General features: G+C 45.0%; 4 protein-coding genes across 15 annotated transcripts; 3 read left to right on the forward strand and 1 right to left on the reverse strand.

The window, feature by feature from the left end:
* Nucleotides 1-13776: 13776 nt before the first annotated feature.
* On the forward strand, nucleotides 13777-51882 carry SAMD10 (sterile alpha motif domain containing 10). The gene is made up of 5 exons (XM_077252967.1): nucleotides 13777-13977; nucleotides 23973-24154; nucleotides 31060-31228; nucleotides 48512-48652; nucleotides 48845-51882. Exons 1-5 carry the CDS (start codon nucleotides 13893-13895, stop codon nucleotides 48862-48864), a joined length of 597 nt encoding a protein of 198 aa, XP_077109082.1. The 5' UTR covers nucleotides 13777-13892; the 3' UTR covers nucleotides 48865-51882.
* A 7562-nt stretch (nucleotides 51883-59444) lies between these two features.
* Nucleotides 59445-117566, forward strand: ZNF512B (zinc finger protein 512B). Of its 3 annotated transcripts, none has more exons than XM_077252968.1 (17): nucleotides 59446-59583; nucleotides 62580-62678; nucleotides 63927-64000; nucleotides 66629-66757; nucleotides 67269-67441; nucleotides 67565-67698; nucleotides 67812-67883; nucleotides 68853-68981; nucleotides 69702-69826; nucleotides 70152-70244; nucleotides 99012-99110; nucleotides 99197-99364; nucleotides 107599-107793; nucleotides 108007-108108; nucleotides 109227-109289; nucleotides 109365-109463; nucleotides 110907-117561. In XM_077252968.1, the coding sequence occupies exons 1-17, from the start codon at nucleotides 59553-59555 to the stop codon at nucleotides 111183-111185; spliced, it is 2064 nt and encodes a 687-aa protein (XP_077109083.1). In that variant the 5' UTR covers nucleotides 59446-59552; the 3' UTR covers nucleotides 111186-117561. The 3 variants fall into 3 exon arrangements, with proteins under 3 accessions (XP_077109085.1, XP_077109083.1, XP_077109084.1); XM_077252969.1 differs by lacking the exon at nucleotides 59446-59583 and adding an exon at nucleotides 61423-61718; XM_077252970.1 differs by lacking the exon at nucleotides 108007-108108 and having other exon boundaries at nucleotides 59445-59583; nucleotides 110907-117566.
* A 7436-nt stretch (nucleotides 117567-125002) lies between these two features.
* On the forward strand, nucleotides 125003-179443 carry UCKL1 (uridine-cytidine kinase 1 like 1). Of its 9 annotated transcripts, none has more exons than XM_077252971.1 (16): nucleotides 125176-125215; nucleotides 127360-127486; nucleotides 130727-130914; nucleotides 131374-131480; nucleotides 131827-131997; nucleotides 133238-133309; nucleotides 133456-133645; nucleotides 133722-133783; nucleotides 149755-149813; nucleotides 153751-153849; nucleotides 153949-154042; nucleotides 154494-154571; nucleotides 155388-155510; nucleotides 157788-157895; nucleotides 157982-158138; nucleotides 179275-179443. In XM_077252971.1, the coding sequence occupies exons 2-16, from the start codon at nucleotides 127422-127424 to the stop codon at nucleotides 179343-179345; spliced, it is 1644 nt and encodes a 547-aa protein (XP_077109086.1). In that variant the 5' UTR covers nucleotides 125176-125215; nucleotides 127360-127421; the 3' UTR covers nucleotides 179346-179443. The 9 variants fall into 9 exon arrangements, with proteins under 9 accessions (XP_077109087.1, XP_077109095.1, XP_077109086.1 ...); XM_077252978.1 differs by lacking the exon at nucleotides 149755-149813 and adding an exon at nucleotides 134341-134357 and having other exon boundaries at nucleotides 125178-125215; nucleotides 154494-154556; XM_077252977.1 differs by lacking the exon at nucleotides 149755-149813 and adding an exon at nucleotides 148490-148509 and having other exon boundaries at nucleotides 125178-125215; nucleotides 154494-154556.
* A 66557-nt stretch (nucleotides 179444-246000) lies between these two features.
* Nucleotides 246001-282431, reverse strand: DNAJC5 (DnaJ heat shock protein family (Hsp40) member C5). Of its 2 annotated transcripts, none has more exons than XM_077252981.1 (5): nucleotides 282297-282431; nucleotides 252519-252634; nucleotides 251538-251751; nucleotides 250307-250478; nucleotides 246001-248912 (listed from the first exon to the last, which is right to left on the reverse strand). In XM_077252981.1, exons 2-5 carry the CDS (start codon nucleotides 252623-252625, stop codon nucleotides 248809-248811), a joined length of 597 nt encoding a protein of 198 aa, XP_077109096.1. In that variant the 5' UTR covers nucleotides 252626-252634; nucleotides 282297-282431; the 3' UTR covers nucleotides 246001-248808. The 2 variants fall into 2 exon arrangements, with proteins under 2 accessions (XP_077109096.1, XP_077109097.1); XM_077252982.1 differs by having other exon boundaries at nucleotides 282255-282378.
* Between the last annotated feature and the right edge of the window lie 5927 nt (nucleotides 282432-288358).

Consider the following 288358-nt stretch of genomic DNA (forward strand, 5'->3'; position numbering starts at 1 on the left):
AGAGCATCTCATGTGGAGAGGTCACCATTCTAGGCTACAGAGCATCTCATGTGGACAGGGCACCATTCTAGGCTGCAGAGCATCTCATGTGGGCAGGAGACCATGCTAGGCTGCAGAGCATCTCATGTGGAGAGGTCACCATTCTAGGCTGCAGAGCATCTCATGTGGAGAGGTCACCATTCTAGGCTACAGAGCATCTCATGTGGACAGGGCACCATTCTAGGCTGCAGAGCATCTCATGTGGACAGGACACCATTCTAGGCTGCAGAGCATCTCATGTGGACAGAACACCATTCTAGGCTGCAGAGCATCTCATGTGGACAGAACACCATTCTAGGCTGCAGAGCATCTCATGTGGACAGGACACCATTCTAGGCTGCAGAGCATCTCATGTGGACAGGACACCATTCTAGGCTGCAGAGCATCTCATGTGGACAGAACACCATTCTAGGCTGCAGAGCATCTCATGTGGACAGAACACCATTCTAGGCTGCAGAGCATCTCATGTGGACAGGACACCATTCTAGGCTGCAGAGCATCCCATGTGGACAGAACACCATTCTAGGCTGCAGAGCATCTCATGTGGACAGAACACCATTCTAGGCTGCAGAGCATCTCATGTGGACAGGACACCATTCTAGGCTGCAGAGCATCTCATGTGGACAGGACACCATTCTAGGCTGCAGAGCATCTCATGTGGACAGGGCACCATTCTAGGCTGCAGAGCATCTCATGTGGACAGGACACCATTCTAGGCTGCAGACCATCTCATGTGGACAGGACAGCATTCTAGGCTGCAGAGCATCTCATGTGGACAGGAGACCATTCTAGGCTGCAGAGCATCTCATGTGGACAGGACACCATTCTAGGCTGCAGAGCATCTCATGTGGACAGGACACCATTCTAGGCTGCAGAGCATCTCATGTGGACAGGAGACCATTCTAGACTGCAGAGCATCTCATGTGGACAGAACACCATTCTAGGCTGCATAGCATCTCATGTGGACAGAACACCATTCTAGGCTGCAGAGCATCTCATGTGGACAGAACACCATTCTAGGCTGCAGAGCATCTCATGTGGACAGGACACCATTCTAGGCTGCAGAGCATCTCATATGGACAGAACACCATTCTAGGCTGCAGAGCATCTCATATGGATAGGACACCATTCTAGGCTGCAGAGCATCTCATGTGGACAGGACACCATTCTAGGCTGCAGAGCATCTCATGTGGAGAGGTCACCATTCTAGGCTACAGAGCATCTCATGTGGGTAGGAGACCATGCTAGGCTGCAGAGCATCTCATATGGACAGAACACCATTCTAGGCTGCGGACCATCTCATGTGGACAGGACACCATTCTAGGCTGCAGAGCATCTCATGTGGACAGGACACCATTCTAGGCTGCAGAGCATCTCATGTGGACAGGGCACCATTCTAGGCTGCAGAGCATCTCATGTGGGTAGGAGACCATGCTAGGCTGCAGAGCATCTCATATGGACAGAACACCATTCTAGGCTGCGGACCATCTCATGTGGACAGGACACCATTCTAGGCTGCAGAGCATCTCATGTGGACAGGACACCATTCTAGGCTGCAGAGCATCTCATGTGGACAGGACACCATTCTAGGCTGCAGAGCATCTCATGTGGAGAGGTCACTATTCTAGGCTGCAGAGCATCTCATGTGGAGAGGTCACCATTCTAGGCTACAGAGCATCTCATGTGGACAGGGCACCATTCTAGGCTGCAGAGCATCTCATGTGGGCAGGAGACCATGCTAGGCTGCAGAGCATCTCATGTGGAGAGGTCACCATTCTAGGCTGCAGAGCATCTCATGTGGAGAGGTCACCATTCTAGGCTACAGAGCATCTCATGTGGACAGGGCACCATTCTAGGCTGCAGAGCATCTCATGTGGACAGGACACCATTCTAGGCTGCAGAGCATCTCATGTGGACAGAACACCATTCTAGGCTGCAGAGCATCTCATGTGGACAGAACACCATTCTAGGCTGCAGAGCATCTCATGTGGACAGGACACCATTCTAGGCTGCAGAGCATCTCATGTGGACAGGACACCATTCTAGGCTGCAGAGCATCTCATGTGGACAGAACACCATTCTAGGCTGCAGAGCATCTCATGTGGACAGAACACCATTCTAGGCTGCAGAGCATCTCATGTGGACAGAACACCATTCTAGTCTGCAGAGCATCTCATGTGGACAGGACACCATTCTAGGCTGCAGAGCATCCCATGTGGACAGAACACCATTCTAGGCTGCAGAGCATCTCATGTGGACAGAACACCATTCTAGGCTGCAGAGCATCCCATGTGGACAGAACACCATTCTAGGCTGCAGAGCATCTCATGTGGACAGGAGACCATTCTAGGCTGCAGAGCATCTCATGTGGACAGGAGACCATTCTAGGCTGCAGAGCATCTCATGTGGACAGGACACCATTCTAGGCTGCAGAGCATCTCATGTGGACAGGACACCATTCTAGGCTGCAGAGCATCTCATGTGGACAGGAGACCATTCTAGACTGCAGAGCATCTCATGTGGACAGAACACCATTCTAGGCTGCAGAGCATCTCATGTGGACAGAACACCATTCTAGGCTGCAGAGCATCTCATGTGGACAGAACACCATTCTAGGCTGCAGAGCATCTCATGTGGACAGGACACCATTCTAGGCTGCAGAGCATCTCATATGGACAGAACACCATTCTAGGCTGCAGAGCATCTCATATGGATAGGACACCATTCTAGGCTGCAGAGCATCTCATGTGGACAGGACACCATTCTAGGCTGCAGAGCATCTCATGTGGAGAGGTCACCATTCTAGGCTACAGAGCATCTCATGTGGGTAGGAGACCATGCTAGGCTGCAGAGCATCTCATATGGACAGAACACCATTCTAGGCTGCGGACCATCTCATGTGGACAGGACACCATTCTAGGCTGCAGAGCATCTCATGTGGACAGGACACCATTCTAGGCTGCAGAGCATCTCATGTGGACAGGGCACCATTCTAGGCTGCAGAGCATCTCATGTTGGTAGGAGACCATGCTAGGCTGCAGAGCATCTCATATGGACAGAACACCATTCTAGGCTGCGGACCATCTCATGTGGACAGGACACCATTCTAGGCTGCAGAGCATCTCATGTGGACAGGACACCATTCTAGGCTGCAGAGCATCTCATGTGGACAGGACACCATTCTAGGCTGCAGAGCATCTCATGTGGAGAGGTCACTATTCTAGGCTGCAGAGCATCTCATGTGGAGAGGTCACCATTCTAGGCTACAGAGCATCTCATGTGGACAGGGCACCATTCTAGGCTGCAGAGCATCTCATGTGGGCAGGAGACCATGCTAGGCTGCAGAGCATCTCATGTGGAGAGGTCACCATTCTAGGCTGCAGAGCATCTCATGTGGAGAGGTCACCATTCTAGGCTACAGAGCATCTCATGTGGACAGGGCACCATTCTAGGCTGCAGAGCATCTCATGTGGACAGGACACCATTCTAGGCTGCAGAGCATCTCATGTGGACAGAACACCATTCTAGGCTGCAGAGCATCTCATGTGGACAGAACACCATTCTAGGCTGCAGAGCATCTCATGTGGACAGGACACCATTCTAGGCTGCAGAGCATCTCATGTGGACAGGACACCATTCTAGGCTGCAGAGCATCTCATGTGGACAGAACACCATTCTAGGCTGCAGAGCATCTCATGTGGACAGAACACCATTCTAGGCTGCAGAGCATCTCATGTGGACAGGACACCATTCTAGGCTGCAGAGCATCCCATGTGGACAGAACACCATTCTAGGCTGCAGAGCATCTCATGTGGACAGAACACCATTCTAGGCTGCAGAGCATCTCATGTGGACAGGACACCATTCTAGGCTGCAGAGCATCTCATGTGGACAGGACACCATTCTAGGCTGCAGAGCATCTCATGTGGACAGGGCACCATTCTAGGCTGCAGAGCATCTCATGTGGACAGGACACCATTCTAGGCTGCAGACCATCTCATGTGAACAGGACAGCATTCTAGGCTGCAGAGCATCTCATGTGGACAGGAGACCATTCTAGGCTGCAGAGCATCTCATGTGGACTGGACACCATTCTAGGCTGCAGAGCATCTCATGTGGACAGGACACCATTCTAGGCTGCAGAGCATCTCATGTGGACAGGAGACCATTCTAGACTGCAGAGCATCTCATGTGGACAGAACACCATTCTAGGCTGCATAGCATCTCATGTGGACAGAACACAATTCTAGGCTGCAGAGCATCTCATCTGGACAGAACACCATTCTAGGCTGCAGAGCATCTCATGTGGACAGGACACCATTCTAGGCTGCAGAGCATCTCATATGGACAGAACACCATTCTAGGCTGCAGAGCATCTCATATGGATAGGACACCATTCTAGGCTTCAGAGCATCTCATGTGGACAGGACACCATTCTAGGCTGCAGAGCATCTCATGTGGAGAGGTCACCATTCTAGGCTACAGAGCATCTCATGTGGGTAGGAGACCATGCTAGGCTGCAGAGCATCTCATATGGACAGAACACCATTCTAGGCTGCGGACCATCTCATGTGGACAGGACACCATTCTAGGCTGCAGAGCATCTCATGTGGACAGGGCACCATTCTAGGCTGCAGAGCATCTCATGTGGGTAGGAGACCATGCTAGGCTGCAGAGCATCTCATGTGGACAGGGCACCATTCTAGGCTGCAGAGCATCTCATGTGGGTAGGAGACCATGCTAGGCTGCAGAGCATCTCATATGGACAGAACACCATTCTAGGCTGCGGACCATCTCATGTGGACAGGACACCATTCTAGGCTGCAGAGCATCTCATGTGGACAGGACACCATTCTAGGCTGCAGAGCATCTCATGTGGAGAGGTCACTATTCTAGGCTGCAGAGCATCTCATGTGGAGAGGTCACCATTCTAGGCTACAGAGCATCTCATGTGGACAGGGCACCATTCTAGGCTGCAGAGCATCTCATGTGGACAGGACACCATTCTAGGCTGCAGAGCATCTCATGTGGAGAGGTCACTATTCTAGGCTGCAGAGCATCTCATGTGGAGAGGTCACCATTCTAGGCTACAGAGCATCTCATGTGGACAGGGCACCATTCTAGGCTGCAGAGCATCTCATGTGGGCAGGAGACCATGCTAGGCTGCAGAGCATCTCATGTGGAGAGGTCACCATTCTAGGCTGCAGAGCATCTCATGTGGAGAGGTCACCATTCTAGGCTACAGAGCATCTCATGTGGACAGGGCACCATTCTAGGCTGCAGAGCATCTCATGTGGACAGGACACCATTCTAGGCTGCAGAGCATCTCATGTGGACAGAACACCATTCTAGGCTGCAGAGCATCTCATGTGGACAGAACACCATTCTAGGCTGCAGAGCATCTCATGTGGACAGGACACCATTCTAGGCTGCAGAGCATCTCATGTGGACAGGACACCATTCTAGGCTGCAGAGCATCTCATGTGGACAGAACACCATTCTAGGCTGCAGAGCATCTCATGTGGACAGAACACCATTCTAGGCTGCAGAGCATCTCATGTGGACAGAACACCATTCTAGTCTGCAGAGCATCTCATGTGGACAGGACACCATTCTAGGCTGCAGAGCATCCCATGTGGACAGAACACCATTCTAGGCTGCAGAGCATCTCATGTGGACAGAACACCATTCTAGGCTGCAGAGCATCCCATGTGGACAGAACACCATTCTAGGCTGCAGAGCATCTCATGTGGACAGGAGACCATTCTAGGCTGCAGAGCATCTCATGTGGACAGGAGACCATTCTAGGCTGCAGAGCATCTCATGTGGACAGGACACCATTCTAGGCTGCAGAGCATCTCATGTGGACAGGACACCATTCTAGGCTGCAGAGCATCTCATGTGGACAGGAGACCATTCTAGACTGCAGAGCATCTCATGTGGACAGAACACCATTCTAGGCTGCAGAGCATCTCATGTGGACAGAACACCATTCTAGGCTGCAGAGCATCTCATGTGGACAGAACACCATTCTAGGCTGCAGAGCATCTCATGTGGACAGGACACCATTCTAGGCTGCAGAGCATCTCATATGGACAGAACACCATTCTAGGCTGCAGAGCATCTCATATGGATAGGACACCATTCTAGGCTGCAGAGCATCTCATGTGGACAGGACACCATTCTAGGCTGCAGAGCATCTCATGTGGAGAGGTCACCATTCTAGGCTACAGAGCATCTCATGTGGGTAGGAGACCATGCTAGGCTGCAGAGCATCTCATATGGACAGAACACCATTCTAGGCTGCGGACCATCTCATGTGGACAGGACACCATTCTAGGCTGCAGAGCATCTCATGTGGACAGGACACCATTCTAGGCTGCAGAGCATCTCATGTGGGTAGGAGACCATGCTAGGCTGCAGAGCATCTCATATGGACAGAACACCATTCTAGGCTGCGGACCATCTCATGTGGACAGGACACCATTCTAGGCTGCAGAGCATCTCATGTGGACAGGACACCATTCTAGGCTGCAGAGCATCTCATGTGGACAGGACACCATTTTAGGCTGCAGAGCATCTCATGTGGAGAGGTCACTATTCTAGGCTGCAGAGCATCTCATGTGGAGAGGTCACCATTCTAGGCTACAGAGCATCTCATGTGGACAGGGCACCATTCTAGGCTGCAGAGCATCTCATGTGGGCAGGAGACCATGCTAGGCTGCAGAGCATCTCATGTGGAGAGGTCACCATTCTAGGCTGCAGAGCATCTCATGTGGAGAGGTCACCATTCTAGGCTACAGAGCATCTCATGTGGACAGGGCACCATTCTAGGCTGCAGAGCATCTCATGTGGACAGGACACCATTCTAGGCTGCAGAGCATCTCATGTGGACAGGACACCATTCTAGGCTGCAGAGCATCTCATGTGGAGAGGTCACTATTCTAGGCTGCAGAGCATCTCATGTGGAGAGGTCACCATTCTAGGCTACAGAGCATCTCATGTGGACAGGGCACCATTCTAGGCTGCAGAGCATCTCATGTGGGCAGGAGACCATGCTAGGCTGCAGAGCATCTCATGTGGAGAGGTCACCATTCTAGGCTGCAGAGCATCTCATGTGGAGAGGTCACCATTCTAGGCTACAGAGCATCTCATGTGGACAGGGCACCATTCTAGGCTGCAGAGCATCTCATGTGGACAGGACACCATTCTAGGCTGCAGAGCATCTCATGTGGACAGAACACCATTCTAGGCTGCAGAGCATCTCATGTGGACAGAACACCATTCTAGGCTGCAGAGCATCTCATGTGGACAGGACACCATTCTAGGCTGCAGAGCATCTCATGTGGACAGGACACCATTCTAGGCTGCAGAGCATCTCATGTGGACAGAACACCATTCTAGGCTGCAGAGCATCTCATGTGGACAGAACACCATTCTAGGCTGCAGAGCATCTCATGTGGACAGGACACCATTCTAGGCTGCAGAGCATCCCATGTGGACAGAACACCATTCTAGGCTGCAGAGCATCTCATGTGGACAGAACACCATTCTAGGCTGCAGAGCATCTCATGTGGACAGGACACCATTCTAGGCTGCAGAGCATCTCATGTGGACAGGACACCATTCTAGGCTGCAGAGCATCTCATGTGGACAGGGCACCATTCTAGGCTGCAGAGCATCTCATGTGGACAGGACACCATTCTAGGCTGCAGACCATCTCATGTGGACAGGACAGCATTCTAGGCTGCAGAGCATCTCATGTGGACAGGAGACCATTCTAGGCTGCAGAGCATCTCATGTGGACAGGACACCATTCTAGGCTGCAGAGCATCTCATGTGGACAGGACACCATTCTAGGCTGCAGAGCATCTCATGTGGACAGGAGACCATTCTAGACTGCAGAGCATCTCATGTGGACAGAACACCATTCTAGGCTGCATAGCATCTCATGTGGACAGAACACCATTCTAGGCTGCAGAGCATCTCATGTGGACAGAACACCATTCTAGGCTGCAGAGCATCTCATGTGGACAGGACACCATTCTAGGCTGCAGAGCATCTCATATGGACAGAACACCATTCTAGGCTGCAGAGCATCTCATATGGATAGGACACCATTCTAGGCTGCAGAGCATCTCATGTGGACAGGACACCATTCTAGGCTGCAGAGCATCTCATGTGGAGAGGTCACCATTCTAGGCTACAGAGCATCTCATGTGGGTAGGAGACCATGCTAGGCTGCAGAGCATCTCATATGGACAGAACACCATTCTAGGCTGCGGACCATCTCATGTGGACAGGACACCATTCTAGGCTGCAGAGCATCTCATGTGGACAGGACACCATTCTAGGCTGCAGAGCATCTCATGTGGACAGGGCACCATTCTAGGCTGCAGAGCATCTCATGTGGGTAGGAGACCATGCTAGGCTGCAGAGCATCTCATATGGACAGAACACCATTCTAGGCTGCGGACCATCTCATGTGGACAGGACACCATTCTAGGCTGCAGAGCATCTCATGTGGACAGGACACCATTCTAGGCTGCAGAGCATCTCATGTGGACAGGACACCATTCTAGGCTGCAGAGCATCTCATGTGGAGAGGTCACTATTCTAGGCTGCAGAGCATCTCATGTGGAGAGGTCACCATTCTAGGCTACAGAGCATCTCATGTGGACAGGGCACCATTCTAGGCTGCAGAGCATCTCATGTGGGCAGGAGACCATGCTAGGCTGCAGAGCATCTCATGTGGAGAGGTCACCATTCTAGGCTGCAGAGCATCTCATGTGGAGAGGTCACCATTCTAGGCTACAGAGCATCTCATGTGGACAGGGCACCATTCTAGGCTGCAGAGCATCTCATGTGGACAGGACACCATTCTAGGCTGCAGAGCATCTCATGTGGACAGAACACCATTCTAGGCTGCAGAGCATCTCATGTGGACAGAACACCATTCTAGGCTGCAGAGCATCTCATGTGGACAGGACACCATTCTAGGCTGCAGAGCATCTCATGTGGACAGGACACCATTCTAGGCTGCAGAGCATCTCATGTGGACAGAACACCATTCTAGGCTGCAGAGCATCTCATGTGGACAGAACACCATTCTAGGCTGCAGAGCATCTCATGTGGACAGAACACCATTCTAGTCTGCAGAGCATCTCATGTGGACAGGACACCATTCTAGGCTGCAGAGCATCCCATGTGGACAGAACACCATTCTAGGCTGCAGAGCATCTCATGTGGACAGAACACCATTCTAGGCTGCAGAGCATCCCATGTGGACAGAACACCATTCTAGGCTGCAGAGCATCTCATGTGGGTAGGAGACCATGCTAGGCTGCAGAGCATCTCATATGGACAGAACACCATTCTAGGCTGCGGACCATCTCATGTGGACAGGACACCATTCTAGGCTGCAGAGCATCTCATGTGGACAGGACACCATTCTAGGCTGCAGAGCATCTCATGTGGACAGGACACCATTCTAGGCTGCAGAGCATCTCATGTGGAGAGGTCACTATTCTAGGCTGCAGAGCATCTCATGTGGAGAGGTCACCATTCTAGGCTACAGAGCATCTCATGTGGACAGGGCACCATTCTAGGCTGCAGAGCATCTCATGTGGGCAGGAGACCATGCTAGGCTGCAGAGCATCTCATGTGGAGAGGTCACCATTCTAGGCTGCAGAGCATCTCATGTGGAGAGGTCACCATTCTAGGCTACAGAGCATCTCATGTGGACAGGGCACCATTCTAGGCTGCAGAGCATCTCATGTGGACAGGACACCATTCTAGGCTGCAGAGCATCTCATGTGGACAGAACACCATTCTAGGCTGCAGAGCATCTCATGTGGACAGAACACCATTCTAGGCTGCAGAGCATCTCATGTGGACAGGACACCATTCTAGGCTGCAGAGCATCTCATGTGGACAGGACACCATTCTAGGCTGCAGAGCATCTCATGTGGACAGAACACCATTCTAGGCTGCAGAGCATCTCATGTGGACAGAACACCATTCTAGGCTGCAGAGCATCTCATGTGGACAGAACACCATTCTAGTCTGCAGAGCATCTCATGTGGACAGGACACCATTCTAGGCTGCAGAGCATCCCATGTGGACAGAACACCATTCTAGGCTGCAGAGCATCTCATGTGGACAGAACACCATTCTAGGCTGCAGAGCATCCCATGTGGACAGAACACCATTCTAGGCTGCAGAGCATCTCATGTGGACAGAACACCATTCTAGGCTGCAGAGCATCTCATGTGGACAGGACACCATTCTAGGCTGCAGAGCATCTCATGTGGACAGAACACCATTCTAGGCTGCAGAGCATCTCATGTGGACAGAACACCATTCTAGGCTGCAGAGCATCTCATGTGGACAGAACACCATTCTAGTCTGCAGAGCATCTCATGTGGACAGGACACCATTCTAGGCTGCAGAGCATCCCATGTGGACAGAACACCATTCTAGGCTGCAGAGCATCTCATGTGGACAGAACACCATTCTAGGCTGCAGAGCATCCCATGTGGACAGAACACCATTCTAGGCTGCAGAGCATCTCATGTGGGTAGGAGACCATGCTAGGCTGCAGAGCATCTCATATGGACAGAACACCATTCTAGGCTGCGGACCATCTCATGTGGACAGGACACCATTCTAGGCTGCAGAGCATCTCATGTGGACAGGACACCATTCTAGGCTGCAGAGCATCTCATGTGGACAGGACACCATTCTAGGCTGCAGAGCATCTCATGTGGAGAGGTCACTATTCTAGGCTGCAGAGCATCTCATGTGGAGAGGTCACCATTCTAGGCTACAGAGCATCTCATGTGGACAGGGCACCATTCTAGGCTGCAGAGCATCTCATGTGGGCAGGAGACCATGCTAGGCTGCAGAGCATCTCATGTGGAGAGGTCACCATTCTAGGCTGCAGAGCATCTCATGTGGAGAGGTCACCATTCTAGGCTACAGAGCATCTCATGTGGACAGGGCACCATTCTAGGCTGCAGAGCATCTCATGTGGACAGGACACCATTCTAGGCTGCAGAGCATCTCATGTGGACAGAACACCATTCTAGGCTGCAGAGCATCTCATGTGGACAGAACACCATTCTAGGCTGCAGAGCATCTCATGTGGACAGGACACCATTCTAGGCTGCAGAGCATCTCATGTGGACAGGACACCATTCTAGGCTGCAGAGCATCTCATGTGGACAGAACACCATTCTAGGCTGCAGAGCATCTCATGTGGACAGAACACCATTCTAGGCTGCAGAGCATCTCATGTGGACAGAACACCATTCTAGTCTGCAGAGCATCTCATGTGGACAGGACACCATTCTAGGCTGCAGAGCATCCCATGTGGACAGAACACCATTCTAGGCTGCAGAGCATCTCATGTGGACAGAACACCATTCTAGGCTGCAGAGCATCCCATGTGGACAGAACACCATTCTAGGCTGCAGAGCATCTCATGTGGGTAGGAGACCATGCTAGGCTGCAGAGCATCTCATATGGACAGAACACCATTCTAGGCTGCGGACCATCTCATGTGGACAGGACACCATTCTAGGCTGCAGAGCATCTCATGTGGACAGGACACCATTCTAGGCTGCAGAGCATCTCATGTGGACAGGACACCATTCTAGGCTGCAGAGCATCTCATGTGGAGAGGTCACTATTCTAGGCTGCAGAGCATCTCATGTGGAGAGGTCACCATTCTAGGCTACAGAGCATCTCATGTGGACAGGGCACCATTCTAGGCTGCAGAGCATCTCATGTGGGCAGGAGACCATGCTAGGCTGCAGAGCATCTCATGTGGAGAGGTCACCATTCTAGGCTGCAGAGCATCTCATGTGGAGAGGTCACCATTCTAGGCTACAGAGCATCTCATGTGGACAGGGCACCATTCTAGGCTGCAGAGCATCTCATGTGGACAGGACACCATTCTAGGCTGCAGAGCATCTCATGTGGACAGAGCACCATTCTAGGCTGCAGAGCATCTCATGTGGACAGAACACCATTCTAGGCTGCAGAGCATCTCATGTGGACAGGACACCATTCTAGGCTGCAGAGCATCTCATGTGGACAGGACACCATTCTAGGCTGCAGAGCATCTCATGTGGACAGAACACCATTCTAGGCTGCAGAGCATCTCATGTGGACAGAACACCATTCTAGGCTGCAGAGCATCTCATGTGGACAGAACACCATTCTAGTCTGCAGAGCATCTCATGTGGACAGGACACCATTCTAGGCTGCAGAGCATCCCATGTGGACAGAACACCATTCTAGGCTGCAGAGCATCTCATGTGGACAGAACACCATTCTAGGCTGCAGAGCATCCCATGTGGACAGAACACCATTCTAGGCTGCAGAGCATCTCATGTGGACAGAACACCATTCTAGGCTGCAGAGCATCTCATGTGGACAGGACACCATTCTAGGCTGCAGAGCATCTCATGTGGACAGAACACCATTCTAGGCTGCAGAGCATCTCATGTGGACAGAACACCATTCTAGGCTGCAGAGCATCTCATGTGGACAGAACACCATTCTAGTCTGCAGAGCATATCATGTGGACAGGACACCATTCTAGGCTGCAGAGCATCCCATGTGGACAGAACACCATTCTAGGCTGCAGAGCATCTCATGTGGACAGAACACCATTCTAGGCTGCAGAGCATCCCATGTGGACAGAACACCATTCTAGGCTGCAGAGCATCTCATGTGGGTAGGAGACCATGCTAGGCTGCAGAGCATCTCATATGGACAGAACACCATTCTAGGCTGCGGACCATCTCATGTGGACAGGACACCATTCTAGGCTGCAGAGCATCTCATGTGGACAGGACACCATTCTAGGCTGCAGAGCATCTCATGTGGACAGGACACCATTCTAGGCTGCAGAGCATCTCATGTGGAGAGGTCACTATTCTAGGCTGCAGAGCATCTCATGTGGAGAGGTCACCATTCTAGGCTACAGAGCATCTCATGTGGACAGGGCACCATTCTAGGCTGCAGAGCATCTTATGTGGGCAGGAGACCATGCTAGGCTGCAGAGCATCTCATGTGGAGAGGTCACCATTCTAGGCTGCAGAGCATCTCATGTGGAGAGGTCACCATTCTAGGCTACAGAGCATCTCATGTGGACAGGGCACCATTCTAGGCTGCAGAGCATCTCATGTGGACAGGACACCATTCTAGGCTGCAGAGCATCTCATGTGGACAGAACACCATTCTAGGCTGCAGAGCATCTCATGTGGACAGAACACCATTCTAGGCTGCAGAGCATCTCATGTGGACAGGACACCATTCTAGGCTGCAGAGCATCTCATGTGGACAGGACACCATTCTAGGCTGCAGAGCATCTCATGTGGACAGAACACCATTCTAGGCTGCAGAGCATCTCATGTGGACAGAACACCATTCTAGGCTGCAGAGCATCTCATGTGGACAGAACACCATTCTAGTCTGCAGAGCATCTCATGTGGACAGGACACCATTCTAGGCTGCAGAGCATCCCATGTGGACAGAACACCATTCTAGGCTGCAGAGCATCTCATGTGGACAGAACACCATTCTAGGCTGCAGAGCATCCCATGTGGACAGAACACCATTCTAGGCTGCAGAGCATCTCTTACCTGACACCTCTGAAAGCTGCAGAGCATCTCATGAGCTCAGGTCATCTGTAGCAGAAGCAGCAGCTGGCTTGGTGATAGTGACCCGCGGTGTCCACCCTCCATCCATCCATCCTCCCTCCTCCTCCTCCCCGGGTCCTGTGTCTGCTGCTGGAGGAGGGAGGCAGCCCAGCACCCGGCTGTCTGTGACCCGGACTCCCGATGTTCACTGACCTTCGAGCTCGGATCGGTGAGAGGGAGCCCTCGGGGAGAGGGGACTACAGCCCGGAGAGGGGCGGCATGGACGGTGAGTACAGCCGGGGATGTGATGGGGGCAGTGGATGAATGTGAGTGATAGAGGACAGGACACGTATGGCATGGAGGAGAATGCATGGGAAGGGAGAGAGCTGCTCCGGTGGGTGCAATCCTGGGCATGGTGGGACTGACAGACCATGGAATAATGGCAGTACATGTGTATGGGGAGGAGGATGATGTACGGGTGTATATGGGGTAGGTGTGGGCAGTACATGTGTATAGGGCAGTATGTGATGTATGGTGTATATGGGGTAGGTGTGGGCAGTACATGTGTATAGGGCAGTATGTGATGTACGGGTGTATATGGGGTAGGTGTGGGCAGTACATGTGTATAGGGCAGTATGTGATGTACGGGTGTATATGGGGTAGGTGTGGGCAGTACATGTGTATAGGGCAGTATGTGATGTACGGGTGTATATGGGGTAGGTGTGGGCAGTACATGTGTATAGGGCAGTATGTGATGTACGGGTGTATATGGGGTAGGTGTGGGCAGTACATGTGTATAGGGCAGTATGTGATGTACGGGTGTATATGGGGTAGGTGTGGGTAGTACATGTGTATGGGGAGGAGGATGATATACGGGTGTATATGGGGTAGGTGTGGGCAGTATATGTGTATAGGGCAGTATGTGATGTACGGGTGTATATGGGGTAGGTGTGGGCAGTACATGTGTATAGGGCAGTATGTGATGTACGGGTGTATATGGGGTAGGTGTGGGCAGTACATGTGTATAGGGCAGTATGTGATGTATGGGTGTATATGGGGTAGGTGTGGGCAGTGCATGTGTATAGGGCAGTATGTGATATACGGGTGTATATGGGGTAGGTGTGGGCAGTACATGTGTATAGGGCAGTATGTGATGTACGGGTGTATATGGGGTAGGTGTGGGCAGTACATGTGTATAGGGCAGTATGTGATGTACGGGTGTATATGGGGTATGTGTGGGCAGTACATGTGTATAGGGCAGTATGTGATGTATGGGTGTGTATGGGGTAGGTGTGGGCAGTACATGTGTATAGGGCAGTATGTGATGTATGGGGTTATATGGGGTAGGTGTGGGCAGTACATGTGTACATGTGTATAGGGCAGTATGTGATGTACGGGTGTATATGGGGTATGTGTGGGCAGTATGTGATGTATGGGTGTGTATGGGGTAGGTGTGGTTAGTACATGTGTATAGGGCAGTATGTGATGTATGGGTTTATATGGGGTAGGTGTGGGCAGTACATGTGTACATGTGTATAGGGCAGTATGTGATGTACGGGTGTATATGGGGTATGTGTGGGCAGTATGTGATGTATGGGTGTGTATGGGGTAGGTGTGGTTAGTACATGTGTATAGGGCAGTATGTGATGTATGGGTTTATATGGGGTAGGTGTGGGCAGTACATGTGTACATGTGTATAGGGCAGTATGTGATGTATGGGTGTATGTGGGGTAGGTGTGGGCAGTACATGTGTATAGGGCAGTATGTGATGTATGGGTGTATATGGGGTATGTGTGGGCAGTATGTGATGTATGGGTGTGTATGGGGTAGGTGTGGTTAGTACATGTGTATAGGGCAGTATGTGATGTATGGGTTTATATGGGGTAGGTGTGGGCAGTACATGTGTACATGTGTATAGGGCAGTATGTGATGTACGGGTGTATATGGGGTATGTGTGGGCAGTATGTGATGTATGGGTGTGTATGGGGTAGGTGTGGTTAGTACATGTGTATAGGGCAGTATGTGATGTATGGGTTTATATGGGGTAGGTGTGGGCAGTACATGTGTACATGTGTATAGGGCAGTATGTGATGTATGGGTGTATGTGGGGTAGGTGTGGGCAGTACATGTGTATAGGGCAGTATGTGATGTATGGGTGTATATGGGGTATGTGTGGGCAGTATGTGATGTATGGGTGTATATGGGGTATGTGTGGGCAGTACATGTGTATAGGGTATAATGTATGATGTATATGCGGTAGGTGTGGGTAGTATACAGTATATGTATAGGGCAATATATGATGTATGGGTGTATATGGGGTAGGTGTGGATAGTATATGTGTATAGGGCATTATGTGATGTACGAGTGTATATGGAGCAGGTGTGGATAGTACATGTGTATAGGGCAGGATGTGATGTATGCTGTATATGAGGTACGTGTGGATAGTACATGTTTGTAGTGCAGTATATGAAATACGGGTGTATATGGGGTAGGTATGAATAGTACATGTATATCGGTAATGATATATGGGTGTACAGGTCCTTCTCAAAAAATTAGCATATAGTGTTAAATTTCATTATTTACCATAATGTAATGATTACAATTAAACTTTCATATATTATAGATTCATTATCCACCAACTGAAATTTGTCAGGTCTTTTATTGTTTTAATACTGATGATTTTGGCCTACAACTCCTGATAACCCAAAAAACCTGTCTCAATAAATTAGCATATTTCACCCGTCCAATCAAATAAAAGTGTTTTTTAATAACAAACCAAAAAACAATCAAATAATAATGTTCAGTTATGCACTCAATACTTGGTCGGGAATCCTTTGGCAGAAATGACTGCTTCAATGTGGCGTGGCATGGAGGCAATCAGCCTGTGACACTGCTGAGATGTTATGGAGGCCCAGGATGCTTCAATAGCGGCCTTAAGCTCATCCAGAGTGTTGGGTCTGGCGTCTCTCAACTTTCTCTTCACAATATCCCACAGATTCTCTATGGGGTTCAGGTCAGGAGAGTTGGCAGGCCAATTGAGCACAGTAATACCATGGTCAGTAAACCATTTACCAGTGGTTTTGGCACTGTGAGCAGGTGCCAGGTCGTGCTGAAAAATGAAATCTTCATCTCCATAAAGCATTTCAGCCGATGGAAGCATGAAGTGCTCCAAAATCTCCTGATAGCTAGCTGCATTGACCCTGCCCTTGATGAAACACAGTGGACCAACACCAGCAGCTGACAAGGCACCCCACACCATCACTGACTGTGGGTACTTGACACTGGACTTCAGGCATTTTGGCATGTCCTTCTCCCCAGTCTTCCTCCAGACTCTGGCACCTTGATTTCCGAATGACATGCAAAATTTGCTTTCATCAGAAAAAAGTACTTGGGACCACTTAGCAACAGTCCAGTGCTGCTTCTCTGTAGCCCAGGTCAGGCGCTTCTGCCGCTGTTTATGGTTCAAAAGTGGCTTTACCTGGGGAATGCGGCACCTGTAGCCCATTTCCTGCACACGCCTGTGCACGGTGGCTCTGGATGTTTCCACACCAGACTCAGTCCACTGCTTCCTCAGGTTCCCCAAGGTCTGGAATCGGTCCTTCTCCACAATCTTCCTCAGGGTCCGGTCACCTCTTCTCGTTGTACAGCGTTTTCTGCCACATTGTTTCCTTCCAACAGACTTACCATTGAGGTGCCTTGATACAGCACTCTGGGAACAGCCTATTTGTTGAGAAATTTCTTTTTGGGTCTTACCCTCTTGCTTGAGGGTGTCAATGATGGCCTTCTTGACATCTGTCAGGTCGCTAGTCTTACCCATGATGGGGGTTTTGAGTAATGAACCAGGCAGGGAGTTTTTAAAAGCCTCAGGTATCTTTTGCATGTGTTTAGAGTTAATTAGTTGATTCAGAAGATTAGGGTAATAGGTCGTTTAGGGTACCGTCACACATTGAAATTTTCATCGCTGCGACGGCACGATTCGTGACGTCGCAGCGTCGTATAATCATCGCTCCAGCGTTGTAGACTGCGGTCACACGTTGCAATCACGACGCTGGAGCGATGCCGAAGTCCCCAGGTAACCAGGGTAAACATCGGGTAACTAAGCGCAGGGCCGCGCTTAGTAACCCGATGTTTACCCTGGTTACCAGCGTAAACGTAAAAAAACAAACAGTACATACTCACCCGTCGGTGTCCTTCAGGTCCCTTGCCGTCTGCTTCCTGCTCTGAGTGCAGCCGTACAGTGAGAGCAGATCGCAGCACCGCTGCGATAAAGCACAGTGATACTGTTGTTTATAAACCAGGCATTGGTACTTTTGGCAGTGTGGACAGGTGCCAAGTCCTGCTGGAGAATGAAATTTCCATCTCCAAAAAGCTTGTCGTCAGAGGCAAGCATGAAGTGCTCTAAAATTTCCTGATAGACTGCTCCTCTGACCTTGGCCCTGATAAAACACAATGGACCTACACCAGCAGATGACATGGCTCCCCAAACCATCACTGATTGTGGAAACTTCACACTAGACCTCAAGCAGCTTGGATTGTGGCCTCTCCACTCTTCCTCCAGTCTCTGAGACAATGATTTCCAAATGAAATGCAAAATTTACTTTCATCTGAAAACAACACCTTGGACCCCCGAGCAACAGTCCAGCTCTTTTTCTCCTTGGCCCAGGTAAGACGCTTCTGGCGAGGTCTATTGGTCATGAGTGGCTTGACACAAGGAATGCGACACTTGTAGCCCATGTCCTGGATACGTCTGTGTGTGGTGGCTCTTGAAGCAATGACTCCAGCAGCAGTCCACTCCTTGTGAATCTCCCCAAATTTTTGAATGGCCTTTACTTAACAATCCTTTCAAGGCTGCGGTTATCCCGATTGCTTGTGCACCTTTTTCTACCACTTTTTTCCTTCCACTCAACTTTCCATTAATATGCTTGGATACAGCACTCTGTGAACAGCCAGCTTTTTTTTTAGCAATGACCTTTTGTGGCTTACCCTCCTTGTGGTGTGTGTCAATGACTGCCTTCTGGACATCTGTCAAGTCAGCAGTCTTCCCCATGATTGTGGATCCTACTGAAACAGACTAAGGGACCTTTTTAAACGCTTAGGCCGGGGTCACACTTGCGATTGCAATGCGAGAAACTTGCGCGAGTCTCTCTCATCAATACCCAGCACTTCCGCCGACACTCGGGACTGGAGTGTGCGGCTGCATGTATTTCTATGCAGCTGAACACTCCAGTCCCGAATGCCGGCGGCAGTGCCGGGTATTGATGAGAGAGACTCGCTCAAGTTTCTCGCATTGCACACACAAATGTGACCCCGGCCTTAGAAAGCCTTTGCAGGTGTTTTTTGTTAATTATTCTAATTTACTGAGATAATGACTTTTGGGTTTTCATTGTCTGTAAGCCATAATCATCAACATTAACAGAAATAAACACTTGAAATAGATCACTCTGTTTGTAATGACTCTATATAATACAGTATATGAGTTTCACCTTTTGTATTGAAGAACTGAAATAAATTAGCTTTGTGATAATATTTTAATTTTGTGAGAAGCACCTGTATCTACTAGTGTGTATAATACATGTGTATATATAGATGTGTATAATACAGTAGATTTGTATACAGTATGTGCAGGTGTGTATAATAACTGTGTGTATAATACATGTGTATATGTGTTTATCAAGTCAAAGTGTGTACAATACATATGTGAATATTTTATGTAGGGTAAGTGTGGCTAAAGCAGTGCATGATATGTGCTAGTGTATCTGGGAGGATTGTACATGTGCAGCGCCCCAGGGTCCTGGTCGTTGCAGTAATATCATTTTCCTCTAGGGGGGAGTGATGTTACGTTTGGAGGCAATAAAGGAGATCTTTACCAGGTACCACAAACATACAACACATTTCATACTCCAGTCCACCAGGGGGAGCTATGCTCCTATTTATTAGGGCACTCTTCTCAATTAGGTAAAACTGGTGGCCTGGATAGGAAGTTAGTTGCTGCCTGAGCTTCGCTCGGGTAGTTGGTCCCTGACAGGGGTGGGATCCTGTCAGAGGTCGAGACAGAAGGACACGGAGCTGTGCCTGCCCTGAGAGCTGCAGCTTCTAGAAAGAGACACTGAAGGAGAACTGTATTGCAGAGAGGGTGAAAGAAGTCGTAGCAAAGGAGAGGATACCAGGAGGGGAACAGCCCTACACAGGCTGCCTCCTTCTGAGGCGCAGGATCCCGGTAGCCGAAACACCGAGGGAGCAACGATCCTTTATGCCTTGCTCCAGAGAACGGCAGGACAGCTTATTTCACGTTACCTGTCCGCCCTACACCCAGGAGGCAAGGTGGCACCCCCTTAGAGGCCGGGGCATGATAGAGTCCCTGTAAAACGCCTCAAGCCACCGGTCATACGGGTTTGTCCTATCCATCTGGGGGACAGAGAGAGAGACATAACATCTACAACAATTGTGACCTTATGAGAAGCTTAGCAGTAAGGGACTACAACACTGCAGTGCTAGAGGAAGGCTACTGATTTCCACCTGGACAAGGGAACTCTGGACTTGCCTCCAACCGGCCGGACTCTGTCTGCCCTGTGATCTGGTGCTCTGGACTGTGGATGCTGAAGTCTTCAGTAGAGGTAAAGAGACTGCAACCTTGTGTCCTCGTTCTTCACTGCGCCTCACACCATCCACCATCTACACACTGGGAAGCCCTGGGGATATACTTCACCTGTGGGAAGGTATACCATCTAGCTGCCATAACATCACCCCAGTGGACCCCTTAAAGCAGCGTCGGTCACCCTGACCGCATACCACAGGTGGCGTCACGAACATTCCCCTTAAAGACCTTTCCCTTTTACACGGACGTCCCAGGGCCACGGACCGGGTCAGCCACCGTGACATCCCCCTGTGAACCAAAGGACCCGGTACCGAGTACCCCACTGCCCTTGGGGGGCGCTCCACATGCGTGTAGGGAACAGTGAATGGTATATTATACAGGTGTGTCACTGTATAGGACAGGGAAGGACAGTACACAATAATACAGGGGAAAATAGAAAAGTATGATATGACTGACGTACAGGTACAGTATATATGGGGTCTGTGGGGGGAAGTACATGTACGTCTGGGTAGTGTATGATATGAAATATGTATATCTAAGCCTCTCCTGTGTGACACTGTCTATTGAGTTTGTGCATCTAAGTTTCTCCCATGCGATTCTGTTTCCTGAGCCTGTGTATCTAAGTCAATCGTGTGTGTCTACTGAGCCTGTGTATATAAGTTTCTCCTGTGTGATACCATCTACTGAGCCTGTGTATATAAGTTTCTCCTGTGTGATACCATCTACTGAGCCTGTGTATATACGTTTCTCCTGTGTGATACTATCTACTGAGCCTGTGTATATAAGTTTCTCCTGTGTGATACTATCTACAGAGCCTGTGTATCTAAGTTTCTCCTGTGTGATACTATCTACAGAGCCTGTGTATATAAGTTTCTCCTGTGTGATACTATCTACTGAGCCTGTGTATATAAGTTTCTCCTGTGTGATACTATCTACGGAGCCTGTGTATATAAGTTTCTCCTGTGTGATACTATCTACTGAGCCTGTGTATATAAGTTTCTCCTGTGTGATACTATCTACGGAGCCTGTGTATATAAGTTTCTCCTGTGTGATACTATCTACGGAGCCTGTGTGTCTTAAGTTTTGCCTGTGTGATACTATGATTGGCGTCTTTCCATCAGCAACTGGTTATACCCAGTTACTATTCATATATGTAACATTCCTCCCTCACAGAAACAATCTTATTTCTATATCAGTCACTTTGAATGAAGCCCTTTGGAAGCAATCACTGGTGGAAGCCGAGAGTCGTCCTTAACCCTTTCCGTGAATGCTCCCGCAGCCATAACATTCTATCCCAGTATTACATGGCTCAGTCTGGCAAATTGCGTGTCATAGAGATCACAAGCTGCTACATCGTAGAAACCACAAAACACTCTGACTGCAACTGCAAGAAAGACTATACTGACGTGCAATATGATGCACTACATGGCCAAAAGTATGTGAACCCTGATCATGACAGCAATAGGTGCTGGACTGTAGGTTAGCTGCATTGTGCCCAAAGCATGGGAATTATTAAGAAGTTCGTCCTCCTTCAGAAATCAGGCAGAAGACCCCCGTTTATAGGGTCCGTCTTGTTTCCGTTATGTGTCCAACTGAAAAAAAAATGCTGCTTTTTTTTTTTTAATTCTTAAAACTGATCATAAAGGAAATCAGATGACCCTCACAATAATTAATGCTTCTGTGAGAGGATCTCAGAGAGGGCAGAGAAAAGAGGTTATAGAAAAGAAGGACTGCATATGAAGAGGAAATAAGCGCAGGATAGAAACTGTGAAAATAAAAGAGCTAATAAAGATAATAGTACCATGGATACACAGAAAACAGTAATAGAAAGTTTTCAGCAAACCAAAATCTATTCATGTTAGAGACTCCATAACATGGACAGTGCAAGGGAGAAACACTCCATGGTGAAAAGGGCACTATATCCATTTTAGAAAGGCAGCCATATCCAGTAGCACCTCAGGGAAAAATATGTTAGAAAATGAGAACCTTTATTTCATTCCATTAAAAGAAATAACAACTGACAAACAGTAATGATAGAAGGCTGGCCGACGCGTTTCGGATTAATCATTCTCTAGATACACAGCTCTCACATCCAACCTGTATTACTGGGAGAGACACTCCCAAAAGAGAAAAATCTGACACTTGGATAAGGATGCAAACTGCATATCAGGGGGACTGAATGTATGAGGGAATGAAGATTACAGACTGAAGGGTACCAGTAAAATATGTAAAAACAAAAAAACAACTTTTTTCCATGTCAAAAGGGCCCACAGCCTTTAATGTTCTCAGGTCTCTGACTACGATGGAAATCCTGATTAATGAAGCTGCTGAAAGTGGTTGTGTTGACGCTGCCTCAAGATGGAATTTGGTCCAGGGTGGTGGGTGCTGGAACTAGGGATGGATAACTTTTGCACCTTTTACTATAAAAGCTGACCTATAGCAGAGGTGGTATCCTATAAATGTGCCACCAGGACAGCGATTCTACTGCTAGTGGTTATCTATGGAGACTGTGCTCTACTTTGTGCTCCTGCTAGCTGTAAGAGGGGCTGACATTATTAAATGCCCTAATAACAAGGGGTTCACTTACTTTTCTGCATATAGAGAAATGAGGCTCAGTCTAAAGCCAGATGTTCTTTTTCGACCAGAGTTTTGCCTTTAAAGTCTAGTCCATGGTTCACATGAATATAGTAATTGGATTTGCATTTTTTCCTTTTACACCCTCTCCTCCTCCCCCTGTAACTCGATTTCATGCCTGAGGCGTTGCTGTGAAAATGGCACTGAGAAAATAAAAGTATGGAGAAGAGCAGCTTTGTTCTCCGCTGCTGTACGGTCCCCTATAATCAGTTCGCTTCCCCAGTATTCTTGTCACATCCTCGCGTGCTGCAGACAATGGGTCAGGTGTTCCTCTGCTTGTCAGCGACCTTGTCCCCCCTCTCCTCCAGGCCTGGAATATGTACAGCTGCAAGGTCCTAGGGATGCAGTCACATGTTGCAGCAGTGTTTATAGAGTTAACATAAAAAAACTAAATACTTATACAGTATATTCGCTATTTCACATTTGCACCCATGCAGTCATGGATGTGATGTCTCATGGGCGCAACCAACATCACCCTTGGAAATCAGGGGGTAAACAGTCATGGCCGAAAATGTTGGCTCCCTTGAAATTGTTCCAGATATTTTAGTATTTCTCCCTGAAAATTATTGTAATCATACGTTTTGTTATACAAATTTATTTCCTTTGTGTGCACTGGAACAAAACTAAAAAAGAAACGAGGAGAGATAAAAAATGACAAAAAGCAAATTGGACATAATTTCCTACAAAACCCCCAAAATGGGACAAAATTGTGGGTTAACAACTTTGTTTCAAGCATGTGATGCTCGTTCAAACTCACCTGTGGCAAGTAACAGTTGTGGGCAATATGAGAATCACACCTGAAACCAGTTAAAAGGGGAGAAGTTGCCTCAAGGTTTGCATTATGTGTCTGTGTATGCCACACTAAGCATGAAGAACCAAAAGAGGATAAGAGAACTGTCTGAGGACTTGAGAACCAAAATTTTCTATGTCGTAAGCTTCCATTTCCCACCAGTGCCACACAGAGGTCAGCAATTGTAGCCCACCCCCTGATGCCACATGTAGCTCAGTGGTCATCACCTACTCTTGACCTCCGTATGTTTTCATTTTGACAGCTGCCGCTCACTTCAGGTTTTGTCGAAATCTCCTGGAACACACAGTCTCTGCTGAGAACTTGAACCATCGTTTTCGCCGAGAGATTGGCAACAGCCTGACATGGCATGACGGCCGGGGGCACCGACCGGCTGGAAGTAGGACCATCAAACTGCTTAAACAGCCTGGGACAGAAGTGTCACAGGTATTCATCGATCATTAATCTCATTTTCTCTCTGCTCTAGTTGTGTATTTACCATATATGCATCATGTCTTCTACTCCAGTCACATCCAGAGCTGCAGTCATAACTCATATCTCACCACTGCCGTCTTGTGGATCAGTGTACGTACAGAAATGTCCCTGATGTAGTGCATTGCTAGAAATACTTGAAGGGCTGTCTGGTCTTAAACTACAAGTCTGCAGTTACTCTGTCACTGCAGACTTGTAAATCCTCACATCGCGCACACTGAGGGCTGTGAGGATTCTCAGGGGTTATGTGATCGCAAGTATGCAATATACTGTACATATTACCAGCCACATTCCAACTAGATGGTCTCACATACTGTAGAGTGACTGCAGACTTGTAGTTTAAGACTGAACAACCCTTTAATTTCAATTCCTTGCCATCTTAAAGATCTTGGGTTGCTTTCAGTAACTGAGAACAATTTGTTTACATAGGATGAGACTGAAAACCTGTACAGACTTTTATATTTCTCACAGTTGAAAGTTTGCTCCAATTGTATCAGGTCTACGTTCATGGCCAAAAGTTTTGAGACTGACCCACAATTTGGTTCTCACAGTTTGCTGCTTCAGCGTTTTTACCTCTTTGAATTGGATGTTGCTATGGTCACTGAAGTACAATTATTAGCATTTCATAAGTTTTTACACTTTTATCAAATTCATCAAGTTTATGGAAAGACTCGGTATTTACAATGTTGTCCATTATTTTTCATGACTTCTGCTCTTTGACCGTGGCGGTTGAATATCAGCTTCTGGGCCAAATCCTGACTGATGACCGCCCATTCTTGTCTCGCCAGTGCTTGGAGCTTATCACAATTTCTGTAGTTTTATTCGTCCTTCCGCTTTTTGAGGATTTATCACATTTGTCTTGTGACATGGTCTCCATCATGCTGGAAAAAGCATTGTTCATCCCCAAGCTGGAGAAGTTGTTCTTGGAGGATGTTCTTTATTCATGGCCGTGTTCTTAGGCAAAATTGTGAGTGAGCCCCCTCCATGGATGAGAAGCACCCACACATGAATGGTCTTAGGATGCTTTACTGTTGGCAGATACAAGACTCATGGTAGTGCTTACATTTTCTTCTCCAATCATTATTCCAGATATACCAAATAGTCTGAGGGGGCTTCATGAGATAAAATAGCTTTACCCCTGTCCCCTGCAGTACTTGCTATACTGTAGAATGTCAGTCTGCCCTTGATCTTTTTCTTAGAGAGAAGTGGCTTTTTTTGCTATCCTTCTTCACACCAGGCAGCCTCCGAAAACCTTCCCCTCTCAGTGTGTCCAGATGTGCTGATACTCGCTTGCTACTACTCCTGCACTTGTTTTCAACCGATCCCTTAGCTAAATCCTCTTTGGTAGACGGTTCTGGCACTTGCTGGACTTTCTTGGGTGCCCTGAAGCCTTCTTCACAGTAACTGACCCTCTCTCTTTGAAGTACTTGATGATCTGATAAGTGGTTGATATAAGAGCAATGTCCTTGCCTGTAAATCCATTTTGTTGCAAAGCAGTGATGACTGAACATATTTCCTTGGAGGTAACATTGGTTAGCAGAAGAAGACAATGATTTCAAGCACCAGCCCTTGGAGGTAACAGTGGTTATCTGAAAAAAAGTAATTGATTTCAAGCACCAACCCCCTTTTAATGCAACTAGTCTGGTCTTATAATTCAATCACAATGGCAACGTGATATCAGCTGCCTTGTCCTCGATAACACTTTCTCCTGAGCTAACGAGAAGAACACTGAAATGATGTAAGCAGCTCATTTTGTGGCCGAGCTGAAATTAAGTTAATTTTTGTGAAATGGAATGACTTAGCAATTTTTACAATTCATCTGATCACTCTTCATACCAATCCGGAGTCAATGCAAATTACTGTTATAAAAATGGAAGCAGCAAACTTTGTGAAAACTCAAAACTTTTCGCAACGAATGTAGACAAAATTCTATGTACTAAACAACCTGGGCTGAAGGCAAATACATGTTACTGGCACTGATACACTGTAGCAAATTCTCAGAACAGAAGAAAGAATTGTGCTGCTGATCTGTATTACAGAGTTTTGATATAATCGCAGCAAAATGGGAAGCATTAGATCAGGAGTGGAAACAATAAAATTCTATTCCTTATATACAAGCAGAGTCATTGAGTTTTTCATTAAAATATAATGATGAAGCATTTTCTATGAAAAAAAAAAAGTTGAAAACCCGATAAATTCAATATGAGGAGCAGGAGACTGATAATATACAAGATAATTGGTAATGAGGGCACAGTGTGGAACTCCACGGTCAGGAGGAGGGGGCTCTGCTGGAGAGCTCATGTGTGACCTCCTTGGGCAAGGAGGATAATTGGGTACTGTAATTATTAGCCGCTGTACTGTCACACAGATATTACCCCTGTGCGGAGGTATTTCACTAACAGACCAGATATCGTGATGCATGAAATGAGGGCGGCGCAGTGCGGCATATCTACTGTTAAATCCAGTCAGCCACACGTATAATGCTGGACATTACTGTCCTGTACTTCGGAGAAAGGGACAAGTCATACCGCCATATAGTATACAGTGCCCATTATTAACATGAAGGATGCTATAGACGTAAAAAGAAAGTTACAGTGCTGCACAAAAAATAAGTGTACCTACCATACAGTAGGACACTACACCAAGCCACGGTCACACCTTCAGTATATGGTCAGTATTTTACCTCAGTATTTGTAGTCCAAATTCAGGATTGGGTGATAAATACAGAAGTGGTGACGTAATTTTATTATACTTTTCCTCTGATTATTCCACTCCTGATTTTGGCTTACAAATACTGAGGTAAAAAACTGACCAAATAGTGATAGTGTGACTATAGCTTAATACTAGGTACAGGCCGTAGTGATCACATTCAGGGACTCCTAGAGATGAACAGTGAGGGACATGTGATACATACAGTTATATGAAAAAGTTTGGGCACCCCTATTAATCTTAAGCTTAATGTTTTATAAAAATTGTTTTTTTTGCAACAGCTATTTCTGTTTCATATATCTAATAACTGTTGGGCACAGTAATGTTTCTGCCTTGAAATGAGGTTTATTATACTAACAGAAAATCTGCAATCTGCATTCAAACCAAATTTGACAAGTGCATAAGTATGGGCACCCTTATCATTTTCTTGTTTTAAATACTCCTACCTACTTTTTACTGACTTACTAAAGCACTTTTTTTGGTTTTGTAACCTCATTGAGCTTTGAACTTCATAGCCAGGTGTATGCAATCATGAGAAAAGCTACTTAAAGTGGCCACTTGCAAGTTGTTCTCCTGTTTGAATCTCCTCTGAAGAGTGGCATCATGGGCTCCTCAAAACAACTGTCAAATGATCTGAAAACAAAGATTATTCAACATAGTTGTTCAGGGGAAGGATACAAAAAGCTGTCTCAGAGATTTAACCTGTCAATTTCCACTGTGAGGAACATAGTAAGGAAATGGAAGAACACAGGTACAGTTCTTGTTAAGGCCAGAAGTGGCAGGCCAAGAAAAACATCAGAAAGGCAGAGAAGAAGAATGGTGAGATCAGTCAAGGACTATCCTCAGACCACCTCCAGAGAGCTGCAGCATCAACTTGCTGCAGATGATGTCACTGTGCAACGGTCAACTATACAACGCACTTTGCACAAGGAGAAGCTGTATGGGAGAGTGATGCGAAAGAAGCCGTTTCTGCAAGCACGCCACAAACAGAGTCGGCTGAGGTATGCAAAAGCACATTTGGAGAAGCCAATTTCTTTTTGGAAGAAGGTCCTGTGGACTGATGAAACCAAGATTGAGTTGTTTGGTCATACAAAAAGGCGTTATGCATGGCGGCAAAAAAACACAGTGCATTGTATAGTTGACCAATGCACAGTGACACCATCTGCAGCAAGTTGATGCTGCAGCTCTCTGGAGGTGGTCTGAGGATTGTCCTTGACTGATCTCACCATTCTTCTTCTCTGCCTTTCTGATGTTTTTCTTGGCCTGCCACTTCTGGCCTTAACAAGAACTGTACCTGTGTTCTTCCATTTCCTTACTATGTTCCTCACAGTGGAAATTGACAGGTTAAATCTCTGAGACAGCTTTTTGTATCCTTCCCCTGAACAACTGTGTTGAATAATCTTTGTTTTCAGATCATTTGACAGTTGTTTTGAGGAGCCCATGATGCCACTCTTCAGAGGAGATTCAAACAGGAGAACAACTTGCACGTGGCCACTTTAAGTAGCTTTTCTCATGATTGCATACACCTGGCTATGAAGTTCAAAGCTCAATGAGGTTACAAAACCAAAATAAGTGCTTTAGTAAGTCAGTAAAAAGTAGGTAGGAGTATTTAAAACAAGAAAATGATAAGGGTGCCCATACTCATGCACCTGTCAAATTTTGTTTGAATGTAGATTGCACATTTTCTGTTAGTACAATAAACCTCATTTCAAGGCAGAAACATTACTGTGTCCAACAGTTATTAGATATATGAAACTGAAATAGCTGTTGTAAAAAAAACAATTTTTATAAAACATTAAGCTTAAGATTAATAGAGGTGCCCAAACTTTTTCATATAACTGTATACTACATGGAGGAAAATATTGGATGCCCCCACATTACACTTAGGCCTCTTTCACACTTCCGTCGTTTGGCTTCCTTCGCAATCCGTAGTTTTGGGCAAAAAACGGATCCTGCAAATGTGCTCGCAGGATGTGTTTTTTGCCCATAGACTTGTATTAGCGACGGATCGCGACGGATGGCCACACGTCGCGTTCGTCGTGCGACGGATCCGTCGTGTTTTGGCGGACCGTCCTCACAAAAAAAGTTCAATGTAACGTTTTTTTGTCCGTCGCGTCCGCCATTTTCGACCGCGCATGTGCGTCTGAAACTCCGCTCCCTCCTCCCCGGACTGCAAAATGGGCAGCGGATGCGTCGAAAAACTGCATCCACAGCCCACGTCGTGTAAAACTTTCACAACGTCCGTCGGTACGTCGGCCCGACGCATTGCGATGGACCCGTCCCGACGGAAGTGTGAAAGAGGCCTTACAGGAGCTTTTATCACACCCCATTATAAATCCATTAATTTGAGGTTGGCCCCTTTGCAGTTATCAAAACTCCCACTTTTCTGGGAAGAATTTCTGTAAGATTTTGGAGGTGTCTATGAGAATTTTTACCTATTTATCCAGAAGAGCATTTGTGAGGTCAGACCCTGATGTTGGAGGAGAGGTCGGGCTCACAAGTTCCATTCTAGTTCAACATTGGATGGTCTTGAGGTCTGGCTCTATGAGAGCAGTCATGTTCTTCCCACCCAACTACCCCAACCATGTCTTTATAGACCTCACTTTGTGCACTAGGCACAGTCATGGTAAACAAAAAAAACGGCCTTCCCCAAAACTATTCCCCCAAAGTTGGAAGCTACAACTGTCCAAAATGTCTTGGTATAATGATGCATTCAAATTTCCTTTAACTGGAAATAAAGGCACGCTTGTTTCACAAATTGTATGCGGTTTAAACAGGCTGCCAATCACCGGCAAACCGCTCATTTGTTGGGTGAAATGATCTTTTGTTTTGCCCAACAGATCATCGTTCTCGGCAGCACATTGTATAAACAGGACTTGAGTCGCTGAGAACAATGGCTGCCTATGTGGAGAACCCTCTATTACAGATAATTCCATGCACATCTGAGGTGCCTGGTCTGTCTGTGGAAACTAGACTATCAAACGACCACCAATCAGCAAATAAATAGCTGATCGGTGGTCGCGTAGTGCCGCCGGTCAACTGGTGTAAATAGACCTTTAGGACCTATGCCATACCCTAAAAACGACCTTATAGCATCATCCTTCTTTCACTAAACTGTACATCTGGCACAAGGCTGTCAGGTAACGTTCTCTTGTCATTCACCAAACCCAGACTTGTCCATGAGATGCCAGTAGAGAAGTGTGATCCATCACTGCACAGAACACATTTCTGCTTCTCCAGAGTCCAGTGGTGGCGGCTTTATACCACTCCATCCAACGCTTAGCATTGTGCTTGGTGATGTAAGGCTGCATGCAGCTGCTTAGCCATGAAGCTCTGGGCGGGAGCACAGTTTAGTTTTGATGGTAATAGCAGAGGAGGTTTGGACTCTCCAGTTATGCAGTTATGTAGTCAGCAGGGCGTTGGTGACTTTTACCTCAGCACTTGGTGGCTTTTGAGGTCGGATTGTTGCATTTCCTTCCATTTTTCCATAATACCTCTAGCAGTTCAATATCTAAGGGGGAAGAAATGTTATGAACGGACATGCTATAATGGTGGCTCTCTATTATAGAACCATGCAAGAATTCAGGGAGCTCTCTAGATTGAGACATATTTTTTCCAAATTTTTATTAGCTACCTGTGGCAATGAAAAACCTGAATACTTTTGCCCATACATTGTATGTGCAGTGCATGTTATGTAAGTGTGCGGTGCATATTATTCTGCACAGACATAGAATACACCTTGGTTAAGAGGGTTGTCCAGAGAAAACACACACAATGTAAGTGATAGCTTATTGATTGATTGGGGGTCCGACCCCCAATCAGGAGAGCGGGTCCCCGATAGAATAGAGCAGCAGTGTACATTGACCCCTACTTGGCTTTTTCCATAAGCCCCGTAGTGAATGAATAGAGCTGCTGTCGGGTATGTAAGATTAAATATTCCACTTGGGGATAAAAGGTCCCCATTCTGTATATCGGTGGCGGTCCCAGTGGTCAGACACCACTGATCAATAAGCTACTACCGATCCTGCACACATTGTAGGTTATAACTTTTTTTTTGCCAGACTCCTTTAAGAATGGGATAATAGACGGATGTAATGTTTGGTGCTGTGTCTTGTCTGCATTGAGTAATTCACAGTTTGTCCCCTGCGCAGGTCAGACCCAGCGATCAATACGGCATATATCACACCAGTCCGTCCTTCAGCTGCCTCACGAAACCCGTTGTCCTGTGGACTCAGCAAGACGTGTGCAAATGGCTGAAGAAACATTGTCCACACAACTATCTCACCTATGTGGAGGCCTTCTCTCACCACGCCATCACAGGTAGCTCGGCCTGTAGGTTACTTATTCTATGGCCGGGGTCAGACATAACGTATAGAAATACGGTCCGTTTTTTACAGACCAAATACGCTGAAATGTTCCCTGAACAGTGATCCGTATGTCATCCGTAGGCAAGGTGTGGCTGCGTATTTTGTGCATGTAAACTTCCGTATGGCATCCATATAGCGTTTTTTCTCGCAACCTTGCAAAATGGACATATAATGGTTCCATGGGCACAAATATTTGTGAAAACATATATACAGTCTATATATATATATATATAGACTGTATATATCAGTGAGACACACACATATATATATATATATATATATATATATATATATATATATATACAGTATATATATTCCTATACTATGTGTAGACATTTATTTTATCTATTCTATTCTATCCTGTCAGTGTGATTTTACTGTACACCGCACTGAATTACCGGCTTTTCTATAGAACACCGGTGCGTATTTCTCGCACGGCAGATGTGTGGTCCATGTGTAATCCATATTTTTCTCGCCCTCATAGACTTTCATTGGCGTATTTTTCTCGGAATACGCTGACAATCGCAGCATGCTGCGATTTTCTCAACCCCTAAAATACGGCCGAGAAATATACGGCTGATGGGTGCTGCCCCATTTGAGAAACATTGGTCCATGTGCAATGCGTAGTTTTTGCGCCTCTCCCTCGTCCGTATTTCTCTCTAGTGTGACGCCGGCCTATGTCAGTGGTTTACTGCTTGTTGTGAAGCTACTACCCCCATCATCCGCTAACAAACCCTCCCTGTCAGGGTATGTCAAAGGTCGGGTCCTAGCCTGTGGTGCGATGCCCCTCTTTCTAGATGTCAAATGTTCGTGTTATGAAGTCAGCTGCCTGGTATATTTGTGGAGCCGGCGGGCTGCACGTCACAGCCATTGTGTGCCGTCTTACAGTCCTGCGCAGGCAGCAGGGAGATCATCTGACTGCTGTAAAATCCCAGCAGACACGCACCAGCAGACACTGTGAGATCTGTATCCCGAGGCCGCGCCGGCTAAAAGTCTTAATGTACAGCGCGGATAAAATACTGAAAGGGGGCAATCCACCCCCAGGAGATAGCGATGAAGATTAGGAAGAGGAGAGGGAAGGGGAAGACTCAAGTGGACCAGTGAAATTATGAACTGAAGGGGAGGAAAAAACTCAGATAAGAAGACGAGAATTATGAGCTGCAAAGGGAGGAGAATTAAGTTCCATAGGGATCATAAAATAGGCACCTATAGGAAGAGGAGCGAATATGGATCTATAGAAAGAAGAGAGAATAACAATATATAGAAAGAGGAGGGAGCAAGCGCTATAGAAAGAAGAGCGAATAGAGGTCTATAGGAAGAGGAGAGAATCAGGATCTATAGAAAGAGGAGGGAACAAGATCTATAGAAAGAGGAGGGAATAAGGATCTATAGAAAGAAGAGGGAGTAAGGATCTATAGAAAGGGGACGGAACAAGATCTATAGAAAGGGGAGGGAACAAGATCTATGGAAAGAGGGAACAAGATCTATAGAAAGGGGAGGGAACAAGATCTATAGAAAGAAGAGAGAATAAGGATCTATAGAAAGAGGAGGAATCAGGATCTATAGAAAGACGAGGGAACAAGATTTATAGAAAGAGGAGGGAGCAAGATCTATAGAAAGAAGAGGGAATAAGGATCTATAAAAAGAGGAGGGAACAAGATCTATAGAAAGGGGAGGGAACAAGATCTATAGAAAGGGGAGGGAACAAGATCTATAGAAAGGGGAGGGAACAAGATCTATGGAAAGAGGGAACAAGATCTATACAAAGGGGAGGGAATAAGGATCTATAGAAAGAAGAGGGAATAAGGATCTATAAAAAGAGGAGGGAACAAGATCTACAGAAAGAAGAGTGAATAGAGGTCTATGAAAAGAAGAGGGAATCAGGATCTATAGAAAAAGGAGGGAACAAGATCTATAGAAAGAAGAGTGAATAGAGGTCTATGAAAAGAAGAGGGAATCAGGATCTATAGAAAGGGGAGGGGACAAGATCTATAGAAAGGGGAGGGAACAAGATCTATAGAAAGGGGAGGGAACAAGATCTATGGAAAGAGGGAAGAAGATCTATAGAAAGGGGAGGGAATAAGGATCTATAGAAAGAAGAGGGAATAAGGATCTATAAAAAGAGGAGGGAACAAGATCTACAGAAAGAAGAGTGAATAGAGGTCTATGAAAAGAAGAGGGAATCAGGATCTATAGAAAAAGGAGGGAACAAGATCTATAGAAAGAAGAGTGAATAGAGGTCTATGAAAAGAAGAGGGAATCAGGATCTATAGAAAGAGGAGGGGACAAGATCTATAGAAAGGGGAGGGAACAAGATCTATAGAAAGGGGAGGGAACAAGATCTATAGAAAGGGGAGGGAACAAGATCTATGGAAAGAGGGAACAAGATCTATACAAAGGGGAGGGAATAAGGATCTATAGAAAGAAGAGGGAATAAGGATCTATAAAAAGAGGAGGGAACAAGATCTACAGAAAGAAGAGTGAATAGAGGTCTATGAAAAGAAGAGGGAATCAGGATCTATAGAAAAAGGAGGGAACAAGATCTATAGAAAGAAGAGTGAATAGAGGTCTATGAAAAGAAGAGGGAATCAGGATCTATAGAAAGGGGAGGGGACAAGATCTATAGAAAGGGGAGGGAACAAGATCTATAGAAAGGGGAGGGAACAAGATCTATGGAAAGAGGGAAGAAGATCTATAGAAAGGGGAGGGAATAAGGATCTATAGAAAGAAGAGGGAATAAGGATCTATAAAAAGAGGAGGGAACAAGATCTACAGAAAGAAGAGTGAATAGAGGTCTATGAAAAGAAGAGGGAATCAGGATCTATAGAAAAAGGAGGGAACAAGATCTATAGAAAGAAGAGTGAATAGAGGTCTATGAAAAGAAGAGGGAATCAGGATCTATAGAAAGAGGAGGGGACAAGATCTATAGAAAGGGGAGGGAACAAGATCTATAGAAAGGGGAGGGAACAAGATCTATAGAAAGGGGAGGGAACAAGATCTATGGAAAGAGGGAACAAGATCTATAGAAAGGGGAGGGAATAAGGATCTATAGAAAGAAGAGGGAATAAGGATCTATAAAAAGAGGAGGGAACAAGATCTACAGAAAGAAGAGTGAATAGAGGTCTATGAAAAGAAGAGGGAATCAGGATCTATAGAAAGGGGAGGGAACAAGATCTACAGAAAGAAGAGTGAATGGAGGTCTATGAAAAGAAGAGGGAATCAGGATCTATAGAAAAAGGAGCGAACAAGATCTATAGAAAGAGGAGGGAACAAGATCTATAGAAAGAAGAGTGAATAAGGATCTATAGAAAGAAGAGGGAATAAGGATCTATAAAAAGAGGAGGGAACAAGAGCTATAGAAAGAAGAGTGAATAGAGGTCTATGAAAAGAAGAGGGAATCAGGATCTATAGAAAGGGGAGGGAACAAGATCTATCGAAAGGGGAGGGAACAAGATCTATGGAAAGAGGAGGGAACAAGATCTATAGAAAGAAGAGTGAATAAGGATCTATTGAAAGAAGAGGGAATAAGGATCTATAAAAAGAGAAGGGAACAAGATCTATAGAAAGAAGAGTGAATAGAGGTCTATGAAAAGAAGAGGGAATCAGGATCTATAGAAAAAGGTGCGAACAAGATCTATAGAAAGAGGAGGGAACAAGATCTATAGAAAGAAGAGTGAATAAGGATCTATAGAAAGAAGAGGGAATAAGGATCTATAAAAAGAGAAGGGAACAAGATCTATAGAAAGAAGAGTGAATAGAGGTCTATGAAAAGAAGAGGGAATCAGGATCTATAGAAAGGGGAGGGAACAAGATCTATCGAAAGGGGAGGGAACAAGATCTATGGAAAGAGGAGGGAACAAGATCTATAAAAAGGGGAGGGAATAAGGATCTATATAAAGAGGCGGTTATAAGATCTATAGAAAGAAGAGCAAATAGAGGTCTATAGGAAGAGGAGGAAATCAGGATCTATAGAAAGAGGAGGGAACAAGATCTATAGAAAGAGGAGGGAACAAGATCTATAGAAAGAAGAGAAAGAGGCGGTTATAAGATCTATAGAAAGAAGAGCAAATAGAAGTCTATAGGAAGAGGAGGAAATCAGGATCTATAGAAAGAGGAGGGAACAAGATCTATAGAAAGAGGAGGGAACAAGATCTATAGAAAGGGGAGGGAACAAGATCTATAGAAAGAAGAGGGAATAAGGATATATAGAAAGAAGAGGGAATAAGGATCTATAAAAAGAGGAGGGAACAAGATCTACAGAAAGAAGAGTGAATAGAGGTCTATGAAAAGAAGAGGGAATCAGGATCTATAGAAAGAGGAGGAATCAGGATCTATAGAAAGAGGAGGGAACAAGATCTATAGAAAGAGGAGGGAACAAGATCTATAGAAAGGGGAGGGAACAAGATCTATAGAAAGAAGAGGGAATAAGGATCTATACAAAGAAGAGGGAATAAGGATGTATAAAAAGAGGAGGGAACAAGATCTATAGAAGGAAAAGTGAATAGAGGTCTATGAAAAGAAGAGGGAATCAGGATCTATAGAAAGAGGAGGGAACAAGATCTATAGAAAGAAGAGTGAATAGAGGTCTATTGAAAGAAGAGGGAATCAGGATCTATAGAAAGAGGAAGGAACAAGATCTATAGAAAGGGGAGGGAACAAGATCTATAGAAAGGGGAGGGAACAAGATCTATGGAAAGAGGGAACAAGATCTATAGAAAGGGGAGGGAATAAGGATCTATAGAAAGAACAGGGAATAAGGATCTATAAAAAGAATAGGGAACAAGATCTACAGAAAGAAGAGTGAATAGAGGTCTATGAAAAGAAGAGGGAATCAGGATCTATAGAAAAAGGAGCGAACAAGATCTATAGAAAGAGGAGGGAACAAGTTCTATAGAAAGAAGAGTGAATAAGGATCTATAGAAAGAAGAGGGAATAAGGATCTATAAAAAGAGGAGGGAACAAGAGCTATAGAAAGAAGAGTGAATAGAGGTCTATGAAAAGAAGAGGGAATCAGGATCTATAGAAAGGGGAGGGAACAAGATCTATCGAAAGGGGAGGGAACAAGATCTATGGAAAGAGGAGGGAACAAGATCTATAGAAAGAAGAGTGAATAAGGATCTATAGAAAGAAGAGGGAATAAGGATCTATAAAAAGAGAAGGGAACAAGATCTATAGAAAGAAGAGTGAATAGAGGTCTATGAAAAGAAGAGGGAATCAGGATCTATAGAAAAAGGAGCGAACAAGATCTATAGAAAGAGGAGGGAACAAGATCTATAGAAAGAAGAGTGAATAAGGATCTATAGAAAGAAGAGGGAATAAGGATCTATGAAAAGAGGAGGGAACAAGATCTATAGAAAGAAGAGTGAATAGAGGTCTATGAAAAGAAGAGGGAATCAGGATCTATAGAAAGGGGAGGGAACAAGATTTATCGAAAGGGGAGGGAACAAGATCTATGGAAAGAGGAGGGAACAAGATCTATAAAAAGGGGAGGGAATAAGGATCTATATAAAGAGGCGGTTATAAGATCTATAGAAAGAAGAGCAAATAGAAGTCTATAGGAAGAGGAGGAAATCAGGATCTATAGAAAGAGGAGGGAACAAGATCTATAGAAAGAGGAGGGAACAAGATCTATAGAAAGGGGAGGGAACAAGATCTATAGAAAGAAGAGGGAATAAGGATCTATAGAAAGAAGAGGGAATAAGGATCTATAAAAAGAGGAGGGAACAAGATCTACAGAAAGAAGAGTGAATAGAGGTCTATGAAAAGAAGAGGGAATCAGGATCTATAGAAAGAGGAGGAATCAGGATCTATAGAAAGAGGAGGGAACAATATCTATAGAAAGAGGAGGGAACAAGATGTATAGAAAGAAGAGGGAATAAGGATCTATACAAAGAAGAGGGAATAAAGATCTATAAAAAGAGGAGGGAACAAGATCTATAGAAGGAAAAGTGAATAGAGGTCTATGAAAAGAAGAGGGAATCAGGATCTATAGAAAGAGGAGGGAACAAGATCTATAGAAAGAAGAGTGAATAGAGGTCTATTGAAAGAAGAGGGAATCAGGATCTATAGAAAGAGGAAGGAACAAGATCTATAGAAAGGGGAGGGAACAAGATCTATAGAAAGGGGAGGGAACAAGATCTATGGAAAGAGGGAACAAGATCTATAGAAAGGGGAGGGAATAAGGATCTATAGAAAGAACAGGGAATAAGGATCTATAAAAAGAATAGGGAACAAGATCTACAGAAAGAAGAGTGAATAGAGGTCTATGAAAAGAAGAGGGAATCAGGATCTATAGAAAGAGGAAGAATCAGGATCTATAGAAAGAGGAGGGAACAAGATCTATAGAAAGAGGAGGGAACAAGATCTATAGAAAGGGGAGGGAACAAGATCTATAGAAAGGGGAGGGAACAAGATCTATGGAAAGAGGGAACAAGATCTATAGAAAGGGGAGGGAATAAGGATCTATAGAAAGAACAGGGAATAAGGATCTATAAAAAGAATAGGGAACAAGATCTACAGAAAGAAGAGTGAATAGAGGTCTATGAAAAGAAGAGGGAATCAGGATCTATAGAAAAAGGAGCGAACAAGATCTATAGAAAGAGGAGGGAACAAGTTCTATAGAAAGAAGAGTGAATAAGGATCTATAGAAAGAAGAGGGAATAAGGATCTATAAAAAGAGGAGGGAACAAGAGCTATAGAAAGAAGAGTGAATAGAGGTCTATGAAAAGAAGAGGGAATCAGGATCTATAGAAAGGGGAGGGAACAAGATCTATCGAAAGGGGAGGGAACAAGATCTATGGAAAGAGGAGGGAACAAGATCTATAGAAAGAAGAGTGAATAAGGATCTATAGAAAGAAGAGGGAATAAGGATCTATAAAAAGAGAAGGGAACAAGATCTATAGAAAGAAGAGTGAATAGAGGTCTATGAAAAGAAGAGGGAATCAGGATCTATAGAAAAAGGAGCGAACAAGATCTATAGAAAGAGGAGGGAACAAGATCTATAGAAAGAAGAGTGAATAAGGATCTATAGAAAGAAGAGGGAATAAGGATCTATGAAAAGAGGAGGGAACAAGATCTATAGAAAGAAGAGTGAATAGAGGTCTATGAAAAGAAGAGGGAATCAGGATCTATAGAAAGGGGAGGGAACAAGATTTATCGAAAGGGGAGGGAACAAGATCTATGGAAAGAGGAGGGAACAAGATCTATAAAAAGGGGAGGGAATAAGGATCTATATAAAGAGGCGGTTATAAGATCTATAGAAAGAAGAGCAAATAGAGGTCTATAGGAAGAGGAGGAAATCAGGATCTATAGAAAGAGGAGGGAACAAGATCTATAGAAAGAGGAGGGAACAAGATCTATAGAAAGGGGAGGGAACAAGATCTATAGAAAGAAGAGGGAATAAGGATCTATAGAAAGAAGAGGGAATAAGGATCTATAAAAAGAGGAGGGAACAAGATCTACAGAAAGAAGAGTGAATAGAGGTCTATGAAAAGAAGAGGGAATCAGGATCTATAGAAAGAGGAGGAATCAGGATCTATAGAAAGAGGAGGGAACAATATCTATAGAAAGAGGAGGGAACAAGATGTATAGAAAGAAGAGGGAATAAGGATCTATACAAAGAAGAGGGAATAAAGATCTATAAAAAGAGGAGGGAACAAGATCTATAGAAGGAAAAGTGAATAGAGGTCTATGAAAAGAAGAGGGAATCAGGATCTATAGAAAGAGGAGGGAACAAGATCTATAGAAAGAAGAGTGAATAGAGGTCTATTGAAAGAAGAGGGAATCAGGATCTATAGAAAGAGGAAGGAACAAGATCTATAGAAAGGGGAGGGAACAAGATCTATAGAAAGGGGAGGGAACAAGATCTATGGAAAGATCTATAGAAAGGGGAGGGAATAAGGATCTATAGAAAGAACAGGGAATAAGGATCTATAAAAAGAATAGGGAACAAGATCTACAGAAAGAAGAGTGAATAGAGGTCTATGAAAAGAAGAGGGAATCAGGATCTATAGAAAGAGGAAGAATCAGGATCTATAGAAAGAGGAGGGAACAAGATCTATAGAAAGAGGAGGGAACAAGATCTATAGAAAGGGGAGGGAACAAGATCTATAGAAAGGGGAGGGAACAAGATCTATGGAAAGAGGGAACAAGATCTATAGAAAGGGGAGGGAATAAGGATCTATAGAAAGAACAGGGAATAAGGATCTATAAAAAGAATAGGGAACAAGATCTACAGAAAGAAGAGTGAATAGAGGTCTATGAAAAGAAGAGGGAATCAGGATCTATAGAAAAAGGAGCGAACAAGATCTATAGAAAGAGGAGGGAACAAGTTCTATAGAAAGAAGAGTGAATAAGGATCTATAGAAAGAAGAGGGAATAAGGATCTATAAAAAGAGGAGGGAACAAGAGCTATAGAAAGAAGAGTGAATAGAGGTCTATGAAAAGAAGAGGGAATCAGGATCTATAGAAAGGGGAGGGAACAAGATCTATCGAAAGGGGAGGGAACAAGATCTATGGAAAGAGGAGGGAACAAGATCTATAGAAAGAAGAGTGAATAAGGATCTATAGAAAGAAGAGGGAATAAGGATCTATAAAAAGAGAAGGGAACAAGATCTATAGAAAGAAGAGTGAATAGAGGTCTATGAAAAGAAGAGGGAATCAGGATCTATAGAAAAAGGAGCGAACAAGATCTATAGAAAGAGGAGGGAACAAGATCTATAGAAAGAAGAGTGAATAAGGATCTATAGAAAGAAGAGGGAATAAGGATCTATGAAAAGAGGAGGGAACAAGATCTATAGAAAGAAGAGTGAATAGAGGTCTATGAAAAGAAGAGGGAATCAGGATCTATAGAAAGGGGAGGGAACAAGATTTATCGAAAGGGGAGGGAACAAGATCTATGGAAAGAGGAGGGAACAAGATCTATAAAAAGGGGAGGGAATAAGGATCTATATAAAGAGGCGGTTATAAGATCTATAGAAAGAAGAGCAAATAGAGGTCTATAGGAAGAGGAGGAAATCAGGATCTATAGAAAGAGGAGGGAACAAGATCTATAGAAAGAGGAGGGAACAAGATCTATAGAAAGAAGAGCAAGAGGCGGTTATAAGATCTATAGAAAGAAGAGCAAATAGAAGTCTATAGGAAGAGGAGGAAATCAGGATCTATAGAAAGAGGAGGGAACAAGATCTATAGAAAGAGGAGGGAACAAGATCTATAGAAAGGGGAGGGAACAAGATCTATAGAAAGAAGAGGGAATAAGGATCTATAGAAAGAAGAGGGAATAAGGATCTATAAAAAGAGGAGGGAACAAGATCTACAGAAAGAAGAGTGAATAGAGGTCTATGAAAAGAAGAGGGAATCAGGATCTATAGAAAGAGGAGGAATCAGGATCTATAGAAAGAGGAGGGAACAATATCTATAGAAAGAGGAGGGAACAAGATCTATAGAAAGGGGAGGGAACAAGATGTATAGAAAGAAGAGGGAATAAGGATCTATACAAAGAAGAGGGAATAAGGATCTATAAAAAGAGGAGGGAACAAGATCTATAGAAGGAAAAGTGAATAGAGGTCTATGAAAAGAAGAGGGAATCAGGATCTATAGAAAGAGGAGGGAACAAGATCTATAGAAAGAAGAGTGAATAGAGGTCTATTGAAAGAAGAGGGAATCAGGATCTATAGAAAGAGGAAGGAACAAGATCTATAGAAAGGGGAGGGAACAAGATCTATAGAAAGGGGAGGGAACAAGATCTATGGAAAGAGGGAACAAGATCTATAGAAAGGGGAGGGAATAAGGATCTATAGAAAGAACAGGGAATAAGGATCTATAAAAAGAATAGGGAACAAGATCTACAGAAAGAAGAGTGAATAGAGGTCTATGAAAAGAAGAGGGAATCAGGATCTATAGAAAGAGGAAGAATCAGGATCTATAGAAAGAGGAGGGAACAAGATCTATAGAAAGAGGAGGGAACAAGATCTATAGAAAGGGGAGGGAACAAGATCTATAGAAAGGGGAGGGAACAAGATCTATAGAAAGAAAAGTGAATAGAGGTCTATGAAAAGAAGAGGGAATCAGGATCTATAGCAAGAGGAGGGAACAAGATCTATAGAAAGGGTCGGGAACAAGATCTATCGAAAGGGGAGGGAACAAGATCTATATAGAAAGAAGAGGGAACAAGATCTATAGAAAGGGGAGGGAATAAGGATCTATAGAAAGAGGCAGTTATAAGATCAATAGAAAGAAGAGCAAATAGAGTTCTATAGGAAGAGGAGGGAACAAGATCTATAGAAAGAGGAGGGAAGATCTATAGAAAGGGGAGGGAACAAGATCTATAGAAAGAAGAGTCAGAGGTGGTTATAAGATGTATAGAAAGAAGAGCAAATAGAAGTCTACAGGAAGAGGAGGGAATCAGGATCTATAGAAAGAGGAGGGAACAAGATCTATAGAAAGAAGAGTGAATAGAGGTCTATGAAAAGAAGAGGGAATCAGGATCTATAGAAAAAGGAGCGAACAACATCTATAGAAAGAGGAGGTAACAAGATCTATAGAAAGAAGAGTGAATAAGGATCTATAGAAAGAAGAGGGAATAAGGATCTATAAAAAGAGGAGGGAACAATATCTATAAAAAGAAGAGTGAATAGAGGTCTATGAAAAGAAGAGGGAATCAGGATCTATAGAAAGAGGAGGGAACAAGATCTATAGAAAGAAGAGCAAGAGGCGGTTATAGGATCTATAGAAAAAAGAGCAAATAGAAGTCTACAGGAAGAGGAGGGAATCAGGATCTATAGAAAGAGGAGGGAACAAGATCTATAGAAAGAGGAGGGAACACGATCTATAGAAATAGGAGGGAACAAGATCTATAGAAAGGGGAGGGAACAAGATCTATAGAAGGAAGAGGGAATAAGGATCTATAGAAAGAAGAGGGAATAAGGACCTATAAAAAGAGGAGGGAACAAGATCTACAGAAATAAGAGTGAATAGAGGTCTATGAAAAGAAGAGGGAATCAGGATCTATAGAAAGAGGAGGGAACAAGATCTATAGAAAGGGGAGGGAACAAGATCTATCGAAAGGGGAGGGAACAAGATCTATAGAAAGAGGAGGGAACAAGATCTATAGAAAGGGGAGGGAATAAGGATCTATAAAAAGGCAGTTATAATATCTATAGAAAGAAGAGCAAATAGAGGTCTATAGGAAGGGGAGGGAACAAGATCTATAGAAAGAAGAGCAAGAGGCGGTTATAAGATCTATAGAAAGAAGAGCAAATAGAAGTCTACAGGAAGAGGAGGGAATCAGGATCTATAGAAAGAGGAGGGAACAAGATCTATAGAAAGAGGAGGGAACACGATCTATAGAAATAAGAGGGAACAAGATCTATAGAAAGGGGAGGGAACAAGATCTATAGAAGGAAGAGGGAATAAGGATCTATAGAAAGAAGAGGGAATAAGGATCTATAAAAAGAGGAGGGAACAAGATCTACAGAAAGAAGAGTGAATAGAGGTCTATGAAAAGAAGAGGGAATCAGGATCTATAGAAAGAGGAAGAATCAGGATCTATAGAAAGAGGAGGGAACAAGATCTATAGAAAGGGGAGGGAACAAGATCTATAGAAAGGGGAGGGAACAAGATCTATAGAAAGAAAAGTGAATAGAGGTCTATGAAAAGAAGAGGGAATCAGGATCTATAGCAAGAGGAGGGAACAAGATCTATAGAAAGGGTAGGGAACAAGATCTATCGAAAGGGGAGGGAACAAGATCTATGGAAATAGGGAACAAGATCTATAGAAAGGGGAGGGAATAAAGATCTATAGAAAGAAGAGGGAATAAGGATCTATAGAAAGAGGAGGGAACAAGATCTATAGAAAGAGGAGGGAAGATCTATAGAAAGGGGAGGGAACAAGATCTATAGAAAGAAGAGTCAGAGGTGGTTATAAGATCTATAGAAAAAAGAGCAAATAGAAGTCTACAGGAAGAGGAGGGAATCAGGATCTATAGAAAGAGGAGGGAACAAGATCTATAGAAAGAAGAGTGAATAGAGGTCTATGAAAAGAAGAGGGAATCAGGATCTATAGAAAAAGGAGCGAACAACACCTATAGAAAGAGGAGGTAACAAGATCTATAGAAAGAAGAGTGAATAAGGATCTATAGAAAGAAGAGGGAATAAGGATCTATAAAAAGAGGAGGGAACAATATCTATAGAAAGAAGAGTGAATAGAGGTCTATGAAAAGAAGAGGGAATCAGGATCTATAGAAAGAGGAGGGAACAAGATCTATAGAAAGAAGAGCAAGAGGCGGTTATAAGATCTATAGAAAGAAGAGCAAATAGAAGTCTACAGGAAGAGGAGGGAATCAGGATCTATAGAAAGAGGAGGGAACAAGATCTATAGAAAGAGGAGGGAACACGATCTATAGAAATAGGAGGGAACAAGATCTATAGAAAGGGGAGGGAACAAGATCTATCGAAAGGGGAAGGAACAAGATCTATAGAAAGAGGAGGGAACAAGATCTATAGAAAGGGGAGGGAATAAGGATCTATAGAAAGCAGTTATAAGATCTATAGAAAGAAGAGCAAATAGAGTTCTATAGGAAGAGGAGGGAACAAGATCTATAGAAAGAGGAGGGAAGATCTATAGAAAGGGGAGGGAACAAGATCTATAGAAAGAAGAGTCAGAGGTGGTTATAAGATCTATAGAAAGAAGAGCAAATAGAAGTCTACAGGAAGAGGAGGGAATCAGGATCTATAGAAAGAGGAGGGAACAAGATCTATAGAAAGAAGAGTGAATAGAGGTCTATGAAAAGAAGAGGGAATCAGGATCTATAGAAAAAGGAGCGAACAACATCTATAGAATGAGGAGGGAACAAGATCTATAGAAAGAAGAGTGAATAAGGATCTATAGAAAGAAGAGGGAATAAGGATCTATAAAAAGAGGAGGGAACAATATCTATAGAAAGAAGAGTGAATAGAGGTCTATGAAAAGAAGAGGGAATCAGGATCTATAGAAAGAGGAGGGAACAAGATCTATAGAAAGAGGAGGGAACACGATCTATAGAAATAGGAGGGAACAAGATCTATAGAAAGGGGAGGGAACAAGATCTATAGAAGGAAGAGGGAATAAGGATCTATAGAAAGAAGAGGGAATCAGGATCTATAGAAAGAGGAGGGAACAAGATCTATAGAAAGGGGAGGGAACAAGATCTATCGAAAGGGGAGGGAACAAGATCTATAGAAAGAGGAGGGAACAAGATCTATAGAAAGGGGAGGGAATAAGGATCTATAAAAAGGCAGTTATAATATCTATAGAAAGAAGAGCAAATAGAGGTCTATAGGAAGAGGAGGGAACAAGATCTATAGAAAGAAGAGCAAGAGGCGGTTATAAGATCTATAGAAAGAAGAGCAAATAGAAGTCTACAGGAAGAGGAGGGAATCAGGATCTATAGAAAGAGGAGGGAACAAGATCTATAGAAAGAGGAGGGAACACGATCTATAGAAATAGGAGGGAACAAGATGTATAGAAAGGGGAGGGAACAAGATCTATAGAAGGAAGAGGGAATAAGGATCTATAGAAAGAAGAGGGAATAAGGATCTATAAAAAGAGGAGGGAACAAGATCTACAGAAAGAAGAGTGAATAGAGGTCTATGAAAAGAAGAGGGAATCAGGATCTATAGAAAGAGGAAGAATCAGGATCTATAGAAAGAGGAGGGAACAAGATCTATAGAAAGAGGAGGGAACAAGATATATAGAAAGGGGAGGGAACAAGATCTATAGAAAGAAAAGTGAATAGAGGTCTATAAAAAGAAGAGGGAATCAGGATCTATAGCAAGAGGAGGGAACAAGATCTATAGAAAGGGTAGGGAACAAGATCTATCGAAAGGGGAGGGAACAAGATCTATGGAAAGAGGGAACAAGATCTATAGAAAGGGGAGGGAATAAAGATCTATAGAAAGAAGAGGGAATAAGGATCTATAGAAAGAGGAGGGAACAAGATCTACAGAAAGAAGAGTGAATAGAGGTCTATGAAAAGAAGAGGGAATCAGGATCTATAGAGAGAGGAGGGAACAAGATCTATAGAAAGGGGAGGGAACAAGATCTATCGAAAGGGGAAGGAACAAGATCTATAGAAAGAGGAGGGAACAGGATCTATAGAAAGGGGAGGGAATAAGGATCTATAGAAAGAGGCAGTTATAAGATCTATAGAAAGAAGAGCAAATAGAGTTCTATAGGAAGAGGAGGGAACAAGATCTATAGAAAGAGGAGGGAAGATCTATAGAAAGGGGAGGGAACAAGATCTATAGAAAGAAGAGTCAGAGGTGGTTATAAGATCTATAGAAAGAAGAGCAAATAGAAGTCTACAGGAAGAGGAGGGAATCAGGATCTATAGAAAGAGGAGGGAACAAGATCTATAGAAAGAAGAGTGAATAGAGGTCTATGAAAAGAAGAGGGAATCAGGATCTATAGAAAAAGGAGCGAACAACATCTATAGAAAGAGGAGGGAACAAGATCTATAGAAAGAAGAGTGAATAAGGATCTATAGAAAGAAGAGGGAATAAGGATCTATAAAAAGAGGAGGGAACAATATAGAAAGAAGAGTGAATAGAGGTCTATGAAAAGAAGAGGGAATCAGGATCTATAGAAAGAGGAGGGAACAAGATCTATAGAAAGAAGAGCAAGAGGCGGTTATAAGATCTATAGAAAGAAGAGCAAATAGAAGTCTACAGGAAGAGGAGGGAATCAGGATCTATAGAAAGAGGAGGGAACAAGATCTATAGAAAGAGGAGGGAACACGATCTATAGAAATAGGAGGGAACAAGATCTATAGAAAGGGGAGGGAACAAGATCTATAGAAGGAAGAGGGAATAAGGATCTATAAAAAGAGGAGGGAACAAGATCTACAGAAAGAAGAGTGAAGAGAGGTCTATGAAAAGAAGAGGGAATCAAGATCTATAGAAAAAGGAGGGAACAAGATCTATAGAAAGGGGAGGGAATAAGGATCTATAGAAAGAGGCAGTTATAAGATCTATAGAAAGAAGAGCAAATAGAGGTCTATAGGAAGAGGAGGGAACAAGATCTATGGAAGGGAGGGAACAAGATCTATAGAAAGAAGAGGGAATAAGGGAAAGAGGAGGGAACAAGATCTATATAAAGAGGAGGGAACAAGATCTATAGAAATAAGAGGGAACAAGATCTATAGAAAGAAGAGGGAATAAGGATCTATAAAAAGAGGAGGGAACAAGATCTATAGATAGAAGAGTGAATAGAGGTCTATGAAAAGAAGAGGGAATCAGGATCTATAGAAAGAGGAGGAAACAAGATCTCTAGAAAGGGAGTGAACAAGATCTATAGAAAGAAGATCGAATAGAGATCTATAGAAAGAGATGGAAACAAGGATCTATAGAAAGGAAATAGCTAGGATCTATAGAAAGAAGAAAGAAAAAGGATCTATAGAAAGAGGAACAAAAAGAAATCTACAGAAAGAAGAGAGAAAGGGATATATAGAAAGAAGAGCAAATAGGGATCTATAAAAATAATCAGGATCCATAGAAAGAGGGGAGAACAGAAATCTGTAGAAAGAGGAAAGAGCAAGGATCTAAAGAATCTATATAAAGAGGGGAAATTAGGGATTTATGAAAAAAGGAGAGAAAGGGGATCTATAGAAAGAGGAGAAACTAGAGAGCTATAAAAAGGGGAGAATAGGGGTCCATAGAAATAGGAGGGACCAAGGATCTATGAAAACTTGAGGATCTAGATCTATAGAAAATTAGGATCTATAGATGCAGGAGTATACCTGTACAGATGAATGATAAGACAAGGCTTTATAAAAGAAGAGAGATTGCAGATCTCTAGGGAACATAATCCACATATAGGAATCCATGGAAAGGAGAGAATAGATGTTAAGGCCCCATACACATTAGACTAATGTCTGCTGACCCTGCCAATATAGATAGTTGGATATGTCGATATTTTCCATCTACCGATCGCTTTGTTGTTCCTGAGATAATCTGACGGCCGATGTGTCAGTCAACGGCTTTTTCATAGAGAACACAGGCGCTCACGGCCGAACAAGCGCTTCTGTACATGGGAGAGATGGCTGAGGTGGCTGTCAGCCGAGCGATCAGCTGCTCCCGACAGCCATCTAATGTGTATGGCCGGCTCTAGAGACGCTTCAGATCTGTTGAGAGGAGAGAACCTGCATTTACAGAAAGGCATCAGGATCTACAGAATTTATTATCATTAAGACCTATAAAGGCTTCTCTGCAGACCCATACACCCTATGCTGGGGCTACATGGCGACTGTGGCTGCAATCCCGAAATCGTCAGGTTCAGCCGACCTCCATTTAATGCGTATGACACATTTATATAACTTTAGGCCAAATGCTGGTTCGGCTCCCAGTTATCTCTCCCATTGCTTCCATACTCTGCCTGTCCTGCTGGTTATGTGTTTCAGTCACTTTTCAGACAGCTCTGGTTGCCACCTAATTATTGTGCTCACTGAGCTCCAGTATGTTTTGTACTTTCTTTACCTAATGTGTACGGCCACTTCTTGTATTTATGGCCACTGCAGACATCAGATTGTCAGCACATCTCACCAGATTTACCTGGATCTGCTGATGATTAAAAAATTATACTAATCACACTCTGATCAGCGTGTGATGCGATTTTCTTAGATGGGAAGATAGATAGAAAAAACAAATGTCTCCATCTTCCCCATTCTGTCAGTCAGTGAAAATCGGACTGCACTCAGATGTCATCCAAGTGCAGTCCAATTTTTTTTGACCGACACATTGACTTGCATGGCTGAGTGTGATATGAATATTGGATGCAAATCGAACATACTGCAATTTTTTTCCTTGGACAGACTTGGTCCAAGGAAAAAAATCAGACATATGCACGGCCCAATAGAATAACATTGGTCCGAATGCGATCTGATGTTTTGTCGGATCTCACTCGGATTGAAAACATGGTCGTGTGCACAAGTCCTTATGATGGTTAATTCTACGTGCTACACGGAGTCACATATACATACTGTACATTATACTGTACATTATATGCATAACCCTAGTGGATCATGGACCAGGAGTCAGATGAGATCACCTGGATCCCGCACTGTAGAAACTGAGAGTCGTCTGTTTACCGTTCCATTCGGCACGCTCCATTTACTACGATGTATGATACATAATTTATTAAGCATTTAGTAACCTCGCCAGCAGAGGAATCTCACATTCCCCTCCATGTTTCCTCCCCTCTCAGGCCGAGCTCTGCTGAGGCTTAACGCTGAGAAGTTACAGCGCATGGGGATCATCCATGAGTCTCAGCGGCAAGAAGTTCTGCAGCAGGTATTACAGCTGCAAGTACGCGAGGAAGTCCGCAATCTGCAGCTGCTTAGTCAAGGTATACAAGAGGTTAATGCATGGAAACATGAATCAATATGAATAACTTGCCAGACCTTGCTTCATGTTTTATACTCTAGTAACATCCAGAGCTGCATTCATAATTCTGTTCACTTTCTGTGCAGAACTTCACTCTGGTCCATTGTTGGGGATTTATAGTTATTCATTTTTTTTTTTTGTCTTTTCTTTATAGCTTCGTTTGGAAATTTCTAATAGGACGAATTAATGAGGACACCGACAGGCACAAACCAGCATCAAACCAGCAGAGACATATGGGACACTGGGACAGACTGGGAGGCCGGACTCCCTTGTATGCGTCATGGCCATCAGTTTATATAAATACACTGGATCATGGACAACCTATGGGGGAATCAACATCTCCCACTAAATGTATCTGTGGGGGTGTCCTTGTGTTGGGCCATATTAATGGAAGGCCATGGATAGGGGTAGCTCTACACGCCATAAAGCATTACTCCACCTACTGACTAGGGTATTTCCAGTCCACAGCTTTCATAGTAAGTGCCAAATACAAAATCTTACATTGCTGCACTGAAAACTATCATTTTGGTAGTTGCACAGCAGTCTGACGATGATGGGAGTGATACATTATGGTGCGATTTCTGGTCTAGGTAAAATGTAATTAATATTTTTAGTACTAAGGGAGAACGGTTTGCACCTTAAAGGGTCCAATCAAGTGTTAAAAACCTCCCCCAGTAATAATGAGGTACTGCCACAAGGGGGCGCTGTTACACTTAATGTATTATAACTATACAGCATTGATGTGTTACCGGTAATACTGCAGACACCTACAACTATATAAAAGGTGGGCATCCTTATTGCCAGGAGTGACAACAGTTTGTAAATAGCAAATTGTAATCCTGTAATATATATGATTTCAGACAGTTTCTTAGCAATAACATACAGCACAGCCCCATCTGCAGGCTATAAGGTAGAACTGCATAAAGTGTCACCCTTGCTACATGGACAAGTCGTATCATCTAATCTATGCATCATATTTATGTGGAGAAACCTTCAGCTTTCTGAGATGTGATACGTCCCGGATGCTTCTATCACCATGTGATCCGATTTGTGTTGCTCCACCGTCATTCTTTGTGGCGTCACCATGATGACTGTGCATATAAAGGATAAAACAAGGCTCATTTGGAAAGAGTAGAAGAGGTAACCTTGTATATCCAGCAGTCAGTAATCCAGAGTTTTGCAAATGGGGGCGCTGTTCCATTGCCGTTTAGGGGAAATTTTGCATTGGATGTGGTGGAACTTGGAACTGCATGTTACAGAAATTAAAGGGGCTCTTTATTTTTCATATACAAAGAGAAAACACAATTTAAAGAGGTTGTCCACTACTTTAATATTGATGATCTATCCTTAGGATAGGTCATCAATGTCTGATCGGTCGGGGTCCCGCCGATCAGTTATTATCAGCGGTGACCAACGGCCGGAAATACTTGCGGAGCTGCTCCGTCTTCTGATAGTAGCCGCGGCAGGGCACTGCACATCCAATCTGCCTCCTATTGATTTGAGGATAGGTCATCAATGCTAAAGTAGTTAACAACTTCTTTAAAAGCAGAAAGCTGATGCAAGGATCAATCTGTTCTGCCAGTTTGATGCCATTGTAATTTTATTACATTGTCATGTAATGCTCCACAATGAAGAACATTAAAGGGAATTTGTCAGAAGGGTTTTGCTGTGTAATCTGCGAGCAGCATGATGTAGGGGATGAGAGCCTGATTCCAGCGATGTGTAACTTAATTGGCTGTATTGAGCTGTTCCAATAAAATCACTGTGTTATCCATAGGGTATTATCACTACAGGACCAGCTGCCTCGTGCATCCTTGTCCAACCACAACCCACCACTGATTAACAGCTTTCTGTCAATATATAGTGTGCACAGAAAGTTGCCAATCAGTGATGTGGGTTATACAGGGCTCAGCATTAGAGAACTGGTAGATCGGCAGCAGAGAATACAAGGATTGTATCAAAATGACAGTAAGTGACACATCACTGGAATCAGGGTCTCTGTCTCCTCATCATGCTGGTGTCAGATTACACAGTTAAAACTTGCTGACAGTATAGTGGGAACCCCTTTAAAAAAAATTAGCTAGCCACTTTTCCTTCCTGTCCCTTTTCAATGTCAACATTGATCACTGAAATGATCGATGGAAAAAATATAACCTTTGCTAATCCTTGCAAATGAGGACAACTCCAACTTCAATTTTAGATGGAGTTCCCCTTTTAATCTAGCAATATAGAACAACATGCTTATTTTGTAAAAATTGAAAATGAGCCTTTTACGGTAAAATACACATCATGTGACATATTACCAACCGTTACTATTTCAGCAATAGGAGATTATATAATATATATAATGTAAGATATATGTAAATATTGGCTCTGTATGCACTATTTATTCCTGGGACATTAGTCTCTTTAAGTTGTAGGCTCTGCTGGATTTAGCCGGGCTGTATAATAATTACTATATAAATATATGGATAATATAGCTACATGCTATTGTTTTAGATAGTAGTATATGATATATGTAATACACAAGGCGTACTGTAGATACTGGCATTTCACAGCCGTGTATAGAAACACACTGACACGTGAATATATCAAGGTCATTAAATCCCCCAACACTATGTCAGATTCTGTAAAAGAATCATTGTCTTCCTCTTGCCCACAAAATTGTTATGAAGAATGACTTCTGAATGTCTCTGTCATTAGAAATACCATGTTTCACCCTTTGAGCCTGTGGGAGCTTAGTATAGATAGGCTGCTATTATATTAGCATTACTTTGAGGAATCATATTATTGTGAACAGTTTTCCTGTCACTGTGAATATATCTTCTGCACTGAGGAGGCAGACACTGGGGCTTTAATTCTAAGTCATGTGGGTGTCTGTGCCATAACGTATAACATATTTCACCCTCTGAGTCTATGGGAGTTTTGTACAGTTAGGAAATTGATCCAGTAAATTCTTCTGGGGGATATCATAATTTTAATGTGGGCAGACTTCCTATCACTGTGATATTATTTCCTGCACTGAGACGGACAGAGGGGCTTTACCCCTGCAACAAGTTAAAGTGCCTCCACTAGCCAGTATGGCATTTCCTGAAGGTGAATGTTCCTGGTAATATGGGGTCCCCTCGTTGGAGTTCTTCCTTTTTTTTATATTGTTTTCTGAATAAACATGCATTGATATTCTGGAGGCTTATCTTTCTTACTTGCATTTTTGGATTAATATCTGCCAACAAAGCCTATGAGCACACACCTGACACTGAACAGAATCAGTTCTTTTAAAAGGACAATTTTGCAAATTTTTAATATTCACCTGAAATGGTCTGCAAGAACAGCTAGTACGAATGCTCTAATTTTAATGTTGCCCATGTTGTAGCTCCTGCTGGGTGCTGCTCTAGGGGTAACAGTGTGTGTGAGAAGTGCTAAAAGAGTATCATCAACTCTGGATGCCCCAAAAAAGGAGTTGTACAACTTTCACAAATACTCCGAGTCCTCACTATTTTCTGTAAGCGAATGAGAATATTCTTATAGCTTCACAGACTATATAGGTTGAGTATGGAGTGTAGAAGACGTAAATGATCCTGCTATACGCAAAGGTGTAGCTAGGGGTTATAAACATAGCTAGGGTTTAGGAATGAGGGGGTGAAACAGATATGAGGTATCTGGTTTGGGGACACACTCAGATTTATAAAGCCAGAAGAATACACTTTTAAAGTAATAATTCCCCTTCAGAGCTCCCCTGTTACGTAACAATGGCCAGAGTGCTACTTTAGTAAGTAGTGTCCAGATTGTGTCATAAAAATTAATAATATATCCTAGCTGGCTCTGAAAATGATGGTTACTTACCGGTCATCAGATTTTCCAGAACCCACAACAGCACCATAGAGAGAGAGAGGATCCGCCCCAAGGACAGGAAACCCTATAGCTTAAAAAGGCGGAACCCTCCAGTACGCTTCAATGGTTTACAGAGCATGAGAGGAACACCATTTGGTTAGTTTAGTAGACATACATACATACAAGTTTGGTAATACATGTTATTCCAGTGGTATTATGTCATACCCTGCACATGACTACATCCAAAGTAAAGTGTTTGGGTTTTTTTCTGCATCACCAAGTGTGACCATCCATATAGGAGAGGTGAGAAGGGGGGAATAAGGAAGGGTGCTGTCATGGGTTCTGGAAAATCCTATTACCGGTAAGTAATCATCATTTTTCCTATTCCCCAAGACGGCACCATTGGAGAGAGATTTCAGAGGAATCCCCTAGGGAGGAACCACGGCTTATCCTTTCTACTGAAAGAATCCCCAGCACCTAAATCAAACCTGTAGTGCTTGAAAAAAGTGGAGGGTGAAGACCACGTGTCAGCCCTACAGATTTGTTTCAGAGAAGTGCAAGCCCTCTCTGCCCACGATGTAGAGACAGCCCTTGTGGAGTGTGCCGAAGTGTATGCCAAGGCAATCCCTATCCGGACCCATCTGGCTATGGACCCTTTGGTCGCAGCCTGGCCTCTCATGGGAAACTGAAAGAGAATAAACAGGGAAGTAGATTTCCTGAATTACCTGTTTGACTCTAAGTATTGTAACAAACATCTAACATCCAGGGTGTGAAACTCTATCTTCCTTACTTGTCCCACTGTCTGTTTGCATTCGGTTTCCGACCCACAATGAGATAGTCTACTAAATACGGGATGAATAAAATGTCCTTCTCTCTTGTATGTGTTGACATTTCTGCCACTATATTTGTGAAGACCCTTGGGGCCCTAGATAGGGTAGGACCTGGAAATGTAGGTGTGTTAATCATTCTTGTATGTTGACTGCCACCCTGAGGTATTTTTGATGGCTTTGAAAAATAGGCACATGATAGTAGGCATTTCGGACCTTAAGTGACCTTATTTCCTCCTCTAGGGCGTTTTGATTTACCCCTACACACTCATTTTTCTGACCACATATCTTTCTAGGGGGTGAGAGAGGAATTCTAGTTTTAGTATCTCCCTTATGGTGCCTAATATCCAAGGGATCATGGAAATCCTTTCCCAGGCAGTAAGAAACTGACTCAGCCTTCCCCTACCTTGGGCCTGGCGTCATTGTCTCCCTGTTTTTTTGGGGGGGGAACCCAGATAAAAAGCAAACCCCTTGCGAAGTCTTTCCTTTATTTTTTTTTTTACTTTTCCCTTAATTTCTGGTTCTGGACTCTTTACATTGTGTCCTTTTGTTTAGGGCCTCTTTCCTTGATGGGTCAAAGCATACCTCCCAACTTTTGAAGACGGGAAAGAGGGCTAAAGTTTGCGGCGCGCGTAGCGCGCCGCGGCAAATTTTAGGCCACGCCTCTGACCACACCCATTCATAATTAGTCACACCCATATCCACGTCCCAACCACACCCATTTAGCACTGCTGATCACACTGTTTCATATACAACAATTATAAGCAAAAAAAATGGCCACACAGTGCCCTATACTGTATAATGGCCACACATGATGCTCCATACTGTATAATGACCACACATGATGCTCCATACTGTATAATGACCGCACATGATGCTGCATACTGTATAATGACCGCACATGATGCTCAATACTGTATAATGACCGCACGATTCTCCATACTGTATAATGACCACACATGATGCTCAATACTGTATAATGACCGCACATGATGCTCCATACTGTATAATGGCCCCACATGATTCTCCATACTGTATAATGACCACACATGATGCTCCATACTGTATAATGGCCACACAGTGCCCCATACTGTATAATGGCCACACATAATGCTCCATACTGTATAATGGCCACATTATGCTCCATACTGTATAATGGCCACACATGCTTAATACTGTATAATGACCCCCCCCCCTCCTGTATGCATGGCTCATATTCCCCCCTGTATGCATGGCTCATATTCCCCCCTGTAAGCATGGCTCATATTCCCCCCCGTATGCATGGCTCATATTCCCCCCCTGAATGCATGGCTCATATTCCCCCCTCCTGTATGCATGGCTCATATTCCCCCTCCCCCTGTATGCATGGCTCATATTCCCCCCTCCTGTATGCATGCATGCATTATAAAAAAAAACACAAAAAAACAGCAACAAACCTTGCGTAGTGCGGGACAACTAATGTCCCTCCCGGGATCGCGGGGCTGACTGTCAAAATCAGGACAGTCCCGCGGGATCCGGGACGGTTGGGAGGTATGGTCAAAGTGTCTCTTAAATTTTGGGGCGCTAGTCTGAGGAAACCCTTTCTCAGAGTCTGTGGCTTTATACAGGATTTTGTCTAGCGACAACCTGAAGAGGTATTTCCCTTCAAAGGGAATACCACAGAGTCTGGATTTAGGCCGGAGTCACACTGGCGTATTGCATCCGATGCGAGATAATCGGATGCGATATGCTAATGACATTCGGCTCCTGCTCGCAGCAGAGCAGGAGCCGAGTGTCATGCGTCTGTGCTCCGATTCTCTCGCACAGGGAGGATCGGAGCACAGCTGCGGCGGAGAAATGAATTTCTCCATCTCCTCCATTGCTGGGGTCCGCTTATAACGCACAGCACTCGGATGATATCCAAGTGATGTGCGTTGTCTCACTCGCACCCATAGGCTTACATGGGTGCGAGGGAGCCCAGAGTTTTTCCTCGGTCTGAGACAATCGCAGCATGCTGCGATTGTCTCGGAACGAGGAAAACGGCCGACAAAAAGTCGGCTGCTGGGAGCTGCCCCATATGTTAACATTGGCCCGAGTGCAATGCGATTTTTTATCGAATTGCACTCGGCCGTTTAAAACGCCAGTGTGACGCCGGCCTTAGAGTTGAAGTCCCCAGTCCAATTTTGTAGCCAGAGGTCCTTTCTACCTGAATTTGAAAAAGCACAGGCAGCGCTGTTAGACGGACAGCGTCCGCTGAGGCATCAGCCAGAAAATCTGCCGCCTTTGCGATGTTCGGTAAACTAGCAAGTAACTGATCCCTTGGGCACTTGTTTCTAATTTGTACTTGCAGCTGGTCAAGCTCCACGCTTAGGGATCTTGCCGTACATGAGGCTGCTATATTGGGTTTGAATGCTGCGGCCCCGGATTCCCAAGCTCTTTTCAGAAAGCTGTCTGCTTTCTTATCATGTGGGTCCTTAAGCAGCCCTGCATTATCGAATGGAAGCGCTGTATTGTGAGACACCTTACACACTGCCACATCAACCTTGGGTAGTTTATTTCCGAATTCTCTGCTTCCAGAGGGTACTCCCTCTTAATCTGTTTTGGGATGAAAGCCTTTCTGCTAGTTTTTTTCCATTCCTTTTTGATTAGTGAGCCTATGCTCTTATGTACAGGAAAACATCTACGGTATTGTGTTTTCTGGCCTTCAGCCCCCCAAACATCAGATTCTGTACGGATCTTGGTTCTCTATTTTCCTCCACTTTCATAGTTGCTCTGACATCTTTCACTAATTTACTCATTTCTTCTGGCGAGAAGCAAGATGGATTCCTGCTGCTGTCGGTCGATTATGATGATGATGAGGTGTCCGTATAATAACCCCCCAATTCTCCATCTGCTATCTCCTCTTCTGAAATGGAATCTGCGCAAGCTTCTCTAGTTGAGGTGCCGGCCTTAATCCCTTTTAGGCCAGTCTCACACGTCCAGATAATTCTGGTACCGGAGAAAACGGTACCGGAGTTATCCGTGTCCGTGTGCTCACGTAGACTATCCGTGCGGGATCCGTGTGATGTCCGTGAGTACGTTTTTAAGGTCCGTGTGCTGTCCGTGTGTCCGTGTATTGCAACAATTTTTACAATTTTAACCCTATGACAGGAAAAACGTACACGGAACGGGTGTTTACACGGACCCATTAACTTTAATGGGTCTGTGTGATCCGTGCGCTCCCACTGACATGTCTCCGTGTTTTGCAAACGGACACACGGTCCGTGAAAACACGCTGACATGTGCAGAGACACATTGATTTTAATGTGTCTATGTGAGTCAGTGTCTCCGGTACGTGAGGAAACTGTCACCACACGTACCGGAGCCACTGACATGTGAAATCGGCCTCAGAGATTTCTTAATCTCTACCCTAATCATGTTTCTCATACTATCCATGTGGGAAGGGGATTCTTCTTTCAGGATTTTCAGTCTTTTCGTGTAGGTGGCCACTAATCTATTCCTACATAAAGCACATTCCTTCAACCTGACTGACCCCACCTGATGCAGGACTACTGAGGGGCTGATTCTGTAGGTTCTCCACGTTCGTTGACGTCCTCCATCTCTCAATACACTTGTATTGAATGAAACCGGCATAGTTTTCTGAAGTGGAGGTGGAGCAATGGCGTGCTGTTTGTGCCGAGATGCTCTATCCTGTGCGTGCTGTCGATGTCTTGAAAGGTCTAAAACGTTTTGTGGCCTACCAGAGGAAGAGTGGGATAGCAGCCAGCCCCTGGATCACTGCTCTATCACATGTTAAGGAGGTTGTTCACAGTCTAAGTAAAATTTCGGCAAACTGTACAGGTTGCCGATAGTAACAGTGTGTAATATACACACCGTTAGCATTTGGCTACATTTGCCGGTTCCATCGATCATCAAACTAAGCAAAATTGCAAAGACTCTACTTGGCACGTGACACCTAGTATGCAAGTCACCAAGTCATACTGCTGGACTGCTGGACCATAAAGCGGAGCCAAGTCCTAACAGTTTATACATTACCCATGGTTAGGATTCAGCAAACTGCATACCTTGGCAAAAATGTATTAAGGTGGACAATCCCTTTATCCTATTTCACATGCCATGCAGGGGGACACAGTGAGCATGTGGAAGACGGTGCTCTGGTCAGATGCGACCAAAGTAGAACATTTGGACTAAATGCAAAGCACTATGTGTGATGGAAAACTAACATTGCACATCACCCTGAAAACACCATCCCTACCGACAAACGTGGTGGTGGCAGCATCATGCTGCGGGGATGTTCTTCAGCAGGGACGGGGACACCACCGATGAATGGGCACAGGGCTCTTGTTACAAATGCTGACAATGCTGGGATGGCGCGAGCACCGAGGTCAACACTCAGGTTGAGAAGGGGTTTTCCAAATAGTGGGCAACTCCTTTAAGGCTATGTGCACACGTTGTGGATTAGGCTTAAAAAATTTTGGTGCGGATTCTGCATCTCTTGGCAGGAAATATATATGGCATGTGTATATAAGATCAGATATGGGATGTGTACATAGGATCAGTGGGTATATATTTAATGTGTATAAAGGATTAGTGGGTATATGGGATGCATATATAGGCTGAGGGTATATGGGATGTGTATATAGGATCAGTGGGTATGTGAGATTTGCATATAGGATGAGTGAATATATGGGATGTATATGTAGGATCAGTAGATATATGTGATGTGTATATAGGATAATTGGGTATATGGGCTGTGTATATAAGATCACTGGGTATATGGGATGTGTTTATAGGATCAGTGGATATAAAATATGTGTATATAGGATTAGTGTGCATATGGGATGTGTTTATAGGATCAGTGAGTATATGGCATTTTTATATAGGACCAGGTGGGATGTGTATATAGGATCAGTGGGTGAGATTTTTATATAGGATCAGTGGGTATATGGGATGTGTATATAGGATAAGTGGTTATGTGAGATGTGTACATAGGATCAGTGGGTATATGGAATGTGTATATAGACTCTGGATATGTGTATCCAGGATCAGTGGGCATAAGGGGTGTTTGTATATAGGATCAGTGGGTATATGGGATGTGTATATAGGATCAATGGGTATATGGGATGTGTACATATTACCAGTGGGTATATAATATGTGTGTATAGGATCAGTGGGTATATGTGTATATAGGATCAGTAGGTATATAGGATGTGTATATATGATAAGTGGGTATATAATATGTGTATATAGTGGGTATATGGGATGTGTATATAGGATCAATGGGTATGTGAGAGGTGCATATAAGATCAGTAGTGGGTATATGGGATGTGTATATAGGATCAGTGGGTATGTGAGATGTGCACATAGGATCAGTGGGTATACAGAATGTGTATATAAGATCAGTGGGTATATGGGATGTGTATATAGGATCAGTGGGTATATGAGATGTGCAAATAGGATCAGTGGGTATACGGGATGTATATATAGACTCGGTGGGTATGTGTATATAGGTTCAGTGAGTATATGAGATGTGTATATAGGATCAGTAGATGTGATGTGTATATAGGATCAGTGGGTATATGGAATGTTTATATAGACTCAGTGGGTATATGGGGTGTGTATTTAGTATCAGTGAATATATGGGATGTGTATATAGGATCAGTCGGTATATGGGATTCGTATATAGGATCAGTGGGTATATGGGATGTTTATAGGATCAGTGGGTATATGAGATGTGTATATAGGATCAGTGGGAATATGGGATGTGTATACAGGACCAATTGGTACATGGGATATGAATATAGTATCAATGGGTATATGTGTATATAGGATCAGTGGGTATATGGGGTGTGTGTATATAGGATCAGTGGGTATACGGGATTTGTATATAGGATCAGTGGGTATACAGAATGTGTATATAGGATCAGTGGGTATATGGGATGTGTATATAGGATCAGTGGGTATATGGAATGTTTATATAGACTCAGTGGGTATATGGGGTGTGTATTTAGTATCAGTGAATATGAGATGTGTATATAGGATCAGTGGGTATGTGGGGGTCCTTTAGCTGTCAACAGATTAGGACGTATCATGTGACCTCTGTGTACCGGGTCTCCTGATGTGTCCGTTATGACCGATCTCGCCCCCCTCCCTTCGGTTCTCCCCCGTCTCCCCCCTTTCAGTACCGCGAGAGTTCGGGCTCCGGAGGCGGAGTGATCTGAGCGCATGACCGACAGCGAGCGGCGGGGCCCGGCAGGTAAGATTCCGGCACACCGGGGCCACCGTGATTCCAGAGCTGGGCCACACCCAATCCCGAACATCATCGGCCACTTGTTCTTACCTGCCGCAAATACCCCATACCTCACCCATCAGCCTGGCACCTTATACGGTATGAGGTGCCAGGCTGATGGGTGAGGTGTATGTAATATCTCTCCCACCAGCCTGGCACCTCATACCTCTCCCATCAGCTCACTCATCAGCCTGGCACCTCATACCTCACCCATCAGCTCACTCATCAGCCTTGGACCTCATACCTCACCCATCAGCCTTGGACCTCATACCTCACCCATCAGCTTGTCACCTCATTTCTCACCCATGAGCCTGGCACCTTCATACCCCACCCATGAGCCTGGCACCTCATACCTCTCCCATCAGCTCACTCATCAGCCTGGCACCTCATACCTCACCCATCAGCTCACTCATCAGCCTGGCACCTCATACCTCACCCATCAGCTCAGTCATCAGACTGGCACCTCATACCTCACCCATCAGCTCAGTCATCAGACTGGCACCTCATACCTCACCCATCAGCTCACTCATCAGCCTTGGACCTCATACCTCACCCATCAGCCTTGGACCTCATACCTCACCCATCAGCTTGTCACCTCATTTCTCACCCATGAGCCTGGCACCTTCATACCCCACCCATGAGCCTGGCACCTCATACCTCACCCATCAGCTCACTCATCAGCCTGGCACCTCATACCTCACCCATCAGCTCACTCATCAGCCTTGGCCCTCATACCTCACCCATCAGCTTGTCACCTCATTTCTCACCCATGAGCCTGGCACCTTCATACCTCACCCATGAGCCTGGCACCTCATACCTCACCCATGAGCCTGGCACCTCATATCTCACCCATGAGCCTGGCACCTCAAACCTCACCCATTAGCCTGGCACCTCATATCTCACCCATCAGCTTGGCACCTCATATCTTACCCATCAGCTTGGCACCTGATGCCTCACCCATCAGCATGGCACCTCATACCTCACCCGATAGTCTGGCACCTCCTACCTCACTGTACCCAGCCCTCTTCCTTCCTTTCCCTGCTTGATGTCTCACACCTCACTCTTCACCAGTTTCTTCATGTTTTGATAGTCCTCGCTTCCCATGGCACATCACTAGTCCCCGGTGCCTCACGCCTCGCTGCCTGCCCTCATAGATCGCTGCTTCTCACTTTGGCAGGTACTCTGCAGCCCTGTAGTTGTGACACATCGCCGCTCCCCGGTGTGCCTGACGCCCTCAGAACCTCATCTATTACTTTATGCCTCCTGCCTCACCACTCCCGGATGTACCTCACTCCTGACACACTCAGAACATAATCTATTACTTTATGCCTCACACCTCATCGCCACCCTTGTACCTCGCTCCTGACGCTCCTCAGAACCTCATCTATTACTTTATGCTTCACACCTCACTGCTTCCCAGTGTACCTCACTCCTGACGCTCCTCAGAACCTCATCTATTACTTTATGCTTCACACCTCACTGCTTCCCAGTGTACCTCACTCCTGACGCTCCTCAGAACCTCATCTATTACTTTATGCCTCACACCTCACTGCCCCCCCTCACTCCTGACGCTCCTCAAAACCATATCTATTACTTTATGCCTCACACCTCACCACTCCCATGTACCTCACTCATGATGCCCTCAAAACCTCATCTATTACTTTATGCCTCTCACCTCACCGTTCCCCGATGTACCTCACTCCTGATGCCCTCAGAACCTCATCTATTACTTTATGCCTCACACCTCACCGCTCCCCGATGTACCTCACTCCTGATGCCCTCAGAACCTCATCTATTACTTTATGCCTCACACCTCACCGCTCCCCGATGTACCTCACTCCTGATGCCCTCAGAACCTCATCTATTACTTTATGCCTTACATCTCACCGCTCCCCACGTGTACCTCACTCCTGATGCCCCTCAGAACCTCATCTATTACTTTATGCCTCACACCTCACCACCCCTCGGTGTACCCCACTCCTGATTCCCCTCAGAACTTCATCTATTACTTTACGCCTCACACCTCACCGCTCCCGATGTACCTCACTCCTGACACCCTCAGAACCTGTGAGTCGATGTTCTCTTTTGATGTGTAACCACAGGTTGGTTGTTGTTCTTAACATATAAGTTCGAATAAAATGCAGATGATTTTATGGGGTATAATTATGATTGATTAATTTATTTATCTATCACATTATGCCTCACACCTCACCGCCCCCCCTCCCCGTGTACCTCACTCCTGATGCCCCTCAGAGCCACATCTATTACTTTATGCCTCACACCTCACCGCTTTCCGCTGTACCTTGCTGCTGACACCCCTCAGAACATAATCTATTAATTTATGCCTTACACCTCACCGCTCCCCGGTGTACCTCACTCCTGACGCCCTTAGAACCTCATCTATTACTTTGTGCCTCACACCTCACCGCCCCGTGTACCTAACTCCTGATGCCCCTCAGAACTCCATCTATTACTTTATGCCTCACACCTCACCTCTCCCTGATGTACCTCACTGACGCCCTCAGAACCTCATCTATTACTTTATGCCTCACACCTCACCGCTCCCCGATGTACCTCACTCCTGATGCCCTCAGAACCTCATCTATTACTTTATGCCTCACACCTCACCTCTCCCTGATGTACCTCACTGACGCCCCCAGAACCTCATCTATTACTTTATGCCTCACACCTCACCGCTCCCCGGTGTACCTCACTCCTGACGCCCCTCAGAACCGCGTGTATTACTTAAACCTCACCGCTCCCTGGTGTACGTAACGCCTTCAGAACCTCATCTTTGAATTTATGCCTTGCTTCTCCCTAATTCTCATGCATTGCTGAATATTTTTGGCGCTCAGGTCGCCGCTCCCTTTTCGCCTGCACTGCGTTATCCCAGCACCGGCCGCCATTGTGATGCCCCGCCCTCTACCCAACATGACTCTGCCTTCTGTTTAACCCCTTCACAGCCATGGCTGACTCTCTCGCCACCGGATCCAGGAGGCAGTTTCCCAGGATCAGTAAATCCAGAGCTTCCACTCAGCTGCAGTTCCTGGCCTCAGACTCGGGTGAGTGTCTGCTCTCCTCAGCACATGTAAGTGGCACCACAACAGATTAGGTTTGGCCCTATCGCCCCCTATTGACATTTTGGGCACATGGCAGCAATACCCCACACAGGACACCAGTATGCGTGATACCCCACTAATTAGACAGTGGCATCTGCCTTGCTACCAGTGCCCTATAATATGCCCCGGCAAAATGTCTTGCCTGGTCCCTACCTCTCAGTTTTGTACCTGGCGCCCCCTGATATACACCGTTCCCCTGCCAGTGAGGTCTGCAGGTGGTGCAGACTGTGGTGCCACATTTATAACTGTTCATGGCTGACTCTCCTGTAGTCCTGGTGCTGCGGGCACAGCACAGATCCCTCCGGTACGTCTTCAAAGGGCTGTGACGTGAATGCCCAGGGTACTTGTCTCGCCCAGGCTGTTCTGAATGCCATCATGCTCTGAAATTGCACCCAGGAGACCCCTTTTCTTTGCCGTCGGCTGTGAGTTAGCAGCTCCGCAATGGTTTAGTGCACATTTACAGACTAATACAACCACCCAGCTACCAAGTATTGGCCAACAGCAGAGACAGGCGAGAGCGGCCGCTTCCCGACGGCAGAGGTCACGGCTGTCACAGCCCTGATGATTGGGCATCACCAAGTAATTCTATTTTCTTGTGCACGTCATAGTGTAAGCCCTCACTGTCCTACCCTTACAGAGTGGGTACTTCCCTTCCCCCATGGTCAGCGCCAGGCTGCACAGTGTCAGTGCCCCACATTACACTGAATGGTGACATGGAAATGGATTTTTGCATTAACTGCAAAGGTGTCCAAGTGCGTAGAGATTGCCCACTTGTTGTGGGTCCCATTAAAGGGACGTCCTCAGTCCCTATGTGTTTCCATATATTATTTTTATACGAGTTTCACCTTTAACATACAGCAAGCAAACATGTAGGCGCTGGAGCCCTTTAAGAGTTATTTTGAATGTGTTTGATCCTGGTGTTGGCACCTTTGTAGCTAGGTGTGATCATCGCAGTATGTGATGGAGGAGGAGGGGAGATGTATAATCAGCCAGGGAATAACGGGGGACATGCTGGGAGTGCCGTACATCAGCTTCTGTAGGGAGTGGTTTTTCTGTATTTTTTTTCCAAATGCAATCTTTTTTGTTTGTTTTGTATTTGGGGTGATCATTTATAGATTTTATGCTACATTGCAACCAAAGATGGTAACATTGCCACAATGTCCTGTCTGATTGTAAATCTTCTGTTTCCAGGAAGCTATCACAACAGGAGGATAGTTCAGAAGAGATATGCCAGACCGGGGGGCCGCGAGCTGCGAGGAATACCGGTAACACGGACACCACTTCCTCTCTTGTGCCTGGCACAACAAGGGAAGGAGAAGTATGGGGGCCGTCCATTGTCATTACAACCCATTGGGATATACAGAAACTTCTGCTTCTCCCCCGCTGGTTAGGTTATATAGGTGTCAAAGGCAAATTTGGGCTCACTAGACCACCGATTATACTCTAGAGGGGTTCCAGGCACCTTTGGACTTGCTTTGTTTGCCTTATTGGCACCCACTGGGCTAATACTTCTGTTACTGCATCTGTGGGTAACGGTAGCCATACAATAGACTTTGGCTAGATTCCTCCATTCATGCTCAGTCCAGCTAAGCGTGCATGTATTCTGTATAGGAAGAGCAGAGTGAGCCACTGCCAGCCACCTCTGACGGCGGCCTATCTCCTGAGAGAATGGTAGGCTTAGGCGTTGAAGCTTAAGGTGCCCAATTTTTGACTCCCCTGACATCATCTGAGAGTCTCTCGGGGAGAGACTGGAGGCCCCAATAGATGATTGGCCTGTCCCACTGAAATTGCAGTTTGTGCCTACTTTATACTAATATATATGGTCTTAAATGGGTTGTCAATCCCTGGCAAATTTCCAACAAACGGTGCAGCTTGCTGAATCCTAACAGTGTGTACTATGCATACTGTTAGGATTCTGCTCTGTTTGCTGGCTCGAGTATTGTTACGCGATATGCACACTTCCAATCACCTGCCAATTAGATTCTCATCCACTTCCTAAGAGTATGTATAATCCTAAGAGTATGTATATTGCGCATAGTTTTTAAATCAGCTGTTGCGGAACTATACGTACAAGTACAAGGATTCAAATCTATATACAGGTCCTTCTCAAAAAATTAGCATATAGTGTTAAATTTCATTATTTACCATAATGTAATGATTACAATTAAACTTTCATATATTATAGATTCATTATCCACCAACTGAAATTTGTCAGGTCTTTTATTGTTTTAATACTGATGATTTTGGCCTACAACTCCTGATAACCCAAAAAACCTGTCTCAATAAATTAGCATATCAAGAAAAGGTTCTCTAAATGACCTATTACCCTAATCTTCTGAATCAACTAATTAACTCTAAACACATGCAAAAGATACCTGAGGCTTTTAAAAACTCCCTGCCTGGTTCATTACTCAAAACCCCCATCATGGGTAAGACTAGCGACCTGACAGATGTCAAGAAGGCCATCATTGACACCCTCAAGCAAGAGGGTAAGACCCAGAAAGAAATTTCTCAACAAATAGGCTGTTCCCAGAGTGCTGTATCAAGGCACCTCAATGGTAAGTCTGTTGGAAGGAAACAATGTGGCAGAAAACGCTGTACAACGAGAAGAGGTGACCGGACCCTGAGGAAGATTGTGGAGAAGGACCGATTCCAGACCTTGGGGAACCTGAGGAAGCAGTGGACTGAGTCTGGTGTGGAAAGGCGTGTGCAGGAAATGGGCTACAGGTGCCGCATTCCCCAGGTAAAGCCACTTTTGAACCATAAACAGCGGCAGAAGCGCCTGACCTGGGCTACAGAGAAGCAGCACTGGACTGTTGCTAAGTGGTCCCAAGTACTTTTTTCTGATGAAAGCAAATTTTGCATGTCATTCGGAAATCAAGGTGCCAGAGTCTGGAGGAAGACTGGGGAGAAGGAAATGCCAAAATGCCTGAAGTCCAGTGTCAAGTACCCACAGTCAGTGATGGTGTGGGGTGCCATGTCAGCTGCTGGTGTTGGTCCACTGTGTTTCATCAAGGGCAGGGTCAATGCAGCTAGCTATCAGGAGATTTTGGAGCACTTCATGCTTCCATCGGCTGAAATGCTTTATGGAGATGAAGATTTCATTTTTCAGCACGACCTGGCACCTGCTCACAGTGCCAAAACCACTGGTAAATGGTTTACTGACCATGGTATTACTGTGCTCAATTGGCCTGCCAACTCTCCTGACCTGAACCCCATAGAGAATCTGTGGGATATTGTGAAGAGAAAGTTGAGAGACGCCAGACCCAACACTCTGGATGAGCTTAAGGCCGCTATTGAAGCATCCTGGGCCTCCATAACATCTCAGCAGTGTCACAGGCTGATTGCCTCCATGCCACGCCACATTGAAGCAGTCATTTCTGCCAAAGGATTCCCGACCAAGTATTGAGTGCATAACTGAACATTATTATTTGATGGTTTTTTTGCTTGTTATTAAAAAACACTTTTATTTGATTGGACAGGTGAAATATGCTAATTTATTGAGACAGGTTTTTTGGGTTATCAGGAGTTGTAGGCCAAAATCATCAGTATTAAAACAATAAAAGACCTGACAAATTTCAGTTGGTGGATAATGAATCTATAATATATGAAAGTTTAATTGTAATCATTACATTATGGTAAATAATGAAATTTAACACTATATGCTAATTTTTTGAGAAGGACCTGTATATGAATGAGAAAATGAAAACCTGTAATAATTAATATGTAGACATGCATTGATGGCTCCCTGGGGTCTTAGCTGGGGCCGGGCGTATACAGAACTGGGGGAGGGCCCATGCTGCCACCATGTGGCTTACTGCTATACACTATGTGAGCATAGTGTATATACAAGGTTTTTTTGTTTGTTTTTTTTAACCCCTTTTCTTTTTCAGCCCTCCCTAATCAGCGAGTGGAAAGAAATGTTGAAGACATCGTCGCGGGTGAGATGTCCAAGCTCGGGCTGCTGGGTGGAGTTTCCCAGTGTATACGGACTGAAACAACATTATCAACGATGCCAGGGGGTGAGAATAAAGAGGGTCAGTGGTGGGCACGAAGCCATCAGCTCCATGAGAGAGTACGCAAAATGTGAGATGCTTATTTAAAGAGAAACTGACACTATATGAATATACAGCGATTTCCTTATATGCTTTGTGTCAGCCTGGGGCTGCAATAAGGATAGAGGAAAATGATGATATTGCACTTTCATGCGCTCACCACTAGAGGGAGCACACTAGCTACATAGTGAATCAGTATGCTGTAATCTCCAGAGCTCCCTCTAGTGGTGGCTGTAAGAAGTGATAATTATATCATGCAGCTTATGACTGCGAGGAGGGTTTATCTTCAAGATATATTACAAGGTTGATATCCAAGAACATGTTATAGGTTTAATAGCTCTTGAAAACTCCTATAATCATCACAAAATTTTGCAACAAATTTTTGTGGGATACAACGCCAGGGGTCGGGGTGTGTTTTGTGTCCATACAGACTGCTGATCTCTCCCGTGCCCCTCACATCTTGCCCCTTTTCATCCAGGCCCCACCCTTGTCCCGGATGGTGCTCTCCTGCCCGCACTGTGAAGCCGTCTTTGCTTCCCGGCCGCAGCTTCAGAAACACCTAATGTGGAACCATTTGGAGAAGGAGGAGAGTGGAGAAAACAGGCCAAGCGCACACGTGGTTTCTAGTGAGCCTAAGGAGAAGTGCAAGGGGTATCCCAAAATTACAAAATACCTAAATATGGCAAAACACCACCTCTCCGCCATTCCTGTACCCTCATTTAGCACGGCTGTGGCCTAATAATGTCTTTGTCTTTCTTTATATTGCCCCCTCAGAGTGATGAAAAAAGGATCCACTGTGAACAAAGTTTTAAAGTCGGGTACCAGGCAGACCCCACGGGAGAACGGAGACATCCCCCATGCCAAGGAGAAATGTCTATCTGATGAGGACCCAGAGAGAATGAGGCACAGTAAGGGGAGGGCTGATGGTTTATTACTCATTCTGTGCCCCCGGCTGCTCTGTTTCTCTCTCTCCAAAATGATTTTCATTTATTCTCCATGTTTCTGCTCTTTCATGAGTCAGGAAGGAAACAGAGAACTCCGAAGAAGTTCACAGGAGAGCAGCCGTCCATCACCACCACCTTTGGCCTGAAAGGTAATTACTGAGCGATGTGTAGAGCTCTCCCACTATGATGACCATTATTACGCTTTTGGGGTCTGGATACAGCAGGACTGTCATGGATTTCAGGTCCTTGTCCAGGGGGGGACTCATGCAGTAGTAATGTCAATGAGACATTACTAGATACATGATAATGGGGGCAGCATTGGCTGTGCTGTCATTTGGATCTTTAGGCTCATAAATACACATTTTAGTAACACTATCTGGCCAAAGTATGGTGTTCTCTGGACATTGTATGGTAGTCTATTGGTAATTATTTGGCCGTGTGTGGGCAAAGTATTATTTAGGAACTTGGTTCCATTCCACACTATGAGGTTACTGTTTGGCCCCATACATGACATTACATGGGCAAAATCTGGTATTCTGCCATTACATAATGCTTAGTAAAATCCCCAGTGTTCTGCATGTCCATCTGTGTGCTACGTGTGCACTGAATGCGGTAAAAGGGTCCTGTATGGAATATATCAGGGCACTCTGTGTGGGCTATACAGCCGCCATTGACTGACCGCATTAATATATTATACATATTATATTAATATCCCGTTGTCAGCCATGTGGAAGGTATACGAAGAATGGCCAGGCAATATTCAGATGTGATAAAAACAAGATTACAAAATACCCTGCAGTAAATAAATAGCAATAGTGCATGAAAATAATATAGGGTGCTTAGTTAACATTGTTATGGTAAAAAAAAAAACCCATAAAAGCCATCCCACCCCAGCAAGGTGTACCCAGTCGGGATGGGCATAATATAATATTCATATGTGGCTAGTGTGAAATTGTGGCCCTATCTGCTGCTCATCAATATTATTCCTACATGGTGATCATCTACTGTCATTTTAATAAAAGGGAATTGCTTAAGTAGCAATCGCCCAACGTCATAATCAGGCAGTAGTGCTGCGACCATACAGCTTTGAAGGAACTCGGACTTTTACTACTTTACAGGTTTGGGAAAAACGGAGGATAAGTCCAGAGGGCGACAGGGGCGGATTGTACAAGGGAGAGTAGAAGAGCAAAAGAGGAAGATGGAAAGTGCAAATCTTAGGCTGGAGCACATCATGAAGCCACATTCAGGTAAGAACGTAGAGTCACATCTCTACAAACATCTACAATTATATTCACTAAATTGCTACTTATAATTCTCTGAAACACCAGTAAAATTAAAATAAAGCAACTTGAGACATACAATCCCATTTTGTGCCTACAGCCAATATGCAGACTTGTGTGTCTCTATGGTTACAGACTACAAACAAACCATGTATGTAGTCTGACTCTGCAGTTATGTAATTACATTACTTGCCTCGGTGGCTTCTCTCCGGTGATGATTTATAGTGGTTGTCCATGGTTAGAAAAACATGGCTGCTTTTTTTTCTGGCAAATGATGCCACATTTGTCCATGGTTTGTCCCTGGTATTTCAGTTTGGCTCCATTGGAGTGAATGGGGCTGAGCCAGAATACAACATACGTTCTGTGTTATTGGGACACAGTCGTAATATTTTTTTAGTTGTGGATCTTTTAATCTCAAATGTGTCTTACCTATGGTCGAAGACCCTCCACTAAGAACACTTAATGGTCTCTCTAAGGCTCAGGGCACTTTTTCAGTCCCTGATTGGTACTTTAGATAAACTGAATTTAAAGAGATCCATCTGGTAAGAGTTTCCCTTGAGGACAGCCTTCCTGTATGCCTTGTAATCAGAGGTAGGCATCAGCATGCGAAAGGACATCCCTGTGTTTGGTGAATATTTTGCTCAGGATGGGTACAGATCGCTTTCACATTTCTCCCCCTTGTACCAGGCAGTGTGGACGACAAGTGCCAACGTCTGAGCAATAAGAAGGGCGAGGTGACCTGCCCCAACTGCTCATCTGTTACACGCAAAACCATGGCCGGGCTGAGAAAACACATGGATGTATGTGAACAGGTGAGGCTGACAAAAACCTGACTTTTTTTTTTTAAGGAAATAAAAAACAGATTTTATACATTTTCAGAATTTTGACAGCAACCAAAATGGCTACAATGATTGCTGTTACAGAGCTTGTCCCTCAGCTCTTCTAGACACCTGAAAGGCAAATCTGCCACCTAGTGCAGGATAAACCTCATGCTTAATCAGATTTGCCATCACTGGCTAGGAAAGCTGAGTGATACGGTATAATAAGGACTGTAAGCTGAGGCATTGTGTAATGAGGCATATAAATAGCAGCTGAAGAAGCCGCCATACTCTGACCATACCCGTCTCTTATATTTAGCTTCAAGAGGCATTGAGGTGTCGGCAGTGCAGGAAGCAATTCAAGTCCAAGGCTGGCCTCAATTATCACACCATGGCCGAACATATCAATAAGGTGAGATCAACGTTGAGCTATTCTAAATACGCTACAATTACTGCAAATACCTTTATAATGACAGAAGCTTTCAGTTTATATACTTTATAGATGCAGTCTAGAAAAGAAGTCAAGTCACTGTGTACATACATTACATTATTATTTAATTATATAGCACCATTGATTCCATGGTGCTGTACATGAGGAGGGGTTACATACATATTACAGTAAACAGACTACCAAAGACAGACTGATACAGAGGGGCGAGGACCATGCCCTTGCGGGCTTACGTTCAACAGGATGGGTAGGGAAGGAGACAGTAAGTTGGGGGTTGCAGGAGCTCCGCTGTTGGTGAGGCTGTAGCTCCAGTAGTGGTGAGGAGGCAGCGCGGTCAGTGCAGGCTGTAGGCTTTCTTGAAGAGGTGGGTTTCCAGGTTCCGTCTGAAGGATCCGAATGTTGTTGATAGTCGGACTTGTTGGGGCAAAGAATTCCAGAGGATGGGGGATATTCGGGAGAAGTCTTGGAGGCGGTTGGGTGAGGAGCGGATAAGTGTGGAGGAGAGAAGGAGGTCTTGGGAGGACCGGAGATTACGTGAGGGAAGATATCGGGAGATTAGTTCAGAGATATATGGAGGAGACAGGTTATGGATGGCTTTGTAGGTCAGTATTAGTTATTTGAACTAGATACCCTGAGGGAATGGGAGCCAGTGAAGAGATTTGCAGAGGGGGAAGTGGAGGAGTAGCGAGGAGAGTGATGAATTAGTCGGGCAGCAAAGTTAAGAATGGACTGGAGAGGTGCAAGGGTGTTAGCAGGGAGGCCACAGAGCAGGATGTTGCAGTAGTCAAGGCGGGAGATGATGATGGCATGCACAAGCATTTTAGTAGATTGACGGTTGAGGAAAAGACGGATTCTGGAAATATTTTTGAGCTGGAGGTGACAGGAGGTGGAAAGAGCTTGGATGTGCGGTTTGAAAGACAGGGCAGAGTAAAGGGTTACTCCGAGGCAGCGAACTTCCGGTACGGGGGAAAGCGTGATGTCGTTAATTGTGATAGATAGATCAGGTAAGGAGGAAAGATGATGAGTTCAGATTTGTCCACATTGAGTTTGAGGAAGCGAGAGGAGAAGAAGGAGGATATGGCTGATAGACACTCCGAGATTCTGGACAGCAGAGAGGTGACGTCTGGGCCAGAATGGTAGATCTGAGTGTCATCAGGATAAAGGTGGTACTGGAATCCAAGGTCACGTGTATAGATTGAGAAGAGTAGGGGTCCTAGAAGAACAGAGCCTTGGGGGACTCCAACAGAGAGAGGGTGGGATGAGGAGGTAGTGTGAGAGTGAGAGACGCTGAATGTGCTTTTGGAAAGGTACGAGGATATCCAGGATAGGGTGAGATCTTTGATGCCAAAGGAAGAGAGGATCTTTAGTAGGATCTACAAAGCCATCCACAACCTGTCCCCTCCCTATATCTCTGAACTAATCTCCCAATATCTTCCCTCACGTAATCTCCGATCCTCCCAAGACCTCCTACTCTCCTCCACACTTATTCGTTCCTCACATAACCGCCTCCAAGATTTCTCCTGAATATCCCCCATCTGGAATTCCATGCCTCAACACGTCCGATTATCCACCACCCTCGGATCCTTCAGATGGAACCTGAAAACCCATCTCTTCAAGAAAGCCTACAGCATGCAATAACCATTCTGCCGCCTCGCCATCGCCAGAGCCGCCGCCATCACCAGAGCCGCCGCCTCACCCCCTACCTTATGCCTCTTCCCCACGATCTCATAGAATTTAAGTCCGCAAGGACAGGGTCCTCTCCCCTCTGTACCAGTCTGTCACTGTAAACTTGTTTACTGTAAACGATATCTATAACTCTGTATGTAACCCCTTTCTCATACAGAGCACCATGGAATTAATGGGGCTATATAAATGAATAATAATAATAGTAGGAGGCAGTGGTCAACTTTGTCGAAAGCAGAGGACAGGTCTAGAAGGAGGAGAATAGAGTATTGTCTGTAAACTTTGGCTGTAAGTAGGCCTTTAGTAATTTTGGTCAGGGCTGTCTCAGTGGAATGGTGGGGTTGGAAACCAGATTGTAGATTGTCAAAGAGCAAGTTAGATGAGAGATGGGAGGAAAGTTCAGCGTGGACATGCTGCTTCAGGAGTTTGGAAGCGAATGGGAGCAGCGATATTGGGTGACAGATGAACATTACATTATCCTGTACTGATCCTGAGTTACATCCTGTATTATACTCCAGAGCTGCACTCGCTATTCTGCTGGTGCAGTCACTGTGTACATACATTACATTACTTATCCTGTACTGATCCTGAGTTATATCCTGTATTATACTCCAGAGCTGCACTCACTATTCTGCTTGTGGAGTCACTGTGTACATACATTACATTACTTATCCTGTACTGATCCTGAGTTACATCCTGTATAATACCCCAGAGCTGCACTCACTATTCTGCTGGTGCAGTCACTGTGTACATACATTACATTACTTATCCTGTACTGATCCTGAGTTATATCCTGTATTATACTCCAGAGCTGCACTCACTATTCTGCTTGTGGAGTCACTGTGTACATACATTACATTACTTATCCTGTGCTGATCCTGAGTTATATCCTGTATTATACTCCAGAGCTGCACTCACTATTCTGCTGGTGGAGTCACTGTGTACATACATTACATTACTTATCCTGTACTGATCCTGAGTTATATCCTGTATTATACTCCAGAGCTGCACTCACTATTCTGCTGGTGGAGTCACTGTGTACATACATTACATTACTTATCCTGTGCTGATCCTGAGTTATATCCTGTATTATACTCCAGAGCTGCACTCACTATTCTGCTGGTGGAGTCACTGTGTACATACATTACATTACTTATCCTGTACTGATCCTGAGTTATATCCTGTATTATACTCCAGAACTGCAATCCCATTCCTCCTACAACCGTTGGCAAAAATTATGGAATCACTGGCCTTGGAGGATGTTCATTCTGTTGTTTAATTTTGTAGAAACAAAGCAGATCACAGACCTGGCACAAAACTAAAGTCATTTCAAATGACAACTTTCTGGCTTTAAGAAACACTAAAAGAAATCAAGATCAAAAAATGTGGTAGTCGGTAATGGTTACTTTTGTTAACCAAGCATAGGGTAAAGATTATGGAGTCACTCAATTATGAGGAAAAATTTATGGAATCATGAAAAACAAACAAACAAAAAAACACTCCAAAACATTACTAGTATTTCTTTATCGCTTCATTGGGGGACACAGGACAACCATGGGGTGTATGCTGCTGCTGCTAGGAGGCTGACACTATGCAAAAAAAGGAAAAGGTGTAGCTCCTCCCTCAGTATACACCCACCGACAGGCACCAAGTACCTCAGTTTGTGCTTAGTGTCTGTAGGAGGCGAACCTGGATCTTCAGATCCGCTGCTAACCTTGAATTCCTTTACAGGTTTTGTTGTTTTTATTAATGATTTGGCTTTCTTTTTCAGATACAGCATTCAGGGATTCAGGGTGCAGTCTCCCACCCTGCCTCCCCAGGAGGGCGGCTGAGCGAGCAGTGTGGTGTCGTCCGCATCGCAGCTCTCAGACCGCCGGCAGGACATTATCCCCTGTCACCCTCCCAGGTGCTCCAGGGTCTTTATGGTGGCGGTCCTTGCCAAACAGTCCCCCTCACCCCTCTCCTCAGAGTGGGCTGAGAGGAAGACGGTGGTCACCAGCGGTGACCCTCCCCCTTGTCTTTGGGGTCGAGGCCGTCTTCTGGACGAAGGATTCCGTATCCAGCGACCCCTCTGTCAACGGGCCCCTGGACGATCCTCTCTCCCCACTCTACCTGTGGAACCGGACATGCAGGTACCAAGCGCTTCAGCGGCAGCCGCTTTACCACAGCAGTATCCTCCCCTGACTAGATGTGTGACTATCTTACAACGAGCACAGGACAATCGTGCGTTGGGGACACAGATAACTCTGCTCTGTGGTGCGGTAGGATTGCGACGCTATATTGGCCCCTCCCTCGGTATTATCCATACCACTGTAGGCCCCTTAGTCTTTTTTTGTAGTATAGTGCTGCAGAATATCCTTATGTCCAACTCTTCTGGAGCCTCCCTTCCTGTGCTCGTTGTAAGATAAAGTGGTCGGTAGGCCAATCGTCGCCTCTCTGCCAGTCCTGCAGTCCTCCTGCCATGTCTGCCCCGCAGGAAGCTTCTGACTCTCGGGATGGGGGCGCTCCCCCTCCCCCTGAGTGGGCCGTTGCTATCTCGCAGTCGGTCTCTGATTTGACTAAGGTGTCTCAGTCCCTGGTCCAGGCGCTTGAACGTCTTCCACAGCTACCTACAGCCACCATTGCTCCGACCGTCCCCTATGGCGAGTCGGTCGCACCTGACCCTGAACCTCAGGGAGACAAATCAGCCAGCCGCTCTAGAAAGAGGACTCTGTCTGGCTCTTCGTCTGGTTCTCCGGGTCCCTCCGCAGCGCTCAAACTGCTCTCCTCCTCCCAATTCCCCTCTTCGGAGGAGGACATTGGGTCTGATGTGGATTCCCAGTCCGGTTCTGACTCTGATTCAGACCAGACTTCTAGCATGCAGGCTGTCGTAGATAGTCTTATTTCGGCTATCTCGCAAACCCTCAAACTAAAACAAGACGAGGCTTCTCCCCAGGATTCCTCTGTCTCTTTTAAGCGGGTGAAGCGTCCCTCTCACTCTGTTCCTACCCATGATGAGTTTGAGTCTACCCTGTCTAAACACTGGGAACATCCTGAAAAGTGTTTTTCGGGTACAAAACATCTGGACGTGCTCTATCCCTTTAGCACCGACCTTCTTTCTAAGTGGGCTGAGTCTCCCAAGGTCGATCCGCCGATCTCCCGTCTTTCTTCCAAGACGGTTCTCTCCTTACCGGATGGCGCGTCGCTTAAGGACGCATCGGACAGACAGATTGAGGCACTGGCCAAGTCAGCTTTCGAGGCAGCGGGTGCTTCCCTCTGTCCCAGCTTCGCTTCCACCTGGGTGGCTAAGGCCATCTCTGCTTGGGCCAAGATTCTCCGCCGGGGATTTTTGGCTTCGGCCTCCCCTACCGAGCTGGCTGACCTCGCAGACCAGATTAACCACGCAGGAAGATACCTTCTCACTGCCTCCCTAGATGCAGCAGCCTGTTCGGCCAGGGCAAGCAGCAACATTGTCGCTATTCGCCGCATTCTTTGGCTGAAAGCATGGAATGCAGATGCTACCTCCAAAAAGTCTCTCACCAACTTAGCATTTCAAGGTTCCTGGCTTTTTGGTGCTCGTCTGGATCAAATTATCTCTGACGCGACTGGTGGCAAGAGTACCTCTCTCCTCCAGTCCAAGCCAAAACGCTTCTTTAACTCAAAGGGTCCTCAGACATTTCGTCCTTTTCGGCCGCTTGCAGCCTCAGATTCCTCATCGCAACAAGAGCGCCCCGCTACCACGGGCGAACGCAGAAAACCCTCTTACAAGCCAGCTCCCATGTGGAGGTCCAGGGCTCCACCCCCCAGGCAGTCCGGACCTCGTTCCAACAGATACCGTTCTAAGTGACGGGTCGCCCCCACCTGGGAGTCTTCCCAGGGTGGGAGGCGGGCTTCTTCTCTTCAAAGACACCTGGCTGTCAGTGATCAGCGACGCCTGGGTCAGAGAGATTATTACCTCCAGGTACAAGATCGAATTTTCTACCCTCCCGGAAAATCGCTTCTTTCTCTCTCGTCCCCCAAAACAACCGTCCCATTTACCCGGTTTGCTCCAAGCCGTGGCGTCTCTGTTTGCCGCCGGAGTTGTAGTTCCCGTTCCTTCCGACGAACGTTTTTCCGGGTTCTACTCGAACCTTTTTGTAGTCCCAAAGAAGGACGGGTCTCTCCGCCCTATCCTGGATTTGAAGCTTCTGAACGGCCACGTCCGACCTCACCACTTCAGGATGGAATCCCTGCGGTCAGTGATCGCCGCCATGAAACCCGGGGAGTTCCTCTGCTCGGTCGTCATTCAAGATGCGTACCTTCATGTCCCCATCTGTGTACGGCATCAGAGATTCCTTCGATTCGCAATCGAAGACAATCACTACCAATTCACGGCTCTCCCTTTCGGTTTAGCGTCGGCCCCCAGGGTTTTCACCAAAATCATGGCGCTGGTCATGGCCCTCCTTCGTTCCAGGGGGATTCTCGTTATCTCCACCTGGACGATCTGTTGATCAAGGGGTCCTCTAGTCTAGACTGTGCTCAGTCTCCAGCAGGGTGGATAAAAATCAATGTTTTTTTAAAAAAATCAAAAAAATCGGATTTTTTTGATTTAAATCGGATTTTTTTGATTTAAATCGGATTTTTTTCAATAAACTGCTTTTTGAGGAAAATATTTTACCATCCAAAGGTTCTTCCATCATGAGATAAAGCTGAGTTGTTTAACTCAGTAGAATAAAGGCTGTATATGTGTAACATTCACAATGCCATGCTCTTCCAGAGGTTTCTGTAGGATGCTGACTATCCAACAAGTTTGGGCATGTCAACTGAATGGAAAAAGAAACTAAACCTAAACTAAAACTAGAAACTAAAATTAAAGGGGCAGTATGAACAAAATGTGGAGGCTATTAATAGTTTATACAATTAAGACATGCTGCTTTTAAACACCTACCTATTTCCATATAGTAAAACAAAAAAGATTTTTACTTACTTTGGGGTCCCCCCCTCACCCTGGCGTTAGATCGTTGCCCCTAGTTTCGTCCGTGTAACTATGGGCGCACATGCGCACTGCTCTCACTTCTCATTTTAATCGTGATTTATATTAAAAAAAACCTTTTGATTTAAATCAGTGATTTAAATCATGATTAAAATCATGATTTAAATCGATCCGATTTAAATAGAAAAAAATCTTTTGATTTAAATCGTGATTTAAATCATGATTTAAATCGGCGTGATTTAAATCAATCCACCCTGGTCTCCAGGTCTCTCTGGACACCCTGACCCGTCTTGGCTGGATTATCAACCGGACCAAGTCCTCCCTGATTCCGTCCCAACGACTGTCCTTCCTGGGCATGGTGTTCGACACGAACTTAGCTCGGGTCTTTCTCCCAGAGGACAAGTTCTCAGTTCTCCTCAAAGCGGTCCGTCTTCTCAAACGCCCAGCTCCCCGGTCGCTTCGGTTCTGCATGGGAGTCCTGGGGAAGATGGTGGCCTCCATGGAGGCTGTTCCCTTCGCCCAGTTCCACACCCGCCCTATCCAGCTATTCCTCCTATCCACCTGGAACAGGTCTTTGGATTCCCTGGACCGCCCCGTCCAAGGTTCGTCAGTCCCTAACCTGGTGGATGCTGTCCTCCTCTCTCCTGAGAGGAATATAATTTCTTCCCCTTCAATGGCAGGTCATCACCACCGATGCCAGCCTACTCGGGTGGGGAGCAGTCTTCCGACATCACACGGCTCAGGGCCGTTGGACCACCCAGGAAGCTCTTCTTCCCATCAACCTTCTGGAGATCAGGGCAGTCTTCCTTGCGCTAATACACTGGCAGTCTCTTCTGACGGGTCTCCCCGTCCACATCCAGTCGGACAATGCCACGGCCGTGGCATACTTAAACCACCAGGGTGGGACTCGCAGCGACCAAGTAATGGCAGAAGTGGCAAAGATCCTTCGGTGGGCTGAACGCCACGTTCCGGCCATATCAGCCGTTCGTATCCCCGGGGTCGAAAACTGGGCAGCCGACTTCCTCAGTCGCCAGGGTCTAGCAGCGGGCGAGTGGTCTCTCCACCCCGCAGTTTTTGACCAAATTTGCCTTCGCAGGGGTACGCCGGACGTCGACCTTATGGCGTCCCGGATGAACCACAAGGTCCCTCAGTTTGTCGCCAGATCCCGGGACCCTCTTGCCGTCGGCCACAACGCTCTGGTAATTCCATGGTCCCAGTTTCAGTTTCCCTACCTGTTCCCTCCCCTCCCCTTGATTCCAAGGGTGGTAAAGAAGATCAAGTTGGAAGGGATTCCAGTCATACTGATAGCGCCGTACTGGCCAAGGCGGCCGTGGTACGCCGAGCTCGTAAATATGCTCGCCGATACTCCTTGGAGACTCCCGGATCGGCCAGACCTCCTCTCGCAGGGACCTCTCTACCACCAGAGTTCTCAGTCGCTGAGTTTAATGGCATGGCCGTTGAGGCCGCAGTCTTGAAGAACTCTGGTCTCTCTCCCCAGGTCATACAGACCGTGATCAGAGCCAGAAAACCGGCGTCTTCCCGTATCTACCATAGGTACTGGAAAGCGTTCTTCCGGTGGTGTGAAACTAATGAAGTTTTTCCAATGTCCTTTTCTCTTCCGGATCTTCTCGGTTTCCTCCAGTCTGGTCTCGATTCGGGCCTATCCCTAAGCACGCTCAAGGGACAAGTGTCCGCTCTGTCGATCCTCTTCCAGAGTGACCTTTCCTCCATTCACCAGGTTAGGACATTTCTACAGGGAGTTGCGCATATCGCCCCTCCCTTCCGTCCTCCTTTGGATCCTTGGGACCTTAACCTGGTCCTTGGTGCTCTTCAGGCTGCTCCCTTTGAGCCTCTTCAGGACGTGCCCTTTTCCCTTCTCTCTTGGAAGGTCGCCTTCCTCATTGCCATTACATCTATCAGGAGGGTCTCCGAGTTGGCAGCCTTGTCATGCTGTTCCCCCTTCCTGATTCTTCATCAGGATAAGGTCGTTCTTAGACCGGTTCCCGAATTCCTTCCCAAGGTGGTCTCGGCTTTCCACATCAACGAGGACATAGTCCTTCCATCATTTTGCCCTTCTCCGGCTCATCCTTTGAAGAAGTCCCTTCACAAGCTTGACGTGGTCAGGGCCATTCGGGTCTATCTTTCTAAAACCGCTCCCTTCCTTTAATCCGATTCTCTCTTTGTTGTTTCCGAGGGTCGTCGGAAGAGCCTTCAAGCGTCTAAATCCACTATCTCCCGCTGGATTCGCTCGGCAATTTCAGAATCGTACCGTCTTCATGAGGCACGTCCTCCTTCAGGGGTGCGAGCTCACTCCACCAGAGCTGTCGGAGCTTCTTGGGCTGTTCGCCACCAGGTTTCCGCCTTGAAAGTTTGCAAGGCCGTAACCTGGTCATCTTGCGCACGTTTACGAGGTTCTATCGGGTTCATACCCAAGCCTCGTCCGATGCAGGTCTTGGTAGGAAGGTACTGCAGGCGGCGGTCGCACACCGGCCGACCTGAGACCTTTTCTCATTTCCTTTCTACCCACCCTTTTCCGGGACTGCTTTTGGACGTCCCATGGTTGTCCTGTGTCCCCCAATGAAGCGATAAAGAAAGAGGGATTTTCGGTACTTACCGTAAAATCTCTTTCTTGGAGCCTTCATTGGGGGACACAGCACCCTCCCTACTTGTTTGTTCTGGTACCGTGTTTGGGGCCTGGAGGCCCTAGTTTAGTTAGTACTTTTACTATTATGAGTTCTGTCGCTCCTCCTACTGCTTTTTGCACTAACTGAGGTACTTGGTGCCTGTCGGTGGGTGTATACTGAGGGAGGAACTACGCCTTTTCCTTTTTTTGCATAGTGTCAGCCTCCTAGCAGCAGCAGCATACACCCATGGTTGTCCTGTGTCCCCCAATGAAGGCTCCAAGAAAGAGATTTTACGGTAAGTACCGAAAATCCCTCTTTTGTTGCACCACCTCTAGCTTTTATAACAGCTTGCAGTCTATGAGGCATGGACTTAATGAGTGTCAAACAGTACTCTTCATCAATCTGGCTCCAACTTTCTCTGATTGCTGTTGCCAGAGCAGCTTTGCAGGTTGGAGCCTTGTCATGGACCATTTTCTTCACCTTCCACCAAAAATTTTCAATTGGATTGAGATCCGGACTATTTGCAGGCCATGACATTGACCTTATGTGTCTTTTTTCAAGGAATGTTTTCACAGTTTTCGCTCTATGGCAGGATGCATTATCATCTTGAAAAATGATTTCTCCTTCGCCTCATTGGGGGACACAGACCGTGGGTGTATGCTGTTGCCACTAGGAGGCTGATACTAAGGCCTCTTTCACACGTCCAGATAATTCCGGTACCGGAGAAATTGGTACCGGAGTTATCCGTGTCTGTGTGCTCACGTGGCATATCAGTGTGGCACACGTGCGGCATCTGTGTGCCGCCCGTGTGCCGCCTGAGGACCACACGGACCGTGCAGGAGAGACAACGCTACACTAAGCGTTGTCCCCCCCGCTGTGGTGCTGAAGGCGGCATTCATCTCTTCTCCCCGCAGGAGAGAAGAGATGAAAGATCAAGTTTTTTTTTCTTTTTTGTTAAAAATAAAGTTGCTGGGACCTCCCGCCTCCCGTCCCCAGTGCGCTGCCCGGCCCCTTGCAGAAGAAATACTTACCCAGCTCCCGCAATGTCTCCTCTCTCCTCTCAGTGCCGGCAGCCTGTCCTGTGTGAGCGGTCACGTGGGACTGCTCATTACAGTGATGAATATGCGTATATTCCTCACTGTAATGAGCGGTCCCACGTGACCGCTCACACAGGAGAAGGGGCCAGCGCTGAGAGGAGAGAGGAGACATCGCGGGAGCTGGGTAAGTATTTCTTCTGCAAGGGGCCGGGTGGTGCACTGGGGATGGGAGGCGGGAGGTTCCAGCAACTTTATTTTTTAACAAAAAAAGAAAAAAATACTTGATCTTTCATCTCTTCTCTCCTGCGGGGAGAAGAGATGAATGCCGCCTTCAGCACCACAGCGGGGGGGACAACGCTTACTGTAGCGCTGTCTCTCTTGCGGGCGATACGTGCACACGGAGGAGAGTGCACACTGTTCTCCGTGTGCACGTGTGCAGGACCTATTGCTGTACGTGCTGCCGGAGAAACACGGACATGTCTCCGTGTTTTGCACACGGACACACAGTCCGTGAAAACACGGAGACATGTGCATAGACCCATTCATTTGAATGGGTCTATGTGTGTCAGTGTCTCTGGTACGTGAGAAAACTGTCAGTACACGTACTGTCAGTACAGTGATACAAAGAAAGTGATCTCCTCCCCTGCAGTATACACCCTCCTGCTGGCTCTCAGCTAACCAGTTCTTGCTTAGTGTCCGTAGGAGGCACACGGACGGGTCTGCTATTCAGACCCCCAAAACTCTTTTTATCTTTACAACGGACAAATGGGGCGACGGATTCTTTCATCTCCCCGAACCAACAACAGGCGAGCACGGGAGTTTTACCTCTCTGTATCCTCTCCTGCGACGTGGGAAGCCACTGCCTGAGCTGATTCTAGGGGCGACGGGCCTCTTCAAGGACACCGATCTCCCCTTCCCTTATCAGAGGAGCACTGGAGTGTCACCTCCAGTATCCTCTTCTGCAGCCAGGCCTTATTGCCGGACATTCAGCCCTGCCCACCAGGTTTTACCCTCGGCTGTACAGAGGCACTCTCCAGCGTGGCGTCCGAGCAGCCCCCACTGCACCACCACTATTAAAAGCGGATGGTACACGGAGGCGGACGGTTCCTCTCCACCTCCCTGCTAAAGGGACGATGGATTGAGGACTTTTCTTATCCCTGCACCGTCCAAACAGCAGCAACAGCACAGGATCTTTTTCTACCTTCTGACCTGCTGAACAAAGCTGCATACTGGGGTAAGTGCCGGGACTCGAGCGGTTGGAGGGCTCTGCGCATCCGGCGTTTTTTTCCCTTCGGCGCCGGCTGGCTTAAAAAATTTTGGCTTCGGGTTTGTGTAGGCCGCAAGCCGGGACTCCGCCCATGCTAGGCCGCGCTTCAGGCTCCGCCCCACTATTCAGGCGCCTCTCATTCAGGACGAGAGCTCTATTCTCAGCGACCATCTTCATCCTCCTGCCATTTCCGGACACGAGCTCATCCGGAAGTGGCTGCTGCATCGCATCGGCGGTATTCAGCGCTGAAGACAGCGCTATTCCAGACGGGGGACTCAGAATCTCGGTAAGGAGAATCCTCCCTCCGCACCCCTCCCCCGCACGCACCCCGGCAGCATAAAGGGACTAGCGTTCCCCATTTTTAATACTTAAGACCTGCAATCTCTGGTTGTCCAGCAAGCTCTGGTCTTAAAGGCACGGGTCTTAAGGGTACATGACCACATTCCCTGGTCTTAAAGACGCATGCCCAGTAGTCGCTGGGCTTATAGGTACATGTCCAGCTTTCCCTGGCTTTGTAAAAACACATGACCAGCATTCCCTGGTCTTAAAGGTTCCCTAGTTTAAAAGGGGCACATTACCAGCATTCTCTGCTCTTTAAGTCATGACCAGCCAGAAGCCGGTCACCTTTCCCAGAGTACTTAGTTCAAATGAGCTCAGGAGCCCTCCGCCGCCGCCGATCCCGGCTCTTCCCAGAGTACCTAGTTCCCCTCAAGGGGCTTCACCTCTGGCGTAATCCTTGAAAAATGCCCCGGTCTTAAAAGCACATGACCTGCATGCCCTGGTCTTAAAGGCACTTGACCAGTATGCCCTGCTCTTACGCACATGGCCAGTATGCCCTGGTCTTAAAGGCACATGACCAGTATGCCCTGGTCTTAAAGGCATGTGACCAGTATGCCCTGGTCTTAAAGGCACATGACCAGTATGCCCTGGTCTTAAAGGCACATGACCAGTATGCCCTGGTCTTAAAGGCACATGACCAGTATGCTCTGGTCTTAGAGGCACATGACCAGTAGGCACTAGTTTTTAAAGGCACATGACCAGTAGGCCCTGGTTTTTAAAGGCACATGACCAGTAGGCCCTGGTTCTTAAAGGCACATGACCAGTAGGCCCTGGTTCTTAAAGGCACATGACCAGTATGCCCTGCTTTTAAAGGCACATGAACAGTATGCCCTCCTAAAGGCACAAGACCAGTATTCCCTGGTCTTAAAGGCGCACGACCAGTATTCCCTAGTCTTAAAGGCGCATGACCAGTATTCACTGGTCTTAAGGGCACATGATCAATCCGAAGCTGGTCACCCTAACTGAGCTCTGGAGCCCTCCGCCGCTGATCCCAGTTTATCTCAGAGTACCTAGTCCCCCTTAGTGGACTTTGTCACTAACCGCAACCCATGGTTTCTCTGACCAAGATATTGAATCCCTCTGTGAGCCCTCTGTGGCTCTGAGTGACCGATATTCATGGTCCCTCTCCTACAATGGGAGCCGTCGGCTAGCAGGGGCCGCAAGTATTCTAGAAAAGCGTACAGGCGTCTAGAAAACGGACGTTTCATTTCCTGATCTCTCCCCTATGATTTGTTGAGAACAACGCTCTGAATATGGATCGGATATTGCCTTGGATTGCCAGAGCTTCAGAAAGAGAGGGACTCGCTGTCACGGGAAGCCAAGGTAGGCAAGAGCTAATAACCCGGGCCCCTGCGATTTCCATCAGACTAGGGAAACCCTGACTGACCCTCTCCCAGAGTTTACACTGATGGTGTGCATGTCTGGGCCTCCACCCTCTTCCTGTCTCCTGTTTCAACCCTAGGCTGAAACCACCACCCACCACCCAGTGAAGAGACCTCACACCAATACCCACAGTTAGCACAGACAAGGATAACGGAAAAATATGCACCACGCCGCAGTCACACAGGAATACAATATAAGTGCACAGGGCAAAAACAAATACAAATATGGGAAGGAGAAAATAAGACAAAGGGAAATTCACCACCAGATACGAAACTCCTTCTCCTAGCTCACCACTCCAGACCGAGATAACCAAGCACAAGACTGAAGCTATAATCGGTGACGTCCAATGTTCAGAAGAACTATTTAAAGGCAGTGGGCGTGACCCAGCTTCCAATCCGAACACCAGTTAAATTAACCCCGGACCAGCTAGATAAAATCTAGCCGACGCCACTGAGCGCATAGTGGACAAAAGCGGAATTACCGCTGTCTGTCGAACGCCCTAGTATGAACAGCGTCCGACATGACACTCGCCTATTTTTATCATCAACAAATTGACGAGCGATTCCCTGGACAGAAGCCTCTACATGGGATGCCATACCTGGTCTGATTTTTAAGGGCGACGGGTCCTTTAACCCCTTAGTGACAGAGCCAATTTGGTACTTAATGACCGAGCGAATTTTTACAATTCTGACCACTGTCACTTTATGAGGTTATAACTCTGGAACGCTTTAACGGATCCCGCTGATTCTGAGATTTTTTTTTTGTGACATATTGTACTTTGTTAGTGGTAACATTTCTTCGATATTACTTGCGATTTATTTATGAAAAAAAACGGAATTATGGCAAAAAAATTTAAAATTTTGCAATTTTCTAAATTTGTATTTTTATGCCCTTAAATCACAGAGATATGTCACAAAAAATAGTTAATAAATAACATTTCCCACATGTCTACTTTACATCAGCACAATTTTGGAAACAACATTTTTTTTTGTTAGGGAGTTATAAGGGTTAAAAGTTGACCAGCAATTTCTCATTTTTACAACACCATTTTTTTTAGGGACCACATCACATTTGAAGTCATTTTGAGGGGTCTATATGATAGAAAATAACCAAGTGTGACACCATTCTAAAAACTGCACCCCTCAAGGTGCTCAAAACCACATTCAAGAAGTTTATTAACCCTTTACGTGCTTCACAGGAACTGAAACAATGTGGAAGGAAAAAATGAACATTTAACTTTTTTTTGCAAACATTTTAAGTCAGAACCATTTTTTTTTATTTTCACAAGTGTAAAAACAGAAATTTAACCATAAATTTTGTTGTGCAATTTCTCCTGAATACGCCGATACCCCATATGTGGGGGTAAACCACTGTTTGGGCGCACTGCAGAGCTTGGAAGTGAAGGAGCGCCGTTTGACTTTTTCAATGCAGAATTGGCTGGAATTGAGATTGGATGCCATGTCACATTTAGAGAGCCCCTGATGTGCCTAAACAGTGGAACCCCCCCACAAGTGACACCATTTTGGAAACTAGACCCCTTAAGGAACTTATTTAGATGTGTGGTGAGCACTTTGAACTCCCAAGTGCTTCACAGAAGTTTATAACGTAGAGCCGTGAAGATAAAAAATTGCATTTGTTTACACAAAAATGATCTTTTTGCCCACAAATTCTTATTTTCACAAGGGTAACAGGAGAAATTAGACCAGAAAAGTTGTTGTCCAATTTCTCCTGAGTACGTCGATACCCCATATGTGGGGGTAAACCACTGTTTGGGCGCACCGCAGAGCTTGGAAGAGAAGGAGTGCCGTTTTACTTAATCAATGTAGAATTGGCTGGAATTGAGATCGGACGCCATGTGGCGTTTGGAGAGCCCCTGATAATATTTTTGTTTTCCACAAAAAAGATTTTTTAGCCCCCAAGTTTTTATTTTCACAAGGGTAACAGGAGAAATTGGACCCCAAAAGTTGTTGTCCAATTTGTCCTGAGTATGCTGGTACCCCATATGTGGGGGTAAACCACTTATCTAGATGTGTGGTGAGAACTTTGAATGCCCAAGAGCTTCACAGAAGTTTATAATGCAGAGTCGTGAAAATAAAAAAAAAAATTTTTCCACAAAAAAGATTTTTTTAGCCCCCAAGTTTTTATTTTCACAAGGGTAACAGGAGAAATTGGACCCCAAAAGTTGTTGACCAATTTATCCCGAGTATGCTGATGCCCCATATGTGGGGGTAAACCACTGTTTGGGTGCACGGCAGAGCTCAGAAGGGAGGGAGCACCATTTGACTTTTTGAGCGCAAAATTGGCTGCCTTGTTTGGAGACCCCCTGATGTACCTAAACAGTGGAAACCCCCCAATTCTAACTCCAACCCTAACTCCAACACACCCCTAACCCTAATCCCAACCCGATCCATAATCCTAATCACAACCCTAACGATAATCACAACCCTAACCCCAAAACAACCCTAATCTCAACCCTAACCATAACCCTAATCAAAACCCTAAATCCAACACACCCCTAATCCTAATCTCAACCCTAACCTCAAACCTAACCCTAATTCCAATACACCCCTAATCCCAACCCTAACCTTAACCCTAATCCCAAACCTAACCCTAATCCCAAACAACCCTAATGCCAACCCTAACCCTAATACCAACCCTAATCCAAACCCTAATCCCAACTCTAACCCTAACTTTAGCCTCAACCCTAGCCCTAACTTTAGCCCCAACCCTAGCCCTAACTTTAGTCCCAACCCTAGCCCTAACCCTAACTTTAGCCTCAACCCTAGCCCTAACTTTAGCCCCAAACCCTAGCCCTAACTTTAGCCCCAACCCTAACCCTAGCCCTAACCCTAACTTAAGCCTCAACCCTAGCCCTAACTTTAGCCCCAACCCTAGCCCTAACTTTAGCCCCAACCCTAACCCTAACTTTAGCCCCAACCCTAGCCCTAACCCTAACTTTAGCCCCTAACCCTAGCCCTAACCCTAATTTTAGCCCCAACCCTAACTTTAGCCCTAACCCTAAATTTAGCCCCAACCCTAACCCTAAATTTAACCCTAACCCTAGCCCTAACTTTAGCCCCAACCATAAACCTAGCCCTAAGGCTACTTTCACACTTGCGTCATGTGGCATCCGTCGTTTTGAAAAAAAAATGGATCCTGCAAATGTGCCCGCAGGATGCCTTTTTTGCCCATAGACTTGTATTGCCGACGGATGGCCACACGTCGCGTCCGTCGTGCACTGGATCCGTTGTGTTTTGGCGGACCGTCGTCACAAAAAAAAGTTCAATGTAAACTTTTTTTCTACGTCGCGTCCGCCATTTCCGCTCATGCGTGGCCGGAACTCTGCCCCCTCCTCCCCAGGACATAGACTGGGCAGCGGATGCGTTGAAAAACTGCATCCGCTGCCCACGTTGTGCACAATTTTCACAACGTGCGTCGGGCCGACGCATGGCGACGGCCCCGTACCGACGCAAGTGTGAAAGAAGCCTAACCCTAGCCCTAAATTTAGCCCCAACCCTAACCCTAAATTTAGCCCCAACCCTAACCCTAATTTTAGCCCCAACTCCTCTCTCCTGCCGGCCGGCAGATGGAAGCAGAGAGCGGGCGCACTGCGTATGCGCCCGCCATTTTCTTTCCATAGGAAGAAGCCGGCGGGCAGGAGGGGACGCAGGGGGACCCAGGGACACCGGTAAGTATAGCAGGGTCCCCGAATACCCCTATTTCTCTGTCCTCTGATGTGCGATCACATCAGAGGACAGAGAATGACCGATCGCTTTTTTTTTTTTTTAAACAGTTAATTACCGGCGATCGCAAAACAGGGGTCCGTAAGAACCGACCCCGATCATGTTCTTTGGGGGCTCGGCTACCCCCGGCAGCCGAGACCCCAAAGATCCTCCGGGTGCCGGCCGGCGGGCGCACTGCGAATGCGCCCGCCATTTTTTTCCGGAAGAAGATGGCGGCACCCATCGGGAGCCACGAGGAGCACCGGGGGAGACAGGTGAGTATCGGGGACCCCATTTCTCTGTCCTCTGATGTGCGATCACATCGGAGGACAGAGAAATTAAAAGGGAGATCGCGTTTTGTTTTTTTTTTGCGATCGCCGGTAAACGGTTAATTACCGGCGATCGCAACTCGGGGGTCGGTAAAAAAACCCCGAATCATGTTCTCTGGGGTCTCGGCTACCCCCGGCAACCGAGATCCCAGAGAAAATCCGACTCTGGGGGGTGCTATTCACTTTTTCCACAGCGCCGTTAATTAACGGCGCTGTGGTTTAAGTACCCTTAACTGCCGCCGTTAAAAGGCGTATCGGCGGTCGTTAAGGGGTTAAAGGGCACCGATCCCCCCCCACACACCATCAACAGACGAGCGCATGCAGTGTCGCCTCCATGTATCCTCTTCTGCATCCAGGCCTAACGCCAGACAACCTGCCCTGGCCACCCGGAGACCTGAACTCTGTGGATGTATAGAGGCACCCCTTTTTGGCATCCGAGCACCCCCCTTTGTATCACCACTATTTAGCGGCTGATGCAAGAAAGCGGACGATTACTCTCCACGTCCCTGTTAAGAGGATGGTGGATCGAGGGTTCCTAATTTTCTACTCTGCACGACGATGTCAAGAGACGCTTTTTTACTGACCTGCTGGATGCAGCCCTGCATTCTGCCACATGGCAGACTAACCGGGTAGAATTTCTTGTGGTATACCTACCAGTATCCCTGCCCGATGTATCATCTATTAAAATACCACAGACGGTCGGTTAGCAAATCTGGTTCGTTCCGTCTTGTGGCTTTGGGTTCAGTGCTCTACCCTTAACCGCCACATGGGTTGCTTGACCAATAGTCTCCTGGTCAGAGACCTTAACTACTTCGATTCACACAAGTAACCTTTCCCCGAAGACAGTACAGCTGGCCAATCAAATCTTCTGAGCGGGAGACTAACAAGGGATCGTATCTTTTCTACAGAAGCGTTGTCCAGGACAGTCTAGTTCTAAGGGATCTTGGTTCCAAAAAGGGGGAATGAAAAGTAAGACCATTCCTGGACCTCAAACTTCTAACAACCTTTGACAAAGTCCTCCTTTTTCAGATGGAGTTCCTCCGCTCAGCCATTACTTCCAACAGAAAAAGGTGGAGTTTCTGGCATCCATCTACATTCGGAATTCTTACCCTCACATTCCTATTTTTCCCCCTCTACAATAATCCCTTCGCCTTTCCATTCGCGAACAGCATTTTCAAGTCACGACCTTGCCCTTCTGCCTGGCTACCGCACCAGAGTGGTCGCAAGGGTCATGGCGGTTGTCATGCCATGTGCCTCTTGCACCCTAGAAGCATGGTCGTCCTGCCCTATTTGGTCGACTTTCTAGCCGCTCTTCCAGGACTACGCTGAGTCGTCTATATCACTTGCAATACCCTCTCACTTGGGCTAGCAGCTAAACTTAGACAAGTTTTTCCTCATTCCCAGCCCAGCAGATCCTTTTTTGAAAATGATCCTGCACAAGAAGGATGGTAATTCTCTCTCGAGTCAAGGTCGTGGCCCTTCAGCAGGGAGCTCGTGCACTTGATCACTCATTCCCTCGGTTCATTCAATTCGCTAGGAGGGTTCTGAGGAAAAAGACGACAATGGAAGCAGTTTCTTTCGCTCCGCTCGTTTTCAGAAAGTCAATCAGACTTTCAAAGGGTAGTCTCTGATCTCCTTCCTCATCCAGAGCCTTCTCCTGGTCCAATGGTTATTAGGGAATACCAATACCAGTCTTCTTCTCCCGATCATTGCTCTGGGGATCCGAACGGTAAGGCTAATCCTACAGCAGGTCCACTGCCTTCAGGCGGGTCAACCAACCATCTTCAATTGGATAATGCCACGGCTGTGCCATACGTCAACCATCTAGCAGGTACCCACAGTCAAGCGCCATGGCCGAGGTACTGTCACGGGAGACCTAGGTAGGAAAGAGCTAATAACCCGGGCCCCTGCAATTTCCCTCAGACTAGGGAAACCCTGACTGACCCTCTCCCAGAGTTTACACTGATGGTGTGCATGTCTGGGCCTCCACCCTCGCCCTATCTCCTGTTTCAACCCTAGGCTGAAACCACCACCCAGTGAAAAGACCACACTCCAATACCCACAGTTAGCACAGACAAGGATAACGGAAAAATAAGCACCACGCCGCAGTCACTCAGGAATACACTATAAGTGCAAAGGGTGTTGTGAACTCTATTTTTAGGCTCCCTCTAGTGGTCACAAGCGGTACTGTGTAGTGTTGTCTTCTGCAGGTTGGCTGCATCAGCTGGTTCGTTATCCTTGGTTCGTTTCCTATTTAACTCACCTGGATATTCAGTTCCTTGCCTGCTATCAATGTATTCAGTGCTCTTCAGATTCCTTGTGATTACCTTGCTCCCAGCCTCTCCAAGACAAGCCAAGTTTTTGTCCGTTCATTTTTTGATTATCAGCATTCATCATGTTTCTTGTCCAGCTTGCTAAGATGTGATCTCCTCGCTTGCTGGTTGCTCTAGGGGACTGAGTTTCTCCCCCCACACCGTTAGTTGGTGCGGGGGTTCTTGAAATCTCAGTGTGGATATTTTGTTAGGGTTTTTTACTGACCGCACAGACCCCTTACTATTTTCTGCTATCTAGTATTAGTGGGCCTCATTTGCTGAATCTGTTTTCACCCCTGTGTATGTGCCTTCCTCTTACCTCACCGTTATTATTTGTTGGGGGCTTCTATATCTTTGGGGATTATTTCTCTGGAGGCAAGAGAGGTCTTTCTTTCTCTCTAGGGGTAGTTAGTTCCTCAGGCTGGCTCGAGACGTCTAGGATTTTTTAGGCACGTTCACCGGCTACTTCTAGTGTGTTTGGATAGGTTCAGATTTGCGGTTAGTCCAGTTTGCCACCTCCCTAGAGCTTGTCCTATGTTTGTTACTTAGCTGGAGTAATTCGTGATCCTCAACCACTAAGGATCATAACAAAAGGGCAAAACAAATACAAATATGGGAAGGAGAAAATAAGACAGGGAAACACACCACCAGCAACGATTCTCCAACTACTAGCTCACCACTCCAGACCGAGATAACCACGCACAAGACAGAAGCTATAATCGGCGACGCCCAATGTTCAGGAGAACTATTTAAAGGCAGTGGGCATGGCCCAGCTTCCAATCCGAGCACCAGGTACATTAACCCCAGACCAGCTAGATAAAATCTAGCCGACGCCAATGAGCGCATAGTGGACAAAAGCGGAATTACCGCTGTCTGTCGAACGACCTGGTCTGAACAGCGTCCGACATGACAGTACCCCGCCTTCTACGAGGGACCCCAGGGCCCTCACGGCTTATAGGACCCGGCTTGTCCGGATGGCGGCGGTGAAAAAACCTGACCAGCCGATCCGCATGAACGTCCGAGGCTGGTACCCAGGACCTCTCCTCAGGCCCATAACCACGCCAGTGTACCAAGTACTGTAAAGTGCGGCGCACTACACGAGAGTCAACCACCTTGGAGACTTCAAATTCCAAATTACCATCCACTAAGACTGGAGAAGGCATTGGTGTCGCGTCCACAAGACCCACCACCTTCTTTAACAACGATCTGTGGAACACGTTGTGTATTTTATACACCGTAGGAAGCTCCAACCGGTACGCTACTGGGTTAATGACAGCGGCGACCCTAAATGGTCCAATAAACCGTGGACCTAATTTAAGGGATGGTATTTTGAGTCTTATGTTTTTTGTGGATAACCACACCCAGTCATCCACACTCAGGTCCGGACCTGGCACACGCCTACTGTCAGCCACACGTTTGTACCTAGCACCCACACTCAACAGGCGCTGTTTAACTCTCCTCCAGACTGATGATAATTGTGCTCCTAACTGGTCTTCCTCCGGGACGCCGGAAGAGCCCCCCTGACTCAAAGTACAAAATTGAGGATGAAGCCCGTAAACACAAAAAAACGGAGACTCCCCAGACGACTCCTGGCGGTGATTATTGATGGCAAACTCAGCCAAAGGAAGAAACTTCGACCACTCCTCCTGGTTATCCGAAACAAAGCAGCGTAAGTACTGTTCCAAATTTTGGTTCATACGCTCGGTCTTACCATTTGACTGAGGATGAAACGCCGAAGAATGAGACAACTTGATCCCCAGCCGTGAACAAAATGCTTTCCAAAATTTTGCCACAAACTGAGACCCCCTATCAGAAACGATGTCAGACGGAACCCCATGAAGTCTGACCACCTCCTGCACAAATACCTAAGCCAGAGTCTTAGCGTTAGGCAACGAAGGCAAAGACACAAAGTGCGACATTTTTGAGAACCGATCAACAATCACCAAGATGACCGTGTTCCCAGCTGAGGAGGGCAAGTCAGTGATAAAATCCATGGAGATTTCCATCCATGGCTTACTAGGTACCTCGAGAGGAAGTAGTGTGCCAACAGGACGGGAGCGGGGCGTCTTAGTCCTAGCGCACGTGGTGCAAGCTGACACGTATGAGACCACGTCCTGTCGGATCTTGGGCCACCAAAACCGACGTGACACCAACTCCAAGGTACCCCTAACACCTGGATGGCCAGCCAGGACAGCACCATGATGCTCTGCCAAAACCTTTAAGCGGAGTTGAAGCGGTACAAACTTTTTGTTGATGGGAAGCTCAGATGGTACCTCCTCCTGGGCCTCGGCAATCTCAGCCTCAACCTCGGTAGTGAGAGCCGAAACCACAACACCCTTTTGGAGGATGGGTACTGGATTTTCCCGAGGCTCTCCCGCAGGAAAACACCTGGACAAAGCATCCGCCTTAGTGTTTTTAAACCAGGTCTGTAAGTGACAACAAAGTTGAACCGCGTGGAAAACAATGCCCAGCGAGCCTGCCTGGGAGACAGACGCTTGGCAGACTCCAAATAAAGCAAATTCTTATGGTCGGTAATAACAGTAACCTGATGAACCGACCCCTCCAAGAAGTGTCGCCATTCCTCAAAGGCCAATTTGATTGCCAACAACTCTCTGTTGCCGATATCGTAGTTACGTTCGGCAGGCGACAGTTTCTTGGAAAAATAGGCGCATGGACGCAAACCGCTCAAGGATGAGCCTTGTGACAGCACCGCCCCCACACCAACCTCAGACGCATCGACTTCTACAACAAAAGGTTTCGATACATCTGGCTGCACTAGAATGGGAGCCAAAACAAACCTGTTCTTAAGAGATTCAAATGCGCACACAGCAGCCTCAGGCCAAAAGGAGAAATTGGTACCCTTTTTAGTCATGTCAGTTAGCGGTTTAGCAATGATAGAAAAATCCTTGATAAACTTCCTATAGTAGTTAGAAAACCCAAGGAACCGCTGAAGTGCTTTTAGGTTATCAGGCCGTTCCCAATGCAACACCGCTTGCACCTTAGCGGCGTCCATTTTAAAACCAGAAGCAGACACAATATAGCCCAAGAAAGGCAACTCCTGTACCGAAAATACACATTTCTCCAGTTTTGCATATAGCTTATTCTCTCTGAGAAGCTGTAACACCTGCCTGACATGATCTAAATGATTATCACGGTCGCAAGAATATATGAGGATGTCATCTAGGTACACAATAACGAATTTCCCCAAAACATGCGAGAACACATCATTTATGAAATGTTGAAGCACTGCAGGTGCGTTTGTCAACCCAAATGGCATCACCAAATTTTCAATATGACCCTCAGGGGTATTAAAAGCCGTCTTCCACTCATCACCTTGACGGACTCTTATAAGGTTGTACGCCCCCCTGAGGTCAAGCTTGGTAAACCACTTAGCACCTGCCACCTGGTTGAACAAATCCGGTATCAATGGCATAGGGTATGGATCACGAATCGTAATCTGGTTTAACTCCCTGAAATCCAGACACGGCCGTAGTCCACCATCTTTCTTCTTAACGAAGAAGAACCCTGCTGCCACTGGTGAGGATGAAGGCCTGATGTGCCCTTTGCTCAAACTTTCAGCAATGTAATCCTTTAGCGCTTGTCTCTCCGGACCGGAGATGTTAAACATCCTTGCTTTAGGCAATTTGGCCCCTGGTTTAAACCTGATAGTACAGTCATAGGAGCGATGTGGTGGCAACTCTGAACAACCCTTCTCAGAGAACACATCCACAAAATCCAGAAGTGACTCAGGAACGCTTGAAGTCACAGCAGAAACACATGTGGCCAAGCAATTCTCCTGACAGAAATCACTCCACTGAATTATGTCCTGAGTTTTCCTGTCAATAACCGGGTTGTGTGTAGACAACCATGGAAAACCCAGAACCAATTGTGCCGGAAGACTCTTGAGCACCTTACATGTAACCTGCTCGAAATGAAGAACCCCAATATGGAGTTTAACCTCAGCCACAAACTCAGTAATCTCCCCCTGTGGGAGAGGAGCAGAATTGATGGTGGCCACGCGGATAGGATGAGGCAGTTTTTCGAACCTAAAACCAGCAGTGCGCGCAAACTCCTCATCAATGAGATTTGTGGCAGAACCACTATCCACAAAAACAGTGATTGGCAGCTCTCTGCCAGTGACAACAACTTTGGCAGGGAGCATGCACTGAGAAACCATCATGGAGGATATACTTAAGCTCAGATTGGACTCCTCCACACCCTCTGAGCTTAGAAGTTTTCCGCCGTTGCGTTTTTCTTTGACAGCAGAGGACAGATATTAATAAAATGACCAGTTTTACCGCAGTAAAAACAGGCTCCCTGCTTCCTGAGTACAGGGGCTCAATGCTTAACATGTGATACCCCTGCGATTTGCATAGGTTCCGTGGGCTCACCTGCAGCAACCTCACGTGAACCTAAACCTTCTCCCACATGCGGAGTCTCATGATCCCCCTGACGCAAACGGCGATCAATGCGGACAACAAGACTCATAGCAGAATCTAGTGAAGCAGGAGTCTCGTACATCAGGAGTGCTTTTTTAACCCTATCAGAAACTCCATGAATAAAGTGACTCCGCAGTGCGGGATCATTCCACTGTGTGTCGACCGCCCAGCGGCGAAATTCAGAACAGTAATCCTCAGCAACACGCTCCCCCTGGCGAATAGTGCGTATCTTAGATTCTGCTAGAGCCATTCTGCCCGGATCGTCGTAAATGTGTCCTAGAGCAGAAAAAAAACTCTCCACAGAGTTAAATGTAGCAGAATCAGATGGCAAAGAAAACGCCCATGCTTGGGGATCCCCGCTTAATAATGACAACACCAGGCCCACACGCTGAGTCTCATTACCTGAGGAAATCGGGCGCATACGGAAATACAGTTTGCAAGCTTCACGAAAAGAAACAAATTTACTGCGTTCCCCAGCAAACTTTTCAGGCAACGGAAACTTAGGCTCAGCAACTTTACCGGTAACTCCGGCTTGCACATTAGATACTGCTAGTCCCTGTTGCTGCACTGCCCCCCTCAACTCAGTGACCTGTAGGGACAGCGCCTCCAACTGGCGGGTTATGTAAATCATGGGATCCAGGGAAATAATGTTGGCCAATTATAATGTCACGGGAGTCCTAGGTAGGAAAGAGCTAATAACCCGGGCCCCTGCGATTTCCCTCAGACTAGGGAAACCCTGACTGACCCTCTCCCAGAGTTTACACTGATGGTGTGCATGTCTGGGCCTCCACCCTCGCCCTATCTCCTGTTTCAACCCTAGGCTGAAACCACCACCCACCACCCAGTGAAGAGACCACACTCCAATACCCACAGTTAGCACAGACAAGGATAACGGAAAAATAAGCACCACGCCGCAGTCACTCAGGAATACACTATAAGTGCAAAGGGCAAAACAAATACAAATATGGGAAGGAGAAAATAAGACAGGGAAACACACCACCAGCAACGATTCTCCAACTACTAGCTCACCACTCCAGACCGAGATAACCACGCACAAGACAGAAGCTATAATCGGTGACGCCCAATGTTCAGGAGAACTATTTAAAGGCAGTGGGCATGGCCCAGCTTCCAATCCGAGTACCAGGTAAATTAACCCCGGACCAGCTAGATAAAATCTAGCTGACGCCAATGAGCGCATAGTGGACAAAAGCGAAATTACCGCTGTCTGTCGAACGACCTGGTCTGAACAGCGTCCGACATGACAGGTACCTCGCACTCTCTGATGGGCCGAGATCTATCATTCGGTGATCTCAGCAGTACATATCCCTGGAATAGAATAGAACACTGGGCGGCACACATATTCAGCCGTCAGGGTTTCTCCTCAAGTGAGTGGGAACTTCACTCGTAAGTCTTCCACTGGAGTTCTCCAGATGTAGGTCGGATGGCGTCCAAACTGAACACCAATGTACTCCAGTTCATGGTTTGGCCTCGAGATCCAAGACCATCGCAGTGCATACTCTGTTCTTCCAAGGTACCAATTTCCATAACCCCTCTTCCACTACTTCTGAGATCTTTTTGGAAGCAGGAAGGGCCCCAGTGATCCCGGCTCTGTTCTTTCAGACTTTTTTCATTATTACCATCAAGGCAAGGTTGCCCTCAAGCCATCCCCTTCTCTCGTTACCAAGGTGGTATTGCATTCCCACTGTTGCAGGGGCATCGTCCTTCTCTCATCTCTTTCGGCTCCAGTCCATAAAACGGAATGGGTTCTCCATAATTTGGAAGAAGTGAGTGCTCCGAGTGGGTACGTATTGAGGACGGCGTCCTTCCGAAGGTTGGACACTTTACTTGGGCCTCTCGATGGTAAGAAGGTTTCCTGACTGTCACAGGAAGGGTTTAGCCGTTTCATCAGCCATGTTAGCCTGGTGGATTCTTTTCACCATCCAGGAGTCCTTCTGTGCTAGATGTCAGCCTATCTCCCTGTCTGAGGACTCTAGGCACCAGATGTCGGCAAGCATCGCTGCAAGCTTGCGAATTCCTCCAGTCCGCATGCATTTTTGAAGCACTATAATTCCCACACTTCCACAGATGTGAGTCTGGGCAGGCGGACTCTGCAGGCCGCGGTGGCGCACTTGTAAGTAGCGGTTACACGGCCTGATCTGATGTCCCCACCCATGGACTGCTTTGGGACGTCCCACGGTCTGTGTCCCCCAATGAGGCGCAGGAGAAATAAGGATTTTTGTTTACTCACTGTAAAATCCTTTTCTCCGAGCCATTCATTGGGGGACACAGCTCCCTCCCTATTATTAGTTTGTGCTTGTTTTATAATTTGACATGCTATACTCTCATATATAATGTGACATGCTATGCGCTCATATGTTGTTATTGATCTCCTACTGCTTTTGCACCGAACTGGTTAGCTGAGAGCCAGCAGGAGGGTGTATACTGCAGGGGAGGAGCTAACATTCTTTGTATCACTTAGTGGCAGCAGCATACACCACGTTCTGTGTCCCCCTAAGAATGGCTCGGAGAAAAGGATTTTACGGTGAGCACACAAAAATCCTTATTTCATCATCCCCAAACATCCTTTCAATTGATGGGATAAGAAAAGTGTCCAAACTATCAACATAAACTTGTGCATTTATTGAAGATGTAATGACAGCCATCTCCCCAGTGCCTTTAGGCCATGTTCACACTTCGCGGTTTTTACCGCGGATCCGTGGCGATTTTGATGCTGTGGGTCCGCAGCAGTTTCCATAGCGTTTACATTAACATGTAAACCCTATGGAAACCGCAAACCGCAGTGCACATGCTGCGGGAAAAAACGCGCAGAAACGCAGCGGTTTACAACCCGCAGCATGTCACTTCTTTGTGCAGAATCGCTGCGATTCTGCACCCATAGGAATGCATTGATCCGCTTACTTCCCGCATGGGGCTGTGCCCACGTTGCGGGAAGTAAGCGGATAATGCGCGGTTGCTACCCGGGGTGGAGGAGAGGAGACTCTCCTCCAGGCCCTGGGAAGCATAAATAGTGTAAAAAAAAAGAATTAAAATAAAAAATGATGCTATACTCACCTCTCAGCGCTGCACGCACCTGCGGTGACGTCGCAGTCACATGACCGTGATGACGCCGCGGTCACATGACCGTGACGTCACGAAGGTCCTTCTCGGCACAGCAACTTTGGAACCGGAGCGCCGCGTGCAGCGCCGAGGAGATCGCGACGTCAGAGGGTGAGTATAACCAATTTTTATTATTTTTAACATTACTATTGATGCTGCATATTGCTGCAAATGTAGCATCAATAGTATAGGCGGAAACCCGCAGCGGAAACCGCGGAACAAACCACGATAAATCTGCAGGGATAACCGCAGCGGGTTTGCCCTGCAGATTTATCAAATCCGCTGCTGGAGAACCCGCAGAGCACACCGCAAAGTGTGCACATAGCCTTACCTGACATGCAGACCAATATCATCAATGACTGTGGAAATTTGCACGTTCTCTTCAGGCAGTCATCTTTATAAATTTCATTGGAACGGCACCAAACAAATGTTCCAGCATAATCACCTTGCACAATGCAGATTCGTGATTCATCACGCAATATGACTTTCATCCAGTCATCCACAGTCCACGATTACTTTTCCTTAGCCCATTGTAACCTTGTTTTTTTCTGATTAGGTTAATGATGGCGTTCGTTTAGCTTTTCTGTATGTAAATCCCATTTGCTTTAGGCGGTTTCTTACAGTTCGGTCCCAGACGTTGACTCCAGTTTCCACCCATTCGTTCCTCATTCGTTTTGCTGTGCATTTCCTGTTTTGGAGACATATTGCTTGAAGTTTCCGGTCTTGACGCTTTGATGTCTTCCTTGGTCTACCAGTATGTTTGCTTTTAACAACCTTCCCATGTTGTTTGTATTTGGTCCAGGTTTTAGACACAGCTGACTGTGAACAACCAACATCTTTTGCAACATTGTGTGATGATTTACCCTTTTAAGAGTTTGATAATCCTCTCCTTTGTTTCAATTGACATCTCTCCTGTTGGAGCCATGATTCATGTCAGTCCACCTGGTGCAACAGCTCTCCAAGGTGTGATCATTCCTTTTTAGATGCAGACTAACAAGCAGATTTAATTTGATGCAGGTGTTAGTTTTGGGAATGAAAATTTACAGTGTGATTCCATAATTTTTCCTCATAATTGAGTGATTCCATAATTTTTCCCCTATGCTTGGTTAAAAAAAGTAACCATTACTGACTACCACATTTTTTGTTCTTGATTTCTTTTAGTGTTTCTTAAAGCCAGTTAGTTGCCATTTGAAATGACTTTAGTTTTGTGCCATGTCTTTGATCTGCTTTTTTTCTACAAAATTAAACAACAGAATGAACATCCTCCAAGGCCGGTGATTCCATAATTTTTGCCAGGGATTGTAGTAATTGGAAACGGTCATCAAACAGACACATGCTGACAGCTCGTCTGTAGGGTGTACTGTAGACTGCCCTGTATAATTGCAGGTAAAATATTACCACTAACTAGAGCCAGCCCCATTTAGATACTGAAGCAGTTGGGAATTCTGGGAGATATCAGCTTTATAGATGAATGCTTTATTGGTGAGGACAAGATAACTGTCTGTCTTATAATTTCCCCTTTCCTTAGTCTTCCAGTCCTGATGGTAACCCACTGGATGATCCCAGGCAGCGGGAACGACTAAGGAAAATGTTGAAGCAGATGGGAAAATTGCGCTGTCCTAAGCAGGTATACAGCTAACCGTGTAATGTCGTACGCTCCTGTCAGCTGCCCATAACTACAGCATTACGATGATTGTGCTTCTATGACCGCAGAATTGCACGGCCACGTTCTCCAGCTTGATGGGGTATCAATACCACATCCAGCGTTGTGGCACCCAGCAGTGTGACCTGGAGAAGCTGCACTTTTCCTGTCCCCAATGTAACAAGGCATACCAGTCCAAGGCTGGGAGGGATTACCATGTGCGCTCAGAGCACTGCGCGGTGAGTGACTACTGTGAGGATGGCTTTCACTTGCGTGTTTAGGTCCACAGTCTGATTACTTCAGATACCCAGTTAATACCTGTGACTTGATGAGTATCATTACCATGTACACTTCATCATGGAGAAAATACAATCACAGTGTTGTGTGCTGTTGTTTCTAGCTTGCAGCTCTCCTTCCCCTCTCACAGGACACACTCTCATACACACTAGTCAGAGAGTGACAGCAAGTGCATCTACCTCCCTTCTGCCATCCATTATTTTCTATTATTGCAGCCGGTCCATTTGCTGCCCAGCTCTTGCAGGCAGGGAAAATGGAGAACTACAATCTGCTACTTTCCTAGTAAAATATATTAGCAGTGTCCCATCAAAACTCCTAATTGAAGCACTGTGAGAATAAAGGTGATTATGCAGCCAATTTGGTTATCTTCCCTGACCTCCACATAAACTTATTTGCTTGGCTGAGCTGCAACTACCTCGGCGTTCAGCAATTTTTCTGTACATCTCTGCCATCTCCTATGTAAAACTTAGAATAAAAGTCAGGGAGGAGGGATACGCAGCTGCAGTTTTTCTCCAAATGAAACACCATGAGGGACAGAAGTGGAAGACATCTGCTTGTTTCAGAGCACACAACACACTGAGACAAGCTTGATCATGAAAGAAACTGAAAGTCTACAGAAGAAAAAAATATTTTTTAACCCCTTAGTGACAGTGCCGATTTGGTACTTAATGACCGAGCCAATTTTTACAATTCTGACCACTGTCACTTTATGAGGTTATAACTCTGGAACGCTTTAACAGATCCTGCTGATTCTGAGATTGTTTTTTCGTGACATATTGTACTTCATGTTAGTGGTAACATTTCTTTGATATTACTTGCGATTATTTATGAAAAAAATAGAAATATGGCGAAAATTTTTAAAATTTTGCAATTTTCAAAATTTGTATTTGTATGCCCTTAAATCGGAGAGATATGTCACAAAAAATAGTTAATAAATAAAATTTCCCACATGTCTACTTTCCATCAGCATGCAGAATGCAGACTTTGATGGGATGGTCTGCGGGCGTCATGTTGCATTTGCAGAGCTCCTGATGTAACTAAACAGTAGAAACCCCCCACAAGTGACCCCATTTTGGAAACTAGACCCCCAAAGAGCTTATCTATATGTGTGGTGAGCACTAAGAACCCCCAACTGCTTCACAGAAGTTTGTAATGTAGAGCCATGAAAAAAAAAATATCAAATTTTTTCCACAAAAAATTTTCACCCCCAAATTTTTACTTTCACAAGGGTAACAGGAGAAATTGGACCCCAAAATATATTGTGCAATTTATGCTGAGTAGGCTGATACCCCATATGTGGGGGTAAACCACTGTTTGGGCGCATGGCAGAGCTCGGAAGGGAAGGAGCGCCATTTTGGAATGCAGACTTTGATAGAATGGTCTGCGGGCGTTATGTTGCGTTTGCAGAGCCCCTGATGTACCTAAACAGTAGAAACCCCCATAAGTGACCCCATTTTGGAAACTAGACCCCCCAAGGAACTTATCTAGATGTGTGGTGAGAACTTTCAATGCCCAAGTGCTTCACAGAAGTTTATAATGCAGAGTCGTGAAAATAAAATATATTTTTTTTTCCACAAAAAGCCCCCAAGTTTTTATTTTCACAAGGGTAACAGGAGAAATTGTACCCCAAAAGTTGCTGTCCAATTTATCCTGAGTACGCTGATGCCCCATATGTGGGGGTAAACCACTGTTTGGGCGCACGGCAGAGCTCAGAAGGTAGGGAGCACCATTTGACTTTTTGAGTGCAAAATTGGCTGTGGCGTTTAGAGACCCCCTGATGTACCTAAACAGTGGAAACCCCCCAATTCTAACTCCAACCCTAACCCCAACACACCCCTAACCCTAATCCCAACCCGATCCATAATCCTAATCACAACCCTAACGATAATCACAACCCTAACCCCAAAACAACCATAACTGTTATGATCCTTAGTGGTTGAGGATCACAAATTACTCCAGCTAAGTAACAAACATAGGACAAGCTCTAGGGAGGTGGCAAACTGGACTGACCGCAAATCTGAACCTATCCAAACACACTAGAAGTAGCCAGTGAACGTGCCTAAAAATCCTAGACGTCTCGAGCCAGCCTGAGGAACTAACTACCCCTAGAGAGAAAGAAAGACCTCTCTTGCCTCCAGAGAAATAATCCCCAAAGATATAGAAGCCCCCAACAAATAATAACGGTGAGGTAAGAGGAAGGCACATACACAGGGGTGAAAGCAGATTCAGCAAATGAGGCCCACTAATACTAGATAGCAGAAAATAGAAAAGGGAATCTATGCGGTCAGTAAAAAACCCTTACAAAATATCCACTCTGAGATTTCAAGAACCCCCACACCAACTAACGGTGTGGGGGGAGAAACTCAGTCCCCTAGAGCAACCAGCAAGCGAGGAAATCACATTTTAGCGAGCTGGACTAAAAACATAATGAACGCTGATAATCAAAAAATGATCAAACGAAAACTTAGCTTGTCTTGGAGAGACTGGGAGCAAGGTAGACACAAGGAATCTGAAGAGCACTGAATACATTGATAGCAGGCAAGGAACTGAGTATCCAGGTGGGCTAAATAGGAAACCAACCAAGGATAACGAACCAGCTGATGCTGCAACCTGCAGAAAGACAACACTACACAGTACCGCTTGTGACCACTAGAGGGAGCCCAAAAATAGAGTTCACAACACATAACCCTAATCAGAACCCTAAATCCAACACACCCCTAATCCTAATCTCAACCCTAACCTCAAACCTAATCCCAATACACCCCTAATCCCAACCCTAACCTTAACCCTAATCCCAAACCTAACCCTAATCCCAAACGTAACCCTAATGCCAACCCTAATCCAAACCCTAACCCTAATCCCAACTCTAACCCTAACTTTAGCCGCAACCCTAGTCCTAACTTTAGCCCCAACCCTAGCCCTAACTTTAGCCCCAACCCTAACCCTAAATTTAGCCCCAACCCTAACCCTAAATTTAGCCCTAACCCTAACTTTAGCCCCAACCCTAACTTTAGCCCCAACCCTAACCCTAAATTTAGCCCCAACCCTAACCCTAACTTTAGCCCCAACCTTAACCCTAAATTTAGCCCCAACTCCTCTAGCTGCCGGCCGGCAGATCATGGCGGGCGCACCGGAGGAAGAAGCCGGCGGCCAGTAGGGGACACAGGAGGACCCAGGGACACCGGTAAGTATAACAGGGTCCCCGAATCCCTATTTCTCTGTCCTCTGATGTGCGAACACATCAGAGGACAGAGAATTACACCTCGCTTTTATTTGCGGTCGCCAGTAAACAGTTAATTACCGGCGATCGCAAAACAGGGGTTGGTAAAAACCGACCCCGATCATGTTCTTTGGGGTCTCGGCTACCCCCGGCAGCCGAGACCCCAAAGATCTTCTGGGTGCCGGCCGGCGGGCGCACTGCGCATGCGCCCGCCATTTTTTGTCCGGAACAAGATGGTGGCCACCCATCGGGAGCCACGAGGAGCACCGGGGGAGACAGGTGAGTATCGGAGGGTGATCGGGGACCCCACTTCTCTGTCCTCTGATGTGCGATCACATTGGAGGACAGAGAAATTAAATGGGAAATCACTTTTTTGGTTTTTTTTGTGACCGCCGGTAAACGGTTAATTACCGGCGATCGCAACCCAGGGGTCGGTAAATCATGTTCTCTGGGGTCTGGGCTACCCCCGGTAACCGAGACCCCAGATAAAATCTGACTCTGGGGGGGCGCTATTCACTTTTTCCACAGTGCCGTTAATTAACGGCGCTGAGTTTAAGTACCCTTAACTGCCGCCGTTAAAAGGCGTATCAGCAGTCGTTAAGGGGTTAAATCGCTTAAAAAAAATTAAAAAAAACGCAAAATTTCGACTCATAAGAAGTGTGAAATAACACATCTATATAAATACCTAACAGGTCGCATGAACAATTAATTTTGCAAATTTATTAAGTTACAAAACATACCTTATATACTCGAGTATAAGCCGACCCGAGTATAAGCCGACCCCCCTAATTTTGCCACAAAAAACTGGGAAAACTTATTGACTCGAGTATAAGCCTAGGGTGGAAAATGCAGCAGCTACCGGTAAATGTCAAAAATAAAAATAGATACCAATAAAAGTAAAATTAATTGAGACATCAGTAGGTTAAGTGTTTTTGAATATCCATATTGAATCAGGAGCCCCATATAATGCTCCATACAGTTCATGATGGGACCCATATAATGCTCCATATTAAAATATGCCCCATATAATGCTGCACAAAGGTTAATAATGGCCCCATAAGATGCTCCATAGAAACATTTGCCCCATACAATGCTGCATAAAGGTTGATGGCCCCATAAGATGCTCCACACATTATGGCCCCATGAGATGCTCCATACATTATGGCCCCATAAGATGCTCAAAACATTATTCCCCATAAGATGCTCCACACATTATGGCACCATGAGATGCTCCATACATTGTGGCCCCATACATTGTGGCTCCATACATTGTGGCCCCATACATTGTGGCCCCATACATTGTGGCTCCATACATTGTGGATCCATACATTGTGGCCCCATACATTGTGGCCCCATACATTGTGGCTCTATACATTGTGGCCCCATACATTGTGGCCCCATACATTGTGGCCCCATACATTGTGGCTCCATACATTGTGGCCCCATAAGATGCTCCACACATTTGCCCCATTTGCTGTTGCTGCGATTAAAATAAAAAAAAAATCACATACTCACCTGTCTTCACTCAGGCCCCAGGCACTTGCGATAGTCACATTCCACGTTCCACCACTGCGTGCTGCTCTGTCTTCCATCCTCCGCACTGACTGTTCAGGCAAAGGGCGGCGCGCACACTAAGCACATCATCGCGCCCTCTGACCTGAACAGTCACAGCCAGAGGACGGAAGACAGAGCAGCGCGCAGCGGTGGAACGACGAAGGTGACTGTCGCGCAATGCTCACCTCCCCCGATATACTCACCTGCTCCCGGCGCGGTCCCTGGCAGCGTCTCACTGTCAGATGGTCTCCGGGAGCCGGCGGCATCTTCCTGTGTTCAGCGGTCACGTACCGCTCATTACAGTAATGAATATGCGTGCATATTCATTACTTTAATGAGCGGTACCACGTGACCGCTGAACGCCGGAAGAGATGCCCGGAGACCATGGGACATGCAGGGAAAGCGCCAGGAGCAGGTGAGTATGTCACCGCGCCACTACCCCTCACCCGCCGACCCTCCCGCCGACACTGACTCGAGTATAAGCCGAGAGGGTCACTTTTAGCCCAAAAAAGTGGGCTGAAAATCTCGGCATATACTCGAGTATATACGGTAAGTAAATACTAGCCTCTAAAAAGTCAGAAATGGCACATGTATACAATACCAAGACAATTGTCTCTCAAGGAAAGCCTGGATAGAGCTGACATGATATGTTCTGACCAGTGTTTCATGTTCTTTGCATGCGAATATCAACGAGTAGTCACGGTAAGACAAAAAGGTACGCTTCCTGCACCACGAGTTACATGACCCCAAACGAGCGGTGTCATCTAAAGTGCCATCATTAGATTACCATAGTAGCAGTCACATGAGTTACGAAACGCACCATTAGATCACCATATTAGGAGTCAAATGAGTCACAAAACACGTCTTTAGATCACCATATTAGCGGCCCCATGAATCACGAAATGTGTCCTTAAATCACCACAGTATCGGTCACATGAATTGTGTAATGCGTCATTAGATCACCATATTAGACCACTATGAGTCGCGAAACGCGTCGTTACATCACCATATTAGCGGTCACATGAGTTGCGAAACGCAATTTAGATCTAGGGCTGTGGAATCGGTAAGCCAAACCTCCGACTCAGGGACGGCTCCAGGTTTTTGAGGGCCCCGGGCGAAAGAGTCTCAGTGGGCCCCCCCTCTTTAACACATACCACGATTCATGATGCCCAGATACAGCAGAGAAGTATAGGTATAGTACAGATTTCACTTCTTACATGAGTGATAGCCATTGTAAATTGTGCAGTGTATATATACAGGACAGGAGGAGTGGTACTGTCCAGTGTATATATACAGGGGAGTGGTACTGTGCAGTGTATATATACAGGGGAGTGGTACTGTGCAGTGTATATATACAGGGGAGAGGTACTGTGCAGTGTATATATAGAGGTGAGTGGTACTGTGCAGTGTATATATACAGGGGAGTGGTACTGTGCAGTGTATATATACAGGGGAGAGGTACTGTGCAGTGTATATATACAAGGGAGAGGTACTGTGCAGTGTATATATAGAGGGGAGTGGTACTGTGCAGTGTATATATACAGTGGAGAGGTACTGTGCGGTGTATATATACAGGGGAGAGGTACTGTGCAGGGTATATATACAGGGGAGAGGTACTGTGCGGTGTATATATACAGGGGAGAGGTACTGTGCGGTGTATATATACAGGGGAGAGGTACTGTGCGGTGTATATATACAGGGGAGAGGTACTGTGCGGTGTATATATACAGGGGAGAGGTACTGTGCGGTGTATATATACAGGGGAGAGGTACTGTGCGGTGTATATATACAGGGGAGAGGTACTGTGCGGTGTATATATACAGGGGAGAGGTACTGTGCGGTGTATATATACAGGGGAGAGGTACTGTGCGGTGTATATATACAGGGGAGAGGTACTGTGCAGTGTATATACTTCAACAGCCGCCCAGCCCAGGCCCCCAGCACCTGTCCTGTATATATATTATATACACTGTATCTATACAGGCTGTGCTGGGGGCCTGGGCTGGGCGGCTGCTGTAGTATATATATATGTCAGCTGCAGCCGCCCAGCCCATTGCCGGCCCAGGTCACCCAGACTGTCAGAATATACAGCGATAGCATGGCACTCACTCAGGCGCCGGTAGGAGCTCCTCCGGAATCTGCCTGACGCCTGTGCCTGATAAGTTCAGCACTGCACGCAGCCACGGGTGGGAGAGTAGGGCAGGAGAACGTGCTCTCTCCGCCCACAATGTCACGCTGGCTGTGTCCTTAACCCCTATGTGCCTGGCCCTGCACTGACTGAGAAGATGCTCGTGCCAGCGCAAATTGAAAGGGTAAAAGCGGCCAGATGGATCTATGACTGTGTGAGTGGGCCCCCTGTCTCGTCAGGGCCCCGGCACTTGCCTGGGTGCGCCGGGTGCTGACGCCGGCCCTGCTCCAACTACTCAATTTCCCTGACTCCACAGCACTGGTCACTACTGAGCATGTACATAAAGTGCAGCACAGATTCATCTCCACAGCACTGGTCACCACTGAGCATGTACATAAAGTGCAGCACAGATTCATCTCCACAGCACTGGTCACTACTGAGCATGTACATAAAGTGCAGCACAGATTACTCTCCACAGCACTGGTCACTACTGAGCATGTACATAAAGTGCAGCACAGATTCATCTCCACAGCACTGGTCACTACTGAGCATGTACATAAAGTGCAGCACAGATTCATCTCCACAGCACTGGTCACCACTGAGCATGTACATAAAGTGCAGCACAGATTCATCTCCACAGCACTGGTCACTACTGAGCATGTACATAAAGTGCAGCACAGATTCATCTCCACAGCACTGGTCACTACTGAGCATGTACATAAAGTGCAGCACAGATTCATCTCCACAGCACTGGTCACTACTGAGCATGTACATAAAGTGCAGCACAGATTCATCTCCACAGCACTGGTCACTACTGAGCATGTACATAAAGTGCAGCACAGATTCATCTCAACTAAAAGCCGAGATCCTTAGATCGGGAACAGAACAGACATTTAAGACATTTCACAACTTTCCCAAATTCTTATGAAAAAACTTACAGAAAAACTTACAGCACATAGTGCATTGAACTACTGTACCTGATTATATGTTTTAGGAGTCGAAGTCGGTCCATTTTATATCAGTAAAATGGACACCGACTCTACAACCCTGCTTAGATCATCATATTAGCGGTCACATAATCTGTTAAAACGTTGCGTTTTTTTAAATTAATGGAATAAAAAAATACGTTGTTAAATTTATGGCCGCTAGAGGGCTGTGGCTTACTTTCCTTGGCATCATGTGAGCTATGGCATTTCTTAGGTGCAAGGACAATGGCTTGTGATTTAGAAAGTAATTTAGAAAGATGGAAAAATATTCCTTCCCTCTTATTCCAGGATTCTGAAGAACTGCAACCAGAGTCAGAGCAGACAGAGGTGGTGGAGGATTTTGAGAGGACCCCAAGTGGCAGGGTCAGAAGGCACTCGGCGCAAGTTGCAGTCTTCCATTTACAGGAAATAGCAGAGGACGAATTGGCGAGGGAAGGAAGACGGAGGAGAAAGAAGGAGGATTTGGTTCCTGATACCAAGAGGGTGAGAGGCAGATTATAAACCTACATGGCGTCTAACATTTACAGGTACAGTGCTTAACTATGCAAGTTGTACTTCCTTGCATAATATGGGAAGGTAAGTGAGCTTTCTACAGATAATGCCTGCTGTCATGTCACATCTGGAGAATACTTTCTGCAGCTGTCTAGTTATATCTGAGGTCTAGTAAGGATGTCTAACATGCATGTTGTGTGACAGCTGAACTACCTCCGTCCCGGCCTGCCGACCTTTAACCCCCAGCTCCTGGATCGCTGGAAAGCACTTGTAAAGGAGAACGGCTTCATTTGTTGCCCTAATAATGTGAGTGGATGTGGGCTTATGGAAAGGGAAACAAGACACAAATATTCATAGTTTTATTGTCAAGATTTCAGCTTTACTGGAGAGTCCATTCGCGCTTGAGATCCGGATGGTATAATGCAGGTCTGATCCCGGGTTTCGGCACCAAATTCTGCAAGCGAAATATACTCTCTTCTATGCTTTTAGCACTCAAAATTAATACAATTGTGTTACAATTGCTCGTAAAACAAGTTTTACTAATTTGGCGTTCAAAAGGCATAGAACAGAGTGCATTTTGCTCACACATTTACATCCAGAGAATGAAAACCTGAACAGACATATCAAGAGGGATGTGTTCAGGTTAAACAATGCAATGTGAGCTTATATAGTTACCTACAGTACACCTATTCATTATAAACTCTCCTGACAAAAAGACATTTGTTTTGCTGATGGGTTAAAAAGGTTGTTTTTATCAAAGATTATTCTCCCATAGGCTCAGTGACACAAAAAAAAGAAAAGAGCTCTTACTCACTCTCCCAGGGTCCAGGGCTACTTTTCGCCCCTGCTCTGGTCTTTGTGGATTGGCTGCAGCAGTGACCTCAACAGCTCTGCAGCCAATCACTGAGCTCAGTGGCTCATGCCATCTATGTCCACAGGTCTGCTGAGCAACTACAGGCAGCGCTATACCCCACAAGGATGAGTAAGAGCACAATTTCTTGGTTATTTTTCATCTCTGAATCTAAGGGATAATAACTTTTTAAATGGGACAATCTCTTTTAGAACATTCACAACCAACATACAAATTAACCATTAAGTGGTAAAAGTTGAATTTCTCAATATGAAGGAAGCTGGATAATATTAGATGACAACCCACTTGGCATCATTTCCATCACAACACAGAGAAAATATACTCCTTTGACTCCTGCACTTTATTTTTAGTGCATATTTGCTATACGGGACTGATTTGCACAGTGTCCATTGGGGTAGTCATCCAGCTTTCCCACGAGCAGATAAATTGAGAAACAGCTGAATCGGGTGTTAAAACTTGTAATAGAAGTCCATCTGTTTATTGGGGATTATTTTATAGGGGATATGCCCTTTAATGCCTGCAGCGTCACTCATCCCGTACTTTGCTTTGGCAGTGTTGTGAAGCAATATACTCAAGCGTGTCTGGGTTGAAGGCTCATCTAGCAAATTGTAACAAGGTACCGCGTTCTTTCTTTCAAATTTTCAGTCTCATTACGTGGTGGTCGTCATCTGGCTGCTATTTTGTTTTCCAGGGTCATCACTCTGGGGGTAAATACAGTTGTCTGCTGTGCAAGAAGGAGTTCAACTCTGAAAGCGGAGTGAAGTATCACATCCTGAAGACGCACTCACAGGTGAGGAGCCGAGGATGTGGAGTTATTCCACTAGGACTCCATGATCCTGAGAATGGTACTTTGCAGAGTCCATACTGAGCAGCTTGAAGGTCGAGCATGTGTTCCTCCACTTCATTCATTCACTATGACGCTGCCAGAAAATGCCAAGTGTGGCACTTGGCTAGCTCCCGCAGTCACATAGACAATGAATAGGAATGGAGGAGCGTATGTGAAGGACTCTCTCTCCATTCAGAAGTGACTGCAGAGCTCCACTCTTGGGATCATTGGAGTCCCAGCTGTCTGACCCCCGATGTTAGTCATTTTTTGCCTATACTAACGACTGAGAATAACTTACATATTTGGCTCAACCTCTTTAGAGGCAGCTATCACTCCATTGACTGAGACTGTATAAGAGGTTATTTTTTACCTGGACGAACTGGATCTTTTTGGAGTACATAATAATTTTTGATGGCTTCTTTTTTTTTTTTTTTGGGGGGGGGGGGGTATTTTTATGTTTAATATCGTTAGTGCAGATTTAATATCATGATATCTTTACTGTTCCGGTCTTTACAAAAATGGCCATTCTGCTCTTTTTCTAATCGTCATATTTTTTTTTAGCACTTTAAGTAAATTTTTCTTACAATTTTATTTCTATTAATTTTATATTGCAGTGTAATACAGCTGTTAGATTGGTAGACCCCCGTAAACCTCTTGGGCCTCATTAAGATATCCGTTTCTCTTGATAATTTTGATCAGAGTGTGGTCCAAGTGTCAACAACTTTTCTCTTACATGGAGAAAAAATTGGGTTCTCCAATATTGACATCCCGTAAAAATCAGAGCGTGCTTAGCTATAATCCAAGTGCGGTCCTATTTCTCACGCACCCATATGCTTGTTTTGTCGATTTTGATGTGACATTCATATCAAAATCATGCGTGTCTCCACCATTTCCTGTTGATCACTCGGTGCGCAAAAAATCACGGACATGTGAACAGCCCCATAGACTATCACAGGTACGAGTTCTAAACCTTGGATAGCACTCATATTCGAAATTCTGACGTCTGAATGAGGTCTAAGGTGTCAAGATCAGCCTTGAGCATGCTAACTGCTGTTTCCATATTTTCCATAGACTGTAACGGAGGGTGACTATATCTGTATGTCCACATCTGTGACGAGAAGTGTCTTCAGCATGCTTGAAAAATATGGTCGAGTCCCCGCGGCTGCATGTCTCATGGCTGTTTGACAGCTGCAACACGTGCAGGGATTACTTGTTTGCTAGGCAGTCCCATCATTTGTTGCCGCTGTTGCGAACATATAATTCGAGCACGCTGAAGACACTTGGTTAGCACCTGAGCATGCTGGGATAACTCATTATCTGAGCACATTCGCTTATCACTATATGGGATGAAGGGAAAAAAATAGCAACAGAATAATCCCAGTTTTACTACCGGTTGTGCATTCCCAGAACTGGTTCCGGATGTCCGCTGTCTCATCGGCTTCTAAAAGGAAAAGGAGTCCAGAGCCCTCCCCAGATATCGCGGAGATAAAAGCAATGGACAAGAATAAAAAAATGAAGCTTGAGGAGAAAGCCCCCAGTCTTCCCCCAGCCTCAACTCTACCCTTCACAAAAGAGACTCCATTTGCACTAAAAACCCAAACTAAAAAAGCGTCAAGCAATTCCAAGGTTTGTATTGGCACCAAGGGTAAAGTGCAGAAAGGTGGCCCATCCAGGAGAGGGAAATGACGACCACGTGGTGCCACAGTCCGGATCCGACTTCAGTAGCCAACAGTAGTCGCACCAATCAATTTCCACATTCCTACGCGTGCTCACTGCTATAACACAGGACCAAGTATACCCAGTATATCATCGTCTAGCTACTACTTGAAGTCAGGATAGAAAATAGTGACGTTATTATTGAATATTATTATATACTGTAAATCTATATGGAAAGGATGTCCGCTGTCTAAAATTAAAGCTCTAGAAAATAAGCTGATGGAAAGGACAACGGTGGGCTGGGGGGGGGACGGGGATAACATTGCATTTGGGTGCAAAGTTTGCACTAAGGATTAGCGACCATACAGGACCTTGGATACTAAATGCAATCTGTACACAGTGCCAAGCGGGCTGGAGGCTCGAGGGTGAGAAACGTGTCCTAAACTGGTTACCGATCCCCTGGAGAGGGAGGAAATGCGTGATCAATGGGACCCTCACAATCACTAGAAAGAAGACCCCGAGCATGAGCACAGTAAGGTGATGGTCTCTAATTCACTCTGCCGCTCCATGTAATGGCAGTATGACCCACTATGAATAAATGGGTGTTCCAAATTTACTTAATTAGACTAGCACCACTCTGGTGAATGGTTGTATTTGGTATTGCAGCTCAATTATAGTAGTGTACATAGGACCTTTGTTAGAGGCAATACCAGTCACAGCCATGGACAACGGTGGCGCTGTTTCTGGAAAAAACCCACCAGACCTGCTGATGCAGCCCATTTAATAATTGTATACTGAAAAGTTCTGTCACTTTCTGATATAGTTGGGTGCAGAGTATTTGGACAAGAACAGTATTTCTTTAGCCTGTGAAGCAAAGGAGATCAAGATGTGATTGAAGTGTGCGCCCCTTCAGCTATAAGATAAAACACAATGACGGATTAGGAATGACAGCCATTTTTTTACATCTTTTCTCGATTTTTCTCAGGCTCAAAAGTAATTGGACAATTGACTGAAAAGACGATTTTGGCTAAGTTTCGAACGTGCAGCAGATTTTCCGCCGTATATTTACTTGTGGAAAATCCTCTGCGTTTTACAGTGTCGGCATAGTGCGTTAGATTTTTAATGAAATTTTATGTGAAAAATATCTGCAGGGTAATTTGACAAGAGATAAGGGTTTAAGAGCTAGAGAGGCAGACGCAACACATGCAGGGATTAACAGCATGCCGCCTCGGAGACTCGGAACATATTTTTCGAACATGCCGAAGACACTCAGTTATTAGCACGAGCATGCTCAGATAACACCTTCTCTGAGCACGCTCACTCATCACTAGTCCTGAAGTGTTGAATTTGCAGTTAGTAGCTGTTCATGGGAACCACCGATTTTGAGCCAATGCTAGCAAAGGAAGCTATCAGAGAGCAGAACCTAGGAGCGGCTGAGTCAACAATTTGGTACGCCCTTAAAAAGGAGGATTGCCCTGGTGAACTTGGGAACACCAAAACGTCTAGAAGAGCACGGAAGACAACTATCGGGACAAATGAAGATCACTCTCGAGGAGGAAGTACCATAGACGAGCTCCGGGCGGTCTGGGTGAGGGGACGCATTGGAGCCAGACACTGCTGATTATGCCAGAAAGTGGCGTAAGATTTCTGGTGTAAGGCATGCTGGCGTTGCACCCCTGTCCCGCTCATTTTAGCGAAACAAAGGTGTACAATTTTTGCGCAAAACTTTTTACAACTATTCTGCCATAATCACTCTGATGAATCGAGGCCTATGAACTGGAATGACAACGGTGACCTGTAATGACAGCAAGGGGTGCACAGAGGGGAACATCCGCATGGACAGATCGCCCGAAGGCGTTTGCCCGATATTGGGCTATCGTGGTGCAGAGCAAGACTGCAATGGAGGTCTATCCTCTTCAGCGATGAAAGATTTTTTTTTTTTTTTTAAATGTTTCCATTTTTTTTTTCATTTGCAGATCAGTAACATGTCTGTGCATCCTGTGATTTCCATATCTCCACGACTTTTCCTTTCCGATGGTGCAATTTCGATGTTACGTATGTATGTGGCCGCTATGATATCTCCCATACGCAGCACACGAAGATAAGAAGAGCTCCTACTGCCCTTTTTCTCAGTCACAAGATGTTACCTGTTCGCACCTGCTTTGAAGACCAAACAGAAATCCTCACAAACGAGCAGCAACGGAAGACGACTTCAGTAAAGGCCAGCGGAAGGGAAGAAATGGAGAAAAAGGGGTCCTTCTGGAATGATTTGCATGTACTAATGTGCTGGGGCTGTGCAATGTCTAAGGTGCATCTCTATACAGCGTCTTCTACGGCCATGAAGCCTCCGTCTACGGCATCGGGGGCCAAGTTCCCACCACTGTATTTTTGGTCCAAGCCCTGTCTGTGAAAAAAATGGACAGCACTAAAACCAATGTTATTCAATTGGGCAGTGCAGATGAGCGATTTTATCATTCCCGGGCTGAATCTACGTCAATAAAAAACCTCATCATGCACTAGTTTCTTCCATGGGTCAGATGAGACTCGCCCATTCAAGTCTATGGGTGTGCAAAAAAAAAATCAGATTCCATACTGAGCCACAGAAAAACGGACTACACTGATGACCAATGAGGAAAAAATCATCAGAGTTTTCCGGATGAATCTCAGATAATTTATTTTTACACAGTTGCAGGTCTTGTGACGAGAAAGCACTTAATGTTTAACTGTTTTAATACCTGACCAATTTCAAGACGTCTGCTTGATTTCAGTGAATCAAAACCTCCTCCTTTCATTTACCAGCCTCTGGCTAAAAAAGGAAAATTTTTGATGATATCTAACTGATAAAGATCCACTACCTGAAACGCAACATTCACGATGGGGTCTATTGTGAACCAGTGTGAATCCGTCAGCATTTTTTTCTGTGTAATCTGACAGCAGCATGATGTAGGGGCAGAGATTCTGATTGCAGTGATGTATCACTTAGTTTACTGGGTGCTACAGTTGTGACAGAATCACGGTTTTCTCTGCTGCAGATGTAGCAGCTCCCTGAATGCTGAGCCATTTATAACCCCGTCCACACCACTGGTTGGCAGCTTCCTGTGTACACTGTATATTGACTGAAAGCTGCCAATCAGTAGCAAGGTGTGGTTGGACTAGGAGGCACGAGACACCTAGTCCTATAGTGATAATTTCTTGTTGACAAAACACTGATTGTTTTGAAACAGCCTAGTAAGTGACACAGCTCTGTGATCAGGATCCCGACAACATAGTAAAACCCAGAGGACAGATTTAAATTTGAGAAGTCGAGTAGTTACAGCTATAATATGGGGGCAGCATTTTAGTAAAAATGAGAGCGGTCTTACAAGAGGAAGCAAACAGGACACATTTCCAGTATCTGAATTTAAACAAGAATATTTTCATTCACTGACAGCAAGCAGAAATCTAAAACCTGGTGAAGAAATCGGGTATATTAGAAAGTCAGAACTTTTCAATGAAGTTGTTCTTCATCCAGAGGCGAGTGGAGCCTATGACGTTACGTTTCCACACTTGGCTATTGGCAAGTATGGTGCGCGTGCCCATAATCTGATAAGACGCGTTTGCGATACCTGGGGATCATGTAGGTGATGTAAAATTATTGGCACCGCTCACCTCCAGATCGACAAGTGTTGTGCATGTGTCCTGATAGTTAGGACATATACATTACCCCTGGCGATTCGGCACCTAACCTGGCCGGTCATCCGCTCCGCTCACCTTCCAGTTAACCAGTATAGTGCACATGTCCTGATATAATGTGGAAACGCAACGTCATCGGCACTGCTCAACTCTCGAGCGAGCGGCACCAACAATCCCTTTAAATTCTGCATGACATAAACTTTACTTGGGTCTAACTAAAAAACTCTAAAATATAACCGCACCCTCTAGTGTCCCAGCCTTGCGTGTAGCTTCGGCTCCCTGTTGACTGTCTCAGTCATACATGTTCATAACTGTAGATCATAAACGTTGCGCTGTTCTTTTGCGTTTCGTACCCCAGGTCCGTAGAATTGCACTACAGATAAAGGCTAATTCCTGATTGGATGCCGGGCTTTTTACGCACCTAGATGCAATGTTCACATGCTCTACCGGCCTTTTCATCCGAAATAAACACGGCACAAAAATGAAGACAGCGGACAATAAAAATAGATGTGATTGTTTATCGACTCCGATTATATGAAACGTTTAATTTATATATGTAAGAAGCACTTACCGATCCGCCAGTGGTCAATGTCCGCTCTCAGGAGACTGCTAGACTTAGAAGATACTATGTCATAGTACATACCTGGAACATTGCTTCAGAGCAGCTAGGCCGCCATCTATATAGGACGCAACGGAGGCGGCCATATTGTCTACGGCGTGTTGTGTCCTTGGTAAAACTGGCTCTATCTATGGTATTGTCATGAATATTGTCTCCAACATGGACGCCTTCGTTGCGTGTATAACTGTAGACTTTAAATAAGCTTGGTTTTTGGACACTCTCAGTGCAAAATTATAATATCATGATGTTGCAATGACTCGATTTTGCTTATCTTGACCTATGTGATGTCTTTTACTCCAGTTGCATCCAAAGCTGCATTCATATTTCTTCACCAGCAAGCGCTTGCGTCTCACTGCTACCCCGTGCTGGTTCAATGTCTGCTTGGGTGAATGGTAGGAGGCGTCTGTTGTATTTATACACTAAATCAGTGCAGCAGTGCGAAAAGCCTTAAAGGCGTTGTCCAATCTAAAACTACAAGTCTACAGTCACCACTCTGTGTGCCTGAAGACTTGTGAATCCTCACTTTGCTTGCACTGCACACTGTGAGGATTCTCCGGCCACAATCCGACTAGACTGTTTCTGGTGCACTCCATACTCTTAGGCTATGTGCCCACGTTGCGGATTTTGCTGCGGATTTGACACTGCGGATTCGCAGCTGTTCTCCATGCGTTGTACAGTACCATGTAAACCTATGGAAAACAAAATCCGCAGTGCACATGTTGCAGAAAAAACGCGCGGAAACACAGCAGCATGTAAATTCTTTGTGCGGATTCCGCAGCGGTTTACACCTACTCCACGTTAGGAATCCGCAGGTGTAAAACCGCAGGTGGAATCTACACAAAAACCGAGGTAATTCCCCGGTAAATCTGCAGTGCGGATTTACCAAAAATAGTGCGGAAAAATCCACACACCATTCCGCAACGTGGGCACATAGCCTTACATTTAGTAAAGTCGCGCCCATCTAGTCGGATTGTGGCCAGGAATATGCATATCACATAGTTGCGGTCACATGACCGCCATTCACGGTATGGACACCGGAGAATCCTCACAGTGCGCGCGATGTGAGGATGCACAAGTAGTGATGAACGAATGTGCTGGGATAAGGCATTAACCGGGCATGCTCGGGTGCTAATCGAGTGTGTTCGGCGTGCTCGAAAAATATGTTCGGCTCCCCGCGACTGCATGTCTCACGGACTGTCACAACACCTGCAGGGATTGCCTGGTTGTTAGTGTGACACCATTGAAAATCATAGGATGCGATGTCGTGTGACACGTCTCTAACGTAGCCCTAGCCTTGTGGTCACACTTAGTGCTCGGGGCGCATCTGCTGGAAAAGCATCTTTCTAAAAGTCGCAGCAGTTTCCACTGCATCGACAGAAATTAATTGCTAATAACTTTCCTGTTGATAAAGGCTGCATGCTTTTGCACAAATTTCATGCCCATTAAGAATAGACGAGCTGTTAGCAATTAGTTTACAACGGCGGAAAATCACTGTGACATTTCGGCAGACTCACTAGGGATGCGCGCTACCTGCATGCTGAGCGCAGCGGGTGTCCCCAGCCTTATATAAGGTCAGCTAAGCGCTGCATTCATGGGCTAGTCTGCACAGTGCTCACAGATGAAAGCAGAATTCTGAGTGCAGCTTTGGATGTGACTGGAGTAGACTACACAATTGGTACAAGATGAGCATTGGCTGGAAATTAGATGAGGTGTTCGCTAGCAGAGCTTCACTTTTACACTGAACACTACACTATATAAGACGTGTGCAGTCCTGGCTCTATATTATATTCCAGCCTTGGATGGCCTTGAAGCTACCCCATAACCATCCCCTTTGCTCTTTTATTTGTATCCATATATGACCAGATATTCAGCCGCAGCTTTGTAGGTGTGTAGAGCAGATACTGATTTACGCACTCAAGTGAAGCTCTGTGTTTGCCAGTTACCTGTATTCCTCCCGTCTGTCATCTCTCCGATGTTCATAATTTAGCATCCGCTACATATTACAATAAAATGATGATTCTTGTACCTGGTGTGGACTCGTGTCTCTCCGTGTTACTGTACGCAACACTTCACCCTAAAGACAGAAAAAAATAATATGGCTAGACTCCTGATTGGCTGGTTTTACTCAGCATGTAGTAATACCCCACCACCACCAGTCTACATAATGTATATGTACCAGCAAGGACCCCTAGCCTAACTAATGCTTTGAAATGCATCATGTTTTCTACTCCAGTCACATCCAAAACTGCATCCTCAATTTTGCCAGTTTCCTATTCGCTTTTCTGAGTGACCGCTCACCTGAAATTGCTGTGGTGCATTGTTGGAGAGCAGAATGATGTAAGGGTAGAGACCCTGATTCCAGCAATGTGTCACTTACTGGACTGCTTGATGTCATTTTGAAAAAATCCCTGTTATAGCTGCTGTAGATCTACCAGTCGTCTGAATACTGAGCTCTCTATATCCCCGGCCACACCACTGATTGACGGCTTTCTGCCTTTGCAGTATACACAGAAAACTGCCAATCAGTGGTGTGTACAGAGATATACGGAGCTCCGCATTTAGAGAACTGTCAGATCTGCAGCAGATAAATGAGAGATTTTATCAAAACTGCAGCAAGCAGCCCAGTAAGTGACACATCCCTGGAATCAGGCTCTCTGCCTCTACATTATACTTCTTTCAGATTAGCTGAAAACACTTGCTGACAGATTCCCTTTAAAACATGAAATTCTGATCACAGAACACTGACCGTATTACGGTAAACAGCACCATGTGTTCTGATGACGGCCCTGATCTGCTCGCTGCTGCTGTACTTTGCCACTGTCAATGGCAAAACAGCAGCAAAATGTATTCACAAAGCAGTTTTACAATAAACTGCCAATTTGGCCATAAAGTTTGTGCACACCCTAATCAGGCAAGGGCAGTGGTATAGCATGGGATGCCAGCGAGAGGGGCAAGGCAAGTATTTTACCTCCCTACCCATAAATTTTTTTCCACTGCCTTTAAACCAATCCAGTATTGAACCCCAAGCACATGTATTATATTTTAATAAAACTTATTTTAAATGAAAGGAGGTGTTACCAGTGTGAGACATGTAATGACTGACAACAAAACCTATAAATATTCTTCCAAAATTAGTGTATGCTTCCAAAGCAACAAAAAAGCATCTAAACCTATATCAATACAGTCCAAATTCTCGAAATACTCAAAATAATATTTTGAGGACTATATACCATGATGGAAACAAAACAGCCAAGATTTATAAATATAACAAACTTTATTTAAATATCATGATAACGGTAACATCATATTAGTAGTAGATCCGTGAGAAAACACCAATAGCAAACAAAAAAACAGAAGACAAAAAGTTTTGCCATGCAGCAAAACGCAAGATAACACCGCACCACACTAGATAACTATATATAAAAGGCCCCAATCTGGGATACCATATATTTAAACAGCCAAGGCAATTAGGTCATGTTAGACCTAAAGGGAAAGGTTCAGACGTAATATAATGAGGCTAAGATAGTATAGTCTATCATGTTAGCAAAAAGTGACTGACCGGTTTGAACCACTAGCATAGCAAATGAAGAGAAAATAAGCAATAATGTGTTAGCTTGCTATACCTGTAGCCATGGCTGGTCTATAGAGGGTGGGTAGATCCTGCTGCTGTGCTGCCAAGCGCCTCGACGCGCGTTTCGCCCGATGAGCTTCGTCAGGAGGCGTGGCTAGTGCGGCAGGAAAAGTTCCCTATATAGTGCATGCAATTAAAGTTTAATGGAGGGCCGGTGTATGGCGTACCACAGAAATAATGGGGCAGATGATGTCATAAGAGCGGGCATTTATCCAGAGCAGATAACCAATAAAAAACCGCAAAAATTAGCTAGCTACCGAGGTGTAAAGAAGGACCTTCCGGATGTTGCACCAATGACATTGCTCATAAGCGGTCACATGATATAGTCATGTGGGTGGCAAGAATGTCCATAGTGAGCAGAAGGATCTTACCATTTGAACCAATGGGAATGCTCCATTGTGGTCAAGTATGACCTAGTATGTAAAATGTATGGTAGCAGCGTAGTACACCAATCAGCGCATTACTCTGTGATATCGTGCTCCCGTAAGATCGGCGCCGACATTCAGCACCGCATGTGACCAGAGGGAGGAGCAAAGATCATCCCCATGGTAACTACAGTAGCCAGATGCCGCGACAAACACTGGACCACGACAGCGAACATAAGCGATGCGTCTGGGTAAGAAAGCAATAGATAGTTATTAGAACAGTTAATTAAAAATGTTTAAAAAGACATATTGCATAACACAGACTGATTTAAATAGAATCAAACGGACACAAACATAACAGTATCCTATTAGAAAATGTAATAAGTTTATATATAGTCAATTAAGGTACTGGTCTTAGTAGTCAATCAAATATGGTCCGAAGGATATTAGATTCTAATAGATCGCTGGTATTATTGTTATTCAGTCACAGATCTTCTTTGTATGCAAATTCCGTAAGGATAGCTCCAGAATCACGTAATGGCTCCAGACATCCTATGAGCCTCCAAGATATAAAACAGCACCAAAAATATATCCAGATTGAAAATGGATTGCTTGAATGAAGAAATTATTTTTATAGAAAAATGATATATAATAACAGATCTGAAAGACTAATAAAAAAGAACAGACAATTAAAAACAACATAAATATTGTACATAACTAAATAAAGTGAAAGAGAACTAATTAAAATAGCGCCATAAAGATGTTAACAAAAATTATATTTATAAGAAAGACTTGAAGCTAACAAACTCATTAAGACCAAAGGGAGCAACGGTATTTAAAGTTACCATCCATTTAGTTTCTATTTGTAGGAGCTTACGTTTAGCATTGCCCCCTCTATTGCCCATATAGATTCTATCGATGCCACAGACTTTAAGGCCCCTGGGGTTACAATTGTGACATTCGCGGAAATGTCTAGAGATGTTTTTAAGATTCTCATATTCATTATCTGCCTTTTTAGCATTTATGATATCCCGTATATGCTCTTGTATACAGACCTTCAGAGTTCTAGTAGTCATGCCTATATAGATTAAATTGCAAGGGCATGTAAGATGGTATATAATACATTCTGTATTACAGGAAATGTGATGAACAATCTTGAAGGATTTATCCCCTTTGGCATTTAGAAAGGAAGTAGTTTTGGGTATATATTTGCAGATAGAACATGTTCCACAGGCATATGAACCCCAGGGTGGGCCTTTGCTCCCAAACAAGTATTGACTATCCCTAGAAGGGACATAGTGACTACGAGTTAAAATGTCTCCCAAGTTGCGAGAGCGTCTCCAAGTAATGGAAGGTGTTTGAGTAAGATGATATTTCAAATCCTTATCCGTAAGAAGAATAGACCAATTTTTTGATAATATTTCTTTCATTTGTTGCCAATTGGAATTGAAAGTAGAGATGAAACGAGGTTTCATCTCATAATTAGTGTTTTTTTGTTGTTGTTGATCTGACCTATAGGTAAGAAGGGATTATCTATTCGTGTTGGCTGCTCTAAGGTAGCCTTTCTTAATATCCCTTGTTTTGTAGCCCCGTTCTTTAAATCTTTTGGTCAGATTATCAGCTTGTTTTTGGAACACAGAATCGTCAGAACAGATACGTTGTACTCTTAGAAATTGGCCTACTGACAGTCTGCTTTCCTGATCTACATGTCTCACACCGGTAATTCCTCTTTTCATTTAAAATAGGCTCTGGAGGCAGATTCTCGTTGAGATCTATGTACGGCCCATAGATCTTAACAGCTCATTTACATATTAAGAAAAATGTCTTTCTTGGGACTAAGACATCGGATCAGAGTGAATCAAAGTTGTCATTTTCTTCATCTTCCCATGACCTGCATGCCCATATAGACGGCGTAGGAGGGCTGATCCTACTGACAGAAGCCCTTTAATTTAAGTCAGTTTTGGGGGACATGGCCCTTTTTAAGGTTATACCACTTTACCTGTCCCCTGAATGTGCGTTTGAGCGTCAGGGCTCAGTATTATTATTATTACAGAGCCTCCTGGTGTCATCTATAAGTAACCTTCTGGAAATGCAGGCGAGATTTGCAAACAATTATATGAGATATCTACATTTTCTGGTCCAGTACCAGATTGCCATGTAGCCATCTCAGGTAGGGGCATATTTGGATGAAAAATAATATTGATTTGATATTGAAAGAAATTAACAATAGACGTGCCGGCCCAGCCGTCTGACATTGGGCGCCAGCCGGGACAACGGGGCTCCAACATTAATGTTACCGCAAGCGCCAGTGAAATGATGATTAGCAGTTGTCAGGAATATCAAGAATTCCCGCCTAGCAGACGATGGACATGAATGCAATCAGGCATCTGTGAGAATGGCCAAATTCTGGAGTGGGAGCGGAGGAGAGGTACGTGGCTGCGAGTTTTCCCTGTCTCTTAATAATAGAACATTCATGAGTAGGCGTTTCTGGAACAGATGCGAGTATATAGGCCAATACCCAAGGACCACATTACTTACAGTAATTACCTTTTGGGGTTTGTAATGAAGTTTGATAAATGTTAATTTGTTTTGTTTAATAAATTATAATTGGTGAATTAAAATTGCCAGTAAATTTAAAATCATATTCGGAAATGATTTGGCGGTGGGGCCCCAAGATTTCGACTGCTTAGAGGCCTCCACAGGGTTTAACCCCTTAATGACATGCCTTTTAACTGCGCTGAGGTTTAAGTGTATAGCACCCCCCAGCGGGGGTAGCTGAGACCCCAGAGAACATGATTCGGGTCGGTTTTTACCTACCCTAGTGTTGCGATCGGCGTTATTAACAGTATAACGGCGACCGCAAAAAAATGTACTATTTTCCATTTAATTTCTCCTCTGATGTGATAGTACATCAGAGGAGAGAGAAATAGATTCGCCCGGTAGCCCTGGTGTCCCTGCATGCCCCCATGCAGTCCCCCGGGCCGCCGGAATCTTTTTCCTTGAGAAAATGGTGGGCGCATGCGCAGTGCGCCCGTCGAGATCTGCTGGCCGGCACCCAGCAACAATAGGAAATTTTTCCTATTGGTTCATTTTGATCACTTTGATAGACCCTATCACAGTGATCAAAATATAAAAAAAAATATAAAAAAGTAAATAAAGCCCCCTTTTATCACCCCTTTTGTTAGGGAAGGATTTATTTTCATTTTCCATTAGGGTTAGAGTTGGGCTAAAGTAAGCCCGGCTAAAGTTAGGGTTGGGCTAAAGTGAGTTGGGATAAAGTTAGGGCTAGGGTTAGGATTGGGGTTGGAGTTAGGGGTGTGTTAGGGTTAGGTTTGTGGTTAGGGTTATGGTTGGGGTTAGGGTTGTGGTTAGGATTAGGGGTGTGTTGTTGGTGTTAGGGTTGTAGTTAGAATTGAAGGGTTTCCACTAGTGATGGGAAATCTAGTTCATTTTGGTGATTAGTTCACCATGAACTAGTTCACTGAAAAGATTAGTTCAAAAGATTAGTTCATTTAGTTCAGTATTTCTCTGGATTCTGCTGAGAAGAGATGGATCAGTTCTAGTTCGTTACACAGAAGCTGTGGCTCCTAGGATGAGTTATAGTTTTGTTAAAATGATCAGAAATAGTTAATACATCTGATCATTACATAACATACTCTTGTTAAAGGGGTACTCAGTCTGGAGAAAAATTTTTTAAAAGTTATTTATTCAAGTTAGTAATTTCCTTTTTTTTTGTGTGAAATATTCAAGCCTCCCAGTGCTGCTCAGCTGCTGTGTGTCCCAGAGCAGAGAATGTCATGCTGCAGGAGCTCTGTGTCAGACTGGGAAGATTACATGACTCCCGGCATACAGTAGCAGATAAGCACTGGAGATGATTTTTTTTTTTTTTTTTAAATGTATAACTTTCATCATTCTCCAGTTGATTTGTGAACATTTTCTTTCAGCCTATTGGCCCTACTGGCACTACTGCAGTATCAGAAAGCTGACCTGTGATTGGTCGCTATGGGGCAAAGAAAATCTTCCTATTAGACAGCCTGATAATTCTCCACCCTATCCTGTGAGGAGCTGATAGGAAATGCATCATGTCATGTGACCTGTGAACTATATGAACTGCTGAACTAGATTTTCTGTTGAGAATGACTCAGGACAGCCTAGGTCAACGTGATGCATCTCACTGAGCCCAGCAGCAGTTCCCCCTGTATTAGTGTACTGACTCATAATGATTGTGTATGAGGGAGCTGAGAAGCCGTTCAGCATCCTGAGAACAGAACAGGAGCCAGTAGTAAAGATTTTAGCAAGACTGATCTTCTAGGCTACAGGAGGCTGATCCTCTACAGGAGGCTGATCTTATCACAAAGACTGGTGAGGGGCATGAACCACACCACAGAATCACTCTCTGATACACACATGAGCTGTGTCTGTCTACTGCACAATTTCAGTTTGTATTATTATTATTATATTTGTATTTGATGTGTGGTATAGTGTTTTACTACCTTCTTTTCCCGCATTAGGAGCTGCAAAGAGCAAGTGTGAGACCAGGGATCTTCAGTGTGAGGAGCTGTATGAGGGATCACTCTCTGTCTCCTCCCACTTGCTGTTTAGTTCATAATGAACTAATCTCTGTCAGGATGGTGAACTAGATGAACTAGTTCACTCTGAAGATTAGTTCATTTTGAACTACTCACTCACGAACTACCCATCACTAGTTTCCACTGTCTAGGCACATTAAGGGGTCTCCAAACGCGTCATGGAGCCACCATTGATTCGAGCCAATTTTGCGTTCAAAAAGTCAAACGGTGCTCCCTCCCTTCTGAACCCTGCAGTACGCCCAAACAGTGGTTTACCCCAACATGTGGGTTATTGGCGTACTCAAGAGAAATTGCACAACAAATTTTGTGGTCCATTTTCTCCTGACACCCTTGTGAAATAAAAAAAAATGCTTCCAAAGTAAATTTTTTGTGAAAAAAGTAAAATGTTCATTTTTTCCTTCCATGTTGCCTCAGTTCCTGTGAAGCACCTGAAAGGTCAAATAAACTTCTTGAATGTGGTTTTGCGCACCTTGAGGGGTGCTGTTTTTAGAATGGTGTTACTTTTGGGTATTTTCTGTTATATAGACCCCTCAAACTCACTTCAAATGGGAGATGTTCCCTAAAAAAAATGGTTTTGTTAATTATGTTGGAAAAATGAGAAATCGCTGGTTAACTTTTAACCCTTGTAACTCCCTGACAAAAAAATAAATCACCGGGATCTGTTGAAGCGTTCCAGAGTTATAACCACGTAAAGTGACAGTGGTCAAAAATTGGCTTGGTCTTTAAGGGGTTAATCCTGCACTGTCCCCGGCATTCATGTTTACATCTGTCTGAGGTGAATGGAACTCGTTTTCCTATTGGTTACTGCTCTGACGCCTAATCTCTGGGTCAATATGGCTGCCTGTGTGCGCACAAATGGAAAAGAGAAGTCACAGGCTGCTGTCACGTGTCCATATTATCACACTGACTCTGTGAGGCCTATAGAGCCATCTGCTCCCATGCCTGCTTGCATTTGGTAACCTAGGCAACAAAGCTGCGGCAGTCCCGTTTTAGCATGGCTTACTGCCGCAGTGGCTCCAGGGAGTTGTAGTCTAATCTAAAGCTTTAGGATTTATTAAGCGTCTGCCTTTGAACTACAATTCCCAACAGCCTCCGCAGCGCCTGCTTTTTTGACATTCCCTTGCAATGGCGGATCCTGAGAGGGTCCGGTCTGGGAAGGAGGCACAAGCTGGGGGCAAGGAAAGGTGAGAGGGAGACGAGTTACTAAGGAAATATTGGTGTGGGCTAACTACAGTAATGCTGAAGGAGGGGACATTGTAGGACTTTGGGGGTCATAGCTGTGTCTCTGTATTGCGACAGTTGTTGTGGAACTGCAAATCCCAGCTCAGTCATTCAGGTAGAATGCTGAGACTTCTAGTTCTACAGCAAAGCTGCAGCACCCTATAGTCCTCTCTATTCATTAATTTGGAGTGTCTCACAGATCAGGCCATTGGATTTAGGGGCCATTTTTGCAGCACTAAGACTTTTTTTCCTTAATCCTCTCTGCTGTGCACATAGCAATGAGCAGAGGAAGACTTGGTAAGTGGCAGGCCCTTAGTCATTAGTAAGGTTTGCAAATTACTGATATACTTTGTATTGATGTCTGAATGTTAGGATCTCGGCTTGCTGTCAGTGACTAGAATGCACGCTGAAATTCGGGAGTGACCACATGCCCTGTTCACATTGGCGTCATGGCTTCCATAACTAATAAATCCTGATAGATCCAATTGGCCATGACGCGGTGTGAGATTCCTGTGGTGCAGACTGAGGGTGCGTTTACTCACCATTAAATGACCGCCGATGGACTATATAGAAATTGATCGGTGATGGTTTGATCGCCTGTTTAAACAGCCCGACCACACTTCCCATGCACACAGGACAATTGGTAATGGATGCTCTGTGCTGGTAAACTGTCATTGTTCTCAGCATCACCGCTCCTGTGTACACAGTAACACGTGCTGCCGAGAACAATGATTTTTAAAGAGTTCTTATATTTTTGGGGGTTATTTTTTATTTGTGTTAGATGAGGGACCCCATCAATCACTTAAAAGACCCCAGGAGACAGGAGTGCGCACATAGCAGAGTGGGGATGCAATAGAAAGTCAGACACTCCTAAGTTTAGCAAGTCATAGGGCTCATGAGCCCTCCATACATTGGGAGCTTTAACCCCTCAATACTTCATGACGTACCATTACATCATGGAGTGTGTCGGGGTGTTTGGCGCAGGCTCAGGAGCTGATCCCGCTCCACACAGGGCAGATGATGGCTATATCACATAGCTGGTATCTGCCCTTACCAGCAGCGGCTGGCATTACTGCTGATTGCTGCTGTTAACCTCTTAAGTTCTGCTGTTTATCACTATCAGTGTAATTTAAGCCCTACAGCCTTGCCCATGCGTTCATTTGGGCGCCCACTTGCCGTGATGCCAGGGGCTAGCTAAAGGTCTAAATGCCCGTTTCTTTTCTGACAAACAGATTTTGGCCGGCATGTTAGGAGACACAGATTTTTTCCTATGTACAGCATCACTGTGGTAGGACTACAGGAAAGCCGAATACAGCGTTTCAGCTGCCTCATAGAGAATGAATGGAGCAACAGTCAAGCATCTACACAAGGGTTAAAGTCTCCCATTCTGATGATTGTTAGGAGTCCCAGCGGTCGGGCCCCCCAACGATGTAGAAGTTATACAGGATAGGCTTTTAACTCTTAAGATTATTTACACTGGATACAACTGTAATAACCCGAATACTATATCTGATCTGGGTGTAAAGAAGAATGTTCCTATTCACTGGCAGCAAGCAGAAACAAGGTGAGAAACATATATTGAAAGTTGTCAGACCCCTTTAGGTGTAGATGACGTTTCTAGAGCCACGACATAAGATGTGTCTATCCTTGCTGTGAGATATTATCGGAGGATGATGGGGGTTGTACTACAGTGATGTCACCGTGACTCGGATTACAGCGTTCTTGGCTTTGTATCCTGTAGCAGATGTCATCAGGTCGCGGCTCTGACAGCTGAGTCCGTCCGCTGAATAAGGATTGACCTAAATTCTCGCAGCCATGGGACCCTACCGATGTATATGCATAGGATGCTACTTGTACATCTGCCTCGCGGCTCCATAGGGGGCGCTCCACAGGATCAGTGCTGTGTAGTAGGCGTCATATGTCACGCGTTGGGACTTGCTGATTTTCAGTGATGTGCTGGTTTGGGCATTTCCAGGCCCGTTTGCCCCGATCTGAGTTCTGGGGAGATGTGATGACTGCCGCGCGTCCTGTGACCTGGCGTGTTAGTTGTGATTGGTTCCGTGTGTTTTGCACAGCACAGCCATGTTACCATATTTATATCTTCCAGGCTATTAATATCAGCCTGGAACATAATCCCTACTTGAGAGGGACACACAGGCTTTTATCGGGATGAGTCTGCCCCTGTGCCCTGGTTCGGGGGTGACGGGGTGTTGGCATCTCCGGGCACACACCAGGTGAGTACAGCTTACCTGCTCCGCGCCCTGCCCTAGATAGTTCTTACTGACCCTATAGCCTGAGTCCCATGTATCGTGGCCATCTCCTAGAACGCTGCCCAGTTATGCTCTTGTTTATGTTGCCCTGTGTCAGAACAGTTATGTGGCTGCCATGACGGACACTTTTGGAGCTTTGCGGTGATGCCTTGAGGATCATATGACGTCCCCTCCTCCTGACACTACTCCATCTTCCCTTTACTAAATAAACCTGCTGTCCTGCAATGTACGGATGTGTCGTCCATGTGATCCTGCAGGAAACCCCTGTAGAGGAGCATGCGGTAAGGATGGGCCCCATGTATACTACTTATGGGGGGGCTGAAGCTTCAGGACTATTGGGGATGATTTGTAGCAGTGGTCTTTATGACTATAACAACTCACAGAAAGATCAATAATCAACTAATTCACCGACATAAAGCACTGTTTAAAGTGATAAAGTAAATGACCACAATAAAACTTAACATTTACTAATATTTCAAATAAAAAATGCACAATACGACATACACACGACCTAAAAACACGTATGGCTGCAAAGGTACAGGGTGCACGAAATCCCTGCCTGATACACCAACTATCTGTGCCCTACCTTGCCGCAGAGGTTGGCACCCTAAATCCTGCACAATGGCGCCCCCGCTCAACGTAGGCTCTCCCTACCTGACCCTAATAGGCCCTATCGTGCAGAAAAACAGATCAAACAGCAGACCATGCAATTCAGACAAACAGATGTGTAGAATCGTCTCTAAAGATAATGTGCTTTTATATTGCACAAGGGCCTGTGCAGAAAGCGTGCTTCATCAATTTGTAAGATATTGCACACTTAAATATTGCACATATCCCCAAAGGCCCGTGCACACAAATGCGTTGACTGATATCGCAGTACTCGCATGTTCACTAGTTATTGCACATATTCCATATAGTTGTCATAAACACCCCTGCACTGTGCCTAGAAAACAACCTGCCTACCTGTGGGGGTTGGCATCCTACAATCCTGCGCAAATGGCGCCCCCGCTCCCGTCGTCTGACCTTAATACACCCTGTCAGACTACTGTAGGTGCACCGAAACAGTGCCCAGAAAAAACACCTTGTCGGACTCACGCAGGTACAAGGCAACAGTGCCCAAAACACGATGACGATTAAAAATCACCATAAAGATTATTACTCCAATTCTCTAAGTTTGTTCATCTCTGTACCTTTGCAGCCATACGTGTTTTTAGGTCGTATGTATGTTGTATTGTGCATTTTTTATTTAAGTTTTATTGTGGTCATTTACTTTATCGCTTTAAATAGTGCTTTATGTCGGTGAATTAGTTGTCTTTATGACTATAGCAATGTAAAACGCGTTGGTGGGCTCAGCGTACGGTCGTGTCATTTTCCATTTAGCTTTGCTCTGTTCATATCACATTGGGGTATTTTCACATGTCCTTATAGGATAAGTAGGAATAGTGTCTGGCTGTGCACGTCGGTACGGTATAGGTGGGCGATCCAGCAGGAAACATTTATTGGAAGCCAATGTTACGTCATAATGTGTGCCGTGACATGCAATGCATGTGCCAAGCGTGAAGGGTTATTCCCATCTTTAGAAGTTATCTCCACTTTATAGCATGGATGGTATCTTGCTTACCGGTGGGGGTCTAACTGCTGGGACCCCCACTGATCCCGAGAACAGGGATGTCATTTGGTGTGAATGGAGCCGTGGCCGGACTTGCTTACCAACGCTCTAGTCATCTCTATAGGAGTACTGGAGATGGCCGAGAACCAGGGCTGTGGAGTCAGTAAGCCAAAGCTCCGACTCCTCAATTTCCACGACTCCGACTCCACAGCCCTGCCGACAACAACCGCCTCATACTGACTATGTCATGGTAGAAGATGTAACTTGCTAATATCTTTGGGGGTTTGTTTTGGAACACAGAAACGTGTCCCCGAACCCTGTGGATCCTTCTGATTTGGTGACATTCCTCGAGCTTGTGTAGGGGGTCCTCAAATCACATAGCCACTCAGGGCCGGTTCTTCGTTGCTTCTCTTTAAAACGAGCCTGGGAGGGAAATGGTACGAGGACGAGGGGACATGTACATTGTATGCAGTGATATACAACTTTTTTCAGGGCGGAAATGTTAGTTAGATCTGAATAAACAAATGAAAAAGGTGTTTTTGTTTTGTTTGTGATTTTTGTGGTCCCCCAGGTAGCCCCTTCTGATTTTTCCCAACAAGGCAAGATGCACTAGACTTTATATGAAAGCCACTAAATATACATTTTGCTCATTATCTGGAGACCTCTCATAGTTGTATCCATTATCCTGCTGTTTCTATTTTCTCCTGCTGCACCCCAAGGGTATGTGCACATGTAGCATTATTGCGGCTTTTTTTTTTTACTTTAGAAAAAAACACTACGTTTCACAGTACCAGCAAAGTAAATGAGATTTCTAAAATGTAATTTCCACGCCAATTTTTTATTTTATTTTTTAAGTTGCAGTGCATTTTTTTTCAATACTTGCAGCATGTCACTTTTTTTCACCCCTTTGAATGAATGGGGAAAAAACCCACACGTAAAAACATGCCTATTTTATTTTACGCAGCATCTTTCCTGCCAACACTGGCTTTTGCTGCAGCAAAAGCACTGCATGTGCATATACCCTAAGGCAGTATTCACACTCTGTATACTAAGGAAGAAAGAAAAAGCGTCACTCTCCATACGTGTTTCTTTATTTTGTATAAATAAATATGGCAGCTAGGATACTGCAGGAGGAAGCTGGTGCATGTAGTTGACAGCCGTTTCGCGCTGCACTGCACTTCATCATAGGCCAGACGAAACAGTGCTGCACAAAACGGCCATCGACTATATGCACCAGCACCTAATGTGTACTGCACTGACAGATCTAGATGCTAGCCTGCTCTATCCCTCAATGATGACAGTGGGAAAAGGCCTTAGATACTGTGTTTATCAGAATGATGGTCTGCAGCTTGAATGAGCTATCACCCTGCATCCGGTCCACAGTCAGCAGCTCAGCACTGTGGGGACACACAAGCTTTTTTTCAGTTTCTCAGTTGTCCTTTTATTACAGGATGTCCGATTGACATGTTTTGCATACCTTGTAATCCCGAAGACCCCCCCACTATATTCACAGTGTCAGCTGCTCACCGGTATAGCACAAGTACAGATGTATGTTGACCATTCTCCTCCTTCATTTTTCTTGTGTTTATCACTAGCACCACAGACTCAGGACATGGCTTATTACCCCCAGTGAGCCCTGGACGATCCAGCCGAAGGCGAACAACCAGCCAGTGTAAGTCAGAGCCGCCTCTTCTCCGGACCAGCAAGAGGACCATCTACACTGCTGGACGACCACCTTGGTACAATGAACACGGGACACAGTCGAAGGAGGCTTTTGTGATTGGTAAGACTTAAAAAGGATGCCCACTACACAACTAGGGTAACATCTCTCCTTGTGGAAAGTGACATGCATGACATTCCAGTGTAAGGAGACTGATAGGCCATGCAATGCTCCTCTGGAAAATGTATATAAGCCGGCTTCAGAGAGGAAGAGGACTACAGACAAATCAGATCTCATGCTTTGCACTAAGGAGGGGCAACACCCCAAAACATGTGTCTGCAAATTGAATTGAAATGTTCTTCCTCCCTGAAGGGGAAATTTGCACACCACATAAGCATGATTTTCTTTTGATCTGATGGTGTTTTCTGTTTCGGAGCCGATATGGTCATGTGTAGTTCTGCTTTGATACCTATACGCAAAATATGCAATGGAGAACTTCCCTGCTTGTCTTTGGTTGACATATTGCTCCTCAAGAAGGCGTACCTTTTTCTTTCTTATTCTTTTGATGTTCTCATGTGCCAGGTCTTGGTGGTGGCAGTGCATCGGGTAAAACCACAGTAGCCAGGATGATCATTGAAGCTTTGGATGTCCCTTGGGTGGTCCTTCTATCTATGGACTCCTTTTACAAGGTAAAACTACATCTGTCTTCACTAGGAAAAGTCAAGAAAAGGGGGAAGGTGTTTTTGGAGTATTTTATTTTGCTCATGAGCATTTCAAACTTTAGCCCATCCATTAGGGGGCACTTCAAGTCTCTTTCACCACATGCTTCAGCACAGAAAGGTTACGTCAATGTCAATTACTGAAGCATGACTTACCAGTCCTGGAGATCTGACACCTTGCAAAAGTATACAACTCCCTAAAAATTTTAGTTTGTTACTGACAGCGTTGTTTTTGTTTCTGCTGCCTATTTTCAGCAATCCTATGTGCAGTATAATCACGTTTTATACACTCTGTAATATCCATCTTCTGTCCCAGGTGCTGACGGAAGAGCAGCAGGCTCAGGCAGCGTGCAATGAATATAACTTTGACCACCCAGACTCATTTGACTTTGAGCTGATGATCTGTACATTGAAGAAGCTGAAACAGGGAAAGAGTGTGAAAATCCCTACGTACGACTTCACAACTCACAGCCGAACCAAAGATTGGGTGAGGAGATATTGGGGGAGGACATTTAAAGGGGAAATTAGGCGCCAGTGTGGAAAGGATTTCTACAAGATTTTAGAGGTGTCGTTGTAAATTTTTGCTCTTTCTTCCAAAAGAGCATTTTTGAGGTCAGACCCTGATGTTGAACAAAACGGATGGGTTCACAAGCTCCATTCTCGTTCACCTCAAAGCTGTTGGATGTGGTTGGGGTTGGGGCTCAGTGCGACCAGCATGTTTTTCCACACACAACTCCCCCCCCCCCCCCCAACCATTCCTTTTTGGACCTCACTTTGAGCACTAGACACAGTCATGGGGAACAGAAAACTGTTCCCACAAAGTTGAAAGCTACTATTGTCCAAAATGTCTTGAATAATGAAGCGTTAAAGCGCCACTCCAGCTTTTTTTTTCAGCGCTGGAGTGGTGCTTCTAATCTAAGGTTCCTGGAAGTAGTCTAATACTTTACTTACCTGCTGGCGTCTGCACCTTTTCTCGGCGCCGATCCAGTCCCCCGCGCCTTCTTGTGACCACAACTTCTGACTGTCTGGAACTCAAGTTATGTCGCAGTCTCTCAGTGCTAGTCTATGAGAGCCAGAATGAGGCCCTCACAGACTTGTATAGAAGAGTAACGTTCGTCTCGTTCCAGCAAACATGGAGCGATCCGTCTGGAGACTGAGCAGCGGTGATATAAGGTGAAGACGGTGGTGGGTAAGTTTAAGACTAAGTGCATGGTTTTTAGATTTGAAGCACCACTGCAGCCGTAAAATAAAAAATAAAAAAACGCTATAGTGGTGCTTAAGATTTCCCTTCACTGGAAAAAGGGCTTAGGCTGACCCCTGAAATACATTCCCATAGCATTATCCTTCCTCCACCAAACTTTACAGCAGCCCCAATTTAGTCAGGCATGTAATGTCCTCCTGGTATTTGCCATTCCGAGAGAGAACACATTTCCACTACACCAGATTCCAGTGGTGGCCAGCCGACATTGTGCTTGGTGATGTAAGGCTTGCATGAAGCTCCTCAGTTATGGAAATCCATGCCATGAAGCTTCTGGCGCAGTTTTTCTGCCCGTGGTCATACCAGAGGAAGTTTGGAGGCAGCAGAGCATTGGTGACTATGATAAACGCTGCTCATCAGCCTTCGGAGACCACATACTTTTGACTATATAGTGTAAGTGAATATAATATAAATGTACATATCAAGATAATTGTGACAGTTTTTTTCTTTTCTTTTTTTGTGTAATCAGAAAACCCTTTATGGAGCCAATGTAATCATATTTGAAGGGATCATGGCATTTGCACATGCAGAGCTTCTGAAGGTAGGTTTCCGGGTGATCTCATCATTACCACTGGGGTTCAGATGTGCTATTTTCTACCTACAGTCATGGCTGAAAGTGTTGGCACCCTGGACATTGTTTCAGAAAATAACGTGAGAAAAAAGACAAATTGTCTGTTTTTATTGCAGCTGCTAGACATGAAGATTTTTGTAGACACAGATTCGGATATTCGCCTGGTACGGAGGCTTCGGAGGGACATTTCGGAACGAGGCCGAGATATTGAGGGGGTCCTCAAGCAGTACCATACCTTTGTGAAACCTGCTTTTGACCAGTACATACAGCCTACCATGCGCCTTGCGGATATCGTGGTGCCCAGAGGTAGTGAGTTGGAAGTGAGGTTGATGAGGCTGTACCCAATGAGGTGACCGCTAACATCTGTTACCTTGTGTTTCAGGTAGCGGTAATACGGTGGCCATTGACTTGATTGTGCAGCACGTTCATAGTCAGCTGGAGGAGGTGAGTGCAGCGACACAGTATAGGAGTCACCATATTCTTACAGACCAGATGCAACCTCCGCGCTTAAAGGGAACAGACATTTTCTTCTACCTGCATTTGAGTACATCATAGGATCCCATTGACAACGTACGTACATTGGGACCGTTGTTTGCTGCTTCTGGGGCAGGAACTAGCCAGGGAATGCGGAGTATAATGGCCCGGGTGGTAGAGACCTGACATAAGGCAAAAAATTGACCATTGTGATGAAGTGCACAGCCCTCTCTACCATCACATTACACCCTTCCTGTTTAAGTGACTGACACTGCTCTGTCAGATAGCAACTGGCAAGCTGCCATTCACAAAGCGCTGCAATAAATGTAGGTTTCAATGACTGCATGTCCTGGAGCCCTTTAACTTTCAAGAACTGCCCGCTTCATGGAGGGGTGTGCTGAGATACTCGGGTGTCCCCCTATTACCGCATTCTAGCAGACCAGCAAATAAGGGGTGCCCAGTCGTACACTATGTGTCTGTCTCTCTGTCCTCCTCACCCTGTCTGTATGTCTGTCCCATTGCTGCAGAGGGAGATCAGTGTCAGGTAAGAGACCCAGACTCTGCTGGTTGCTGCTCTGTCAGTGTCGGTCAGCTCTTCCTGCGGAAAGATGTCTCGTTCTGAGAATCGGGCCATCAGTATACCCAACACTGCATATGATAGGTTCCATAGTGACGGGGTTAGGGGACATCAGAGTATTTACCACAACTACGATGTATAGGGCATTACTAATATAAAGGTAAATATGTATTTCATGAGAGATACTCTGATAACATGGAAATAAAACCTTGAAAGCTGTGAAAAAAATCAGACTTTGTCTCTAGCTAATATATCTCAAGCGTTCTTGTACAGTGGTTTGCAAAAGTATTCACCCCTTTGGCGTTTTCCTGGTTTTGCTGCCTCACAACCTGGAATTTCACTGAGGGTTTGCATCTGCTCATGTGGGTTTTTTTTTTTTTATTGTGAAGCACAGAACAAATAGGACAAAATAAATGAAACCTTCAGTGTGCATAAGTATTCACCCCCATGAAGTTAGGACTTTGTAGAGCTTCCTTTTGCAGCAATTACAGCTGCAAGTCGCTTTGGATAAGGTGGTTTATTTGTCAACGCTTTCAGAGTCAAATCCGACTCCTTTCTCAGGACAGCAACATGTGAAAGACTTATTCTGACTCTTTAATCTTAAAGTCTGATCGCAGATTCTCAGTTGGATGAAGATATGGGCTTTGTCTAGGCCACTCCAAGACATTTATACGTTTCCTCTTAAACCACTCAAGTGTTGCTTTAACAGTATGCGTTGGGTTATTGTCTTGTTGGAAGATGAACCTCAGTCCTAGTCTCAAATCACAGACAGACTGAAACAGGTTTTGCTCAAGAATATCCCTGTATTTCGGACCATCCATCTTCCCCTCAACTCTGATTATTTTCCCTGGCCCTTCTGGCAAAAAACATCCCCACACCATGTTTCACAGTGGGGATGGTGTTCTTGGGCTGATGAGCTGTGTTGGTTTGGCACCAGATATGGCGTTTATCTTGGTAGCCAAAAAATTCAATTTTTTTTTTTAAATTCGTTTATTAAACAGCAGGAGAAAGATGAAACACACATTCTTTACATATAGCCAAGCCAACACAATTACACCATGTCATATTAATAAAGAAAATACAAATGTATACAAAAAAAAGGGGAAACATTTTCCTTATGGTGCAAAACTGGTTATTTAGACCCGACCTAATAAAACTTAAACTATTATGTTATGTTTCTAATATTTGCATTAAAACCTTAATAAAACCTAAACAAAAGAAAAAAAAGAACCACAAAACCTTAACTTGCTGCCAATAACCATCCCCACCACAGCAATTATTTGATAGTGAATCAAGGCGCGAGTCAATGCATGTTTCAGCCCCACCGCTTATCGTGACGGAAGCAAGCTGTCTGACACGTATCGACATAGTGGAATATGATGAATTCCAAACATCCCAGATCCTATTAAACTTTCCTAGACAGCCCCTATTTTGGTATAAAGTTCGTTCATAAGGTATAATTGAAGTTATTAAATCAATCCAGGCCCTGAGAGACTGGTGAGTGCCCCCCATCCAGCACAAAGCTATTACCTTCGGTGCCATAAAAAGTGTCTCCCTTAAAAAGATTCGGGTATGATGTCCCCATGTCTCTTCCTCCATCACCCCAAATAAGCAAACCAGTGGGTTTAGGGGAACAGGCATATGTACAAGGGAGGTCAATGATGAGGTTACCTCAGTCCATCGGGACTGGATGATTGGATATCCCCAAATCATATGTATAAAATTAGCCTCCACAGCATGGCATCTTAGACATTCCGAGGATGTTGACCATCCCATTTTGAATAATCGTGTCGGTGTTAAGTATGATTGATGTAATATATACAATTGAATCATTCTATTATTGGTCGAGGGAGACACCCCCAGTGGGGACTCCAGAACCATCTCCCAGTCCTCCTATTGGAGATCGGGGATTAGGGCTCTCCATTTTCCCTTTACTGCCAATACAGTGGAGTCAGTACCTACAGATAACATGTGTGTACAGTGCAGAAATAAGACCACGGGGTCCCTGGGATTTAAGGATTCCTATTAATGGGAAGGATGATATCATTTGCCCAGTATGTACCCCCACGTAGGTGTGATTGTATTGCCGATCTAAGTTGGAAAAACTGGGACCTCGGAATGCTATATTTAGTTTGAATTTGTTCAAATGACATTAAAGTATTTTGTTCATATAGATTATTAACTGAGACAACAGCATACGAGATCCAGAACTGTGTGGATGGGTGATCAACCAACCCCGAGAAGTTATGTTATTCCACAGCGGCATATCGGCGACGACACCCCCAAAGCGAGTCAACCTCGCCAATCGGAGTCGTGGTAACAATCCGGATATATGAGGCCTATCCATTTCCAAAAAACCTAGCGGACAATCAATCTTTGCAGCTTGAATTAGATGACTCTCTGAGTTTGGTAAATAACTTCCACGCATCCATGTACTCAGGGCTCTAACCTGTCCGGTCAAATAATACAGAAAAAAATCAGGTAGTGCCGCTCCTCCCATTTGCTTAGATCTACGTAGAGTGGTCAATTTAAGTTTAGGTCTAGCTCCCCCCCCCCCCCCCCCCCATATAAAGGATGAAGTTAAAGATTTAGGAACAGGAACAGCACTATGTTGAAGGGCGTAATTAAGCTTCGGGAGCAATATCATCTTAATTAAGTTTTAGCGCCCTGAGACAGATAATGGTAGTTTACTCCACATTGCAAATTTATGTTTAACCAGATCTATAAGCGGAATAATGTTAAGTTGTAAATCAAACTTACTATGTTTTGGTATAATTATCCCTAGGTATTTAAAGCTGGATACCACTGGTAATGGGGATAACTCCTCAAGGTGGTCTGTCAAACTGTGGGGAAGAAGCATCAATGTAGACTTATCCCAATTAATGTACAACCCTGAGTATTTGCTAAACCCATTTATAGTTTTGACCACCTGTGGCAGTGTCTCCTCTACATTATCCATGAATATTACCATGTCATCCGCATACAGACCAATAGTATCCTTACGGTCTGCTATCGTGATGCCCTTAATAGATGGAGTGGATCTCACACGTATCGCTAATGCTTCAATTGCAAGAGCAAATAGGGCTGGAGAGAGAGGGCAACCCTGACGGGTCCCTCTTTTTAGGGAGAAGATCTCAGACATAGAATTATTTATAATTATCCGGGCTCTGGGTTTCATGTAGATTGCACCGATCCACTTTTGGAATTTAGGGCCAAATTGATATTTCTCTAAACATGCAAGCAGGAAAGGCCATTCAAGAGAGTCAAATGCCTTGGCCGCGTCCAGCGAGGCCATGGCCCACCTATTCTCCAGTACCAATGTACTATATTGAGCTATTGACTGAACTCCCCTAATATTAATAGACGTACTTTTACCTGGCATAAAACCGGTCTGGTCCGAGTGTACTATTCCCAGGATTATCGCGTTTAGTCTAGTGGCCAATACCTTAGTAAAGATTTTGTAGTCAACATTGACCAGCGAGATGGGACGGTACGATCCACAATCTAAAGGGTCCTTTCCTTCTTTTCTAAGGACTATGATATTTGCGTCGTAATAGGAATCTGGTAGAGAGCTTCCCTCCGATATCCCCTGGAACACTTTCAAGAGACAAGGTGCTAAAATGTCCCAGTACTTTCTATACATTTCTATGGGAAACCCATCTGGGCCTGGCGCCTTTCCAGAGGCCATGTCTGCTATGGCCGCATTGATCTCATCCAGAGTAAAATCTGCATCCAAAGAGGCTTGTTGTGCAGGGCTTAGGGTGGGAAATTCAATATCTGAGAGATAATCCAGACAACCCGAGGTATCAGAGTCCCCTTTGGAACTGTACAGATCTTTATAATAATTATAAAAGCAGTGAAGTATATCGTCTGTCGAGGTCACTATTGTACCATCTAATTTCCGGATTTTAAGTATAGTGTTGGACGTATTATGCTGTCGTAGCATAAATGCTAAGAGTTTACTAGATTGATTCCCTAACTCAAAATATGTTTGCCTAGTGAAGAACAGTTTACGTTTAGACTTAGATTATATACTCAATATATAGATACTATGGGATTGTAACCACTCAGCCCTATTCTCATTGGTTTGGTTAGATATGTAAGCTGCTTCCGAGTTTTTCATGCGCCTCTCCATATCCTCATCTTCTTGTGCAGTCACCCGCTTAATAAAAGAAATTGTAGCAGACAAACAGCCTCGCAGGTACGCTTTAAGGGCATCCAGGCGGGACAGAGTACGTTTAACGGATGAGTGACAGGTATATTCTCTTTCATCAGGGTGACGTAATCTCCAAAGGTCCAACCATCCACATCCTTCCATAAATGCTGATAGGCGAGATGAAGGGGGGATGACCCCAGAACCACCACCATCCAATCTACCGTATTTTCCGGCGTATAAGACGACTGGGCGTATAAGACGACCCCCCAACTTTACCAGTTAAAAAATAAAATCTTCTTAAAAGTTGGGGGTCTTCTTATACACCGTATGTCGTCTTATAGGGCCGGTGAATATGTGCCTTTTGGGGGGGGGGGGGAGTGATCCTGATGAGGACGAGGGGGCGTCTCACAGGAAAGTGAGTATCCCCCATTACCTTATCATAGCGCTGCAGCGTGGGGTCTCTGTGCTGGGAGCGGCGGCTGCTGTGCTGTGGCGGCTCCTCTTCTGCAGTGTGGGGCCTCTGGTGCTGTGGGGCAGTGGCGGCGGCGTATCTTCATGCAGTCGGGGCTCCTCCGGCATCTCAGCCTGGAAGCCCCGCCGGCAACTCCATCGGTACAATGCGGTCAGGTGGCCTCCGGGAAAATGGCCGCTGCTCAGATTCAGATCTCGTCCCGAGATCTCGGGAGACGAGATCTGAATCTGAGCAGCGGCCATTTTCCCGGAGGCAGCTCAATAGGTGCGATGCGGTGGCCCGGCCGCTGGGGGCTGCGCATGCTCAGATTCAGATCTCGTCCCGAAATCTCGGGACACGAGATCTGAATCTAAGCAGCGGCCATTTTCCCGGAGGCCAGCGCATTACACCGATGGAGTTGCCGGCGGGGCTTCTAGGCTTTGAGATGCCGGAGGAGCCCCGACTGCATGAAGATACGCCACCGCTGCCACCGCCCCACAGCACCAGAGGCCCCACACTGCAGAAGAGGAGCCGCCACAGCACAGCACAGCAGCCGCCGCTCCCAGCACAGAGACCCCACGCTGCAGCGCTATGATAAGGTAATGGGGGATACTCACTTTCCTGTGAGACGCCCCCTCGTCGTCATCAGGATCACTCCCCCCCCCACCCACCATATACACCCGGCGTACAAGGCGATTCCCGGCGTACAAGACGACCCCCGACTTTTAAGAAGATTTTCAGGGGTTAAAAAGTCGTCTTGTACGCCGGAAAATACGGTAAGTCTGTCAATAATATCGCTCATCACTAGGTTAAAGTCTCCCATACACATAATATGTGCATCTGGGTAGTTCAAGGCGAAACTCAACGCTTTTTTTATAATTGACATATTAGCAGGGGGGATTATATAAACACATTACTACATAATCTATTGAATTTACCCATGCATGTAAAAAAGATAAATCGGCCCTCGGGGTCTCTTCGCACCTCTCCAACCTCTCATCTGACATCTCTATGTATCAAAAGAGAGACCCCTCTAGAATAACTAGTATGGAATGCATGTACAGACCATTGTACCCATGGTTTCTGCAAGTACCGAGCCGAATCCCTAGTCAGGTGTGTTGCTACCAGAGCCACAATATGAGGGTGGTATCGCCGTATTTGAAAGAATACTTTAACTCACTTTCGGGGTGACCCAAGGCCCCTCACATTCCAGGTCATACACGTAAGGTCAGACGCCATACCTCTTCATCCACATATGATGCACCTCGTCACGCCAATTACACTTCTGGCATATGATGGATAGAATCATGGCAGCAAATTCTAAATAACTAACAACTAACACTGTTAAAACAGCATGAAACAAAAAACATTTCAACGAGGAGCAAAGTACCATGCTCCTATACCGGTCCAAAAAAGAGGGTACCATCTCTGAACGCAGAGTCCGGTAGAGATGTTTTCCTGGACTTTGGCAGAAAGAGCTCCTATCATCAATAGGGAGAGTAACAAAGGAAGAAGACCCGATGAGAGCGTTCCAACTTTTGTATATCCATGTATATGAAGGCGGCAGACAACTTGGATTTTTCTCCTCGCCCGCCCGCTCCCACACATGACCGCAACCACTCCTCAGCATCAGCCAGAGATGCAAAGAAGGAGGTAGAGCCTTTATAAAGGACCCTAAGTCTGGCAGGATAAAGCATTGAATATAGGCTTTCTTCTCTCTGAGTTGCTTCTTTATCTCCATGAACTGAGCCCATTGTTTTTGTAGCTCCATGGAAAAATCTGGGAATATTGAGATAACGGCGTTGTTGTATTTGATAGGACTTTTTTGCCTCGCCACACGAAGGGCAGTGTCCCTGTCTCTACAGTTAAGGAGATGCTCCAAAAAGGGTCTTGGCGGAGCGCCCGGCGGAAGAGGCTTTGTTGGGACCCTATGGGCCCTTTCCACAGAAAAAGTGAGGGAGAATTCATCCCCCAGGGTATCTTTGAGCCAGCCCTCCAAAAAATTTTCGGGATGTTGGCCCTCCGAGCGTTCTGGGAGGCCAATAATGCGGATATTATTCCGGCGTAGTCTGTTCTCAAGATCATCCGCCTTCTGTTTCCAAGCGTTTATAGAACCAGCCACTTTAGTCAATTTAGCTTCCATGGGTGTAGAATTATCTTCCAGGTGAGATACCCGTGATTCAACCTCCGTAATACGACCTCTCATGGATTGCATATCCTGTCGGAGGCGCCCCACCTCAGAGTGCACCTCCTCTATTTTCCCAGTTAAAGAAGTCCTAGTAAGAGATGTAGCTTGCATCAATTGTTCTGATGCTTGTTTCAAAGTTAAATCCTCCTGACCTCCATCCTCTTCACTGTCGGATGCACAATTTTTTGACTGGGTCTCAGATTTGCCCTCAGGTGAGGTATTATTCTTTTTTGAGCGCAGAGTATCAGGGGGATCAGACCGTGCATATTTTTTGAGCTTATCAGCTGCGCTTTGAGTTTTGGTGCGATGCATAGTTAATATTGTAAAGTTTAATAGGCACTTCAGTAGGTTATAATCACTGCCCGGATAATGCACCAGTATATCACAATGCACATACAGCTTGTAAGGCCCTCACAGCTGTGTACTGCGAAACCAGCGGTATATTGCAGCCCTCCCCGTTATAATCTCAGAGGGGAGAAGGATCCCAGGAGCAACTCCAGTAACAGATAGTGCACAGTGTCTGTGGTAAATATAGATTTTGTCCCCAAGCAGCTGCAGGACATGGACACAATAGCTGGTTGTTAGTAAACCTTAGCAGACCCAGCACCCTCAGTGCAGGTAGGAGGGCAGAGGAGTCCCAGTGTTGCAGGCGCCAGGGCCAGTCAGCGCTATATGGCGGTATGCAGTATTAATGAGGGGGAGCACGGGGCCCGTTTCTCAGGGCTCACACCGCGCAACCCCCCTCCCGTACCTTGTAAAGCTGCGCCGGAATCCAGCCAGCTCCCTCATGCACCGCAAGGCACGCTTTGCGCTCTCTGCCTCCAGCGCGCGCGGCTAGTAAAATGGCCGCCGCCTCTCGTCGGCTCTGTCCTCCGTGCAGGCTCTCCCGAAGCTCACCCGACCGGAGCCGCTCTTCACGCCTCCTCTGAAGCCGGGCGCCTCCAGGCACCCAAGGGAGCACAGCGGTGTCGAAAAGGACCCTCCTGGGTAAGTATAAACAAGCAGCTCCACTACATCGCCACGCCCCCCAAAAAATTCAATTTTGATCTCGTCTGACCACAGCACCTTCCTCCATACATTTGGGGAATCTCCCACATGTCTTTTGACAAGCTCAAAACAAGCCTTACACACACACACACACACACACACACTAATTGTAAGTAAAGGCTTTTTTTTCTGCTCACTCTTCCATAAAGGCCACCTCTGTGGAGTTATTGTGGTTTTATGGACAGATACTCCAGTCTCTGCTTGGGAACTCTGCAGCTCCTTCTGGGTCACCTTTGGATTCTGTGCTGCCTCTCAGATTAATGCCCTCCTTTTCCGAGTATAGCGTTTTGATGGGCGGTCCTTTCTTGGCAGGTTTGTTGTGGTACCATGTTCTTTCCGTTTGATGATGGATTTGATGGTGCTCTTTGGGATCATCAGAAATTGGGATTTTATTTTTTTTTTTTAACCCAACCCTGACTCGTTCTTCTCAACAACTTTGTCCCTGACTTGTTTGGAGATCTCCTTGGTCTTCATGGTGTTGTTTGGTCAGTGGCGTCTCTTGGTTAACCCCTTCCCGACCCATGACGCCACGTAGGCGTCATGAAAACCCGTGCCAATCCGACCCATGACGCCTATGTGGCGTCATGGAATGATCGCGTCCCTGCAGATCGGGTGAAGGGGTTAACTCCCATTTTACCCGATCTGCAGAGACAGGGGGAGTGGTGCTTCAGCCCAGGGGGGGTGGCTTCACCCCCCCGTGGCTACGATCGCTCTGATTGGCTGTTGAAAGTGAAACTGCCAACAGCCAATCAGAGCGATTTGTAATATTTCACCTAAAAAACTGGTGAAATATTACAATCCAGCCATGGCCGATGCTGCAATATCATCGGCCATGGCTGGAAAACCTGAAGTCACCCCCCCCCCACACCCACCGATCGCCCCCCCAGTCCTCCGTTAGTCCTCCGGTCCCCTCCGTCCGCCTGCCGGCTCCCCCGTCCTGCTATCCGCTCCCCCCTGTGGTCCGATCACCCCCCCTGTGCTACAATCACCCCCCCTGTGCTCCAATCCACCCCCCCACCACCCCTTCATACTTACCGATCCTCCCGGTGTCCGTACGCCTCCTCGCTGGGCGCCGCCATCTTCCAAAATGGCGGGCGCATGCTCAGTACGCCCGCCGAATCTGCCAGCTGGCAGATTCCTTACAAGTACATTTTGATCGCTGTGGTAGGTTCTATCACAGCGATCAAAATAAAAAAAATAATAAATAACCCCCCCCCCTTTATCACCCCCATAGATAGGGACAATAATAAAATAAAGAAAATATTTTTTTTTTTCTTTTTCCACTAGGGTTAGGGTTAGAATTAGGGTTACGGGTAGGGTTAGGGGTAGGGTTAGGGTTACAGGTAGGGTTAGGGTTATGGCATGTGCGGATTTGGCTGCGGATCCGCAGCGGATTGGCCGCGGATCCGCAGCGGATTGGCCGCGGATCCGCAGCGGATTGGCCGCGGATCCGCAGCGGATTGGCCGCGGATCCGCAGCGGATTGGCCGCGGATCCGCAGCGGATTGGCCGCGGATCCGCAGCGGATTGGCCGCTGCGAATACGTAGCAGTTTTCCATCAGGTTTACAGTACTGTGTACACCTATGGAAAACCAAATCCGCTGTGCCCATGGTGCGGAAAATTCCGTGCAGAAACGCTGCGTTGTATTTTCCACAGCATGTCAATTCTTTGTGCGGATTCCGCAGCGTTTTACACCTGTTCCTCAGTAGGAATCCGCAGGTGAAATCCGCACAAAAAAACACTGGAAATCTGCTGTAAATCCGCAGGTAAAACGCAGTGCCTTTTACTTGCAGATTTTTCAAAAGTCGTGCGGAAAAATCTCACACGAATCCGCTACGTGGGCACATACCCTTAGGGTTAGGGTTGGAATTAGGGCTAGGGTTGGAAATAGGGTTAAGATTAGGCTTGTGGTTAGGGTTACGGATAGGGTTAGGGGTGTGTTGGGGTTACAGTTGTGGTTAGGGTTGGGATTAGGGTTGGGATTAGGATTAGGGTTAGGGTTGGAATTAGGGTTACGAGTGTGTTGGGGTTAGGGTTGTGGTTAGGGGTGTGTTGGGGTTAGGGTTGGGATTAGGGTTATGGCTACAGTTGGGATTAGGATTAGGGGTGTGTTGGGGTTAGTGTTGAAGTTAGAAATGAGGGGTTTCCACTGTTTAGGCACATCAGGGGTCTCCAAACGCAACATGGCGCCACCATTGATTCCATCCAATCTTGCATTCAAAAAGTCAAATGGTGCTCCCTCCCTTCCAAGCCCCGACGTGTGCCCAAACAGTGGTTTACCCCCACATATGGGGTATCAGCGTACTCAGGAGAAACTGGACAACAACTGTTGGGGTCCAATTTCTCCTGTTACCCTTGCAAAAATAAAAAATGACTTGCTAAGACATAATTTTTGAGGAAAGAACAATTATTTTTTATTTTCACGGCTCTGCGTTGTAAACTTCTGTGAAGCACTTGGGGGTTGAACGTGCTCATCACACATCTAGATAAGTTCCTTGGGGGGTCTAGTTTCCAAAATGGAGTCACTTGTGGGGAGTTCCTACTGTTTAGGCACATCAGGGGCTCTGCAAACGCAACCTGACGCCCGCAGAGCATTCCATCAAAGTCTGCATTTCAAAACGTCACTACTTCCCTTCCGAACCCCGACGTGTGCCAAAACAGTGGTTTACCCCCACATATGGGGTATCAGCGTACTCAGGAGAAACTGGACAACAACTTTTGGGGTCCAATTTCTCCTGTTACCCTTGGGAAAATAAAAAATTGTGGGCTAAAAAATCATTTTTGAGAAAAGAAAAATTATTTTTTATTTTCACGGCTCTGCGTTATAAACTTCTGCGAAGCACTTGGGGGTTCAAAGTGCTCACCACACATCTAGATTAGTTCCTTGGGAGGTCTAGTTTCCAAAATGGGGTCACTTGTGCGGGAGCTCCAATGTTTAGGCACACAGGGGCTCTCCAAACGTGACATGGTGTCCGCTAATGATTGGAGCTAATTTTCCATTCAAAAAGCCAAATGGCGTGCCTTCCCTTCCGAGACCTGCCGTGCGCCCAAACAGTGGTTTACCCCCACATATGGGGTATCATCATACTCAGGACAAACTGGACAACAACATTTGGGGTCCAATTTCTCCTATTACCCTTGGAAAATTAAAAAATCCTGGGCTAAAAATCATTTTTGAGGAAAGAAAAATTATTTTTTATTTTCACGGCTCTGCGTTATAAACTTCTGTGAAGCACCTGGCGGTTATAAGTGCTCACTATGCATCTAGATAAGTTCCTTGGGGGGTCTAGTTTCCAAAATGGGGTCACTTGTAGGGGAGCTCCAATGTTTAGGCACACAGGGGCTCTCCAAACGCGACATGGTGTCCGCTAATGATTGGAGCTAATTTTCCATTCAAAAAGTCAAATGGCATGCCTCCCCTTCCGAGCCTTGCCGTGCACCCAAACAGTGGTTTACCCCCACATATGAGGTATCAACGTACTCAGCAGAAATTGCCCAACAAATTTTAGGATCCATTTTATCCTGTTGCCCATGTGAAAATGAAAAAATTGAGGCTAAAATAATTTTTTTGTGAAAAAAAAGTACTGTTTCATTTTTACGGATCAATTTGTGAAGCACCTGGGGGTTTAAAGTGCTCACTATGCTTCTAGATAAGTTCCTTGGGGGGTCTAGTTTCCAAAATGGGGTCACTTGTGGGGGAGCTCCAATGTTTAGGCACACGGGGGCTCTCCAAACGCGACATGGTGTCCGCTAAAGATTGGAGCCAATTTTTCATTCAAAAAGTCAAATGGCGCTCCTTTCCTTCCAAGCCCTGCCGTGTGCCCAAACAGTGGTTTACCCCCACATATGAGGTATCAGCATACTCAGGACAAATTGGACAACATCGTTCGTAGTCCAGTTTCTCCTTTTACCCTTGGGAAAATAAAAAAATTGTTGCTAAAAGATCATTTTTGTGACTAAAAAGTTAAATGTTCATTTTTTCCTTCCATGTTGCTTCTGCTGCTGTGAAACACCTGAAGGGTTAATAAACTTCTTGAATGTGGTTTTGAGCACCTTGAGGGGTGCAGTTTTTAGAATGGTGTCACTTTTGGGTATTTTCAGCCATATAGAACTCTCAAACTGACTTCAAATGTGAGGTGGTCCCTAAAAAAAATGGTTTTGTAAATTTTGTTGTAAAAATGAGAAATCACTGGTCAAATTTTAACCCTTATAACTTCCTAGCAAAAAAAAAAATTGTTTCCAAAATTGTGCTGATGTAAAGTAGACATGTGGGAAATGTAATTTATTAACTATTTTGTGTCACATAACTCTCTGGTTTAACAGAATAAAAATTAAAAATGTGAAAATTGCGAAATTTTCTAAATTTTCGCCAAATTTCCATTTTTTTCACAAATAAACTCAGAAATTATCGACCTAAATTTACCACTAACATGAAGCGCAATATGTCACGAAAAAACAATCTCAGAATCGCTAGGATCCGTTGAAGCGTTCCTGAGTTATTACCTCATAAAGGGACACTGGTCAGAATTGCAAAAAACGGCAAGGTCATTAAGGCCAAAATAGGCTGGGTCATGAAGGGGTTAATGGTCTTGCAGCCTCTATGGCCTTACAAAAAAGGTGTGTGTATATAATGATGGACCATGTGAAACTTAGATTGCACACAGGTGGGCTTCCTGTCACTAAGCATGTGACTTATGAAGGGAATTGCTTGCACCAGACATTTTAGGGGCTTCATAGCAAAAGGGGTGAATACATATGCACAGGCCAGATTTTAGTTATTCGATCCCATAAATGTAATTTCTGCCTGTATTTTTCCCTTTATATTTTTACTTCATTTCACCAACTTTAGACTATTTAGTTCTGATGTATCACAAACAAATTGGATTACAAACATATTTAAACACAGGTTGTAATGTAACAAAATAGGTAAAAAGCCGGGGGCTAACCACTGTGTATGGAGGCTTAAGAGAACTGCCGGTCGAACCAGCCTTCAGCCCTTCTCCCACCAACGCCTAGCAATGCAAAAATTTGCACTTTCACATATAAATTATTACTTTGATAGAATATATACATCCCACTACAACATAGGGATTGGGCATTCTGACATCCGTTGGGGACAGTTGCTGACAAGCTGCTTCATTTTTCCTTTTCTCTACTGGAAGCAAAGTTCTAACCCAACTTTAAAGGGGTCTTCTGGCAAAGATAAGGTATCACCTATCGATCGGTGGGGGCCAACCACTGGAACTCGGCATTGCAATGCTCGGACTCGTGACCCGAGCGTGACAGCTCCTGTCAGTAGGGCCGCCGGCCGGTTCCTCTGACTGCCAACTGATGAAGGGGCCGGCTGGGTGTTGAGCTCTGGTGGGTAGTTGGCACAGAGTAGCACCCGTTTAGTGAAATATATGACAATACCGAGACTTTCCCTTGCTGACGATATATTTGTCTCTTCTCTACCCCTCCCACGTCTCGGAGAGGTCTCGCCGGAGGGGTGGAGGGTTATTTTTCCGCTGTTGGTCAGGCTATGTGGTGAGCACAGAAACCTGCCCACGCTTTTTTTTTTCCACTCATCGTCCTCGCCCCCCCCCCCCCCCCCCCCCCAACAAACACAGGAAGCTTCCTGTCACGTCTATCAGCGAGACCTCGCTCTGCCTGGACATCGCACCCCCAGCTGCTATTTAAAGACTTTGCTTTTATTCAGCTTTCATATAGAGATCTGTCAGAACCGCAGAGGAAGAGAACAACTGTACATTGTACAAGCTGCGCTCTATTAACATACAAGATGGGGAATGTAGCTCTGTCCGAGATACGATCACACATGGTGGGCTTGGATAGACCACATCAGCGGACAGTAAAACACATGATGGGCGTAAGGTGTGCTCGGACGAGGGAAATCAGGCCAGTGACTACTAGCTATAGGGTACACCTCATTATTACACGCGCCCCAGATGTAGACAGCAGAAAATAATAGGAAAGATATATTTCTTACTAATTAAAACATCCTTGATGGCGCAATGAAGACCTTCCATCAGTATTGGGACGCCCCAGCGGCATTTAGAGCATTTCCTTCAAGTCTAGGAAAGCTAATGTCAGCCATATTGATCATCCGCAGACACAGATATTACATAAACCGTATTAATGACCTGGTGAGATAGTAGTTATGGACCCCTCGCCTCACAGTCGATTGCTTTCCTTTTTCCCTTCTATGTGACCCCTTCTCTGCTCATTCCTTCTCTCGTTCATGTGTGTATTCTGGGCAGAGGAAGCTCCGCTGGGACATGTGAGATCCGTGTGCAGGCTGCTTGTCTTGACCCCCATTAACTCCTCTCGTGTGCTCACTCTGCATTGTTCTGTGTGCAGGCCAGTGATCTGACCCCTGCCTAACCCACGAGCATGCCTGCCTTATGTGATCTGCTGTTCCACGTCTGTAAAGTGTAGGCTCACCTTTGTACATTGGCACAGTTGGGTGATTTTGTGAATTTTTTGTTTTACTCATTCAGAACTGCAGCAAAAACATTCTGAGCTCTTATTTCACAACCACTCCCTGCTGCTTAAGACCCCCCAATACGCATTAGACTAATATCGACAGGTTTGGTAGCCAGTCTGTGTAGGGGGCACCTGACTCTCCCCAAATTTTGGAGTGACGATCCCATTGATTTGTAAGAAATAAGCCACTTTTCGAGTTGTCTGGCCGCAGTTCTGTCTTAGAAAGCATAGGAGCAGTCGGCGTAGTGAGTGCTGCTAGGTAAGGGAGAGTCGGGCGAACAATCAGCCGAACCGTCAATCTGCTGTTGGCCTAAAGCACACTTTAGATAGTTATGGTGGGTTTTGTTTTTTCTTTTAAAAAGGGTTTAACAGTGTATCTGCTCAAAAAAAACTTTAAAATGTCTTTTAAATGATTAGGAAAAGTTTAAGCATTTTTTTTTTTTTTCAACTTCGGGTTTTAAAAAATGACAATCACCCAATGAATAAGCAAAACGCAAGTTTGTCAAATAACCGGATCGTGTATGTCAACATAAAAATCATTGTTACCGTCAGAGATTTCATCCCGTGTAAGCAGGGGATGTGCTGCCGATAACATGATTATGTATGGGGACAGAACGAGTGTATTAACAATCATCCTGTCCTATCCGTACTCATCGCTCTGCGTAAATAAACCAGTAAACGAGCGATGATCGACTTGTATATAGCGGCTTGGCGCTCATTAATGGGCCAAAATGGGCTCTTCTAAATGCAGCGTTTGTATTCACACCAGGCACTATTGGTTGTAGAAGCAATCCTACAGTGCCGAGACCCTATATGTTGCTGGCATTTATTGTAATGCAGTGTTAACTGATTTGTAATTAGCAGAATTGTGAATTCTGCTCTGGATGGAAATGACGTATAAACATTCTACTATTCAAGTTCTGAGAAGTTGCTTATATATCCTGAGATAAACCAAGTCTGTCAGCACAAAATGACTGTAGGACCATTAGAGCCCTAAAATAAAAATCGGATCTTTTGTTTGCAAATCTGTGTTTTCCAGAAAGTCTTTTTGAATTCTGCCAATGAGGAGCTCGGTGCACCATTGTCTTGGTCGAGCAGGTCAGTGGGCCTATCTGTTATCCATCTGTCTGCTGTGAGGCCAGAGCTGACAATCTAAAGAAGGGGAGATGGCTGGAAGAACACATACATGGGAAGGTGCACTGAACGACTTCTGGAAAACCCTTCCAATTTCTTTAAAACTCAGATTTGGTCCAATTTTTTTTTTTTTTAATTTGGCAACCTCCCATTTACAAAGTGTTATGTTTGATTTGAGCAGTCATTTTGCTCTGAGAAAAATCCTGCTGCACGCCCAGTGGGATTGTTTCTGAGCCAACCATCTGACGCCTGCCAGGTGTAATGCATGTGTTCTATTACCGTAATTATTATTTTTTTTTTTAAAAAAGTACTGTTGCCGTGACAACTATACCTCTCGGCGTGCAGCATTGTCTTTGTGCTGAATCTCAGAACAAGCGGAGAGGGAGCCACTACACAAACCCTTTAATTGTCATTGAAATGCTCGTCTTGGGAAGGAGGATATGCCAACGCTTCATGATCATCGCCAGTCCTACCTCTGGGACCCCCACTGATCCCGAGAATGAAGTCCCCTTATATTCTCACAATTAGTGGCCGAACCCCTTAACGATCATTAAATGATAGCAATCAATTTATTTATTTATTATGCCTTGCTTATATAGAGGTATCTTATTCCGTTGCGCTTTACAGACATTATCATCATTGTCCCCAATGGGGCTCATAATCTAGATTCCCTATCAGTATGTCTGTGCAGTGTGGGAGGAGACCGGAGAACCCAGCGAGACCCACGCAAACACGGAGAGAACATACAAACTCCCTGCAGATGTTGTCCTTGGTGGGATTTGAGCCCAGGACTCCAGCGCTGGAAGGCTGCAGTGCTAACCACTGAGCCACCGAGCTGCCCCGATGGGTTTAACCTATTAATGACCACAGCATTCCACTGTATAGTCGGATATCTGTGCGAACCCCAGATAGCAGGATTATATTGAAATAATTCTCATGTGGAGTTAAATGTGGGTGGATGCAGGTACACCGAGGATGAGGATGATCCCCTGTCCTCGATGTTATCCAGCAATGGTGAAAACGGCAACAGCATCCAGGATAATGCGATTTCTTCTGTAGTGATTCGTCACAAAATACAGTCTCCAGTAGGGATCACTTGTAATGACTCTTCCCAAGCACCACAGAAGCCATCATCCTCATGTTTAAAACGGCTCTATATGCAAAACAAAAAAAATTATAATCTGAAACATCTTTCTAAGCAGAACTTCATCTCAATCCAGTCTAATCTCCAATGCCAAAGGGTCAGAGCTCTTTATAGAGACCACATAGACATGAATTCTTTTTAATGGAAAAAGAGCTGATTGCTGTGGGTCCAACGACTCTAACCCTGGTGATTAGCTGTTCTCTCAGGGAAAGCCATGTCTTACTATATTAATTCCCTAAGGCAGAAATGTAGAATTTCATGGTGGCCATTGTGTGCACAAACAGCCATGGTTGCCAGAGCAGGAGCCGTTCTCACAAAGCAGAGCCGGATCCTAATTGAGGCACCCACTGCTATGACATTCGTGCCCTATAATTGGATATTGCCCCTTTGAAAGACGAACGCTCCCCCCACTCTCATCATAAAACAAAACTGTATATAATGTCACGAAGACCGGTGCCTGTTTTTCTCTACCATACGCAGAGGGCTGACTTTGCTGATGGCCAATATCAATATGCTGTTCTCTAGAAATATCCAAGTCTCTGTGATGATGCTGAGATCTAAATGTGTCTTCCCTTGACTGGTTTTCATATATCCACACTAGATTGTGAAGTAATGTCCAAAGGTGACCCTACACTTCCACTACTTGCTATTTTGTTAGGAGCATTCACTCCATAGCTGCCATTAGATGAGGGTAGAGGTCTGCCATGCCACTTAGGTTCAGAATAACATCTGTCAAGGTCTACAGTTGGAGTGAAATCCAGTGCGCTGGTTGCTATGTTGCATCTTTGTAAACTTCCCAAATCATGTGGGGGTACAATAATAGTCGCTGTTCTACTAGAGAAATTAGGGCAGCCTGCCTGCCTTGCCATCTTCACTACAATCTATTCTTGCACGTTGCTGCTATGTAAAAGAGAACGTTACAACAATTCTGGTCAATGCAGATCTTCAGGTCCCAAGCAAAATTCCCACCTCTATATACAGTGGCATGTAAAAGTTCAGGCACCCCTGATCAAAATTACTGTTATTGTGAATAGGTAAGCCAGTTTAAGATGAAATGATCTCAAAAAGGCCTAAAGTTACAGATGACATATATTTCCTTTTGAATTTTAGGCCAAAAAAGATATTTTTCATTTTTCATCTTTTACATATTAATAATTATAAAAAGGAAAATGGGCCCATGCAAACGTTTGGGCACCCTGCACAGTTAGTACCTAGTAGCACTCCCTTTTGCAGGTGTCACAGCTTGTAAACGCTTTTTGTAGCCAACCAAGGGTCTTTCAATTCTTTGAGTTGAGGGATTTTCATCCATTCTTTCTTTTCTGTGAGATTCCTGGGTCGTCTTACATACACTTCTATTTTGAGGTCTTGTCATAGATTTTCAATGATGTTCAGATCAGGGCACTATGAGGGCCATTGTAAAACCTTCAGCTTGCATCTTTTGAAGTAGTCTCTTGTGGATTTTGACGTGTGTTTATGATTATCCATTTGTAGAAACCATCCTCTTTTCAACTTCAGCTTTTTTACAGATGGTGTTATGTTTGCATCAAGAATTTGTTGAAATTTAATTGAATCCATTCTTCCCTCTACCCGTAAAATGTTCTCTGTGCCATTGGCTGCAACACAACTCCAAAACATGATTGAGCCACCCCTATTCTTAATGGTTGGCGAGATGTTCTTTTCCTGAAATTCTGTGCCCTTTATTTCTCCACACCTACCTTTTGACCATTGTGGCCAAAGAGTTTTATTTTAACCTCAACAGTCCACAGGACTTGTTTCCAAAATGTATCAGGCTTGTTTAGATGTGTTTTTTTTTTTTTTTGCATACTTCTTACTGTACCACAACTCCAGAGTCTGCTAAATCTTTGTGAAGGTCTTAGGCAGTCAAGCGGGGGGGGGGGTTGTGATTTGACTTTCTAGCAATCTTACGAGCAGCTCTCACTGAAAATTTGCTTGGTCTTCCAGACCTTATCTTGACCTCCAATGTTCCTGTTAACTGCCATTTCTGAATTACATTTAAAACTGAGGAAAGGGTAACCTGAAGGCGCTTTGCTATCTTCTTATAGCCTTCTCCTGCTTTGTGGCCTCTACCATTTTCGGAGTGCTAGGGCAGCTGCTTAGAAGCTGCTGTTTTTTGACACAAGGTTAGAGGAGGCTGGGTTTTTATAAAGCTGGGAAATTTGTATCACTCTAAATTTGCATATTCCTAACATGCTAATTAAGGCCTGAAAGTTTGGTCAAAGTTATCAGCACACACAAATTTCCAACTGTGCCCAAACTTTTTCATCTGCCCATTTTCCTTTTTATAATTTTTAAAATATAAAAGATTAAAATATATATTTAATTTTTTTTGTCTAAAATGCAAAGGAAATGTGCCATCTTTAACTTGGCCTAGGCCTTTTGGAGATCATTTTATCTTCAACTTGCTTAACAGTAATTTTGACCAGGAGTGCCCAAACTTTTACATGCCACTGTATTATCACGTTGACTTTTATAGAATTTGAGATGTTTAGACACAGTAATACAGACTATTAGGGAATCATTGGACTTATTGACTGTAGACTGGTCATCTGTGTAGGTAGAAGATATTTATCCCCTTCAGGAGCCTTGCATGCATTTTTAAACGTGTTGCCTACTACTTTCTAAGGGGTGGCTTGCTTGGCATTGGTGGATGGTAGGCTTGCCACTAACTCGCATAGCATGTACAGGTAAACCATCATATCTCCCTTATCTTACTGGTTTCTCTTTTTCTGAAACTAGGGCCGCTTTGGCCTCTGCCCATCAGTCACAGCCACTGCCAAGAACTCTCTGTGTCTTGAAGGAGACTCCTCAAGTAAGCGTTATGCACACAATTATAAGGTAGGTAAGTTGTCCATGTCTGCTGTGCAGACATGGACTCCCATGCAGAAATGAATTGGAAAGCTTATGTGTCTCTCGCCAATGTTGTCCGCCATTTAGGAATAAGGAGACGAGTCGGGACGAATTCATCTTCTATTCTCGTCGGCTCATGAGGCTTCTGATAGAACATGCCCTGTCCTTTCTTCCATTCAGGGTGAGTGAACATTGGGAATAGATATTTGCAGTAGTAATAAAAGAAAAAAAATCAGCTCACTCACAGACCAAGGAACTCTAATGTGCGGCGAAAGCCTTGTAGTATGACATCTTAAGATGTTATTTTAAGGCCCCTTTTTCTGGATTTCTACATTTCTCCTATAGTAACATTTAATTACCGGTAATGAGGTGCTCAGAAATTGGTGAAATACTTTGGCTGGACTGAGCCTTTAAGTTTATGCATCTAACACATGAGTGTATTACTATCCTACTGATGGAGATGGGGCCGTATTGACCTCTTGGTGGTCACCATCAATAGGTGAAATACCTTCCCTAAAAGGGGTTTTCTGGATTATAATAACACGGCTGTTTTCTTACAGAAACTGCACCAGTATTACATAATTACAAGATACAGCTATTTATTTATTTTTTTCTTCTTGCCCTTTGCATAGAGCTGCATTGTGCAAACACCACAAGGACATGACTACCATGGTCGGACATACGACGGCAAACGGGTCAGTAATGAGGAGGCGAGTATGTGGTGGATGGTTCCGATCCTTACAAGCAGCATCCGTAGAATGCATTGGATTACTTGGTCCTGCCATTGTATTGTGTGGCTGTTACAGCAGTAATGTTAAAGCCCCCTTACACATCACATAAGGTCGAACTTGTCGCTATTGATGAGTTTGGTCGACAGTCTAATATGGTTGGAGGCCCCAGACATAAGATAAGAATCCGGCATGTACAATTTCGAAGTGTTGGTCCTTTTGCTCTATAGAGATAAGTGACCACCAGAGATGTCTGCAGCGGCTGTCTCAGAGAGACCACAGGAACGCTCGGCAGAACAAGACCTCCTGTGTATGGGAGAGTCATACGAGATGTATCTAGCTGAGTATAACCGAACTATCAATTATCTTAGGGCTCCATACGGTAGATGGCCATCAACTGAATGATTCTTGGACTGATTGTTCAGGAGGCAGCCATCTTTGTTCTCTCTCCCATACACAGGTGTAATCGTTCGGCCTGTGAGACCGCTGCTGTCGGACATCTCTGCCAGTGGCCTATCTCTGGAAGAACAAAGCAATCTGAAATTGGACATGCCCGATCAACATCTTTCCCGAGAATCAGTTGACCGTTGCCCTCATTTACACTAGAGTGTTGGGTGTGGCTGATGTTAGTTTAAAGTGTATGTGGGGCTTAGGATGTATGGGGGCTTTAGAATAATGCACCTTTTTATATCGCCATTTTGCCCCTGCTCTGTGGCACTTGTGGCTTTAGATGTCATCCACCATCCAGCTTGCCAGGTCCACGTTATCTGTATTTATGATATCTCATTTCTTATCCAGATAACAGGAGTTTCTATACTGAGAGCTGGAGAGACAATGGAGCCAGCACTGAGAGCCGTGTGTAAGGACGTGAGGATTGGAACCATTCTTATCCAGACCAACCCCAGCACGGGAGAGCCAGAGGTGAGAGTACACGGGACTAATGGGGGAGAGGGTCATAATGAGAATAAATCAGATTCACAGCATGGAGTATTATTTACAGCTCACGTAAACACCAGCCTATTGGTGATCAAGAGATTCTGTGACTTACTAGAAATGGGTCTTTGCTGAATTCTCCTTTGCTTTAAATTCTGCTGGGGGGATCTACTGCTGAGATAACAAGAAAAGCGGGGAACTTGCTATATGAGAGCAAAACTAATTAATTAAATGAGTTTTCCTGGGACACAATATTGATTGACCGTCGGCATAGACCATTAATATCTGATTGGTGCGAGTACGACTCTTGACAACCACACTGATCAGCTGTTTAGAGTCAGCAGCTCCCTGCAAAGCACTGCTGCCTCCTCAGTAAATAGGATATTATTGGTTCGGTTATTATGGTTAGGTGATTTGTGCCATATATTCACCTCATGTGATGTTTGTTTGTATACTGTACATCATGTCTATCATCAGGGTTTGGTGATTTGTATACACTCGCCTTATGTGACATATATTGTACATCTACACATTCATTGTATTAATCTGCTGTATGTATTTGCTTTTTGACTAACCTTTATTGTTACATATTATCATTGAACACTGTTAGTCTTTATTGCTATTGTTTTGCATATACAGCACCAAGCACTTAAGTGTTTTCATCATTTATTTCCTATTTATTAACCATGTGATTGTTTGATAGGCCAGTAATAAAATTCAACAGCCCAGCCATTTGGCTTTTAAGAATTTAGTTTGCTTTTGGTTTCATGTACAATGAACATTAATTATTTTAAGTGATCCCTTTGCATACTTCTTTTTTTCATGTAGTTTCTGTGATCTGCTTCAGATTGATCCCTTTCTATAGGGTGTTGCCCTCTAGTATCCATTTGTTTGCTAAATTCAGTTGTGTAATAAACAGAAATTACACAGGGGAAAATAAAAGTATTGAACACCCTTACTGAAATTTATGTAATATACTTCATACAAAAGCCTTTGTTGGTGCTGACTGCTTCAAGACTCCTCCTGTATTGAGAAACTAGTCGCATGCATTGCTCAAGTGTGATTTTGGCCCCTTCTTCCACAAAACACTCTTCACATCCTGAAAGTTCCGTAGGCTCCTTCTATGAACTCTGAGCTTTAGCTCCTACCATAAATTTCCAATTGAATGCAGGTCAGGTGATTGGCTGGGCCATTCTAGCAGCTTTATTTTCTTTCACTGAAACCAATTGAAAGTTTCCTTGGCTGTGTGTTGGGGATCTTTTGTCTTGCTGAAATGTCCACCCTCGTTTCATCTTCATTATCCAGGAAGATGGCAGATTATTATCAAGAATGTCTCGGTACATTTGTCCTTTCATCTTGTCCTTTCATCCATTGCCATATGCTGAGAAACAGCCCCACACCACGATGTTCCCAGCTCCAAACTTCACTGTTGGTATGGTGTGTTTTGGGGTCATATGTAGTGCCTTTTGGCCTCCAAATATGATGTGTATTATGGCATCCAAAGAGTTAAATTTTGGTCTCACCTGACCAGACTATATTCTCCCAGTATTTCACAGGCTTGTCAAAATGTTTTTGAACAAACTGTAAATGCGCTTGAACATGCTTTTTGTTCAGCAATTGAGTCTTGCGTGGTGAGCGTGGATACAGGCCATGGAGGTTGAGTGCATTACTTTTATAGTTTTCTTTTGAAACAATTGTACCTCCTGACTCAATTTTTTTCTGTAGCTCTCCACAGGTGGTTATTGGCTCTTGAACAACCCTAATGATACTTTTCACTGTTGTCTGAAATCTTGCAGGGAGCACCTGTTCGTGGCCGGTTTATGGTCAAATGATGATCTTTCCACTTACAAGTAATGGCCCCTGCAGTGCTAACTGAAACGTTCTTCTTTAGGAATTCTTCTGTAACCAATGCCATTGTGTCATTTCTCATTATTACACATAAGTTTACTTAATTTATGCACATCTATGGTTTGAATTCTTTGCTTATGAGGATTGGAGGGGTTGCTGCTGACATTTGGTAAGAATTTCATGTCAATAGCACCTTATAGAAATATACATACTTAGAAATTTGGTGACATGTTCAATAATTATTTCACTACTGTAACTACTGTAATACTGCTCCTATGTACAAAAGAGAGTGTATATGTGTGTATATGTGTGTGTGTATATGTATGTAATATATATATATATATATATATAGTGGTAAGGACAGAATTGAGTTGTTGGTGTTATCTATCTTGCCTCTTATTTTTTTTTCCCTCTCAGCTTCATTATCTCAGACTCCCGAAGGACATTAGTGAGGACCATGTTATTTTGATGGATTGTACAGTGTCTACTGGAGCTGCAGCCATGATGGCTGTTCGGGTACTGCTGGTGAGTAACTGAGGAAGGGTAGATGTTTCCTCTTATCTTCCATTGATTTGCTGTCTAATTCCTTTGATCTTTTCTCTCCTGACTAGGACCATGAGGTCCCAGAGGACAAGATCTTCCTGCTTTCCCTCCTTATGGCAGAGCTGGGAGTACACTCTGTGGCTTATGCTTTTCCCCATGTACGCATCCTAACCACAGCGGTGGACAAGAAAGTTAACGACATGTTTCGGATCATCCCTGGCATTGGTATGTCCTGCTGAATATTTCTGTTATTTTTTTTTTTTGCTACTGGTGTTGGAAACTCTAGGACAGGGGGTCTCAAACACACGACCCGCAGGCCGCATGCGGCTCCTCCGGCTGCTTCATGCAGGCATATAGGCCCCATAACGATCGTGCTTGCTCCAGCAGCCGCCGACATCCGCCCTGTAGAGCAGTGTATTGCCCTTAGAGACGGGCTCTCGGCACAGCAATACTAGTGTCAGCCGCCGGCCTATCAGAGGCCAGCTGCTATTTGCGCATGGCAGTGACATCATACGCCGCTGCGCCGGGACGCAGATGTCAGCTGCTGGCCTCTGATAGGCTGGCGACTGACACTAGTATTGCTGTGCCGAGAGCCAGTCTCTAAGGGCAATACACTGCACTACAGCGCAGATGTCGGCGGCTGCTGGACCGGGCAGCGATCATCAAGGGGTCTATGTACCTGCGGGCCACAGGAGCAGAAAGGACGGCGAGGGAACGGAGGACAGGTGAGAAGAATCTTCTTTTTTTTTTTCCTTCTCTGTTATTTCTATGTGAAAATGGGGGACCTGTCTGCAATATATGGGGGGGACCTGTCTGCAACATATGGGGGGGACCTGTCTGCAATATATGGGGGGGACCTGGATGGGGGACTTGTCTAATATATGGGGGGTACCTGCAAGGGGCACATGTCTGCAATATATGGGGGTGCATGTAGAAAAGCCGCCGAGACACCATCACGTGTTTCTCAACGCAAGCAATGAATAGCCAGGTCTTTCACCGGGAAGGAACAACCACGGGAAGGGCAGCATCCAATAAAGGAAAACCACCTATGCCAAAACATGGTATCCATCCACAGACAGCTGTTTCGGGGTATTTGCCCCTCATCAGTGTGGAGTAGGAAACTGGCTATTAGGAGCAGTGCCTGGTGAAAAGACTATAAACATAAGGGTGAATGACCTCGGGGAGATCAAAACATCCAACACCGCGGAGTTTTGGCATAGGTGGTTTTCCTTTATTGGATGCTGCCCTTCCCGTGGTTGTTCCTTCCCGGTGAAAGACCTGGCTATTCATTGCTTGCGTTGAGAAACACGTGATGGTGTCTCCGCGGCTTTTCTACACACATTTGCATATTTCCCTTTAGGGATGGGGCAGTGTTCTGGATCACTGCGTTGAGAAACACGTGATGGTGTCTCCGCGGTGTTGGATGTTTTGATCTCCCCGAGGTCATTCACCCTTATGTTTATTGCAATATATGGGGGGATCTGGATGGGGGACCTGTCTGCAATATATGGGGGGGACCTGGATGGGGGACTTGTCTAATATATGGGGGGGACCTGCAAGGGGCACATGTCTGCAATATATGGGGGGACCTGGATGGGGGACCTGTCTGCAATATATGGGGGGGCCTGGATGTGGGACCTGTCTGCAATATATGGGGGGGGCCTGGATGGGGGATCTGTCTGCAATATGGGGGGGCCTGGATGGGGGAAATGTCTGCAATATATGGGGGGACCTGGATGGGGAACCTGTCTGTAATATATGGGGGGGGACCTGGATGGGGGACATATCTGCAATATATGGGGGAACCTAGATGGGGCACATGTCTGCAATATGGGTATGTGGATGGGGGACATAACGACAAGGATGGGACCAGGATGGGGCCATATCTACACGATGGGGACCTGGATGGGGCACATTACTACAAGATAGGGACCAGCATGGGGCACATTTACTACAAGATATGGACCAGCTCAAACGGTGTATAGAGAAAAAAATGGTATCACTAAAAATGTCATTTTGTCATGCAAATAATGCGGCCCCCAAAATTAAATGTTTTTCCTTGTGCGGCCCATATACCCAGCCGAGTTTGAGACCCCTGCTCTAGGATAACATTATGAGGACCGTAAAGGGAAAAAATGCCATCCAACCCAGGTCAGGTCAGTTTACTTTGCTCCCACTAAAGCTAACCCTCCTTCATATGTCCTGATATTTCCGATACTGGAAAAAACAGTACCGGAGATATGTGTCCGTGTGTTTCATAGGTGTGGCAACCGTGTGCCGCATCAGTATCGCACAAACCGGAGCCTGAGAAAAGCCTGCACAGTTCGCGCTGTTCTCGTGCTGAGAACCGGTCACATCTTTGTCACCCACTTTCCCTGTCCCTGTGATCAGCGCGAGCAGGGGACAATCTTGAGTTGTATTCGTCCCCCGCTGTCTACATCAAAAGTAAATTGAAGAATAAAATAAAAAAAAAACACATTGTACTCACCGTAACACCTAATCCCCTGAAGCCATTGTCCCCTGTAAATAAATAAAAAACAATATCCCTCACCTGTCCAAATTTGAAAGGATCCAGAGTGTCCCACACCGTAATCCATCTGTGTGACATTTGCTAGTCCAAGTATAGGAAAAATCAGCCGCACTCAATTGGTTGAAAGTTCAGCAAACTGTGTAGTTTCTTTATTAACATATACAATAAACATCACCAGGTGCTTTTTTAGGAGGTAAATGGGTGGCGGACTATTCAATTCGGGTAACGTTTCGACCCCAGCGGGTCTTTATCAAAACCTCACTTATGCCAAAGAGGTAGAGGAGAGGAGAAAGAGCCGAGTTCCCATAGGGCAGCTCTGGTGGAGTTGTGTGGAAGCGCGTCCGCCAGGCATAAGTGAGGTTTTGATAAAGACCCGCTGGGGTCGAAACGTTACCCGAATTGAATAGTCCGCCACCCATTTACCTCCTAAAAAAGCACCTGGTGATGTTTATTGTATATGTTAATAAAGAAACTACACAGTTTGCTGAACTTTCAACCAATTGAGTGCGGCTGATTTTTCCTATACTTGGACTATTTTTGTTCATGCCTGCACCAACCCAGTGACAGTGTGCACATCTTTTTCCTGGATTGACATTTGCTAGTCAACGTGAGCTGTGGCCTGAGGCGACCGCTCATGCTGAGGAGCAGATGAGAATGACTCGCTGCAGTGAGAGCGGGCCCATGAACTGCGCTGACCTCGGTGAGATCATCGCAGTTCACTGGTGAATAACGTGAGTCATTGTGGATACTACATACATGTATGTGTGGGGTTTTTTTCTTCCCCAAATCAAACCATATCTTATTGGGAAAACTTGATTTTTTTTTTTCACCAAGAATGATGAAGCACATTTTAACAATATGTATTATCCCTGCAAGGGGACTTGAGCATGCGATCCATGTAGTACAGTATATTTGCCTGTCAGTGTGAAGGTGCATTTACACTGAAACATTAGCATGAGTTTTTCAGTGAAAACAGGCTGTCGACCATTGAATGAACAACCAAAACGCGTGCAGCCCCCAAAAATCATTTGTTTTCGGCTGTGCATCGTCCTGTGTAAAGCAGGACTAGCGCTGCTGAGAACAATGGCTGCCTATGCGTAGTGAGCGATGTATTACATCATTTACCGTGGATCTGCTTGTGTAAACAGGCTCCTAAACGACCGTCGATCGGTGAATGTTAACTGTTCGGGGTGTTGGTGCCACCTGTCGTTCCATGTAAACGGACCCTTAGACTGACATGTAGCCTTTTACATCCCACCTTCTTCAGCATATAATGAGCTTTGGTCTATGGCAGGACAGAGCTTGCTTCTGTCAACAGATGCATCAGCACAATTGGACATCTAAAATATCCAGTGGAAATAAAAATAAAAAAACCACTTATGTGACCACTACAGCAGATCAACAACTGCTGATCGGCTGCAGTCTTAACAATTTTGTCAGAACAGACGTCTTGTCTGACGGAATTCTGAAAGCCTGCAGCCAATTGGTGATCTAATTGGCTATAGCAGTTATGTGAACCAAAATGTCACAAGACTTCCTTGAGATGCAAATGCATGTAGAGTAGCTGCGGAGACACCATCACGTGTTTCTCAACGCAAGCAGTGAATAGCCAGGCCTTTCCCCGGGAAGGAACAACCATGGGAAGGGCAGCATCCAATAAAGGAAAACATCCAATACAGGAAAATCACCTATGCCAAGCATGGTATCAGGGCCGGACTGGGACTAAAATTCAGCCCTGGCATTTGAAGTTACACAGGCCCACTTGTCACATGGTGACTGTATAATATCTTTGTACACTTGTAGGCAGGGCCGGTTTTAGGCAAAGTGGGGCCCTACGCCTAGGCAAAGTTTAAAATGAGGCCCCAAATGCTAACATATTGCACATCACACAAAAGCATTTCGGTTGTATTTACATGCGCTGAGTTCAGGCCGCTAAATGAGTTTGATCAACAATACTGAAGTTGTTGGATGCTTGTTTCCCGGCCTCTTTCCACCGTCTGAGACAGAATGATGGAACAGAACGATCACTAACAGATCACCATACAGTATCATGTTATCAGCAGCACATCTACAGTTTACTCTGGCGATGTGCTGCGGAGAACAATGATTTTTGTTCCGGCAAAAACAATCTGAATATGCAGCATTTTACTTGTTTAGTAAAATACACCCCATTGTCCTCCATATATTATAATGTGCACCACAGTCCTCCATATAGTATAATACACTCCCTATAGTCCTCCATATATTAAAATACAGTGCTCAGTCCTCCACAGAGCATAATACACTCCTCATAGTCCTCCATATAGTATAATGCACCGCTATAGTCATCCATGTAGTACAATTCACTTCCCATAGTATAATGCACCCCATAGTTCTTCATATAGTATAACGTATTCCCCATAGTCCTCGATACAGTATAATGCAGCCCACATAGAGTATAATGCAGCCACCACCCTACAGAGTATAATGCAGCCACCCCAGAGTATAATGTAACCCCCCATAGAATATAATGCAGCCCCCCCATAGAGTATGATGAAATCACCCCTCATAGAATATAAATATAATACAGCCCCCCATAGAATTTAATGCAGCCCCATCAGAGTATGATGCAATCATCCCTCATAAAATCTAATACAGCCCCCCATAGAATATAATACAGCCCACCTCCCCATAATATATAATGTAGCCCCCCATAGAATATAATGCAGCCCCCATAGTATATAAGACAGCCTCCCCCATAGAATATAATATACCCCCGCAATAGTATATAACACACCCACATAGTATATAACATGGCCTCCCCCATAGAATATAATATACCCCCTATAGTATATAGCAAATCCCGCATAGTATATAGCACAGCCTGCATAATATAGCACAGCCCGCGTAGTAGTATACAGCACAGCCTGCGTAGTATACAGCACAGCCTGCGTAGTATACAGCACAGCCCACACAGTGCTATATACAGCACAGCCCACACAGTGCTATATACAGCACAGCCCACACAGGGGTATATACAGCACAGCCCACACAGGGGTATATACAGCACAGCCCACACAGGGGTATATACAGCACAGCCCACACAGGGGTATATACAGCACAGCCCACACAGGGGTATATACAGCACAGCCCACAGGGGTATATACAGCACAGCCCACACAGGGGTATATACAGCACAGCCCACACAGGGGTATACACAGCACAGCCCACACAGGGGTATACACAGCACAGCCCACACAGGGGTATACACAGCACAGCCCACACAGGGGTATACACAGCACAGCCCACACAGGGGTATACACAGCACAGCCCACACAGGGGTATACACAGCACAGCCCACACAGGGGTATACACAGCACAGCCCACACAGGGGTATACACAGCACAGCCCACACAGGGGTATACACAGCACAGCCCACACAGGGGTATATACAGCACAGCCCACACAGTGGTATATACAGCACAGCCCACATCTCATCTCTCCCCCACCAACCCCCCCGATAATGGCCCCACAGTCCAGTTTAAAAAAAAAAACCACTCTCCTCACCTTTCCTTTTGCCCGCGCTGCTCCCTGCTCCTGTCTCGGGCTCTCGGCGGCTGCAGTCTGCCCAGGACACAGCAGGTGCGCGATGATTTGACGTCATCGCGCACCCGCAGTGTACTGTCAGAGGCAGAGCGGGGAATGATGGGAGAGGGAGCGTCAGGAGACGCTCTCTCCTCCATCATTGCATTGAACTACACCGGCGTCATAGCCCACTACTGCCCACTACTGGCACCGGCCCTTCTGGCATTTGCCAGAAGTGCCCGATGGCCAGTCCGGCCCTGCATGGTATCCATCCACAGACAGCTGTTTCGGGGTATTTGCCCCTCAGTGTGGAGTAGGAATCTGGCTTGCGTTGAGAAACACGTGATGGTGTCTCCGCAGCTACTCTACATGCATTTGCATATTTCCCATAAGGGATGGGGGCAGTGTTCTGGATCACTGCATTGAGAAACACGTGATGGTGTCTGTTGTGAATTCCGCTCTTGGGCTCCCTCCGGTGGTTGTAAGTAGCACTTTTGTGAATTCTGCTCTTGGGCTCCCTCCTGTGGTTTTGAGTGGTATAGCTGCTTCTTGGATTTAGCATTAGCAGCTGTTTCCACTGATCTTCTTTCTGCTCGGCTATTTTAGTCTCCTTTATCCCTCAATCAATGCCAGTTGTCAATTGTCCTGCTTGGAGGCACGGCTCTTGGATTTCCCTGACTCTCTGACCCGTTCAGCAAAGATAAGTCCTTGCTTGTCCTTTTGCAGTCCACTTGTTGTGGACTTATTGTTCAGCACATTTATGTTTTGTTCATTTGTCCAGCTTATCAGTATTTAGCTAAGCTGGAAGCTCTGGGCTGCAGATTTTGCCCTCCACACCTTTAGTCAGGTGTGGAGATTTTTGCATATCTCTGCGGTGGACTTTTTCTAGTTTTTATTACTGACCGCACAGTGTTTCTTTCCTTACTGTCTATCTAGCTAGAATTGGCCTCCTTTGCTAAATCTTGTTTCATACTACGTATGTCATTTCCTTCTCCTCTCACAGCCAATATTTGTGGGGGGCTGTCCTATCCTTTGGGGATTTTCTCTGAGGCAAGACAGCTTTCCGTTTTCTACCTTTAGGGGTAGCTAGTTCTCCGGCTGTGACGAGATGTCCAGGGAGTGACAGGAACATTCCACGGCTACTGCTAGTGTTGTGTTAAGATCAGGAACTGCGGTCTGTATAGTTACCACCTGCCCAGAGCTAGTCGCATGTCGCTCCTAAATTACCAGTCCATAACAGTACAACTGGCCAAAAATGAGTTGAATGCATCTCAAAAGAAGGAAAAGAAAAAGAGTTCTGAGCCATTTTTTTTTTCTTTAGTCTGTTTTGTCTTTTTCCTTCCTCTTAATCTCTGGGTGGATTTGGGCGCGGACATGGATGTTCAGGGTTTGTTTTCTCAAGTGGATCAGCTTGCTGCAAGAGTTCAGAGTATCCAAGATTATGTTGTTCAGACTCCAGCCTTAGAGCCTAGAATTCCTACTCCAGATTTGTTTTACGGGGATAGATCTAAATTTTTGAACTTTAAAAATAATTGCAAATTGTTTTTTGCTCTGAAACCCCGTTCCTCTGGTGACCCCACTCAGCAAGTTAAAATAGTTATTTCTCTGCTGCGTGGTGACCCTCAGGACTGGGCATTCTCCCTTGACTCAGGGGATCCGGCATTGCTTAATGTAGATGCATTTTTTCAATCGCTCGGATTATTGTATGACGAACCTAACTCTGTAGAGCATGCTGAGAAAACACTTTTGGCCCTGTGTCAGGGTCAGGAAGCGGCAGAATTGTACTGCCAGAAATTTAGAAAATGGTCTGTGCTCACTAAATGGAATGAGGATGCTCTGGCAGCAATTTTCAGAAAGGGTCTTTCAGAAGCCCTTAAAGATGTTATGGTGGGGTTCCCCACGCCTGTTGGTTTGAGCGAATCTATGTCCCTAGCCATTCAGATTGATCGGCGCCTGCGCGAGCGCAAATTGGTGCACCATATGGCAGCGTCCTCTGAACAGAGTCCTGAGCTTATGCAATGTGATAGGATTCTGACTAGAGCAGAACAGAGGGGATACAGACGTCAGAATGGGCTGTGTTCTTACTGTGGTGATTCTGCTCATACTATTTCTGATTGCCCTAAGCGTATTAAGAGGGTCGCTAGATCTGTTACCATTAGTACTGTACAGCCTAAGTTTCTCCTGTCTGTGACCCTGATTTGCTCATTGTCATCTTTCTCTGTCATGGCATTTGTGGATTCAGGCGCTGCCCTGAACTTAATGGACTTAGACTTCGCCAGGCTCTGTGGTTTTTCTTTGCAGCCTTTGCAGAGCCCTATTCCTTTGAGGGGTATTGATGCTACACTGTTGGCCAAGAATAAACCTCAGTATTGGACTCAGCTGACTATGTGCATGGCTCCAGCACATCAGGAAGATTGTCGTTTTCTGGTGTTGCATAATTTACATGATGTTGTTGTACTGGGTTTTCCATGGTTACAAGTACACAATCCAGTGTTGGATTGGAAATCGATGTCTGTGACTAGTTGGAGTTGTCAAGGGGTACATAGTGACGTTCCTTTAATGTCAATTTCCTCTTCCCCCTCTTCTGATGTTCCTGAATTTTTGTCAGATTTCCAGGATGTATTCGATGAGCCCAAGTCCAGTTCCCTTCCTCCTCATAGGGACTGTGATTGTGCTATCGACTTGGTTCCTGGCTGTAAGTTCCCTAAGGGCCGACTCTTCAATCTGTCTGTGCCAGAGCATGCCGCTATGCGGAGCTATGTTAAAGAGTCTTTAGAGAAGGGGCATATTCGGCCGTGTTCGTCACCATTGGGAGCAGGATTCTTTTTTGTTGCCAAGAAGGATGGCTCCTTGAGACCCTGTATTGATTATCGCCTTCTTAATAAGATCACGGTCAAATTCCAATACCCTTTACCTTCGCTCTCTGATTTGTTTGCTCGGATTAAGGGGGCTAGTTGGTTTACCAAGATTGACCTTCGAGGGGCGTATAATCTTGTTCGTATTAAACGGGTGACGAATGGAAAACTGCATTTAATACGCCCGAAGGCCACTTTGAATACCTGGTGATGCCTTTCGGGCTTTCTAATGCTCCTTCTGTATTTCAGTCCTTCATGCATGATATTTTTCGCAATTATCTTGATAAATTCTTGATTGTGTATTTGGATGATATTTTGATTTTTTCCAATGATTGGGAGTCTCACGTGAAGCAGGTCAGGATGGTATTCCAGATCCTTCGTGATAATGCTCTATTTGTGAAGGGGTCTAAGTGCCTATTTGGGGTCCAGAAGGTCTCTTTTTTGGGGTTTATTTTTTCTCCTTCATCTATAGAAATGGATCCTGTTAAGGTGCAAGCCATTCATGACTGGGTTCAACCCACATCTGTGAAGAGCCTTCAGAAATTTTTGGGCTTTGCTAATTTTTATCGCCGTTTCATTGCCAACTTCTCTAGTGTGGTTAAGCCCCTGACCGATTTGACGAAGAAGGGCGCTGATGTGGCAAATTGGTCCTCTGAGGCTCTGGAGTCCTTTCAGGAGCTTAAGCGCCGATTTACTTCTGCCCCGGTCTTGCGTCAGCCTGATGTGTCTCTTCCTTTTCAGGTTGAGGTTGACGCTTCTGAGATTGGGGCAGGGGCCGTTTTGTCACAGAGGAACTCTGATGGTTCCTTGATGAAACCATGTGCCTTCTTTTCCCGAAAGTTTTCGCCTGCGGAACGCAATTATGATGTCGGCAATCGGGAGTTGTTGGCGATGAAGTGGGCATTTGAGGAGTGGCGACATTGGCTTGAGGGAGCCAAGCATCGCGTTGTGGTCTTGACCGATCATAAGAATCTGATTTACCTCGAGTCGGCCAAGCGGCTGAACCCTAGACAGGCTCGATGGTCCCTGTTTTTCTCCCGTTTCGATTTTGTGGTCTCATATCTTCCGGGATCTAAGAATGTTAAGGCAGATGCCCTCTCTAGGAGTTTTTTGCCTGTTTCTCCTGGAGTTCTTGAGCCGGTTGGAATTCTTAGGGAAGGGGTGATTCTTTCTGCTATCTCCCCTGATTTACGGCGGGTGCTTCAGGAATTTCAGGCTGATAAACCAGACCGCTGTCCTGTGGGGAAGCTGTTTGTTCCTGATAGATGGACAAGTAAGGTAATTTCTGAGGTCCATTGTTCTGTGTTGGCCGGTCATCCTGGGATTTTTGGTACCAGGGATTTGGTTGCTAGGTCCTTTTGGTGGCCTTCCTTGTCGCGGGATGTGCGTTCTTTTGTGCAGTCCTGTGGGACCTGTGCCCGGGCTAAGCCTTGCTGTTCCCGCGCTAGTGGGTTGCTTTTGCCTTTGCCTGTCCCTGAAAGGCCCTGGACGCATATTTCCATGGATTTTATTTCGGATCTTCCAATGTCTCAGAGGATGTCTGTTATCTGGGTGGTTTGTGACCGGTTCTCTAAAATGGTCCATTTGGTACCTTTGCCTAAATTGCCTTCCTCCTCTGATTTGGTTCCATTGTTTTTTCAGCATGTGGTTCGTTTGCATGGCATTCCGGAGAATATTGTGTCTGACAGAGGTTCCCAGTTTGTTTCCATGTTTTGGCGGTCCTTTTGTGCTAGGATGGGCATTAATTTGTCCTTTTCTTCAGCGTTCCATCCTCAGACAAATGGCCAAACTGAGCGAACTAATCAAACCTTGGAAACCTATTTGAGATGCTTTGTGTCTGCTGATCAGGATGATTGGGTGGCTTTCTTGCCGTTGGCCGGGTTTGCCATTAATAATCGGGCCAGTTCGGCTACTTTGGTTTCACCTTTTTTTGTAATTTTGGTTTCCATCCTCGTTTTTCTTCAGGGCAGGTTGAGCCTTCTGATTGTCCTGGTGTTGATTCCGTGATGGACAGGTTACAGCAGATTTGGACTCATGTGGTAGACAATTTGACGTCGTCTCAGGAAAAGGCTCAGCGTTTTGCTAACCGCCGTCGGTGTGTTGTGTTATGACCCCAATGGCGAGGGTCTCAGAGGAACGTGGAAGTCTGCAGAATACAAAAATCCAGCTCATAGGGCAGTGGTAACTGGGTTGACCATATATCTACTCCTAACGCCAACACTAGAAGTAGCCGGGGATCATTCCTACGTTGATTCTAGATGACACGCGCCAGCCGGAGAATCTAGCTACCCCTAGTAGAGGAAAACAAAGACCTTTCTTGCCTCCAGAGAAGGGGACCCCAAAGCTGGATAGAAGCCCCCCACAAATAATGACGGTGAGGTAAGAGGAAATGACAAACACAGAAATGAACCAGGTTTAGCACAGAGAGGCCCGCTTACTGATAGCAGAATAAAGAAAGGTAACTTATATGGTCAACAAAAACCCTATCAAAATCCACACTGGAAATTCAAGAACCCCCGAACCGTCTAACGGTCCGGGGGGAGAACACCAGCCCCCTAGAGCTTCCAGCAAAGGTCAGGATGAAGATTTGGAACAAGCTGGACAAAAATACAAAACCAAAACAAATAGCAAAAAGCAAAAGGCAGACTTAGCTGATATAACTGGAACCAGGATCAGTAGACAAGAGCACAGCAGACTAGCTCTGATAACTACGTTGCCAGGCATTGAACTGAAGGTCCAGGGAGCTTATATAGCAACACCCCTAACTAACGACCCAGGTGCGGATAAAAGGAATGACAGAAAAACCAGAGTCAAAAAACTAGTAACCACTAGAGGGAGCAAAAAGCAAATTCACAACAGTACCCCCCCCTTAGTGAGGGGTCACCGAACCCTCACCACGACCACCAGGGCGATCAGGATGAGCGGCATGAAAGGCACGAACTAAATCGGCCGCATGAACATCAGAGGCGACCACCCAGGAATTGTCCTCCTGACCATAGCCCTTCCACTTGACCAGGTACTGAAGCCTCCGCCTGGAGAGGCGAGAATCCAAGATCTTCTCCACCACGTACTCCAACTCGCCCTCAACCAACACCGGAGCAGGAGGCTCAGCAGAAGGAACTACAGGCACAATGTACCGCCGCAACAAGGACCTATGAAATACATTGTGAATAGCAAACGACACAGGAAGATCCAGACGAAAAGATACAGGATTAAGGATTTCCAATATCTTGTAAGGCCCAATAAAACGAGGTTTAAATTTGGGAGAGGAGACCTTCATAGGAACAAAGCGGGAAGAAAGCCATACCAAATCCCCAACGCGTAGTCGGGGACCCACACCGCGGCGGCGGTTGGCAAAGCGCTGAGCCTTCTCCTGTGACAACTTCAAGTTGTCCACCACATGATTCCAGATCTGCTGCAACCTATCCACCACAGAATCCACCCCAGGACAGTCAGAAGGCTCCACATGACCCGAAGAAAAGCGAGGATGGAAACCAGAGTTGCAGAAAAAAGGCGAAACCAAGGTGGCGGAACTAGCCCGATTATTAAGGGCAAACTCAGCCAACGGCAAGAATGTCACCCAATCGTCCTGATCAGCAGAGACAAAACACCTCAAATAAGCCTCCAAAGTCTGATTGGTTCGCTCCGTCTGTCCATTAGTCTGAGGATGGAAAGCAGACGAAAACGACAAATCAATGCCCATCCTACTACAAAAGGATCGCCAGAACCTGGAAACGAACTGGGATCCTCTGTCTGACACAATATTCTCAGGGATGCCGTGCAAACGAACCACGTTCTGGAAAAACACAGGAACCAGATCGGAAGAGGAAGGCAGCTTAGGCAAAGGAACCAAATGGACCATCTTGGAGAAGCGATCACATATCACCCAGATAACGGACATGCCCTGAGATAGCGGAAGATCAGAAATGAAATCCATGGAGATATGTGTCCAAGGTCTCTTCGGGACAGGCAAGGGCAAGAGCAAACCGCTGGCACGAGAACAGCAAGGCTTAGCTCGAGCACAAGTCCCACAGGACTGCACAAATGACCGCACATCCCTTGACAAGGAAGGCCACCAAAAGGACCTGGCCACCAGATCTCTGGTGCCAAAAATGCCCGGGTGACCTGCCAACACCGAGGAATGAACCTCGGAAATGACTCTGCTGGTCCACTTATCCGGGACAAACAGTCTGTCAGGTGGACAAGACTCAGGCCTATCAGCCTGAAATCTCTGCAACACACGTCGCAGATCCGGAGAAATAGCTGACAAGATAACTCCATCTTTAAGAATACCAACAGGATCAGCGACTCCAGGAGCATCAGGCACAAAGCTCCTAGAAAGAGCATCGGCCTTCACATTCTTTGAACCTGGTAAATACGAGACAACAAAATCAAAGCGGGAGAAAAACAATGACCAGCGGGCCTGTCTCGGATTAAGGCGTTTAGCAGACTCGAGATACATCAGATTTTTGTGATCAGTCAAGACCACCACACGATGCTTAGCACCCTCGAGCCAATGACGCCACTCCTCAAATGCCCATTTCATGGCCAACAACTCCCGATTGCCCACATCATAATTTCGCTCGGCAGGCGAAAACTTCCTAGAGAAAAAGGCACAAGGTTTCATAACAGAGCAACCAGGGCCTCTCTGCGACAAAACGGCCCCTGCCCCAATCTCTGAAGCATCCACCTCAACCTGAAAGGGAAGTGAGACGTCAGGCTGGCACAAAACAGGCGCCGAAGTAAACCGGCGTTTCAACTCCTGGAAAGCCTCCACGGCAGCAGGAGCCCAGTTAGCTACATCGGAGCCCTTCTTGGTCATATCCGTCAAAGGTTTCACAATGCTAGAAAAATTAGCGATAAAACGACGGTAGAAGTTAGCGAAGCCCAAGAACTTCTGAAGACTCTTAACTGACGAGGGCTGAGTCCAATCAAGAATAGCTCGGACCTTGACTGGGTCCATCTCCACAGCAGAAGGGGAAAAAATGAACCCCAAAAAGGGAACCTTCTGTACACCAAAGAGACACTTTGAGCCCTTGACAAACAAAGAATTTTCACGCAAAATTCTAAAGACCAACCTGACCTGCTCCACATGCGAATCCCAATTATCAGAAAAAACCAAAATATCATCCAGATAAACAATCAAAAATTTATCCAGATACTTCCGGAAAATGTCATGCATAAAGGACTGAAAAACTGAAGGCGCATTGGAGAGCCCAAAAGGCATCACCAAGTACTCAAAATGACCTTCGGGCGTATTGAATGCGGTTTTCCATTCATCACCTTGTTTAATGCGCACAAGGTTGTACGCACCACGAAGGTCTATCTTGGTGAACCACTTGGCACCCTTAATCCGGGCAAACAAGTCAGACAACAGCGGTAAAGGATACTGAAATTTGACAGTGATCTTATTTAAAAGCCGATAATCAATACAAGGTCTCAAAGATCCGTCCTTTTTTGCCACAAAAAAGAATCCCGCACCAAGAGGGGAAGAAGACGGACGAATATGTCCTTTCTCCAGAGACTCCTTGATATATGAACGCATAGCGGTATGTTCAGGTACCGACAGATTAAACAGTCTTCCCTTAGGAAATTTACTGCCTGGGATCAAATCTATAGCACAGTCACAGTCCCTATGAGGAGGCAGTGCACTGGACTCAGACTCACTGAAGACATCCTGATAATCAGACAAATACTCCGGAACTTCCGAAGGCGTAGAAGAAGCAATAGACACAGGCAGGGAATCCCCATGAATACCACGACAGCCCCAACTTGAGACTGACATAGCCTTCCAGTCCAGGACTGGATTATGGGTCTGTAACCATGGCAGCCCTAAAACAACCAAATCATGCATTTTATGTAAAACCAGGAAACGTATCACCTCGCGGTGTTCAGGAGTCATGCACATGGTAACCTGTGTCCAATACTGCGGTTTATTTGCTGCCAATGGTGTAGCATCAATACCCCTAAGAGGAATAGGATTTTCTAATGGTTCAAGAGTAAAACCACAGCGCTTAGCAAATGAGAGATCCATGAGACTCAGGGCAGCACCTGAATCTACAAACGCCATGACAGGATAAGATGACAGTGAGCAAATCAAAGTTACAGACAGAATAAATTTAGGTTGCAAATTACCAACGGTGACAGGACTAACAACCTTAGCTATACGTTTAGAGCATGCTGAGATAACATGTGTAGAATCACCACAGTAGTAGCACAAGCCATTCCGGCGTCTATGAATTTTCCGCTCATTTCTAGTCAGGATTCTATCACATTGCATTAAATCAGGTGTCTGTTCAGACAACACCATGAGGGAATTTGCGGTTTTTCTATCACATTGCACCGAATTAGGTGTCTGTTCAGACAACACCATGAGGGAATTTGCTCCCGCAACCGCCGGTCAATTTGAATAGCCAGTGCCATAGTATCATTCAGACCTGTGGGAATGGGAAAACCCACCATAACATTCTTAATGGCTTCAGAAAGGCCATTTCTAAAATTAGCGGCCAGTGCACACTCGTTCCAATGTGTCAGCACGGACCATTTCCGAAATTTTTGGCAATACACTTCAGCCTCGTCCTGCCCCTGAGACATAGCCAGCAAGGCCTTTTCTGCCTGAATCTCAAGATTGGGTTCCTCATAAAGTAAACCGAGCGCCAGAAAAAACGCATCAAGATCAGCCAATGCCGGATCTCCTGGTGCCAGCGAAAAAGCCCAATCCTGAGGGTCGCCCCGTAAGAACGAAATAACAATTTTTACTTGCTGAGCAGAATCTCCAGATGAACAGGGTCTCAGGGACAAAAACAATTTACAATTATTCACGAAATTCCTAAACTTAAACCTGTCTCCGGAAAACAGTTCAGGAATCGGTATTTTAGGTTCTGACATAGGATTTCTGATAACATAGTCTTGTATGCCCTGCACACGAGTAGCCAGCTGGTCCACACTTGTAATCAAGGTCTGGACATTCATGTCTGCAGCAAGCATAGCCACTCTGAGGTAAAGGGGAAGAAGAAAAAAAAAAAAAAACTCAGAATCTTCTTTCTTATAATCCCTCTTCTGCAATGCATTAAACATTTAATACTGGCCTGGCAAACTGTTATGACCCCAATGGCGAGGGTCTCAGAGGAACGTGGAAGTCTGCAGAATACAAAAATCCAGCTCATAGGGCAGTGGTAACTGGGTTGACCATATATCTACTCCTAACGCCAACACTAGAAGTAGCCGGGGATCATTCCTACGTTGATTCTAGATGACACGCGCCAGCCGGAGAATCTAGCTACCCCTAGTAGAGGAAAACAAAGACCTTTCTTGCCTCCAGAGAAGGGGACCCCAAAGCTGGATAGAAGCCCCCCACAAATAATGACGGTGAGGTAAGAGGAAATGACAAACACAGAAATGAACCAGGTTTAGCACAGAGAGGCCCGCTTACTGATAGCAGAATAAAGAAAGGTAACTTATATGGTCAACAAAAACCCTATCAAAATCCACACTGGAAATTCAAGAACCCCCGAACCGTCTAACGGTCCGGGGGGAGAACACCAGCCCCCTAGAGCTTCCAGCAAAGGTCAGGATGAAGATTTGGAACAAGCTGGACAAAAATACAAAACCAAAACAAATAGCAAAAAGCAAAAGGCAGACTTAGCTGATATAACTGGAACCAGGATCAGTAGACAAGAGCACAGCAGACTAGCTCTGATAACTACGTTGCCAGGCATTGAACTGAAGGTCCAGGGAGCTTATATAGCAACACCCCTAACTAACGACCCAGGTGCGGATAAAAGGAATGACAGAAAAACCAGAGTCAAAAAACTAGTAACCACTAGAGGGAGCAAAAAGCAAATTCACAACAGTGTTGGTCCTCGGCTTCGTGTGGGGGATTTAGTCTGGTTATCTTCTCGTCATGTTCCTATGAAGGTTTCTTCCCCTAAGTTCAAGCCTCGGTTTATTGGTCCTTATAAGATTTCTGAGATTATCAATCCAGTATCTTTTCGTTTGGCCCTTCCAGCCTCTTTTGCCATCCACAATGTTTTCCATAGATCGTTGTTGCGGAGATATGTGGTACCTGTGGTTCCCTCTGTTGATCCTCCTGCCCCGGTGTTGGTTGAGGGGGAGTTGGAATACGTGGTTGAAAAAATTTTGGATTCTCGTTTTTCGAGGCGGAGGCTTCAGTATCTTGTCAAGTGGAAGGGTTATGGCCAGGAGGATAATTCTTGGGTGGTTGCCTCCGATGTCCATGCCGCCGATTTGGTTCGTGCTTTTCACTTGGCTCGTCCTGATCGGCCTGGGGGCTCTGGTGAGGGTTCGGTGACCCCTCCTCAAGGGGGGGGTACTGTTGTGAATTCCGCTCTTGGGCTCCCTCCGGTGGTTGTAAGTAGCACTTTTGTGAATTCTGCTCTTGGGCTCCCTCCTGTGGTATAGCTGCTTCTTGGATTTAGCATTAGCAGCTGTTTCCACTGATCTTCTTTCTGCTCGGCTATTTTAGTCTCTTTTATCCCTCAATCAATGCCAGTTGTCAATTGTCCTGCTTGGAGGCACGGCTCTTGGATTTCCCTGACTCTCTGACCCGTTCAGCAAAGATAAGTCCTTGCTTGTCCTTTTGCAGTCCACTTGTTGTGGACTTATTGTTCAGCACATTTATGTTTTGTTCATTTGTCCAGCTTATCAGTATTTAGCTAAGCTGGAAGCTCTGGGCTGCAGATTTTGCCCTCCACACCTTTAGTCAGGTGTGGAGATTTTTGCATATCTCTGCGGTGGACTTTTTCTAGTTTTTATTACTGACCGCACAGTGTTTCTTTCCTTACTGTCTATCTAGCTAGAATTGGCCTCCTTTGCTAAATCTTGTTTCATACTACGTATGTCATTTCCTTCTCCTCTCACAGCCAATATTTGTGGGGGGCTGTCCTATCCTTTGGGGATTTTCTCTGAGGCAAGACAGCTTTCCGTTTTCTACCTTTAGGGGTAGCTAGTTCTCCGGCTGTGACGAGGTGTCCAGGGAGTGACAGGAACATCCCACGGCTACTGCTAGTGTTGTGTTAAGGGTCCCTTTCCACTTGCGAGATAAAAAACGGTCCGTAATCTGGACCGAAAAAACGGATGGAACGTATGCGATTTTCATGCGAGTGTCATGCGAGTACAATGCGATTTTTAATCGCATCATCCGTATGACATCCGTATTACTGTCCGATTTGTACGCACCGGTGTCCTTTGAAAAGCCGGCAATTCAGCGCAGTGTACAGTAAAATCACACTGACAGGTTAGAATAGACTAGATATATACACATAGAATAGGTATATATACATATATATATGTCAGTGAGACACCTATATATGTATATTTATATTTAATGCAGCGCAAGATAGCATAAAAGCCGCTAATTCAATTGCCGGCTTTTAATTTCTCCTTCCCAAACCCGACAGGATATGAGACATGGTTTACATACAGTAAACCATCTCATATCCCCCTTTTTTTTGCATATTCCACACTACTAATGTTAGTAGTGTGTATGTGCAAAATTTCAGCGCTGTAGCTATTAAATTTAAGGGTTAACTCGCGGAAAAAATTGGCGTGGGCTCCCGCGCAATTTTCTCCGCCAGAGCGGTAAAGCCAGTGACTGAGGGCAGATATTAATAGCCAGGAGAGGGTCCATGGTTATTGGCCCCCCCGTGGCTAAAAACATCTGCCCCCAGCCACCCCAGAAAAGGCACATCTGGAAGATGCGCCTATTCTGGCACTTGGCCACTCTCTTCCCACTCCCTGTAGCGGTGGGATATGGGGTAATGAAGGGTTAATGCCACCTTGCTATTGGAAGGTGACATTAAGCCAGATTAATAATGGAGAGGCGTCAATTATGACACCTATCCATTATTAATCCAATTGTAGGAAAGGGTTAAAAAACACACACACACATGATTACAAAGTAGTTTAATGAAATAAAGACAGCGGTTGTTGTAATAATTTATTGCTCTCTCAATCCATCAGGAACACCCTCGCTTGGCAACATAATAAACGCACAAGATACATACCCTCAGATGTCCGATCATGTCCCACGATGTAATCCATCTGAAGGGGTTAACTAATATTACAGGCAGGAGCCCTGCAAATGCAGCTGTGCTCCGTGCTTGTAATTCCCCTGCGAATGAATGAAATGTAGGTCATTGACCTACATTTCCCTCAGTCGCGGTGATGCGCCCCCTGGTGGATGTCCTCATATGACCTGGAGCGTGGGAAAAAGTTCCCAGGCTGCAGTTTATGAGAACATCCACCAGAGGGCGCATCACCGCGACTCAATGTAAGTACAGATCCTGCTTTCCTTTCAGCACCCGGGGGAATTACAGGCACCAGCGAGTGGTTTATCGCAGCTCTGCCTGTAATATTAGTTAACCCCTTCAGATGGATTACCTCGTGGGACATGATCGGACATCAGAAGGTATGTATCTTGTGCGGTTATTATTTTGCCAAGCGAGGGTTTCCTGATGGATTGAGAGAACAATAAATTATTACAACAACCGTTGTGTTTATTTCATTAAACTACTTTTAAATCATGTGTGTGTGTTTTTTAACCCTTTCCTACAATTGGATTAATAATGGATAGATGTCATAATTGACGCCTCTCCATTATTAATCTGGCTTAATGTCACCTTACAATACCAAGGTGGCATTAACCCTTCATTACCCCATATCCCACCGCTACAGGGAGTGGGAAGAGAGTGGCCAAGTGCCAGAATAGGCGCATCTTCCAGATGTGCCTTTTCTGGGGTGGCTGGGGGCAGATGTTTTTAGCCACGGGGGGGCCAATAACCATGGACCCTCTCCTGGCTATTAATATCTGCCGTCAGTCACTGGCTTTACCATTCTGGCGGAGAAAATTGCGCGGGAGCCCACGCCAATTTTTTCCGCCATTTAACCCTTTATTTCAGCAGCTACAGCGCTGAAATTTTGCACATACACGCTACTAACATTAGTAATGTGGAATATGCAAAAAAAAGGGGGATATGAGATGGTTTACTGTATGTAAACCATGTCTCATATCCTGTCGGGTTTGTGCAGGAGAAATGAGAAGCCGGCAATTGAATTAGCGGCTTTAATGCTATCTAGTGCTGCATTAAATATAAATATACATATATAGATGTCTCACTGACATATATATATGTATATAGACACATTCTATGTGTATATATCTAGTCTATTCTAACCTGTCAGTGTGATTTTACTGTACACCGCGCTGAATTACCGGCTTTTCAAAGGTCACCGGTGCGTAAAAATCGGACAGAACTCGCATGGTGCGAGTGCTGTGCGATTTTTTTCTCGCACCCATTGACTTGCATTGGCGAGTCTCGTCCGAGAATCGCAGCAATACGCAGCATGCTGCGATTTTTTTCTCAGCCGATCCAGATTTTTCTCAGTCCGATTTCGGCTGAGAAAAAAATCGCAAATCAAAAGACACCTATTAACTAACATTGGTCCGAGTGCAATCCGATTTTTTATCGGATTGCACGCGTCCGTTTTCCTCGCAAGTGGAAAGGGACCCTAAGATCAAGAACTGCGGTCTGTATAGTTACCACCTGCCCAGAGCTAGTCGCATGTCGCTCCTAAATTACCAGTCCATAACAGGTGTCTCCGCGGTGTTGGATGTTTTGGTCTCCCCGAGGCCAATCATCTGTGCCTTTACAGCCTTTTTACTAGGCACTGCTCCTAATAGCCAGATTCCTACTCCACACTGATGAGGGGCAAATACCCCCGAAACAGCTGTCTGTGGATGGATACCATGCTTGGCATAGGTGGTTTTCCTGTATTGGATGTTTTCCTTTATTGGATGCTGCCCTTTTCGTGGTTGTTCCTTCCCGGGGAAAGGCCTGGCTATTCACTGCTTGCGTTGAGAAACACGTGATGGTGTCTCCGCAGCTACTCTACATGCATTTGCATATTTCCCATAAGGGATGGGGGCAGTGTGCTGGATCACTGCGTTGAGAAACATGTGATGGTGTCTCCGCGGTGTTGGATGTTTTGGTCTTTCCGAGGCCAATCATCTGTGCCTTTACTTCCTTGAGATGCTGCACCATCATCTGAGAAATGGCACAAGTCCAGGAGATAAGTGTGTTTTTTATTTTACAATGGTCTTTGAAGAAAATGTCCATCCCTGATGGCAGGGGTAATGGTTTGATCAGTTCATTTAGGACACATTAAATCCATGACTATGTAATTATTCGCAAAAATAGTTAATTTGCTTCATAGCTGTATGCCACATGCACTGCTACGTTTATATTACTAGTAACAAACCCTCCCATTTTGAGGATCATAGAAAATGGGTAATTAAATTTTGTTAGTTTATGTTGACATGTTTATGTAAAGTCTACTTTTCTCAACCTGGGACCCAAATAAGTTTTGTTTTTTTCCCTTTCTTTCTGTGCAGGCAATTTTGGGGATCGGTATTTTGGGACAGATGCCCCAGCAGACTGGAGTGATGAAGATGATCCTGCCTGATAGGTTCTTACACCCCTTATTCCCATCATTGTTCCTTATCATGTCGCCGTGGACTAAATCCCATTTTTTAAGTAATAAAAGAAAATATTACAAAAGTCTCTAATATGTCTGATTATTGCAGGCATATCCATCAATGTGTGCTGTGTGAGAGGCTTGCATTGAGGGGTGTATCCAGTGTATGATAGTGGAGCTGACAGTGGGACAATGTCATGTGTCCAGGGTATATGATAGTGGAACCGACAGTGCGGTGTAGATGACAGTGGAGCAGGCGATGTGATGTGTGCAGTGTATACGATAGTGGAGTAGGCGGCGTGACATCTGAGAATTAATGTGGAGACGGGAATTGGCAGCATGATAAAAACCTGAAACATCTTTTTTTATGTATGTTCATTTTAAAGAAAAGTAAGTGAACCTTTTGCATTTCCTTTTTAACTTGGGGTGCTTCATTGGGGGATACAAATGAACCATGATTGTTGGCTGCTACCACCAGGAAGCTGAAAGTAAGAACACAAAAAGTCTGCTTTGCTCCTGTCAGCCCCTCAGAACATGGCAAGGAGTGAAGATGGGATGCAGCCAGCGTTCCAGCCGTTGGGACAGTCCACTATAGCCTCCCTGCCTTGCTCCTTTGCTTCCTTTTTGCAATCCTGCTTCTATTTTCAGTCTGGAAGTCTGCACAGCACCCCTGTCTTTCTACAACAAGCGTGCTGGCCTTCAGCACGTTTAGTTCTTCACTTCTGTTGTGGCCTACTCTGCTTCTCACTGGCTTCAGCCCTGTGGGAATAGGAGTGCCAGTACAGGCTTTCAATATGCTCTTTCTGTCTGCCTATTTTCCTTCTGTTCGATCCTCTACAGGCCTGCTTTCCGCAACTTCTCATAGGCTCCACAACGGATTACAGCTCAAGATTACTGCTCAGCTAGCTATGTGTTCCCAACTTGGCACAGACAGTCCCCCTGCAGCATACAGCAGCCATCTGCGCACTTTGTGTCTGACGGAACCCTCACCATTTGCTGTGCTATTCTCAACCCTGGGACTGATGCTACTCTTGTTTTCTGTCCAGGTCTACTCTTGCTAGAACCTATTCTTATTTTTCTCTTTTGTTCTCTTTTTCTCCTATAATGTCCAAATCTAGGGAAGAGTGCCAGCCAGGCCACCCTGCCCTAGTCACTTATTGTCCTTGCAAATGCAAATTACCCTGGGACCAGTCTTTTGCCAACACTCTCGCTGCAGACTGCTTAAGAGACCCCCTGCTAATGAAGGTGGTGTGCCCCATCCTGAATAGGTCATGTCCTTCAGGCAGAGGTAACCATAGTTTCCCAATTCATGGTTACCATTCCGGAGCACTTTTCTCTTTCCATGACCACTTCTTCGGGTGAGTCAGACCTACCAGTAGTGATCCCTCACCCCAGCATTTCATAAAAGCGAACCAGGCAACCATGCCTGCAAGTTTAGTTCAATGTCTGCATCACCAGGAGCCCTTTACTCATCTTTTTTCCCATCTACCTGAGAGAAGAGGGTCCAAACTAGGGGATGAGAACACTTAGATGCCTAAGCATCTAGACATTCCTTGTTCTCACCAATCTTCTACACCAGTTTTGGGCTTGAACATTTTCCTCAAACCAGCAAGAGCATAGTCCCTGGAGAAGGGTGTCTTTCAAACCAACAAAGTTCTGGCACCTCTGCAAATCTAACTGGTATGTCCGATCTACAGGGTGGGCCATGTATATGGATACACCTAAATAAAATGGGAATGGTTGGTGATATCAACTAATGTTTGTGACATTAGTATATGGGAGGGGGAAAACTTTAAAATGGGTGGTGGCCATTTTGAAGTCAGCCATTTTGGATGCAACTTTATAAATGGCCCACCCAGGTGTATCCATATAAATGGCCCACCCTGTAGAAATAATATGCCATCTTCTGAATGATGCGGCACTCCTAACTGGGAACTCTTTGGGTGCAGAGTGTTTTCTATTCGTGCAGGACATGTCTCTTCAGTCAATGACGTCTAGGTCAGAGAGGTAGTTTCTTCAGCACACACAATATTTTCCGCTGCTCATTATGATAGTTTGTTTTTTTAGATAATGCCTTTCGCCCTCTTTGGCTTCCGACTTATCCCAACATCTCTGTATTTTTTTTCACTTAGGAACCTCCCTCTGAAAACATTTTTTTATTGAAATCTATTCGTCGTTCCCATCCTTAATAGACAGCGAGGATGCCTATTTCCACATCACCATTTTTTCCCTCGCCACAGGTTCCTTTACTTTGCTGTTCATAGCTCTCACTGTCATTCTTCCCTTTTGTGATAGCCACTCTTGCCTGGTATTCACAAAGATGATGGCCCTTAGCTGTGCTCGGATGGCCTGATCGTCCGGTATTTGGATGATATCCTCATCAGTGCTCCTTCTCGGTCTGAGATTTGGGAATCTCTTCATATAACAAAGGACATGTTCACGCTTTTGATGGATCTTTTAACAGAAGAAAGGTCTCGTTGACCTGTTTCAATGCCTCTTCATAAAGATGTTAAAGATAAACTTGGCCAGAGTTTTCTTCCTGTAGGATTAGAAGACTACCTCCAGACAGGTTTGCAGGCTCAGAAGCACTCATATCTGGTTTGTCTCTGCTTTTGCATGAGGATCCTAGGCAAGATGGTATCATCCATTGAACCTATTCCCATTGCCCAGTTCCACACCTGACCCCTCATCTCCCTCTCTGGATCGCCTTGTCCTCCTGGATTGATTAGTTCAACAGTCCCTTCTCTGGTGGCTCTTGTTGTCTATAATCTTGCAGGGCTGCTCCTTTCCTCCCATTTACTTGTAAGTAGTTACCATGGACATCATGGTTTGGAAGCGTTTGTTTTCATCAGTTCCCTGTGCATGGAACACTAGAAGTTCACCTCATCAACCCAACATACTCAGGACCATTTGGCTGTCTCTATTGTTAGGACAAGCTGTCGTATCTTCCAATACATATTCAGATTACTACACCACCGCCATGGCATACATCAATCATTAGCGCAGAACACGCAGCCAGCAAGTCATGGTGGAAGTCTCCTAGATCCTATCCTGGGCTAAGTCCTGGTGATTTCAGTAATCCATAAAACCAAAATGGACAATTGGGCGACCAACTATATTATTCACGAGCAACTGGACGATCACGTCACTAGATGGGGTGCAGCCTTCCTCAATACAAGTGCATGGAGTGGGGTCACACCAACTAGACAGGACCTGACCTGGAGTACGTATAACTCATACATGTCTCCTCTCAGAAACCGGCGAATCCCCACAGCGCACAGTGTATGCATTGAGGGAATTCATAAGTCTGCAGTCATAGAGAGTGACTGCAGACTTATCGATTTGGACCGGATAACCCCTTTAACTTGTAGTGGTCTTCCATGAACCGCATTCATAGGTATTTGCAGTTTGTGGATTTTTCAGTAGGTCTTTGATGCTTGGTTTCATTCTCACCTCTTTCATGATTGCCCATTTTGGTCATGAAGATAATTTGTCTAACTGTAGACTGATGTACACCCAGGTCTTCAGCAATGCTTTTGTAGCCTTTTACTCCTCATACATCCCTATATGGCCACATTCGGTATTTGGTCAGTACGTCCCATCAGTATTTGTTCCCCTCCTAGTATTGGCTTACAATCAGAGGAAAAGTATAATTCAAACACGTCACCACTTCTGTATTTATCACCCACTCCTGGTTTTGGCTTACAGGTACTGAGGTAAAATACTGACCATGTGCATGTGGCCTAACACATCTTCTGATGTTCTTCTGTTCTTCTCAAGAACGGCTGGTTAGTCAGTATCCAGGCTTTGTCTACCCGTATTTAAAGCTCCCACTTCTAATCTCAACTTCTTAAATAAAAAAAAATAAATATATATAAATTAGCTCTCGGAGAAGTCATAACCACAGAAGTTCACTTCCTTTTGTCCGGTGGATGTTTTTCTTAATGTGCTAAAAAAAAACCTTAAACCGGTACAATTCTCTTATTAGTTTACATTGTCTATAATTGTAACTTGGATGACAAATCTGCCACATCTTATTGCCATAGTAGTAAATGCAGAAACCCAAGTAATTTCAAAGGGGTCAACAATTTTTTTTTTTTGCAACTTGAAGATTGGCATCTTGTCTAGGAAATGTCAGCCTGCAGCTCTCTCGTTACAGCCTTTTATGTATTTAGGTTGTGTCTGTGACCACACGGCGAGAGAGAGTTAGAAAAAGAGACACGTCAGGTACATGAAGCCGATGTATTACTGGCCAGAAACACTGTGGATGAAGCGCAGGCCGACAGGTAATGATTGGGTAGAATTTATTTTTTTGCCATCGTGTCCATTTGATAAATTGAGAAGTGATGGGACATTTTTTGCATAACTTCTAAAAGTTGCTTTGTTCACAATTTTCGAAGGGCAACAACTCTGACCAGGAGTCATGTATTAAGCCCCTCTAGCAGTGTCAGTGCAGGTCCAAACTTACCTAACTTCTGCCCTCCACATTCTGTTTTCAGTTTTATTAATGAAGAGAGGGTGTGTGTTTATAATGCAGCAGATGTACCTGCAATCCTATGTAAAACAACATATACCGCTTAACTCCTTAGAATCAAATCATTGATATGAGGGGTGTGCAGTCTGCACCTTGAGAAATATAACCGGTAGGGCTTCTGCTGCTGGGTCAGTCCAGTTTAGATGACAGGAAACCCCCTCGACCACACGCAGGAAGCTCAGACTAGAAGGTCTGATAGTAGCCAATTATGTTGCACCCAGTGTCGGGGTGGGGGTTTTGGGTGCCGTCTATAAATTGTGAGCTGTGATATTATATAGTGAAGATGGGACTTTAGAGTACCTGCCAGGTGAGTGATCGCTTCACCAAACACTGTAGATGGATTTATATATTTTAATGAAATGAGCACTGTAGGGCTTTAATGATAAAATCTAGTGATGAGCGAACGTGTTTGGATAAGGTGTTATCGGAGCATGCTCGGGTGGTATTATCAGAGTATCTTGGGCGTGCTCGTTTATTATGTTCAAGTCCCTGCTGCTGCATGTTTTCTAGCTCTTGCACAGCCGCAACACTTGAAGGGGGTTCCTTAACAAGCAGACAATCCCCTCATGTGTTGCGGCTGTCTAAGGCTACGTTCACACTTTGCGGTTTTTGCTGCGGATCCGCAGCAATTTTGACGCTGCGGATCCGCAGCAGTTTTCCATGCAGGGTACAGTACAATGTTACCCTATGGAAAACAAAACCCGCTGTGCCCACGCTGCGGAAAAATCTTTGCGGAACCGCTGCGGAAAAAAAGAAGGAGCATGTTACTTCTTTCTGCGGATTCCTCAGCGGTTTTCAACATGAACCAATAGGAAAATGCAGTTGCAAACCCGCAGAAGAATCCGCAGAAGAAACCGCATGAAAATCCGCAGTGAAAACCGCAGCGTTTTTTCACTGTGGATTTTCAAAAACCGCTGCGGAAAAATCCGCACAAGAATCCGCAAAGTGTGCACAAGCCCTAAGAGCCACAAAACATGCAGCCAGAGGGACTCGAACATAATATACGAGCATGCCCAAGATACTCTGATACCACCTTCTCCGAGCACACTCGCTCATCACTAATAAAACTTCCTTTAATCAAAGCTTTCCCGTCTGAATGCAAATGACATAAGTCAGATGTATAGCACAACGGTGAGGACATTGGAAATTATTCACAAAAAGTCATTACAGATTTGATACTGGGCCCCAAATTGTGGCTCTTTAGCAATTGTGAAAACGCAGCTTGCTGAAATGCCTTGACGGATGCATCCTGTGACTTGTATATCTGCAACAGCTGAAGAAGACCCATTTTAAGTGGCTTGAAATCTTTTATTGATGAAGAATGAAGATTCCCAACTTTTTTTTGCCCTGTACATTTATGACTTTTTGTACTTTGCTTCCTCACCATTTCCATGATATTTTCTCCCACTTACAAGGGAACACTATTTACAGCAAGAGGCTGAAAACCTGCACAGTGCTAGGACAGGACAGCCGAGAGGTGGCTGCTAGGGTTGAGCGACCTTGACCTTTTTAGGGTCGAGTCATGTTTTGCGAAACCCGACTTTTTGAAAAGTCGAGTCGGGCGAAATCGGCCGATTACTGCGAAAAGTCGAGGATCGGCCGGAACACGAAACCCTATGCACATCAGTGGGGTGTTTTTGTTTTTTTGTTTTTTTTTCTCTCTCTCTCTCTCTGTCTGTCTCTCTCTCTCTCTCTCTCTCTGTCTCTCTCTCTCTGTCTGTCTCTCTCTCTCTCTCCTCTTTTTACACATTGCAAATCCCTGTTGCGCACAAGCGCTAAAATGATCATAGGCGTGCACGCCCCTAACCCCTATGTCATCACTCTGCCCACACTCCTTCATTGGCTCAAAAAATGGCGCTAAACGCGTCATACAAAACGCGACTTTGGCGCCAAGATCGCGTACCGCATGGCCGACCCCACACAGGGATCGGGTCGGGTTTCATGAGACGCCGACTTTGCCAAAAATGAACGATCCGTTTCGCTCAACCCTAGTGGCTGCAGTTGTATCCAATATAGATAATCCTTGGTGTTAGGCTATGTTCACACGATGCGGTTTTCGCAGCGGATTTGCAGCTGCGGATCCGCAGACGTTTTCCATGCAGGGTACAGTACAATGTTACCCTATGGAAAACGAAATCCGCTGTGCCCACTATCCTTTTTTCGGCTTGAAAATCAGCGCAGATTTTCAGCGGAAAAAAAGAAGTACCATGTCAATTCTTTCTGCGGATTCCGCAGCGGGTTTCCACCTGCACCAATAGGAAAGTGCAGCTGGAAACCCGCAGTGGAATCCGCAGTAGAAAAAGGACTGAAAACCGCAGTGAAAACCACCGCATGTTTTGCACTGCGGTTTTCACAAATCAGGACCTGAAAAATCCGCAGCGAAAAAAGGATCGTGTGAACAAGCCCTTAGGCCACGCTCACACTATCAGTATTTGGTCAGTATTTTACCTCAGTATTTGTAGCCAAAACCAGGAGTGGGTGATAAATACAGGAGTGGTGCATATGTTTCATATATGTGCATATACTGTATGTTTATATTATACTTTTCCTCTGATTGTTCCTCTCCTGGTTTTGGCTTACAAATACTGAGGTAAAATACTGATCAAATACTGATAGTGTGACTGTAGTCTTATGGATATTCTACTTGTTTTTATATAAATGTTTGGGTGAGAGTGGCTGGTATTGTTTTTTTACCCCATTTTCCTTTTTTTATAAGAATATTTTCAGTAATTTAGATAAACAAGAAATGAAAAAAATATGCTAAAAGTAATTCAATAAAATATATGATATTTTACTTCTGGTATATTTTTAACAAAATATAAATACATTTTTATGAATGTGACTGTGTCATAACTTGTGCTTTAACATTTTTATATATTCTAATCTTTTAATCAATCATTTTGATAATCCATCTCCGATCGGGTCTGATTGATGCCACATTAACCCCTTCTCACTCCTTGTACATGTACATCATAGTCAGAATGTGCATCTATGGAGCAGGCTCGGGAGTTGTGCCAGCTCCATTCAAGGCAGATGTAATACATAGCAGCCATCTGCGCTTAACAGTAAATGCTGTTTAACTATTGAAATGCCATGTCAATCACTGACAGTGATCTTTAAATAGAGCGAATAATGGTCCGCACGCTCACCCGCAGCGTAATTGTGGGGGACCGATGGGTTATCATGGCAGCTGCCATCTTGGTCTTTCTTTAGAAATGAATTTCAGCTATAGAATAACCACAAATGGAGACCACAAAAATATAAAATTTTTGATCACGAAAAATCAAGGTGTCACACTGCTGTATCAAAAGAAAGAGAAATTTGTATCTCCATAATTTTATTTTTTATTTTCCACAAATGCGAGATGATTTTTGTGACTACTAAAATATAAAAAAAAAGGTATATATGTTTGCTATTGCCACAATTGTATTGACCTGGAGAAACCTGTTTCTAGGTATTTTTAACTACAAAATAAGCGCCGTAAAAACAATCCCCCCCCCCCCCCCTTCTTCATACAGTAAAATTGTGATTTAAAACTACAACTATTGAAGAAAAAAAACTTTGTACAGCTATACAAACAGAAAAATAAAGTTATTACTCTTGGCAGGATACAACAACAAAAAAGCAAATACGAAAAATTGACCAGTCCCAGAGTTTCAAGTACTAGTTAAAAGACATACCATATGTTTTTCTAGTCTCTATCACAAATTAAAGTTATGAAAAGCAAGTCGAGGAGTTCATAAAAAAAACAAAATTGGACATGACGTATGCCACCTATGTTTCGTTCATGTGCTGTCTGTTTTACTGTTTAATGGATAGAACCACCTTAGAAAATATTTATTTTTGCATAGGAGAAAATGGCATCTAGCATACTGATGAAAAAATATTTTTTCTCGTATGCAAATAGACATTTGAATTTGGCCCCAGTCTAAAAAAAAAACAAAAAAAAAAAAACCCACAACTGGTTGTTGAGGGTTCACTCGAGTCTCTTACGCCAAACCAAAATAGAAGTCTGGATGATTTACCTCTGCTGCTGTTCTGGCCTTCTCCTGCTGTTCCATGGAGCACAGGTAACCATCCTATATTGCTTTTTTCATAACTACTGATCAGCGGGAGTTCCACCATAACAACCCCACAAGACCAGACAACTCCTTTAAGGGACAACAGCTTTCATCAGAAAATTAGACATTTTTTAATCCCATAAAAAGATCAGGCAATTTTTAATTTTGTACTTTTGCTTATTTCCTTCCCTTCTAAGAGCCAGAACTGTTTTATTTTTACATGAAAACAGGGATAGTTTTTCCAGGATAAGTTGTAGTTTTAAATGACATCGTTCACTTAGGCTACGTTCACATTTGCGTTGTGCGCCGCAGCGTCGGCGCCGCAACGCACAACGCAAACAAAAACGCGGCAAAACGCATGCACAACGCTGCGTTTTGCGCCGCATGCGTCCTTTTTTCTATTGATTTTGGACGCAGCAAAAATGCAACTTGCTGCGTCCTCTGCGCCCGGACGCGGGCGCCGCAGTGACGCATGCGGCGCAAAACGCAAGTGCACCGCATGTCCATGCGCCCCCATGTTAAATATAGGGGCGCATGACGCATGCGGCGACGCTGCGGCGCCCGACGCTGCGGCGCACACCGCAAATGTGAACGTAGCCTTAAACATTCAGTGTACTGGAAATGGATAAAAAATACAATGGCGCTAAAATTGTCAAAAAAAATCCATTCCGCCATGGTTTTGTTTTTACAGCGTTTATGCTGTGGTAAAAACAAAAAAAACAACAAAACTTTAACTCATGATTCTCCTGGTCAATGTGATGACTGTGTTACTGTCCTAAGAGGAGAGAAAATCAGACATTTGAAAATAAAACACAAATAATTTTACTTAGTGCTGGCATTTTATTTTTATTTTTCCTTCAACTGAGCTGTGTGAGGGATTGTACGTTTGTGTGATGAGGTGACAGTTTTATTCATACCAAACTAAGGTATTATGCAATGTTTCTCAATTTTTTTTTTATTGCATTTAGGGAGGAGTGGACTGGTGACCCAAAAACAGCAATTCTACCATTTGTGTTTTTTTTTTTTGTCAATATAGCCATTTACCAATCTGATTAATTCTATATTTTGATAGATCATACTTTGCAGGACTCTGCAATATTAAACATTTCAATTTTAAGTAGAATGAAGTGAGACTCGAATCTTGATTATTTTTTTGCTTTAAAATTTTTTACATTTTTTAGTCTCCTAAGGGAATTTGAACCTGCGATCATCTAATTACTTAAACAATACAAAAAAAATATTGCAGTATATAGTGTAGTCCCAGGTCTCCTATAAAGCCACGTCTATGGCTGTCCAAAATGGGCCAATAGGAGCAAGCATGCACGAGCATCCATTTAAATGCAAGTGTCAGAGGTTAAACGGTTACTATCAGCTTTCGGTGCTCCGCTCCAGCAACTGTTATACAATGCGTAACAGTCTACCATGTGTGGAGAGAGAGCTCACAGGAACAAAGGGGATAAAACTGTGCACATTTTTAGGCAGGTGTGAAAAAAATTGCTGCAAAGTAAAAATTCTTTAAAAAAAATTGAAGTGTTTGCATTTTTTTCTTTGCTAGAAATAAAGATAAGTGAAGGAGCAAAAAAGAAATGTTAAATCACATCAATATTTAATCAGCTCTTCTACACTGTATTGTTTGACCGTTTTACCATAAATCTCAACATCGAGAGCGGGGCTCTGTGATAAACACTTCCAGGTTCACTTACAGTGGGGGAAATAAGTATTTGATCCCTTGCTGATTGTGTAAGTTTGCCCACTGACAAAGACATGAACAGTCTATAATTTTAAGGATAGGTTAATTTTAACAATGAGAGGTAGAATATCAAAAATAAAATCCAGAAAATCACATTGTATACATTATATAAATGTATTTGCATTTTGCAGTGAGAAATAAGTATTTGATCCCCTACCAACCATTAAGAGTTCTGGCTCCTACAGACCAGTTAGACGCTCCTAATCAACTTGTTACCTGCATTAAAGACAGCTGTCTTACATAGTCACCTTTATAAAAGACTCCTGTCCACAGACTCAATTAATCAGACTCTAACCTCTACAACATTCAAAACAGCTGACAAGTGCCGAAAAAGATGTGGGCTCAGCCCCGGACCCCACATCAAAGGTAGGGTGTCCGACATCGGTGTACTTTTATGCGTGATATCGGAAAGGGGTTAAAATAGCTTGACCAGCACATCTTAGAATTCCAGTCTTTTTGCTAGGAAGAGACCTTGCTGATGCAGTATAACTACCTTGTGCCTGGTTACTGTGCTCAGTCTTGCCATGGTGTATGACCCGTGACATGAAGCGGTCTTCTACAACCTCACTTTTGCTGCAGAGTTTGACTGTTGGTTTCTCATAAATCTGACCATAATTGTACAAAATCCTTGACTTTGTACAAGAGTACATGGAAGAATCGATGCTGTTTTAAAGCCAAAGGGCGATCACACCAAATATTCGTGATTTAGTTTTTCTTCTTTCACTTTTGCATTCTGTTAGTTGATAGAAATAAACTATAATGACTTCTAGTTTTGAAACCATTCTTTTCAGCATTTTCTCCACACCAGCCTTAAACTGTTGCACAGTACTGTGTGCATGTATTTATATACACACACATAAAGTGTGTGTGTGTGTCGGGGTCGTAACGACAATTAATCCTCATTCACCAGTCATTCCAAATTCTAATGTGAGCGCAGAACATCTGGTACCGGAAAAAAGAAATGATTCAGACACGTAGCTGATTCAATCTTTGCTGATGCTCTTGCGTTCACTTGTGTCCAGAGCAGTTACAGCAACTACTTTATTTTTGAATACACAGTACTATTGTTTAGGAAAAAGGAATGCATTAGGCGGAGTTTAAGCAGCATACATCTAGTGCTCAGTCTCTCTCTCTGATTCGTCAGGACATCTCCGATGGTTACTTCTTTCTTCACATTCCAGAGTTATCTTTTTCAAGAGAAATGAAACTTAACTCTTCACATTCTAAACTGAAATGAAGAATGAACACTGGCGGCCATCTTTAGATACAATTACATTTGCATTAGCTAGCAGATAGGAAAAACTTATTGTTTCACAGTATAAGATATATAAAAGTACAAAGGTATGTAAGAAAATATATTTTCACCTTGACAATCCCCCCTAAACACTAAGTTTTTCCCTTAAAGAAGATCCTTCGAGACTGTCCATGTGATGGGGAAAGGGGAGGTGAATTTCTTCATCCAGACACCTCAGAAACTCTCCCCTAGCGAGAGGCCTCCAGGCAGCTGAACCCTTCACTAACCTCACATGGAGTTCTCCCACTGTCCCTAAACTAAATCTCTTAGCATCATCTGAGAATGGGGGGTTTTATCTATTCTTTTGAGAGAAATATACTTCGGGATCTCCCCTGGATCAGTACCATTGTACTCTGGTGGATCTACTTCTTGATTGAGGAAGGCGCCAGTCGGAGTTGCTTTGGCAATAACCATTTTGTACAAGGGAATAACACAACAGAGAATTATCGATTCAATTATAAGGAGAGCAATTAGTACTAATCAAACTTATTGAAGGAATCCCTTGATCCCACCTAACCAATTGGAGAAGAAAGATGTGTCTGCTCCAGCATACATGACACATCGTCTTATTGTCCAACTTCTTTTTGCAACCTTCAGGAGATCTTTTGGATCTACATTTCGCCATTCAGGTCTGGCTGTCTATATTTCGTCTCGTATATCTTTGGTCATACCGTCAATGAATATATTTACCAATACTCTTAACATCAAGTGGGTTTATGGGACTGTACTCCATATCTTCCCATTTCAGCTGTAACCGTCCAAAGTATAGCTCTACACTCTCTCCTTTGTCACATCTGTAGAAAATCTTAATTTGCGTCCTAGCACGTCACTTGTTTTTGTGCTCACTAACTACCTAGGCCTGCCTAGGTGCACTTATACGTCCATCATATTGTCATTATTTGTCTGTAGAATGAGAAAGGTTGGTTCTCAGGGTCAGCCAAATGTTTTTGCGTAGCTAGCTAGTCAGAGGTCCTCCAGGGATAATACTCCTGTATCTGTCTTACCCTACCTGATGTGGTTGGTTCTCTGGTGGTGGGGAGTGACATGACATGATGGTCTACAGCTCCTTCCCAAAAGGATTACTGTCAGCCTACTCCTAAAAGTTAATGTCCCCACTATCCACCAACCACAATCCTGTGTCAGCTTCTTATATCACTACATGTGATCTTGTCTGGACAGGATTCAGTGTAATTCTCTTAGGTCGGGTTGCAGCACGGGTCATACAAGTGTTAGGGCTCAAACCCTCAACTATACCCTGAAAGGCATCACAGCTATAATTGACGAACCTTTGTTCACTGTAATATATATATATATTATTGATCCATTCAACATTTTTATTAATCTGCACCTGTGGGATTATAGAAACAATGCCGGCATAAATCTGGTTCTGGGCTTTAAACTGGTCAGGCACCCCCCTTGGCACTCCAATGGCATCAATATATATACTAGTGGATCTTCTTCATAACTCATGTGGAGCTGATCAAGGCTTCTCCTCTTTCTGGTAGGTTCATCAGGTATCTTTGGTGTACATATATTGTGTATGTTTAATTAGCAAATCAGTATCTAGAGAACTGTTCTCTTTGCAGAAACTTGTCTTGAAGATCCCTACTGGTGTACCTGTGGTGTCGTGGGAATTATAGCAGGTGTAATTGTCAGCTAATACGGTTACTCCTCCTGGAACCTTTAGTTTAGGTTCCTTATGAATTAGTGGGACATAATCTGGACAATCAGTGGACTTCAGACCTTTCAAACGATTCATGACACAGGCAGTGGTGTTGTCATCAGGGAAAAGCAATGCATGTGTGTATAGGTGTGTATTCGCAGCAGCACAAGCAATACATCCTACAGAGATATTCTGGACTCTTACATTATATCTCACCCATTCTAACCATAGGTTTTTCCTTGGGGCTGTTTGTGTTTCTGGGGCTTCTTGGGGCTGTTTGAGACCTGGAATGGGGATCACTTCATTAACTACATTTTGCAAACGCTCACCTGGGCTTGTTTTAGGTGTACTGGTAACAGGGGCCTTGGTTGGTCTGAAACTAATATCCTGGAGCTGTATATGGCCTAAATTCCCATGGTATCCACTATTAAATACATAATTATAATGCCTTCCCAGTACAAATGTCTGCAGATCAGCAGATTGGGGGCTTTCGAGATTTAGGAGGAGGGGGTGACAGTTTCTACCCCATTTACAGCCTCTAGGTGGTTGCAGAAAAGCTGTTAGATGCATTCTCCCACGGAGACTCCTACCCGTCCCATCCTTAGGGAACATGGCTTCGCTAGGTTTATATCCCCAATCATCTCCCGTATTCCAGGCAGCATCTGTCTAATAATAACAGTTATTGTTGTCATTTCTGGTAACACATATATAAAACTGGATGATCCCCTCTACCACCCGTCCAGTCTCAAGGCACTTGACTACATCACAGAAATCAAATCGCCAGATATTCACCGGGGCTGTCAGATTTACCCAGAGAATAGTGGGGCCAGAATTCTTATTTACAATAGGGGCCGAAGAGGTAGGGGCGAGGATGGCCCCCAGTCCCAAGGTCAAAAACAAGAGCAACATTTCCCTTCAGTCACTACTGTGACTAAACGCTGGTTCGGTCTCTTTTACAGTGTGAAGCGTGAATCCAGGTGCTTTTTCCTTCAAGTTTTACTGCAGTGGGGGTGACCAGGATCACTGTGTGAGGTCCTTCAAATCGTGGCTGGAGACAATCTCTGCGCACAAACTTTTTCACATACACCAGGTCTCCTGGCACAAAGGGATGGTGTCCAGGAACCTTGTCTGGGTCTGGAAAAGAACTGAAGACAGTTAAATGCACTTTGGCAAGGTGTCCATGTAAGGCCTGCACATAGCTAGTCAAGTCCTGGTACTTGAGTTGCAACTGTTGTGGAAAGAAACATTCAAAATTGGGGCTCCTGCCAAACAGAATCTCATACGGTGACAGTCCTGTCTTCCTGTTTGGGGTATATCTTACTGAAAACAAAGCTAGAGGAAGGCATTCTGTCCATGGTTTACCAGTCTCTGCCATTGCCTTCTGGATTTTAAGCTTAAGAATTCCATTTAGTCTCTCCACTCTTCCACTACTCTGCGGATGGAGTATGCAATGCTTGACTTACCCCCAGTGCTGCCATTACCTCTGACATGATCTCTCCAGTAAAATGGGAACCCCGATCGCTTTCAATGACTTCAGGAACTCCATACCTGCATATGATCTCAGCCATCAGTTTCTTCGCCGTTGTCTTAGCCGTAGCTTTGGCAACTGGGTAGGCTTCTGGCCAACCTGAAAATAAATCAATGCAGACCAACACATACTCATACGTCCCTACCCTGAGTAACTGAATATAATCAATCTGCAGTCTCTGGAATGAGTAAAGGGGCCGGGGAGTGTGCTTGGATGGAGTTTTCACTGTCCTACTCTGATTATGTGTGGCACATATCATGCAGCTCTGTACCTGCCTTTCTGCACAGGTGGAAAGCCCCGGGGGCAATCCATTGTCTCTGTAGGGTGTCACACATGGCCGTCTTCGAGTGGTGCACATTCCCGTGCAGAACCTGTGCCATCATTGGGTACAGTACCTGTGGTAGGCAGACCTTTTCACCCCTCCCCCATAGTCCAGTGACGGTATCAGAGCAAGCCCCTATCTTTTGCCACCTATTTTTCTCCTCCTTACTTGCCTGTTCTTGTAACCGGGCTAAGATGTCTTTCAACACAAGTGGAGATGGTGGGGTGTCTGGGTGATGTACTTGAGAGGCTACAGGAGTGCTTGCTGCTTTCTTGGCAGCCTGGTCTGCCAGTGCGTTACCCTTTGTCCGTCCATCAGTGCCTTTGGTATGTGCCTTTACCTTTATGATGCCTGCTTGGGTGGGAAGCTGTAGTGCATTCATAAGTTGCTGGACTGCCTCAGCATGTTTAAAGGGGTGGCCATTTACTGTCAGGAAAGCCCTGGCTCTCCAGATAGGCCCATAACCGTGTGCAATGCCAAAAGCATACCTGGAATCAGTGTAGATATTTACAGTCTTACCTTCTGCTAGTTTGCACGCTCTGCTTCTTGTGCAGACATATGAGCTGGCATTGACTCTGCCTTGATTACCTCATGTTCTGAGACCACAGCATATCTGGTACAGTAGCGTCCTTGGTCATCTTGGTGACGGGATCCATCTACAAAAAGCTCAAAATCAGCATTAGAATAGGCACACTAGAGACCAGCCGTTTCCTGAGACATCAATTCTAGACAATCATATGGTTTGGAAACCTAATCTTGTTCCTCTGGATCCATTCTAGAAAGAAAAAGAGTGTCCTCGCTCATGTCCTCGCTCATGTCACCTACTCCTCCCCCCTTTGGATCCAGGGGAACTAGGAGAAAAGTAGCGGGGTTCAGGACAGTGCACCTTTTCAAAGTCACATTAGTAGGCATGAGAATAGCACACCAAAGTCGCAGCTGTCCAGCCATGGACATGTGGCTAGGTTATACCTGGTTAAGGATACTATATACATTGTGTGGGGTGTGGACCATCAGTGGGTAATCCAAAACAATCTCTGAAGACTTGTGTAGCAACAGCTGGACAGACAACACGGCCCGAACACAGAAGGGGCTTCCTCTTGCCATCGTATCCAGGCGGCCACTATAATAAGCAACAGGTCTCTGTTTGTCTCCATGAAACTGAGTCAGCACACCTGTAGCATGCCCTGCAGGTAAGCTCTGTCTGCAAGGCAGTCTGCAATACTGTACAGCAGTGCTCGGGTGTCTTGTAATCATATACGGGGCCTGCAGTGTGTAACACCATATCACAGGGCAAATTCCCTCTTTGGGTGGACATAGCGTCTCCTGGATACAAGGGGCCATAAGCGGCAAGGTAGGCCTGACACTCTTGGGCTATGACTGGGCCCCCCCCCCCTTTTTTGCTATTTGTTGGGCCAAACCACCTCTATGTGACAGGGTAGAGTTAGCTGGGTTCACTATGGCTCCTACCTGGTGGGTAACTATGTCCCCATACCCTACTGAGAAAATAACCTGGGAGCCCTGAGGTGTGATGTAGCAACGTGAATGACAGGGGAACCAAACTTCAGATTCCTGGAAAGTCTGGCCTTGTAAATGTGAAGGTTTCACGGGAAGAGGAGATGTAGGGGCCTTTCCGGGCTGGGGGGTCTGCCATTTACACCGATTAAAACAAGCTCTTGGTCTGAGAATTTGCATGGCGGGGCTGGGGAGAGAGATTCCCAGACAGGGTTAAAAGAAATATTTGAGTAGGGGACTGAATTTGTGTAAGGTGGGGAGGGCAGGGGCTGAACTCTGATAAGGAATGAAGCTTCATCCTTGTACTGCGGACTGCGGTGGGGTGGGGGCTGTATTTGGAGCGGGGAATTGCTGTCAGCGTTTAGCAAGCGAAAGGTGGGAGCTACGACCCTGAATCTACTCGCTCCACAATTGTAACAGACCTCTCTACACTGAGAATTAGTAACTCTGCATACATCACAGATCCACGCAGCCGGATCATAGGGTGGAAGCGCACTAAGTTTTGGCAACCCAATATATATTGGTGCTTTGGGATTGAGGGGCACAGAGCTTACAGTCGGAAGAAGAGGCTTAATTTACCAATCTTTCAATTATTTACAAGTTTTCCTCCAAGACCAGGCACAGGTCTATTTCACTATCAATTTCAAGCAGGTCGCGCAGGGATTCACTCACCCCCTCCCATCTAGTAACACGGGGATAAGAAAAATCACTGCATTCCACAGCGCACAAGGGAGAATACAAAAGCCCAGATCTTTGCCCCCCTTCTTTTTCCGGCACGTAGCGCAGATAAGGAGAAAAGAGAAGAACTGACAAAGAAATCTCGCAGCGGTCCGCTCCGCCCCTCCCATCTAGAATACAGCATTGATAGAAGCTCAGTATCTTCTACAAAGTAACAAATTACAGCAGTTTTCAGACTTAATTTCTACAAAACTTTCCTATGATCCTCCGTGGTCTGGGCGGAGCCCCAAGGACGGCCCGTACGCACACACACGGCAGGTTTCCACCCAGGTTGGATTCTGCACAACACAAACAGGACACACCTACGCTTCTGGAGATCTCTTTCCGCCGCCATTACAGGGCGATGGCTGGGACCGCATTCTCATCACCAGTGGCACGGCGGCCATTTTACAATCTGTAAAATCACAGTTCAAAGGCATTTTATAACCAAACACGGGTTCTACATTGTCTGATCCTTCCTCTCCATCAACCTATTTTCATCCTTTGTTCTTTAAGCTTCGCGCAACTCGCAGATGAGCTTGCGCTTGTTCTAACAATCCTTTATCTTTCAACATGCCCCTTTTATTTTCTATGAGATTGGGCCACATAGCCGGCTGCGATCTCCCTGACGAGGGCAATCCTACATGCTTATACAATCTCTCAACATTCTTGACTGCCTTCTTGCCCTCCCGTGACTCAACTATTGCCCTGACTTCCACGGCATCCTCATCTAACTTGTGGGGCACAGACTTCTTCTGCTTTAAGAGACGCAACATGACTCACAGAATACTGTGGTTTTCTGCAGTAAAACCACTGGCAGCGATCTTCAACACTGGTGTTCTAAAAACACGGAGCCTCTCGCTCAACGTATAAGAAAAAGAGCCTCGCGCTCAATATTTTCTGTCCCTAACCTGAACACCAGTGATTAACAGACTATCCTGCCACGATATTCCAAACCGTTGGGAGGCGGTCTCCTAGTGAGAGCCCTCCACAAAAATTCTGGTGGTCCCGTACGGAGCATCTTAATTACCTGTTTCTGGTGGTCCCGTTCCGGGACGTCTTAATTACCTATTTCTGGTGGCTCCATACGGGGCGTCTTAATTACCTATTTGTACTCAAAATTCTGGTGGTCCCCCACTTGGGACGTCTTAATTACCGGTTAGTACAATATCACAGAGGCTGCGTCTCCTATCCCTTCCTCTAAGCCGCCCCACAATCTACAACTCGCTCAATCTTTCACTTCACTTCACTACTAGATAACAGTCACGGGTAGGGTGGTTGAACGGAGTACAATGACCGGTGGAGGAGGTGTGGTGTACAGAGGACGCACCGGATGCGACGTCTCTCAGTTGCTGGTTCAGAGCGTGGCACAGGATCGCGTTCGATCTCACCACTCGACCGGTCACTCCCCAGACCCAAAGAGACCTGTCATGGTTCCCAATGGCAAGGGAACGTCAGAGAACATAAAAACAGAACAGCTCTTGGGTGATGGAATCTCGAGCTGACCGTGAGCTAAACCTACCACACAACTAACAGTGGCCGGGTGGCGTACCTACGTTTTATCCCTAGACGCCTAGCGCCAGCCGGAGGACTAACTAACCCTAATAGAGGAAAAGACAGACCTGGCTTACCTCTAGGGAAATTCCCCCAAAAAGGAGACAGAAGCCCCCCACATATATTGACGGTGAGTTCAGAGGAAAAGACATATGCAGTATGAAGGTAGGTTCAGCAAAGCGAGGTCCGCTTACTAGATAGCAAGAAGATACAATAGGGAACTTCACGGTCAGCTGAAAACCCTATTAACCCCTTAACGACCTTTGACGCATACGCTGCGTCATGAAAGTCGGTGCCAAAGCGACCTATGACGCAGCGTATGCGTCATGGAATGATCGCGTCCCTGCAGATCGGGTGAAAGGGTTAACTCCGATTTTACCCGATCTGCAGAGACAGGGGGAGTGGTGCTTCAGCCCAGGGGGGGTGGCTTCACCCCCCCGTGGCTACGATCGCTCTGATTGGCTGTTGAAAGTGAAACTGCCAATCAGAGCGATTTGTAATATTTCACCTAAAAAACTGGTGAAATATTACAATCCAGCCATGGCCGATGCTGCAATATCATCGGCCATGGCTGGAAATACTCAAGTGCCCCCCCACACCCACCGATCGCCCCCCCAGTCCTCCGTTATGGGGTCTGGTCCCCTCCGTCCGCCTGCCGGCTCCCCCGTCCTCCTGTCCGCTCCCTCCTTGCTCAGATCCCCCCCACTGTGCTCCGATCACCCCCCCCCTGTGCTCCGATCCACCCCCCCACCACCCCTTCATACTTACCGATCCTCCCGGTGTCCGGCCGTCTCCTCGCTGGGCGCCGCCATCTTGGAAAATGGCGGGCGCATGCTCAGTGCGCCCGCCGAATCTGCCAGTCGGCAGATTCCTTACAAGTACATTTTGATCACTGTGGTAGGTTCTATCACAGCGATCAAAATAAAAAAAATAATAAATAACCCCCCCCCCCCTTTATCACCCCCATAGGGACAATAATAAAATAAAGAAATTTTTTTTTTCTTTTTCCACTAGGGTTAGAACTAGGGTTAGAACTAGGGGTAGGGTTAGGGGTAGGGTTAGGGGTAGGGTTAGGGTTACGGGTAGGGTTATGGCATGTGCACACAGAGCGGATCGGCCGCGGAACCGCAGCGGATACGCAGCGGATCGGCTGCGAATTCGAAGCAGTTTTCCATCAGGTTTACAGTACCATGTACACCTAAGGAAAACCAAATCCGCTGTGCCCATGGTGCGGAAAATTCCGTGCAGAAACGCTGCGTTGTATTTTCCGCAGAATGTCAATTCTTTGTGCGGATTCCGCAGCGTTTTACACCTGTTCCTCAATAGGAATCCGCAGGTGAAATCCGCACAAAAAAACACTGGAAATCTGCTGTAAATCCGCAGGTAAAACGCAGTGCCTTTTACCTGCAGATTTTTCAAAAATCGTGCGGAAAAATCTCACATGAATCCGCAACGTGGGCACGTAGCCTTAGGGTTAGGGTTGGAATTAGAGTTAGGGTTGGAATTAGGGCTAGGGTTTGAAATAGGGTTAAGATGAGGCTTGTGGTTAGGGTTACGGATAGGGTTAGGGGTGTGTTGGGGTTACAGTTGTGGTTAGGGTTGGGATTAGGGTTACGGTTGGGATTAGGGTTAGAATTAGGGTTGGAATTAGGGTTACGGGTGTGTTGCGGTTAGGGTTGTGGTTAGGGGTGTGTTGAGGTTAGGGTTGTGATTAGGGTTATGGCTACAGTTGGGATTAGGATTAGGGGTGTGTTGGGGTTAGTGTTGAAGTTAGAATTGAGGGGTTTCCACTGTTTAGGCACATCAGGGGTCTCCAAACGCAACATGGCGCCACCATTGATTCCAGCCAATCTTGCGTTCAAAAAGTCAAATGGTGCTCCCGCCCTTCCAAGCCCCGACGTGCGCCCAAACAGTGGTTTACCCCCACATTTGGGGTACCAGCGTACTCAGGACAAACTGGGCAACAACTGTTGGGGTCCAATTTCTCCTGTTACCCTTGCAAAAATAAAAAATTACTTGCTAAAACATAATTTTTGAGGAAAGAACAATTATTTTTTATTTTCACGGCTCTGCGTTGTAAACTTCTGTGAAGCACTTGGGGATTGAAAGTGCTCACCACACATCTAGATTAGTTCCTTGGGGGGTCTAGTTTTCAAAATGGGGTCACTTGTGGGGGGTTTCTACTGTTTAGGCATATCAGGGGCTCTGCAAACGTAACATGATGCCCGCAGACCATTCCATCAAAGTCTGCATTCCAAAACGTCACTACTTCCCTTCCGAGCCCCGGCATGTGCCCAAACAGTGGTTTACCCCCACATATGGGGTATCAGCGTACTCAGGAGAAACTGGACAACAACTTTTGGGGTCCAATTTCTCCTGTTACTCTTGCAAAAATAAAAAATTCTGGGCTAAAAAAATATTTTTGAGGAAAGGAAACACGTTTATTATTTTCACGGCTCTGCGTTATAAACTTCTGTGAAGCACTTGGGGGTTCAAAGTGCTCACCACACATCTAGATAAGTTCCCTTGGGGGTCTAGTTTCCAAAATGGAGTCACTTGTGGGGAGTTCCTACTGTTTAGGCACATCAGGGGCTCTGCAAACGCAACCTGACGCCCGCAGAGCATTCCATCAAAGTCTGCATTTCAAAACGTCACTACTTCCCTTCCGAACCCCGACGTGTGCCAAAACAATGGTTTACCCCCACATATGGGGTATCAGCGTACTCAGGAGAAACTGGACAACAACTTTTGGGGTCCAATTTCTCCTGTTACCTTTGGGAAAATAAAAAATTGTGGGCTAAAAAATCATTTTTGAGAAAAGAAAAATTATTTTTTATTTTCATGGCTCTGCGTTATAAACTTCTTTGAAGCACTTGGGGGTTCAAAGTGCTCACCACACATCTAGATTAGTTCCTTGGGAGGTCTAGTTTCCAAAATGGGGTCACTTATGGGGAAGCTCCAATGTTTAGGCACACAGGGGCTCTCCAAACGCGACATGGTGTCCGCTAATGATTGGAGCTAATTTTCCATTCAAAAAGACAAATGGCGTGCCTTCCCTTCCAAGCCCTGCCGTGCACCCAAACAGTGGTTTACCCCCACATATGGGGTATCATCGTACTCAGGACAAACTGGACAACAACATTTGGGGTCCAATTTCTCCTGTTACCCTTGGGAAAATAAAAAATTCTGGGCTAAAAATCATTTTTGAGGAAAGAAAAATTATTTTTTATTTTCACGGCTCTGCGTTATAAACTTCTGTGAAGCACTTGTTGGTTTAAAGTGCTCACTATGCATCTAGATAAGTTCCTTGGGGGGTCTAGTTTCCAAAATGGGGTCACTTGTGTGGGAGCTCCAATGTTTAGGCACACAGGGGCTCTCCAAACGCGACATGGTGTCCGCTAACGATTGGAGCTACTTTTCCATTCAAAAAGTCAAATGGTGCGCCTTCCCTTCCGAGCCTTGCCATGCGCCCAAACAGTGGTTTACCCCCACATATGAGGTATCGGCGTACTCAGGAGAAATTGCCCAACAAATTTTAGGATCCATTTTATCCTGTCGCCCATGTGAAAATTAAAAAATTGAGGCTAAAAGAATTTTTTTGTGAAAAAAAAGTACTTTTTCATTTTTACGGATCAATTTGTGAAGCACCTGAGGGTTTAAAGTGCTCCCTATGCATCTAGATAAGTTCCTTGGGGGGTCTCCTTTCCAAAATGCGGTCACTTGTGGGGAAGCTCCAATGTTTAGGCACACAGGGGCTCTCCAAACGCGACATGGTGTCCGCTAACGATGGAGATAATTTTTCATTCAAAAAGTCAAATGGCGCTCCTTCCCTTCCGAGACTTACCATGTGCCCAAACAGTGGTTTACCCCCACATGTGAGGTATCAGTGTACTCAGGAGAAATTGCCCAACAAATTTTAGGATCCATTTTATCCTGTTGCCCATGTGAAAATTAAAAAATTGAGGCTAAAATAATTTTTTTGTGAAAAAAAAGTACTTTTTCATTTTTACGGATCAATTTGTGAAGCACCTGGGGGTTTAAAGTGCTCACTATGCATCTAGATAAGTTCCTTGGGGCGTCTAGTTTCCAAAATGGGGTCACTTGTGGGGGAGCCCCAATGTTTAGGCACACGGGGGCTCTCCAAACGCGACATGGTGTCCGCTAAAGATTGGAGCCAATTTTTCATTCAAAAAGTCAAATGGCGCTCCTTCCCTTCCGAGTTCTGCCGTGCGCCCAAACAGTGGTTTACCCCCACATATGAGGTATCAGCGTACTCAGAACAAATTGGACAACAACTTTCGTGGTCCAGTTTCTCCTTTTACCCTTGGGAAAATAAAAAAATTGTTGCTAAAAGATCATTTTTGTGACTAAAAAGTTAAATGTTCATTTTTTCCTTCCATGTTGCTTCTGCTGCTGTGAAACACCTGAAGGGTTAATAAACTTCTTGAATGTGGTTTTGAGCACCTTGAGGGGTGCAGTTTTTAGAATGGTGTCACTTTTGGGTATTTTCAGCCATATAGAACCCTCAAATTGACTTCAAATGTGAGGTGGTCCCTAAAAAAATGGTTTTGTAAATTTTGTTGTAAAAATGAGAAATAACTGGTCAAATTTTAACCCTTATAACTTCCTAGCAAAAAAAAATGTTGTTTCCAAAATTGTGCTGATGTAAAGTAGACATGTGGGAAATGTTATTTATTAACTATTTTGTGTCACATAACTCTCTGGTTTAACAGAATAAAAATTCAAAATGTGAAAATTGCGAAATTTTCAAAATTTTTGCCAAGTTTCCATTTTTTTCACAAATAAATGCAGAAATTATCGACCTAAATTTACCACTAACATGAAGCCCAATATGTCTCGAAAAAACAATCTCAGAATCGCTAGGATCCGTTGAAGCGTTCCCGAGTTATTACCTCATAAAGGGACACTGGTCAGAATTGCAAAAAACGGCAAGGTCATTAAGGCCAAAATAGGCTGGGTCATGAAGGGGTTAAAGTACCATCCCGAAATTACTTTAAGACTCATGTGTCAACTCATGACACCGGAGTGGCAATTTCGGCCCACAAGAGCTTCCAGCTACAGAAAAATAACATAACTGTGAACTGGAACAAAAATGCAAAACAAACTTAGGACTAAGAGTCCAACTTAGCTGATAGTAGTCTAGAAGCAGGAACATGCAACAGAAAGGCTCTGGTTACATTGATGGCCGGCACTAGAATAACTGAGCAGCAAGGCTAAATAGGATACACCCATATCCTGATGGAAACAGGTGAACAGAGAAAGTGAAGCACACAAGTCCAGTACCACCAGTGACCACCGGGGGAGCCCAAAAACCAAACTCACAACAGAGACCACAGACAAACCAATAACGGCTGAGACACTAGCAAGTGTGACACATACAATGTATATGATCGCCACTTACCGTGTGCGGAGGGTGATCAGTCCTCGAGGTCAGCCACTACGGGTATCATCCACAGACATCCAGGCATGGGTCCAGGGGGTCTCGGATCGCTGGCCACGCCCCCCGTTGGGCTGCCAAATTGTCGGGGTCGTAACGACAATTAATCCTCATTCACCAGTCATTCCAAATTATAATGTGAGCGCAGAACATCTGGTACCGGAAAAAAGAAATGATTCAGACACGTAGCTGATTCAATCTTTGCTGATGCTCTTGCGTTCACTTGTGTCCAGAGCAGTTACAGCAACTACTTTATTTTTGAATACACAGTACTATTGTTTAGGAAAAAGGAATGCATTAGGCGGAGTTTAAGCAGCATACATCTAGTGCTCAGTCTCTCTCTCTGATTCGTCAGGACATCTCCGATGGTTACTTCTTTCTTCACATTCCAGAGTTATCTTTTTCAAGAGAAATGAAACTTAACTCTTCACATTCTAAACTGAAATGAAGAATGAACACTGGCGGCCATCTTTAGATACAATTACATTTGCATTAGCTAGCAGATAGGAAAAACTTATTGTTTCACAGTATAAGATATATAAAAGTACAAAGGTATATAAGAAAATATATTTTCACCTTGACATGTGTGTGTGTGTGTGTGTGTGTATATATATATATATATATATATATATATACTGCTCAAAAAATTAAAGGGAACACTAATCCCACATCCTAGGTATCACTGAATTAAATATTCCAGTTGTAAATCTTTATTCATTACATAGTGGAATGTGTTGGAATAAAACCTAAACATTATCAACATAAATCACAACTAATATCCCACAGAGGTCTGGAGTTGGAATGATGCTCAAAAGCAAAGTGGAAAATGAAGTTACAGTCTGATCCAACTTCAGTGGAAATGCCTCAAGACAAGGAAATGATGCTCAGTAGTGTGTGTGGGCCTCCACGTGCCTGTATGACCTCCTTATAATGCCTGGGCATGCTGATGAGGCGGCGGATGGTCTCCTGAGGGATCTCCTCTCAGACCTGGACTAAAGCGTCTGCCAACTCCTGGACAGTCTGTGGTGCAATGTGACGGATGGTGCGAGACATGATGTCCCAGATGTGTTCAATCGGATTCAAGTCTGGGGAACGGGCGAGACAGTCCATAGCTTCAATGCCTTCATCTTCCAGAAACTGCTGACACACTCCAGCCAAATGAGGTCTGGCATTGTCCTGCATTAGGAGAAACCCAGGGCCAACCGCACCAGCATATGGTCTCACAAGGGGTCTGAGGATCTCATCTCGGTACCTAATGGCAGTCAGGCTATCTCTTGCGAGCACATGGACGGCTGTCAGGCCATCCAAAGAAATGCCACCCCACATCATTACTGACCCACTGCCAAACTAGTCATGCTGAAGGATGTTGCAGGCAGATCGCTCTCCACGGTGTCTCCAGACTCTGTCACATGTGCTCAGTGTGAACCTGCTTTCATATGTGAAGGGCACCAGTGGCGAATTTGCCAATCCTGTTCTGTGGCAAGCGTCCTGTACGGCGTTGGGCTGTGAGCACAACCCCCATCTGTGGACGTCGGGCACTCAGACCATCCTCATGGAGTCAGTTTCTAACCGTTTGTGCAGACACATGCACATTTGTGGCCTGCTGGAGGCATTTTGCAGGGCTCTGGCAGTGCTCCTGTTCCTTCTTGCACAAAGGCTGAGGTAGCGGTCCTGCTGCTGGGTTGTTGCCCTCATACAGCCCCCTCCATGACTCCTGGTGTACTAGCCTGTCTCCTGGTAGCGCCTCCAGCCTCTGGACACTACGCTGACAGACACAGCAAACCTTGCCTCAGCTCGCATTGATGTGCCATCCTGGATGAGCTGCACTACCTGAGCCACTTGTGTGGATTGTAGAGTCCGTCTCATGCTACGAGTGTGAAAGCACAACCAACATTCAAAAGTGACCAAAACATCAGCCAGAAAGCATTGGTACAGAGATGTGGTCTGTAGTCCCCACCTGCAGAACCACACCTTTATTGAGTGTGTCTTGATAATAGTCAATAATTTCCATCTGTTGTCTATTCTATTTGCACATCAGCATGTGAAATTGTCAGTGTTGCCTCCTAAGTGGACAGTTTGATTTTACAGAAGTTTGATTTACTTGGAGTTATGTTCTATTGTTTAAGTGTTCCCTTTATTTTTTTGAGCAGTGAATATCTATATTTATAGCTACTTAGGAAAAAATATCTGACATATTCCAGAGAGGCTTATATATTACAGTTTTAGTAACTTTTTATCTCTGCTCTTCTTCCCATATAGAAAATGCCTCTGGTCATTTCCCTTGCACCCTGTCTGGGTGGCTCCACCGAACACCACCACCGGAGAAATGTCCCCAGGACTGTCTGACTTGAGAATGGAGGAATATTATGGTCAATCTCAGGTCTGTCAGCCCAAGGAACATATCTTCTGAGCACCCACAAGTAAGGACCGAAGATCTGAGGACAAGTAGCAGAATCCCACAACATTATAGTATGTCTACATTGTAGATAATATATGTACGTTGTATTTAAATTTTACATTCAGCTTTCTACTTACAAATTTTCTGATTAAATAATACAATGCCAACTCCAGTCTCTAGTAATAGAAAGTAGCACATTTCTGTTCCTTGGAAAGCTGGATGACAACTGACATTAGGCTCAGCACATCAGATCCATTGCTGTATTACTAAGTGAAAATCCATGTGAGTGGCAATAGAGGCACCCAGCTTTCCTAAAATCAGACATTGCAAAACCCAATAATTTATGCTTGCAATTCATGGACATTAAGAGGAATACGGTGTCGGTGTCTGTGTCTGATCATGTGCAGGCAGCATAATATGGAGCAGAACTTTGTGGTAAAAGATTCAGCATGACTAATCATTTTAATCAGTTATTTCCATGCTTAAGAGTCCAGTGGGCGGTCCTATGAAGTGATTGACATCTAGGCAAAGAGCAGCGTTAGCAATTAAACAAATGCAAGTTACGCTGAATCTTCTCCCACACGCTATACAACAATCTGCTCATCTCCTCCTGGTCTGTAGGACACATGTACAATTTTAGTCTTCATTTAAAGCATCAGAAGTCAGGCCTCCATATACATACAGGTTTGGCCATCACTCTGATGATCAAGGAAGATGGTAATCGGTAATGCCTTATTTCGGCCTGACAATTGCATATTCTCCTGGAGATAAGCCACCGGCAGACATGTCTGTCAGCAGCTTTCTCAGAGAATGCTGGAAAGCAATCTGTTTTTCAGACGAGTGTTACTTAATGTGTATGGCCAACTTAAAGGGGATAGGTCAACATGTATTTGCTATATAATCTGATACCAGCAATGAACCACTTACTAGGCTGTATGTTGCCGTATCAATAAAATCAGTGTTTTATCAGCAGGATATTATCACAACAGGATTAGGTGTCTCGTGCTTCATACAATCCAAGGCTATGTGCACACGTTGCGTATTTGCTTGCAGAAATTTTTGCATCTCTTGGCGCAAAAAACGCTACAGAAAAATACGCTGCATTTTTGCATGAGTTTTTTTCTTGTGCATTCAATGGGTCAAAAACGCAAAAAGAATTGACATGCTGCAGAAAAAAGCACACTGCGAATACGGACAAATTTACTGATGATGTGCGCAACACTTCAGGATTGTTATTGAATTACCTTGCATAAGTATTCCATTGCATTTTTTGACCATTAACATGCGGAAAATAACACAGTGAAAATGCATCAAATACGCAACGTGCACACATAGCCTTAGAGTTGGAAGGGGCATCCAGGGTCATCGTATCCAACCCCCTGCTCTGCAGGATTCACTGAACCGTGTGAGAGCAATGTCTGTCCAGCCTCTTTTTGAAGACTTCCATTGAAGGAGAACTCACCGTCACCTCTCATGGCAGCCTCTTCCACTCATTGATCACCCTCAGTGTCAAAAAGTTTTTATCTAATATGTATCTTCTCCCTTTCAGTTTCATTCCATTGCGTCTTGTGTTTCCATGTGCAAATGAGAATAAGGATGATCCCTTTACACTGTGACATCCCTTCAAATATTTGTAGACAGCTATTAAGTCTCCTCTTAGCCTTCTTTTTTGCAAGCTAAACATTCCCAGATCCTTTTACCGTTCCTTGTAGGACATACAGTACTCTGGAGTTCGATCACCATCCTGGTAGCTCGTCTCTGAACTTGATCCAGTGTTTCAATGTCTTTTTTACAATGTGGTGCCAAGAACTGGACACAGTATTCCAGATGAGGTCTGACCAAGGAGGAGTAGAGGGGGATAATTACTTCACGTGATCTAAACTTTATGCTTCTGTTAATACATCTTAGAACTGTGTTTACCCTTTTTAGCTGCTGCATCACACTGTTCACTCATGTACTGTCTGTGATCTATTAGTATACCCAAGTCTTTTTCACACGTGCTGTTGCTTAGTTCTATTCCTCACATTGTGTAGATGTAATTTTCATTTTTCTTACCCAGATGTAGAATCTTTCATTTCTCCGTTAAATTCTATTCTATTAGTCACTGCCCATTGTTCAAGCTTATCTAGATCCTTCTGAATCCTTTCTCTGACTTCTCTAGTGTTAACTATCCCTCCTAGCTTTGCATAGTCTGTAAATTTGATAAGTTTACCTTCAGTTCCCTTATCTAGATCATTTATATAAAATATTGGACAACACTGAGACCAGGACAGAGCCATGTGCTACCCCAATTCTCTTCCAATTGGATGTGCAACCATTTATCACCACTCTGAGTATGATCACTGGCCCAGTTGTGAATCCATCTAACAGTTGTCTTGTCAATCCCATACTTGGTCATTTTTTCAATACGGATAGTATGAGTTACTTTATTAAATGCTTCATGGTCTATTGCTGTGTGCATCTCCACCCCCATCACTGATTTGAAGATTTCTGTCAATGCAATCAGTGGCGTGGACAGGGTTATACAGGGCTCAGCATTCTGAGCTCTGCTCGATCTGCATCAGAGAAAACGAGGATTGTATCAAAATGACAGCATGCAGCCCAGTAAGTGACACACCATTGGAATCAGGATCTCATACACTATTCTCAGATTACACAGGAAAACCTGCTCACATATTCCCTTTCGGGGTAAATGACTGAATGCTAGGTCCATTTTTTAGATGTTATCTACAAGATAAGGTCACATTGCTGACAACAGCAATAAACACCACCATAAAGCCAGTTTCACATGTCCTGATATTTCCAGTACCGGAAAAACCAGTACCGGAGATATCCGTGTCCGTTTGTCACATCCATGTGTGCCATCCGTGTGCTGTCCGTGTATTGAAACAATTTGTTTTAATTTTAACCCTATGACTTTAAAAAAGCACACGGATGGCACACAGACGCCATCCGTGTGCAGTACGTGTTTACACAGACCCATTGACATGTATGGATCCGTGCAGATGCACAAAAATGGACACCGACGTGTGGATCACCCGGTCTATGAGAAAATCCAGATATGTACACAGACCAATTCATTTGAATGGGTCTACGTGTGAAAAATGTTACCACACGTACCGGAGACACTGATGTGTGAAAGAGGCCTAAACCATATAGTAAGAGGACAGCTGTAGACATATCCATCAGATGCCATTCATCAAAGACAAAGTTTGATTTAGAGTAACTTTCCCTTGTCACATTGTGTCTCCTAAATACCTCTTATTATAGTAGATGCAGAGCCTCAAAATCAATAAATGCATTTTCCCAGGAGTGTCGTCGGTGGCAGCTCAGCTCTTGTGACAGGCACACAAGAAACAGCTCATCCTTTTGGGGATGGCAATGACAGCTTCCTGCCAGTCTCGGCTATCGCACAGTTTAGACAAAAAACCTTGGATAGGCTTTACTTTGGGAAAAATCACTAGAAGTATTAAAAGAGTCGCTCTACAACATCAGGGTGGGGGTGTAATGTCAGATCTTTACCGGGGGGCCACGACCTTTACAAGCCAAGCCCAGTACTGGTGTCCTCTTATGTGGCAGATAGGTGGTTGGGCCTCCAAATCACAAGGGTCTGGGTAAAACATCTGTATCCGTTTAACCCCTTTCTGCCCTTAGACGTAATAATCCGTCCATGTGACCTGGGCCTATTTGACCAGGGACAGATTATTAAATCTGCGCGATGGGCAACGCAGGGTCCCGACTGTTGCCATGGTGAACCATGACATCCAGGTCACCAGAGATAGGAAACATGCTGATCATGCACAGTGCATGATCAGCAAGTTTGTCTGTCAGTGAAGAGCTGACAGTTTCTACAGCAGGGAGATGCTGCTGCATCCCCATGTTGTAGAAGCGATCCGCCTGCAAAAAATGATTGTCCCACAGTGGTACAAAGTAAAAAAAAAAAAAAAAGTATTTTTTTTTTAAACAACTGCAAAAATACTTACAATATCTTTTGATTTTCTTTTATCTATAAATAAATGTGAATGAAAAAAATACAAATAATAAAAGTTACATGTATTTAGGATCGACGCGTCCGCAACGACCCGACCTATAAAAGTGTCCCACTAGTTAACCCCTTTACTGAATACCATTAAAAAAAGGCAAAAAACAATACTTTATCACTATACCGCCGAACAAAAAATGCAATAAAACGCGATCAAAAAGACGGCTATAAACATGGTATAGCTGAAAATGTAATTTTGTCCCGCAAAAATCAAGCGGTCATACAGCTCCATCAGCAAATAAATTAAAAATTTATAGCTCTCAGAATAAAGCGATGTACAAATTATTTTGTCTATAAAAGTTTTTATTGTGTAAACGCACCAAAACATTAAAAGAAAGATATAAATGGGGTATTGCTGTAATCGTACTGACCCGAAGAATAAAACTGCCTTATCAATTTTACCACATACGGAACAGCATAACCCCCATCCACTTCCATCCACCCCCCACCCCAAAAAAAAAAAAAATTTTAAAAAAATCCCGAATTGCTGGTTTTTGTTCGTTCCCAAAAATCGGAATAGAAAGCAATCAAAAAATGTCATCTGCCCGAAAATGGTACCAATAAAAATGTCGACTCGCCCTGCAAAAAACAAGCCATCACATGACTATGGTGACGCAAAAAATATTTTTTGCAATATAAAGCGTCTTTTAGTGTGTGACACTAGCAAGCAAGCATAAAAACCCCATATAAATCTGGTATTGCTGTAATCGCACTAACCCGAAGAATAAAGTCGCCTAAACACTTATACCACATGAGATTAAAAAAAAAAAAAATCCTTCACTTTTTTTTTTTTTCATTCTGCCTCCCAAAGATCGCAGAATGGCTTGGCGGACATTTATCCTGCGTTCTGATCTGAGTGCTTGCATCAGAGTTTCCATGTAATTCTCTGAAATACATGACTCAGATTAAACCTCTGGTGGAAGATTCCCTATAATGAGGTAGATAGAGACACTGTGGACGCCGCCTGACCTGTGATCCAGTGGTGTCAGTTTTTTTGGATTGAACAAAAATGTCCCCGACCACAGATTTGTGCACTTTTGAAAAGAAGGACATCTCAGAAAAGAGGCCAGATGGAGTCCAGAGTAACTCTGCTGCCTCATTATAGTGAATGGATCCCTCTGGGATTTCATCTGAATCATGTCACTCAGAGATTTAGATGGAAAAAGTAAAGAAAGTACTCAGCGTAGAGCGCCGGATAACTGTGATCCCAAATGTTATGTAAAATGTTCCTAATAAAAGCTTCAACTCAATCCACCAAACAAGCAAGTCCTCACTCAGATCTGTTAAGGGAAATGTAGGAGGCTTCCACACTCCTCACCCACCGAAAGAAATTCCGCAAATTTTCCGCTCCCAAATCCTCCCTCTTTTCTGAGCCCCAGTGTTCCTAAACCACGTATTGCGTCCACGTTTGGCATTTCTGAAGCGATGAGAGCCCGCCTAACTTATGGGTGCATGCCTCCAGACGCATGGGCTTGGCATAATGTACTGGTGACTGCAACTTGTGAAGTTTCCACAATCAGTGATGGTTTGGGCAGCTATATCATCTGCTGATGTAGGTCCACTGTGTTTTATCAAGGCCAAAGTCAGTGCAGCCATCTACCAGGAAATGTTTAGAGCTTCTCATTATTCCCTCTGCTGACAAGCTTTTTGGAGATGGAAATTTAATTCTCCAGCAGGACCTGGCACCTGTCCACACTGCCAAAAGTACCAATACCTGGTTTATAAACAACAGTATCACTGTGTTTAATTGGCCAGCAAACTTGCCTGACCTTAACCCAATAGAGAATCTATGGGGTATTGTCAAGAGGAAGATGAGAGACACCAGACCCAACAATGCAGACGAGCTGAAGGCTGCTATCAAAGCAACCTGGGCTTCCATAACACCTCAGCAGTGCCACAGGCTGATCGCCTCCATGCCACGCCACATTGATGCAGTAATTGATGCCAAAGGAGCCCGACCAAGTATTGAGTGCATTTACTGAGCACACATTTTAGTAGGCCAACATTTCAGATTTTAAAATCATTTTTCAAGCTGGTGTTATAATGTATTCTAATTTACTGAGATAATGACGTTTGAGTTTTCATTGGCTATCTTAATACTTACCTTGTAATGTCTTCACATCCTGTTCCGTCCAGATGTGTCTGGATCCCAGAATTCCAAGTGATGGGTGTCTCAATATGGAAACTGCTGGTTGTACCAGCCTCTTGCACGCTGCCACCAGCGGAACACCGTTGCACCACACACACTGTATACGATGTATGCACCACACACACTGTATATGCCGTACGGACCACACACACGAGGGTAGAGGACAGCACAGTGGTGGAGAGAGAGAGTGCAGACAAGGGGGAGAGCACATGGGGTACACAGGTCAAAGAAGAGATGACATGAGAGTAGAAGACAGCAGATGGGGGAGAGAGAAAGCGCACGGGGGTGAGAGAGAGCACAGGGGGAGACAGCTCAAACGGGGCAGCACATGAGGGGAGAACACAGCACAGGAAGGAGAGAGACAGCAGACAAGGGGGATAGCACATGGGGTAGACAGGTCAAAGAAGAGAGCACAGACGGGAGAAGTCAGCACATGGGGAAAGAGAGTGGATAGGTGGCTGAGCACATGGGGGGAGAGATTCTCAACGCTGCAAAGCCTGCCCCCATCGTGACATTACCGCCCTCCATCTAGTAAGCCATAATCATCAACATTTACAGAAATAAACACTTGAAATAGATCACTCTGTTTGTAATGACTAATATATGAGTTTCACGTTTTGTATTGAAGAACTGAAATAAATACCTTTTTGATGATATTCTAATTTTGTGATATGCACCCGTATGTGCTTAAAACATTTGTGGGGAACATTTTTTTTTTACGGCTCAGCGTTATAAACTTATGTTAAGCACCTGAGGGTTCAATGTGCTCACTACACATCTAGATCAGTTCCCTAAAGAGTCTAGTTTCCAAAATAGTATCACTTGTGGGGGATTTTCATTGTTTAGGCACATCAGGGGCTCTCCAAATGCAACTTGGCATCCGCCAATTGTTACAGCAAATTTTGCATTAAAAAAGTCAAATGGTGCTCCTGCTCTTCCAAGCTCTGCCGTGTGCCCAAAGAGTGGTGTTCTCCCTCATATGGGTATCGGCATGCTCAGGAGAAGTTACAGAACAAATTTTGGGGTCAATTTTTTTCCTGTTACCCTTGTCAAAATAAAAAAAAATGGATCTGAAGTCAATTTTTTTGTGAAGAAAAGTAAAAAAAAAATTTTCAATAAATTCCTATGAAAAAGATTAATAAACTGTGGTTTTGAGCACCTTGAGGGGTGAAGTTTTTAGAATGGTGTAACTTTTTGGTATCTTCTATCATCTAGACCCCTCAAAGTGACTTCAAATGTGATGTGGTCCCTAAAAAAAATGGTTTTGTAAATTTTGCTGGATAAATGAAAAATTGCTGGTCAACTTTTAACCCTTATAACTTGCTAACAAAAAAAATTTGGTTCCAAAACTGTGCTAATGTAGACGTGAGAAATGTTATTAACTATTTTGTGTGATGCATCGCTGTGATTTAAGGGCATGAAAATTCAACGTTGGAAAATTGCGAAATTTTCCAAATTTTCAAATTTCCGTTTGTTTTTTTTCCCACAAATAAATGCATGTCATACCAAAGAAATGTTACCACTACCATGAAATACAATATGTCACGAAAAAATGATCTCAGAATCACCGGGATCCATTGAAGCATTCCAGAGTTATTAGCTCATAAAATGCCAGAGGTCAGAATTGTAAAATTTGGCCTGGTCATTAACGTGCAAAACACCCTTGGGGGTAAAGGGTGTAATTACCACAAGTTTCTAATATACCGTATATACTCGAGTATAAGCCGAGATTTTCAGACCACTTTTTTGGGCTGAAAGAATCCCTCTCGGCTTATACTCGAGTCATACGCAGGGGTCGGCAGGGGAGGGGGGGAGCGGAGCTGTGTAATAATACTCGCCTGCTCCTGGCGCAGTCCCTGCACGTCTTTTCCCCGGCGCCTTGTTACTGTAGTGAGCGGTCACATGGTACCGCTCATTACAGTAATGAATATGGACCCCACTCCACTCCCATAGGGGTGGAGACGCATATTCATTACTGTAATGAGCGGTACCATGTGACCACTCACTACAGGAAGCTGCCGGCGCCGGGGAACAGACATGCAGGGACCGTGCCAGGAGCAGGTGAGTATAACACAGTGCGCTATATTCACCTGCTCCCCGTTGGCACCGCTGCGTCTTCCGCATCCTCTACAGTGACGCACAGGTCAGAGGGCGCGGTGACGCGATTAGTGTGCGCACTGCCCTCTGCCTGAGCGTCAGTGCACAGGATGGAGAAGACACAGCGGCGGTCGGCGGTGGAACAGAGGACAGGTGAATATAGCAAGTGCCGGGGGCCTGAGAGGTGAGTATGTGATTTTTTATTTTTTTAATCGCAGCAACAGCATATGGGGAAAAATATTTGTATGGAGCATCTTATGGGGCCATGTGCAGCATTATATGGGGCAAATATCTGTATGGAGCATCTTATGGGGCCATGTCCAGCATTATATGGGGCAAATATCTCTGGAGCATCTTATGGGGCCATAATCCACATTTGTGCAGCATTATATGGGGCAAATGTGTCTATGGAGCATCCTATGGGACCATAATCAGCATTTGTGCAGCATTATATGGGGCATATTTTAATATGGAGCATCTTATGGGGCCCATCATAAACTGTATGGAGCATTATATGGGGCTCCTGATTCAATATGGATATTCAAAAACATATTCTGTCAGGTCAGCACCATGTACATTTGTATCGCATAAACCTACAACTCCCAGTAGGTCTTTAACAATGGTAAGGAGATACTGGGATTTGTTTTTACCAGCCATCATCAGACTGTGGACCATACAGGAACAACAGTACTGATGAGATGCAGGAAGGATCACAAATGAACATCTACATCCAGGTACCTTTTAGGTGACATCTCTGATTGGTGTCGTTCCCATCCCTTTTGTCTCCATGTTGTACAGATGCCATGCTGAGATTTCATGCCCAGAGCTAGTCTCTCCAGACTTACCTATTCTCTGTCTTCAGCAGTGCTTCCCGATACCGTGCCTTTAAAAATAAAAATATTATACAGCCCCATAAATATACCTATATCCCATGCTGTGTAAGTGAATAAATGCCCCTCACCATGCTTCTTGCATAAAATGTACCCCTACACATTGTACTTCTCCAAAATACACTTAATATTTCCTCATATTTTCTCTAAATTGCAGTCATTGTTATTTTCCAGTCATCTACTATTCTAGTATAATTGCAATGTTTTGGAACAAACTGCCTATGAAAACAGTATATTTTTTTTAAAAATAAACATTTAGAATGCATGTTCCAAAATATTCTGCACAGCAGAGTTTTCAACCTTTTTTTTTTTTAATCTTGAACAAAAAAATGGTCAATTGTGAAGTTATAAGCATTATCAGCTTATTACAAAATGAAATCAAACAGTTTTCAAGTGAAAACTTTATTCTAGGTGATGTTACATTTGCACAAAGGACCCATTGTTTGAAAGAAGCTTCTAAACTCTCTCGTCCATTGAATTTGTCAGTTTTTGGATGGTTTCTGCTTCAGTTGTTTTGCATGTGGACAGAATACCCTCCCAGAGCTGTTGCTTAGATGTGAACTGCCTCCCGCCATCATAGACACTCCTTTTGATGATGCTCCAGAGGTTCTCAATGGGGTTGAGGTCAGGGGAAGATGGTGGCCACACCATAAGTTTGTCCTCTTTTATGCCCATAGCAGCCAGAGATGCAGATGTGTTTTTTGCAGCATGAGACGGTGCATTATCATGCATGAAAATGATCTTGCTGTGGAAAGCACGGTTCTTCCTCTTGAACCATGGCAGGAAGTGTTGTTTTAGAAACTCCACATAGATTATGGAGTTCATTTTTACCCCTTCAAGAATCATAAAGGGGCCGACAATCTCTCTCCCCATGATTCCAGCCCAAAACATTACTCCACCTCCTCCTTCTTGGCGCCTTAGCAGTGTGTTCATGGGGTGTCCATCAACCAGCCATCCTCCACTCCATCCATCTGGACCATCGAGCGTTGCACGGCACTCATCGGTGAACAAAACAGTTTGGAAGTCAGTCTTCATGTATCGTTTGGCCCACTGGAGCCGTTTCTGCTTGTGTGCAGTGGATAGAGGTGGTCACCAGGATGGCTTACTCACCTCTGAAGGACCCTGCATCTTGTTGTTCTGGGGACGTTGGAGGCACCAGCAGCTTCAAAAACTTGTCTGCTACTATGACAAGGCATTTTTGCAGCTGCTCTTTTAACCTTACGCAATTGCCTGTTGGAAAGAGTCCTCAATTTTTCCTTATCAGCACACACACGTGTGTGCTGGGAATCAGCTACATACTTCTTGATTGTGCGATGATCACAATGAAGTGTCTTGGCAATGTTGATTGTAGTCATGCCTTGACCTAAATACTCCACAATTTGTTGCTTCTCCGCAGCCGACACATCCTTTTTCTTTCCCATTTTGGCAAAAAATGTAGGCTGCTTAATAATGTAGAACAGCCTTCTTAAGTAGTCTTGCCTTTATTTGGACACACCTGCCAAACTAATTTGCACAGGTATCTGCAATTGCTTTCAGTGATATAAAGAGCCCTGACACACATCACCATCAATGAGTTTAAATGACAAACAAAAAAATTCTAACCTTATCACTCCTAAACTCTGTGCATAATAATTTGGAACACAGTGTATTCCCTGTACACTGCCCCTCTGCAAATTATCCCCCACACTGCTCTTCTCCAAAATATCCCCACCCACATTACCCCTCTGCAAAATATCCCCCTGCACACTTTTCTTCTAAATAAAGTACATGCCCACCAGCACTGCCTCATACAAAACTGTTCCCCCATTCACAATTGTCCCCCATTATGTTCCCTAACTCCCTCCAACCCTCATCCACAATGATAAAACAGAGCGTTTACGGTTGCAGTCTCCACTCCATCACTGCGGAGAGCAGCGTGATGATGTCAGCCGCATGCCAGCCTCATCATGCCGCTGCATGTCGGGGCTGAGGCTGACAAGCACTCCTCCCCTTTGGGTATATACGGATTTCAATTCACTGACAGCCAAAAGATGTATTTAAAAGGATGAAGACGTAAAGGCACTGTCAGCACAGTGACTGTTCAAACAAAGCACTGGAGCTCGGCGCATCATGGTGGGGCCAATCATTTACATATACCTTCCCACCTACTTGTTTTCCCTCTATAGATGGAAAACAAGTAGGCGGTAGGTGTATGTAAATGTTTGGCCCCCTCCCTCATGATGCATCGAGCTCCTGTGCTTAGTCTGAACAGTCACTGTGCTGACAGTCCCTTTAAAATGGGATATAGGATAGAAAGTTGCAAAAATGTTCAGATACAATGATGAGCATTGAAGCACAACATACTGATGTGTCCTTGCAGCTTTAGGCTGTGTTCACACGTTGCAGATTATTTGCGGTTTTTTCGCGTTTTTTCCCTATAAAACCGCAAATAATCTGCTTATATTATGCATCCTATCATTTTTAATGAATTCTGCACTTTTTGTACACATGATGCGTTTTTTTCCGCGGTAAAAACCGCAGCATGTTCATTAATTTTGCGGTTTTTTTGCGGATTTCCCACTTAAAATGCATTGGGAAATGTCTGGGAAAAAACGCATCAAAAACGCGGTAAAAACGCGCAAAAAAACGCATGCGGTTTTCTAGCAGATTTCTTGCAGAAAATTTCAGGTTTTCCTCAGGAATTTTCTGCAAGAATTCCTGAACGTGTGCACATAGCCTTACAGTGATATATGATGACGGGGTATGGGCACCTTTATTTCTGCTGGAATATACACCGAATGTCCTGTGCAAGTCATTGGCTAGAGGGTACAACTGAGCAAACTACCGTACTTTAAAAGGAACTGTACCAAGATTACCTGTTATCACCTGTAAGTCCAGTTGATTACTTTACGATCACTCTGGCCTCCAGCATCAGCGACAAGTAAAGCAAGTTACTTGGCTACCTACAGCAGACACAGTCTGGTGGTCAAATATGTGAACCACCTCTCCATTCACTATTAGCTCATGCAACTCCTAACCCCCATTTTTATGATCGGAGTCAAGGAGTTAGTCATCATCTATCTTAGTAGTAATACAAGCCATTTAATCTTTAACATTACATCATACTGGAAGCCTTATTCTGGTGGTGGGACCCTGTACGCACAGTCCTACACAGTTGTCACTTTGTAGCCCGACAACCTCGTCCTAGTGGAGGCGTCTACATAATTCTATAGTAAAACTATGACAATGATGAATGTGTCAGCACTTCCCTCTGGCGTCAGCTCCACAACAATGCTGTCATAACCCAGATGCCTGTCACCTGCTCCAGCACCCTGGACAGCTCCTGTATAGTCATGTCTGTTCCCATCAGATGCTGCTGCTCCTGGTCCCTGGAGTCACTCCCGTCTCTATATAAATATGCAGCATGAAGCTAATTAGCAGCGACTGAGAAGAGAGGCCCCAGGCAGGCGAGACATCAAAATGGAAAAGAAGACGGGGCAACTGCACCACGCATGTTACCTGTAAGTGTATTTCACTAGATCAGTAGGGGAAAACACGCGGTGAACCTCCGTCATCATAGCTACTTTCCAGAAATATTAGGAAATTGCTTAACTAGCAAATCTCTGCAGAAAGCGGATTCTGTATATTACAAAATAAATAAAATGTTTTAAAAAAGCAGATAATCACCTTTAGCATGTTATGGTTTACCTAAAGAATCAATGTACATTGTACATACATTACATTACTTATCCTGTACTGATCCTGAGTTACATCCTGTATTATACTCCAGAGCTCCACTCACTATTCTGCTGGTGGAGTCACTGTGTACATACATTACATTACTTATCCTGTACTGATCCTGAGTTACATCCTGTATTATACCCCAGAGCTGCACTCACTATTCTGCTGGTGCAATCACTGTGTACATACATTACATTACTTATCCTGCACTGATCCTGAGTTACATCCTGTATTATACTCCAGAGCTGAACTCACTATTCTGCTGGTGGAGTCACTGTGTACATACATTACATTACTTATCCTGTACTGATCCTGAGTTACATCCTGTATTATACTCCAGAGCTGCACTCACTATTCTGTTGGTGGAGTCACTGTGTACATACATTACATTACTTATCCTGCACTGATCCTGAGTTACATCCTGTATTATACTCCAGAGCTGCACTCACTATTCTGCTGGTGCACTCTGTACATACATTACATTACTTATCCTGCACTGATCCTATGTTACATCCTGTATTATACTGCAGAGCTGCACTCACTATTCTGCTGGTGGAGTCACTGTGTACATACATTACTTATCCTGTACTGATCCTGAGTGACATCCTGTATTATACTCCAGAGCTGCACTCACTATTCTGCTGGTGGAGTCACTGTGTACATACATTACATTACTTATCCTGTACTGATCCTGAGTTACATCCTGTATTAAACTCAAGAGCTGCACTCACTATTATGCTGGTGGAGTCACTGTATACATTACATACTTTGTACTGATCCCAACTTACATCCCGTATTAGGGTATTTACACACAGTATTTGCTGCAGAAATTTCTTCATCAAATATGCGTTTCTTGGCAGGAAAAATGATCCATTCAAAACGCATGTTTTTGAGGTGTTTTTTTTCCAATTTATTAGAATGGGTGAAGAATTGCTGCAAAAACACTCAAGCACATGATGCAGATGTGAAAGTGCTTAAAATCTACCAGGAAAAAAATAACCATCAATTGCATCTGTTTTCAGAAATCACATTCAACTATGCTTTCAAGTGAAAAACGCAGTAAAACATGGATTTTTGTTTACTCACCGTAAAATCCATTTCTCATGACTCATGAGTAAGACTGCGTAGTGCAGTCGAAACGCATCGACTGGGTCATGTCGACCATGTACATTTTTCTTTTGTATGCACTATAATTTCTTTTGAAAAAGAAAAGGAAAATCCAGTCCTGTTGAGCCGGACTTCAATTTTTTCTATTTTCCTTGAAGTGAGGCCAGGGCGAGGCCAGAGTCTGGGCCCCGGGTGGATGAGCATGGAGCAACTGGGTGAGCTGGAGTCAAGTTTCTATAACTGAAAAAGGATTTCCCCTGGGTGAGGGAGGACTGCAATGTACACCACCTGAGCGCCCGCTTGACCCACGGAGACAAGCGGCATAGACTGTCGAGAGAGAAAGGGTTCCCCTGTCCCAGGCTACCAGCTTCAGGAGACGGACGTGTAGCTGGATGAAGGGAACAGCTTCCATCGCTGCCACCATCTTGCTCAGGACCCCCATGCTGAATCGGATAGAGCAGGGAAATGGGCGGCAAAGTGCCCGGCTCCCTGTTGAAGGGCTATGACTGTCTCGAGGGAGAATCACCAACCCTCGGAATGTGTCCAGGGTCATTCCAAAAAGGGTATCTGCTGGGCTGGTACAGGGGAAGATTTGTTTAAGTTTATCAGCCAGCCCTGGCGAAAAAAAGTGTATCCAACATGATACAGACACACTCCGAGCAGGCTTGGAAAGACGGGCCCTTTAGTAGGTCGTCCAAATATGGCAAAACGACCACGTCCGCGAGTGCAGAATGGACATGACAGCCACCATGACCTTTGTAAACACTCTGGGAGCGGTGGCAAGGCTGAAGAGTAAAGCTGCAAACTGGATATGTTCCTCGTGGACAACAAAGCAAAGGAACCTTTGGTGAGGGGAAAAAAAAAATTGGGATATGAAGGTAGGCATCCCGGATGTCGATGGATGCTACGAACTCCCCCTTATCCATCGAAGTGATGACAGAGCGAGGGATTCCATCCTAAAGCGTGCAATAAATATTCCCCAGCCAAGGAGACCTGATGGGCCTGGTCTGCTGCCTCTGGGGGAAGGTCACTATCCTGAATGGTTCTGGTCATCAGAATCAGGGTATCAGCCCAAGAGACCATAGCTTCAGCTACCCACGCCGCAGCTAAAGGAGAGAGTGCCGAACCCGAGGCATCGAAAACCGAACGGGCAAGGTTCTATGTCTGACGTCCCGTGGGGGTCTTTAATCGAGGAACCATCTGGTAAAGACAGGAGGGTTTTGGTGGCCAAGCAGGAGACTGGTGGGTCAACTGGAGGACATTTGTCCCGTTCCTTCCGCAGATCCGTGGAAAAAGGATATCTAGCCTCAATAGGCTTCTGACCTGCGAAGCATTTGTCCGGTCGCTCTCTATGCCATCGAACCATGTCCTGGAACTAGAGATGGTTGGAGAAAACCCTATGAGGACATTTTAGTCTTCTTGAAGGACACATTGTGATCCGGGACTGAATTAGAGTCCTCGTCAACCTTTAAAGTCTGGTTAACAGCCTCAATGAGAATGTCCACTGTCGCCTGATAATCCGGTGAGTCTAGATCAAGGGGCATGTCGGAATCGGACTCCCGAGTCCTGGTCACTGCAAACCCCGGGGTGAGGGAGAGCGGGAAATGGAGCCCACGGATGCTGAGGCACGAGAAGGAGACATGCTATGGGCCCGTTTCCTAGATACCTGTGGAGTTCTTGACTGAGAACAGCCCCTGCTGGCTGGTAGTGATGGGCAGTCCGGCTCTTTTTGGTGATCCGGCTCTCATGGCTCCGCTCACCAAAAAGAGCCGGCTCTTTCGGCTCACGAACCAGCTCTTTTTGGATCCTAAATGGATCCCTATTTAATATCTGACCAGGCGTCCGAAACTCCGCCCACCTACCGCAGAAACTCCGCCCACTTCTTTAGAGCCAATTAAATTGAAGAGTGGGTGGGGTTTTGCTCAGGTGGGCGGAGTTACACATGCCGAAGCCCGGGATTTTACTCCCAGTGAGAGCCATTCAGGAATTTTAGTGGCTCTCACTGGTGTGCCGGCTCCCATCGTTCACAGCAGGGAGCCGGCTCTTTGTGTCGGCTCGTTCGTGAACGTCACATCACTACTGGCCGGCAGTTCCCGTGAAGTAGAGGAACCTTCCAAGACAGGCAGACAAGTGCCCCGACTAGTGGAGGGATCTCGGAGAGACTATCGCTTTGGCAAGTGATGCCATGGATTGCGACAGTGACGAAGCCCACTCAGAGGGACTAGGTACACTGGGTTTGGTAGCGGTGGAGGGCTCCTGAATGCATTAGAGATCATAGGCTTTGCAGAGTAGCGTACTCTGTCACCGTGGCAATGAAGTCTGACAGGTGGTACATGAGGTGAAAAACACTGTTTTGTTAGCCTTCTTGGACGTCAGAGAGTGACATGATGTAACTCAGTATGTCCCTGATCCTGCCGATATGCTCCAATAGGGAGGACCGTGTCTTGTAAGTCTCCGGTGACTACTGCAAAGACGGGTCAATGAGAATCTGCCACAGCTGAGATCTTACCCAGGTCCTGTGGGCCAGTGATAGCGGTCCACCCGGTGCGCTGTGTCCCTCTGAAGATGAACGGGCTGTCCGCACGTGTTGAGAGCCAGCCGAGTGGATGAAGATGGCCGCCGGCGTGTGACGTGCAGAGAGAAGTCTCGCAGTGTGCGAGAAGCGCCAAGTTGTGGGCGGAGCTACAGCCGCAACGTCAAAAAATGGGCGGAACTTTCGGATAATGGCCGGCAATAGGCCCAAGCCGGGGGCTAAATTTCCGATGGCCACAAAGCAGCCGGAGGGAAATGCCATGGGGAATAGTGCCGCATGCAGGAGTCCGTGGGGGATACTGACCCGTTCGCCCAGGCGCATACCCAGCCTGTTGTGAATTTGCTTTTTGCTCCCTCTAGTGGTTACTAGTTTTTTGACTCTGGTTTTTCTGTCATTCCTTTTATCCGCACCTGGGTCGTTAGTTAGGGGTGTTGCTATATAAGCTCCCTGGACCTTCAGTTCTATGCCTGGCAACGTAGTTATCAGAGCTAGTCTGCTGTGCTCTTGTCTACTGATCCTGGTTCCAGTTATATCAGCTAAGTCTGCCTTTTGCTTTTTTGCTATTTGTTTTGGTTTTGTATTTTTGTCCAGCTTGTTCCTAATCTATATCCTGACCTTTGCTGGAAGCTCTAGGGGGCTGGTGTTCTCCCCCCGGACCGTTAGACGGTTCGGGGGTTCTTGAATTTCCAGTGTGGATTTTGATAGGGTTTTTGTTGACCATATAAGTTACCTTTCTTTATTCTGCTATCAGTAAGCGGGCCTCTCTGTGCTAAACCTGGTTCATTTCTGTGTTTGTCATTTCCTCTTACCTCACCGTCATTATTTGTGGGGGGCTTCTATCCAGCTTTGGGGTCCCCTTCTCTGGAGGCAAGAAAGGTCTTTGTTTTCCTCTACTAGGGGTAGCTAGATTCTCCGGCTGGCGCGTGTCATCTAGAATCAACGTAGGAATGATCCCCGGCTACTTCTAGTGTTGGCGTTAGGAGTAGATATATGGTCAACCCAGTTACCACTGCCCTATGAGCTGGATTTTTGTATTCTGCAGACTTCCACGTTCCTCTGAGACCCTCGCCATTGGGGTCATAACAGTTTGCCAGGCCAGTATTAAATGTTTAATGCATTGCAGAAGAGGGATTATAAGAAAGAAGATTCTGAGTTTTTTTTTTCTTTTTCCCCTTTACCTCAGAGTGGCTATGCTTGCTGCAGACATGAATGTCCAGACCTTGATTACAAGTGTGGACCAACTGGCTACTCGTGTGCAGGGCATACAAGACTATGTTATCAGAAATCCTAGGTCAGAACCTAAAATACCGATTCCTGAACTGTTTTCCGGAGACAGGTTTAAGTTTAGGAATTTCGTGAATAATTGTAAATTGTTTTTGTCCCTGAGACCCTGTTCATCTGGAGATTCTGCTCAGCAAGTTAAAATTGTTATTTCGTTCTTACGGGGCGACCCTCAGGATTGGGCTTTTTCGCTGGCGCCAGGAGATCCGGCATTGGCTGATCTTGATGCGTTTTTTCTGGCGCTCGGTTTACTTTATGAGGAACCCAATCTTGAGATTCAGGCAGAAAAGGCCTTGCTGGCTATGTCTCAGGGGCAGGACGAGGCTGAAGTGTATTGCCAAAAATTTCGGAAATGGTCCGTGCTGACACATTGGAACGAGTGTGCACTGGCCGCTAATTTTAGAAATGGCCTTTCTGAAGCCATTAAGAATGTTATGGTGGGTTTTCCCATTCCCACAGGTCTGAATGATACTATGGCACTGGCTATTCAAATTGACCGGCGGTTGCGGGAGCGCAAAACCGCAAATTCCCTCATGGTGTTGTCTGAACAGACACCTAATTCGGTGCAATGTGATAGAAAAACCGCAAATTCCCTCATGGTGTTGTCTGAACAGACACCTGATTTAATGCAATGTGATAGAATCCTGACTAGAAATGAGCGGAAAATTCATAGACGCCGGAATGGCTTGTGCTACTACTGTGGTGATTCTACACATGTTATCTCAGCATGCTCTAAACGTATAGCTAAGGTTGTTAGTCCTGTCACCGTTGGTAATTTGCAACCTAAATTTATTCTGTCTGTAACTTTGATTTGCTCACTGTCATCTTATCCTGTCATGGCGTTTGTAGATTCAGGTGCTGCCCTGAGTCTCATGGATCTCTCATTTGCTAAGCGCTGTGGTTTTACTCTTGAACCATTAGAAAATCCTATTCCTCTTAGGGGTATTGATGCTACACCATTGGCAGCAAATAAACCGCAGTATTGGACACAGGTTACCATGTGCATGACTCCTGAACACCGCGAGGTGATACGTTTCCTGGTTTTACATAAAATGCATGATTTGGTTGTTTTAGGGCTGCCATGGTTACAGACCCATAATCCAGTCCTGGACTGGAAGGCTATGTCAGTCTCAAGTTGGGGCTGTCGTGGTATTCATGGGGATTCCCTGCCTGTGTCTATTGCTTCTTCTACGCCTTCGGAAGTTCCGGAGTATTTGTCTGATTATCAGGATGTCTTCAGTGAGTCTGAGTCCAGTGCACTGCCTCCTCATAGGGACGGTGACTGTGCTATAGATTTGATCCCAGGCAGTAAATTTCCTAAGGGAAGACTGTTTAATCTGTCGGTACCTGAACATACCGCTATGCGTTCATATATCAAGGAGTCTCTGGAGAAAGGACATATTCGTCCGTCTTCTTCCCCTCTTGGTGCGGGATTCTTTTTTGTGGCAAAAAAGGACGGATCTTTGAGACCTTGTATTGATTATCGGCTTTTAAATAAGATCACTGTCAAATTTCAGTATCCTTTACCGCTGTTGTCTGACTTGTTTGCCCGGATTAAGGGTGCCAAGTGGTTCACCAAGATAGACCTTCGTGGTGCGTACAACCTTGTGCGCATTAAGCAAAGTGATGAATGGAAAACCGCATTCAATACGCCCGAAGGTCATTTTGAGTACTTGGTGATGCCTTTTGGGCTCTCCAATGCGCCTTCAGTTTTTCAGTCCTTTATGCATGACATTTTCCGGAAGTATCTGGATAAATTTTTGATTGTTTATCTGGATGATATTTTGTTTTTTTCTGATAATTGGGATTCGCATGTGGAGCAGGTCAGGTTGGTCTTTAAAATTTTGCGTGAAAATTCTTTGTTTGTCAAGGGCTCAAAGTGTCTCTTTGGTGTACAGAAGGTTCCCTTTTTGGGGTTCATTTTTTCCCCTTCTGCTGTGGAGATGGACCCAGTCAAGGTCCGAGCTATTCTTGATTGGACTCAGCCCTCGTCAGTTAAGAGTCTTCAGAAGTTCTTGGGCTTCGCTAACTTCTACCGTCGTTTTATCGCTAATTTTTCTAGCATTGTGAAACCTTTGACGGATATGACCAAGAAGGGCTCCGATGTAGCTAACTGGGCTCCTGCTGCCGTGGAGGCTTTCCAGGAGTTGAAACGCCGGTTTACTTCGGCGCCTGTTTTGTGCCAGCCTGACGTCTCACTTCCCTTTCAGGTTGAGGTGGATGCTTCGGAGATTGGGGCAGGGGCCGTTTTGTCGCAGAGAGGCCCTGGTTGCTCTGTTATGAAACCTTGTGCCTTTTTCTCTAGGAAGTTTTCGCCTGCCGAGCGAAATTATGATGTGGGCAATCGGGAGTTGTTGGCCATGAAATGGGCATTTGAGGAGTGGCGTCATTGGCTCGAGGGTGCTAAGCATCGTGTGGTGGTCTTGACTGATCACAAAAATCTGATGTATCTCGAGTCTGCTAAACGCCTTAATCCGAGACAGGCCCGCTGGTCATTGTTTTTCTCCCGCTTTGATTTTGTTGTCTCGTATTTACCAGGTTCAAAGAATGTGAAGGCCGATGCTCTTTCTACGAGCTTTGTGCCTGATGCTCCTGGAGTCGCGGATCCTGTTGGTATTCTTAAAGATGGAGTTATCTTGTCAGCTATTTCTCCGGATCTGCGACGTGTGTTGCAGAGATTTCAGGCTGATAGGCCTGAGTCTTGTCCACCTGACAGACTGTTTGTCCCGGATAAGTGGACCAGCAGAGTCATTTCCGAGGTTCATTCCTCGGTGTTGGCAGGTCACCCGGGAATCTTTGGCACCAGAGATCTGGTGGCCAGGTCCTTTTGGTGGCCTTCCTTGTCAAGGGATGTGCGGTCATTTGTGCAGTCCTGTGGGACTTGTGCTCGAGCTAAGCCTTGCTGTTCTCGTGCCAGCGGTTTGCTCTTGCCCTTGCCTGTCCCGAAGAGACCTTGGACACATATCTCCATGGATTTCATTTCTGATCTTCCGCTATCTCAGGGCATGTCCGTTATCTGGGTGATATGTGATCGCTTCTCCAAGATGGTCCATTTGGTTCCTTTGCCTAAGCTGCCTTCCTCTTCCGATCTGGTTCCTGTGTTTTTCCAGAACGTGGTTCGTTTGCACGGCATCCCTGAGAATATTGTGTCAGACAGAGGATCCCAGTTCGTTTCCAGGTTCTGGCGATCCTTTTGTAGTAGGATGGGCATTGATTTGTCGTTTTCGTCTGCTTTCCATCCTCAGACTAATGGACAGACGGAGCGAACCAATCAGACTTTGGAGGCTTATTTGAGGTGTTTTGTCTCTGCTGATCAGGACGATTGGGTGACATTCTTGCCGTTGGCTGAGTTTGCCCTTAATAATCGGGCTAGTTCCGCCACCTTGGTTTCGCCTTTTTTCTGCAACTCTGGTTTCCATCCTCGCTTTTCTTCGGGTCATGTGGAGCCTTCTGACTGTCCTGGGGTGGATTCTGTGGTGGATAGGTTGCAGCAGATCTGGAATCATGTGGTGGACAACTTGAAGTTGTCACAGGAGAAGGCTCAGCGCTTTGCCAACCGCCTCCGTGGTGTGGGTCCCCGACTACGCGTTGGGGATTTGGTATGGCTTTCTTCCCGCTTTGTTCCTATGAAGGTCTCCTCTCCCAAATTTAAACCTCGTTTTATTGGGCCTTACAAGATATTGGAAATCCTTAATCCTGTATCTTTTCGTCTGGATCTTCCTGTGTCGTTTGCTATTCACAATGTATTTCATAGGTCCTTGTTGCGGCGGTACATTGTGCCTGTAGTTCCTTCTGCTGAGCCTCCTGCTCCGGTGTTGGTTGAGGGCGAGTTGGAGTACGTGGTGGAGAAGATCTTGGATTCTCGCCTCTCCAGGCGGAGGCTTCAGTACCTGGTCAAGTGGAAGGGCTATGGTCAGGAGGATAATTCCTGGGTGGTCGCCTCTGATGTTCATGCGGCCGATTTAGTTCGTGCCTTTCATGCCGCTCGTCCTGATCGCCCTGGTGGTCGTGGTGAGGGTTCGGTGACCCCTCACTAAGGGGGGGGGTACTGTTGTGAATTTGCTTTTTGCTCCCTCTAGTGGTTACTAGTTTTTTGACTCTGGTTTTTCTGTCATTCCTTTTATCCGCACCTGGGTCGTTAGTTAGGGGTGTTGCTATATAAGCTCCCTGGACCTTCAGTTCTATGCCTGGCAACGTAGTTATCAGAGCTAGTCTGCTGTGCTCTTGTCTACTGATCCTGGTTCCAGTTATATCAGCTAAGTCTGCCTTTTGCTTTTTTGCTATTTGTTTTGGTTTTGTATTTTTGTCCAGCTTGTTCCTAATCTATATCCTGACCTTTGCTGGAAGCTCTAGGGGGCTGGTGTTCTCCCCCCGGACCGTTAGACGGTTCGGGGGTTCTTGAATTTCCAGTGTGGATTTTGATAGGGTTTTTGTTGACCATATAAGTTACCTTTCTTTATTCTGCTATCAGTAAGCGGGCCTCTCTGTGCTAAACCTGGTTCATTTCTGTGTTTGTCATTTCCTCTTACCTCACCGTCATTATTTGTGGGGGGCTTCTATCCAGCTTTGGGGTCCCCTTCTCTGGAGGCAAGAAAGGTCTTTGTTTTCCTCTACTAGGGGTAGCTAGATTCTCCGGCTGGCGCGTGTCATCTAGAATCAACGTAGGAATGATCCCCGGCTACTTCTAGTGTTGGCGTTAGGAGTAGATATATGGTCAACCCAGTTACCACTGCCCTATGAGCTGGATTTTTGTATTCTGCAGACTTCCACGTTCCTCTGAGACCCTCGCCATTGGGGTCATAACACCAGCCCATCTTACCAGCGGTGTATGTCCCGGCATGAAGCCACCGCAGGAGAGGAATGAAGTGCAGGACCCGGGCTCCGCTCCCAGGTCAGCTGCTCTAGTTTGGATGGTGCAGGGACCCTCCATCCGTCACTCCGTTGTCAAGGAGGGGGAGAGGGACTGTCCGCCTTCCTTCCATCACTGCTGTTTATCAGGTGCGATGCAGTGGGGGCCACACAGATGCCACAAGTGCCTCTGGAGATCCAACGAGTTACCTCCCCGAGGATGGGTCAGAGCTGTTGGTCTGGCACACAAAAAGGAGATTTTTGTGTACTCACCATAAAATCTTTTTCTCCGAGCCACTCATTGGGGGACACAGGACCATGGGGTGTTATGCTGCTGCCACTAGGAGGACACTAAGTAGACAGAAAGATTAACTCCTCCTCTGCAGTATACACCCCTTCACTGGATACAATTTCAACCAGTTCGGTAGTAAAGCAGTAGGAGCATGAACAAAGACAAACTATGTCAAAACCAAGAAGTAACAACAAGCCAAAAAACAGGCTAACAGGGTGGGTGCTGTGTCCCCCAATGAGTGGCTCGGAGAAAAAGATTTTACGGTGAGTACACAAAAATCTCCTTTTCTCCTACGCCTCATTGGGGGACACAGGACCATGGGACGTACAAAAGCAGTCCCTGGGTGGGGAGCAATATGCTAATACCCCATGTACCACTGGCTTATGGCTTAAGGAACTGCCGCTTGCAGAATGCGCCTGCCAAGGGCGGCGTCTGCAGAAGAGATAGAATGAATGTGGTAATGCTTGGTAAAGGTGTGCAAACTGGACCACGTCGCAGCCTTGCAGACCTGCTGTGCTGACGCCTGGTGCCGAATGGCCCACGAGGCGCCCACCGACCGAGTAGAATGGGCCTTGATCCCAGCTGGGATAGGAACACCTTTGACATGATAGGATTCTTGAATGGCTGACCGAATCCATTTAGCCAGAGTGGCTTTTGAAGCGGGAGAACCCTTCCTGGGCCCCTCTGGAAGTACGAACAGGACGTCCGACGTGCGGAAGGGAGCCGTCCTCGAGACGTACCGACGAAGAGCCCTCACCACATCAAGAGTGTGTAGAGCCTTTTCGATGCGATGGACTGGTGCCGGGCAGAACGAAGGCAGAACAATATCCTCATTGAGGTGGAAAGAAGAGACGACCTTGGGCAAAAAGGTGGGAGAGGTCCTCAATACCGCCTTGTCCGGATGAAAAATTAGAAAGGGAGGGCGGCAGAAGAGTGCAGCCAACTCCGAAACCCTTCTGATGAACGTAATGGCTACTAGGAAGACTACCTTCCAAGAAAGGAAGGTCAAGGAAACGTCCTGTAGCGGTTCGAAGGGAGTCTCCTGAAGAGCTCCGAGAACTAAATTAAGATCCCACGGATCCAAGGGCGATTTGTAGGGAGGCGCCACACGGGAAACTCCCTGGAAGAAAGTTTTCACCGGCAACCTATTGGCAATCTTCCGCTGGAAAAGGACTGACAATGCCGAAACCTGACCCTTTAGGGAGCTAAGGGCAAGTCCCAACTCTAGTCCGGACTGAAGAAACTCCAGTATGGAAGGGATAGAAAATACCAGAGGAGATCGTCCCTGTGCATCGCACCATGAGAAAAAAATTCGCCAGGTACGGTGGTAACTGCGCATGGAAACAGATTTCCTAGCTCTGATCATGGTGGAGGACACCTTGGGAGTGAAACCCGCTTGGCCTAGAATCCAGGACTCAACGGCCAAGCCGTCAAAGACAGGGCCCCTGAGTTCTGGTGGTAAATCGGTCCCTGTGAAAGAAGATCCACGCGATCTGGAAGACGCCAGGGGACATCGGCTACCAGCTGAACCAGTTCGGCGTACCATGCCCGACGCGGCCAGTCTGGCGCGACGAGAATCACTGGTACCCCCTCTGCCCTGATCTTTTTGATGACCCTCGGTAGCAGGGGAAGAGGAGGAAAAATGTACGGGAGGCGGAATTGGCGCCAAGGCAAGACCAGGGCGTCTACTCCGAGGGCCCGTGGGTCGAGGGACCGAGCAAAGAACTGAGGAACCTTGTTGTTCATCCTGGAAGCCATGAGATCCACATCCGGGGTCCCCCAGCGATGGCAAATCTGCTGGAAGACCTCCGGGTGAAGGGACCACTCTCCGGAGGCGAGGCCCTGGCGGCTGAGGAAGTCCGCCACCCAATTCTCCACACCTGGAATGTGGATCGCCGAGATGGGCGAATGGTTTGACTCCGCCCAATGAAGGATGTGAGACACCTCGAGCATGGCCGTCCTGCTGCGGGTTCCGCCCTGACGGTTGATGTATGCCACGGCCGTGGCGTTGTCGGACTGGATTCTGACTGGGTGACCTGCCAGAAGGCGGTGAAACTGGAACAATGCTAGCCTGATAGCTCGAATCTCGAGGATATTGATGGCAAGGCGAGACTCTTGAGTGGACCACCGCCCCTGGGCTGTGTGATGGTTGAAGACCGCTCCCCAGCCTATGAGACTGGCATCGGTGGTCACCACCAGCCACCGTACTGGGAGAAAGGACCTTCCCTGGGTTAGGGAGGACTTCAGCGTCCACCACCTGAGGGTCTTCCTGACCCGTGGGGACAGGATGAATCGGCGGTCGAGAGAGGACGGGTTGCCGTCCCAAGCCGACAGTAGCGCATGCTGCAGGGGACGGAGGTGAAACTGCGCAAATGGGACCGCTTCCATGGCAGCTACCATCTGCCCGAGAACTCGCATGCTGGCACGAATGGAGTGGGAGACTGGACGGGAAAGACTCTGAGCTCCCTGCTGCAAGGCCAAAGCCTTGTCTTGAGGGAGTATGACCAGACCGCGGGAAGTGTCCAGTATCATCCCCAGGAAAGAGATTTGTTGAGCCGGAATTGGAGAAGATTTTTCGAAGTTTATCTTCCATCCCAGGCGAGAAAGAGTATCCACCGTGAGAACGACGGACTCTTCGCACGCTGGGTAGGAAGGACCCTTTATCAGTAGGTCGTCCAGGTACAGAATTACCACCACTCCCCTGTAATGAAGAATGGCCATGGCAGCCGCCATGACCTTCGTGAAGACTCTGGGAGCGGTGGCGAGACCGAAGGGCAAGGCCACAAATTGGAAGTGTTCCCCGCGAAAAGCGAAGCGGAGGAACTGCTGATGCGGAGGGAAGATTGGTATGTGCAGGTAGGCATCCTTGATGTCTATGGATGCCAGGAATTCTCCTTTTTCCATAGACGTGACCACAGAACGGAGGGATTCCATCCTGAAGTGTCAGATTTTTACGAATCTGTTTAGTAGCTTCAGGTCTAGGATCGGACGTAGTGATCCTTCCTTCTTTGGGACCACGAATAGATTCGAATAGAAACCCTTGAATCTTTGTTCTAGGGGGACCGGAATGATGACTCCGTCCCTTTGTAGTGCCCGTATTGCCTGGAGAAACGCTGTGGCCTTTGACCTTTGAGGGCAAGACTGGAAGAAGCGCGTAGGGGAGGAAAATTCTATTTTGCATCCGGTGGACACCAGTTCTCTGACCCACTCGTCGGAAATGACTGAGAGCCAGGCTTGACGGAACAAGAGCAGGCGTCCGCCTACTTTGTTGGTGCCCACCGGATGTTGCAAGGAGTCATTGGGCGGAGGATCCATGGGATGTGGATCCCTTAGACCCGGGTGGTTTAGGCCTGGGTCTCCAGTTACGATTAGGTCTGTAAGAGACCTGGGTGCCTCGGACACCGCACGAACCTCGTCCTGATGCGGGGGTAGAGGATGTAGAAGACCAGTTGGCATTGGGCCGAAAAGGCCGAAATGGAGGTTGCTGCTGGTACCGAAAGGGCCGGGTAGGTTTTTGCTGGGGGAGAAATTTACTTTTCCCTCCGGTAGCATCCGAGATCATTTGGTCCAATTTTTCTCCAAATAACCGACCAGGCTGGTAAGGCAGGGCTGTTAGAGAACGCTTGGAAGCCGAATCTGCTCGCCAATCCCTGAGCCACAGGGCTCTCCTGATGGAGATTGCATTGGCGGCTGCCTGTGCAGCGCAATTGGCTGCGTCCATAGAGGCGTTGACTATGAAGTCTCCGGCCTGCGCTATCTGGTTAACCAGGATGCTGGCTTCTGGAGGTAAGTCACTGGCTTGGATGGTAGAGGAAAGAGTCTCGGTCCAAGAGACCATAGCCTTAGCCACCCAAGAGGCGGCGAAGGATGGGAAGAGAGACGCTCCTGTGGCCTCGAAGGCGGAACGAGCCAGATAATCAATCTGGCGATCGGAGGGGTTCTTAACGGAGGAACCGTCCGAAAGAGACAGGATGGTCTTGGATGCGAGGTGTGACACAGCAGGGTCCACTGAGGGAGACTGCAGCCAGTCCTTGATTAATTCCCGAGAAAAAGGGTATTTGGCCTCGATGGACTTTTGTCCCATGAAACGTTTATCTGGGCGAACCCTATGTTTTTGTACAATCTCCTTGAAGTGAGGGTGAGTGACAAAAACCTTTTGAACACGTTTAGTCTTTTTGAAAGACACCACGTGTTCGGGTTTCCGATACGGAGTCCTCAGTCACCTTCAGGGTCTGGTTGACCGCCTCGATGAGAGAGTCGAGAGACTCTTGGGAGGAGGGGGAGTCCTGAACGTAGGAAATGTCGGACTCATATTCAGAGTCATCCGAGTTTGGGGAAGGGGACCGGGAAGCAGAGCTTGCAGGCACTGAAAGGCCCGCTAGCTCATGGTCAGGGGATGAAACGTGAACACGTTTTCTAGAGCCCCGGGTAGAAAGTGACCGGGTACGCCCCCTGCTGGTAGACGGATCCATACCGTCGTCTGAATCCTCCGCGGTCCGACCTGGAGAGAGGCCCCGGAGGGAGTCAATTGCCCTGGCTAGGGAAGCCACAGATCGTGACAGAGAGGCTGCCCACTCAGGGGGGCTAGGCTCTACAGGGTCGACGGCTGCGGCATCGGCGACAGTACCTGCGGCGGTAAGAGGCGGCTGCACAGAGGGCGAGACACAATCTGCACACAAAGGAGTAGTGTGGGCTTGGGGCAGGGCCGCATTGCAAGTGGCACATACAGTGAAAAACACTGTGTGCTTCTTGTTACCCTTTTTAGTCTCCTTGGATTGAGACATAGTGCCTTTGGAGACAGAGCGGGCAGTATACGCCAGGGAAGGGGTTAAGCTTTCTTGAAGCAGCTTACCCACGGTCCTGCCTGTGTCCCCAGGGAGAGATATGGCGGTTCTGGAGCGCTGTAGAAGCGTGGGCTCCGTGCAGAGAGTGTGGAAGTATGGCCCCCGAGATTTGGAGGGCGCTTCTCGTCCCAGACGAGAAGCGCCAATGTAGGGGGCGGAGCTACGGCCGTGGGAGGGATTTTGCCCACTGCGGTCTACTCCGGCTGAAGAAGCCGGGGACTAAATTTTTGGGGCCTGCCGGTGATGTGCGGCCGCGGCCGCGACGGAGCTTTTCTGAACCTCCGCCAAGCCCCCCGGTCGGCGGCGTCTCTCTCCAGGGACCCGGGCCGCATCGCTGCCGCACACAGGGGAGCAGGGGGGTATGTACTTACAGCCGCAGTGCTCCCCGGTTCTCACATCTGCAGGGCGGTTCTGTGAGGGTGTGTACTCAATCCATGCACCCTGGATGGGGATGGAGAGGCCCCTGATGCATCCTCGTCTGATCAAAGGGTTTGTTGGTGCTGCGGCACATCTTCCCCTCCGGCTGCATTGTCTCCAGAGCACATTGCTCTATTGCAGGTGGGGGGGGGGGAAATCGGGACCGTATAGGAACCGTTGCCCCGGCGCAAGCTTTTCGTGCGCCATACGTCGCAGGAGAGGGACGGGGAGGTATACTCGCCTGTTGTTGGTTCGGGGGAGAGCGGACCCTATAAAAAAAGGACCCGTCGCCCCCTTCACTCCGTTAGATAAAAAATAAAAATTTACGTAAAATTAAAAATCAAAAATTAAAATAAAGTTGGGGTCTGAAAAAAACAGACCCAAGTGCCTCCTACAGACACTAAGCAAGAACTGGTTGAAATTGTATCCAGTGAAGGGGTGTATACTGCAGAGGAGGAGTTAATCTGTCTACTTAGTGTCCTCCTAGTGGCAGCAGCATAACACCCCATGGTCTTGTGTCCCCCAATGAGGCGTAGGAGAAAGAGCGGATGAGCCTGGATGCAGAGAAGGGTACATGGAGAGACACTCCATGTTCCCATATGTTGCCAGAGTGGGGAAAGCGGTGCCCTGAAGGGACTCGTCACCCCTAAAAAATAATTCAGGCCTATCACTGACAAACGATGCAGGAGGGGGTACATGGAGGTGACACTCCACGTTCCGGCCTGTTCTGGGTTTGGGGAGAGCGGCACCCTTAAGGGATCCGTCGCCCCCTACAATTTTTTTTCTTTTTAAATCAGATTATTTTTATTCAACACAAATAACAATTACAACTTATACCAAATAACATACAATTAGGCATTTAGAAAATGTTGTTTTTGTTTTTTTATAACTTTATGTTAAAGAATCAACCACTAATACAGCTTTAATGTCCAAATATCCCCCTTTACGTTAACCGTAATCTTGATGTCCACATTTGTTTAAACTTTTTCACAGCATTCCTTTCCCGATATATACTTTCTTCTATACGAACTGAATAATCCACTTACTGAATGTATTCTTTTCTTGAGGGCGGCTCAGCCCTGATCCAACACCTGGCAATTAACTTTCTGGCCATGAACAGCAGCCTAGCCACAGCCAACTTCTGTGAGTTATTAATTCCAATTTCTTCAACGTACCCCAAGACACACACACACTAACGGAGTCCTAGGCACTGCACATTCATACCTCCCTTCAATCAGACTAATCACCACAACCCAAAAAACTTGTAATTGTGGACATTCCCACAACATATGCAAAATGCCTGCTCCCTCATCCATACATCTCGGACACTCAGAAGTGCTTCTCATATCAACCCTGTGTAGAAACTCAGGGAATCTGTAAGCTCTATGAAGGGTGAATAAATGCAACAACCGACCAGGCTCACTTAATGACAGTTTCGGAACATATTCTAATACAGACTCCCACACTTTATCATCCAATACACCTATTTCTTCCCCCCATTTGTCTCGCGCATGGACAGGATGTCGCAGCAAAAAGGTATGTATAGGGGTGAACCTAGCCACACTGCTGCCTGAGGCGAACTTCAAAACGGCGCCCCCCCCCAAACACATATACAGTACAGCCCCCCTATAGGGCTCCCATCTCATATACAGTCCCCCCATACATTACATGAGTGATAACTATTGTACATTCTTCAATAGGTCATAAATCAGACAGTATAGTCCTCCATACAGTATTCTGGGCATTACAGTGCTTCATACAGAATAACGAGCCCCATATATTGCTCCATACAGTATTATTGGCACCACATAGTCCTCCATACAGTATTGTGGGCACCGCACAGCACTCCATACAGAATAACATGCCCCATATATTGCTCCATACAGTATAATGAGCCCCACATATTGCTCCATACAGTATTATGGGCACCAAGTAGCGCTCCATACAGAATAACATGCCCCATATATTGCTCCATACAGTATAATGAGCCCCATATATGGCTCCATACAGTTATGGGCACCACATATTGCTCCATACAGTATTATGGGCACCGCATAGCGCTCCATACAGAATAACATGCCCCATACAGTATAATGAGCCCCATATATTGCTCCATACAGTATTATGGGGACCACATAGTCCTCTATACAGTATTGTGGGCACAGCACAGTGCTCCATACAGAATAACATGCCCCATATATTGCTCCATACAGTATATTGCTCCACCCAGTATTTTGGGTACCATATAGTGCTCCATACAGTATAATGGCCACACATGATGCTCCATACTGTATATTGGCCGTACATGATACTGCGTACTTTAAACCTACAACATAATGCACAACTCAAAAGATCATAATCAACATATTTTTTATTAATATTAAAAGAGAAAATGCATAACATATACAAAAGGGAAAACAAAAACCAGGAGGAAAAAGAGTGCGGGATATCACAAAGGACTAATGTTGCTATACAGTCTGACTCCTAAAGTCAGATAAGAATAAGGGTATGTACCCAATCAGACATCACAGAATATCCTTTGTTAGCATCCACAAAATATTTTATAATACCTGTCAGATCAGAAAGGGGAGAGCCACTATGTCACAGATTCTGACTGGTCTCACAAGAGTAATATAAATCACAACATAGTGTAAGAAATCAAGTGAGAACCACACATATCAGATAACATGGTAATACATTGTAACAACCTAGCGTTCATATGTCAGACTGATCAGGTAAACTGTATAGTATAGTGGAATACTAACCGTGTGTATGGTCCAGTGATAACCCGCACCTGCCCGACGCGCGTTTCGCCTGAGCTTTGACGAGGGAATAAGCTGATAGCTAGTGGGATCGTATTTAACCGGAAATAAGCCAATCGGAAGTTGCCTGCATAGTAAGTGAGCGGTGAACAGCTGAAACAGGCGCATATGTTTGACCATGCATGGTAACGCTGGAGCTCAACTCCACCCCCATGACGCGTCTCCTAGGAGCGCACCACGTGGGGGAGAAAAGCAACAGCGTGCGCTCCAGACTGGAACGCATGAGGCGCCGATATAATCTATCAGAGTGTGGCAAGTAAAAGTGACGTGCTAACATGTGATTTGTACTTGACAACATTACTGAATTGCCAAGGAGATGTGACTCACTAGAAATGTGATATTAACTTAAACCATGTTTTCAATACAATAAATAACAACATGATAAAGATTTTAAGGTGAAATATGCCAATTAGCAAAGAAATAGACGCACTAGATGTGTAGTATATATTCCACAGCGTCAGTGAGTCAAAATTGTGATAAAGTTATAAATAGTTAATATATAACAATATATAGATTCATTAGCAATATGAAACACAACAGTAAGGTGCATAATACAGTGCATAACAATAGTATACAAATACTGGCAACATCGGTTTTTATAAACAATAAAATACAATCAAATATGACAATATATGAAATATGAATGTGGCGAAAGATCTAAAAAATATATAGATAAAAAAATGGGGAAACAGAAGAAAACAATAATTAGTACAAAGTAAATACATACAATATGTTAAAAAAACAACAACCATGCATATGGGTAAGAGTCAAAATAAATACATTTGTATATATATACATACATATACAGCACATTGGTCCAATCAAAAGCAAATACAGAGAAACTCAAATACCATGCATCTAGATAAGCATACACTAACACAACCAAACATATATCTCTATTTTATGCCCACACAATCCGTAGTGGTATCCATAGGTATGGGCATATATAGCCACAGTATTCTATTCAACGTGGAAAATATTCTTTATATATAGATTGTGTACATCTATATTCTCATACCTACATATTTAACCAAATACCCACTCATACATAACACACAAGTTCAAAAAGAACATATAAATACACATATCTCAGTCATACAGACACTAATAAATACCAATAAATATATCATGTGTATTAAATTATGTACAAAATTGTCACATATATAGATAGGATTGGACCAAAAATAAGAAGAACAAAAAAAGAACAAAAAAGGAAGAAGGTTATACACAAACGTAAACAAGGATAAATAAACCAAAACATATAAAAAATAATAAATATAAATATGTATATATACGTATGTATATAAAAATATACAGATACATAAACACACACATACACCTATGAATACACAAATAAACACATAAATATATAAAAAATATAAAAACAGGACATCAGGCCAACACTATGGGAGGAATGTATCAAAGAAATGGGATAAAACTCATGGTCTCATTGAGGCCCTTTGGTGCCATAGTATCTAAGACATTGATCCATCGTAGTTCTTTTTGAGCCAAAATTCTTTTCCAATCACCACCACGGCTATCAAGGATCACTTTATCTATACCACTCACCTTGAAGCTGGAAGGATCAGAGTTGTGGTATAATTTGTAGTGCCTAGGGATAGTTTTCAGCTCATCAATGTTAGTGGATTCAGCTGCTGCTATAATATCCAAGACATGTTCACGAACTCTCCTACGAAGTTCGCGTGATGTCAGTCCTATATACAGCTTATTGCACGGACATTTGGCGCTGTATATGACACCAATAGTCTTACATGAAATACTATGAGTAATTTTGTAGTTTTTAGAATTAGAGGAATTAGAGAAAGTTTTCGTAGTCTCGATGTTTGGGCATGCTACACACGACCCACACGATTTACATCCCCAGGGAGGTCCTTTCGATTCAAAGAAATTTTTGACCCTTGGTTCAAAATTACTCCTAACAAGAATATCCTTGATATTTTGAGATCTCCGATAAGTAATTGTGGGATGTGACGCAATATGTCCAGATAAGGAGGTATCCAATTTCAATAAATTCCAATATTTGTTCATGGCTGTCCATATTTCGCCACTCCTGGCATTAAATGTGGAGATAAATCTCACGGTGTCATTTGCTTTGGGTGTTTTGCGCTGATAGAGTAAATCCGATCTTCTAGTAAATTTAGCTCGTCTATAACCTTTTTGTATCGCCTTATCTGTATAACCTCTGTTCAAAAATCGCTTCCTTAGATCACTAGCCTGCGATTCAAATTTACCCTCATCAGAACAAATCCTCCGCATTCTAAGGAATTGTCCTATTGGAATGCTATTGATCAGATTTTTAGGATGTGACGATTTTGCGTGGAGTAAATTATTTACAGAGGTCGGTTTCCGATGTACATCCGTAATAATCCAACCATGGTCATCCACATTAAATAAGACATCAAGGAACTCCATATTTTGTTTTCCTGCTTTATAAGTCAGTTTGATGTTTAATTTATTGATATTCAAAGAACCAATGAAACTCTGGAGATCTTTTTCAGTGCCCTGCCACAAGAAAAATATGTCGTCTATGAATCTACTCCAAGACAACACCTTGTCATTAAGGGGTGTAGAGTCAGACAAGAAGAGGTCCCTCTCCCACAACCCCAGGAACAGGTTGGCATAAGAGGGCGCACAAGACGCCCCCATTGCTGTTCCCTGGAGCTGCAGGAAGAAGGACCCCTTGAATAGGAAAAAATTATGGGTGAGTACAAATTGGTGTAGTTCAAGGACAAAAGTGACCATCTGTGCCTCCATATTAGATGTTTCTAAGAAAAATTGTACCGCTCTCCTGCCATCCTCATGCCTGATGGAGGTGTACAGTGATTCAACATCGCACACAACAAGAAGTGTGTCAGAGTGAATTTGTACACCATCCATTCTGCGGAGGATGTCAGAGGTATCCTTCAAGTAGGAAGGCAATTCTTCCACAAATGGTCTAAGAATGTGGTCAAGAAATCTACATATTGGTTCACACATGTTGTTAATCCCTGAAATAATCGATCTTCCAGGTGGGCATTCTAAACTTTTGTGAACTTTCGGTAAAAAATATAGAGACGCAATCCTTGGGTTTTTCTTAAATAGGCAATCCATTTCATTTTTGGTAATTATTCCTGACGTTTCTGCGGAGGACAATATACGGAAAAGTTGGTCTTGATATTTAGACAATGGATTGAATGTTAGTTTCTTATATGTCATCTCATCAGATAAATGTCGTCTTGCTTCTCGTTCATACTGTACAGTTGGCCACACTACAGTGTTACCACCTTTATCGGATGGCTTGATGATGACATCCTCCATTTTCTTGAGTTGTGTCAAAGCCACTCGTTCATTGCGTGTTAAATTATCATATGGTAGTGTGGGTGATATATGTTTGAATTCCTCACTGACCATTTTGACAAACAACTCAATATTCGGGTACATTGATATAGGTGGAAACTTTTTAGAGGTCGGAATAATCGATTTATGTTTGGTTGTGTTAGTGTATGCTTATCTAGATGCATGGTATTTGAGTTTCTCTGTATTTGCTTTTGATTGGACCAATGTGCTGTATATGTATGTATATATATACAAATGTATTTATTTTGACTCTTACCCATATGCATGGTTGTTGTTTTTTTAACATATTGTATGTATTTACTTTGTACTAATTATTGTTTTCTTCTGTTTCCCCATTTTTTTATCTATATATTTTTTAGATCTTTCGCCACATTCATATTTCATATATTGTCATATTTGATTGTATTTTATTGTTTATAAAAACCGATGTTGCCAGTATTTGTATACTATTGTTATGCACTGTATTATGCACTGTATTATGCACCTTACTGTTGTGTTTCATATTGCTAATGAATCTATATATTGTTATATATTAACTATTTATAACTTTATCACAATTTTGACTCACTGACGCTGTGGAATATATACTACACATCTAGTGCGTCTATTTCTTTGCTAATTGGCATATTTCACCTTAAAATCTTTATCATGTTGTTATTTATTGTATTGAAAACATGGTTTAAGTTAATATCACATTTCTAGTGAGTCACATCTCCTTGGCAATTCAGTAATGTTGTCAAGTACAAATCACATGTTAGCACGTCACTTTTACTTGCCACACTCTGATAGATTATATCGGCGCCTCATGCGTTCCAGTCTGGAGCGCACGCTGTTGCTTTTCTCCCCCACGTGGTGCGCTCCTAGGAGACGCGTCATGGGGGTGGAGTTGAGCTCCGGCGTTACCATGCATGGTCAAACATATGCACCTGTTTCAGCTGTTCACCGCTCACTTACTATGCAGGCAACTTCCGATTGGCTTATTTCCGGTTAAATACGATCCCACTAGCTATCAGCTTATTCCCTCGTCAAAGCTCAGGCGAAACGCGCGTCGGGCAGGTGCGGGTTATCACTGGACCATACACACGGTTAGTATTCCACTATACTATACAGTTTACCTGATCAGTCTGACATATGAACGCTAGGTTGTTACAATGTATTACCATGTTATCTGATATGTGTGGTTCTCACTTGATTTCTTACACTATGTTGTGATTTATATTACTCTTGTGAGACCAGTCAGAATCTGTGACATAGTGGCTCTCCCCTTTCTGATCTGACAGGTATTATAAAATATTTTGTGGATGCTAACAAAGGATATTCTGTGATGTCTGATTGGGTACATACCCTTATTCTTATCTGACTTTAGGAGTCAGACTGTATAGCAACATTAGTCCTTTGTGATATCCCGCACTCTTTTTCCTCCTGGTTTTTGTTTTCCCTTTTGTATATGTTATGCATTTTCTCTTTTAATATTAATAAAAAATATGTTGATTATGATCTTTTGAGTTGTGCATTATGTTGTAGGTTTAATTTATTCTTTAATGCACGCCATATATTCATTGTGTATATATGTGTACTAATGATACTGCGTACTGTATAATGGCTACACATAGTTACTCCTACAAACTTGGCTGTGCTCCGTACACCTTGCACACACGGCTCCGCTCCATACACCTCATACACACCTGGCTCTGTCCATACACCTCATACACACACGGCTCCGCTCCATACACTGTTGTGAATTCTGCTCTTGGGCTCCCTCCGGTGGTTATAAGTGGTAGCGCTGCGGTCTTTGGATCGCTGCATTCATCAGTTGTGTCCACTTATGGCAATTCTGACTGGGCTATTTAGTCTTGCTTGACCCTTTAGTCAGTGCCAGTTGTCCATTGTTCCTGGAGGATTCACATCCCTGCCTGGTCTCTCCTGCTTTGCTGTTCATTTCAACAAAGATAAGTTCTGGCCTTGATTTTTGCAGTCCACATGCTGTGGGCCTTATTGTTCAGTTCTTTTCCATGTTTTGTCCTGTCCAGCTTGGTCTGTATAAGGATTTGTTTAGCCAAGCTGATATCTCTGGAGATGCAGATATACCCTCCATATCTTTAGTTAGATGTGGAGATTTTGTATTTTCTGTGGTGGATATTTTCTAGTGTTTTAATACTGACCGCATAGTACTCTGTCCTATCCTTTCTATTTAGCTAGAGTGGCCTCCTTTGCTAAATCCTGATTTCAATCTGCGTATGTTATTTCCCTCTCCTCTCACAGTCAATATTTGTGGGGGGCTGTCTATCCTTTGGGGATTTTCTCTGAGGCAAGATAGTTTTCCCTTTTCTATCTCTAGGGTTATTTAGTCCTCCGGCTGTGTCGAGATGTCTAGGGAGTGTTAGGTACATTCCACGGCTACTTCTAGTTGCGGTGTTAAGTTCAGGGTCTGCGGTACCACCTTCTCCAGAGTACGTCTCATGCTGCTCCTGGGCCACCAGATCATAACAATACACCTCGCACACGCCCGGCTCCACTCCGTACACCTCGTACACACTTGGGTCTGCTCCGTACACCTCGTACACACGTGGCTCCGCTCCGTACACCTCGTACACACGAAGCTCTGCTCCGTACACGGCTGCACCTTGTAATTAAACTCTTTCCTTCCACTGCTTTAAGAAATTCAGTTAATCGAGTTTCTGCATTGACACGAGGCACTCGCTCCTTGAATCTACTTCTGAGTCTGACAATCTGATGGAGGGAGGCTGTGAACTGTGACAGAGCTGTGCAGCAGCATGTGGGGGATGGGGGGCGGTTGTCGAATGATGTTTTTTATAGTTACTTACACTTACTGCTGCCGGTTACTGCTCCGAGTCCCAGCAATGTGTGTGTCCCCGACTCCCAGCACAGCAGCCAGCAGGTCAGGAGACAGGGCACCGCCTCTGCACCTCAGCCCGGGCCGGGTGGTAAGTCACCTGCCGGGCATGCCGTACGTTAGCTTGTTTGTGACACTGTCTGCATCGTCAGCAAGTGTCAGAGCAGAGATTGCAGAGAGAGTCCGCACCACGTGTTCTAACTTCTGACTGCCGCTCTGCCGCCCCCTGTCTTTAGGTATGCCACTTGAGGCAAAGTACTCAACTTGCCTCATGATAGCAGTGCCACTGGGTATGTAACATGTCCTTATAGACCGTGGAAATAAACCCTCTCTTGGTCCCCTCCATACAAAGCCCCCTATAATCATTAAACAAAAATAAATTAAGAATAAGAAGCTATAGATGTGATCTGAAAATCAGAGCACATGTGCCTCCTACTGATACTGGATACTTTCACACATCAGTTTTTTGCTGTCAGGCTCAATCCGGCGAATTTTGCAAAAAAACTGATCCGTAGGCAAATTGTGGAAAACTGATGCGATGGATCTGTTTTTTGCCGGATCAGACTAGCTGAGAGAGACGAGAATGGAAAAAGCAAATCGGAGCATGCCCGATTAAAAAAAACAAAAAACGGAATCTATAGCTGGATTCCGTCATTTGAAGGATCCGGCGCCATAGGGTTTCATTGTAGGAAAAGATGGGATGGCGATGGATCTGTCACTGTCAGTTTTTTCGACAGACACAAAAACCATTACTATGTCCGTTTTCTCCGGCCGCCGGAAAACCAATTTTTGACGGATGAAACGTGAGGCCATCCATCGCAATCCGTCGCTAATACAAGTCTATGAGAAAAAAAACGAATCCGGTGGCAACTTTTGCAGGATCAGTTTTTTTCAAAATTTGCAGGATTGTGACTGACGGCAAAAAACTGATGTGTAAAAGCAGCCTAAGCTTGAACTGGTTCGTGTGGAGCCAGTGTGCGGGTATATACGGCAGAGGAGGAGCTAACCTTTTGTGTTTACTTAGTGTCAGCATCCTAGCGGCAGCAGTATAACACCCATGGTCCTGTGTCCTCCAATGAGGTGAAGGAGAAATGCTGCGTTTTTTCCCTTAAAAATGTGCAGGAAAAATGCAACGTGTTAACATACCCTTATACTCCAGAGCTGCAGACTACAATGTCTGGAGCGTTTGGAGGTCTCCTGTCCTGAACTCAACAGTTTCATACACGCCTATGTAGCGGTTGCGCTGTGGTCAGGACAACGGCAGCATACACTGGTGTGAGAAACCAGTCTTAGAAACACAAATCACTACAGGCAGCAGAGTGAGGCAGTGCAGAACAGCAAAGATGGCCAAGTGTCTTCTAATAACTTCAGCCTGGAAAGAAGGATCTTATCCCATTTGTTGTACACTTGTAGCATCTGTTACTGAATATGTTTATTAAATATTCACTGTGTCTGTGCCAAAACCGCCTACACATCTCCTGCTCCGCAGACACATTACACTACTGAATCATGGGAAGAAAGAATGTGTGCTGTGAAAGCAACACTAATGTGTATATATCACTACTATAATAACACCTGTGTTCAGTATTTTACTTTCTATACTACTGCCTCAATGTACAAGAATGTAACTACTATAATACTGCCCCTATGTACAAGAATATAACTACCATAGTACTGCCCTATGTACAAGAATATAACTACCATAATACTGCCCCTATGTACAAGAATATAACTACTATAATACTGCCCCTATGTACAAGAATATAACTACTATAATACTGCCCCTATGTACAAGAATATAACTACCATAATACTGCCCCTATGTACAAGAATATAGCTACTATAATACTGCCCCTATGTACAAGAATATAACTACCATAATACTGCCCCTATGTACAAGAATATAACTACTATAATACTGCCCCTATGTACAAGAATATAACTACTATAATACTGCCCCTATGTACAAGAATATAACTACCATAATACTGCCCCTATGTACAAGAATATAACTACTATAATACTGCCCCTATGTACAAGAATATAACTACTATAATACTGCCCCTATGTACAAGAATATAGCTACTATAATACTGCCCCATATACAAGAATATAACTACTATAATACTGCTCCTATGTACAAGAATATAACTACTATAATACTGTCCCTATGTACAAGAATATAACTACTATAATACTGTCCCTATGTACAAGAATATAACTACTATAATACTGCCCCATATACAAGAATATAACTACTATAATACTGCTCCTATGTACAAGAATATAACTACTATAATACTGCTCCTATGTACAAGAATATAACTACTATAATACTGCTCCTACGTACAAGAATATAACTACTATAATACTGCTCCTATGTACAAGAATATAACTACTATAATACTGCTCCTATGTACAAGAATATAGCTACTATAATACTGCCCCTATGTACAAGAATATAATACGGCCCTCTGCAGACATGAATATAATTGAGAACATTTGATGAAGATTAGTGATTACATTCAGAACAATCCTATCACTGATTGCACAACACATAGAGATAGATCAGACGACTCAACCAGACACAAAACACCCGTGCGAGACTCCTGCACCGAAACATTTATTTTTACAGTAGTGGTTCAGATAACTTAACATCCTTCTGGCTTTGTTTCACGTTAGGTAATATTCAAACATACATAATGACATGCTACAAACAAAATATGATTTTCTCCCCTGCAAATGTTCAGAGGGACCTCATCGTCACCCCGACCCCAACCCAGCCCCCCCCGCTCTCCCCACGTACTAGACACACTAATTTGCAGACGCCAACACTTGCAACGTTTACTACTGGCAGATTGATGACAGTGGAAACTTCTCTTATAACAATACAGGGGAGCGAAAACAAATATAGGAACATTCAGAATAAAATCTGTGTAAATTGTCTGTTTGGCTTCATAAGGGGCTTCTGCAGATCTATGCGTGATACAGATTGTGAAATATCAAGGACATGCCAAAAAATAATTTGCTCACTGTTATATCTTCTACTCCAGCCCATTCTGGAGCAGCAATCAGGATTCTGTTTTCCCAAGATCTTGTACCCTGCAGCAGATTTGGGCTCTATATCAGCTCTACTCGTTCATGGCACATTGCAGCAAAATATATGCGAGTTATGTGTGTCAGCCTAATATGGATAGCATCCAACTAGAATCTAGACGATCTTTAAATGCTGATTTGGCGGTGTGTGAAGGGGGACATCATGTACTCATATCAGTAAAATAGTAAAACAAAGTAGGAATTATTCCGACCTTAATCAGTAGAGGCAACTGCAATGTCGCCAAGTGATGAAAAGAGACAGGAGCACAAGTCGTGTAAGAAGATGCAAATTTGAATTATATTTTTTTTTAACAGAGGAGCAATATTTTACGACTATCCATTTTGCAGATAGCATCGCCATCTAGTGGAGAGTAGATGTAATGTCAGTCACTAATCCATATCACTGACAGATACATAGTTCGCCCTTTTGCTATCCAAATAGATACTGTCTTTATAGTCGGAGGTTGGCTGGTCAAACATGACATTGCCTATGCTTACACCCTGCAGGCAAATAATAATAAAAAAAGACAAGAAAAGAATTCTAGGCTGTCACAAATATATAGATCTATACCCTGAATTCTTAGTCTGGCGCTTTCTCTGGACCCATGGCACATACGGTTTGAGCTGCGCTCAGCTTAGCTGGTACTACACATAGGGATGGTGGACGTGTAAGAAGAAGAAAGTACAAAATGCGCGAGCATTCATAGCGAATGCATAACGGTTATAGGATACGCTGCATCCAAGACAGACCACCGGACGCCCCCTACACCTGACCCTATATGCATTACGGCTGCGAGGGCCCACTGTACAGGCCATGGGTGCAAGGAAAGCTCCCAAATTCAGAAACAAGTCAATGCTGCCTTCGGAAAACATTAGGATGTTAGTTTGGTTCCCAAAGGAGAGACAGTCTGAGGGCGATAAGGGTGATGGGTGAAACTCTGTTGTGCGGTGCTGCGGGTTAGAGATTGTCACAGCACTATGGGTGCTAGGACCAACCATAATCCATTGAGGAGGGCGAGGGGGCAGCTCACATATCTTTGGCATAGTGACAAGTTCTCTCTCAGCACCAGACACCATACAGCGCTGTGTATACTAGTGACACTATATACAGATAAATACAGCGCTGCAAAGTACTACTGACATTATATACAAATAAATATAGCGCCGGCTTCCTATGCCAGCAATATGCAAGCGGGGTGCGGAGCCCTGCCGTCACAACACAGTTTATTGGGGGTTAGGGCTGTATGGAAACCAGGAGTCCCCAATATAACAGACTATGCCACTACCACTTTCCTGTTAGATGTTATTCAAATTCACTGCCCCTTACTAACAATGTATTAAAACAAGAGTATTCCCATTGCTGGGGGTGGAATCACTTACATGGGACAGGTAAAAAATAGGGAGAATGGGCTACAATTCATTCACTGGGGGTTCCAGTATTACTTGACACACAGCACCACCTAGAGGTAAAACAGGTGTACTGTATCTCCAAAATCTAACCTCCCTAAAAGTGCAAATTTACCAAAAATTTTCTAGCTTTGAGAAAAGTTTACGAAAAAAAAATCATTTATACGACTTTTTTTTTCTCACTGGGAGTGTACATGGTTAAACCTATTCCACTATCCGACAGTAAACAATTTTATGCCGGGGGAAAAAAAAAAAAAAAAAAAAAAAGACGTTACAGCAGCAGAACAGTTCTTCTGTAAAATGCCTTCTATGCCAGGATAGAGCAGCTGATTGGGCAGCGTCCCTGTCACTCACAAATAGCAGGCCCACCCCTGCAGTAATGCGCACTCAGACTACAATGTGACGCACACAGAATCAAACCTCATCTTGAATGGGGAGGGGTGGACACAGGAAAAACACCTCAGGAAGGGATCTGTACTAAAAAGATCGCTTCCTGCCCCAGTCACGCTGCCGTGGGATATGACACTATGTATACCAAGATGGTGACAGAGAGCTGGATTCTACACGCGCTCGGAGACAGAGGCTGACAAGGGGTTAAGAAGGGAGGGGGTGCGGAAGTAACAGGTCCCCATACAAAAATATACCCATTAAAAACTAGACATAAACAAAAATAAAAATAAATTAAAAAGATTTGATCATGAAAAGGAAGGTGGGGAATAGGGGCGGGGAAGGTGAGTGGTGAGCATGCGCTTTACTCCCCGGATGTTCAATCACCGCACCGAGGGGACAAGATAATAGCTGGTCAGATGATGGGGTGGGGGTATGATTACACAGAGGGCTGTTGGTTGAGATCAGTTCTCCCCCTCCTCTCTAATCCTAGTGACCTGGGGGGTCCTGCACGCGCTCAGTTAAATCCGTCGGTGCGATAGCTGGCATGGGAGTCGCTGGTGAGTTGTGTGGTCTCCGTGGCTGAGCTGGGTTGTACCATCACTGGGATATCAGCAGCATCTGAAATAAAAAAGTGTCTTTTTTAGATTTTTTTTTTATGGTTAAGGTTGTAAGTGACCAATGAAAGATTCAACCACATGAGCAATTTTGAAGCATTTTCATATAAATAGGATATGCAAAAGGACTTGAACTCCAGTGCCACCTATTGGAAGTAGCAATCTTAAAAGTCAATATCAACCCTTTAACGAGCCTTGCCATACGACTTAGGATAAAAGCCAAACCAGCATCTCCCCTCCCACTGTCTCTCACCCAGCCAAATCAAATGTAAAGCTTCACACTAACAAGGGGCAACACCCCGAAACACCATGTCTGTAAATTTAGATTCTGGTTTTGTTTTTATCCTAAATTACATGGCAAGGCTCGTTAAAAGGGTCGATATTGACTGTTAGGATTGCTACTTCCAATAGGTGGCACTAGAGTTTAAGTACTCTTCCTCTCTGAAGAGACAATTTGCATATTTAATATCCTGAAGCAGCATGAATGGCATATAAATCTCCTTAATTTCACATGCCAGGTCAGGCTTGCCACTCTACACAAAGAGAAACGATACCCCTTAAATCTCATATAAATACGAAAAATTGCAAAGTTCTTGTAAAAACAAAAAAATGAAATGTATCTCTTATTAAAAATTATTTGATCTCAAGTTGTAACTCTAGTTTACTCACTGCCTAGCTAACCGGTCACCATAGCAGTTTATCAGGAGGTGGCCCATTTCCTAGCCAAGAAGTGCAGCCCTTACAAGCTCTTGCTCTAAAGCTGTCTAGATCTATGGGTGGGACCAGCTTCAGCGTCACTCTGCTCTTCTAATACTCCAGAGGCAAAACTGCCACTGCTTGCAACATCGGAAATCGCAGAGCTCAGCCATGCTACTGCCCCCGAACTGTCAATCATCCAGGAGGGCACTGTCACTCCTCACACCACCTAGCGAGCAGGAAGCAGTGCCCTCCTAAATAGAGATCTGGTGAAAACCCATTACTTGATCAGAGCACTCATCTGTGCAAAGTTGTGAATGATTTTGCGAATGGCATCCAAACGCTTTCCAGGCTCAGCTTTAAACACATTTTGGGTTATCGAAAGTGATGCACACCTCGAGGAATTTTATGGCATTGTCACAACTGACAGTAAATGGCAATTTCGAAGATTAAAAGTAGACTGTATTCTGCACAACGCAGCAATTCTGGGTCCTGAATCAATATTCATTAGGGAAGTGTTACAGACCGTGTATACAGTCCTATACTGAGCTGGATCCACGCTTGCACTAACGGCTGCAAGATGTGCACATTAGTACGCTATATGGCAGATGTGAACACTCCTGTACGGTCTGACCTGCAGCCATATAAATACAACTGGTCGAAAACTGAAATTGCAATCCCGTTCCCCACCACCTCGCTCACCCCTTTCGTCAGACTGCATTTGTGCCTCCAGGTCTTCGGGAGACACGTAAAAATCTGTCTCCTCCCCTTCAGGGGGCCGTGGTTTACATTTTCCACAACAGCAATTACAGCAACAGCACAGACAGCAGCAGCAGTAACATCCGGTGATGAGGCCACAGAACATGAACAGAGCCTGAAAAGACAAGGAAACGTTTTACGCAGCAGTCCTATGTAAACTGTAGAAAAATGGGATTTAATGCAATATACAGCAGCCCAACATACATATGGGGGTATCTGATTAGCAGTCTAAATCAATAAGGTGTGGTGGAAAATTATATTAAGTAGGAGCACACCTCCTTAATAAATATTAGCACAAACATGAGCTGGCAATACGCTATAATTTAAGCTAATTTTCTGTTGCAGTGGCCTCTCTCACTCATTGTAAACTCCGTCCAGTCTATTGTAACTTTAGAAACGTGACGGGAAAAGTATAAAACACCAAAAGATCCCAAATTTTGTGCAAGAACGACAAGCACTAAAATAGGCTACTTGTTTGATGCCGAAAAATTGAAGTACAGGTCTTGATATATTCGCGAACTGAGGATTAATGAACTGAAAAGGTCAGAATATGGAAAGGTGAAGTTCAGAGACCCCCAGCTATAGATACTCCCCAATGTGAGGAGCCCAGAAAAACTAAGCACCCCGGCTATACATAGCACTGAGGCGACCAGGGACTATACATAGCAGTCAGCGGGAGCCTGAGGAGACCAGGGACTCCTGCTATACAAAAATAAAACCTGGCAGAGACCAGGCACTTGAAGGAATTGTCCAGACGTACATTAAGAAAAAAACACCTGGAATACTTAAAAATAAGAAAAATATACTGATCTTTCCACTCCGCTCCTCTTGGATTTTGTTTCAGCCTTTGATCTTCCTGTTCTGGTCAATCAGGCATGTGACTAATGCAGTGATTGGCTGCAGTGGTGACATATTTGTCTAGTCAAAATAGGAAGAATAGAGGCCAGCAGGGAGCCCAGGTAAAGTGTAGGTAAGGCAAATATACTTTGCATATTAAAGGGGCTATCCATCCAGAATGATTATAAACAGAGCCTGGGGAGATGATGGACTGACGTTTTATACCGCAACCATAGTTCCTCACGGAGGGCATATTACAGCTATGATAAAGCACACCTACACTTGCTCTCTCCTGCGATCTCACATGGTACGGTATCATGCACCCCCCATTGCTTACCTTTGCCCACCAGCTGGACAGCACAAAGTATGTGTTGACATTCTCTTCCCCAAACTGTTCGGCCACATAGAGTCCAAGTGACCCGTACTTGTCGTAGATATTCCTCTTTGTGGCGTCTGTTAGTATACCGTGTGCATTGTTGATCTCCTTGAACTTCTCGGAGGCTTCTGGATTATCGGGGTTTTTATCTGGATGGTATTTCAGTGCTAGTTTTCTGTAAGATGCAATAACATATTCTAATAAGAACCTGGGAAAGCATTGGGACAATTTTTTTTCTATATATAGTATTCAATAGTATAGTGAAAATTCCTCATTAATATTAAACCTCAGTTGCTCTCAGGGGCTGTTAAAGTGTACTAGCCTAGAATTCAACACAGCTGAAGGTTTGTTACAGTTTTATCCAGTCTTGAGGATCCTTTCTGTGCTACAGAGCCTGGAGGTACTACTGTGCAGTAAAAATAGCCAGGAAACAGCTTTTTTACGTCGGTACAATTGTGGTGATACCAAACATGTACAGTTTTGTGTGATTTTTTTTTTTACTATGTTATTGGTAAAAAATAGGTTTGTATCGTAATTTTCCACAACGTTTAAATTGTTTGCTTTACTTTCCATCGAAGGAGCAGTATGATGCTTCATTTTTGAGTGCTGAGCTACAGTTTTTATTTAGATCTATATATATATATATATATATATATATATATATATATATATATATATATATATATATATATATATATATATATATATATATATATATATATATATATATATTTTTTTTTTTTACATGGGAGTCTATGACTGCAGGTTGTCACTGTTAGGCAACAAAGACAGGAGGAGAGTTTCCTGGTCTACAAGTTAAAGGGAGGTCTTTAACGGTGGCACTAACATATGGTGGCGGTATAATGCACTGCTTAAAAGCCCTACGAATACATTTTGGATAGTGCTACTGGCTGACTCATGTATGAAATGATTCTTACTCACCGGTAACATCGTTTGATGTCATCAGATGTGGCATTCTTGTCCAATCCTAAAACATGATACAGGGATTCTCCGGATGTAGAGAGGGAGCGCTGCCGTTGGTCCGCCATCTTATCTCACTAGAAAGAGAAAGAATTTTAGCACTAACCACGAAAATGGGGTGTTGAGAATAAAGAGGATGTAAAAGATTGAACATTCTGCAAACTGAGATATTTTAGGATTTCACTTCCTACAACAAATGAAGCAATATAAGCAGAATCTATATAACAGAACGCATAATGATAATAAGTCAAACCCTATACCAAGTGGTGAAGGGGGCTAGATTAGCACGGAATACTGCCATAATTAATGAAAACGCAGAAAAGAGCAAAAATTATCCAATATTAAATATATCACAGTTTATTCAAAAAAATATTACAATGCAAAAAACTAGATAACACAAATCACATAAAAGACAAAGTGGATAGTTGATTTACACAGGTGTAAAGCACAGGGTCCACAGTTGATGGGGGGACAAAAAAAAATAACAGAAAGTCTCAAAGTGCCAGTGCCCATGCACTTATTGTTCCCATACCCAGTAGGCTAGAGCCCCCGAGGAAGCTCAAGCGAAACGCGTGTTGGGGCTGAGGGCATTTGGTCACAGGTGGATACAATGGGTAAGAGCAAAATTTATCCTGATTTCTGCAGTTTTTGCTCCCTTAAAGAGATATACACCTCATTATTTAAGTAGTGACACACACCTTTCTTATTTATATATTTCATACATGTTTGTGCTCTAAGAATTTGCAGTTTTTCTGCATGGGAACAATAACTGCATGTGCACTGACACTTTGTGAGACTTGCTGCAATTTTTTGGTCTCCCCCATCCACTATACTAACTGTGGACCGTGTGCTTTAGGCTGTGTGCAGGCGTTCAGGATTTTTCAAGTTTTTTCGTCGGTTTTCCGCATAAAAAAACGCTAAAAAAACGCTTACATTAAGCATCGCATTATTAAAATGCAATCTGCAATTTTTGTGCACATGTTGAGTTTTTTTCCCTCATAAAAAAACGTGAAAAAAACCGCGATAAAAACGCGAGGGGATTTCTTGCAGAAAAAGTCCGGTTTTGTTCAGGAAATTTCTTCAATGAATCCTGAATGTGTGCACATAGCCTTACACCTGTGTAAATCAACTATCCACTTTGTCTTTTAAGTGATTTGTTTTATCTAGTTTTTGCATTGTAATTTTTTTTTAATAAACTTTTATATATTTTACATGAGAATTTTTGCTCTTTTCTCTGTTTTCAACAAATGAAGCTATATCTGCTCTCTGTTTATTTAACGAGTTAGTGAATATTTTCCAGCTCATTGGACTTGTCCCTCTCCTCCACTAGATAGGTGGGGCACACCACTAGCAAATCCATGTATGCCGTTACCACCTAAAGGGGTTGACCTAGACCCTGTCACTGCCACCTTAATCTGCTTGTAAAGTCAGCCTGTGACTGGGCTTTGTAAGAAAACCACTTTGTTTTTATAATGCAGTACTGTAGTGTACAAGACAGTATCTCACAGTGTAAAGAACAAGCGATGAAAAAGCAGGTTTAAATCCGCTATGAGGATGAAATGATTAGGTTACAGGGGCTGTCAGGTCCAAACCGATAAGTCTGCAGTCACTGACTGTAGACTATGAATCCCCCCAGCGCACGCACTGCAAGGATTTGCTGGTTTCAGAGCCGGGACTGGGGGGTATATATGCATTATACATGCTACCGGCTAGAGGCCGTCTGGAGGGCATCCGCCACACCCACTTGACTGTGCGCAGCCTCAATCCATACAAGTGCATGGAGCAAGGCTGTGCCCACTGGCCAGGAGTATGTATAACACATACGTACCACCCTTCGGTCCCAGCTCAAAAACCGGCGAATCCTTACACAGAGTGATTGCAGACTTACTGATTTGGAACGGACAACCCCTTTAAAATTAAAAAGATAAAATGTGAGAATCTGAATAAACTTTTTGTTGGTGCAGATTAAGAGAATTGCTTGCAGATAGATGCTACTGTGCATGAGCTGCCAACATTTTGTTGGAGCACAAAAAAAATTTGGGATCCAGCAAAATGGAGGTGGATGCGCAGTAGCATCTATTGGTGAGCGATAGATGCTACTGCGCTGGAGTTACGTTATTTTATTTATTTATTTTTTTAAGACCAAAATATTAACTGCGCAATCGTAGTATTTAAAATAGGAGGCAGATCACTGAAGGTACAGTGACCTGTCATTTAAGCCAGAATGATGACAATGAGGCCAGAGCACCAACTAAAGCCCCGCCCACATGCCCCACAGCCCCGCCCACAAGCCCAGAATCTCATTAACTGATCACTTCTAACACAGATTACACAACAACCACAAGATGGATTTCTTCACCCCAGGTATCATTTTAATCAGTATAACAGCGCCAACCTGACACTGTCTGTAGTTTACAATAGCAAGTATGGTCTTGCCATATTTAAACCAAATTTGGATTTTTGAACTACACCATGTCCCACAAGAAAACAAGCCCTTATGTATCTCAACAGAAAAATAAAGGAAAAGGGAGGAAAAAAAGTAAAAAAACGAAAACGGACTGTGGCGGGAAGGAGAGGCAACAAGACAGTGCGAAAATCCGCTCTTCACCAACACCAGAATGTTTTGCTAGAGAGCAAAGCTATGTCCAATTGTTGAAGGGCATGGAAAGGGTTAATACAAGTATCTAATCAGACACATCCAATCGTCACACTTCATCTGCTGTAGGACAACCATTACTATCAGAGCATAATGGGAATTGCCATTTTGCAACAGAGCAAGTATTATAGGATGGAAATCTCCTGATTTATGGGTCCATTTGTTAAAGTCTTTGTCCCATTCTATTTGCATAGATGCAAACATACAACAGGCAGCAACAGAACTAAAGAGCGAGTGATTAACAGATGGCTATCGACGTTTTTCCGGAATTCCTAGGACAGTGGTGTTAGGAAGGTGATGGCAAATAACCAGGGACAAGGAGTCTGTCAGAGGAGAAATGTCCTCACACAGAGTTAAATCCCCTCGGGAAGAGTCCTTTCTAATACACTGTATGATCACCCCTCCTCCCCACCATCTGCCGCACAGTGCGCGCTCTCTCTAATGTCTGAGGCCCTAGGTGTGAGGATGCCATCATGGATAAACCCAAAGTCATCGATGACCACAAGTCTTCTAATTATCAAGACCAATGATGGGGACAAAATGCAATTCCCTAGAAGGATTACTATAGAAAAAAAAACAAAAAACCTCAATCCAGTCTCTGGGATCGACTCACAGACAGTAGCAAACGATCACCAATCCTTTCCTGCTGTATAGGATCTCTAGGATCGACTCACAGACAGCAGCAAACGATCACCAATCCTTTCCCGCTGTATAGGAACACAACACATGGTCAGACTAGTGAGACTTAGCACATCCAGCAATTGCTTCATGTTGCTGGAATTGAACTTCATCTGAAGGCAAGAAATTAGCCCATAAGCTGAAACAAATGTATGGCACTGCCAGCCATACAAAACCGCCTGCCTGCCAATGCCGATAGGTGCTGCTTCTGTCAGAGCACCACCTTAGGCTATGTGCACAAGTTCAGTATTTGCAGCAGATTTTTCTGCAGCAAAAAACTGTGTTGGCAGGAAAAACACTGCATAACATACACAAGTCTTTGATGCGTTTTTCGAGAATTTTTACTAAATTAATTTTAACAAGTGAAAAACGTTGCAAAAGCATTGAAAAAATTGACACGCAGTTTTGAAAAAAAAAAAAAAAAAAAGATTAATTCACTTTACTGGCAGGCTATGTTCAGACTAGGTGTTTTTGCTGCTTTTTTATGCTTATTTATTTTCAGCTTTGTTTTACAGTATCAGCAAAGCCTATGAGATTTCAGAATTCTCATGCATACACTTTGGTTTTTTTTATCATCAGTATTTTGTGCTTTGCAGCATTTTTTGGACATAGAGCATGTCACTTTCAGTGTTTTTTCAGCGTTTCCACGGGTGGTGAAACAAAACGCTGAAAAAAAAAAAAAAAAACGCACCAAAAATGCAGGTATTAGGTTTTGCTGCGTTTTTTGTCCCAAAACCTTATTCTTTGGAATAGGACTTTTTTTCAACACTAAACTTTATCAGCATGCACAAGAGACAAATCTGGCATGTCAAGACCGCTGCAAAAAAAAGGGCTAGCAAAACCAAGGATAACATGCTTTTTTCCTGCAACTTCTTTCCTGACAAGAGATCAGGTTTTGCTGCAGGAAAAAAAAAAAAAACACCTAGTGTGAACTTACCCATACTGTAAAACACTGCAATTTTTTCACACGGCAAAAACTCTGCAAATCCACAGATTGTGAACAAACCCATATGATTGAGATCAGAGGTGAGCAGCAACTTACTTTTGGAACTCCTCTCCACTAAACCATTCAAAACCTACTGCAGTTCCTAGGGTCCAGAAAGCAGAGATAAGAGGAGCTGTTTGATGGGTCCTGACCCAGTAGAGCAGCTTTGGATGTCCCTGCGCTGACTGCTGCATATAGTGATCATCCCTGTTCCAGATATCTTTAACACAAGCTCCACAAGGTGCATACATCAAGAATGAAAGTAGATTTAATCTTTAACCATACAAAGAACAATAATCAACCAGACAAGCAGCATTCTTGGACATCATCATCATTGGCCCATGTAAACATGGCAGTGACCAGAAGAAAAACAAGCAGGTACAAGACTGCTGTCTGATATGTGCCTAAAAAACTATCATGAGATGTGCTCTCAATAATATGCAAACCATATGGTGACTAATCGATCGCTCACCCCCTGGAGTTCTCATTGGCCCAATTAAAAAGAAAGGACTTTAATGGGCGTTGATCTACTTGTTATATAGTCAACTGGCCTAAGTTCAGGCAGGAAATATGCCCACGTAGATGCAATTTCAGAGGAGGCCTCAGAAGTACGTTCACAGCTCTGTTGGGTCAAACAGTTCCCAATACCTCAGCTTCCTGTAACCCACTATAAAAGTATGATAAAAGTGAATAGTAGGATTACCTGGAGCCCCAAAAAGTCTGTCTTTTTAGTAACACAAGAATATTTCATAAGAAAGTCTCCTTAGTAAGGTATACACTTCGTAAATAAGGGTCACCCCATGAAGCACCCTCTTCTCATTCTTAGTACTGCATGAATCTTACAATCTAGCAATCTCCATTTGCTCTGGCTCTTTCGTTGCCTGATGTCTGCCATTTTAGGCTAGATAGGCTGAGTCTGTAGTCGTTTTCAATTGGATGAGTAGAAATGCAGAAACCTCTCCATATCATAAAATTTCAAAATTTGGAGTCCTTTGGGGAGACTTTCTGGAAATATTTACAAATGGAAAAATCAATATTCTCTCTCAATGGGGCAATTGCCCACCTATGAAAGAAGGGAGTGAAAGACAGATCATTAACCCCTCTCCTGCCAAAGTAATAATGAAAATGAAAAACGAACAGTTAAAAATCAATTAAATGCATAGTCCATTGATGGAGTTCGACTGATGATAACAGAAGCTAAGGCATCAAATGATCTACAGTCACATGAAAAGCTGTTTAAATGAGAAAGGACATCCGAAAATGCAGTGTTATAGGGGAAGCATCACACATAAGGATATTAAGGAGTCTGGAGGTTCTCAGTGCTACAGGGGTATAGGACATATGATTACGGGGGACTGGGAAGTTTCTACACTTTCTGTCTGTCATTCCACTGAAGAGAACTGCAATGACGACTCTTTCTCGGCCAGAAAGTCATCAGTCTCTTTAAATAATACCACTTTAGCACATCTACAACACCTTCATAGTACAATGTGAATGATAGCACATCTTCTATGACTTGCCTTCTCCACAGGCGTATACATCAACCCAGAAAAACCTAGTTGGGAACTATAATCAAAATAATCATAAATATCTTGCCCTTTGATTCTTTAATTTCCTTTTCCTTTACTTCCTTCTCATAATTAGTTTAGATAAATGACTAAAGTCTTCACTGCGAGCACATTTTTTTTTTTTTTTTTAATTCCTCACCATTTTCAACATTTGTCAGTGAATAAGAACATTCTAGTTTGCATTCAGTGTCTTAAAATCTGACTCCATTATATGCTGAATGCTAACTTGGCTAAATGCCATAAACATCAGCCCGCAGCTGTCTGCCTAGCCTTTGCTGGTTATTTATAGAAGGACCCGTAATTTTGGGGGGGATCCCCCATTTTAATAACCGGGAAAGGCTAGGTATACAGCCGTGAGCTGATATTAATAGCATGGGAAGCTCCGTGGATTTTACCCCCTTCCCAGGCTATAAAAATCTGCCCCCAGCTGTCCGCTTTCCCTCTGCTGGTTAATAAAATGTGGGGGGATCCCAAGCCCTTTTTTTTCCAGATATTTATTTATTAAATACAAGTACAGTAAGCTACAAAAACGCTGTACTAATTACATATGTACCAGACATATTTATATCTATCTATGTATATATACAGTACAGACCAAAAGTTTGGACACCTTCTCATTTAAAGATTTTTCTGCATTTTCATGACTATGAAAATTGTACATTCACACTGAAGGCATCAAAACTATGAATTAACACATGTGGAATTATATACTTAACAAAAAAGTGTGAAACAACTGAAAAAATGTCATATTCTAGATTCTTCAAAGTAGCCACCGTTTGCTTTGATGACTGCTTTGCACACTCTTGGCATTCTCTTCATGAGCTTCAAGAGGTAGTCACCAGGAATGGTCTTCCAACAATCTTGAAGGAGTTCCCAGAGATGCTTAGCACTTGTTGGCCCTTTTGCCTTCACTCTGCCGTCCAGCTCACCCCAAACCATCTGGATTGGGTTCAGGTCTGGTAACTGGAGGCCAGGTCATCTGGCGTAGCACACCATCACTCTCCTTCTTGGTCAATAGCTGTAACACAGCTTGGAGGTGTGTTTGGGGTCATTGTCCTGTTGAAAAATAAATGATGGTCCAACTAAACGCAAACCGGATGGAATAGCATGCTGCTGCAAAATGCTGTGGTAGCCATGCTGGTTCAGTATGAACTTCAATTTTGAATAAATCCCCAACAGTGTCACCAGCAAAGCACCTCCTCCATGCTTCACGGTGGGAACCAGGCATGTAGAGTCAATCCGTTCACCTTTTCTGCGTCGCACAAAGACACGGTGGTTGGAACCAAAGATCTTAAATTTGGACTCATCAGACCAAAGCACAGATTTCCACTGGTCTAATGTGCATTCCTTGTGTTCTTTAGCCCAAACAAGTCTCTTCTGCTTGTTGCCTGTCCTTAGCAGTGGTTTCATAGCAGCTATTTTACCATTACCATTTACCATAGGCCTGCTGCAAAAAGTCTCCTGTTAACAGTTGTTGTAGAGATGTGTCTGCTGCTAGAACTCTGTGTGGCATTGACCTGGTCTGTAATCTGAGCTGCTGTTAATCTGCGATTTCTGAGGCTGGTGACTCGGATAAACTTTTCAGAAGCAGAGGTGACTCTTGGTCTTCCTTTCCTGGTTCGGTCCTCATGTGAGCCAGTTTCTTTGTAGCGCTTGATGGTTTTTGCCACTGCACTTGGGGACACTTTCAAAGTTTTCCCAATTTTTCAGACTGACCTTCATTTCTTAAAGTAATGATGGCCACTCGTTTTTCTTTACTTATCTGCTTTTTTCTTGCCATAATACAAATTCTAACAGTCTATTCAGTAGGACTATCAGCTCTGTTCAACACAACTGATGGTCCCAACCCCATTTATAAGGCAAGAAATCCCACTTATTAAACCTGACAGGGCACACCTGTAAATTGAAAACCATTCCGGGTGACAACCTCTTGAAGCTCATCAAGAGAATGCCAAGAGTGTGCAAAGCAGTCATCAAAGCAAAAGGTGGCTACTTTGAAGAACCTAGAATATAAGACATAATTTCAGTTGTTTCACACTTTTTTGTTAAAGGGACACTGTCACCCCCTCCAGCCGTTATAAACTAAAAGAGCCACCTTGTGCAGTAGTAATGCTGCAGTCTAACAAGGTGACTCTTAGTTTTTGTTGTTGTTATTCCCACAATAAAGGTATTTATAAAGTAGCTCAAATACCTCTCTTTGTACCTGGAGGCGGGTCTGAAGCCTCCTCTTTGAAGCGCCCAACCGCCGTCAGTCATCTCTTCTGTGTTGATTTTCGCCGCCACCTCAGTGCCGTTATTGTCTGAAATCCTGCGCCTGCGCTCCTGCCTTGCGCAGGCGCATAGAGCATTTGCCGTCCTAGCGCTGGTGCCAGGTTCCGTTCTGCGCCTGTGCGGGCAGTGCGGCCAGCCTGTTACTGAATCCCCGCCCCGCACTGTGTTATGCATTATGCACAGTGCGGGGCTGGGATTCCTGGGCATGCGCACTGCGCTTGTCAAGACGCTCCCCAGGTCCCCCGCCTTCCAGCGTTGTTCTGTGCGGCTGTTCCAAACGCCGGCAAGGATACCTGTATATTCCGGCAACGCTGAAAGGCGGGGGACCTAGGGAGCGTCTGACAAGCGCAGTGCGCATGCCCAGGAATCCCAGCCCCGCACTGTGCATAATGCATAACAGTGCGGGGCGGGGATTCAGTAACAGGCTGGCCACACTGCCCGCACAGGCGCAGAACGGAACCCGGCACCAGCACTAGGACGGCAAATGCTCTATGCGCCTGCGCAAGGCAGAAGAGCAGAGCGCAGGGGCAGGATTTCAGACAATAACAGCGCTGAGGGGGGCGGCGAAAATCAACACAGAAGAGATGACTGACGGCGGTTGGGCGCTTCAAAGAGGAGGCTTCAGACCCGCCTCCAGGTACAAAGAGAGGTATTTGAGCTACTTTATAAATACCTTTATTGTGGGAATAACAGCAACAAAAACTAAAAGAGTCACCTTGTTCGACTGCAGCATTACTGCTGCACAAGGTGGCTCTTTTAGTTTATAACGGCTGGAGGGGGTGACAGTGTCCCTTTAAGTATATAATTCCACATGTGTTAATTCATAGTTTTAAAGGGACTCTGTCACCTGAATATGGAGGGAACAATTTTCTGTCATATGGGTGGGGTTTTCGGGTGTTTGATTCACCCTTTCCTTACCCGCTGGCTGCAATATTGGATTGAAGTTCATTCTCTGTCCTCCGTAGTACATGCCTGCACAAGGCAATCTTGCCTTACGCAGGCGTGTACTATGGAGGACAGAGAATGAACTTCAATCCAATATTGCAGCCAGCATGCAGCCAGCGGGTAAGGAAAGGGTGAATCAAACACCCGAAAACCCCGCCCATATGACTGAAAATTGTTCCCTCCAAATTCAGGTGACAGAGTCCCTTTAATGCCTTCAGTGTGAATGTACAATTTTCATAGCCATGAAAATACAGAAAAATCTTTAAATGAGAAGGTGTGTCCAAACTTTTGGTCTCTACTGTATAACATAAAAAAGGACCTCAAAGCATGTATTACTTGATGCATCAAAATATATTACATTTATTCAGCCCCAACAAAAAAGCTGCAGCTCTGTTTGCTGAAGGACTGCACATGCATAATCCCTGTCTACAGACTGGATTCTGTCACTCTCCCTGTAACTCTCTCTCCCTCCTAGGCTAAATGCAGATTGTATGTGATACAAACAGCAAACATTTAGCCCTTAGAAGGGCTGCTAGTATGATGGCTCAGCTTCAGTACCAGGATGAACACTACAGGACTCTTGATTCGTTATACTGGGCACACAGGCCTAGGCAAGCACACTCCCCCCTCCAATAGGAAGTGTCACAGAGATGTGCAATGGCATCAATGTGCCTGTCCTTTTATAATCCCTGATGTCAAACGGCCAAGTCAATCACAGTAATGCGACAACCAAGATGGCTACGGCATTACAGTGACTTACAGGCATTCCCCAGATGCTTATTGGCTGGGTATACAGCACCGAAGTCACGGGGCAGGGATTCGAGTTTTACATCGATCATAGAGAAATGAGCACATCCAAGCACCATGATACTCAAGTGATAACCGAGTATCGCCAAGCATGTTCGCCCATCTTTAGTTCTCACAGGTAAAGTTATGTTAACATTTGCATCATTGCTTTCCAATGGCAGATCCAAACAATACCTGTTGTATGGAAAAGAAATCCCTGCTTGGAAAGCCTGGCTAAGCAACAACTTGCTGACGGTTTTCAAATTACCATATTAGAATTTCCTTTTACACTGCACTGATAAAATACATGAAAATAAATAAAAATCAGAAAGGCGAGGCTGTACAAAACATGCTATACAGATAAGCCACGTCTGTCAGTTTGATTGGTGGCACAACAATATATGTAGCAATAATTTTTCCAGAATGAACAAAACAGGAAACCGACAATTAATATTTATTGGTATTGGAATGAGTGAATGTGAACCTGAAAATAAAAATATATACTGCAAAGGCGCCGAATATAATATTTACACACTATACAGCATCCCATTAATTTTAACATCCAGCTTTTCACAGGCGCTGCAATGCACACAAGATGTCGGTCATCTGTACATGTCTTCAATGGGCAATAGTAAATCTAATGCTATCTGGCTCAGTGAACCTGTGATTAAACCAAATATTAAGATGGGGGATCAATATTTTCAGCCTCCTATTAAAATCAGGTGAACATAATACACAACAGAACTGAGCCAGTTGTTGGCAAGACCATGGAATGAATCCACTTCCTGCCAATATCTGTCTGTGGAACCACATTGCCTAAAGGGCTCAAGTGAAATATGGATGCCGAGCTGGATATCTGTCACCCAAGAGCTATGCCATAGTGAAGGAGAAGAATAAAATGGTTCAAGTCGAATTTCGAATAAAAACTGGGAAAGAAAAAGCGCAATTGGGTCTTATCCGATGACAATGGGGGGTCAGGAAAAAAGGGGAGATACACTCACCTTGCTGAGTTGCTAATTGGCAACACAAACGGCATGTAACAGCTGCTGCACAGATACTGGTCAAGAGGACGAACACAGGAATAAAAGAGAAACGAACGGCGGTATCACTTATGCGCTGCTGAGATGGAATACAGTATCTTTAGAATAAAAACATTTATTAAAACGGGTTAAAAGTCACCGCGTTTCGAGGTCATGCAGGACCTCTTCATCAGAACAAACCTGGACTTTGTCCTGATGAAGAGGTCCTGTGTGACCTCGAAACGCGTTGATTTTTAACCTGTTTTAATTAATGTTTTTATTCTAAGGATATTCCATCTCAGCAGCGCATAAGTGATACCGCAGTTCGTTTCTCTTTTATTCCACAAGTCAAATTTGTCATACCGCTGCCCTTCTCTGGAATAGATGGGGTTAATACAGGGATGACGCATCAGCTGGTATGTTTGTGAAAGGAGTTGGGATGTGCAAGTTGTGCTGGAACAGAAAGTGTTACTGAAAATAAGAAAAGTTTGCATTATAATTTATGGTTAGGTTGACAAATCTAAGAAAAAGAAAAAAAAAAAAAAGCAACAATATCTGCAACACAGGAGAGGGAGTGGATGGGAGAGTACAGGTTTGTACAACGCAGGCAGTGCGACCCTATCCTTTGATCCTAAAGGGATTTATTAAGGGTCTTAAAGGGAACCTGCCATCCCCCGACCCACCCGGCGTTTTTAACTAAAAGAACCACCTTGTGCGGCACTAATGCCGCCGGGGACGTTAATGAAGGCACAGGAGGCGGCGCCCGGTGAAAATGAGTGATGGCTGGGAGGCGTTTGTGTCCGGGGGGAAAAGACATGCCCCCCGGACAGACTACAGGTATGGAGGGCAAATTATAAAAATGAATATGTCAGCGTTGGAAGGTACCCCAAATAAAAGAGCCACCTTGACAGAATGCATAATCAGTGCTGCACAAGGTGGCTCTTTTAGTTAAAAACGCCGGGGGGGGGGGGACAGGTTCCCTTTAAACTCTACTCTATTAGCGAACAACGTAATTAAATGAATGGGATACAGGCCTGCGCAGCGCCTTAGAGTAGCAGCAAGAGAGGTTATAAAGAGCTATACACTCATGGTGGTAAATTTATAAAGTGAAAGCATCAGTGACCGTAAACCTATAAAAACTGGTGAGATTATAGAAGTATACACTAAAATATACAGATGTATAGCGTGAAGAGAATAAAGTGCATGTACAGTATATGCATACAGCTAAAGTATAGATGCATATAATGGACTCCATATACTATAGATGTAGTAATGATAGTAAATTAACTGACTGGTGATCTCTATGGTATCCAGACACAGAAACCGCAAAAACAAGAAAAATGAAAAGAATATTTCCAGTAGGTTACATTCCACAGTGTTCCTCGGAGGAAGACATGGCGACCAGTTCTTCAGTCACCTGACCCTGCAGCCAATCGATGGCTTCAGTTATCGTGTGACTGAAGGGATTGGGGGGTAACATCAATTCAAAACAAGGCAGACAGAACTAAAGTGGTGTTAATGAAAATGTGTAGTAAATATTTTTTTTTAGAATCATCCCTGTCAAATTTTGAAAAAGGCATAGAAAACCCCTTGACAGTAGTTACACAGCCATATATTGGGGGATCCCCCAATTAGCCAACAATACAATTAAAATAGCATCTATAGCAGGGGTCCTCAACCTTTCTTACCATGAGAGCCACATTCTGCTATGAAAGATGGTCGAGAGCCATATTGTAGTACAGTAGTGTCAGTGTACAGGTAACACACTGAGTCACCAGTGAAGTCTGTACGTGAAGTCCTACATCTTTGCTTTTCATCTTCATCCAGCACAGACAAACATTACTTCTTCCAGCCAGGACTGGTCTCTGCAGGAAATAACACAGTTATCTAGAGCTCCGCTTGCAGAACACATTACTTTTTTTTCCCCCAAATTCTAAACTACACCAGATGAAGAAAAAAAGGCCACAGTGTTGCTCTGCACAGTAACAGGACCGCCTCCCCCATTTAAAACACTATCCTCAAAAAATAAAATAAATACCTCACTGCAGTAATAATATCCCCCATCCTGGCCACCGTGTGTCTCATTCCTTGCTCCAGCGATATGTTCTCCCATCCTGCCTCCATGTGATATCCCATCCTGCCCCATCTGTCCCATGATCTTGCCCCACCTGTCCCATCTATCCCATGATCCTGCCTCATGACCCTGCCCCATGATCCTGCCCCATCTGTCTCCATCCTGCCCCATCTGCCTCCATCGTATCCATCCTGCCCCATGATTCTGCACCATGTCTCCATCCTGCCCCATGATGATGCCCCATCTGTCTCCATTCTGCCCCTTGTCTCCATTCTGCCCCTTGTCTCCATTCTGCCCCCCGTGTTTCCCATCCTGCACCCGTGTCTCTATTCTGCCCCGGGCAGGATGGAGACACATGGATGGAGACACATGGTCCATGTGTCTCCATCCTGCCAGTGAAACATATTGCTTTAAAAAAATAAATAAAAAAAACAAAAACAACTTTCTTCATACCTTGCTGCGCTCCTGCGGCGATGATGATCCCTCCAGACGTCTCAAGCGCGTACTTGCCGGAGAATGACAATAACTTCGCACGCCGGCGAAATGCGCGCTGACGTCAGCTGCCAGCCTCCGATTGGTTGGCGGCTTTAACTATTGCCCTGCGGGCCTGGGCCCTCACTGCAATAGAGTAACTGAACCTTACTGCATGGAGCAGAAGCCCGCCGCTGGGGCCCGATCAGCAGAAGAGACGGGGCCCGATGTGGGCCTCCTCTGCTGATCAGGCCCCATACGCCAGTCAGGGCAGTAATGCCCTGATGGCAGCCCTGGTGGCGGGGGTCACTGTGCTCTATTGAAGCCGCAGTAACCAAAGTTTTGCGAGATTTGTGAAGTCTCGCGAGACTTTGTGCGGCTTCAATAGAGCACAGTGACTACTGCGCAGGAGGGAACACAGTCAGTGATTGACACAGGAGGGGCGGCATATTACCATCAGCGGGGCGGGTATTACAGGTGTTGGTGGCTCCCTGGGGACTTAACACAGTCTTCTTTCCAGTGACCGTCGGCGAGCCACATTTCAGGAGCAGGCGAGCCACATGTGGCTCGCGAGATACAAGTTGGGGACCCCTGATCTATAGTGTTGAGAGGTCGGGATGCTGTGGCTGTAGTACGGACACTAAAATGCAGTTCTATTTCATATACAATTGTGCTAAAAAGTTTACATACCACGGAAGAAATTTTGCTACCATGGCATTTTTTTTTCAGAGAATATAATAATAATAATAATAATTTTAATTTATATAGCGCCAACATATTCCGCAGCACTTTACAATTAAGCGGGGACATGTACAGACAAATTCAATACAATTCAATACAAGTTAAGACAATTTAAACAGTGACATTAGGAGTGAGGTCCCTGCTCCCAAGCTTACAATCCACAAGGAAATGGGAACACAATAGGTGAAAAGTGCTTGTTATTTCAGGTCTGGCAATTATAATAAATAGGGATTTTCATATAAAGCTGCATGGCATGATCTGGTCATCAGCCCGTGTGTTTAAGTGCAATAGTCAAGTATCAAGTGCAGTTATCATGTGCATGGAGGGTGTGGAGACAGATGAATAGTAGGGTGCAGATTCAGAATAATATTTGGAAAAAGGGAGCAGGGCAAAGTTAGTTTACTGAGTAGTTGATGTGGTAGGCTTGTTTGAAGAGATGGGTTTTTAAAGCGCGCTTGAACAGGTCGGGGCTAGGTATCAGTCTGATCGTCTGGGGAAGTGTATTCCAGAGGGCTGGCACAGCACGAGAGAGTCTTGGAGACGGAGGTGCGAGGTTCGGATTACGGGGGATGTTAGCCTTAGGTCATTTGTAGAACGGAGGGCACGTGTAGGGCGATAGAGGTGAGAGAGGAGATATAAGGCGGTGCTGAACTGTGGAGAGCTTTGTGGGTGAGAGAGATGAGTTTATACTGGACTCTGTAGCGAATGGGTAGCCAGTGTAATGACTGGCACAAGATGGAGGCATCGGTGAAGCGGCTGGACAGAAATATGACCCTGGCTGCCGCATTCAAGATGGATTGGAGAGGAGAAAGTTTGGTAAGAGGGAGACCGATCAGAAGAGAGTTGCAGTAGTCCAGACGAGAATGAATAAGAGCGACAGTAAGAGTCTTAGCAGTTTCAAAGGTGAGAAAAGGTCGGATTCGGGAGATGTTTTTAAGATGCAGGTGACAAGAGCGAGTGAGTGATCGAATATAGGGAGTAAAGGAAAGTTCGGTGTCGAATATGACCCCAAGACAGCGGGCATGCTGCTTGGGAGTTATGGTTGAACCCTCCAGGGTAATTTCGATGTTGGGTAGAGTGAGGTTAGTAGAAGGGAGAAACACAAGAAGTTCCGTTTTGGAGAGATTTAGTTTCAGATAGAGGGAGGACATGATGTTAGAGACAGCAGACAGACAATCCTTGGTATTTTTAATTAGGGTAGGGGTGATGTCAGGGGAAGAAGTGTATAATTGGGTGTCATCAGCATAGAGATGATGCTGGAACCCAAATCTACTGATTGTTTGTCCAATAGGGGCCGTGTACAGTGAGAAGAGGAGGGGGCCTAGGACTGAGCCCTGCGGAACCCCGATAGTAAGGGGACGAGGAGAGGAAGAGGAGCCGGCAAAGGATACAGTGAAGGAGCGGTCAGAGAGGTAGGAGAACCAGGAGAGGGCTGTGTCCTTGAGGCATATGGAGTGGAGCATAGTGAGAAGGAGCTGGTGATCCACAGTGTCAAATTCGGCAGAGAGATCCAGGAGAATCAGCAGAGAGCAATGACCTTTGGATTTAGCGGTTATTAGATCATTAGAGACTTTAGTGAGGGCAGTTTCAGTGGAGTGTAAAGAGCGGAAACCAGATTGTAAGGGGTCGAGAAGAGAGTTATCCGAGAGATAGCGGATTAGACGGGAGTGGACCAAGCGTTCCAGGAGTTTAGAGATGAAGGAAAGGTTAGAGACAGGTCTGTAGTTAGCAGTGCAGTTCTGGTCCAGGGATGGCTTTTTAAGTAAAGGGGTTATGATGGCATGTTTAAATGAGGAGGGAAAGATACCTGAAGAAAGAGAGAGGTTAAAAATTTTAGTCAGGTGAGTGGGGACCACTGATGAGAGAGACTGCAGGAGATGTGAAGGAATGGGGTCACTGTTGCAGGTTGTAGGCCGAGCAGAAGCGAGGAGCTTGAAAACTTCTTCCTCTGAAACAGGCTCAAAGATGTCTAGTGAGCTTGAGGTGCGGCAGGGAAGGGGATCCAGGCACTGAGGAGATTGGGCTGAGATATCCTGGTGGATGTGGTTGGTTTTTTCTAGGAAATAAGTGGCCGGATCCTCACCACTGAGATTGGTGATGGGGCCTCTACTTTAGGTTTCAGGAGGGAGTTTAAAGGTTTCAAAAAGTCGTTTTGGGTTGTTGGATAGTAAGGTGATGAGGGTGGTGAAGTAGGATTGTTTGGCCAGATAAAGGGCAGAGTTATAGGTTTTGAGCATGAACTTATAGTGGATGAAGTCTTCTGCTAAGGCCGGGGACACACACAACGTATAAAAAAACCGGTCCGTTTTTCACGGACGAGAATCGCAAAAATGTTTCCAAAACAGTGATCCGTGTGCAGTGCGAGGATGCGATTTCCTCGCATCAAATGATCCTTTTGACATCCGTGTGACATCCGTATGCCGAGATTTTCTCGCAGGCTTGCAAAACCGACATTATGTGCTCAAATGTTCGTTAAAACAGATATACAGTATATATATATATATTATATATATATATATATATATATATATATATATATATATATATATATATATATATATATATATATATATAAAAAAAAAATGGAACAGCACAATGCTGACCAATGGTGGGTGCCTGGCCCCCTGGATAAAATGGTCCAAACATCTATCCAACATGTATACCAAGTAGCAAAAAAGAAGGCAGCACTCCAAAGATTTCAGGTGAAAAAAAGGTGAAGTTTTAATCGACCCACATCACTGCGCGACGTTTCGGCTCACTGAGCCTTTTTCAAGGGCTTGAAAATGTATGTATGTATGTATGTATGTATGTATGTATGTATGTATGTATGTATGTATGTATGTATGTATGTATGTATGTATGTATATATGTATATATATATATATATATATATATATATATATATATATATATATATATATATATATATATATATATATATATATATATATATATATGTCATTGAGGCACACATATATATATATATATATTCTGCATTTATATTTAATTCAGCGCGATATATGTGATAAGCCGGTAATTCAATTGCCGGCTTTTCATTTCTCCTTCCCAAACCCGACATGATATGAGACATGGTTTACATACAGTAAACCATCTCATATCCCCCTTTTTTTTTGCATATTCCACACTACTAATGTTAGTAGTGTGTATGTGCAAAATTTCGGCGCTGTAGCTATTAAATTTAAGGGTTAAATCGCGGAAAAAATTGGCGTGGGCTCCCGCGCAATTTTCTCCGCCAGAGCGGTAAAGCCAGTGACTGACGGCAGATATTAATAGCCAGGAGAGGGTCCATGGTTATTGGCCCCCCCGTGGCTAAAAACATCTGCCCCCAGCCACCCCAGAAAAGGCACATCTGGAAGATGCACCTATTCTGGCACTTGGCCACTCTCTTCCCACTCCCGTGTTACGGTGGGATATGGGGTAATGAAGGGTTAATGCCACCTTGCTATTGTAAGGTGACATTAAGCCAGATTAATAATGGAGAGGCGTCAATTATGACACCTATCCATTATTAATCCAATTGTATGAAAGGGTTAAAAAACACACACACACGATTAAAAAGTATTTTAATGAAATAAACACACACGTTGTTTTAGTATTTTATTGCTCTCTCAATCCATTTGCAGACCCTCGCTTGGCAAAATAATAAACCCACAATATACATACCTTCTGATGATCCGTCACGTCCCACGAGGTAATCCATCTGAAGGGGTTAAAATATTTTACAGGCAGGAGCCCTGCTAATGCAGCTGTGCTTGTGTCTGTCAATGACCTATAGTTACCTTCAGTCGCGGTGATGCGCCCTCTGCTGGATGTCCTCATGAACTGCAGCCTGGGAACTTTTTCCCACGCTCCAGGTCATATGAGGACAATTACAAATTTACAAATTATAAAGGGGATTTGTACAGACAATGATATGATATGAATGATAACACCAAAACTTTTTCTTCACTCATGGTTAGTGATTGGGTGAAGCCATTTATCGTCAAACTACTGAATTTTCTCTTTTTAAATCATAATGACAACCCAAAACACCAAATGACCCTGATCAAAAGTTCACATACCCTGGTGATTTTAGCCTGATAATATGCACAGAAGTTGACACAAATGGGTTTGAATGGAAAGGTAACATCCTCACCTGTGACCTGTTTGCTTGTAATCAGTGTGTGTGCATAAACTCTGAGTGAGTTTCTGGGATCCAGACAGACTCTTGCATCTTTCTTCCAGCCACTGATGTTTCTGGATTGTGAGTCATGGGGAAAGCAAAAGAATCATCAACGGATCTATGGGAAAAGGTAGTTGAACTGTATAAAACAGGAAAGGGATACAAAAAGATATCCAAGGAATTGATAATGCCAGTCAGCAGCGTTCAAACTGTGATTAATAAATGGAAAATCAGGGGCTCTGTAAAAACAAAACCACAGTCAGGTAGACCAACAAAAATGTCGTCCACAACTGCCAGGAAAATTGTTCGGGATGCAAAGAAAAACCCACAAACAACATCAACTGAAATACAGAGCTCTCTGAAAACTAGTGGTGTGGCTGTTTCAAGATGCACAATAAGTGACTGCTCAAATGCCACAAAGTATCTAGCTTACAACACGCAAAACAGCACAGAGACAGGCCTCAAAACTTCTGGAACAAGGTAATTTGGAGTGATGAGACCAAAATTGAACTTTTTGGCGGCAACTATAAATGTTACATTTGGAGAGAGGTCAACATGGCTTATGATGAAAGGAACACCATTCCAACTGTAAACCACTGAGGTGGATCGCTGATGTTTTGGGGATGTGTGAGCTACAAAGGCACAAAAAACTTGGTCAAAGTTGAAGGAAAGATGAATTCAGCACGTTATCTGCAAACACTGGAAGCAAATTTGCTCTCATCAGCCCGGAAGCTGCACATGTGACATACTTGGACGTTCCAACATGACAATGATCCAAAACACAAGGCCAAGTCGACCTGTCATTGGCTACAGCAGAACAAAGAAGGTTCTGGAGTGACCATCTCAGTCTCCTGACCTAAATATCATTGAGCCACTCTGGGGACATCTAGAGTGCGCAGTTCATGCTAGACTGCCCAGAAATTTACAGGAACTGGAGGTTTTTTGCCAAGAAGAGTGGGCAGCTTTATCATCTGAGAAAATAAAGAACCTCATCCACAACTACCACAAAAGACTTCAAGCTGTCATTGATGCTAGAGGGAGGAAATACATGGTATTAAGAAATGGGGTATGTGAACTTTTGATCAGGGTCATTTGGATGTTTTGGGTTGTTATAAGGATCTAAAAAGAGAAAACACAGTAGTTTGACAATAAATGGCTTCACCCAACCACTTACCATGAGTGGAGAAAAAGTTTTGGTGTCATCATTCATATTCTCTGAAAAAAGGCCAAGAAATCAAAAATTCTGCCGGGGTATGTAAACTTTTGAGCACAACTGTAGATTAATATGCCACCTAGATCTCTAAAAAGCCATATGATATTGTGATGGTTGCCATTAGTGGGTATCACCAGCTAGTCTTAGGGTGTATTTACACTAGTCAATTATTGGGAGAAAGTGTTCCTAGGCAGTGCATGGTACCTTCGGTTTCGCACAACAGTGACAGTCTATGCACACAGAACAATCCATTACCAATTAGGAAGATCTGGCTTTTACATTAAGGCTATGTGCACACGTTGCAGATTTCCTGCGGATCCGCAGCACTTTTTTTCCGCGCAGAAACGCTGCAGATCCGCAAGTGATTTACAGTACAATATAAATCAATGGGAAAAAAATGCTGTGCTAATGGTGCAGAAAAATCCACACGGAAAACACAGCGGATTAAAAGAAGGAGCATGTCAATTCTTTGTGCGGATCTGCAGCGTTTCTGCACCCATTCGATAATAGAAATCCGCAGGGGTAAAAACGCATGAAATCCGCACAGAATCTGCAGTAAATCCACAACAAAAATGCACAAAATCCACATAAAAAACGCACAGATTTTGACGTGCGTTTTCTGCCAAGAGATGCAGAATCCGCACAGAAAATTCCACAGGCAAATCCGCAACGTGTGCACATAGCCTAACACTGGTACCTTGCATAATAGGACAATGCATCACTATGACGTATTCTGCAGTAATCTCAGCAACTACAGGAGGCCATATCGAGGGAGTTATGACTATCTGTAAGATCACACCAAAATCCCTTTCCCAAATGGGGTTATCTATGATCAGGGTGGATAAAAATCAATGTTTTTTTAAAAAAATCAAAAAAATCGGATTTTTTTGATTTAAATCGGATTTTTTTGATTTAAATCGGATTTTTTTCAATAAACTGCTTTTTGAGGAAAATATTTTACCATCCAAAGGTTCTTCCATCATAAGATAAAGCTGAGTTGTTTAACTCAGTAGAATAAAGGCTGTATATGTGTAACATTCACAATGCCATGCTCTTCCAGAGGTTTCTGTAGGATGCTGACTATCCAACAAGTTTGGGCATGTCAACTGAATGGAAAAAGAAACTAAACCAAAAGTGAAACCAAGCTAGAAGTGTGGAATTAAAGGGGCAGTATGAACAAAATGTGGAGGCTATTAATAGTTTATACAATTAAGACATGCTGCTTTTAAACACCTACCTATTGCCATATAGTAAAACAAAAAAGATTTTTACTTACTTTGGGGTCCCCCCCTCACCCTGGCGTTAGATCGTTGCCCCTAGTTTCGTCCGTGTAACTATGGGCGCACATGCGCACTGCTCTCACTTCTCATTTTAATCGTGATTTATATAAAAAAAAACCTTTTGATTTAAATCAGTGATTTAAATCATGATTAAAATCATGATTTAAATCCATCCGATTTAAATAGAAAAAAATCTTTTGATTTAAATCGTGATTTAAATCATGATTTAAATCGGCGTGATTTAAATCAATCCACCCTGTCTATGATACAGTCCAAAAGATCAATAATTAAGTCAGTATATGCTCAAGAATATACAGTGCTTAGTTTGGTCAATACAGAACAAATCTCTCTAAAATTAGGAGCTAATGACATCATCAATCTCACAAGAAGTCTGTGCATCTCTAAATGATGTCACTTCCTGTAAGGTGGCCTCCAAAGAGCCATTCATATAAGCAATGTTAGGGAGTAGATCTTCCCGTACTAAATGGTCTTCCGATGACAACGTAGTTCAGCAGCGCTGAATGTCTAGAGGATCGGATAACAATTCCTTATTACAACACAGTGTGAGGCGCAGTTAATTAAATCTTCAGCACAAATACACTGATATATGTGAATCTCACCAACTCTGACACTTACATGAGTGCAAAGTACTCATCTAAGCGTTTCTGACGCATGCATACATGTGTCTTGATTTCATATCTTTTACATTGTGGATGCAGGTTCATGCGTTTGCTTACACATGCGTCTTTTCGCGGTGTGCGGCGGGGCACTGCTAACACACCATGTTGCAATTTTTGAGGCGGCAAATTTCCGTCAAATAAGCACAGGCATGCGCATGCAGATGAGTGCATTAAAAACGCATTACTGCCTATGGGAACGCATGTATTTGCTTATGCATTTGTTCGCTGCGCTTGTGTACTTCAGACTGTGCATGTCCAGAAACTGATTTAGACACGCCCATTGAGACACGTCCTCCCGGAAATATCAAATGCATGTGCATAAAAAGCACAAGCGCAGGCAAAAACGCATACAAATGCATGCAAACGCAGCGGTTCTTTTTGCCATCATGCGTAAGCTGATGAAGATAAAAAACTCTGCGTTAGCATGCGTTTGCGGACAAGATACTCAACTGCAAATGTGAAACTAGCCTTACATCACAACATAGTGCAAGTGAATGGGGTCGCAAGGTATTGTGACAATAAAAGTCATAAAAAGTAGGAACAAGTGGAATTTTTACCAACTTACCAACTTGTTTGTTGAGGCAACCTCTGAGTCGCATGCACTAAGCTGAGATGCCGCAGTTGCATACAGCGATCTTTCGCAGCACAAATTGTGTCATTGACAAAGCAGATGTGTAGCCTCTGCTTTAAGTCATGTTCAGATGGCCGTATTGAAAAACAGGACAGTCACGACAACAAATTGCGGACGCAAAACTGCATAATTGCATGCATTATTCTGGTCAGTAAAATGGACCAAAGCAGTGCCATGTGCACTGGCAATAATGGATCCATATAGGTCCGTGGTGCACATACACCAATTACGGTATATGTTTGCCTGAATGAGCCCTTAAAAGTCAACTGCAAAATCAAAACTTGACGTTCAAAGCCATCCTATCCAGTATGACATTCAGGACAGAGATTCACATCCCCACTCTTAGTATCATTGAAAGTCCTACTGGTAAGTGATCAGTGAATTATTCCCTATACCATTGATAAGGTATAACTTTTTTTTTTTGGAGGGGAGGTAATAACGAACACTGAAGATTTGTGGCCGAAATTTCTAAATTAGGATGGCAGAAATCCATGTACCTGCTGCATGCACACACCCCTTCACGTTAGGATAGGAATTTTGAATTACAGAAATGTCTGTGACAAGTCTGCCACATATGAAAATCCCCTACATGTCACCTTTATCACTCAGTACTAGCCATAATCGTAAGAATTTAAAGTTATACACATATATATATAACTAATAGCAGCACACTGTGCAGGACAGACTGCTGGAAACGGAAGGACAGATGGTTCCCTTAGGTGACATTGAAGATGGAGATTAGCAAAGTGGTAAGTACATCAGTCTGTGTAGGTGTAGGGTGCGTGTTTTTGTGTAATACATACTAAACACATGCATTGGGTAAACACTATATCCACTGTGTGTTAGTCTTGTCTATGTATGTGCATATATATGTGTCTATGTGAACAGTGTGTGTCTGTATATAGACACAGCATATATGTACATACACACACTGTATATACAATGTGTCAGTCTATATGTTTATATATACACGTCTGTGTGTGATATACATATTTTGCGAGCACGTGCATGCAGTATAAAGTGTGTACATATATATTTATATATAGTATGTGTGTTGCACGCAGTATATGGTGTGTGCGTGTGTGTATGTACGTACAGTAGATAGATATATATATATATATATATAATGCTAGGAGCCTTTCTAGACTGTGCAAGCGTGACGCGCCTGCACAATCTGGACCCCACAGAGTTATGCATCCGGCACAATAACTTACCTATCCGGCAGTAGCGTAGCTACCGGAGGGGCAGATGGGGCCATTGACCTGGGCCCGGTGTTCAGAGGGGGCCCACCCGGAGCTATGCTACTGTAACTGTATTGGCGTGCACAGCGCGCCGATTCAGTTACATTCTATGGCAGAGCAAGGAGAATCAATCTCCCTGCTCTGCCGCCCGGCCACTATGGGCCCCTGAGCAAGTGTGTGTGTGTGTGTGTGGGGGGGGGGGGGGGGGCGGTGCCAGCAGTGGGCACCCCACCTATCATCGCAGGGTCAGCTGTATCAGCACGCTCCTTCTCCCATCATCCCTGTAAGCGTCTGACGTCACCGACACTGCCAGGGGGCGCGATGACGTCACTGCCCGGCGCCAGCGGTCCGGAAGTCAGCAAGAGCAGGAACCAGGAAGAAGAGAGGTGAGTATTTATTAATTGTTTTTCTTTATGGGGGCTGCCTTATACTACAGGGTCTGCCTGTGGGAGGGGATGCCTTATACTACAGAGTCTGCCTGTGGGGGGTGGGGGTGCTGCCTTATACTACAGAGTCTGCAGGATGAGAGCACCAAATCAAAGGATGGGGGTGCAGAATTGGAGTAGCACATACTAGGATGGGGGCAGCACATACCAGAATGGGGGCGCAGGATGAGAGCAGCACATGCAAGCATGGGGGTGCAGGATGGGAGCAGCACATGACAGGATTGGGGCCCAGGATGGGAGCACATGACAGGATTGGGGCGCAGGATGGGAGCACGACAAGATGAGGGCACAGGAAGAGTAGCACATGACAAGATGGAGGCGCACAAAACAGGATGAGGGCGCAGGATGGGGGCCGCACATGACAGGAAGGGGGCGCAGGATGGGAGCAGCATATGACAGGATGGGGCGCAAGATGGTAGCAGCACATGACAAGATTAGGGTGCAGGATGGAAGCAACACATACAGGATGGAGACCATATACCAATATAAATGCTTGCCACCCAGGCTTAGAATGGGTTCAATAGCATATATATATATACAGTACAGATCAAAAGTTTGGGCACAACTTATCATTTAAAGATTTTTCTGTATTTTCATGACTATGAAAATTGTAAATTCACACTGAAGGCATCAAAACTATGAATTAACACATGTGGAATTATATACTTAACAAAAAAGTGTGAAACAACTGAAAATATGTCTTATATTCTAGGTTCTTCAAAGTAGCCACCTTTTGCTTTGATGACTGCTTTGCACACTCTTGGCATTCTCTTGATGAGCTTCAAGAGGTAGTCACCGGAAATGGTCTTCCAACAATCTTGAAGGAGTTCCAAGAGATGCTTAGCACTTGTTGGTCCAGCTCACCCCAAACCATCTCGACTGGGTTCAGGTCTGGTGACTGTGGAGGCCAGGTCATCTGGCGTAGCACCCCATCACTCTCCTTCTTGGTCAAATAGCCCTTACACAGCCTGGAGGTGTGTTTGGGGTCATTGTCCTGTTGAAAAATAAATGATGGTCCAACTAAACGCAAACCGGATGGAATATCATGCCGCTGCAATATGCTGTAGTAGCCATGCTGGTTCAGTATGCCTTCAATTTTGAATAAATCCCCAACAGTGTCACCAGCAAAGCACCATCACACCTCCTCCTCCATGCTTCACGGTGGGAACCAGGCATGAAGAGTCCATCCGTTCACCTTTTCTGCATCGCAAAAAGACACTGTGGTTGGAACCAAAGATCTCAAATTTGCACTCATCAGACCAAAGCACAGATTTCCACTGGTCTAATGTGCATTCCTTGTGTTCTTTAGCCCAAACAAGTCCTTATGTTCTTTAGCCCAAACAAGTCTCTTCTGCTTGTTGCCTGTCCTTAGCAGTGGTTTCCTAGCAGCTATTTTACCATGAAGGCCTGCTGCACAAAGTCTCCTCTTAAAGGGACTCTGTCACCCCCTCCAGCCGTTATAAACTAAAAGAGCCACCTTGTGCAGCAGTAATGCTGCATTCTGACAAGGTGGCTCTTTTAGATTGTGGTGCAGTTATAGCCAAAATAAAGTGTTTTATAATTTCGCCAAAATACCTCTCTTTAGCCCTGGAGGCAGGTCTTAACCCCCCTGCTGCAACCGCCACACTTCAGTCACTCAAATCTTCTTCGGCGCCGGGCGCCGCCCCCTCCGCACTGTTTTCCACTCAAATCCGGCGCCTGCGCTGTTTAGTACTGGCTGGGGCAGGCGCAGTGAGCTCTGGCCGTCTGACCTCACATGCAGTCTTGCAGACTGCGCCTGTGCGGCCACCCAGCTTGTGAATCCCAGCCCAGCCCCGCACTGTGCATAATGCATAACACACTGCGGGGCTGGGATTCACAAGCTGGGTGGCCGCACAGGCGCAGTCTGCAAGACTGCATGTGAGGTCAGACGGCCAGAGCTCACTGCGCCTGCCCCAGCCAGTACTAAACAGCTCAGGCGCCGGATTTGAGTGGAAAACAGCGCGGAGGGGGCGGCGCCCGGCGCCGAAGAAGATTTGAGTGACTGAAGTGTGGCGGTTGCAGCAGGGGGGTTAAGACCTGCCTCCAGGGCTAAAGAGAGGTATTTTGGCGAAATTATAAAACGCTTTATTTAGGCTATAACTGCACCACAAACTAAAAGAGCCACCTTGTCAGAATGCAGCATTACTGCTGCACAAGGTGGCTCTTTTAGTTTATAACGGCTGGAGGGGGTGACAGAGTCCCTTTAACAGTTGTTGTAGAGATGTGTCTGCTGCTAGAACTCTGTGTGGCATTGACCTGGTCTCTAATCTGAGCTGCTGTTAACCTGCGATTTCTGAGGCTGGTGACTCGGATAAACTTATCCTCAGAAGCAGAGGTGACTCTTGGTCTTCCTTTCCTCATGTGAGCCAGTTTCTTTGTAGCTCTTGATGGTTTTTGCCACTGCACTTGGGGACACTTTCAAAGTTTTCCCAATTTTTCGGACTGACTGACCTTCATTTCTTAAAGTAATGATGGCCACTCGTTTTTCTTTACTTAGCTGCTTTTTTCTTGACATAATACAAATTCTAACAGTCTGTTCAGTAGGACTATCAGCTGTGTATCTAACAGACTTCTGCACAACACAACTGATGGTCCCAACCCCATTTGTAAGGCAAGAAATCCCACTTATTAAACCTGACATGGCACACCTGTGAAGTGAAAACCATTTCAGGTGACTACCTCTTGAAGCTCATCAAGAGAATGCCAGAAGTGTACAAAGCAGTCATCAAAGCAAAAGGTGGCTACTTTGAAGAACCTAGAATGTAAGACATATTTTCAGTTGTTTCACACTTTTTTGTTAAGTATATAATTCCACGTGTTAATTCATAGTTTTAATGCCTTCAGTGTGAATTTACAATTTTCAAAGTCATGAAAATACAGAAAAATCTTTAAATGAGAAGGTGTGTCCAAACTTACTTTTGGTCTGTACTGTATATATATATTTTTTTTGAGTATATGAGCATACATGTGTTGTATGCAGTACATGGTGTGTACATACATATTTATATATAGTGTAAGCATATGAGTATACGTGTGTTGTATGCAGTATATGGTGTTTATATATATTTATATATAGTGAGAGTATACGCGTGTTGTATGCATTATATGGTGTGTACATATATATTTATATATAGTGAGAGTATGAGTGTGTGTTGTATGCAGTATATGGTGTGTACCTATATATTTATAGTGTGAAGATATGAGTATCCGTGTGTTGTATGCAGTATATGGTGTGTTCCTATATATCTATAATATAACGCTGGGAGCGTCACTCTGTCCGAAGCCTTTATAAACTGCGCAAGCGCCGGCGCAGTCTGGACCCCACAGAGTGACGCTCCCAGGAGGAGATCGCGGTATGCGTAAGCAGTGAACGCACACCGCTATCTCCAACGGAGAAGCAGGGACGAGCCAGGAGGGTGAGTATGTGATATTTACCTCTCCCCGTTCCAGTGATGCGCGCTGCTCCATCCTCCGCCTGCGACTGTTCAGTCAGAGGGCGGCGCGCATTAACGCGTCATCGCGCCCTCTGAACTGAACGGTTCAGAGGGCGCGATGACGCGCTTAATGCGCGCCGCCCTCTGACTGAACAGGCAGAGGACCCGGAAGATGGAGCAGCGCGTAGCAGTGGAACGTTGGACAGGTAAATATAGCAAGTGCCGGGGGCCTGAGCTAGCGGCGACTCCGGCACCTGACCACCCCAGCGCGCCGGTGTCCCCACCTGCTCAGGCCGCCAGCACTCGGCGCCCAGCATAGCCACGCACAGCCGCCCGCACTCACCAGAGCCACGCGCAGCCGCCCGCACTCACCAGAGCCACGCGCAGCCGCCCGCACTCACCACCGCCACGCACAGCCGCCCGCACTCTGCACAGCCGCCCGCACTCTGCACAGCCGCCCGCACTCTGCACAGCCGCCCGCACTCTGCACAGCCGCCCGCACTCTGCACAGCCGCCCGCACTCTGCACAGCCGCCCGCACTCTGCACAGCCGCCCGCACTCTGCACAGCCGCCCGCACTCTGCACAGCCGCCCGCACTCTGCACAGCCGCCCGCACTCTGCACAGCCGCCCGCACTCTGCACAGCCGCCCGCACTCTGCACAGCCGCCCGCACTCTGCACAGCCGCCCGCACTCTGCACAGCCGCCCGCACTCTGCGCACAGGATGGGAGCAGCACATGATAGGATGGGGGCTACGGATGGAACAGCACATGACAGGATGGGGACACAGGATGGAGCACCACATGACAGGATGGGGGCGCAGGATGGGAGCACATGACAGGATGGGGACGCAGGATGGGAGCACATGACAGGATGGGGATGCAGGATAGAGCAGCACATGACAGGATGGGGGCGCAGGATGGAGCAGCACATGACAGGATGGGAGAGCAAGATGGGAGCAGCACATACCAGGATGGAGACCATATACCAATATAAATGCTCGCCACCCGGGCGTAGAACGGGTTCAATAGCTAGTTTATATATAGTGTGAATATATGAGTATACGTGTGTTGTATGCAGTATATGGTGTGTGTGTGTATATATATATATATATATATATATATATATATATATATATATATATATATATATATATATATATATATATATTTTCTCCGGTCCTCCCAAGACCTCCTTCTCTCCTCCACGCTTATTCGCTCCTCACCCAATCGCCTCCAAGACTTCTCCCGAATATCCCCCATCCTCTGGAATTCTGTGCCCCAACACGTCCGATTATCCACCACATTTGGATCCTTCAAAAGAAACCCGAAAACCCACGTCTTCAAAGAAGCTTACAGCCTGTAATGACCACATGGCCACCTCAACACCATCGGAGCTACAGCAACCCTCGACCTACTGTCTCCTTCCCCATAATCCTATAGAATGTAAGCCTGCAAGGGCAGGGTCCTATTCCTTCTGTTCCAGGTCTGTCATTGTTAGTTTTGTTTACTGTAAGTGATATTTGCATTTTGATGTAACCCCTCATGTACAGCACCATGGAATTAATGGTGCTATATAAATAAATAATATATAAGTGTGAATATATGAGTATACGTGTGTAGTATGCAGTATATGGTGTGTACGTATATATTTATATATAGTGTGAGTATATGGTCATACATGTGTTGTATGCAGTATATGGTGTGTACATATGTATAGAGTATGTATAGAGTATATGAGTATACGTGTGATGTATGCAGTATATATATATATATATAGTGTGAGTATATGGTCATACGTGTGTAGTATGCAGTATATGGTGTGCACATATATATTTATATATATAGTGTAAGTATATGAGTATACGTGTGTTGTGTGCAGTATATGGTGTACCTATATATTTATGTATAGAGTATGAGTATACGTGTGATGTATGCAGTATATATATATATAGTGTGAGTATATGGTCATACGTGTGTTGTATGCAGTATATGGTGTGTACATATGTATTTATGTATATTTGTATACGTGTGATGTGTATATATATATATATATATATATATATATATATATATATATATATATAGTGTGAGTATATTACACCTCCTCTCAGGCGGATGCACCGTGCACACATAATGCAGAATCCAGGGCAGATGTCACATCTTCCATATGACCCCCCACTATATACACAGAGGACGCCGGTTGCCGGCTCTGCACCTATACACATATGCTGATGACTGACTACAGCCGGGGATATAGACGCTGATGTAAATCAATGGAGATTATGGATGATGCCTATATTTAGCCGCCCCACCCCCTCCTCATCTTCCTTCACCACCCAGCAGCCTGTCTGCCACTCCCCGATAGTCTTTTACCCGCAGGACGCTGCTCCCCGCTTCCTTCCCCGGTTCTCTCACCTCTCCCCGGTGCCGCTCGGTTCGGCTCGATCACGTCTCGTCAGTCAGACGCAGAGGGGGCGGTGCGTGCGCGATCCCGACCGTGACGTCACATAGGACCGCAGAATGCGCGTACCCGGAAGTGAGGGAACCTGGCGACGCGCACTTGTGTTTCCCGGGGCGGGAAAATCTGTGAGAGGAAGGTGTTAGTTAGTGCAGCAGTAGTACGGTAGCACCGATGACTGAAGGGGAGGAGGCAGAAACTGAGGACCAGGAACTGGGAAAGAGGTCTGAGTGTTGGGAATAGGGTGAGAAAGGCAAAGATGAAGCAGGGTAGCTAATGCGGAGAAAGGTGGGGTTATGTACACGAGGCGAGTTTCGCATGAGGTAAATTTGGGGCAATGGGCAAAGTAACTGAAGGGGAGAGTCATAATGGGGACAGTAAGGTGAAAATGAGACATGGGGAAGAGTCGGACGAGGAGCGCAATGTAAGGCTCGGACTGGCCATCCGCTGAATAGAAAGGTGGCCTGTCATGCCAGTCCAAGCGCTGCGATCCTCGACCAAGTTATAGGGCCATCTGACTCGTCCGTTATACTGAAGTTGGAACGCAATGTCTAATTTTAGGGTTGGCACACTAGGTTTTTTCCAGCATTTTCTCAGTGACTCCTAATGAAAAATGCTCCAAACTAGGCCTTGTCCAATCATAAGCCTGCAAAAAAATGCTTCAGGATAAAAAAAACAAGTCTCCAAAGAAGGAGAGTAAGGTTATGTGCATACGTTGCGGATTCCATTGTGGATTTCTCCACGCGGATTCTGCAGAATCTGCAGGTAAAACGCCCTGCGTTTTACCTTCGGATTTTGCCTGTGTTTTTACACCTGCGGATTCCTATTATGGAATAGGTGTAAAACGCTGCAGAATCCGCACAAAGAATTGACATGCTGCTGAAAATAAACCACTGCGTTTCTGCGCAGAATTTTCCACAGCATGTGCACTGCGGATTTGGTTTCCCATAGGTTTACATGGTACTGTACACCGCATGGAAAACTGCGGATCCGCTGGGCCAAATCTGTAACGTGTACACATACCCTTAGGCTGCTCAAGCAGTTTCCACTAGAAATTTTGTACTTTTTGATCGCTTTCATGATGAGCACGCTGACTAAAAATAAGACCATCTGAAAATGGCTTCTGAAGGAAATGTTAGCTACATGAGAGAAGTTTAGGGAGTTTTCTGATGCTCACCTGAGCTTGCACAATGTACAGATATGGTGCACTGTCCTATGTATTAGAACCCTTTTCAGGTAATGGGGCTGATACTTGAGGGAAGGGTCTAAGGTAGTGATGGGCAGTCCGGCTCTTTTTGTTGATCCGGCTCTCATGGCTCCGCTCACCAAAAAGAGCCGGCTCTTTCGGCTCACAAAACGGATCTTTTTGGATCCTAAATGGATCCCTATTGAATAGCTGTTCAGGCGTCCAAAACTCCGCCCACCTACCGCAGAAACTCTGCCCACTTCTTAAAGCCAATTAAATTGAAGAGTGGGTGGGGTTTTGCTCAGGGCTTTACGCCTCCCGAAAGCCGGGATTTTACGCCCAGTGAGAGCCATTCAGGAATTTTAGTGACTCTCACTGGCGTGCCGGCTCCCATAGTTCACAGCAGGGAGCCGGCTCTTTGTGTCGGCTCGTTCGCGAACGACACATCACTAGTCTAAGGGTGTCATGTCGGACGCTGTTCACACTAAGGCGTCCGACAGACAGCGGTAATTCCGCTTTTGTCCACTATGCGCTCAGTGGCGTCGGCTAGATTTTATCTAGCTGGAACGGGGTTAATCTGGCTGGTGCTCGGATTGGAAGCTGGGTCACGCCCACTGCCTTTAAATAGTTCTTCTGAACATTGGGCGTTGCCGATTATAGCTTCTGTCTAGTGCTTGGTTATCTCGGTCTGGAGTGGTGATCTAGGAGGAGTATCGTATCTGGTGGTGTATTTCCTTTTGTCATATTTACTCCTTCCTATATTTGTATTTGTTTTGACCTTTGCACTTATAGTGTATTCCTGTGTAACTGCGGCGTGGTGTATATTTTCTGTTATCCTTGTCTGTGCTTACTCTGGGTATTGGTGTGTTGTCTCTTCACTGGGTGGTGGTTTCAGCCTAGGGTTGAAACAGGAGATAGGGTGGAGGCCCAGACATGCACACCATGAGTGTAAACTCTGGGAGAGGGTCAGTCAGGGTTTCCCAGAGTTGAGGGAAATCGCAGGGGCCTGGGTTTTTAGCTCTTGCCTACCTAGGCCTCCCGTGACAAAGGGTATGTGCACACGTTGCGGATCCGCAGCGTTTTTTGCGGTGCAGAAACGCAAGTGATTTACAGTACAATGTAAATCAATGGTAAAAAAAAATGCTGTGCTAATGGTGCGGAAAATTCCGTGCAGAAGCGCTACAGATTAAAAGAAGTAGCATGTCACTTTTTTGCGGATCTGCAGTGTTTTTGTACCCATTCCATTATAGAAATCCGCAGGGGTAAAAAACACAGCAAATCCGCATAAAAAAAAGCGTCAAATCCGCACCTGCGTTTTCTGATAAGAGATGCAGACTCCACACCAAAAATTCCTAAGCCTAATCCGCAATGTGTGCGCATAGCCTTAGGCTACGTTCACACGATCCGTTTTTTGCTGCGGATCCGTAGCGGAATTGCAGCTACGGATCCGCAGCCGTTTTCCATGCAGGGTACAGTACAATGTTACCCTATGGAAAACAAAACCCGCTGTGCCGACGATCCTTTTTTTCGCTGGAAAATCCGCGCGGATTTGCCAACGGAAAAAAGAAGTACCATGTCAATTCTTTCAGCGGATTCCGCTGCGGGTTTCCAACAGCACCAATAGGAAACTGCAGTTGGAAACCCGCAGTGGAATCCGCAGAAGAAAAAGGACACAAATCCGCCGAGAGAAGCACCGCCGTTTTCCACTGCGGATTTCCCCGAAAAAGGACCGGAAAAATCCGCAGTGAAAAACGGATCGTGTGAACGTAGCCTAACAGTGGTGAAGGTGAGTAAACTCCACCTCAATGCAGACGTATTTGGCTGCAGCAAATTGGCGCTTGCGCTGTAGCATCTATCAATAAGCGATAGATGCTACTGCACGAGCACCACTCCCATTTTGCAGCAGCAAAATTTTTCCTTCAACAAAATGTCACCAACGCCGGCGCTTGTGCAGTATCATCTATCGGTAAGAGATAGATGCTACTGCGCAGCCGCCAGTGCCAGTTTTCTGGATGTAAACTTTTTTTTCTAAGCCTTACAATAGTCACAATATTATAGGTATTATAAACAATATTACATATCAAGAATAGTAATAACAGTAATATCAACCATATTATATGCAGTATGTAAAATGGGAGGCAGGTCATAAGCCCATAAGGATGACTATGAAAACATAGCACCACATGAATCCCCCCACAGGCCGCCACAAAGCACGAGAATCTCATTAACTGAAAACTGCAAATACAGATTAAACAACCACCACAAGACAGATTTCATTCACCAAGGTATCATTTTAATCAATATAACAACACCAACCTGACAGTGTCTGTAGTTTACTGAGCAAAATCCTGCTGACCAGGTTCACTTTAAATCTTCCTGCACAAACAAAAGTTATGACTCTCAGAATATGGCGATTCAAAAGCAAATTATTTTTCCAGGTCACCACCTGACAGCACCATGGAGGACGTCCTTCTTATCCATAGTGGGACAGGAAACCACGAGAGTTTAAAAGGACCCTCCCCCTTACACCCTTCAGTGTTTTTCCTGTTCCACTGTGGATGGGAACGACGAGAGTTCCGTCTGTCCCGTGCAGAGAGTGAGGATTGGGGGGGGGCTCGGCCTCTTCCTTCCCACTACATGGACTCTGCGTAGCTGACACCCGAGTAATAGGGTCCCTCAGCAGCACCAGTGTAGTGCTACTCCTGGTTGATAGGGTCGCTTCCCCCTGGGGGGGGCTCTCGACCCGGGATGAAGCCCCAGATGTACCTGCTTTTGTCCGCTCCTGCAAGGTGCTCCCTTCGCAAGCGGATCCGGCGAGGTTGTGGCCGCAGGCATCACAGAACTCTGACCGAGGTCCGTGGAGCTCTGTGGCGAGTCACTTCCGGTTTGCCGCTGCCGCGCACGTCACTTCTGGGTCACGGCCGGCAGCATGGGGCTGCATCCTCTTCACTCCTACGCTTGGAGACAATTGGCGCTCCGGGACAGGTGGCGCCAACAGCTCCAGGATAAAGAGATATGTGTGGGCTATGGGGGTGCTCAGTAGGTTTCCAGCCTAAGCAGCAGCAGTAGTATGGATGAGGCAAAATCCGACGCACTGCAGGAGACCCAGGCACATGTGAGTTCCCACTTGGGTGTCTGCTCCCTATAAACTTCAATAAAAGGGGTAAGAAGCCCGGCAAGTATAAGAAGTGCCCCATCTGTGCCATAAAACGTAAAGACTCCTGGCAGAAGTCGCTATGCAAGTCTTGCACCAGCCGTATTGTGGGAGAAGAACAGGCTTCCCTAATAACGAGCATGAGAGCCATTGTTAGAGAAGAGGTGCAAGCTTCGATTTCAGGCTTATCGAAGTCTGTCCAGTCTGACCCCCACCCTGTCCAGTCTGACCCCCAGGATCCTCCAAGATCTAAGAAAAGACTGAGTCAGACCTGTCATCTGAGGACAGCTCTTTTGAATCTGATATGGAGGTGGAAGATTTGAGTAAGGACCCTCCTCAAAAAGGGAAAAAATATTTGTTCCCATCTAATGATATAGATGAGCTTCTGGGGGCGGTCAGACAGACTATGCAGATTGAGGAACCCTCAAACACTCAGTCAGTTCAAGATGAGATGTTTGGGGGGCTACGTTCGCAAACATCGATGGTCTTCCCTGTAAATGCCCACATTCGTTCAATGATTCTAGAGGAGTGGGAAGAAGCAGAAAAAAGGATATCCATTCCTAGAGACTTCAGACTTCGTCTTCCTTTTGACCATGAGGAGGTCAAAGATTGGGAAGATGTACCTAAAATTGAGGACTCCTCCAACTTAAAGGAGCCAATGGACAAAGGCGGATGGACTCCTAAAAAGAGCATGGGAAAGATCTGCAGCAGTAATCCGCACAAATATAGCGGCAACATCTGTGGCACGGGCAATGCATTTGTGGGTAGATGACTTAAAAGATCAGTTGTCAGCCAGAACCGCTAGAGATTCTATTATAAAAGCTATCCCTCTACTCAAACTAGCAACCGGTTTTCTTGCAGATGCTACTGCAGAATCGGTTAGGTTTACAGCTAGAGGCCAATCCTTATCAAATGCAGCCCGAAGGGCTATATGGTTAAAAAACTGGTCGGGAGACGTTCATTCGAAAAATAAGTTGTGTTCCATTCCCTTTTCAGGAGGCAGGGTCTTTGGCCCCATATTAGACGATATTCTGGAGAAAGCTTCTGATGAAAAGAAGGGGTTTCCAGAGGAAAAACGTAAAAAGTTCCAGCCCTTTCGCAGACCCTATTACGGTCAGAGATCAGACTATGGGGTAAGGGAAAACAGGGGAGATGGAGCTACCAGAAAGGGGGAGAAAATAGAAACTGGAATAGGGATTCAGGTCCCTCAACCTCTAGGTCAGAGTTCCAAAGAAAATGACGCCACCAGGATAGGGGGGCGGTTGCTGAACTTCCTAGGGGAGTGGGAAGGGATTACCACAAGTCCTTGGGTCCTCCAGATTATCTCCCGGGGTACAGGATAGAATTCGACTCCCTTCCCCCAGAAAGATATTTTGTTTCCAACGTCCATCTCTCTTCAGTCTCCCCAATGTGGTCAGACATACAGGATCTCCTCCAGATGGAGGCAATATCTCCCGTTCTGTTGTGAATTCTGCTTTTGGGCTCCCTCCGGTGGTTGTAGGTGGTAATGCAGTTGTCCCTGAGTTGCAGTCCTGGTCAGGTGTATCTGCTGATTGCAGTTCTGACTGGGGTATTTAGGCTTGCAGGATTCATTAGTCCTTGCCAGTTGTCCATGGTTGTTGGGAGGTTTTGGTCCTGGTTTGGTTCCTTCTGCCTTCTGCCAAATCAGCAAAGATAAG

This window comes from Ranitomeya variabilis, chromosome 4 (genome assembly GCF_051348905.1).
Source record: "Ranitomeya variabilis isolate aRanVar5 chromosome 4, aRanVar5.hap1, whole genome shotgun sequence".
In the NCBI taxonomy this organism is placed as follows: domain Eukaryota; kingdom Metazoa; phylum Chordata; class Amphibia; order Anura; family Dendrobatidae; genus Ranitomeya; species Ranitomeya variabilis.

Bases quoted from the DNA above. Each gene is read 5' to 3' on its own strand.
- UCKL1 (XM_077252971.1), top strand. From the start codon at position 127,422: ATGAGTCTGCCCCTGTGCCCTGGTTCGGGGGTGACGGGGTGTTGGCAT. The intron at 133,646-133,721 runs GTAGTGAGTTGG...CTTGTGTTTCAG, and splicing joins GGATATCGTGGTGCCCAGAG to GTAGCGGTAATACGGTGGCC. The intron at 154,043-154,493 runs GTGAGTGAACAT...CCCTTTGCATAG, and splicing joins TGTCCTTTCTTCCATTCAGG to AGCTGCATTGTGCAAACACC.
- DNAJC5 (XM_077252981.1), bottom strand. From the start codon at position 252,625: ATGGCGGACCAACGGCAGCGCTCCCTCTCTACATCCGGAGAATCCCTG. The intron at 251,752-252,518 runs GTGAGTAAGAAT...TGCATCTTACAG, and splicing joins GACATCAAACGATGTTACCG to AAAACTAGCACTGAAATACC. The intron at 248,913-250,306 runs GTGAGCGAGGTG...TTTTTATTTCAG, and splicing joins AATGCAGTCTGACGAAAGGG to ATGCTGCTGATATCCCAGTG.
- ZNF512B (XM_077252968.1), top strand. From the start codon at position 59,553: ATGACCGACAGCGAGCGGCGGGGCCCGGCAG. The intron at 67,442-67,564 runs GTATCCCAAAAT...TTGCCCCCTCAG, and splicing joins CCTAAGGAGAAGTGCAAGGG to AGTGATGAAAAAAGGATCCA. The intron at 109,290-109,364 runs GTACCGCGTTCT...TTTGTTTTCCAG, and splicing joins ATCTAGCAAATTGTAACAAG to GGTCATCACTCTGGGGGTAA.
- SAMD10 (XM_077252967.1), top strand. From the start codon at position 13,893: ATGTTCACTGACCTTCGAGCTCGGATCGGTGAGAGGGAGCCCTCGGGG. The intron at 13,978-23,972 runs GTGAGTACAGCC...TCATTTTGACAG, and splicing joins GGAGAGGGGCGGCATGGACG to CTGCCGCTCACTTCAGGTTT. The intron at 31,229-48,511 runs GTAGCTCGGCCT...CTCCCCTCTCAG, and splicing joins CTCTCACCACGCCATCACAG to GCCGAGCTCTGCTGAGGCTT.